The sequence below is a fragment of the Jaculus jaculus genome, chromosome 12 (assembly GCF_020740685.1).
Source record: "Jaculus jaculus isolate mJacJac1 chromosome 12, mJacJac1.mat.Y.cur, whole genome shotgun sequence".
Classification (NCBI taxonomy): Eukaryota; Metazoa; Chordata; class Mammalia; order Rodentia; family Dipodidae; genus Jaculus; species Jaculus jaculus.
Genome location: NC_059113.1, coordinates 98,220,900 through 98,464,692, shown reverse-complemented (window position 1 = coordinate 98,464,692; position 243,793 = coordinate 98,220,900). Strand labels below are relative to the sequence as shown.

The following is a 243,793-nucleotide window of genomic DNA, read 5'->3' as shown; positions in this document are numbered from 1 at the left end:
GCACTGGAGAAAAGCCTGTGATGGTATGTCAAACACTGGACCCTTAAAAGTACCTCTAAACACAGTCCCAGAGAAGAGAAAATCTTTATTTTCTTGGTAATGTTTTTGTGAGACACAAGTTTTAAATTTTTAGAGATCTACCTTGTGTTTTCCTCCATGATGACTTATGTTCTGGGGTGCTGCATGTAAGAATTCTTTTCTCCTATCCCAAGGTCACAGAGGTTTAATCATGTTTTCATTTCTTTTTAGTTTTTTGAGGCAAGCCCAACAGACTGGACTTTTTTTTTTTTTCTTTTTTCATGTGAGAGGGTAGGAGGGAGGGAGAGAGAGAGAGAGAGAGAGAGAGAGAGAGAGAGGGAGAGAGAACTGGTGCACCGCAGCCTCCAGCCACTGCAACGGAACTCCAGATGTGTGCACCCCCTTACGCACACATGTGAGCTTGTCCTCTTGCATCACTTTGTGCATGTGGCTTATGTGGGATCTGGATAGTCAAATGGGTATTTAGGCTTCCCAGGCAAGAGCTAAGCCATCTCTCTAGCCTTTGTTTTGGTTTACTTGAGGCAGGGTCTCACTCTAGCCCAGTATGACCTGGAATTCACTCTGTAATGTCAGGCTGGCCTCAAACTTACAACACTCTCCTCACCTCAACCTCCCAAGTGCTGGGATTAAAGACGTGTACCACCATGCTGGGCAATAATGTTTTCTTTTTCTTTTTCTTTTTTCTTGAGGCAAGCCCAACAGACTGGCTTTATGATGATGATGATGATGATGATGATGATGATGATAGCAAGAGAGAATTGACATGCCAGGGCCTCCAGCCACTGTAATCGAACTCCATACGTGTGTGCACCACCTTGTGTGCATGTGTGAACTGCGCTTGTGTCACCTTGTGCATCTGGCTTATGTGGGATCTGGGGAATTGAACATGGGTCCTTAGCCTTCTCAGACAAGCACCTAATCACTAAGCCATTCTCCAATCCAATAGTGTTTTCTTTAAAGAGTTTTACAGTTCTAGTTCTTACATACAGACCTATGGTCCATGTACGTATATTCCTATATATGGTAGAGGTTCAAGTTCATTCTTTTGCATATGGATATCCTGTTGTAAAGTCAAATCCTTCTTCACTGAAGTATCTCAGTACCCTTGTTAAGGCTAAGTCTTTATTATAAAACTCAACTTTGGCTTTGTTTTGTGACAAAGTGGTGTGCTAGTTTGAACGTATGTCCTCCAATAGACTCAGATGTTTTATTAAAACTTGGACTTTTGGGGGGATGGCTTAGCAGTTAAGCACTGTGAAACCTAAGGACCCCAGTTCGAGGCTCAATTCCCCAGGACCCACGTAAGCCAGATGCACAAGGGGGCGCACGCGTCTGGAGTTCCTTTGCAGTGGCTGGAGGCCCTGGCACACCCATTCTCTCTCTCTGCCTCTTTCTGTCACTCTCAAATAAATAAAAATAAACAATAAAAAATAAATTAAAAAATCACTTGGATTTCTAGCCACCTGGCTGGAGGAGGTGTTACTGGGCGCAATTGGGTTTCCAAGCCCAAGGTGTGTGGGGCATTCTGAGCCGTGCCTGGGTCCCTGCTGCTGGCTGCCAGTTCCCCACCATCTGCTGCTGGGTTTGTGTGTGCTTGCTTGTGGTGCCGGCTGTTTGGTTGTGTCTCTCTGCCTGGATCAGTGAAAGGGGACCGGCTTGTTCTGCCGTTGTGAAACTTCCCCCTGGATCCGTAAGCGTGAAATAAGCCCTTCCTCTGATAAACCATGTATGGGCTGGAAGTTCATTCCAGCAGCATGGAGCTGACTACAAGTGGATGGGTCTCTGATGTGTTAACTTCTCCTGAGGCACTTCGAACAAACATCTACTCACTCCAGATAGGGCACCAACCACAGACCACAGGAACAATTCTACTCAGTTCTAGTCGTTGGTGAAGCAATGAGTTTATCAGGCTTTACTTACAGGAGTGTGGATGAGCCCAAAGCAGCTATGACTGCCCCATAGCTGCATGAACGGAGTCCCCCCACCTCACCTTCAGTTCATTTGCCGCCTCTGTACATATCACAGCACCTCCAGAGGCCATGGCCTGCTGGGGCAGAATTAGATATACACGGGAGGACCGGTGGGAGGGAATGGTTCTAATGACCTGCCCCGCTCTCTCCTTTTATGAGGAACATCAACAGGTCCTATCCTAAGGGTCTTTGGGGGTAATCACAGCTGCTGTGATTAAGGTGTTAATAACTATTGTATTCCGGGAACAGCATTCCACAATTATTCTCTCTTTTTGGAGGAGAGAGGTATGTTTTGTTCTCTCTCTCATTTATTTATTTGAGAGAGGGAACGAGAATGGGTGCGCCAGGGCCTCTTGCCACTGCAAAGGAACTCCAGATGCATGTGCCACTTTGTACATCTGGCTTTACACAGGTACTGGGGAACTGAACCTGGGATGGCAGGCTTGAGAAGCAAGCCTCCTTAACCGCTGAGCCATCTCCATGGATGTCTTGTTTTCTTAAAATGACAAAAATAAGGGCCAGAGAGATGGCTCAGCGGTTAAGGCACTTGCCTGCAAAGCTTCATGACCTGGGTTCAATCCTCCAGCACCCACATAGCGCCAGGTGCACAAAGTGGTCCATGCATGTGGAGTTCCTTTGCAGTGTAAGGAGGCCTTGGTGCACCCATTCTCTCTCTCCTTGCAAATAAATAAATAAATGACCAAAATATAAGTGAAACACATGTACCGTAGAGTCTGCTAGAGAATTTTTTTTTTTTAACTTTTGCCTCCTTGTGGTTGCACAAGTATGGTACTTAAAACAGGGTAGTTACAATGAATGTTTGCTAACTGCAGAGTAGACTTGAGCCCGCCCTCCCTTAAAGGGCGTGGGCTTACAGAGCTCTGATTGGATGGAAGGTCCCATCAGGACTTTCCAGAGGAAGACTCTGTGTAGCAGAAGACGGACCCCAACAAACTGAGAGACGCTGTCAAGGCTGTGGCCTCCAAGTTCATCCTCATCCTTAAAGGCAAGTAAGCCTGAACACTTAACACAACCCCAAAGCGTCAGAATCCCGTTCCCCATTTTAACTTCCAGCTTTGCAGGTGCTGTAATTACCTTCTTGCTGCTGGGACAAAGCAGCCGACCAAAAGCAGCTGATGGGGGCAGAGTTGTTTATTTTGGCTTACAGTCTTGAGGGGCAGCTCCATGATGGCAGGGGAAAGATGGTGGCTGGATGTCACTTCCCTGCCACAGCAGATGGCAAACAGCAGCAGGAGAGCAAGTAGAACTCTAGCACAGAGAAGGCTGGTCTTAAGACCCAACAAAACACCTCTTCCAGCAAGGCTCCAAATTCCCAACACGCCACCAGCTGGGGATCTAGCATTCAGGACACACAAGTTTACAGGGGAAGCCTCATTCAAACCACCACACCAAGAGTCTGTCTACTTAACTGCTTACACAGTAATAATGTTTTGACTTGTGGATCTTACCTCGAATTTCTTCAAATTGATTTTGGTTCTTATCTGCTTTTAAAAAAACAGAAAGATTTAGGGCTGGAGAGATGGCTTAACGGTTAAGGCACTCACCTGCAAAGCCTAAGGACCCTGGTTCAATTCCTCAGTACCCACATGCACCAAATGCACAAGGTGGCACATGTGTCTGGAGTTCGTTTGCAGTGGCTACAGGCCCCGGGCGCGCCCATTCTCCCTCTCTCTCACTCTCTCTACCTGGCTCTTTCTCTCTCTCTCATAAGTAAATAAATAAGCAGAAAGATTTTTTTTTCCCTCAGACTGTAACAGTCAAAATTGAAACAAGCAAAGAAACAGCAATTCTGTATCCAGTAACCTTTTTCTCTCTAACATGCCGAACATTGGGAGCTCTCAGCCTCACAGAAGTAGAGCAGGAGACTGAAGATAAAAGCCATGCATCCCACACAGGAGTTTCCCGAGGTTTCGTGTCCATACCGTGTTCCTACCTGCTGCTCCTGTGTCATTCTTGGGGTCCCAGAATCTGCCCCTCTGTGTGAAAGTATGGATTTGCACGTAGGGCACCTCAGATGCGCATTATAGAACACACACAGTAACTTTTGTTACACGGCTTTGGAACAGCGTTCTAGGGGTTGGACCTACAGTTAAGTGCTTCAAATTACAGTTTCTGACTTTAGAGCCAGCTCTCCGACCTCTTGGCCAAATCACCTCTCCAAAATAATCGGGTGTGGAAGTCCTTAGACACATTCTCTTCTTGTCCTTCTAGGGTATGTGGCCTTTCTCTAACCCTAAATTAGCTGGAATACAGCGAGGCTTTATTCATTTATGAATTTGTTTTTTACACTGTCAGGAATAGAACCCAGGCCTTTAAGCATGCTGGGCAAGTGCACTACTACTGAGCCATCACCAACCCCTACTTTATATACATACATACATACATACATATATATATATATATATATATATATATATATATATATATATATATATTTAAATTAGGCTTTAGCTGGGCGTGGTGGCACACGCCTTTAATCCCAGCACTTGGGAGGCAGAGGTAGGAGGATGGCCGTGAATTTGAGGCCACCCTGAGAACGACATAGAGAATTCCAGGTCAGCCTGGCCTAGAGGGAAATCCTACCTCAAAAAAAGAAAAAAAAATAGACTTTAGGGTTGTGGAGATGGCTCAATAGTTAAAAGTTCTTGCTTGCAAGGCCTGTGTTCCCAGGTTCAATTCACCAGAAGAAAAGTTGGAAACAAAGTGGCATGTGCATCTGGAGTTCATGACCCTGGCATACTCATACACACACACACAGCGTATGCAAATAGTATTTTTTTTTTTTTTTTTTTGGTTTTTCGAGGTAGGGTCTCACTCTGGCTCAGGCTGACCTGGAATTCACTATATCGTCTCAGGGTGGCCTTGAACTCTCGGCGATCCTCCTACCTCTGCCTCCCGAGTGCTGGGATTAAAGGCGTGCACCACCACGCCCAGCTCAAATAGTATTCTTTTTAAATATTAGACTATTTTTTTTTTTTTAAAAATCAGTTTTAACTTTACAGGTACACAGATCTCCCCACTCCCACCTGCATAGCTCCCCTCATTATCTCTCCCTCCATACACTTGTTACAACTGAGGAATTTACACACTGACACGTCTTTGTCTCCCACGAAGTTCCTAGCTTACACTGAGTTCTACTCCTGCTGTTGCGGACTCTGTATTTGTACGTACTTAAAATGACACTGTGCCCCAGTGAGGTATATTGTAGGAAGTAAAAAGATAGGAATTAAACAAAAAAAAAAAGCCAGGTGTGGTGCTGCACGCCTTTAATCCCAGCACTTGGGAAGCAGAGGCAGGAGGATTGCTGTGAGTTCGAGTCCACCCCGAGACTACATAGTGAATTCCAGGTCAGCCTGGGCTAGATGGTGACACACACCTTTAATGCCAGATTTAGGAAGGAAAGGTAGGAGGAACAGGTGTTCAAGACCAGCCTCAGCTACAAGTGAGTTTAAGGTCAATGTGGGTTAGAGGAGATCCTGTCTTTAAAATGAGAAAGGGAGAAGGGAAGGAGAGGAGAGAAGAGAGGATATCCCGGAGTCTAGAGAGAAAAAGAGGAAAGGAAAGGGAGTGGAGGAGAAAAGGAGGAGGAAAAAAGAGAAATGAAAGAGAAGATAGGAGAGAGAAGAGGACACGGGGACACACACACACACACACACACACACACTCACTCAGTGTGTGAGCCCAGTCCACCCTCAACTCTGGGCCTTGTGCCCAAAGTGAAGTTCACCAGCTCCCAGCTGGCACATCTCTCTCTCTCTCCCGAGTCTCTCGCTGGTACAGGTTCCTCCTTCTTTTGTTCGAGTGTCAAGCAAATGGGTTTCCTGTTGACACCGGGATCTCTTGAAAAGGGCAGGAAGAGGCCAGGCCCGGTCCTCCTGGCCCCCGCGCCCTCCCCTGCGTCCCGCCGCGGTGCTTTATTTTGGGCACGCAGGGTTGGGTCCAGGGCGGGCGCCCCCGGCGCGCGTGGCACGAGAGGGCGGCCTTCCAGCCCGGCTGACCCCTCCCCGAGGAGGCGAGGCCCCGGGCTCGAGCCCGCCCGATCCCAGGCTGGACCTCCGCGGGGCGGGGAAGGGAAGGAAGGGAAGAGGAAGGGAGGCGGGTGGGTGGGATCGGGGCCGGGCCCGGGGGTGGGGAGGGGAAGGAGGAGGCCGCCGGTGCACGGACCGCAGGTGGAGTCCGCCGAGGCCGCCCGGTCCTCCCCCATCCCGGCTTTGGCCAAACCTCCTTCCCCGGGCCCCGAACTCGCGGCTTGGCGCAGGGGGCCCGCGGGCCGGGGTGCTGCTGCTGCTGCCGCCGCCGGTGGAGGAGGAGGCGGAGGAGCTCCGGGGCCGCCGGCGGACGCCTCGCCCATGGCTGAGGGCCGGCGGCGGGAGGACGAGGAGGAAGAGCTGCGCGATCGCCGGGAGCTCGGGGGCCCGCGCCGCGCTCGGAGCCGGGCGCTGCCGGGCCACTCGGCCGCAGGTGAGCCGGGCGGGCGGGCGACGCGGGCACCGGGGAGGCGGGGACCACCCACGCCCCGCTCCGCTCCGGGACCCGGGACCCGAGCTCGCCCCGCAGCCCCTGCCCGGGGGGAGCATCTCTGCAACTCTGGGGGACGGGAGGGACCGGGACGGTGGGGTGGCCTTTTGCTTTCTCCCATCCTCACCCTCGCTCGTGAGCTGAGCTCCAGCGACGAACATTGCAACCCTTTGGTTTCTCGTCTACCTGTGAGAGAGAAGTCTTGGAGCCAGAAACTCAAAAAAAAAAAAAAGAAAGAAATGTGTTTTTCCCCCCCTCCCAATAGAAATTGCAAAGCTGCTGGCTTGGAACTTGTGGCCCTGGAGGATGGTGGTGACATCTCTGGGGTGAGTCAGAGAGAGGCCAGTGGAGAGCTCCCTGGGGTCTGTCTGTCTGTCTGTCTCTCGCTGGACAGGGGCCCCTCCCGGTGGCTTGGCCTGCACCCCGGTAAGCCGGTCAGACCACGTGCCCAGAGTGAGTCAAGTCTCGTTTCGGCGTCCCCATGAACTTCGGACCTCCCAACCCCCCCCCCCACCCCACGCCAGTTTCCTATAGAACTTGCTTAAGAGTTGATTTGGTGCCAGTGTTCAAATAGTGGGGAAGAATGCAGAATATTGCTGGGGTAGCGGAGGGTAGAGACAGTTCATTTGGTCTGAGAACCCTTTCTGGGCCTTTTTGATCTTGTGTTTTTTTTGGGGGGGGGGGTGCAAGTCATTTGGCTCATAAAGTGAGAAAAGAGTGAATAAGTGTATATCCACACCCCTTCCCTCTTCCTGGGCGGCTTTTCAATCGAATGTAGCGGAGAGGAAATTCGTTGGCCTTTGGTTCCAGTTATCTGAAAACAAATCTGGGGGAAGGCTACCAAGGGAGGTGACTGAACCGTCAGGAAGGTGCCTCCAATGGCAGGAGGATAGTGAGGTGTCACTTCAAGCCCTGTGTGGCTTCCTTGACCACTAAGAGAAAGCTGGAAACTGGGAAAATGTAGGGCAGAAATGGGATGAAAAGATCAGAATGTAGAGTGACACCCTACCTCAAAATAATAACAACAATAATAATGATCAGAATGTAAAGAAACGGGCCATTTGATGCCCATGGTAAGATCCTAGAACCCTAAAAATAACTCCTTATGCCTGTTAGTGGAACTTTTTAATTCACTATGGACTCTCAGGGTGACCTCGAACTCTCGGTGATCCTCCTACCTCTGCCTCCCAAGTGCTGGGTTTATAGGCGTACGCCACCAAGCCCAGCACTGGAACTTTTTATCAAAATAAGTCACCAACAATCTCAATGGATAATAATTGATAGTTTTGTTCAGTGTAAACTCAGTCCTAAATGAAATAATGAGTAATTGTTAGATATGAGTAAATATGTTTACAGTAATATGATGAGAAAAGTTTACAAAGATGTAAACTATTACATTATGTTACAGGTTTAAACAGTGTAGGCTGTCTTGGGTTCTGGTACCTTCAGTAAAAAGCTTTATTCTTACAAGGGACTGTACCTTAGAGAGTTGTGCTGGAATTTAAACAAGATGTGACCAGGTATGTGTTCATCATATAGTGTATTTTTTCAAGGCTGGTGGAAATGGCATTTTTGTAACTTCTTACTGGTTCCATAATCTCACAAGGCTGCCCGAAGCTATTGTAGGTTGAGTAAGTTGTCCAAGTCATGATGTTGTGTACTTTTTTTCACTCAAATTCATGTTTGCAGTGTTCAAACCCCATACCTGACCTTCTTTCATGAAGGAGTCAGGGGGACAGCAATATTTTGGAGTGTGTAGAGGGTCAAGTTTGCAACTTTAGGTTTTGTTCCTGGGGTGATAAATTGTTTAATAGTTTACATGGCTTTTTCAAGTGGTGTTTCTCTTTCCTCTCCTCAGTTAATTTTTTTTTTTTTTTTTATGCCATTGCATGCCTTACCAAGCTTGGGCATTTGTTAGATGTTTGCTTCCAAGTGAAAGCATGAACTGACCCAGAGGCTTCAGGTCTCTGATGCTTCTTCCTTCTTTCTAATTTTGCACTTTTCCTGGTTAAAATGCTCCCTCATTCCCCTATTACATAATTTGATACCATGACCCTGGGGTTTGTGGACTTGAGAGAACCTATGAACTTTCTATCCCAGCTCAATTATGTGTGATTGTATACACGCATCAATTAATTTTTGCAGTATACATTCAATAAAAGCTTATAAAGTGAAAACTTTTGAAACCTATGCCTGAGTAAGAAATGGAGTATGAGCTGGGCATGGTGGTGCACGCCTTTACTCCCAGCACTCAGGAGGCAGAGGTAGGAGGATCGCTGTGAGTTCGAGGCCACCCTGAGACTACAGAGTGAATTCCAGGTCAGCCTGGGCCAGAGTGAGACCCTACCTTGAAAAAACAAAACAAAAAGAAAATAAAACAATGGAATATATCATTTTCTTAGGACCATGCTTCTATTTCTCTCAGACATAGATTCCTCCTGCTCTATAGTTAACTGTTTTGGTTTTCCCAGGTAGGGTCTCACTCCAGCTCAGGCTGACCTGGAATTCTCTATTAGTGTCAGGGTGTCCTCGAACTCTCTGCGATCCTCCTGCTTCTGCCTCCTGAGTGCTGGGATTAAAAACGCCCGGCCTAGTTATCTCTCTCTCCCTCCGTCCGTTCTTTCTTCCTTTCCTTTCTTTCCGTGAGGTGCTGGAGTGAAAAGCCCATGCCATTGTGCGTGTTCAGCAAGTGCTCTACCACTGAGCTACATCCCAGCCCTATTTTAAAAGAAACTGTGGTCCTTATTTTCTTTCTTTTCTGTATAGTTTGACTGTACGCATTACACCCCCTTGTGCAGTTTTGTTTCACAGATTGGCCCAGGTAGAATCATCCTGTGTGTATCCTGGTGGTCACACGAATGTGCGCATAATGGGACTCTGTCCATCTCTTTTTGAGATAGGGTCTCACATCGGCCTGGAGCTCATCAATTAGGCTACACAGCTAGCCAGTGAGCTCCAGGGATCCTCTTGTCTCTGCCTACCTGGGGCTGGGATTACAGGTGCATGCCACCACCCCCAGAGGTTTGTGTGTCCTCATGCTTGCAAAGCAAACACTTTATCCACACCAAGCCATCTCTCCGCCCAGGAGAGCAGTCTTACTGTGCTCTCCGGAGATACAGACTGTGCAGGTGCAGAAGGGTGACGCTCTTTGTAAGCTCATTACATTTTTATTAATTTCTTTCTTATTTTTTTTTATTTAGAGAGACAGTGGGAGAGAGAGAATTGGCATGCCAGGGCCTCAGGCACTGTAATTAAACTCCAGATGCTTGTGTTACCTAGTGGGCATGTGCGACCTTGTGCTTGCCTCACCTTTGTGCATCTGGCTTCTGTGGGATCTGGAGAGTTGAACATGGGTCCTTAGGCTTCACAGGCAAGTGCCTTAACTGCTAAGCCATCTCTCCAGCCCCTGTAAATTCATTATAATTAAGAGAGAACAGCCAGGTGTGCTGATGCACGCCTTTAATCCCAGCACTTGGGAGGCAGAGGCAGGAGGATCGCCACGAGTTTGAGGCCTCCCTGAGACTATATAGTGAATTGTGGTCGGCCTGGGCTAGAGTGAGCCCCTACACACTTCAACCCCTAGCCTTAAGAAAGTTCCTACAGCTAATTTGTCCTTTCGAACAGATGAAATGAAAAACAGTGTTATGAACATGGAAAGCCCCATAGACTTAACACAGAGGGCCTATTTTCCACTGTGGGTTTTCTCAATTTGAAGGATTTCATGGTTGAATTATGTGGACTGACTTCATTCTTTGTTCTTGATTTTCTCTTTTGCCATTGGTTGGCTGTTCTGCATGTCTGTCTGTCTGCGCAGTTGAGTTTGAGGTGTTAAGTCTGCGGGGTGACTACTGGTCAGTGTTAGTGAGGAGGGGCAAGTGGAGTGCAGGGGAGCTAGAGGTTGAGGTGACCAAACTGTTCGGTCTTCCGAACAGACAAGTCAAGATGTAGAGTCACCCTAGCCAAGGATAAAACTGTACAACTCAGGTGCTGGGGACATGGCTCAGTGGTTAAAGGCGCTTGCTTGCAAAGCCTGTCAGTCCAAGTTTGAGTCTCCAGGTAAAGCCAGATGCAGTGGGTGGCTGGCGTATGTGTCTGAAATTTGTTTGCGGTGGCAGGAGGCCCTGGCATGCCCATATTCACTCTGCCTCTTTCTGTCTCCCAAATAAATAATAAAAATATTTTTTCCAGGTCAGGTGTGGTGGTGTACGTCTTTGATCCCAGCCCTCAAGTAGGTAGAGGTAGGAGGACCGCTATGAGTTTGAGGCCACCCTGAGACTACATAGTGAATTCCAGGTCAGCCTGGGCCAGAGCGAGACAGCAGAACAAAACAAGAAAGCTATATAATTGCTTTTGACTTTGGGGAGGGGAAGACAGAGAAGTCTGCTGAAGTTGTTTATATATCAGACCAAGTATCCTGTTTTGTTTTGTTTTCTTATCAGACAGCACTGTAAGAGTTACATTGTCACATGTTACTAAGGGATTTTTTTTTCCCCCTTATGGTATAAAACTGGGTTTCTTAAATTTGTTCCACTTGTAACCCCTTTTTGCCCAGGAAATTTTTACACAACCTTAGGTATATAGGTCTACAAAATAGGTATGCAAATCAAACATTTGCTGACAAGTCATAAAGAAATTTCTTTTCTTCTTATTTATTTATTTTGTTTTTTTCAAGGTAGGTTCTTGCTGTAGCCCAGGCTGACCTGGAATTCACTATGTAGTCTCAGGGTGGCCTCGAACTCTCAGTGATACTCTACTCTACCTCTGCCTCCAGAGTGCTGGCTGGGATTAAAGGTGTGTGCTACCATGCCTGGCTTTTCTTATTTTTTATTTTTATATTTTACTTCTTTTCCAATAGCTACCTTGAATTAATTTTTATATATAGGAAGGAGAGAAGAGGAAGAGTCAAGACAGCTCTGTATTCATAACTTGAGCATTTGGGGTTTTGAGGTGGGATCTTGCTCTAGCCCAGGTGGACCTGGAATTTACAATGTAGTCTCAGGATGTCCTCAAACTCATGGCGATCTTCCTACGTCTGTCTTCCGGAGTGGTAGGATTGAAGGTTTATGCCACCACACCTGGCCTTTAATGTCCTTTGTTTGTACAACAACCTGTTGATGGGCCCAATATGATGCACGTCTTGTACAGGTCAGGACAGCTGCTGTGAGATCATGAGTGCACTGACCAGAGAAGTCTATTTTAAAGCAGTTGTTTGGATATGCATGCTATTTATTAAAGATGAAAGCGAATTTGCACACTAATGAGATGGATGATCTTATTTATTTTTACACAAATAGCCAACTCTTAGCTGAATATTTGCCGCTGCAGCACGTTGAGCATCCGCAATATGCTTCAGAGTTGATCAGTATTTTCGTTTATAATTTCAGTGCTGAGAATACTCTTTTCCATAAATATGTAGTAGAAAATGGCAAAAGTATGTTTACGGCCCTTTCAGAAATTGTTGGAAGTTCTCTCCTAATCCCAAGCCGAAATTCATTTCCTCTTCTTCTTCTTCTTCTTTTTTTTTTTTTTTTTTGGTTTGTCGAGTTAGGGTCTCACTGTAGCCCAGGCTGACCTGGAATTTACTATGTCATCTCAGGCTGGCCTCAAACTCACAGCGATTCTCCCACCTCTGCCTCCGAAGTGCTGGGATTAAAGGCGTGCGCCATCACACCCAGCTTCCCCCGGCCACATTATTTTTAAGGAAATTCATGTCAGCAACCCAAACAGAAGTTTTGGAAATCAAACATTCTGTCACGGTACAGTCCCAGGATCCACTGATTTCATTTACATGCTGAGGAATGACGGCAGGACTGGACTGGAGGTCCGGTTTCCATCATTCAGCTGTTGCGCTTCTCCATAAGGGCACAGTGCGCTCTGTGCGGTGCATGGCACGGACGAGTCTCCAGCCGGGCTCAAGGGGTTTCAGGCAGCCATTGCTGGCATGGGGTGGTTTGACGCATATACCGTACAGTGTGCCCACGTGTGTTCAGACCCAAGACTGGCGTTGTCACGTGACATAGCCCACACCTTCAGTTCATTATGCATTTTCTGTTAGCTTTTGGGCACTGCCCATTCAGAAATCTTTTACGGTTGCTAAGTTTTTCACAACTCACATTCAGTGATGAGGTTCCATAGATGGGGTTGTGATACACAATTTAAGAAGCTGTGGCTTAAAAAAATGCTTTTTTTTCTTGTTCTTTTTAAAATCTTTTCTTTTTCCTCCTTCTTCTTTGAGATAGAGTCTCACTTTTAGCTCAGGCTGACGTGAAATTCACTATGTAGTTTCAGGGTGGCCTCGAACTCATGGTGATCCTCCTACCTCTGCCTCCCGAGTGCTGGGATTAAAGGCCTGCGCCACCACACCCGGCTTTTTTTTTTTTTTTTTAATGAGAGCAAGAAAGAGAGATTGGTGCACCAAAGCCTCTAGCCACTGCAGTTGAACTCCAGATGCGTGCACCATCTTGTGCGCATGTGCGACTTTGCACGCTTGTGTCACCTTGTATGTATGGCTTACATGGGACCTGGAAAGTCAAACATGGGTCTTAAGGCTTCACAGGCAAGTGCCTTAACCACTAAGCCATCTCTCCAGCCCTTATCTATTCTTTTAAATTAATTCTTTTAGAATTTTTTTGCTGTTTTTTTTTTTTTTAGGTAGAGTTTCACTCTCCCAGGCTGACCTGGAATTCACTCTGTAGCCCAGGCTGGCCTGGAACTCAATTGTCCTGCTACCTCAGCCTCCCTGAGTGAGCACTGGGATATAGCAATGAGCGACTTCATCCACGTATTTTCTCATTTTCTTTGTGGTCCCTTTTTGTGGAATTCTTTGGTCCAGTGTGGGTTAATATGGGAATCTTTTCTTTTATAATTTGTGTCTACCTACCTTAATAAAGCTGTCCTTACTGTCAATAATGAAAATATTCTTGTGTGTATTGATTTAGTTTAAGTGATACCCGTAGGTCATAAGCCAAGGTTATATTGTTATTAGTGGTATTTTATGTCTATATTTATTATTTATTTATTTGGGAGAGATAGAGATAGAGAGAGAGAACTGGCACTCCAGGGCCTCTAGACACTGCAAACAAACTCCAGACACATGCTCCACCTTGTGCATCTGGCTTTATTTGGGTGCTGGGGAATTGAACCTGGGTCCTTTATCTCTCCAGCCCTGTGTCCACTCTGCTATTCTTGTTAAAATATCTGATAGTTAAGAGTACATTTTTCTCCACTTGAGAATTGTTACAAGTTTTGTGTTTGCAGAGGGAACAAAGGTCAACAGACATATCACTTTACAGGGCTGGAGAGATGGCTCAGTGGTTTAGGCGCTGGCGTGTAAAGCCTGAAGGGCTGTATTCAGTTCCCCGGGGAACCACCTAAAGCCACCTGCACTGAGTGGCAGATGTATCCAGAGTTTGTTTGCAGTGGCTAGAGGCCCTGGTGCTCCCCTTCTGTCTCTCTTTGTGTGTGTCTCTCTCTCTGCTTGCAAGTAAATAAACATTTTTTTAAGTCACTTAACAATAAAAATGTATTTACTTTTGAAGTTAATGCTTCTCTTGGAAATACCTGGTTTTTTGTTTTTTGTTTTTTGTTTTTGTTTTTCAAGGAAGGATCTCACTGTAGTCCAGGCTGACTGGAATTCACTCTGTAGTCTCAGGGTGGCCTTGAACTCACAGCGATCCTCCTACCTCTGCCTCCCAAATGCTGGGATTAAAGGCGTGCGCCACCATGCCCGGCTCTTGGAAATATTTTTAGTTTAAACTTTATCTTTAACTTTTTATGTGTGTGTGTGTGTGTGTGTGTGTGTATGTGTGTGTATTTGCTCGTGTGAGTGCACGGGTACACATGTTTGCATGTGGAGGTCACAGGACAACCTTAGATGTCTTTTCTCTCGGGTTCTGTCTTTTTATTGTTGTTTTAGGGTGTTTTTTTTTTTTGTTTTTTGTTTTTTTTGAGGTAGAGTCTCATTCTAGTCCAAGCTGATTTGGAATTAACTTTGTAGTCTCAGAGTGGCCTTGAACTCACAGGGCAATCCTCCTACCTCTGCCTCGCGAGTGCTGGCATTAAAGGTGTGTGCCACCACGCCCGGCTCTGTCTACCTTTTTTTTTTTTTTTTTTTCAGACAGGGCCTCTCATTGGCCTTGAACCCACCAACTATGCGAGAGTGGCTGCATACCTCTTCAGTTCTGGGATTACAGTCACACAACTCACACCTGGCTTTTGAACATGGATTCTGGGGATCAAATTCAGGATCTCATGCTTGCAAGGCAAGCATTTTACTTATTGGGAAATCATCTCTCCAGCCCCCTTCTCTTGGAAGTGTCTTAATCCTACCAGAGCTCCAAAGTCTGAGACTAGTTCTTCATTCTGGCATTCCTTAGGCCATAAGAATTACTTCAACATGGCCCAGTAGTAATATTTAGGTTTTGTTTATTGTCACAAAGGAAAAGCTCATTCCTTTGACATAGTAAAGTGATTTCAACAAATCAGATATAACTGTACAATAAACTCTCTTCTCCCCTCCCCCTCCTTCTCTCTTTACTTCCCTTAGAGATATTTATTTATTTATTTATTTTAGAGAGGGGAGAGAGGAAGAAGCAGGCAGATACATAGAGAAAATTATTTATTTATTTTCAAGCATATGTGTGTGTGTATATATATGTATATATATACATATATACATATATACATATATACATATACATATATATATATATATATAGAGAGAGAGAGAGAGAGAGAGAGAGTGTGAGAGGGAGGGAGGGAGAGAATGGGCACGCCAGAGCCTCTGGCTGCTGCAAATGGATTCTAGACACATGTACCACTTTGTACATCTGGCTTACGTGGGTCCTGGGGAATCAAACCTGGGTCCTTAGGATTCACAGGCAATTGCTTTATCCACTAAGCCATCTCTCCAGCCTGCTTTATTTATTTTTGAGATGGCCTATGTGTAACCCAGACTGGCCTGGATCTTACTATGTGTGGTTGAGGATGACTTTGAACTTCTGACACTCCTGTCTCCTCCTCCCCAGGGCTAGATGCTCAGTTTACATAATTCTGGGGGTAAAACACTCTACCTACCAACTGAGCTGCATCCCAATCCTAAGATAATTCCTTCTTATTCTCTTAGGGCCTTCAATCCCTCCATATATCTTCATTGGGATCCCAAAATGTCTAATGTCTGGCATACAGTTTCATTTCACAACTAAAGAGAGATGGGGAACACACACGTCTGACCGAGGTGATCTACAGCTGAGACTCACATCAGAGTGCTCCGTCACCCGAAGCAATGGCTGACATGCATTCCTCTGTGACGCGGGAAGTTAGAGGATTTGGAAAAATACTGGGCTCGGCTCATCAAATAATAAGTTACTATTTCCTGTCCATTCAGTGCCAGTAATTTCGTTGTTTAATGCATATTTTACTGTTTAGTTGTATGAAATGGGTGTGACCATTTCCTTTACTTCATAGCTGAGAAACCTGAGGTCTAGAAAGGGTAGATAATCCTCTGGAGGTCACAGAGCTGGCATGTGACAGAATGGGGCGCTGATGTTCCGACACTCGCTGCCTACCCTCTGTTCATTCCTTTCTTCCTCAGTAACCGGAGCACCCGTATTGCTGGATGTGCTGGAGCACTCACCCATAAAGTGCCTTCTTCCAGCCTGCTGAGGTGTTGAGTGGCATTTCTGTTGTTTTTTGGTTTTTCAGGGGTAGGGTCTCACTGTAGCCCAAGCTGACCTGAAACTCACTCTGTAGTTCCAGGCTGGTCTCGAACTCACAGCAGTCCTCCACCCTCTGCCTCCCAAGTGCTGGGATTAAAGGTGTGTGTCACCATGTCCCGCTGAGGGCAGTTTCTAAGAGTTTTTTTTTTTTAATTTTTTTAAATTTTTTTTATTTTTATTTTTATTTTTTTTAAAGGAAGTATTTATTTATTTATTTATTTGAGAGCAACAGACACACAGAGAAAGACAGATAGAGGGAGAGAGAGAGAATGGGCGCGCCAGGGCTTCCAGCCTCTGCAAACGAACTCCAGACGCGTTTTTTGTTTTGTTTTTTAAGAGGACGAACTGGCTGCCTTATTACCTTTCTTCCCCTTCCTACCATGTGTGCGTCAGCTCTGTATCCTCACAGTGACAAAAACCAACTTACAAGGAAGAAAGGTTTATTTTGACTCATGGGTTCAGAGGTTTATTTGGCTTCATTGCCTCAGGACTCGTGGTATGGTAATAACACCATTTTATCTTCTATCCCATGCTATTTCTGTTTCTATTTCTCCTTCAGAGAGAATTTGTACTTTATAACACAGTATGATGCTTTTAACTTTTCTTTTTTAAAAAGTATTTTATTTATTTATTTGAGAGAGGGAAAGAGAGAGAGAGGGCACTCCTAGCCACTGCAAACAAACTCCAGACACACACACCACTGTGTGTATACTGGGGAGTCGAACCTGGGTCCTTTGGCTTTGCTGACAAGTGCTTTAACTGCTAAGCCAACTCTCCAGCCCTGCTTCTCACATCATGTCCACAAGCCAGCTGGAGAGCTTGCTAGAATGTGGATTATGATTGAACAGGTTTTGTGATTCTGCATTCTCTCCCTTTCCCCCCTTCCCCTCCCCTCCCATCCCCATCAATTCCCCTCCCCTGTCTCCTCTTGTAATGGAGTTTCACCTCGTCCAGGCTGGTCTTGAACTCCTGAACTATAAAGAGAGCCTCTTGTCTTAGCCTCCTGAATAGCTTGGACTATAAGTTGCTTTCACTGGGGCCTACAGAGAGATCCTGCATTTCCAGCAAGCTTCATGTGATGCTTCTGCTGGTGGTCCCTGGAACATACTTTGACTTACAAGGCCTTCCCTGTCCATCCTGTGTGGTCATGGCTTTTAATGCTGGCAGGACACCAGACTCAACCAGAATGCTTTTAGAACATGGGCGTGATCATTTTAGGAGACCCTGTCACCCAAAGCTCAAGGCTAAACCAGGAAAGCCAGACCAGTCCCTTGTTGCCAGGGAAACCCAAGGCTGCCTGAGTTATGGCCTTGGGTCCTATCTAGTGCTTTCCTGTGCAGGGCAACAGAGCAGAACAGCCTCATCCCCTTAAAAGACATGGAAGGACCAGAGGCCTTTGTCTCCCACTCTGCCTCCGTTGGCTTATCCCATGTAGGCTGAATCACATGGCCTAGATCTTTGCCTCCCCAGCCCCCCACTCCCCCTTGGGTGACTCTGCCATGTTCCTTGTGGCATACTAACTCTCCTAATAAAGGCCCAATTCTAAAGGGTCTCGGAGTTTCTTTTTTTTTTTTTAATATTTTTTTGTTCATTTTTATTTATTTGAGAACAACAGACAGAGAGAGAATGAGGCAGGTAGAGAGAGAGAGAGAGAGAGAGAGAGAGAGAGAGAATGGGCACGCCAGGGCTTCCAGCCACTGCAAACGAATTCCAGATGTGTGCGCCCCCTTTTGCATCTGGCTAACATGGGTCCTGGGGAACCAAGCCTTGAACCAGGGTCCTTAGGCTTCACAGGCAAGCATTTAACCGCTAAGCCATCTCTCCAGCCCATCAGAGTCTCTTATCCAGCCAGTCTGCTCTCCCTCTTCTTTTATCGGAAGCAGCCACCCCTCCCCTCAAGCCTAGGCCTGGCACGTACTAGACAGGGCTGCATCCTGAGCCCCCGGTGCTTTGGAGACAGCGTCTTACTGTGTAGCCCAAGCTGGCTTTAACCTTGTAGTCCTCTTGCCTCCGCCTCCCTTCTGCTGGGATTACAGGTGTGTATAGATCATGCCCTGCTAGTCTTGATTCTTAAAATCCTTTATTTTTAGTTATTTATTTGAGAGAGAGAGAGGGAGAGAGACAGAGAGGGAGGGAGGGAGAGAATGGGCATGCCAAGACCTCCAGCTGCTGTAGATGAACTCCAGATACATGCACTACCTTGTGCATCTGGTTTATGTGTGGTTCCTGGGGAATCAAACCTGGGTCTTTGGCTTTGCAGGCAAGCACCCTAACTGCTAAGCCATTCCTCCAGCCCACTCTTGATTTTTATTTTTTAAAATATTTTATTTATTTAAGAGAGAGAGAGAAAAGAAGAGACAGAGAGAGAGAAAAATGCACCAGGGCCCCCAGCCACTGCAAATGAACTCCGGATGCATGAGCCACTTTGTGCATTTGGCTTATGTGGGTACTTGGTACTTGAACCTGGGTCCTTAGGCCTTGCAGGCAAGTGCCTTAATTGCTAAGCCATCTTTATAGCCCCAATCTTGATTTTTTAAACAGCAGTTTCATTTACAGCCTTTCTGTTTACTTTGGTTGTGTTTTATTATAACCTGGGCCGTCCTGTGCAAAGGTTGGAAAGCACATTCCCCCTCTGCCCATGGCACACCCTGAGTTGAGGGGAAACAGCTTACCAAATGAGCTGGAATGACATGCCTTCCTGTCTCGTGTGAGTCCAAAGGGTATTAAAGGTTTCTCAAGTGATCCCATCGGTACAGCCTGCGTTGGGTTTGGTGGCTCCCCGGCACTACGTGGATGTCAAGTCCTGCACTTAAGAGTCTTACCAACAGCTGTGCTTAGTGAGGGATGTTCTCAAAAGCGGCTCTGCAGGGCCTTGAACTTCTGGCACATAAATCCAGATACACAAAGTGGTGCATGTGTCTGGAGTTCGTTTGCAGGAGGCCCCTTTGCACTCACACTCATTCTCTTTCTGTCTACCTCTTTCTATCAAGTCAGTGAATAAAAATATTTTTTTAAAAGTGATTGTAAGCCAGGCGTGGTGGTGCATGCCTTTAATCCCAGCACTTGGGAGGCAGATAGGAGGATCAGCGTGAGTTCAAGGCCACCCTGAGATACATAGTGAATTCCAGGTCAGCCTGGGCTAGAGTGAGACCCTACCTCGAAAAATCCCCTCCCCCAAAAGTGATTGTAGCAGCTTTGGCATTTGAAGCAAGCACCTTTAACCACTGAGCCACCTCCACTGCTTTTTTTTAAAAAAATATTTTTATTTATTTATTTGACAAAGAAAGAGGGAGAAAGACAGAGAGAATGGGTGCGCGAGGGCCTCCAGCCACTAAAATGAAATCCATACACGTGCACCCCCTTGTGCATCTTGCTAATGTGGTTCCTGGGGAATGGAACCTGGGTCCTTTGGCTTTGTAGGCAAACATCTTAATTGCTAAATCAATCCTCCAGCCCACCACAACTGCTTTTTAAAAACCCCAGGATTGCCGGGCGTGGTGGCGCATACCTTTAATCCTAGCACTCGGGAGGCAGAGGTAGGAAGATCACCATGAGTTCAAGGCCACCCTGAGAAAAGAGTGAACTCCAGGCCAGCCTGGCCTAGAGTGAAACCCTACCTTGGAAAACCAAACAACAACAAAAAGCCTCAGGATCCCCTGGTAGGTGTAGGTGAGTGTTAGAGATGTTTCTGAGGAAGCCTTTGTGGTAGCCTGCAGCTGGATTCTCAGGAACTGGAGAGGCTGAAGCAGGAGGATGGCTGGAGCCCAGGAGTTTAAGACCAGCCTGGGCAACATAATGAGACAATTGGGATACATTAAAAAAAAAAAAAGAAGAAGAAGAAGAATGAAAAGGACCAGGTCTGCTGAGCACAGCAGGTCCCAGATGGTGGTGAATTCCAGGGAGACTCGGACTCATCAAGGTGAGAAGAGGAAGGTGGGCACTTAGCGCTGGACGAGCCATCTTCATCAGACTTGCCAGGGCCCAGGGAGTGTTGCAGAGGAAGTGGAGATGGCAGTAGACACTGAGGAAACTGGAAACTAGCCCGACACCAAAGGAGAGCTCGGTCCTGCCCTCCACAGCTCAGGGAACATTGCAGAAGACGGGCTGGAAAAAAAATGTGAGAGCCACAGGCTAGGAAGAAGTACTTTGGGGCATTGTCCTCAGATATGAACAACCTGGTGCATTCAGAGAACCCAAACCAACAGCCTCTCTCTTTGCTGTGTGTGGTGTCATTTAACTGGGCCATTTACAACTTTGATAAATCTCCTGCTTTTTAGAAATATATTATACTATATTAATTTATGAGAGAGGCGAAGGGAGGGAGGGAGAGGATGGGCACATCGGGGCCTCCAGCCGCTGCAAACAAACTCCAGTAGTATGCGCCTCTCTGCATCTGGCTTATGTGGGTCCTGGGGAATTGAACTTGGGTCCTTAGGCTTTGTGGGTGAGCGCCTTAACTGCTAAGCCATCTCTCCAGCCCATAGGTCCTGCTTTTGTATGGCCTGAAGGTCAGCAAGAGTTGAGAGCTGAGGATCTTCTTTTTTTGTTTTTTGTTTTTATGAGGCAGGGTCTCACCCTAGCCCAGTCTAACCTGGAATTCACTATGTAGTCTCAGGGTGGCCTTGAACTCATGGCGCTCCTCCTGCCTGTGCCATCCCAAGTGCTGGGATTAAAGACATGTGCCCCCCGCCCAAACCTGGCTTGAAGGCCTTCTGAGACAAGGAGGACTCTGTCCACCATGCTAATGCACTTGGCCTTCTAAGTATTCAAGCATGTAGGAGGAGATTTATAACGTTCCATTTCTCAAAGTGCTTCATTCTCCAGCCTTTTCTGCCAACCTTCCTGATCATTCTACTGTTTGCCCCAATCCTCATGCAGAAGCAAGTAATATATATGTTTGCCTATAAATATTTCAGCAAATGCTCTGCAGCTGACTACTTTAGCATTGAAAATGTTCCACGTTGGATGAGATAAAGGCAAGTCTTTTGTGCTGGATTTCTAAGGATCCCTACACAGGTCAAGGAAGTAATTATAATTCTTTGTGGATGAGGTTTGTTCTGCCCCCTGTGATACTTAATACCATTCACTACTGGGGGTCGTGATGGCTAACACCCCCTCATGCCTGCACGCGGTGTCTCACTAAGGTAGACGCCCAGCCCCAGGCTGGTATTTTTCAGACCTCTGCTGAACTGGGAAATGGGAGAAAGAACCACAGAAGGTAAAATGACACTAAATTTCATCATTTTAGGGCTAGAGAGATGGCTTAGTGGCTCAGGCGCTTGTCTGTGAAGCTTAAGTACCCACATATGACTCCCAAGACCCCACGTAAGCCAGATGCACAGATGACTCGTGCACAAGGTGGCACACGTGTCTGGACTTTGTTTGCAGTGGCTAAGGCCCTGGCGGGCCACTTCTCTCTCTCAGAACAACAAGAAAAAGAATTCATTGTTTTAACCAAAATCAGGTGGATTTTTCTTTTTCTTTGATTAGTCTACTGGTCATTGCAAGCCTCTGTGTGGTTTGCGGGCTTCCAGAAAAGGTGACTCTGTCAGTATTGTTCATTACTTTAAAAAAAAAATATATTTATTTATTTATTTATTTATTTATTTGAGAGCGACACAGAGAGAAAGACAGATAGAGGGAGAGAGAGGGAATGGGCATGCCTGGGCTTCCAGCCTCTGCAAACGAACTCCAGACACGTGCGCCCCCTTGTGCATCTGGCTAACGTGGGACCTGGGGAACCGAGCCTCGAACCAGGGTCCTTAGGCTTCACAGGCAAGTGCTTAACCACTAAACCATCTCTCCAGCCCTTGTTCATTACTTTTAAAAATTTTTTGAGGTCCGGAAGGATGGCTTAGCGGTTAAGGTGTTTGCCTACAAAGCCAAAGGACCCAGGTTCGATTCCCCAGGACCCATATTAGCCAGTTGCACAAGGGGACGCACGTGTCTAGAGTTTGTTTGCAGTGGCTGGAGGCCCTGGCGTGCCCATTCTCTCTCTCTCTCTCTTTCTCTGTCAAATAAGTAAATAAATAAAAATAAAAATTGAAAAATTGTTTTTTGAAGGGAAGGATGGATTTTGAAGTTCTTTACTGCCATTTTTACTGGTGTCATTCTGTCACATATGGCCGAAAAACAACAACAAACAAAACCCAAAGCACAAAACAGCCCAAATTCCCCCTCAAACAAAATATAAAGTACGGCTAGACTTGCCCATTTCTCAGGTTCTGTCACCTTTCACTGCTGTAGGCGCTTGGAGTGACAGAGGAGTGTGTCTTTGTGGCTTTTCATGGGTGCTAGGGATCCAAGTTCCAGCCATCAGGCTTGTACCGCAAGCACTTTGAACCACTGAGCATCTCCCCAGCACCCTCTCTGATGCAGTTTAAAGCAGGGCAAGTTCACTTTCTCTTTGTTGAGAGGCCCAGAGAAAGCAGCTCCTGTCCAGGTGAAAATGAGCAATGTCTAAATCATATATAGTTAACACTGGAGTGTGGAATAGAGGAGGTCTTGGAGTTTGTCACTATATACTCCTGTGCTGTGTGAGCTTATTTAATACATTCTCCTAATAAGTATTTATTATTTAAAAATGTTTTTTACTTATTGCAAATTGAAGACATATGTATGTGCATGTAACAGAGACGGGGGTGCAGAGGGGGAGAGAGAGGAGAATGAGAATAGGTGTGCCAGGGCCTCTTGCCACTGTAAACTCCAGATACGTGAGCCATTTCTTTGTCCGTGTGACTTTACGTGGGCACTGAGGAATTGAACGTGGGTAGGCAGGCTTTGCAAGCATGTGTCTTTAACTGCGGAGCTCCCTCCCCAGCCCCCGAGTATTTATTATTCTTGAGATATGGAGAAAGCAAAGTAAATTTACCATGCCTGGGTTGAGAATATTGCTCCGTGACAGAGCTCATACAAGAGGACTGTGGTTTGATCTCTCAGCACCAAAGCCAAAACCAAAGAAACAATAGGACCCTGTACAAAGCAATTGCTACAGTTCTCTGTACTTGTTGCTCATTTTATGGTATTTTTATAAACCTGTTTTCTCCTGAGAGGAATTACTATAGTGGTAAGCACAAATGTTGTCCTGTTGATAAAAGAAATGATGGATAAACTGTCGAGCAAATGATAGTAGGATGAGAGCATATAATTGTATTTCCTATGAAAACCAGTTTTCAAAATGCTGGCCTTATTCATCATTGGTTCATGAGTTTGGTTTTATGATATTTGTTTTCACGAAAGCGCTAATCATTTGAAAAACAAATTGTAACTTATAACCAAATTGTTGAAATCCTCTTTAACATAATAATAAGGAAAAAAACTATCCTCAATATTTTTTGCCTTATTTTTCCTGTGTGTTTTATCTTTGTCTGGTGACACAACAGAATCTATTCCAGAGAATTAGATTTGAAAGACAGTTACCCTCAATGCTCAGATCCAACTCACCAGCTATATGACCAGGACTTAATCTCTCAAAATCTTCATTGACATTGTGTATGAGTTTGACCTAGGGCTCAGGCTTACAAATAAAGTTTTCTTGAAATACAGCTATGGATGGGCAGGGTGGCGCACACCTTTAATCCCAACCCTAGGGAGGCAGAGGTAGGAGGATCGCCATGAGTTCGAGGCCACCCTGAGACTACATAGTGAATTCCAGGTCAGCCTGGGCTAGAGTGAAATCCTACCTCGAAAAACAAAACAAAAAAAGAAATAGAGCTATGTTCATTCATTTACATATAACTGTGGCTGATTTGTCCTACATCTGCTGAGTAGTTCCAATAGAATTCTTGTGCTATAATCCTAAAATAATTACTTAGCCTTTTATAGAAAAGAAAAAAAAAATCTAACTCCTGTTCTCTTTGGCTCAAAAGTCTTTGTTCTGGGTTTAGACATATGGTACAATGTTTTTATTTTCTAATTGGGTTAATTCTTGGTTAAATTGCCAGAAAAAAATCAAGTTAAGGAGGGGAAGCATTACTAAATTATGCAATATTGTTAGCCCCTATATCTGATATACACACACACACATATTGAGGCAAGCCCAACAGACAAGCCTTTTAAAAAAAATTTATTTATTTGAGAGCAACAGAGAGAAAGAGGCAGAGAGAGAAAATATGGGCGCACGAGGTCCTCCAGCCACTGCAAACGGACCCAAGACACATGCACCCCCTTGTGCATCTTACTTATGTGGGTCCTGGGGAATCGAGCCTTGAACCGGAGTCCTTAGGCTTCATAGGCAAACCCTTAGCCACTAAGCCATCTCTCCAGCCCAACAAACAGGGCTTTTTTTTTTTTTTTTTTTCTGGCTTTTCAAGGTAGAATCACACTCTAACCCAGGCTGACCTGGAATTCACTGTGTAGTCTCAGGGTGGCCTTGAACTCATGGTGATCCTCCTACCTCTGCCTCCCCAGTGCTGGGATTAAAGGCGTGCACCACCACGCCTGGCTCAGGACATTTTTGTTTGTTTGTTTGTTTGTTTGTTTGTTTTAAATGTATGAGAGTGAAAGAGAGGGAGAGAGTTGACGCACCAGGGCCTTCAGCCACTGTAATCGAATTCCAGACGCGTGTGACCCCTTGTGCACATGTGCGACCTTGCACTTGCGTCACTGTGTGTCTGGCTTACGTGAGACCTGGAGAGTAGAACATGAGGCCTTGGGCTTTGCAGACAAATATCTTAACTGCTAAGCCACTCTCCAGCCCTGTATCTGATATATATATTAAAATATGTATTTATTTGAGAGAGAGAGAGAGGCACACCAGGGCCTCTTGCCACTGCAAACTAACTTCAGACGCATGGACCACTTTGTGCATCTGGACTTCCATGGGTACTAGGGATGGAAGCTAGACTTTGCAAGCAAGTACCCTTAGCCACTGAACCATGTCCCTAGCCCCGTATCTGATATGTTTTGTCACTGAGGCTGTGTTTGCAGACCCGAGATCTTCTTTAGCTGGTGAGCTGTGTGCACAGCCTCACATGGTCCTCTGGCATCCTGGTTGACGGAGCAGTCATTTGAAAGCTCAGAAGTTGCACATTATCGCTTCTCCTATTTCTTCCACCCACCCGATGTTCGTGGGGCGAGGCAGGCAGGGATATTCTTCTGCAGGAGAACCTGCATGTTGCTCAGTAGGTGTGGTTTGGTAATCCTTATACACAGGGAACAGTGGATTGTGGAGAACGCCATCTTCCACAGCCTCCTTAAAGCTTTACTCATTTGAGAAGATTGAAATGTTTGGCAAAAGCTTGCATTTGGACTTCTTCGTGCATTATTTGTCATGAACTCCCTGCAACTAGTAAGTAGCTAGAAATGGGCCCATTGAGCTTTGCCCCCACCTTAACGTGCTTATTTCATGCTCAGTATAAGTATATAATGTATTTTGGTTTGTAGTAGGGTCTCATGTAATCCAAGCTGACCTTAAACTATTGAGGATGACCTTGAACTTTTGTTATTTTCTGCCTCTACTCTCAAGTGCCGGGGTTAGAAGTGTGTTCTACTCCATTTGATTTTGTTTTAAATTAGGGTGTTTTTTTTGTTTTTTTTTTTTCTTCTGGAACTAGAGATTGAATCCAGTGTTTCATACATGCTAGGAGAATGCTTTTCCACTGAACTATATTCACAGCCCTTACATGCACTTTTTGAAGTTTTAAATAATAATAGGAAGGATTTAGACCCAGACCCATTTTCAGAACTAATTTATTGGGCCAGGCCTGTTTAAATAGGCTTACATCATTTTCCTTGTATGATACTAACTCAGCAGTCTTTGATGGAAAAAAAAAAAAAGAAAAGTAAAACATTTTGTGTTCATTTGTTACCTCGTTTTGGGGGCTATGTCATTGAGAGCTTTCATGTTAACCCTGTGTTTCAGAATTATAAATAGTTTCATTGAACTCCTAGGGGGTTATAGAAAATTTCATCTATGATCCAACTATTTGCCTTTCAAGATATTCCATTGATTTTTAAAAAAATTATTAAATTATTATATTTATTGAGGGAAGAACAGAGCCAAGGAAAGGCACCCAACTGGCTAGCATTCCCATGTGGAGGGCCTGGAAAAGCCATGGAAAGAAAAGAGAATGTTCCAGGAGCTTCTGCCATGTGGGGAGCTGGAGGGGATAAAGAGCCCATGTGGAGAGTAAGGGCTAGGGGCCCTCCCGGCTGGGCCTGGGCAGGCTCTGAGGGAAAAACTCACCCACGGCTGGAAGTTCCCAAGTGGCCCAATATTCCACTGATTTTGTTTTCAATGCCAAAATGTTTCTTTGGTCAAACAACTATAATCATATCTTTTTAAACTTAGCCCAGTAATAGTGGAATCTTTAATAAATAAACTTATTTTTCAAATGTCATTTAGGATATATTTCTACAGAAAATCAGGCCTTTCCGCGAAGTCAAATCTGGATATGGGAATAATTACACAGAGTATTAAATCTAAGTGGTACTGAGATGGCTCAGCAATTAAAGGTGGTTACTTGCAAGGCCTGCAGACTTAAGTTCAACCCTCCCTAGTAACCACACAGATCCAGACACAAGGTGGTACGTGTGTCTGATCCCAACACACCAGGAGGCAGAGCCAGACAGCGGCCACTTAGACTGGCGTTGGTTTGCAGTGGCACGTGGCTCTGTCTCCAAGAAATGTCGGAGGAAAGTGAGTGCAGGCATTTGCAAGGTTGTCCTTTGACCTCTCTGAGCCATGTGTGCTGTGTTCCGGGCACACCCACCCACCCACACGCACGCACACACACAAAATTAAGTTGGAAGACAAATTTAAATTCATCTTTTATACTTTTTTAATGAATCCATGGCCATTTGCTCAAAGAAACTACTGCAAACAGTAACAGTGACTTAGTCTCAGCAGAAAGGAAAATGGCCTTGGGTGTATTTGCTGCTCATAAACCTGAGTCCTCCCGTTAACTCTCAGAAAGTGAAGTGATGGAAATAAAACCGCTAGTCTGTCATGTAGCATTCTTCTTTTTGCTGTGATTCTTTTCACTGTCAATTTATATCATCCTTGTAGAAATTTTTTTTTTTTTTTTTCGAAGGAGAGTCTCACTCTAGCCCAAGCTGACCTGGAATTCATTATGTAGTCTCAGGGTGAACTTGAACTCACAGCGATCCTCCTACCTCTGCCTCCCAAGTGCTGGGACTAAAGGCGTGTGCCACTACACCCAGATTTATCCTTGTACAAATACTTTTTATTTTATTTTTTTAAATTTATTTATTTACTAGAGACAGAGAGAGAGAAAGAGAGAGAATGAGAATGGGTGTGCCAGGGCCAGCCACTGCAAATGAACTCCAGACACATGTACTTTCTTGTGCATCTGGCTTACATGGGTCCTGGGGAGTCGAACCGAGGTCCTTTGGCTTTGCAGGCAAATGCCTTAACCACTGAGCCATCTCTCCAGCCCCATACTTTTTATTTTTATTTATTTATTTGAGAGAGGGAAAGAGAGAGAGAGAGAATGAGCCACTGCAAATGAACTCTAGAGGCATGCGCCACATTGTGCATCTGGCTTAGGTAGGTCCTGGGGAATTGAACCCAGGTCTTTTGGCTTTGCAGGCAAATGCCTTAACTGCTAAGCCATCTCTCCAGCCCGATCCTTGTAGAAATTCTAAGAATTCTGAGGGCATTGACAGCTGGAAGCAGCTGGTTCACAGCTTCGTGGCATTACCTTTTGTGTACTTGAAGGGGGTTACCAAATCATTCCTCACAGACTTTTAAATCAAATAATGGAAGTAATTTTACTACTTCCCTGAACTTATTTTGAAATGACCATTTAATCTTCTATCTCTTTATTTTTTTATCTTGTTATTTTGATTACAGACATACTTAGTATGGATACATCATGTGTTGGTACCATCTATTCCCTCCTCCCTGCCCACATTCCACAGGAACCCCTCCTCAGTGGGCTTGCTGGTATTCCCCATGGGGTTGTGGGTTGTGTGCGAGCAGCAGCCAGTTATTAGGAAGAGGCAATGCCTCTGGGCATGACATCCCAACCTGTGGCTCTTACAGTCTTTCGTCCCCTCTCCTGCAAAATTCCCTGAGCCTTGGTGGGTGAGTTTTAAGTGTACTTCAGTGATGGGCTCTTAGGAGCCTCTGGATCTCAGCTTTGGTAGGTGTTGAGTATCCTCAGGATCTGTCTCCTTCACCCTGGCACTGATTGTCAGGCTCACCGTGGAAGCAGCGCTCTTGCTCGTTCATCTCCCCAGTTCCTCTGTGGTTTCCACCTGGGCCTTGGCTGAGATGCGAGGGGTGGTTTATCTCCTGGGCTCTAGCTATCTTCCTGCGCGCACGCCCTCCAGAGCAGGGCCTCTTATTTTATTATTTTGAGGTAGAATCTCACTCTCGCTCAGGCTGACCTGGAACTCATTCTCAGCCCCAGGCTGGCCTCCAACTGACAGTGATCCTCCTGCCCCTGCCTCCTGAGTGCTGGGATTAAAGGCATGTGCCAGCACACCCAGCTTTCACGACTACTTTTAAAAAGCAAGGTTAGGGCTGGAGAGATGGCTTAGCGGTTAAGTGCTTGCCTGTGAAGCCTAAGGACCCCGGTTCGAGGCTCGGTTCCCCAGGTCCCACGTTAGCCAGATGCACAAGGGGGCGCACGCGTCTGGAGTTCGTTTGCAGAGGCTGGAAGGCCTGGCGTGCCCATTCTCTCTCTCTCCCTCTATCTGTCTTTCTCTCTGTGTCTATCGCTCTCAAATAAATAAATAATTTTTAAAAAAAGCAAGGTTAATTACAAAAATTAGCTACGTTTAACTTTTAACATTTAAAAAATTAGGGCTGGGAAAATGGCTTAGCGGTTAAGGCTCTTGCCTGCAAAGCCTGAGGACCTAGGTTCAATTCCCCAATACCCACTTTAGCTAGATGCACAAGGTGGCCCATACATCTGGAGTTTGTTTGCAGTGGCTGGAGGCCCTGGCGTGCCCATTCTCTCCCTGTCACTCTCTCAAATGTATATTTAAAAAAAATTAACAAGGAGTCCTGACATATTGACCAAATCATTAAAAGCATGAAAGGGAAGTTCAGAGGGTGACACAGAGGACATTGTAGTGTCGTGGAGAAGTTGAACTTGGTATTTCTGTGCTGCTTCGATTTTCTTTTAAGTTTTTGAGTTAAAAATTATTCAGCTTTCTCCTCCTTAAGAAGATGGTGATCCTAATATTGGAAGACGTGTTTGTGATTACTGGGGGCCGGTGGGGGGTGGGGATTCTGTGATTATAGGGATAAGAAAAAGTGGTGTGTCTGTGCTTGAGGGCTTTGTTTGAAGGGCGATGTTAGGGTGACGCGAAGACAGTCCACACTTCAAAAGATCTTTCTTGTTTTCCTATTCCTGTTCTGTCTTCCGAGCTCTGGACTGTTTGCCCAGCATGTCTACTTGAATAACTAATAGGTCTCTCAAAGCCAACATGTCTCTATTGGTTTCCTATTTATTTCCTTTCATAAAAATTTCTGAATTAAGTGGATCAAAAAAACACGAATTTATTTTCCTGTGGTTTTGGAGGTCAGCAGTCGGAGATCACCCTCTCACCAAGCTTAAATGAATGTGTGGGCAGGGTTGCATTTTGTCTGTATCAGAGGGGATAATCTATGATTTTTTTTTTAAAAAATTTTAGAAGCCAGGTACTTCCGTGGAGCATGGTCCCTTGTTTCACCGTCACAGCCAACCCTGTTGCGTCTCTTTCTTTCTTCCCACTCTTGCCTCTGCACATTCTCATAAGTGTCTCTCAGTCTGACTTTCCTGCTTCCATTTTGTCAGGAAGGCCAGTCATCGCATTGAGTGATGCAGATAATCCAGGAAAATTTCCTCATTTCATGATGCTTACATGCAAAACCTCATATGTACAGTGACGTTCACAAAGTCCTGGGGGTTGGGGGCACAGATGTCCTTTGGGGGTGAACATTATTCAGCCTGCGACCTGATTTGATCGCCAAGTACATCTGTTCCTTCTCTCTGTCCTCATTTCATTTATTGGCATAATCACCATCAATGTGGTGTAATTCTTAATTTCTCCGTTTTCTTTATTCTTTTTCCTAATCACTGTATCTCAGTCATTATGCCCACTCCTAACATTCCATATCATAGCCAAAGCTGATCAAAATGTTATCTTGGAGCTGGGGAGATGGTTTCTTTATTAGTAGTAGAGATGGCCAATTCCCTATCTGCATTTGTCTCTCTCTGCTTCTTTCTCTCTTCAATAAATAAATAAAAATACAAATACTTTTTTTTTAAAAAATGTCACCTTGCAGGCTGGAGGGATGGCTTAGCAGTTAAGGCGCTTGCCTGCAAAGCCAAAGGAACCAGGTTCAATTCCCAGGACCCACATAAGCCAGATGCACAAGGTGGGGCATGCATCTGGAGTTCGTTTGCAGTGGCTGGAGGCCCATTCTCTTTCTTTCGCTCCCTCTCTCTGTCTCCCTCAAATAAATAAATAAAAATAAAAGAAAATGTCACAGAGAGGGTGGGGAGGAGTGCGGTGGGCCTGACCTACCTGTTACATTCATGACCTCACAGCAACTGTTGTTACCTGCACAAGACCTTGCACAGTACTGGGCTTAGCAACAGTCTCTCCCGCATGGCAGAGGAGGGCATGAGGCCCCCGTCCCTTTCTGTTGCCAGTTCTTGGTTGCTGGGGGAGTGGGAGCTATTTCCAGCAGTGAGTTGCACATACTTTGGCAAATAATTGCCCATCCATGTTCATGCAGGAATTGTAGTTTAACTCTTTTTTTTGTTTGTTTGTTTTCGTTTTTCAGGGTGGGGTCCCACGCTAGCCCAAGCTGATCTAGAATTTACTATGTAGTTTTAGGGTGGCCTCGAACTTAGAGTGATCCACCTACCTCAGACTCTCCATGCATCTGGAGTTCATTTGCCGTGGCTAGATCCTTGGTGTGCCCATTCTCTCTCTGTCTGCCTCTTTCTCTTTCTCTTTCTCTCAAATAAAAAAAGCGAACAAAACAGGAATGAAATAATGCTTCTTTCAAAAATAAAACAAATAATTCAAGTATGTTTGCATAAATAATTTTTAAAAATGTTTTAAAATTTTATTTATGTATTTAAGACAGAAAGAGGCAGATAGAGAGAAAGTGGGCATGCCAGGGCCTCTATCCACTGCAAACGAACTCCAGACACATGCACCACCTTGTGCACCTGGCTTACGTCGGTCCTGGGGAATTGAACCTGGGTCCTTAGGTGTTGCAGTCCGGTTCGTATTGCTGGTAGAGCAGCTTCTGGGAAAAAGAGGTTTATTTTGGCTTGTAGGCTCAAGGGGAAGCTCCATGATGGCAAGGGAAAATGATGACATGAGCAGAGGGTGGACATCACCCCCTTGCCAACTTAAGGTGGACAATAGCAACAGGAGAGTGTGCCAAACACTGGCAAGGGGAAAGTGGCTATACCACCCATAAGCCCACCCCTAACAATACACTCCCTCCAAGAGGCGTTAATTCCCAAATCTTCATCAGCTGGGAATCTAGCATTCAGAACCTAAATTTATGGGGGACACCTGTATCAAACCACCACATTAGGCTTTGCAGGCAAGGGCCTTAACCGTTGAGCCATCTCTCCAGCCCAACAGTTATTTTTTTTTTCTTGCTGGGACAAACACCTGACCCGAAGCAGCTTATTATTAAGGGAGAAAAGGATTTACTTCAGGCTTCCAGTTTCCATGGGCTGCCTCATCATGGAGGAGGAAGCTGGCTCACTTCCTTCCCTCATCCATGGTTGAGTGAGGACAGCTCAATCAGGCTCAGCTGGGGACCACATAGGAAACTTCATCAAAAATACCTGAGGCAGGGCTGGAAAGATGGCTTAGCAGTTAAGCGCTTGCCTGTGAAGCCTAAGGATCCCGGTTCGAGGCTCGGTTCCCCAGGTCCCACGTTAGCCAGATGCACAAGGGGGCGCACGCGTCTGGAGTTCGTTTGCAGAGGCTGGAAGCTCTGCCACACCCATTCTCTCTCTCTCTCCCTTTATCTGTCTTTCTCTCTGTCTCTGTCACTCTCAAATAAATAAATTAAAAAAATAAAAAAAAGAGAAACAAACAAAAAAAATGCCTAAGGTTACTGGGGACATTGACATTCAAACCCCGTGGATCAATACCTTTATTTATGTTCATGAGTTATTTCTTTTTTAAAATCAATATACAGAGTACTATTGCTCCTGTTGCTACTCAAGTATTTTATAGTAACTTTCTTATAATTGATCACTTTAAAAACTTATGGACACTTTTTAGGTATTTATGTAGAAATTTTATTTCAATCACTATAAGAATCTCATCAGCATTGAATTACTGTTTCTATTAAGTGAAGTTATTGCCCTGCTTAATTAACTTTTTGTGCTTATTTATTTTAACATTATAGCTGTACAATTATTTTATTTATTTTTTTAAAGTCTGACTTTTGGTTGGGGATTAGAAAGGCTATTTTCAATATCATTTGTTTATTTACTTATTTATTTGAGAGAGATAAAGAGAGAGGTAAATAGATAGAGAGAGAAAGTGAGCACGCCAGGGCTTCCAGCCACTGCAAACAAACTACATGCATGTGTCACCTTGTGGCTCTGGCTTTACATGGGCACCAGGGAATCAAATCCAGGTGGTTAGGTTTTTCAGGCAGGTACCGTAACCGCTAAGCAATCTCTCCAGCCCTTATTTTATTTTATTATCTTATTATTTTTGGTTTTTTGAGGTAAGGTCTCAGTTTAGCTCAGTCTGACCTGGAATTCGCTCTGTAGTCTCAGGGTGGCCTGGAACCCCTACCTCTGCCTCCCCAGTGCTGGGATTAAAGGTGTGCGCCACCACCACCCCACTTAACCCTAACTTTATTTTAAATTTTTTACACTGTTCATTTAGAGACAGAGAGAGAGAATATGGGTGTGCTAGAGCCTCCTACTCACTGCAAGCAAACTGCAGACACATGTACCACTTTGTGCATCTAACTTGATATGAGTACTGGGGAATCAAACTCAGGCCGTCAGGCTTTGCAAGCAAGAGCCTTTGACTTCTGAGCCATCTGTTCAGTCCCATGTATTTAATCATTATTTTATGTATTTGCACATTGAATGCTGATTCTTTTCTGACCTCATCTATACTTCAAACTTGATTACATTAGTTGTTACGTACCAGTGTAGTCAGTAGTGTCTGTCCCAAACATAGATTTGAGCAGGCATACCAGTACCATGATTATTTACTGTAAGTAAATATTATGTAAGTCTACTAAATGTGGGTGTAGGAAGGAAGAAAATGTTGACTTTTTTTTTTTTTTTTTGAGGTAGGGTCTCACTCTAACTCAGGCTGACCTGAAACTCACTATGTAGTGTCTGGGTGGCCTCGCACTCATGGTGATCCTCCTATCTCTGCCTCCCGAGTGCTGTGATTAAAGGCGTGCGCCACCATACCTGGCTGAGAATGTTGACTTTTTAAAAAAATTATATTTGTAAGTGGAGATGTGGGGAGGGAGAAGGGGGGAAAATGGGCACGCCAGGGACTCTGGCCGCTGCAAACGAACTCCATCCAGACACATGTGCCACTTTGTGCCTATGGCTTTACATGCATACTGGTGAATTAAGGGCCTTTAACCACTGAGCATCGCCCCAGCCCCCAACGAGTTGATTTTATGTGAACTTAGTTGAATTCTAACAATGGGCTATACTGACCTATAGAGTGTGGACAAGAAAAGAGATGGGGCTGGAAATGCACAAGGTGGCGCATGCACATCAGCTGGAGGCCCTGCTGCGCCCATTCTCTCTCTCACTCTCACTCTCTTTTTCTCTGCCTCCCTCTCTCTCAAATAAGTAAATTTAAAAAAAAAAATAGACAAAAAAAAAAAAAAAAGAGCCTTGGGCAGGGCTTGGTGGTTCATGTTTTTAATCCCAGCACTGGGGAGGCAGAGGTAGGAGGATCAACATGAGTTCGAGGCCAGCCTAGGACTACAACGTGAGTTCCCGGTCAGCCTGGGATAGAGTGAGACTTTACCTTGAGGGGAAAGGAAAAAAAAAAGAGAGAGAGAGAAAGAAGAGCTTGAGAAAATAAATATTACAATTCAAATTTGTTACCTACTAAATTTCCTAACTTTCATGAACATCTGGTTTAATAAACTTGAAGTGCCAAAAATGTTACCTTGCTGCTACCACGCAGCTGTGCCGACATTTCTTCTCTTCTCGTAACTGCCGCTGATCACAGAATGAATGTCTTCCACATTCTGGAGCCCCAGGCTCCCCTCCTGCCCTCCTCCACTAAGGGGTGCTCAGAGTTAATCATAGTCCAAGGCTGTGCGGGTTGTGTCATGGACTGGCACACGGAGTTTCACCAGACCAGATCTCTACAACTCTCCTCCGACACGTGGAGATTGGAAGAGAAGGGTCGCATGATAGGAGATGCTGGAGAGAATCTGGGTTGGTTGAGGATAATTACCCTGAGAGGCAATTAGAATTTCCATTAAAGATTTCCATCTTCTTTTTATTCTCCTGATTGAATATTTTTCTTTCGATTCCTGGACACAGAGAGAATAAACTTAATGTGATCTCTGGCTATTTGAATGACTCCTTCCTCTCCTTCCCATCCTGAAGAATGTTTATAAATTAACAGACAACCGATTTCCAGTGTGTATATGAACATATTTTGTCATTTATTTGGGGAGAATGTGATAGCCTCGGAATTAAATGAGACATCTGAAAAGATGAGATGCCCACTGTTGAAATGGCATCAATGTACAGCCTTCTACAGCTTGTTAATGGCTTAATACAATAAGGGGGAAAATGGGCCATTATTGGAAATGGTCTATTTGTTGTAAAGAAAACAGCCTGGATATCAGAAAATATATAGCTTCTCCCCATTTTTTAGAAAAAAAATGTTCATTGGATTTTCAGCAGCTTTTGTATAAATCTTACCTTGAGGAAAATTTCCCAAGACCTCTGAAAATGAAAAATGGAGCATATGGAAATGAAATGTCCCAAGAAATAAAGAACCATAAATGATTTTTAAGTCAGAAATGCTGTGTTGATTTCCTCCCAAAGTAGAACGTTAAGCTGACCCTGTGTATTTGCTCTTCACTTGGTCAGCTGGGATGTCACTAACTAAATAAGTTGCCAGTAACTGTTTGACATATGTTGCAGTCAGGTTCGAGTTGCTGGCAGAAAACACCTAAGAGCAGCGTGTTGGATGGAGGAAAGGGTTTGTTTTGGCTTACAGACTCGAGGGGAAGCTCCATGATGGCAGGGGAAAATGATGGCACGAGCAGAGGGTGGACATCACCCCCTGGCCAACATCAGATGGGCATGAGCGACAGGACAGTGTGCCAAACACTGGCAAGAGGAAGCTGGCTACAACACTCATAAGCCTGCCCTCAACAACACACTGTCTCTGAGGGGATTCATTTCCTAAATTGCCACCAGCTGGGGACTTGGGCATTCAGAACACATCAGTTTGTGGGGGACGCCTGAATCAAACCACCACAACATATTAGTTTTGTGAATACAAATGTCTCGTGACATGTTTACCCTCCTGCGAATGTAGTAACAGGTACTCTATATAACTCACACTCTGTGTTTTAGCAATTGAAATGAAAAGTGTATATAATTTATGTTCAGTCTCTTTTGAAGTTCAACCACAAATATTGTTAAAAAGATCTTTAGGGGCCGTAAATATATCTCAGACAATTCAATATTCGTTTAAGTTAAGCAGGAGATAAACTTCCCTGCTCAATTTTAGAAAACAGGTTTAATGAGATAGAAATCACATGCCATGTAATTGACCTATTCCTGTTAATTTTTTTCCCTGTAGTGCTGGGGATGGGACTTGGGGATCTCCTAGTTCTAATTTTAAAACGTTTTTTTTTTTTGTGGTGATTTTTTTTTTGTTTGTTTGTTTTTTGAAGTAGGGTCTCATTCTAGCCAAGGCTGACCTGGAATTCACTATGTAGTCTCAGTGTGGCCTCGAACTCACAGTGCTCCTCCTACCTCTGCCTCCCAAGTACTAGGATTAAAGGCGTACACCACCACACCCAGCTTGTGGTGATTTAAAAAAAATGTTTAATTATTTGAAAGAGAAAGGCAGGCATAGAGAGAGAATGGATGTGCCAGGGCCTCTAGCCACTGAAATAAACTCCAGATGCATATGCTACCTTGTGCTTACATGGGTCCTAGGGAATCAAACTTCCGTCCTTAGGCTTTGCAGGCAAGCACCTTAATCGCTAAACCATCTCTCCAGCCCTATGGTCATTTTTTTTTTTTTAATTATTTGAGAGACAGAAAGAGGCGGAGGAGAAGGGGAGAGGGAAGCAGACAGAGAATGGGTATGCAAGGGCTTCCAGCCATTGCAAACAAATTCAAGTTGCATGCACCACCTTGTGTACCTGGTTTACATGAGAATCGAACCTGGGTCCTTTGGTTTTGCAGGCAAGTGCCTCAATTGCCAAGCTGTCTCTCCAGCCCTTTAGTGGTGATTTGAATGTATTTTATAGGTATTCCATGCTTCCTTCTCTAAACAGTGGGCAGAAATAAGTGCCTAGGGATATCCCAAAGAAACAGATCCAAGTGTGGAGAGGATCAGGCTCTGAGGTAGATAGGTGTTGAAGGAGGAAAACACAACTCTGGATTAGTAGGGGGAAAAAAGAAATCTGATGATCGGTGCTGACGTAGATGGCAAGAAACAGGCTTATGCCTTTCTCAGATCTGCTTTTTGAAGGAGGCCTCACCGTAGGGACAGAAGAACAGGGGAGGGTGGTGATAGCACTTGGCCTCATGGGATGCCTGTGACATTCAGAATGCTGCAGCTCCCTGGGTCGTGCTCAGGACAGACAGGACCTCAGGGTCGGCCTCTCTGTCTCTCTGCCAAATATTCTGACTCTGCTGCTGTCCACCCACCCTCCCGGCCACCATGGTCCCCTCGGGGGCTGTGTGCACATTCCAGTGGGCGTGGTGTGGGAGTGTCTGCTCCTCCCCTTCTCTCATCCCCCACAGACTTCTGTAGCCCAGAAGCCTTAGTGAGGCTCACTGGGCTCTGCGGGCCGTGGCCACTGCTCCGCTCTGCTCTCAGCTCCAAGCCCTCGCCACACTCAGTATTACAGCCACACTGGTCTCTTTTCACCTTACACACTCTCAGCGTTCTGCCGCCTCTGAAGCCTCATCCTTGTTTTCCTCCTGACCTGGAAGAGCATTTGCCCAGCTCTTGGTGTTAGTCTCCTTCTTCATTCAAGCCTCTGGTAGGTGTCACCTCCCCAGAGACGCTCAGGCCCAACCTAAGATGCAGCCCTCCATCCTGGTATTCTTGCCTCCTTCTTCGGTGTTATTTTTCCCTGTAAGACTTCCTTGTTCATAACATCGCTGTATGACTTGATTTGGCTTCAAGTGTTGTCTTCCTCCAGCGTCATTCACACTAGACTGTCCAAAGAAACAGGAAGCCAGGCGGTAACCCACACCTTTAATCCCAGCACTTGGGACGCAGAGGTAGGATGATCACTGTGAGTTCGAGGCCACCCTGAGACTGCAAATTGAATTCCAGGTCAGCCTGAGCTAGAGCGAGATCCCACTTTGGGGAAAAAAAACAAACAAACAAAACAGGAGATGCAAAAGTTTGATGTTCATATGGGGTATGGAGCATTTGAGGACATTTAAGCTTAGACTAGAGTGATACCAAATGAGGCTGAGGGCAAGATTTGCAGGGCTTTGTAGAACTGTGAAAGCCTTTGTTCCTCATTGTGTGAGCAACAGAAACCTTGAAGTGTTGTGAGCAGAAGAAAAAGGTATATAGGTGGGCTTGATTCCCTAGTACCCACATAAAGCCAGATGCACACAGTGGGTCATGTATCTGGAGTTTGTTTGCAGCAGCAAAAGGCCCTGACGTACTTATTCTCATATTCTACCTCTCTCTCTTAGTCTCTCAAATCAATAAATATTTTTTTAAAACCAACATATATATGCGTATATGTGTCTATGGAATAAGAAAGGATGTAGGACTATTAGTTAAGAGGCTATAGTGACAGACACAAGGTGAGGTTAAAGGTTAACAGAAATCTTAAGTTTCCAAGTCTCTGTCTCTGTCTGTCTGTCTGACAGAGTCTCACTATGTAGTTAAAGCTGGCCTCCAGCTCATGATCCTTCTGACTCAGCCTCCCAAGTCCTGGGACTACGGGTGTATGCTGCCATGCCCAGCTTCTATCCTCATGTGGTTTAAATGTAAAAATGTCCCCTGTAGACTCACGTGTTTGAATACTTCTCAGTTGGTGGCACTATTCAGAGCACATGTGGAACCTTCAGTAGATGGATCCTCACTGGAGAATGTGTGTCACTGGGGGTGGGCTTGAGGTGTCTGAGCCCTGCCTGGCTTGCAGTTCACTGGCTGGCTACTTCCTCCCTATGATGTGAACATGTGACACTGGCTTCCTGCTCTTCTTGAGTTGTTTTCCCTGTCACAGTGGACTCCACCTCTGGAACTATATGCTGAACAAATCCTTTCCTTTCTTTCTTCTTCTCCTTCTCCTTCTTTTTTTTTTTTTTTTTTTTTTTTTTTTTGAAGTAGGGTCTCACTTTAGCTCAGGCTGACCTGGAATTCTCTATGTAGTCTCAGGGTGGCCTCAAACTCACAGTGATCCTCCTACTTCTGCCTCCTCAGTGCTGGGATTAAAGGCATGCGCCTGGCTTCCTTTCTTCTTCTTTTAAAAAATGTTTTTATTTATGTACTTGCAAGTACTGATAGATGATAGATAGATAGATAGATAGATAGATAGATAGATAGATAGATAGATGATAGATAGAATTGGTGAGTGCCAGGGCTCCCAGCTGCTTGCAGGTGGGCTCCAGATGCATGTGCCACTAAGCATCTGGTTTTACATGGGTACTGGGGAATCGAACTCGGGTTGTTAGGGCTTGAAGGCAAACACCTTAGCCACTGAGCCATCTCTCTAGGCTGCTTCTTCTGATTGGATGTTTTGCCCTGGTGATGAAAAAGTAATTGATAAAAATCACTTCCTATTGAATGTATTTATTTGTCTAACAATTATTTTTGAAAGTTGATTTATCATAAAAGACATAGATGCAGTAAATGTCACATTAGCGGTAAAGGATGACGTAAAGGGGCATGAATGGAATTAAATCAGAAAATCACTAGTGACAGTAATGACTGTATTCAAGGACCAAATTCAGCTCTGAGTTCCTAGCAGCCCGGCAGAGGAGGAAAGAGAATAGCTCTTTCCTTCATTTTAAAAAATAATGTACTTTATTATAAGTGACATATAAAATAACCTAAAGATTTTTGACACTTAAGACCTCACTCAGTCAGCTCTTGAGATCATGGCATTGGCCTATTTTAGTATTACTATTATTATTTATTGTGTGTGTGAGCGTGTGTACCTCAGTGTACACATGGAGGTCAGAGGAGGTCAGGTCTGGGTGGTGGCCCTCCTCACCTTGTTTGAGTCCCCATGGGAAGGCCAGATCAGTAGGCCCTTGAGCATCAGGAGTCTCCTGACTTAGGTGCATTAGCATTGCAGATGCATGCACCACTTTGTGTCCTGCTGTACATGGGCACAGGGAATTTGAAATCCAGTCAACAGGCTTGGGGCAGGTTTGCAGAGAAAACGCTTTTAACCACTGTGCCGTCTCCCCAACAGTTTGTTTATTTATTTGTTTATTTTTACTATTTAGTTCCATGCTGGCTTCGAACTCATGGTTATTCTCCTACTTCTGCCTCCCAAGTGCTGGGATTAAAGGTGTACATCACTATGCCAGCCTTAAATACATATTATAAATACATATAGTTTATTTATAGGAGAGAGAGGGGCAGATAGAGAAAGAATGGGGATCGAGGGCCTCCCAGCCACTGCAAATGAACTCCAGATGCTTGCAACACCTTGTGCATCTGGCTTACATGGGTCCTGGGAAATTAAACCTGGGTCCTTAGGCTTCACAGGTAAGCACCTTAACTGCTAAGCTATCTCTCCAGCCCATAAATGCATTTCTTACCAGACCCCTTGTTGAGGTTAGAAGGAAACCATAAGCCCATAGAGGAGATGCAACCTCGGGCTACCAAGTCATTCAGTTCCTTGAGGACATTTCTGTCTGCCATCTTAAGATACTTTTAACCTGTCTGTCTCCTCTCTAGTTAACTTATATTCACAAATACTTATTCATAGAAAGAGAAACCCTTCCACCCTTATAATTAACATAATACAAACTCAGCAGAAGCTGGAGGTTCATGAGTGGTCAGGCAGCCCAGAGAGCTCCCCCACCCCATTCTGATGGCTGATTTTTGATTAAACAGTTGACCAGGAGACCGCAGAATGGCATTTTAAAAGTATATGATGTAATATTCTTAAGAAAATTAATAATAATAAAAAAAGAAAATTAAAACATTGTTAATTGTGTGTTAACTTCAAGATATTTATATAAGAAAAGAGGTTTTTAAAAGCCTAATAATCAGTGGCTATGTTGGCCTAGATCAGTAGCCCTCTACTTGAAGAGATTAGATTGGTAGAGGTTAAGGGATTTGTTCAGACAAGAATTGTTTTCAGAAACCTCCCCCCACCCCCATGTCTTGGCTTCCAATGTATTATTACTTCCAGATAGGAAAATCTAGATCCAAATTATATCTCTTAATGGAAAATCCCCAGGCACAAACACTGACTAAGCAGCTATCCCTTACATCTTGAATATCATTGGCACAACATGGGTCTTCCTTGATGATCCATCAGTTGTCTGAGGAAGATGTTAATTGACTTCTATAGTTGTTCAGATTCCTGCTGGGTTATGCTGAGGAGTTCAACTTCTTGGAGCTTAGACAAGTGCTCTGTAGAGAAAGGCAGGAACAAACATTAAACAGTCCGGAGAGCCACCAGACTGATCCACGTGTGTGGAATTCAACCCACAGTGGAATTCTGTCATTTTATTTTCATTTTATTTTTTATAATGTTTTTGTTTATTTATTTATTTGAGAAGGACAGACAGACAGAAAGAGGCAGATAGACAGAGAGAGAATGGGAGTACCAGGACCTCCAGCCACTGCAAAAGAACTCCAGATGTGTGCACCCTCTTGTGCATCTGGCTAACCTGGGACTTGGGAAATCAAGCCTCGAACCAGGGTCCTCAGGCTTCACAGTCAAACGCTTAACCACTAAGCCATCTCTCTAGCCCTGAATTCTGTCATTTTAAAATCCTATTTGCTAATGGAAGGACCTAAAGCAATTTAAAATTTTCCATTGTGCCAGCATCATAAATGAAAGAATGCCTGATAATTTCTGCTTGAATAAAGGTGTGGTATTCTAAATTATTCTAAAATCTCCTTTTCTCATGTTCCTTTTCCCATATCAGAACCCATCTGTAGTGTTTCTACTCCATTCTGAGAAAGTGTTGACACAATACTTTAAAAAACAGATTATGGGTTGGGAAGATGGCTCAACAGTTAGAGGTACTTGCTGCAAATCTGGATGGCCCAGGTTCTATTCCCACCAGCCAGGTACAGCCAAATGCACAATGTGGCACATGTGTCTGGAGTTCATTTGCAGTAACGAGAGGCCCTAGTGCATGCATGCATGTGTGTACACACACATACTTACCTGCCCCTAGAAAATACATAAATAAAAACATTAAAAAGCAACATAAAACTTAAAAAAAAAAAAACACTAGACTGTCACCAGACTTTAATAATCTATTTCAGGGAGACAGACATGGACACACATGGTCAATGCACACATTCCACATATGCAGAAAAGAAAAAAAAAGAGCAAGGAATGACAAGGAGGAAGTTAACACACTGTCTGGTTTGTTTCTCTTTTAAATCTTCTTATTTATTTGCAAGCACACAGAGAGAGAGAGGGAGAGAGAATGGGTGACAGGGTGTGTGGGCCACATTGTGCATCTGGCTTTACATGGGTTCTGGGGAATTGAACCAGTGTCTTTAACCTTTATACTGTCTCTTCAGTCCTCTTATTGATTCTTTTTTAAAATTTTTTCATTTATTTTTATTTATTTGAGAGTGACAGACAGAGAGAGAGAAAGAGAGAATGGGCGCGCCAGGGCCTCCAGCCACTGCAAACGAACTCCAGACACATGCGTCCCCTTGTGCGTCTGGCTAACATGGGTCCTGGGGAATCGAGCCTTGAACTGGGGTCCTTAGTCTTCACACAGGCAAGCGCTTAACCGCTGAGTTCTCTGAAGCCCTGATTGATTCTTTATATCCTCTAGTTTTACTTTTTTTTTTTTTTTTTTTGAGGTTTCCACATTGACTCTGGCTTTCTATCACCTGCTGTGATCTTATCATTTAGTGCTTTTCACCTTAATTTTTTTTTCTGAAATTATCATTCCTACCTGCAGTTTTTCCCTGATCATTTTCTTGAAGAAAGCAAGATTCTTATTTGCACCACAACGACCTTAGTAATAATCTAATAATATTGTAGCATATAGTAATTTATAGTCTTCACAGACAATTTTAACTGTTAATTCATTTAAATGTAGTGTTAAAAAACGCCAGGAGGCTGAGAGTAGAGCTTAGGGTAGACTGCTTGCCTGGCAAGCACAAAGCCCAGGACTCAATCAGTACTGGAGGGAGGGAAGGTGAGCGAGCAGGGGTGGGGGAGGGAAGGGGAAGACCTTCGTTTGAGATTTGCCTTCAAGTCATGTTTGGAGTCCAGGTCGCTTATTGTTTATTTAGCAGTGATTCCTGTGTGCTGCATGGGTCTTCTTTGGAATATAGACTTAAGAAAATATTTTTAGGGGCTGGAGAGATGGCTTAGCGGTTAAGACTTTTGCCTGCAAATCAAGGGACCTCGGTTCAATCCCCCAGTACCCACAAAAGCCAGATGCAAAGGTGGCGCATGCATCTGGAGTTTGTTTGCAGTGGCTGAAGGCCCTGGTGTACCCATTCTCACTCTCTCTCTCTCTGTCTCCCTCTGCCTCTTTCCCTCTCTCAAATAAATATAGAAAAAAGAAAATATTTTTGTGCATATACATGTGAGATCGAAATAGATTATATATAGGATGAGATTGGGTATGCTAGGACCTTTGCTGCTGCATACGAACTCCAAACACATGCATCAGGATTTATGTGGGATCTGGGGAATTGAACCCAGGCCTGCAGGCTTTGTAAGCAAGTGCTTTTAATTGATGAGCCATCTCCCAGCCCTGGAATATGGATTTGATCACACACTGTAGGATCTTCCAGTCCTATATAGATTTGGACACACACTGTAGGGTTTAATGGCCCTGTACAGATTTGGCTGCATACTGTAGGATCTTATGGTCACATAGATTTGACCACATACTGTACGGTATTATGGCTGACCCACTGTTGGACTGTTTTTGGTTGTTTGTTTTTGTTTTTCGAGGTAGGGTCTCACTCTGGTCCAGGCTGACCTGGAATTCACTATGTAGTCTCAGGGTGGCCTCGAACCCACGCGATCCTCCTACCTCTGCCTCCCGAGTGCTGGGATTAAAGGCATGAGCCACCACGCCCGGCTCATTGTTGGACTTTTATATTTGTCCATTGTTGGACTTTTGTATCGATGGGCAAATATGAAGACCTAACTTATATCCTTTATATTTTGTTTAATTTAAATGTTTTACAGAAATGTGTTTTGGGGTGCCGGCTGTAACTCAGTTTGTAGAATGCTTGCCTAGCCTGACCATAAACGGGACATGGTGGGACACACTTGTGATCCCAGCACTTGGAGGTGGAGGCATGGGCATCAGTAGATTAAGGTCATCCTGGGTTACATAGACAGTTGGAAGCCAACCTAGGCTATATTGAGTCTGCCTTTCTCTGTCTGTAATCAGTAGAGACAGACAGACAGATAGATAGATACTGGTTTTACTGGCTGGAAATTTTGTTGAAAGTAAACTCTATTGTCTGTCCCTCAGGTATCAGCTCTTTATTCTGAGAGTTGGAAGGTAAAAGAAAATAAAAATAGTCCTGCTTTTCCCATACAGACAAAATAGGCTTAGTTGGTGAGAATGCCTAATAAATGTTTCTGGACTCTCAGAATACTAGAAAACCACCGCCCATCGTGAAATGATTGATTGAGAAAGTGATTACCAGGGGCTGAAAGCATGGTGAAAGGTTGGTGGAGAGGCTGCTGAGGCTGTCAGCATTTGAGCCCTCTGACCGAGTGCACCGTCACTGGAAGAGGGACCGGGCAGACGTGGGCCTCTTGATATCACATAGCAGGAAGCACACAGTACCTTCTCTGTTGTACGCATGCTTGTCAGAAAAAGTGAGACCTGAATCTCTAAAGCTACTTTCCCTTGCCAAAAATAACGGGGATGAGAGAACCAGTTAGATCACAACACAAGGAAGTAAATAGGCAAATCCAGAATGTAGGACGTGTTATAAAGCAGCTGACCTAGTTTTTATAATAAGTCAACCCCGTGAAGGTAGAAAGGCTGCTCTAAGTTAGAAGAGACTTAGACAGAAGGGTGTGTTGCCCCTGCTTGGATCCTGACCTAACAGACTGACTCTAAAAGTTCTCCCCAATGCCCGCCAGTCTGGGTTCGATTCCCCAGTGCCTATGTAAAGCAAGTTGCACAAAGTGGTGCATACATTTGAAATTTGCAGTGATAAGAGGCCCTGGCACACACATACTTTGTCTTACCGTGTGTGTGTGTGTGTGTGTGTGTGTGTGTGTGTAAAATAAATGAAAAGATTTTTAAAGGAGCTCAGGAGAAGGTTCAGTGGTAAAGGTGTTTGCTTATAAAGCCTGGCAGCGGGCTGGAGAAGATGGCTTAGCAGTTAAGGCATTTGCCTGTGAAGCCAGAAGACCCAGGTTCAATTCCCCAGTATCCATGTAAGCCAGATGTATAAAGTGGCACATGCATCGGGAGTTCATTTACAGTAGCTGAAGGCCCTGGTACACCCATTTTCTCCCTCTCTCTCTCTCTCTCTCTCTCTCTCTCTCTCTCTCTCTCTCTCCACACACACACCTCTTTCTCAAATGAATAAAATGTCTCTCTCTCTCTTTCTCTCTCTCAAATGAATAAAATGAAAATAAATAAATAAAGCCTGACAGCCTGGGTTGCATTCTCCAATACCCATGTAAAGCCAGATGCACTCAGTGGTGCATGCATCTGGAGGTCGTTTGCAGTGACGAGAGGCCCTGGTGTGCCTATTTTCTCATTCTGTCTCCCTACTTGCAAATGTAAATAAATAAAAAAACTTAAAAAGAGAGGCTTGAGAGCCCACGAGTCCTTCGGAAAATCTAAAGTAATTCTTTTTGCCATTGTGTCAGTTCCTTTCTCATTGCTGGGGCAAAACACCTGACCAGAAGCAACTTATGGAAGGAAGAGGGTTGGATGCAGCTTGCAGCTCGAGACTGTAGTTTTGTCATGGTGAGGGAAGCATGGCAGGAGCAGGCAGCTAGCGTCACATCCTCGCATCAGTGGGCAGGAGGCCAACCACAGCAAGCGGGCTGGGCTGCCAAACCTCAAGGCTCACTACTCAGTGACATACTTCCTCCAGCAAAGGCTCCACCTCCTAAGGGTTCCAGAACAGAGCCACCAGTTGGGGATTAAGTGTTCAAACACGTGAGAGGATGGGGGACATTTTATATTCAGACCACCACCGTTATTTTGGAGAAAGCCCCCTGATGCCAGCCTGCAGTTCTACTCTGTTTGCATGGGTACAGCCTCTTGACTTTAAGTAAATCTTCTTTCTTTCAAAAAGTATTTTTACTTATTTATTTGAAAGCAGAGTGAGATAGAAGAGAGACAGAGAGAGAATGGGGTGTGCCAGGGCCTCCAGCCACTGCAAATGAACTCCAGAAGGCATGCACCACCTTGTGCATCTGGCTTTACGTGGGTCCTGGGGAATCGAACCTAAGTCCTTTGGCTTTGCAGGCAAGCGCCTTAACTACTAAGCCATCCTCCAGCCCTGCTCTTACTTCTTAAACTCAGATAAGAACTGTTTAGTTAGGCTTTAGTATTGCTACAGTAAATCGTAGAAGTTAATATAGGTAGCATCTACTTATTTATTTATTATTTTATTTATTTGCATGTGTGCATGTTAGAGTCTGTTTCTGCTGCAAATTAGCTCTGGCTACTTTGCATCTGGGTTTTCATGGGTGCTGGGAATCAGATCCTTGCTTGTAGACTTGGCTGGCAAGCACCTTTAACCACTGGGCTGTCTCCCCAGTTCCTGTAGCATTTCTCATGTCAGAGCCGAGCCCAGGATCACCTTCTGATCCCATGGCTCCTTTCCTTCCTAACCGGACTGCGGGTTGCTCTGGATTGGGCCTGAGCTGCACAGAGCTTCATGCCACTTCCCTGGGGCTCTCATTCCTCCTACACAGTCCCCCTGTGTAGGGATCAGCCTTGTTCTTTGGATGACTAAAGGAAAAAGGATTTCCCTATGCTTCCCCCCTCCCCCTTCTACTCATACCGAGGAATTCTTCTTCATGAATGTAAAGTAGTTGGATTTCCATAGTCCTTAGCTCTCATTGTATTTACTTACAAAGCAAGATTGAGGCCGGGCACTGTGGCATTCCACCATAATCCCAGCTGTGGGAGGTGGAATCAGGAGGGTCAGGAGTACAAGGTCTTCTTCAGCTCCATGGGGAGTTCAAGGTTAGCCTGGGCTGCATGAGACCCTGTGACCCTGCCTCAAACAAAACAAAGCAAAGCAAAGCAAAAAAATCAAGGCTGGATACTTCTTTATAACGTGCTATACTGGATGCTGTTAGAAGGTCAAGAAGACATAGGTTTCTTTTCTCAAGGTTGTTCTTGCCTATTGAAAAGGAGTGAAGTACACTCAAATAACTACACATGGAGCCTTGAATTCTACTAAGAGATACAAACAACCAAGGCCATAAGGCATGTATTATTTTGCACAAAAGTAAATTATTATGATGGCAAAAGCTGCATTTTATTTTATTTTATTTTTTTGCAGCTTGATGGTGTATACTTACCCCTCCTCAGACTCAGTTGTTTTGAGGTAGAGCTTTCATATGCAAATGTGGGATAAATAATAACAATTTGACTTAATACTACTTAAGGTAATACTGGAAGAGAGCAGTATGTTAGTCAATGCTGAGGAGCCACAAGGTGACTACAAATTCTTGCCACAGTTAGGGGATGAGATAAAGAGGTCATGCCATCCAGAGAACCCACTTCAGCGGGTTTCCTTGACCTCATGACTTGGCTCAATTCCTCCCTGTCTTGACTCTGGGCCCTCATCTTTTTAATTTCTGGAATTCAGAACTTGTCAAAGCACCTAGACTAGATCAAGCTCATTACATTTTAGAAGACTTCTAGAGAAACCAGATGTTTATTTGCAATAAGGGCTGCTCATTTCCATTATGTAAATATTTTATTTATTTATTTATTCATTTACTCAGAGAGAGAGAGAGAGAGAGAGAGAGAGAGAGGCAAATACAGAATGGGCACACCAGGGCCTGTAGCCACTGCAAACAATTCCAGATGCATGTGCATCTGGCTTTACATGGGTACTGGGGAATTGAACCCAGGTCCTTAGGCTTTGTAGGCAAGTGTCTTAACCACTGAGCAATCTCTCCAGCCTTTATTTATCTGGGGGGGGGATGGGCAAGCAAGGACCTCTAGCCACCACAAACGAACTTCAGACACATGTGCTGCCTTGTGCTTCTGGCTTTACATGGGTATTAGGGAATTGAACTTGGGTCCTTAGGCTTTGCAGGCAAGAGCCTTAAGTGCTGAGCCATCTCTCCGGCCCAATTTCCGTGATTTAGAATCTTTTCCAATAGAGCACCTCCTTCTTGATCACAAGTAGTAACATGGGTGGCCTCAAAGAATAAGTAGGGTGGCTTATCTTCACAAGCACCTCATGCACCAGGATGAAATGTTGTTAGCCATGACTTACTAAAACTGCCTAAAAAAAGCACTTCTCCAGAATGGAACACGCTTTTCTAAATAAATGCAAAGCTTAACTTCATCAGTTTTAGAATCTCAGTCCCTCAGAAGCCTAGGGTCTTAGGGACAATAGTTATCTTAGCTTTGCATCTCACATTCCATGCTGACCACCTGTTTCTTGATATTATTTTTTCAGTCAGTGTATAACACTGCAATAAAGAATGATGTTTAAGTTGTCCTAGCGATGATCTCATTCCGAGGATGCTGCCTTGGAAGGAACTGTTCTCGTTTTCAGGTGTCGTTCATCCCTATAATACACAAGGCATGCATTTGCAAAAATGTTTTGGATTCTTCTAGCGGTAGCGGCCTCACTCTATTGCATGCATTATGCGTGTGTGTTAAGATGCAGTTTTAGAAAACTCCAGGGCTGTAGGTATGGTTCATTGCCCTTGTCTAGCACTGTGAGGCGCTGAGTTTGCGTCCCAGCACCACACTCACACAGAGTGCGCTAGGATGGGATAAAAGAGAAGAGGACAGGAGAGGGGAAGAGAGGAGAGGAGAAGAGGGTAGAGTGTCGAGAAATCTAGCAGGCGGGGAGAGGAGCAGTGCTCGGTAGCGAACCCTGTTCTCGTTCTCCTGCTCCTGGCAATGGAATGGGCCTCCAGTGCTGCTGTGTTAAGAAGCATTCGTGTTACCTATCGGATCTACTAAAAAGCAAACTATAGAGCTGGGCGTGGTGGTGCATGCCTTTGATCCTAGCACTCAGGAGGCAGAGGTGGGAGGATTGCCATGAGTTCGAAGCCACCCTGAGACTCCGTAGTGAATTCCAGGTCAGCCTGAGCTAGAGTGAGACCCTACCTCAAAAAAACCAAACAACAACAACAAAAAAAGCAAATTATACCTTGAGCTGGGGATTGAATCAGATCATTTGTGCATTGCCTGCCAGTTGTTTGATGGTTCAGTAGGTGCAGTAACCTCCTCTATCTCTGCTCCTTATTTTCAGATAGGCTGTGGTGTCAGATCTGCAGGCTCCTTTCAGTCCTCTACCCTTTCTACTTATTTAGCTTCTTACATACATAATGAGTTCATCTTTTCTTATGCTGCAGCATTTCTAGTGTCAAGTGTGCCTTGCTTGCAGTTCTACAGTATAGTCATCTAAAAAACAAACAAAATTATGGGGACTGGAGAGATTCCTCGGCGGTTAAGGTGCTTGCCTACAAAGCCGTTAGGTTTCCCAGGACCCACGTAAAGCCAGATGCATAAAGTGGCGCATGCATCTGACATCCATTGGCAGTGGCTGGACACCCTAGTGCACCCATTCTCAATGTCTCTTCTCTCTCTCTCTCCTTGCAAATAAATAAACAAATATATATATTTTTAAATTCTGCTCAAATCTTACTGATATGAGCAATGTCCCATTGAGAATAGTTCTATGAATCTTGACTGTAATTTGGGTAATTTTCATATTTGAGAAAATTTTTCAAAATTTCTACCACTTTCTTCATATGTTTGGAAAACTTTCAAAAAATATTCTTTTTTTAAATTTATTTACATCAGGACCTCCAGCTGTCACAAACAAACCCCAGATTCATGCAGCACTATGAATCTGGCTTCACGTGGGTTCTGGGGAATCAAACCTGGGTTGTTATGCTTTGCAGACAAATGCCTTAACTGCTGAGCCCTGTTTGGAAAACTTTTTAATTTAAGTAGTTTTATTTATTTGAGAGTTAAAGAAAGAGAGAGACAGAGAGAGTATGAGTGCACCAGGGCCTCTTACTGCTGAAAAAGAACTCCAGACACATGAGCCACTTTGTGTGTCTGGCTTTATTTGAGTACTGGGATATCGAACCCAGGCCATTAGACTTTGCAAGCAAGAACCTTTAACCACTGAGCTGTCTCTCATGCCCCTGGAAAACTTTTTAATGATCCATACTTGATTTACTTATCATATAATAATTTTGTGGTTATTAGTGAAAGGTGTCATTTTGAAATAGCAATTTTGGGGGGCCCTTTTTTTGAGGTGAGGTCTCACTCTACACCAGGCTGACCCTGAACTCACTCTGTAGTCCCAGGCTAGCCTCAAACTCACAGCAATCCTCCTACCTCTGTCTCCCAAATGCTGAGATTAAAGACGTGTGCCACCATGCCTGGCTTGAAATAGCAATTGTGTTGTATTTAATGAAATGTGAGCAAGGAATAGTCACTTTTCTGGTGATCGTCCTGTCTTACCAGTACTCTTATCTGTCATGTGACGCAAAACATTCTGTTCTATTCATTTAGTTGCATTTTTTTGTGTACGTGTCTGTGTGTGCACATGTGTGCATGTGTACAAGTTGACGTCAGGTGTCTCCTTAATTACTCTCCACCTTATTCTGGGGGGGGGGGCGGGGGACAGAGTTTCTTGCACTGACCCTGGAGCTCACCAAGTCATCTGGTCCCTGAGGAACCCCTGACTCTGATCCCCCAGTGCCGGGAGTAAAGCACATGCCACTTTGCCTGGCATTTATGTGGGTACCGGGGTGTCCAGATTCAATTTTTCATGTTTGTGCTATGAACACTTTACCTCCCCCACATCCTATGAAGTAGTATTTTCTGAAAATCCATAAATGACTTCAGCCCTGGCCAGTGTCATGCGCGGTGATCTTAATCAGTCTTCTTTGTGTGCCAGAGGCTTAGGAAAAGAATAAGTTGGCCTTCTGTTTGTTATATGAAACATGCTTTTTGACTGTTCTCTGGACCCAAGATGTTGCAAATTGGATATATTAACAAAAACCTTCCCTAACTCCCACACACTTGTAAGTACATCTGTGAAATGTTTTTCAGTGGGAGAGGTTAATGGGAGACTCAAGGAATCCCACCTCCCCCATGCCTGTATTTAATCCTAACTACTAAGCAGTCAGTCATAGCTCCTGAGCCACTCACTCCAACCCTTCTTTGACTCTCCTCCTTTACTCTTAAAGGCTGCTGAGGAAAGCAGCCTTTGAGATAGTCCCCCCTGAGCTTTGCCTCCTGAGAGTCACAGCTTGTTGACTCACTACTGGAAGAAGACAGGAATTAATGAGATGTCTGATACAAAATTAGTTATAATGAGACTTGGGTAACTGCTCTCTTTCACCGTGTCTTGGATCACTCGCTGTTGGGAAACCAGTTGCCCCCAGGCAGCCCTGCAGAGAGGCCCCAGGGGTGTGTGAGTGAGAGAGTAGGTGGGTGAACAAGTGAGCTCGAGAGCGAGCTTCGAAGTGGGTCCTCTGAGTGAGCTCTGAGATGACTGTGGAGTGTGGCCGACGTAGCAGCAGTTGGCAAGAGACCCTGGGCCACAAGTACCCAGCTAAGCCCTCCCCATTTACTGACCCACAGGAAGCAACAGAGGCTCTATTTCAGCTTCAGAAGGTGAGGATAATTAGTTATCTAGAGGTTGATGACTAACACACCGCTCATTTCACCTGAAACCTTCTGATCCTCTGCAATTTTGCCAAAAGAATGAGTCTGAGGACAAATTGTTAGAATCAACCTTTCTGTGGTTTATTTTTTGAGATAGGGTCTCGCTCTAGCCCAGGCTGAGCTGTAGTTCACTATGTCATCTCAGGCTAGCCTGAAACTCAGCCATCCTTCTACCCCGGCTTCCAGAGTGCTGGGGCTAAAGGCATGTACCACCATGCCTGGTTTGGTTTATTTATTTATGTTTTTAAGTGGTAGATACTAATTGTACAACTTCCTGGGTTGTGGCATGTGTAATTATCAACTCAAGATTTGTGGGTGATCTATGATCCAAGGTATTGGCAATTTAACTTTCTAGGCCACTCTTGGGGGAAGAAAGGCACCAAGCACATTAGACTTTACTAACGGGGTAGCAGAATTACATCTTGCTAACTTCAGATTCTCAACTTCCAAAATTTCCCCTTTTCCGTTGATTCTCAACTGGTTCCTTCACCCTGACCACACTAACCTAAGCAGTTAAGGTGGCTCCAGGAAGATCAGGAGAGGAAGCGGGACACAGGAGACCAGAGGGACCGGTGGTTGTACACGGCTCAGTCAGCGAGGCAGCAGATGTCTCAGTCAAGCTTTATAGAAACTGATGTGTGTGTACACTCCTAGCTCACGGGTTCCAGTGCAGTTTGGTCCCCAGCTCCCCATTCCGGTCAGGACCAGAAACCTTTCACCTGACACATGAAGGAGTCACCTCTGCTGCCCTGGTGGGGGGTGTGTGTGGGGGGGGAAGAAAGTTAGCCAGGAAGGTGCATGGGGGAAGGGAAGGGAAGGAAGGGAGACTTTTCAGTGGGTTAGCCAAGAACCATGGAGGTACTCTATCCAGGCGCTCCTGGGTTCACCGGCGTGTCTGAAGATAGGGGACTGTGCAGAAGAAGTTTCTGGAGAAGGCCAGGCTTTGGCAGGGGTGGGGGCTTGGTTCTTAAAGTGCACTGAGCCTTCGGCCCCCTGGGGGAGCAGCTCACAGCCTCCTTGTGGATGGGCTCAACCCCATGCAGCATGCTTTGACTTTCATGGTTGTCCCCGCATGTGTGCTGAGCATGGCTAAAAGCAGTTGTTCCTGATCAGTGACACAAATTAAGAGAGAGAGCAAAACAAGTTGTAACTCAGGAGAATCCAAAACACTGAATGATGTAGAATTACATTGTCTTTGGAAAATGCTTTTAGCCTTAGACGGAAATAAAGGATAGACTTAGCATGTGAAGGAGAATCGGGACTGTTGACATGGAAATGGAGCTCTGCTCTCCTAGCTGGTCTGATTCAGGGACTTTTCCTGAACACATCTTACCAGCTTCTCTGGCTCTTGCACACCCCACTCAGGTACAGGTGGATGGGCTACTTGTCCCTCCTCAGACTAAACAGAACTGTTCTGTCTCTACTAACTGACTGTCATTGCTGTCTTGGGAGCTTTTTTGTTAGAGAATTGGTGCGCCAGGGCCTCAGCCACTGTAATCAAACACCAGACGCTTGCGCCACCTAGTGGTCATGTGTGACCTTGCGCTTGCCTCACCTTTGTGCATCTGGGTTAAGTGCAGTCGGGAGAGTTGAACATGGGTCCTTCAGCTTCGCAGGCAAGTGCCTTCACTGCTGGGCCATCTCTCCAGCCTTCTTGGGAGCTTTTAAGGCCGTGACTAAACAAAAACAAGAGCAAATATTAAAAAAAAAGTGAAAAGGTTATAACAGATGAGATATGAAGGAGGCAAAAGATCAAGGAGTATTTGAAGTTGGCCATCCCTCAGAATCATTAATTGCCCTGAGGCTGCAGTGTATCTGCTGGTAGCAGGGCTAGGATAGGGAGCAGGGAGGGACAGAGCACATCTTCTTACTTGCACATTGGTGTGTCTCAGTCCCATCCAGTCACCCAAAAGTGGGCTGTAGCCTGGTGTGATGGCTCATGCCTTTAATCCCAGCACTTGAGATGCAGAGCTAGGAGGATTTCCTACCACCAGTTCAAAGCTACCCTGAGATTACACAGTGAATTCCAGGTCAGCCTAGGCTAGAGCGAGATCGTACCTCGAAAAACAAAACAAAATGAACAAAAAGAAGTCGGTTGTGTTCTTCAGTGGAACTTCAGATGAGGGTATTTTAAAAAATAGTCATTTCTAGCAAAGACGACTGTCAACTGTGAAGATGTCTTACGTCGGAGGAAATAGTTGTATTTAACTGAGAGCTAGGGCCGGAAGTCTGTGGATCCGTTATAAACGTACTGCGGGCAGGGCAAGATAAAACCCGCCTCAACCTTGGCTCAGAGACCGTCATCCATGCTCGCTGATGGGCGTCCCTGTATCAAGGTCCACACTTACCCGAAGTAGTTGGGCACCCCTTCTGTGAGATGACGGTGGCCCAGCAGATATGAAGCATGCCATGGTAAATGCTGACCTGCCTGCCTGGGCCGCTGCACTACCGTGACCTCGTGACCTGAGGTGACACCCATCGCTGGAGCCCCTGTCCCTTTCTAGACCTCCCTGTACTTTGTCCACACTGGTGTTCCTTTTCCTCCAGGGCACAGCCTCCATTCTTGGTCCATCCAGCTCACCTTCCTTAACTCCACAAGATTTTCTGAGTGTTCCTCTGTACCTGCACGTGAGAGAAAAGGGGGGAGCACAGGAGGCACTCAGGATGGATTCTTGCTGCTGCGGAGGGCTCACCCCCCCATTCCTGTGAAGCCTTTCCTTAGGTGAATCCCCTGCCTTGGATTTATTCACCTCGGGGGCTCAACTGAGGTCCCCGGTGGGACCATGTAGCCAGCAGGTCCCACATCTCCATCCTCAGGACCTTTGTTACCGGCTCGAGGACCCAGGCTCCCGGGACGTCTGGCTCTGGGTTTTCTGCTCGCTCTGCGGTATGGGCCATGGGAGCTGCAGGTGGAGGGTGGGCACTGGAAAGATCCTCGTTTGCTTAGTGTATAGGGACCCAGTGTGGGACTAGTCTAGCCACACAGGCCTCCTTCTGTCGCCCTGCCACATCTCAGGGCCCTGTCCTAGCATTCCGTTTGATTCCTCCCCGACTGAATAAACTCGGCTGAGGCCAAACCTGGGGTTTGGATCACAGAAAAGCTCCGCAGACCGCCTGCCCCAGGGCCTGGGCTTCTAAAATGGTCACTGGACTGACCCAGGCCAACAGGGACTCAGCCAGGAACTAATGCTTTCTGTTTCTTCTCTTCCTCTTCTTTTTTGCCCTCATAGCTGCTTGTCATAATCTCTCCTTTGTCGTCCTCTGTTCATAGATTTTTATAATGTCTTTGTAGTGTGCAAGATGTTATCCTAAACAGGAGCGGGGCCTGTAGCCTAAAGTGGGGCTGCCTGCTTCTCAGCGTAATGAGAGTCTAGTGGGCGAGAAGAAATGATTATTGCATCGTGTTTAGGAAAAGAATGGGACAGGGGAGTGGGGCAGTTTGGTGACACCATCAGTATGCGTGGCCCATGGTGTTCAGCCCCATTCCTGGCTCTCCAAAAATTGGTCTGGAGAACTTTTGAACTTAGACAAGGTATAACCATAGTTCTAAGCGAATGCCAGCTGCTGTTTCTGTTAACAGGCTGCTAATGAAACCACTGAGTCTTTACTGCCTTAGGCCCACACGCAGCCCAGGAGAACTTCATGAGAATCATAAAAATGTATGGGGTTGGAAGGCCTTTAGGAAAAAAAAAAAAAGAAAAGTCATGTTTTCCAAAATCAGGGATAGGATTGTAATATTTAAGTGTTGGAATTGAGAAATAATTTGACTAAGGTCTCTAGAGGTCACTGTAGACAAAATGTGCTGGCATCTGATCTAATCTGATACTAACAGGCATGGGATTTAGTCAGGAGATATTTCAGTGAACTTGTCACAATATTATAAAAAGTACATCAGGCGCATTTTATTTTGTTTTATTTTATTTTGATTTTTCAAGGTGGGGTCTCATTCTAGCCTGGGCTGAGCTGGACTTCACCATGTCGTCTCAGGGTGGCCTTGAACTCCCAGCCTCCCAATTGAAAGCGTGTGCCACCACGCCCAGATCTTGGGTGCATTTTAAATGGGGTTTCTCAAAACATGCTGACACCATAATTTTGAATCATGATTGAGTTATTTCTGTGAGGAGATAAAGTAATTTAATTGAAGTGTCTGTATTTCTTGTTACATAACTTGAAACAAAGGTGGAGCGTAGCCAAGACGCCTTTTCCTTCTTCCAGATGCTGCTGCGTCCAGCTGCTCTTCTCTGAGGGCCGTGTCCCGTAGGTCCTCTTTAAACTGGGAATGTGGCTTCTGCATCTGTGCATGTGAGAGTCTGTCTTAGCTCTGCCTGGCTGTGGATTACAGGAAGACCCACACGGAAGATGGTTTGCAGGGTCAGAAAAAAGTATGAAAGATCTCGAGATAACAAGTCTCATCGAGGGACTGGATAAGGCCTCCCAGAAGTTAGAATTTGGAAGATCTGAATATGTACAATGTATATAGCGTTTCCAACCCCATAGCAGAGAAGGCACTTTATAATCTCATTATTGTAATCCAAGTTGTCATTTCTTTTCTTTTCTTTTTTTTTTCTTGAGGCAAGCCCAATAGACTGGCCTTTTTTTTTTTTTTTTTAATGTAAGAGAGCAAGAAAGAGAGAGAGAGAGAACTGTCATGCCAGGGCCTCCAGCCTATGTAGCTGAGCTCCAGATGCATGTGCCACCCTGTGCCCGTGTGCGCTTGTGTCACCTTGTGCATCTGGCTTACATGGAATCTGGAGAGTCAAACACGGGTCCTTAGGCTTGTGCGTCTGGCTTACATGGAATCTGGAGAGTCAAACACGGGTCCTTAGGCTTTGCAGGCAAGCACCTTAACTGCTGAGCCATCTCTCCAGCCAAGTTGTCACTTCTTATTTACATAGCATTTTTTTTAAATCACATAGTAGCTCTGTGAGAAAACCATGTTTTAGTTTTTATTGCATGGATAAGAAACTGAGGTCACCTCTAGCTCTTAGTCTTATAATCACATTCAAACCCAGACCTGTGGACTCATTTCCTAGTAGTATATGCCTCCATGTTGGAGTCTCCCAAGACGAGAATCTTGTGCATCCCACAGTCCTTTACTCTGTGCCCATCTATGCCAGGAACCGTTCTAGAATAGACGTGTGAGAGCAGAAAAAGTGTCTGTCTGAATTTTTCGGTCCTGCCTTCTTCTAGAGAGTTTACCACGCCTAGCATCTGTTCTAGTTCTCATTTGCTCAGATAACAGAAAGGAAAAAAGAAAGTGGGGTGGGGGAGCAAAGGCAGAAAACATCCCTATGGACAATAACTGCCTTTAAGATGCTTCTCTTGGGGCGTGTAAATATGAGCGGTTAAAATAGAATGGGGAGCTGGGTGTGGTGGCGCACACCTTTAATCCCAGCACTTGGGAGGTAGAGGTAGGAGGATCTCTGTGAGTTCAAGGCCACCCTGAGACTATATAGTGATTTCCAGGTCAGCCTGAGCTAGAGTGAGACCCTACCTTGGAAAAAAAAAGAAAGAAAAAAAATAGAATGAGGAGGGTCACGAGTTGGAAGCCATGGCGTGACAGTGTCTCCAGTGTAAATGGAGATGGCCTTAACTCATTTCTTAGTTAAAGAAGATGAGGCTGGAGAGATAGCTTAGCAGTTAAGGCACTTGCCTGCAATGCCAAAGACCCAGGTTCAATTCCCCAGGACCTACATAAGCCAGATGCACAACATGGTGCATACATCTGACATTCATTTGCAGTGGCTAGAGACCCTGGTGCACCCATTCTCTTTCTCCCTATCTTCTTATTCTTCTTCTTTTCTCTGTCTCAAATAAATAAATAAAATTTAAAGCCTGGCATGGTGGCACATGCCTTTAATCCTAGCACTTGGAAGGCAGAGGTAGGAGGATCACCACCAGTTCGAGGTCACCCTGAGAATACAGGTGAATTCCAGGTCAGCCTGGGCTAGAGTGAAACCCTACCTTGAAAAACCAGAAGTAAATAAATAAATTTTAAAAGAAGAATAAAATGATGGGCAGGGCATGACAGCCTCATGGCTGTAAACCCAGCATTCACAGTGCTGAGGCAAGAGGATTGCCACGAGTTCAAGGACAACCTGTGTTACATAATGAGATCATCTTCCAAAACAGAGAAGAACTAGGGATGAAGAGTAATTGAAGCCATGAAAGTAATAGAAAAGAGCAGATCTGTTCTCTTGTTCCTGACAAACGTGTTTGCAAGTCTGTTTTCTTTTGTGTGTGTGTGTGTGTGTGTTTGTGTGTGTCTGGGGCACGTGTGGGGAGGAGTGCATGTGAGGCCAGAGGTTGATGTGTGGTGTCTTTCTCCATCTCTGCCCTCTTTTATGTATTGAGGCAGGGTTTCTCACTTGATTCCAGATTCCTGATTCAGCTATTCTACCTGGTCGAGCTAGATCCCCTGTCTCAGCCTCCTGAGTGCTGGGATTACAAGCAGGCCAATATACCCAGCATTTACGTATGTAGGTGCTAGGGATCTGATCACTAGACCTCCGAACACTTGCACAAGAAGTGCTTTAACCACTGAGCCATCTCCCCAAACACAAATCTACTTTTCTTTTTTACATTAAATTTGCAAAGATTGCAAGTTGTGGAGCAAACCCTTATAAAGTATTTTCTATTTTTTCAGAATTTAATTATGAGTTTCTGAGAAATTTTAAGCTTTTTTTTTTTTTTTTTTTTTTCTAGGTAGGGTCTAATTCTTGCTTAGGCTGACCTGGAATTTACTCTGTAGTCCCAAGCTGGCCTCAAATTTACAGTGATCCTCTTACCTCTGCCTTCCAAGTGCTAGGATTAAAGGTGCGCAGCACCACACGTGGCTCTGAGAAATTTCTAAAATCATTACCAGGTTCTTAGATCTTTAAACTTTGATCTATTTTAAAAGGAGGGACTTGTAAGAGAACATGTAACCACAGTGTAGGTTTATATTTTGTAAGGACTTTTTTCATTTTCTCATTGAGTATTCTATGTAAAATCTTAAACTTATGATCTCTACCCAATTAAGTCGTACTTCTCATTGACGACTTGATAACTTTTTAATTCCTTTCCAGAAAAATCAAAACATTGCAAACAAGCGTTAAGTATGACATTAGAAGAGCAAAGTATAATTATTCTTCTTTCATTTAACAGAAAATATTTTAAAATATTGTGACCTGCATAGATAAAAATGAAAGTGTGTGTTTGAGGGTAAAGATAAGAACAGACTGAGTATCCAGGTGTGGTGGCGCACACCTTTAATCCCAGCGCTCAGAGGCAGAAGTAGGAGGATCACCATGAGTTGGAGACTACCCTGAGACTACATAGTAGATTCCAGGTCAGCCTGGGCTAGAGGGAGACCCTACCTGGAAAATCCAAAAACAAACAAACAAAAAAATCCCAAAGGAATAGGCTGAATATGTGTGGTTTTCTTTTGTGTGTGTTGGATAACTTTTTAATAATTTCTTTATTTGTGTGCGTGTGTGTGTATCACACATGTGCATGCCACAGTGTGTCAGAGGACAACTCTCAGGTCTCTCCTCATCTTCCACCTCACTTTGAAGGTCAGTCACTGGTTTGTTCATAAGCTTCTGGGTCACAAGGCACCTACCAACTACTGGTAGACCTGTGATTTGAACTCCTGTTTCAGCCTCCTTTCTACATTGGGATTATAGACTTCTTATATGGGGTCTGGGGATTCGAACTCCAGCTCTCAGAGTTGCATAGCAAGCGCTTTTATCCACCGAGCCCCTTCAACAACTCTGATACCTTTACTGTGACTTTGTACTTGACAGCACAGTAATTAATGCTCAAGTGCCTCACAGTCAAGCGTTCCTGGAAGTACACATCTGTTTAAATATCAAGACAATATACCCTTAAGTGTTTTTGCGGCTCACTTTATCTGTTTGAGTAGAAACATGATAGAAAAGTTAACAGATGGCCAACAAGGATATTGACTTGATAAGGGAAAAGCTTAGTTGCTTTATTCCTGAATAAATAAAAAAAAATATTCAAGTCAATATAAATTCACTGTAAGAAAATCTTGGGGTCTGCGGAGATGGCTCACTGGCTAAAGGCACATGTTTGCAAAGCCTGCTGGCCCAGGTTTGACTCCCTGGTAGCCATATAAAACTAGGTGCACAAAGTGACGTGCATATCTGCAGTTCGTTTGAAGTGGTAGGAGACTCTAGTGTGCCCATACTTGAACTCCTTTCTCTCTCTCTCTCTCTCCCCCTCCCTCCCCCCCACACAAATAAATAAATATTAAAAAAAAAAAAGAAAGAAAGAAAGGAAATCTTAGCGGGCATGTAACCACGAGTACTTGACTCCAGATCTCCTGACCCCATGTGAACGTTGTAGAAACCAGAAGCTGTGGCAGGCTGAGATGGAGACACTTTCTCCCTGAAGCTGGTGGACTGGTGAACACTGAGAAACCCCGCCTCGACTGAGGTGGAAGCCTATGACCTACAGAGAGCTGAGGTCCTCTGACTTCCCGCCCTCTGTACACACATCATGGTAGGCACACACATACAATCACACACACACACACACACACACACACACACACACACACACACACACGTACCCCAAAAGTAAACAAAATATTGGAACTTTTTTTCCCACCACTGAAGTGATTTATTTGCATTTTTGGGTGGAGACCGTTGCCAGGCAGGAAGAATGCACAAGAGAGAAAGGCAATAGGAAGAGGATAGGCAGTCGCCCACTGACTACTGGTAGACCTGCGGTTTGAACCTCTGTCTGCAAGCTTACACTGTATGCTCTTTCGACTTCTGCAAGAGTCTTATTTCCTGCTGACCTTTATGGTTGGAGGAATTTCTCAATGCTCAAAGCACTTTTCCCCAATAATCTTACTTCTAAAAATGCTCTACTTGATTATGCATGTTTGAACATGTAAAAATATTTTCCTGTTAAATTAAGTTTGATCTTCTAGTTGCTGCTCCCTGCTGTGTGGGGAGAACTTAAGCAAGGGTCAGAAGTCAGATGACACAAATGCTTCCTAATTAGAGAAATCTCTATTCAGTGCTAACCAAAAATATATTGACTGGTCTGTTAATCAGTTGTGTTTATTCCTAAGCACTAAACTTCTGAACATTTTGAGTAAAAACACTTTGTCCATTTCAGAAAGAGCTAGATTTTTTCCAGACTCTCATTAGACAGAATAAAAATTAATAAAACATTCAAAAATATATATCTACTTTTAAAATTTTATTTATTTGTGTGTGTGTGCACACGTGTGCATGTGTGTGTCTGCAGACCGGGCTCTCTCTCTTTTTATTTATTTGAGAGTGACAGACAGAGAGAGAAAGAAACAGAGAGAGAAAGAAGCAGATAGAGATAGATTGAGAAGGGCGTGCCAGGGCCTCCAGCCACTGCAAACAAACTCCAGAGGCGTGCGCCCCCTTGTGCATCTGGCTAAGGTGAGTCCTAGGGAGTCGAGCCTCGAACCGGGATTCTTAGGCTTCACAGGCAAGTGGTCAACTGCTAAGCCATCTCTCCAGCCCGACCAGGGTCTCTAGCGGCAGCAAATGAACTCCAGATGCATGTGCAACCTTGTATTTGGCTTTATGTGGTTGCTGGGCAATTGAACCTGGGCCAGCAGGCTTTGCAAGTAAGCGCTTTTCACCACTACAGTAATTCCCCAGACCCCTCAAAAATGCCTTATACTTAGAAATGGTTAACATGAAGTAAACTAGTAGCTTCTGCTATGCCTCGAAGATAGGGTGGTTACTGTGATCATGTATTAGTATTAACTTTCTTTGCTTGCTACTAGTAAGACTGTTAGGAATACGTATTCCCAGAAGTCTCAGTACTACCTTTTTGGTTTTTCCAGGTAGGGTCTCACTGTAGTCCAGACTGACCTGGAATTCACCATGTAGTCTCAGGGTGGCCTCGAACTCATGGCGATCCTCCTACTTCTGCCTCCCAAGTTCTGGGATTGAAGGTGAACACCACCATGCCTGGCATTCATACTCCCCCTCCCCATGAATACCAGGGATGCTTTTTAAAAGATTTATTCATTTATTTTTAAATTTTTTGTTTATTTTTATTTATTTATTTGAGAATGACAGGCACAGAGAGAAAGAGAGTGGGCGCACCAGGGCCTCCAGCCACTGCAAACGAACTCCAGATGCGTGCGCCCCCTTGTGCATCTGGCTAACGTGGGTCCTGGGGAATCGAGCCTCGAACCGGGGTCCTTAGGCTTCACAGGCAAGCGCTTAACTGCTAAGCCATCTCTCCAGCCCCAAATATTTATTTTTTTTATGAGAGAGAATGTGACAGTGCAAGACAGAGAGGAAGAGAATTGGCACTCCAGGGTCTCCAGCCACTGCAATCAAACTCTAGACATGTGTGCCACTTGTGTGCATGCACGACCATGCACATGTGTTACTTTGCACATCTGGGTTACGTGGGATCTGGGTAGTCAAACATGGGTCCTTAGGCTTCACAGGCAAGTGCCTTAACCGCAAAACCATCTCTCTATCCCCCCACCTTTTTTATGATACTAGAAATTGAACCTAGGGACTCACAAATGCTAAGCAAGAGTTCCATCACCTCTTTTAAAATTTTATTGAGACAGGACATCGCTACATCGGTCATCTTAGCCTCATGGGTTGAGGGGAGTGAGATCCCAGGAATGGGTTGGGATTGTCCCAGGATGAAGTTGTTGAAGAATCACCTTCTCCCCACCCCTTCAGGGTGAAGGTAACCCTGCCAAACTTTAAAGAAATAGACCACGTCAATGCTATTTTAAACTCACGTAGAATGTAAAAAATGAAGGAGGATTTTCCAAATTTTCTTAACTTGTTATTGACAACTCTCATAAATATTTTATTTGAAAAAAATTTTTATGGACAACTTCCATAATGACAGACAATTAACCATGGTAACCCCCCCTCCCACTTTCCCCTTTGCAACTCCAGTCTCCATCATACCTTTTCCCCCTCTCAATCAGTCTCTCTTCTATCTTGTGATCCTAATCCTCTTCCACACTCTCACTTTTCCCCCTCTTGAAGTCTCCCTCCACTGAACCCCATTTTCTTTCCAACTAGTCTCTTATTTTGATGTCATCATTTTTCCTCCTATTATGTCAAATTAATTTTGAAAAAATATTTTTATTTATTTGCAAGCAGAGAGAGAAGAGAGAGAATGGGCGAACCAGGGCCTCCAGCAGCCACAAAAGAACACCAGATACATGTGCCACTGTGCATCAGGCTTTACATGGCTACTGGGGAATTGAACCCTGGTCGTTAGGTTTTGCAGAGAAGTGCCTTAACCACTGTGCCATCTCTCCAGCCCCCAAATTACTTATAATTTTAATTTTTTTCTTTTGTCTTTTAGAGAGAGAGAAAGGGGCAGAGAGAGGAAATGGATGCACCAGGGCACTTTGCAGCAGCAAACCAACTCCAGACATGTGTACCCACTTGCGTGCGAGGCATGCACGTGCACAAGGTGGCACACACGTCTGGAGTTAAATTGCAGTGGCTGGAGGCCCTGGTGCACCAATTTTCTCTCTCTCTCTCATAAAAATATATTTTGTCATCACTCTTGTGCTGACTGTTAAGATTTGTTATTTGTAAGGACAGTGCAGTGAATATCTTCCTGGAAACTTCTATCACCCTTGTAATTCTGGAGATGGATTTTTAGAAGAAAAGTGCTGTAAACCATTTAAAAGGCCAATTTGCTGTGGCCCAGAAAGATCCATATCTGTTCTTATCATACTTAAGACTGTCCCCACCTGCATTGCTTGTACCAGCATTGAACATTATCATTGAGGACAAAATGTTAGGTAATTAGATAAGCCAAAAATAGAATTTAATCATCTTGTATTAATTTATTTAAATATGAAGATAGGTAGAGAACATAGGCAAGGTGTCGGGAATTTGGGGAGGAGGCAGAAATCTCAAGAGGAAGCTTAAAACTTTCATATGTTAACATTTCAGCAAACACGCTTCAAACTGCTGTCACAGCTGAGTCAAAAACGAACCAAAGGACCAGCTTGGGGCTCTAATGGCCAGTAAGCTAAAAAAGGCAACTAATGGCACTACATGCAATTAGCTGTGCCCTCCTGGCTCAAAGCTAACAAAAGTTAAATAAATTCAGGATAATAAATTTAGTCAACTGTCCCAAGTACCTATCCTGAGTTTTGGGCCACAGAGAATAGCCTTGTAACTTACTGTAAACTTTTAAACCAGCATTAATAACATTCAGTAATTATCCTTTAGTTGGCCCAAAGAGGTGGAACACAGTTTTTGCATCCAAGTTTTTTGGGAGTTGACGATGCCTCTCTGGACCCTGGGTGGGCTTAGAATTCCCCAAGTCAGTGGCTTTTGAGTTCTTGTCTATGATTCACAAAGAACTGAGAAATGTAAACTTGAAGAAGGGCAAATTATGAAAGATTTGTTTATTTTTTAAATATTTTATTTTTATTTATTTATTTGAGAAAGAGAGAGAGAATGGGCATGCCAGGGCCTCTAGCCATTGCAAACAAACTCCAGACACATATGCCACCATGTGCATCTGGCTTACATGGGTACTGGGGTATCGAACCTAGGTCTGTAGGCTTCACAGCCAAGTGCCTTAACCGCTATGCCATCTCTCCAGCCCAAAAGATTTATTTTAAGAGAGAAGAAAAGCAGAGAAGCTCCCAAGCTAAGGGGGTGGGGAGGCTCCCTGTCCTGGCTGGGAGGGAGCCCAAGAGGAAAATTCCAGTGAATTTAGGCAACAACCTGCATCAGGTGTTTTTATAAATCAGGCATTTAATTGAGTTGAGTCTTGTTGAAAAGTTCAAGTGTATGTGAAGGATCTCCAGTGGTTGATGGGCCTGGGAGGAGAGCTCAGACTCAGAAAGGGACTTCCAACAAGGGACCCAAACCTGGGAAACGTTGAGAAGGAAGAGTCATGAAGCTGCCTCTGGTCGCCATCCTGGATCAGACTACTGGGGTCTAGTCAAACATCAGGGTGGGATGGTTGGAGCCCAGGCTGGCCTAGAACTCACTATGTAGTCTCAGGCTCACCTTGAATTCACAGCATTCCTCCTCCCTCTGCCTCCCAAGTACTGGGATGAAAGGCGTGCGTCATCACGCCCAGCGGCATCCTTACTTTACATTCTGAGTCTGTGTGTGTAACTGACTGCAGAAGGTGTGATAGTTTGAATGTATGTCCCCCAGTAGACTCCAATGTGGTTTTTTAATCTGATTTTTTAAAAAATTATTTATTTAAGAGAAAAAGGGTGGGAGAAAGAAAGAGAATGGGCATGCCAGGACCTCTAGCCAATCCAAATGAACTCTAGAGGCATGTGCTACCTTGTGTATCTGGATTACATGGGTACTGGGGAATCGAACCTGCAGCCTTAGGCTTCACAGGCAAGTTCCTTAGCCACTCAGCCATCTCTCTAGCTCATCTGCCAAGATTTTTTAGATAAGAATAGTAAGCACATCCATCTCATTAGTTTGATTTGCTTTTTATCTTTAATAAAAGGTGAAGTTATCTGTATGACAAAGAATTATTTTAAAATAATTTTTTTATTATCACTAAATGTCTGACTTATATACTTTATATATATATCTTTATGCAACCTAGGGTTACATAGAAACTTTGAGGGGCTAGAGAAGTGCTCAGTGGTTAAAGGCACTTATTTGCAAAGCCTGGAGGCTCAGGCTTGATTCCCCAGCACATACATAAAGCCAGATGCACAAAGTGGTGCCAGCAAGGAGTACACTTGCAGGGGCAATAGGCCTTGGCATGCCCGTTCCCCCTCCCCCACTTGCAAATAAATAATTTTTAAAAATCTGTGCGAGGCGTGGTGGTGCACGCCTTTAATCCTAGCACTCAGAAGGCAGAGGTATGTGGACTGCCGTGAGTTCAAGGCCACCCTGAGACTACATAGTGAGTTCCAGGTCAGCCTGGGCTAGAGAGCAAGACCCTACTTCAAAATAGCAGCAACAACAGAAAATCAGGGGCGAGGGTGCAGAGTGGTCTGTGAGAAGTGGTGGACTGAACATGAGTGCTGCCCTCACTGCCTGTCTGAGAACATCCTCCAGGGAGATGGCCGCAGACACTGTGGACACTCAGAACTCATCACACCAAAAATCAGAAGATGTAGAGGGCTCAACATTAAAAGAGACTCACTTTGTAAATTTTTATTTATTTATTTGCAAGGGCGGAGGGGCAGATAGAAAGAGAATGGGCATGTCTGGACCTCTAGCCACTGCAATTCCAGACGCATGCGCCACCTTGTGCCTCTGGCTTTATGTGAGACCTGGTGAATCGAACCAGGGTCCTTTGGCTTTGCCAGCAAGTGCCTCAACCGCTAAGCCATCTCTCCAACTCCAAAGGGTAGTTATAACATGAGCCTCCAAGGGTCAGGGATCACTGTGGAAAGGGGGGGGGGCAGAAAGATTCCAAGGGCCATAGGGTGGGCAGAAGTATCCAGAGGCATTGTCCCCCCACACACACACACCAGAGACTGAGTGCATTTGTGACCCCCCCACAGAGAATACCTGTAACCCAATTTAGGAGGCCCCTCAGTGGAACGAGGGTGGAGGAGAGTGGATATTAGCATTACCCGAGATTATACTCAGAACATGGCCAATATGCAATATGCTCATACAGCAAAGTTCACGAGCACTTAAAACAGAAAGAAAGGGGCTGGAATGATGGCTTAGCAGTTATCTGCCTCCTTTTTCTCAAGTAAATAAATAGAAAGGTATTTTTAGAAAAATGAAGCAGGAGCTTGTGAATTGTGAAAGTAGAGCTTCTTAATTCCTAAATACAGGCCAACCTCCCCCAAGGACGGAGGCGCTTTTCCAGTTTTCCGCTCACACACACACATCCCTGTTATCCTGGAGTGCAGAGAAATATGAGAAATAAAATCGTCAGTATCCCTCTTGATGTGTCTCTGGAGTGAGGGTTTCCTTCTCATATTTAAATTTTATATGATGTTCAAGGACTTTCAACCTTTGGTAGCCAAAGTGCTTTACCTATTTTGATTTTGTAGAGAACTTTTCTGAAAATCATAACTTAAAAAAATAACTTACCCAAAACTGCCATCAGAAAAATAATCATATTTTCAGCTTTTATGGGCTGAGAGAAAATACTATCTCCAGTCATGTCTCTTTCCAATCCTTCTCTTTATTGTTCCTTCTGCAGTTTAAACTTGCCTCTCTTTAAATTCTTGGGGAAGTGGGTATGGCACCATCTTAGTGAGAGACGAATTGAGCTTGTACTGGATTAGTATAAATCCATCCAATTAAATTTGTTTCTATAGGGCTTCTTTTTTCAGCCAGAGCAAACCCAGAACTGTTTTACTCTTTCAAAGAGAACAGTGTGAGGAGTGAAACGTGCAGAAGCTCTGGGCCCAGTGGCTGTTAACAGTCAGGAAGGTAAGAAGAATCCAGTTCTGCCCTGGGGTTGTTCTCCAGCACACAGCTAGGATAAGATCCTTTTCCCATAGGAGAGTGTGTGTTTGTAAATTTGTCAAACATCTATGTCTCCTTACTTTGCCCCCTAAAATAAAACAACCAGAACCCAAGTCTTGTTGCACTGTTTAATCATGACATAAACACTAATGCTAATAATACTCGTGTTTTTTTAAAAAAGGCTTCAAGTCAGAAAGGTCAGCAGTGACCAGGCTTCTTATCAGTTTAATTATTGTGCTGTGGGTTTGGATTCTGTACAACAGAAATTACTGTTTGTCGGTCAGGTTTGCGTAGCCCTACCCAGTGACATTTGGTTAACATTTCTACTTAATTTTGGGAATGCATTTACTCTATGGGCTATTTAAAATTGATAGCTTGAGTAAGAGAGTACCACAGTTCTCATATACATTATTATCATTTTTGGCTCTTCCAAAATGCATCTTTTGACACATGTGCTTTATGATCTCTGACTATCATACCATACACAAGTCCTTTAAAAATAAACGGTGGATTTACATTCAAATCTCAGCTTTTAAAATGTTGTAAAAATGTTTTATTTTTTATTTTATTTATTTGAGAGAGAAAGATAGAAACAGGTAGATAGAAAAAGAGGGAATGGGCGTGCCGGGGCCTCTAGCCACTACAAATGCTCCAGACATATGCATCACCTTGTGTGTGTAGTTTATATGGGCACTGGGGAATCTAACCTGGGTCCTTAGGTTACTTAACCGCTAAGCCATTCCGCCAGCCCAGCTTTAAATTTTTTTTTAATTTTATTTATTTGTGTATGCATGGGTGTATTAGTCAGGGTTCTCTAGAGGAACAGAACTGCTAGAATGAATTATATTAAAAAGGTAATTTATTGGATTAGTTTACAGCAGTCCAGTAGCAGTTGCAGGCCCGAGAATCAAGAAACCTGGTATCTCCAGCAGCCAAGCGGGAGGAAGGAAGGGCTCTTTTCCCCCAGTGCTTCCTTATATAAAGCCCCCCTCTGAGAGGCCCCCCCCCCACTGTGGGGGAAGAGCTCACTCTGGGGGAAGGACTTCCTCCTTCAGGTCATCCTTCCTGGAAGCAACCTGGGAGACCCACCCAAAAGGAATTTCTGTGGATTACTAAACAGATAAAGTTGGCAACACCTAAACCATCATAATGGGTGTGTGTATACCATTTGGGCAGGTCAGAGGACAACCTCAAGTTGTCTGTGTTCTGCCTTCTTTGAGACAGGGTGACTTGCCATTGCCCATAAATGCCACCCGAGCTGGCCCAGGAGATTAGGATTCTCCTGGCTCCACCTGCCACTGAAGGAGAAACAGGAGTGTTAGCTTTTACAGGCAGTTAGTCAGAGACAGAAACCCAAAGAGGGAACAAGGAAACACCTTTGTGTCCACCCTGGCAAAACTGGACCTTGCATCTGATCCTGTCTCATCCAAAATGGCTCCCCAACAGGAGTTTCCTGCTGCTTCTTTGCTCAGCCTCTCTGTGAGTCAGTGCCCGGGTCCTTGAACTAACCAAGCAGGTCTTGGACCCGTCTGGGTTGACCCCTTGAGTCCACGAACCAACCGGGTCTCTCTTACACATCTGAGTCTGATAACAAGGCTCACCCTAATTGGATGTCTGAAACCTGTAACAGAGGTTAACCATGTGAGCTAGCTCCCTTTTGTTCATGTGGTCTCATCTGAGCACACTGTATGTCTGTCTCTCCCCAGTGACTGGGAAATGGGGAGCCCTTCTCTCAGCCGGGGTGACCTCCTGCTTGCCTTCAACATCTATCTTGCTTTGGGTGCTTTCTCACTTTGTTACATGTGTGAAATTTCTTTCTTTGATCTCCAAGTCCTTCACTATTTCTTGAACCCTCTCTGGTATTTAAAATATATATTTTTTATATATTTAAGGGGGAGGGAGAGAGAGAGAGAGTGGGTGAGCCAGGGCCTCCAGCCAGCAAAAGAATTCCAGACACGTGTATTATGTTGGGCATCTGGTTTATATGAGTACTGGGGAATTGAACCTGGGTCCTTAGGCTTCCCAGGCAAGTGCCTTAACCACGATGCCATCTCTACAGTCCCTTCACTGGTCTTTTACATGAAGGGGAATCTTTTGGTTCTTGTGCATTGCCCTCCATGTGTAGGTGTGTGTGCCTGCCCTTTTAACTCCAGAGATTCCTCTGTGATGGAAATTCTCTCTGTCTCCCCTCTCCCTTTCCAGTCAGGTAAGGAGGAGAATTCTCTAGCTTGAGTCTTTCAGCTAGCCTCCTCCCCAGATCTGAATTCTCTGTACAGTAAACTTCCATAACTCATGATTTCTCCTTCAATAAACTTAGTAATTCATAATTTACTCTTCAAGGAGTAGATTTTATCAATGCTTTGCTAAAATGGGATAAGGACCCAAAGTTGGACTTCATAGCCCCTCCCTGAACCCCAGCCCCCTGAATCTCAGTTTAAATCTTTATGACTTCTTTTATTTTCCCGAGGAAAAAGTTATTCTTGGAATCAGACATAGAAAAAAAAAAAAAAACAACCCAATTTAATCAAGAATTAAACTGCTGGTTAAATTCTTGATTTTTACCAGGTTCATAGTTTGCAATAGACAGCTTTATGGGTCCTATCTTTTTGTTTTATTTATTGCCAGGCAAGAAAATGGTTCAGACTGAGAGGGAAGGGGATCTGAACCACACAGTCAAGGAAGAGAGGTGACTACAAGCCTATTTTGGGGGAAGGGGGGGGCTCGTCCTGTTAGGGAAGTGGAGTTTAACATTTGTGACTCAAGGTGGCTAAAGCCTATGTAATTGGGTGGTATTCCTTTCCTGGGTTTGGATTTGATGACCATCTACTAAGGTTCTCTGCAGTGCCTGTAGAAAGCTCCCTGAGGGAAGTGAGGTTGGATTGCTGCTTTCCCACCCAGGGTCACAGGTACTGGCTAACAGGAGATCTTAGTCCTCTTTGAAACCCTGGGGCAGTGAGACGCAATCCATTTCCTTAGCAGTAGATAAGGAGTGCCTGCTTGTGAGTTGACCTGTTGGGAGAGGGGTGGTCAGGAGAGGCAGCTGTAGAGAAATGTAAAAGGAACAGAGGGACAGGCTTTATAGAAAAAGAAAATGGGGGCTGTGGGGTGAGAGGACGATGGGAATGTATCTGTAATTGCTTCCTGCTGGATGGGGGTACTGTGGTCTCAGGAGGTCTCCCTGTTTTGGGGTGTCTGATCCATGGGCTGGTATCTATAGTCCTTGCATCAGGAAGATGTGACCCTTCTCATCCACTTGAGCCTGAGTGACAGGCTGAATGGTGGTAAATAGATAAATCGGGTTAACAGCCAAATTAGAGCCTGTGAATTGGGTTTGGGGCCTGTGGGTACAAGAATCAAAACAGTCATTACAGGGGTGACAGTAGGTATGAACGGGAACCTCAGGAGGAGTTTTGAAACCACCTGTCCTATGACTGAAACCTGTCATCTAATTTTGGGACATGTTTGACTAGTTCATTGTTTGTTTGTTTTTCCTGCATCTTTGACCAGCCCAGAGTGATTCATGTAAAAACAGCATCCCTCTGCTACAAAGAGAAATTCTCTGTTTTTCTGTGGTCAGGAAATCTAGGCCTCTCCTGTTTTGGAGTGTGACTGCTACTAGGGAATCTACCCGGTCTTGGGTTTGCATTAGACTTGGGAAGTTTCCTGCAGGTTTTCTTGAGTATCTTGATAAAAGGAGAGGTAGGTAATAGGTTAGGAGGGAGTCAGCCTCTCGTGAGGCTCCTACTGCTAAGGTTAAAAGGAGCAGATTTAAAGTGGGAATTTTTGGGCTGGAGAGATGGCTTAACAGTTGAGCGCTTGCCTGTGAAACCTAAGGACCCCAGTTGAAGGCTCGGTTCCCCAGAACCCACATTAGCCAGATGTATAAGGGGGCACATGAGCCTGGAGTTTGTTTGCAGTGGCTGGAAGCCCTGGCATGCCCATTCTCTCTCTCTCTCTCTCTCTCTCTCTCTCTCTCTCTCTCTCTCCCTCTCTCTCTGTCACTCTCAAATAAATAAATAAGAATGAACAAAACAAAAAAAAAATTTAAAGGGCATTCTTTTGCTTCCGGAGTGTCCATTTACGGACACGGGATAACTTTGGGTATTTTTAGGATGCACGTCTGTGCACAGTTCCAGTCCAGTTGGTGAGGAGAGAGAGAGAGGCTAAGTACCACCGAAGATGCCTGAAGTGGGGGGGAGAAAAGACGGAGTGCATTTTCCCAGGGTTCAGAAGGGAATTCCGAAGTGTCAGGGTCTCAGAGCCCCCCGTACCTGGTGCTGTTCTACCTCCTGGCCATGCTAGGGTCTGGGACAGTCCCCTGGTGTGGAAACTGAGAATACCTCCGGGCCCAAGCCCACTCCCCACCCCCAAAAGCATTGACATAAAAGTCTCCAAATGCCATTTTCTCCCTATTTTTCTGGCCCTCTTTCCTGAAGTAAAGTGTGTTTTCTGTTATGTAGTCTCTCTGTATCTCTCCTTCCCCTCTTTTGCCTCTTTTCCCACACACACATCTTCTCTCACATCTCTCTTCCTCTCCCTCAGCTTCAGAGTCCCATCCTACCCATTGTCCCCCATGGAATTAGGTGTTGTATTAATAAAGCTTGTAACTTGGGTCTCCAGCAGGTGTCACTGGGGGCAGATCCTAGGATCCAGCCCAAAGGTGTGTTTGGGGGTGGATCTGAATTCCAGCTCAAAAGTGTGCAGAGAGGTCTGAGCTGCGGGGGTCCTGCTTGCTGCCAGATTTGGGGCTTGTTGCTTTTTGGTGTTTGCTGGCTGTTTAGTTTTTCTTTTTCTTTTTTTCTTTTTTCTGTCGGCTTGGATCTGTGAAAGGGAGCCAACTTCTTTCACCATTGATGGGACCTCCCTTGGAGCTAGAAGATGAAATAAATTCCTTCTCTCATAAACGGTGTCGTCCCAGTATTGCGCAGCTGTCTCTCATTCTCTTTTTCTCTTCCTCTCCCTCAGCTTCAGAGTCTCATCCTACCCATTCCTTCCGATCGCCCAGCCACGCCCTGGGCATATGACTCTCTGAGTTCCTTGCCCCTCCACTCTACTGACCCATCCTGCTATGAGACGCTAAGAATAAATATGGAATAATCTTGCATATGCCAACAAAGGCATGGTCCCGTAACTTCCATTCTGGACTTCTGATGTGAAGCAACTCCTTCACCTTGTGTAACAGAGACATTGGAGGCAGGGAAAGGGGGGAATGGTCTCGCCAGGTTGCCTTTTGAATAAGGAGAATGAGAGATCACAAGATTAGGCAGGGCTAGTCAAAGTGTGACCGTGAACGTTGTTCTTCTGGGATAGGATGAAGAGTTTTGCCAATATCAGAGTAGTGGTATGTATTATTCTTGTAGTTGATGGGCTGGTTTTAGCCCGTTTCAATCAATCCGAGAGCTGAAAGCAAATAGTTTAGCTGCTGTGACGGTGGTAAGGAGATCCAAGTGAGGTCCTGTCTATAGAGGCTGAGAGGATTTAGAAAGTTAGGTCGGTTTTGTTTGTGTTTTGGTTTTCCAAGGTAGGGTCTCACTCTAGCTCAGGCTGACCTGGAATTCACTATGTAGTCTCAGGGTGGCCTCAAACTCTCAATGATCCTCCTACCTCTGCCTACTGAGTGCTGGGATTAAAGGCATGCACCACCACGCCTGGCTAGGTTTTTTAAAATTAATATTTTGGGTGCTGGAGAGGTGGCTTAGCAGTTAAGGCATTTGCTGCAAAGTCAAAAGAACTTGGTTCGATTCCCCAGAACCCACATAAGCCAGATGCACAAGGTGGCGCATGTGTCTGGAGTTCATTTGCAGTGGCTGGAGGCCCTGGCACACCCATTCTTTTCCTCTCTCTCTCTCTCTCTCTCTCTCTCTCTCTCTCTGTGTCTCCCTCTCTGCCTCTTTCTCTCTCACTCTCAAATAAATAAATAAAATTTTTAAATTAATATTTTTATTTGTTTATTTGAGAGAGAGATGTGAGGGGTGGTGGAAAATGGGCACATCAAGGCCTTCAGCTGCTGCAGATGAACTTGAGACACATGAGCTACCTTGTGCAGCTGGTTTATGTGAGTCGTGGGGAATCGAACCTGGGTCCTTTGACTTTGCAGGCAAATACCTTAATCACTAGGCCATCCCTCCAGTCCAAAAGTTAGTTTTTTTTAAGTAGACTCAGACTCCTGTTTGGATTGGGTGACATGGTGGGTCCAGAGAGGGTTTAGGAAGAATCTTATTAGCACGTCTTATGAAATATTGGATATGAGAGAGGGCTGGGATATATCCTCACAGAGGTATGGGAGGCAGAAGAGGATTCCCCAAACAAAAGAACTCACACACATTTATTCAAAGGTAGTTGGGCTGTGTGGAGCTCTGGGTTCATGAGAACAGATTCTCATGAGAGCTACTGGGAGAAAGTTAATCCAATTACTTTGTCTTTATCATAATTTGTTAACATGATTTCTATAAGGCCATTCATCCTTTCTACTTTGCCTGAGGGTTGTGGACATCAGGGGATATGAAGATTCCAGACAACATGAAGAGTTTTACAGACCTCCTGTGTAATTTTAGATCTTAACATCAGGTGGGCCATTGTCAGACTTTGACTGGAATGTCTGTTACCATATCAGCCCCTTCCGATGCTCATGGAAATGCCTCCACTCATCCTGAGAGTGTCTGTCATAACCAGTAACAATTTGATCTTAGCTGGGCGTGGTGGTGCATGCCTTTAATCCCAGCACTTGGGAGGCAGAGGTAGGAAGATTGCCATGGGTTTTGAGGCCAGCCTGAGACTACAATTCCAGGTTTCCAGGTCAGCCTGGGCTAGAGTGAGACCCTCCCTTAAAAAGCCAAAAAAAGAAAGAAAAAGAAAAAAAATTATTGGTGAGGGAGGAGAGAGAGAGAGAGAATGCGAGCAAGTATGGGCCTGCCAGGGTCTCCAGCCACTGCGGGTGAACTCCACACACACGTGTTACTTCGTGCATCTGCCTTTATGTGGGTCACGGGGAATTGAACCTGGGTGACAGGCTTTGCACACGGTGCCTTTGACTGCTGAGATATCTCCCAAGACCCAGAAGCTGATCTTTTTAATGGATGGCGTACGAATAAACTCTGTCCTCTAGTCCTGTGCGTTGGGAAAGGCAGAGTCCCAGCGCATCCCTGGAGTGATGGCGTTCGGCAGTATTGAGTTAGTTCACAGAAACCTCTGGTAGGAGAGAGCTCCTTACTTGTCTGTGGAAGGAGATCAGCTCATGTGGAATTGATTATGGATGGCTCTTACGATGTTAAATTGTCCTGTTTTTGGTAAAATTATTCTCCCTCATGTAGGAAATCACTGTTGGTTTAAGGTGACACCTTCTTGGGATAACTTTCTTTTTTTTTTTTTTTTTTTTGGAAGAGTAGGGAAGAAGATTAAGTGGCAAGACAATTAGGACAGAAATGGGGACTTGGAATTTTGCTTCTTTATTGGCTTTATTATTCCCTATACTGATGAAAGAGTTCTATTTCTCGTGCCACGAACAATGGCTGCTTGTTGGGGTTGAGAAGTGGCCCTTAACAATAAAGGGTATTATTTATCCTAGGTGACTCCCTGGAAGTCAGGAAGCCTCTTTCCCTCCAAATGACATGACAGTGAACGATAGGAAAAGCATATTTTCAATCTATATAAATATTAATTGACAAACTTTATAATCCATAGAATATTACAATCTATACAAACATCAATCTAATCAAATCTAGGATTCATTGAATCTATATAAACTCTATCCGTATTGCGATCTGTATAAATATTAATAAGCCAGAAGTAACGCTTTGATAGTGCAGTAAGCTCTGCTTGCTGTGATGTGGTTCCTGGCGGGAGCGGCCCCAAGTCTAAGGTCAAATCTGTGTGACTGTAGCATAGCCTGCCTGAGTAGTCCCATGAATTTTGATTGAGCGCCCATGCATAAAGCGTGTGGGGGCTGGGGACAGTCGGAGAGAGTTGGAGATGTTAGAAAAAGGTTTCAGAAAATGATCTAACAGTCCAGAGCCATCATGAGGAGTGCTTGCTTGCCTTGGGGAGACAGGGAGAGAGGGAGTAGAGTGGTTGGATTTAGGAAATTACATCTGTCTGCAGTGAGTTAGGAGGGCAAGCATAGCTTGGAGACAGGAAGGGATAGTCCTAGAATCTGCCCGGTTAGAAAGGGTTCTAAAAAGGGAGGTGAGCCGGGCCTGGTGGTTCATGCCTTTAATCCCAGCACTCGAGAGGCAGAGGTAGGAGGACTGCTGTGAGTTCGAGGCCACTCTGAGACTACATAGTGAATTCCAGGTCAGCCTGGAATTCAGTGTGAAAAAAAAAAAAAAAAAAGTACGGGGGTGAGGAGATGAATAAATAAGGAGATGGAGGAGGTAAGGACCAGCTTGCAAGTCTCTTTGATCGGGTGGTCAGTGGCTGCTCGAGCCTGCAAGCAGGAAGACCACCCCAAATGAGGTCAGTTGGTTGGAAAGGTACAGAACTATGCATATGTCAGGTCCAAGACTACTACTGCCACCCACGTGGAAATGAGACGGTCCCCTCTATTGATCCTGCATGGAATTATCAACCAAATTCTCCCCAGTTAATAGCAGTGTCTCGTTTTCCAACCTGTCCAATTGAGCACATGAAGAGAGCCTCACTCAAGGCTGGAAACTGATTTAAAAAAAAAATGCAGGAAATTGCACAGAATGCTGAGGAAAACCCAGCAGCTTTCATGAGCCACCTTACACAGGCCCTCATTAGATACACAAATTTGTATCCCAGTATGGAAGCTGGAAGACCATTCCTACAGATATATTTCCTACCCCAGTCTTCCCCAGACATTAAGAAAAGCTCCTGAGGCTAAAGGATGATCTACAACCCCCTCAAAACCACTTCATTAAAGCAGCCTTCAAGGTCCTTAATAATAGAGAAAAAGAAAATAAAAACCCAAAATGGAAAAGAAATCAGGCCAAATACCAGCTAGGAGCAACTGATTTAAGGGACAAAGAAAATCTTTCCTTTCTAACAGATGACTGCCAAGGCTCTGCTACAAGTGTGGTCAAGAGGATCATTGGGCAAGAACCTGTCTGAACACACGAGCTCATCTGGAAATGTTTCCAGAGAACAAAGAAAATGAATATCAAAAATAAGGCTAGGGGTTAGAAATGGCTCAGTGGCTAAGGTGTTTGCATGCAAAGCCTAATGACCCAAGTTGGAGTCCCCCACACCCACATAAAGTCAGATACATAGTGGCACACGCATCTAGAGTTCGTTTGCAGCAGCTGAAGACCCTGGCACACCCATTCTCTCTGTCTCTTTTCTATCTTTCTGCTTGCAAATAAGTAAATAAAAATATATTTTTTTAATTTTTTATTTATTTATTTGAGAGAGACAGACACAGAGAGAAAGACAGGTAGAGGGAGAGATTGAGAATGGGCGCGCCAGGGCTTCCAGCCTCTGCAAACGAACTCCAGGCGCGTGCGCCCCCTTGTGCATCTGGCTGACGTGGGACCTGGGGAACTGAGCCTCGAACCGGGGTCCTTAGGCTTCACAGGCAAGCGCTTAACCGCTAAGCCATCTCTCCAGCCCAATAAAAATATTTTTTAAACAAATCAGTTAGGGGGAAAGCCAGGCATGGTGGCTCACGCCTTTAATCCCAGCAGAAGGTAGGAGGATTTCCATGAGTTCAAGGCCACCCTGAGACCACATAGTTAATATCACAGCAGCCTGCATCAGAGTGAGACCCTACCTCAAAAAACCAAAAAGAAAAATAATCAGTCTGGAGAGATGGGTTAGTGGTTAAGGGACCTGCCTGCAAAGCCCAACAACTGTAGTTTGATTCCCCAGTACCCATGTAAAGCCAGATGTACAAAATGGCATATGTATCTGGAATTCATTTGCAGTGGCTTGAGGCCTTGCCACACCCATTTTATCTCTGTCTGTCTTCTCTCTACCTCTCTCTGCTTAGAGAAAAGTAAATAAATGAACTAAAAAGAAACACTCTGGGACGGGGTGTGGGTGTGTACACTTTTAATCCCAGTACTTGGGAGGCAGATATGGCAACATTGTTGTGAGTTCAAGGCCACCTGGGACTCCAGAGTGAGTTCCAGGTCAGCCTGAACTAGAGTGAAACCCTGCCTTGAAAAAAACAAAATCAGTCTGGTGTTGGAGAGATGGCTGGGTGGTTAATGGTGCTTGCTTGCAAAGTCTGATGGTCCAGGTTTGATTCCCCAGTACCCACATAAAGCCTAATGCACAAAGTGGCACATGTGTCTGGAGTTCATTTGCAGTGGCTGGAGGCCCTGGTGCTCAGCCCCCCACCCCCCACCAAACACTCTGTTTATCAAATTCTCTCTCTCCCTCACAAATAAATACAAATATATATTTTAAAAAATCCACAGCTGAGGCCCATATACTCCCTTTTTGCCTTGGGTGTGATAGTGGATGTCATAATGACATAAATGTCCTGAAAATTCAAATCATACGAGTGTGTGATGTGTTTAAGTTCCTTTGTGTACTGGGTGGGATTAGCAGAGAAAGAATCCAGACATTTTCCACTCTGGAGAGTTCAGAAAGTGAGAATGGGACTGAACACTGAGAATGCCCTTGGCTGTAGTAACTTCTCTTTTATTATTTATTTATTTTGACAGAGAAAGAGACAGAGTGAGAAAGAAAGAATGGGCGTGCCAGGGCCTCCGGCTACTGCACATGAACTCCAGATGCATGCGTCCCCTTGTGCATCTGGTTTATATGAGTCCTGGAGAATCAAACCTGGGTCCTTTAGCTTTGCAGGCAAATGCCTTAACCACTAAGCTATCCCTCCAGCCTTGTAGCAACTCCTCTTACTTTTTTTTTTTTTTTTGAGGTAGGGTTTCACTCTAGCCCAGGCTGACCAGGAATTCACTATGTAGTCCCAGGGTGGCCTCGAACTCATGGCGATCCTCCTACCTCTGCCTCCTAAATGCTGGGATTAAAGGTGTGTGCCACCACGCCTGGTTAAAATTTATTATTTTAAAAAATCTTATTTTTGTATGTTAGAGAAAGCACGTGAGACAAAAGGGAGAGAGAGACTGAGAGAGAGAATTGGAACACCAGGGCCTCAGCCACTGCAATTGAACTCCAGATGCTTGCGTCACCTAGTGGGCATGTGCAACCTTGCGCTTGCCTCACCTTTGTGGGTCTGGCTTATGTGGGATCTGGAGAGTCAAACATGGCTCCTTGGGCTTTGCAGGCAAACACCTTAACCACTAAGCCATCTCTCCAGTCCTATTTTAATATTTATTTATTTATTTGAGAGAGAGAAAATGGGCACACCAGTGGCTCTAGCCAGTGCATACAAAGTATATGCTGCTACCTTATGTAGGTAGAAAAAGTCTCATATATGTGGGGTTTCTAGCCATTTGCCATAGTGTTGTATGAAACTGTCTAAATCTGTTAGACTTTTAAAATCAAAGATCTCATCTTTAGGCCAGCGGTTGCCATTATCTAATTTAGAATTAAGCCAAACTGTTAACAGTAAAAACAAAAACGGGTTTCTTTGGTTTGATCTCTCCCCTTGGATTAAGCATCTGGAGATTATGTGAAAGGCCTTTGAGAGAAGAATCTTTAGAGGGATGAGTTCGATTCATACCACGGGGTAGAGAAAGATAGATAATTATAAGTCTTCTTGCATAAAGGGAGGAGTGGATCTTGTACTGTGAGGGAAAGAGAGTTGAGCACCTGTGACTCAGGTGACTCAAGCCTATGTGATGGGGAACGTTTCTTTTCTAGGTCTGAATCGAATGTTCACTTGTTAAGGTTCTCTGCAGTGCCTCAGGGAAGTGAGGTTTGGATTATCACATCCCCACCCAGGGCCACAGGTAGTGGCTGGGAGGAGGTCACATTCCTCATTCGGGCTCCGGAACAAGAAGGTTTAGGCAGTTTCCTTAACAGCAGACAGGGATTATCTGGTCCTGAGTACACATGATGGTGGGTGATGGACAGGAGAGGCAGCTCCCTGGGAATCTAGCAATTTTGTTGTGAATTTTGTTTTCCCTTGGTTGATTCAAAAGTTGAGCTCTCCTACACTCTATCAAGGCTTTGAACAATTTTCCAAAAGTTTAAACAGCTCTTAAAACTCATGTATTATTTTAGTGTCTTTGAACAATTTTTTTTTTTTTTAAATCCTGGGCTGGAGAGGTGGCTCAGCAATTACAGCACTTGCCTGTGAAGCCTAGGGACCCATATTCTACTCTCCAGATCCCGCGTAAGCCAGATGCACAAAGGTGAGGCAAGCATAAGGTCACACATGCCCACTAGGTGATGAAAGCATCTGGAGTTCAATTGCAGCGGCGGAGGCCCTGGTGTGCCAATTCTCTCTCAATTAAAAAAATAATATTCCTCTATTATTGTGCTGTTTTGGGAGGTGTGAAGATTCTGCATTGTTACATTGAAATGTCCACGGTCCACGTCGTGTTTACATGGACACTTAAAGGACAGTTCAGCTTTTGCACCCTAATGATTAAATTCCAGAGCTAATGCCCATTTCACTGCACCACAAAACTCATCCGGCCACCCTGCCAGTCAACACCTGCTGGGTACCCGAACAAATGCACATGAAGGTTGGGAAATGAAATCCCACAGGGAGTCTGTAATGTTGCTCTTAGGAAGAGGATATGACATTTGGAGGGAGACTTCCTGTTGAGTTTTTGTTCCAGTGAAGCAGTGAAAATCTTTGTGTATGGGTTTGTCTCCATTTTAGCAGCAGATGTCAAACCATGCTACACAGTGTTTCTGAGTTGGGCCAGAGACTGGTAGTTTTTCCCCAGTGCTCAGGAATGATACATAATTGAGTTCTTTGGATGTCTAGCTTTTCTTCCGGTGATTGTGATACTTGGACATGGGACATGCCTTGCAGTCATACAGTGCAGACCCAGCAACGACATTAACGTTCAAAATTGCCATTTGTAGGCTGGAGAGATGGCTTAACGGTTAAGTGCTTGCCTGTGAAGCCTAAGGACCTTGGTTCTCGAGGTTCAATTCCCCAGGACCCATGTTAGCCAGATGCACCAGGGGGCACACGCATCTGGAGTTCGTTTGCAGTGGTTGGAGGCCCTAGCTTGCCCGTTCTCTGCCTCTTTCTCTCTCTCTTTCTCTTTGTCTGTCGCTCTCAAACAAATAAAAATCAACAACAAAATTTTTTTTTAAATGCCATTTGTGGGCTGGAGAGATGGCTTAGCGGTTAAATGCTTGCCTGTGAAGCCTAAGGACCCTGGTTCGAGGCTCGGTTCCCCAGGACCCACGTTAGCCAGATGCTCAAGGGGACGCATGTGTCTGGAGTTCATTTGCAGTGGCTAAAGGCCCTGGCACGCCCATTCTCTCTCTTGCTCTCTGCCTCTTTCTCTCTCTTTCTCTGTTGCTCTCAAATAAATAAAAATAAACAAAAATAAATGCCATTTGTGTTGTGAAGGATCTTCCTTCCCACTCGTTATCTCACTTTATCTCTTGGCCATTGAATGATTTCATTTCAGCCAGTAGGCAACAACATAACATGAACACTTACAATAACCAAGAGTTTTATCTTGAGAGCTGGGAGGCAGCTTAGTGCTGAGATGACTTAGCATGTATGAGGCCCTAACTTCAATTCCCACCAAAATAGAAAGGAAAGAAGGGAGGATGAAAAATGTACAGTATCGGTAACATCCTGTTGTAGACAGGACCTAAGTGTGGTGGCACACACTTTTAGTCGCAGGCTGAGGTAGGAGGATTATTGTGAGCTGGAGACCAGCTCGGAGCTACCGAGTGAGTCAAGAACAGCCTAGGCTAGAGTGAGACCCTACCTGGGATGGGGGTTGGGCGGAGTCATACACAGGAGCCACTTACATTTGTCTCCATGTTTGTTTTGAAGGTTCATGGCATCCGTGTGCACAACTCGACTCCCACATGCCAGTGATATTTACACAAGGAAATTGCAAGAAGACATTTCTTTTCCTATTTTATAGGACAAAGGTCTAAATGTTCATTTGCTATCTATTGTGCTTTTTATTTGATCATGGCAGAACACTCTCGGCTTAGACATTAATGATTGCTCTTGTAAATATTAGATTGATCAGGAAGTACACAGATTGTTGATTGAACTTTGCTTGCTCCAAGTTGATGAGCATCATGAGGGCTGATAGCAGATGACCAGGAGAATTCTTTTCTGTGTTGTTTCTGTGGAAATGAAAGAAAGTTGGTGATATTCTTTTCTCTTTAAATCTTTTTCTAACAGTTTGTTTGATAGTCAGAGTGACCTCATAGAAATCACTGGATGCCTGTCACCTGGGGTTATTATTAGGAGATTATTTTAGCCTATTCTTCTTTTCCTGTTGATTTATACAGTTTAGTTGCCCTGTCAATGTCAAATCTATGTCCAGGTTCTTATATATACCTGAGAGATTTTCTTACTGAATTTTCAATGAAAGATTTTTTAAAATTTCTGATGAATTATATTTATAATCTTATAGTTAAATATGTAGTTAAATGTGAATCGATATAACTAGGGATTTATTTTTACTATTGATGCTTCTATTAAATTTCCTATTAGCTGTCATTAGAGTATAAGAATGATATAAAAGTTTTCCTTCTAAAAACACCATCTCTTTTTCATTTCATTACATTTTTCATTTTCATAAATAAAAACTCCACTATCAACAGTCATAAGATGCTTCTACTTTCACAATCTATTTTTAGAGAAATATCAGGAATGTGGTGTTCTTGGAGCATGAGATTAGAATCAGGCTGAGCAGGGCTCCTAAATAACCTCAAATCTGTTCTTTGGTTTTATGACCCTGGACAAGTTACTCTCTTAGGATTACAATCACCACATTTTAAATGGGCATTGTTAAAGGGCTGTGAAAATTGGAGTTGATGCACATGGAACATTCAGCTGTAATTATTAGCACTTCAGTTTGTAGATCTGTTTAGATCTTTGTAGATCAGTGTATAATTGTATGGCCAGGTCAACAGATGAATGTATAGGACATTTTCCTAAATTACCAGAAATCTTATATGTTGTTAATTGGATATGAGCTACTAAACTATGAATATCAAAGCAAGTTGTATCAATTGAAAATACATTTCAGAGTTCTAATTTGATATAATCCTAACTTCTATAAATGCTTGAGCCACTCATTTAATCAGAGTTACTATTCTGACTTTTTGGTAATAACTTTAATTCACACATGATAGAACACACCCATTTTAACATGTCCAGCTGAATGGTTTTTAATGTATTCAGAGTTGTGAAATTATTGCCATACTCAGTTTTAGGATGTTTTCATCACCCTATAAAGGAAGTTTGACCTTGTCATCTCTTACCCTTTATGGCCCTTTTCTCTACACAGCCACTAATCTGCTTTCTACCTCTGTAGATTTTCATTTCTTCTGGACATTTCTTATAAATGGAACCATGCACCATGCCATCTCTTGTGATTGGCTTCTTTTACTTACCCTCGTGTTTTCATGGCTCATCCAGTGATTCATTCCTTTTATTATGGAATGATATTCCGTTGTGTGCCTGTAATGCGCTTCATCCTCCAGTAGCTGGTGAATTTTGGCTATCATGCATAATGCTGCTATGAACAGTTGTGCGTAGGATTTTGTGTGGACATACTTTCATTCTTCTTGGGCATGTACCTAGTAATAGTATTTTTGGATCATATGGTAATGCTCATGTTTAAGCTTTTGAACACTGCTAGCTGTTTTAAAGAGCAGCTGCAAGCCGGGTGTGGTGGCACACACCTTTAAGCCTAGCACTAGGGAGGCAAATGTAGGTGGATTTCTGTGAGTCCAAAGCCACCCTGAGGCTACATAGTGAATTTCAGGTCAGCCTGGAGTAAATAGTGAAACCCTACCTTGAAAAAACAAAAACAAACAAACAAAAAAAGCAGCTGCACTATTTTCTTCTACCAAGATCACATGAGAGTTCTACTTTCTCTACATCCTTGCCAACCCCAGTTATTAACCTGTTTGTCACCATTCTAGTGGGTGTAAAGTAGTACCTCATTGTGGATTCTTAGCAATGTCTTAGAATTAAATATATTAAATTATAGAAAAGGGACTTCTGGCATTTACCTGGGAGTGACCTATGAAAACGTGACCTCAGACAAAGTTTGTACTGAGTGACCTTACAGGGTAAATTCTGCCTGAAGAGGCACAAGGCTGACAGAGGAACTCATATTACATGGAAAAGCACAACTGTTTACTCTCCAGGTTATAGGTAAAAAGCTCAAGTATTAGGTAACTAATTAATTAAGGAACTTAAAAAGACATCTGGGATTTATAAAAGCTAATCATCAGGCTGGAGAGATGGGTTAGCAGTTAAGGCACTCATGGGCCAGATACATAAGACAGCACAGACATCTAGATTTTGTTTGCAGTGGCTGGAGGCTCTAACACACCCATTCTCTCTCTCTCTCCCTTTCAAATAATAAATAACATTTTTGCAAAGGTAATTGTCAAAGGAGTTTAAACATGAGAATATTGAACTTATCCTGCTTAGGGAAAGAGTAGAGAGGGGATAGAGTTGTCAATACTTTGTACAGGGTCGTCATAAGGAATGATGCCTATTGATAAAGTGACCAAACATGTCATCTGCAAAAGTAAAATAAGACAGCAGAGAATATATGAAGGCAGAATGTATAAGATCAATTAAATATATCTACTGCTGGAGATTACCACTGTGCCAGTAATGCAGGTGCAGAGTGGGTTAAAGGTTCAACTCTAAGTTGCTGGAGAGGTGGCTCAGCTGTTAAGGCACTTCGTGCAGAGCCTAAGGACCCAGGTTTTATTCCCCCGTACCTACATAAAGCCAAATGTACAAGGGGGCACATGGGTCTGGAGCTGGTTTACAGTGGCTAGAGGCCCTGATGTGCCCATTTTCAATCTCTCTTGTCTCTGCCTCTTTCTATGACTTGGGAGCCAGAGAAGGGGAATGTACCTGTCTGAGTGCCTTTGTGATAAATGCATTCCTCCTTGTGCCGTAAGCATGCTGTCTTTTCAAGTCACGGTGATTTGAAGCCTGTGTTAAGGTGCACTGTCTCTCCGTGAATTGGTAGTATCCACCCTCCCCCATGAAGGCAGAGACACAAACACAGAGCACCGAGGCCTTTTCTCTCATCCTCTTTCCACACTGGTGGAGAAGTGGAGAGCCCCAGTCCAGTGAATTCGACTGCACATACTCACATCGTACCTAAGCTGGGCGAGACGCCAGGCGTTATAGAGCTGGGGTTATGTTTTACTCACAGTTTATGTTAGTGAAGGCAGTAGGAAGTCACAATATGGTAAACGCTTTTCGTTTCCAAGCACTGGTTATAGAGGGAAAGGCAGACAGACATCTCTGCTCATGGTAGACAATCAAATAAGGCTGAGAGGTGCCGCTTAGACATCTGTTTACACCCAACAACGCTGTGCATCCCTAGCATTAGGCATTCCTCGCAGTCCAGAGAAACACACGAATCGGACATTCTGCTATTTTTGTGTTCTCTTGAAGGTGGCTACGTGGATAAAATTTAACTGAGGGGAAGTGTAAGCGGTCCGTGCCCTTGTCACAGAAGCAAAACCCAGGAATTAAATCTTTCAGCTGCTTTATTCAGAGAGCTGGAACTCTGAGAAGACAGTGAATTAACGTCCCAAAGATCCGTTTTGCCTCCCACCTTCTGTCAGCAGATTAGGAGGGAAACAAAAGTCTTGGCCCTCGGGTCAAGTCTTCAGAGATTTATGCTGTTGTCGCTTTTCTCCTTAGAGTCTCCTCTCTCTGGGGAACAGGGCAGGGTTTGCATGTTCCAAAGACACTGGGTCTTGCTTTCCCGTGGCCTCCAATCTGAATGATATCTAGATGGAGGGTTAGCTCAGGTAGAATGGGGCTTGAGTGTGCAAGAAGCAGTGCGTGGCACACAGAAAGTATTCCCTATCCCTACGTAAGATGGTTTAGCAAAGATCAGATGTGGCTTAGCTTTTCTTGATCAAAAGAAAAAAATTTTTTTTTTATCACTCTATATTAGAGATCAAGACTGCCCCACTGTGGATAAAATGCTCAGTTTAAGAATCCAGATCGGAATAACTCTTGTCCAAGTCAGAAAAGTTTACAGCCGTGTCTCTTCCTTCACCTGCTCGAGGTATTTGATCCTCTCTGGGTTTCTGGTTTCTCTGCAGGGGAAGGAGTCTCTGAGCTACAGTGGTTTCTCATATTCCTTCTCTTTGCAGCGTCACCTAGACGAAGGAAAAACTTACTGCTGCCAGATCTATGTTATATTCAGAGCTAAAGGAAATGGAGGTAGGAAAATTAGGTCTTTTTCCCTTTAAAGAAAAAAAAAAGAAAACCACACTCTGACAGCTGAAAGCGAACATGTGGTTAGAGACGTTATCCATCATTTTGCACCAAAAATAATAATTTTAATTTTTGTTTTCTGAATTCTTATGAAAGAAATCTATACAGTCCTGAAATATGATGGGAGGTTTTAGTATTTTGTAGATTAAATTTTATAATTCTTTCACTATTTCACTCATTCAGCCTACTCAGGAAATTGATTTCAGGGCTATTGATGCTTAAAAAGGACTTTGAGATGAAAGCACGCTATATGCATTTGTGAAAAATGTCACAATGAAGCCATCTTTTTGGTACAATTAAGATATGCTAATAAGGACCAGGTATGATGGTGCATACCTGTAATCCCAGCACTTGAAGGTCCTAAATTCCAAGCCAGTTTTAGATACGAAGCAAAAGCTTATCTCAAAATGAATGAATATATATGTAATCTTTAAACAATATAACTGTAAGTGTGGTGTCTCATACCTTTAATCTCAGCTCTTGAAAGGCTGAGGAAGGAGGATTGTCTTGAGTTTGAGGCCAGTCTGGGCTACAGAGTGAATTTTGGGCCAGCCTGGACTAGAGAGAGAGAGATGCTGCCTTAAAATTAAGGGAAAAAAAGCAAAAACCAGATTTGACTGTGAGGGGTTAAAGGCCTAATGCCTGCAGGCTGAACTAGGCATGAGGAAGATATTTAGGCTTCCGAGAACAGGAAGATGGTCATTCTTGGTTGGCATAGTTTTTCATCCTGTCTCTGCCAGCCTTTTATTTCTCATTTCTCCTTCTGCTCACTTGTGAAAACAGTCTTTGTTATTGGGTCAGGTTCTCAGACTGCCTTCCTTCCTTCCTTTCTCTCTCTCTCTTTCTTTCTTTCTTTCTTTTTTTTTTGGTTTTTCGAGGTAGGGTCTCACTCTAGCCCAGGCTGACTATGGAGTCTCAGGGTGGCCTCGAACTCATGGCAATCCTCCTACCTCTGCCTCCCGATCAGACTGCCTTTCTTACACAGCCAATCCTGGTAAAATTTATTATTGTTGATTCCTGGACAAATAAACCTGGAGCCAGGGGGATGGCGTAGTGGAAAGAGCACTTGCCTTGCAGGCAAGAGGACTTGAGCTTGGCCTCCAGCACCCAAAACAAGCTGGGTCTGGTGGCACATGGCGGTAACCCAGCACTGCTGTGAACTGACACAGGGAAACCACTGAGGTTCTGTGGTCAGCCTTCCTAACTGAAAAATATCACGAGCTCCAGGTTTAGTGTGGGACTCTGTCTCGAGGGATGGAGGCAGAAGAGCAGGAGAAGAGGATACCTGGTGTCCTCTGACCCTCACATGCATGCACATGGGGCACATGCATCTACATGAACATGTGTACTGCATGCACATACATACCACATGTATTACCCTCACACCAGAAAGAAGGAAAAAAATGAAGAAATAGGCCTTAGGAGTGACCTGATTTTTTTTTAAATATTTTTTGTTCATTTTTATTTATTTGAGAGTGACCGAGAGAGAGGGAGAGAGAGAGAGAGAGAGAGAGAGAGAACAGGCGCGCCAGGGCTTCCAGCCACTGCAAATGAACTCCAGACGCATGCGCCCCCTTGTGCATCTGGCTAACGTGGGTCCTGGGGAAGCGAGTCTTGAACCAGGGTCCTTAGGCTTCACAGGCAAGCGCTTAACCGCTAAGCCATCTCTCCAGCCCTGACCTGATATTTTTAAATTGGACTCAGTATTTTGAATTTGTCAGTAGTGTGAAAGGTGATTAGTAGTGTGAAAAATAAAGTAGCTTAAAGATAATTTTTTACACAGCCTTAAATCATAAGTGTCTTTTTTGGTGTGTGTGTAGTATGTGTTGTGTGTGTACATATGTGGTGTACACACGTGTATATATGTATAAGCCCCATGTGTACCTGTGTGTGTATAGATGGCCACATACCATGTGCACATGTGTGTTTGCAGATGGTCTCACCTCATGTTCATGTTTGTGTGTGTATGATGGTCTCACCTCATGTTCATGTGTGTGTATATAGATGGTCTCAATTCATGTTCACGTGTGTGTATGTAGATGATCATGCCCCATGTGCATGTGTGTGCATGTAGATTGTCTCGCTCCATGTGTGTGTGTAGATGGTTACGCCTCATGTGCACATGAGATGGTCATGCCCTGTGTGCACATGTATGTATATGTACATGGTCATGCCCCATGTGTGTGTGTAGATGATCACACTCCATGTACATGTGTGCAGAGGTCAGAGGAAGATATCAGAGATCTTTCTCTGTTGCTCTTCTGCCTCAGTGAATCTGAAGCTCCCCATTTCTTGGGTAGACTGGCTTACAGGGAGTCCCAGTAGTCCTCCTGTCTCTGTGCCCCTCATTGTTGGGGGTACAGGTATGGGCAATCATGCAATCCTCCTGTCTCTGCACCCCTCATTGTTGGGGTTACAGGTATGGGTGGTCATGCAATCCTCCTGTCTCTGTGCCCCTCATTATTGGGGTTACAGGTATGGGCAGTCATGCAATCCTCCTGTCTCTGCACCCCTCATTGTTGGGGGTATAGCAATCCTCCTGTCTCTGCACCCCTCATTGTTGGGGTTACAGGTATGGGTGGTCATGCAATCCTCCTGTCTCTGTGCCCCTCATTATTGGGTTTACAGGTATGGGCAGTCATGCATTCCTCCTGTCTCTGAGCCCCTCATTGTTGGGGTTACAGATATGGGCGGTCATGCTTGGCTTTTTATGTGGGTGCTTGGGGTTGAACTTGGGTCCACATGCTTAAGCAGCAAGAGCTCTTACCTGCTGAACTATCCCTCCATCCTGTTTTTTATTAATTTTTTGGACATAGGTGTGCATACAGGAACACATGCATGTGTGTATGTGGTAGGTGGGGCACACATGGAGACCAGAGGTCAGTGTCGGGTATCTTCCTCGGTGGCGTCTTCCACCTTATGTTTTGGAGACAAGCTCTATCTCTGAGCCTGAAGCTCACCAACTTGGCTAGTCAAGGTAACCAGCAAGCCGCAAGGATCCTTCTGTCTCTACCTCCCTGGCTCTGGGATTGAGGCATTTACTATTGCTTCTAGCTTTCACATGGGTGCTGGACATCCAAACTCACTCACAGGTCCTCACACCTGTGTGGTCAGCGGTTTACCCATCTCCCCAGCCCAAATCATAAGTTCTAATTGCTGGGTGTACTTGTGCATGAATCCAGCTGCTCAGGAGACTGAGGCAGGAAGCTCACTGGAGCCCAGGAGTTTGAGAGCATCCTGAGCAACATACAAAGACCCTGCCTCAAAAGAAAAGAAAGAGGGCTGGAGAGATTGCTTAGTGGTTAAGTACTTGCCTGTGAAGCCTAACGACCCTGGTTCAAGGCTCAATTCCCCAGGACCCACGTTAGTCAGATGCACAAGGGGGCACACGCGTCTGGAATTCGTCTGCAGTGGCTGAAGGCCCTGGCGCGCCCATTTTCTCTCTCTCTCTCTCTTTGCCTCTTTCTCTCTCTGTCTGTCTCTCTCAAATTAATAAATAAAAATAAACAAAAAATGATAGCAATAGCCTGGTGTGGTGGCTCACACCTGTAACACCAGCATTCAGAAGGGTGAGGCAGGAGGATTGCAGATTTGAGGACAGGATGGGCTGCTAGACCTAGTCTCAAAAACGCATAAAACAATGGCACATGCCCTCCCCAACATTTGGGAGGCTGAGGTAGGAGGGTGCTATGATTTTTTGAGGCCAGCCTATGGTGACAGAGTGAGTTTCAGGTTAGTCTGAGCTAGAGTGAGACTCGGCCTCGGAAAACACACACACGCGAAACAAAAACCAAGGGGCAAGAGCAGTGGTTCAGTGGTTCAGAATGCTTCCTACACAAGCGTGGGGGCTTAAGCTGGCAGGAGACTGCCTGAATTCAGTTCTCCAGAACCCACATAAACAGCTGGACGTGCCTGTAACCCCAGTCCTGTGGGAAACCGTGACTGGACAGTTGTTGGGGTTCAAGAAAAGAAGTTCTAGAATCAGTGAGAGGCTTTCTAGGAAATACACACATTGACATACACATAAGGGACATATAAATATACCCCCCCACACACACACACCACATAATACACCACACCACACCACACATACTGTACACACACACGCAATTGAGTAAACAACCAAAAAAGACATAATGAATGGTAGTAACAGAAGTACAACTTACTTTCTGGGTACTAAAACAAGCTTTTTTTTTTTTTTTAGACAAAGTGAGAGAGACAGAGAGAGAGAGAGAAAGGGAGAAAGGGAGAATTGGCACACCACGGCCTCAGCCACTGCCATCAAACTCCAGACGCTTGCACCACCTAGTGGGCATGTGAAACCTTGCACTTGCCGCACCTTTGTGCATCTGGCTAATGTGGGATCTGGAAAGTCGAGCAGGCAAGCGCCTCAACACCTAAGCCATCTTTCCAGCCATGAATTGATCCTTGCAAAAGCATTCTCCCATGTTTTGCAGATGAGAAAACTGAGGCTCAGGGTAAATAACCTGCGTGGTCTGTACAGTGCAGTTTCAACCAATACCAGTTACTAACTGGTCTTTTAACACAGAGACAACTAAGGATGTCACGGGCATTATCCCAGATAATCCTCTCGAGAGATTTATAGCACGTGGGGCTAGAGAGATGGCTCAGTGGTTAAAGGCTCTTGCTTGCAAAACCTGATGATCTGGCCTGGATTCCTTAGTACCCATGTAAAGCCAGGTGCACAAAGTGGCACATGCATCTGGTGTTTGTTTGAGGTGGCATTGGGCCCCTGGCACATCCATTCTCATCCCCACTGTCTTCTTGCAAATACATCATAATATTTTTTTTTTGAGGTCTAGGCCTAAATCTATCTGGCCAACAGTATGGCTGGACTAAGAGAAGAGACTGGAACCAGCACATCCAGTTAGGACGCAACAGCCCTGACGAGTGCTGATGAGAGCGGAAATGAGGGTAGAACAATGTGTCTGGTAGGAGGCAGTCGGCTACTTTGTTGAGCTGCCATGGCAAAGCCTTCCCCTCTAGCTCCAGTGTCCTCCCCGCCCCCCACCCGTGCTTGGGGTGCTGCACTTCAGTGAACGGAGGCACTTTCATGTTAGAGTAAACAAAGAGGTCAGCGTGTGCAGTTTGCAGTCCAACGAACAGTGTAACTTTCCCACTTAACCACAAAGGCGTGGGCCGCTGTCCTGGAAACCTCAGATGTGGCCTGCAGACCTTACTTAAAGATTCTTTGCTTGAGGCCACTGAGAAATCCTGCTGGAACTGAGCTGATAACCTCCTCCATGTAGACCAGCTGACAGAAAGCTGGAAGAGGCCATTCTACATGTAGTCCAATGGGAGAGAGAGAAATCACCAGTGAAGATACTCAACAGTGGACACTGCAAGTCTTAGATTTGGCCAGCCAGGCCAAATGAGCCAACGGGTGCAATAGTGGCACGTCTGTCATGGTGGAAACCAACTGCCCTCCAATTGGACTGGATGCCCACTCCATGGGAGGGAATTCATCCCTGATACTGAAAACCTACAACAGGGGTAGTCATGAGTCCTAGGGGTGTAACATCTGCTGCTCTCTGGCTAAATGTATATACTATGCTCACCAAACTGCCCAGTAAGCACTTCTCTTAATGTTCATACGCTTGTATTAATGCTACTCTCACTTTTGGTTGAGAACTTGCTCTTTTCAGATGGCAGTGACCTTGGGATGACTCAGAAGGCACTATGGTGCTGGGAGGAAGTGACAGGAGTGCTCAGCACTGCAGTATCTCCATCACACCTTCCAGGGCTCAGGGTCCATTGCAGAAGAGGTGGCAGAAAGAATGTAAGAGCCAAAGGAAGGGTAGGACTCCTTACAACGTGCTCCTCCAGACACAAAATGGCCTGGATATCCATGACCACACAGTGCCTGACACTATCTACACAAGACCGTCATAATAGGAGAAAAAGATCATGACATCAAAATAAAAGAGAGACGGGGGGGGGGGTGGAATATGATGGAGAGTGGCGTTTCTAAGGGGAAAGTTGGGGGAGGGAGGGCATTATCATGGGATATTGTTTATAATCATCGAAGTTGTTAATAAAAATAAAGAGATTCTTTGCTTGGCTTTTTCAACCAAGAGAGCAGACCTTTCTTATTCAGGTCCAGTAGAATATTAGGTCATCAAGAAATAGTTCTCAGCCGGGCGTGGTGGCCCACACCTTTAATCCCAGCACTCAGGAGGCGGAGATAGGAGGATCGCCATGAGTTCGAGGCCACCCTGAGACTCCATAGTGAATTCCAGGTCAGCCTGGACCAGAATGAGACCCTACCTCAAAAACCAAAAAGAAAAAGAAAGAAATAGTTCTTGAGCTGATATTTTGGTGGTGGAACACTTGCCTACCGTGTGCAAGGCCCGGGGTTCAAGCCCCAGCTCTAGAAGAAAAGAAACATAGTTATTAAAAAACATAGTTTTGTACAATGATTGAGATGGGGAGTCAATATGATGTAGAATGGAATTTCAAAGGGGAAAGTGTCAGGGGGGAAGGAGGGAATTACCATGGGATATTTTTTTATAATCATGGAAAATGTTAATAAAAATTTAAAAAAAAACATACTGTTTAAAAGAGCAATATCCAAGCCGGGCATGGTGGTGCACGCCTTTAAACCCAGCACTCGGGAGGCAGAGGTAGGAGGATCACTGTGAGTTCAAGGCCACCCTGAGACTCCATAGTGAGTTCCAGGTCAGCCAGGGCTAGAATGAGACCCTATCTCGAAAAACCAAAAAAAAAAAAAAAAAAAAAAGAGCAATATTCTAGTCTAGTCACAGCAGGGACTCCAAAAGTGAATACAACTCATTTTGAAGACACGTTTGAACCAGGGTGGTCAAGCAGAAATAGGAAGCAGAGGTGAGGCCGGGTGTGGTGACGCATGCCTTTAGCCCCCAGCACTTGGGAGGGAGAGGTGGGAGGATTTCTGTGAGTTCAAGGCCAGCCTGAGACTACAGAGTGAATTCCAGGTCAGCCTGGGCTAGAGCGAGACCTACCTTGAAAAGCAAACAAACACACACACATAGGAAAAGAAGAGAAAGAAAGTGGAGGTGATTAGTGTTAGTTTATATCAGGCACTTTATAGAATTATCACTGGTTTCTTTGGAAAGTGTGTGTGGATACATGTAGTTTTCCCCAAATAAAAGAACCATTTAAAGTTTGTAGGAAAGCCTTTGAAAGTAATATCCAACAAGTAAAATCCCACCCACACTCTTTTCTTTTGTTGTTTTAGTTTGTTTTTGAGGTAGGGGCTCACTCTAGGCCAAGCTGACCTGGAATTCACTCTGTCGTTCAGGCTGGCCTCAGACTCACTTGATCCTCCTACCTCTGCCTCCTGTGTGCTGAGATTGAAGACGGGCACCCCACGCCTGGCTATTGTTATATCTTTATAGAATCAGTTTTATTATCATTAAATACTTACCAAAGTAAGATGGATGAACCCTAAATTGTCTTATGTCATATAATGGATGGGTTCATTATTTAATTTAATCAGCTTATCATAAATAAAAAGTAATGACATTCTTGTGGTAAATATGAACATGGGTTGCTAATGGGATACACTGTGTATAAGAAACTGGCATTCAGTGGTTTCTTGGTCCTGAGTTGGTCAGAGTGATTTCCGTAGTCCTAGTGTATAGGTCACTTGGTGGGGCTTCTTTTTTAAAAAATTTTTTATTTCTTTTATTTATTTGAAAGACAAGAGGTAGGAAAGAGAGAATGGGTGCACCAGGGCCTCCAGCCACACTGCAAGTGAACTCCAGACACATGTGCCACTTTCTACATCTGGCTTATGTGAGAACTGGAGAATTGAACCTGGGTCCTTAAACTTCACAGGCAAGCACCTTAACCACTAAGCCATCTCTCCAGCCCTTGGTGAGGCTTCTTGATGCAGTCAAGAGATGCAGTGTCTAGGGCTGGAGAGATGGCTTAGCGGTTAAGCGCTTGCCTGTGAAGCCTAAGGACCCCGGTTCGAGGCTCAATTCCCCAGGACCCACGTTAGCCAGATGCACAAGGGGGCGCACGCGTCTGGAGTTCGTGTGCAGTGGCTGGAGGCCCTGGCGTGCCCATTCTCTCTCTTCTCTCCCTATCTGCCTCTTTCTCTCTCTGTCACTATCAAATAAATAAATTAAATTAAACAAAAAAAAAGAGAGATGCAGTGTCTAGCAATACCTTCACAAGACCCTTGTAATAGGATAAAAAGACGATGACATCAAAATAAAAGACTAATGGAGAGAGAGAGGGAGGGGATATGACGGAGAGCAGAGTTGTGAAGGGGAGAATGGGGGAGGGGAGGGAAATATCATGGTGTATTTTCTGTAAGTATGAGAGTTGTCAATAAGAAAAATTAAAAAGAAAAAAAGATGCAGCAAATGCAGGATGGATGGGGCACGACATTCTGTTTTACCCCCAAGTAGAAGGAACACACTCTAAAATGACAAAAATATAGGATAGTGAATACATATTATTGTTTTCTTTCTTTCTTATTACCCTCGACCTTGTGTATGCTGGGCACGTGCTCTGCCACTAAGCTGCATTCCCAGACCCAGTACAGTGAATATAACCACTTATTATCACCTTCAAGCATAATGTAGTACACATAATTTTATGTGCTGTTCTTTCACATGACTAGTGTTGCAGTAAGTTTATCATAGCACATGATAAACACATGAGTGTGACATTGCGGCAGGCGTGATGTCACTAAGCAGTAGGAAGGTTCCAGTTCCACTGTAATCATATGGGACCACCATTGTTTAGGGTGACCATGGCCTGCCAAAATGTACTTCATGGCTCATGACTCACTCTTAACTTTATTCATTTTAATATTTTCATTTATTTGCAGAGAGAGTGTATGGGTGCATCAGGGCCTCTTGCTGCTGCAGACAAACTCCAGTCACATGGGTCACTTTGTGCATCTGGCTTTACCTGGGGACTGGAGAATGGAACCCAGGCGACCAGGCTTTTCAAGAGAGTGCCTTTAACAGATGAGCCATCTCCCCAGCCCATGACGAATTCTTTTCTCAGATTATATGGGGCCCCCTAGTTAATAGTAAATATTAAATGGCACAAAGGGTTTATATAAGATTGGCCCATGTTTATAAAATGACATGTAAAAACTTAGGTCCCATCTACTTGAGATGCTGAGACAGGATCATTTGAGACCAGCCTAGGCAACATTGTAGGACTATTTTTTTTTTAAATTTTTTTGGCTTAATTTTATTTATTTATTTGAGAACAACAGACAGAGAGAGAAAGAGGCAGAGAGAGAGAGAGAGAATGGGCACGCCAGGGCTTCCAGCCACTGCAAACAAACTCCAGAGGCGTGCACCCCCTTGTGCATCTGGCTAACGTGGGTCCTGGGGAATCGAGCCTCAAACCGGGGTCCTTAGGCTTCACAGGGAAGTGCTGAACTGCTAAGCCATCTCTCCAGCCCGACCTATTTTTTTTTAAACCTAAACATATCCATACCTTCAACCTGAAACTTGATGGTAATGCTTGGGCATATGTTACATAATCCCTTTAAAGATTTTTTTTCCCCCATCCTAGGACAGAGGGGGAGGGAGCAAGGGAGGGACAGTAAGAGAGAGAGAGAGAAGGTTGTGAGTGGGTAAACCTGTGTGGGAGATTGCATGTGCACACGTGTGTGCGTCCGTGTGAAAGCGAGAAGGCTACATCATCTCCCTCCCTCACTTTCCACTTTGTTCTTTAAGATAGAGCCTCACGTTTGAACCTAGACCTCATCTAGTCATGTGGACTAGCTAGCAAATCCTTGGGCTTCTCCTGCCCCCACCTTCCCAGAGTTGGGATTTCAGGTGCACGTCTCCACATGCTGCTATGGATCCAGACTTATGTGGCAAGCACTTTACCCACTGAGCCATCTCGCCAGCCCCTACCAAGAGACTCTGGCATTTCAGTATGAGACAGTTTCCTCTACTGCACTTTTTTTTTTAATACTGTTTTTTTGTTTGTTTGTTTATTTTTTTGAGGTTGGGTTTCACTCTAGTCCAGGCTGACCTGGAATTCACTATGTAGTCTCAGGGGAGCCTCGAACTCATGGCGATCCTCCAACCTCTGCGTCCCTAGTGCTAGGATTAAAGGCGTGTGCCACCACGCCCGGCTACACTTCTTTTAAAAAAAAATCTTATTTTTCTTTATTTATTTGAGAGACAGAGAGAGAAATAGGCAGATACAGAAAGAGAAAGAGAGAGAATGGGCAACGCCAGGGGATCCAGCCATTGCAAATGAACTCCAGATCTGGCTTACGTGGGTGCTGGGGAATCGAACCTGGGTCCTTCAGTTTTGCAGGCAGATACCTTAACCACTAAGCCATCCCTCCAGCCCTCTACTCACTTCTATTGCGAGGTTATCTGTATGTGTTCACTTAATGGAGGTGGAGCGTCCCCCTAATTTCAAAGAACAATGTAAGGCCTTTTACTTCTGACTTCAGTTACTCAGAACTTAGTCTGTACCCAGTGAGCTTTGATTTTTTTATTTTCCTCTTTAGTTAAAGTGATCAAAATGAAATCATCAAAGCATGAATGTATTACAACATGTTCTTGTAAGTTCTGAGCTGGCCATTCTTAAGTAAGTTTTATCCAAAGCAAAGGATGACATTTGCATTTTTGTCATCTTCATTTCAAAGTGTTTGTCATAGTGTTAGATTCAGTCGCAGTGAATGATTCCACGCTAGCAGGATCTCTGGAGCCATTCCTGAGAAACTACTCTTACTAGATCAGGGGATAAGTGATACAACACCCAAATACATAATCTAGATAGATATACATATATTTATGTAGGAATCGGGAAATTGAACCTGGACCAGCAGGCTTTGCAAGCAGATGCCTGTAACCACTGAACCATCTCTCTCCTACATCTTCATTTCTTAGAACCAGAAATTGACATGAGAGGAAACTGGGGGTAACCTGGGGTTCTCCTACAGAGGCTCTCACCTAAGGCTGTTTCCTACCACTCTCCTAACTGTCCTCCAGCCCCTGTGGTGCATCGTGGCTTCTCCCACAGCAGCCCTCCATCTTCCTACAGCATTACAGACGCACAGACACTTCAAAAGACTTTGTTTGATTTTCTTTGCTTTCTTGTGGAATATTCTTCCAGCTCTTCAATTACCCTCATTTATTAAGAGGTTATTAAATAGATGAGTAGGGCAGGGAATGCTAGGGGTGTGCGTGCATGCATAGCATAGACTGTTGAGAGACAAGGGCAGCAGTCTTCATGCGGTTATCCAGGCACGCCGCTCTTGCATTCAGAACGCACAGCCGGCTTGGAGTTCCCCAAACCACCACACTGTGCCTGGTGGATCGGTCTCTGGGATTAACGCATGATGCAGATACATTTCAGAGTTAGTGCACTCTAATTTTAATAACTTCACATAAATGATAAGACTTTGAGCTAATAAGTTACTCATTTCATTTCTAAATGTGCAAGAGCTCAGTGTTATTTTCTCCTAACTATTTAAAAATTAGAAAGTGAAAGCAGGGACATGCTAGAGAGTATTTGATTTGAAATAAATGAAATTCATACTCTTCAAGCACTGTGTAGAGCCAAGATGAAATGTCTATGCTTGCTATTGGGCTGCTCTCTCTCTCTCTTTTTTTTTTTTTTTTTTTTAGAGAGAATTTTATCCAAACGTTTTGTTGTTGTTGGCAAGAACACAGCCTGAATCTGCCTTCAGTAATGTGTTTTGCTCAGTCTTGGCTTTTGGATGAAAATCACTTATTATTTGCCAAAATTTCTGCACTTCTAATAATGTAGATCTTGAAAAATGTACATTATTCTTGACTGGTGTGAGAATTGCTTTGCTTAAAATGCAAGCATATAAAAGCTTATCTTAAACATAGATAGAAAACACAGACGCCTCACATAATGGCCTCCATATTTATGTGCATTTAAACTAAAAGACAAAATATGATGTCCACTGATCTCTGTACTCCGAGGAAAATAAAAAGATCAAGTTTGGAACAAAGAGCTGGGGAGTGGGATGATGTTGTAAGCAGTGAACAAATCCTCAACTATGTGGGTTCCTAGGAGGAGCATAAACAATACAAAGCATCTAATACATAGCAATAAGTGGAGTGGGGGGCGGCATATTTAACTGTCTTCCAGCAGTTAATCAGTTCGTTTTCTTGGGTTTTATTTACTATAGTATTGTGGGACGGTATCGATATTTTCTTAGAGCAGAAAGTGTAAAAATGCCTGGAGAATTTCCTGTTTAGACAAAAATGAAGAGGAGCCGCGAGCGCTCGCTTCCTGAGTGGCCACATTCCAGCTGTGCGCACTGGTCATAGCACATCTGCCAATCAGAAGGGGCCCTGGAGGGAAGCCCTGGGATGCTCAGGCTTGTTTACATGCGTCGTGACTCAGTTTCTCCCCTCCTCCTGGGTGCTGTACCACTAGGAAGATTAGTAAGGGAACTTGCTAGTGCGTGCCTACTAGACAAACTGGACAGAGTCAGGGTGAGAGCTGCGTAAGGACAGACTGCGGGCAGCCTGGACAGTTGTAGCTCGTTGTTAGTCACAGGTAAGAATGGTTGCTTTGTTACACAAGGATAGCTGGCTTTTTGGTCCAATTTCTGGCTTTCCATTTGTCAGCAAAACAAGCTGACATAAAGTTAGAGAGGAATGATTTTGTTGTTGTTGTTTTTGTTTTGTTCTTTAATGTTTAAAATGTACCCAGTATTGCTATGACTTTAATACCCAACAAATGAAAACCATGCTATTTTTACTTAAGGGAGGAGTCTAACTAAGTAAATCAGGACAAAAGTTTTAAAAGAGGCACAGTAACACTAACAATGTGTGGAAATTAGAACCAGAAACACTAACATTTTTTACTTGGAAAGCATTTTATCTAAACAAACATGTTTTATTGCAAATCTGTCTAGTTGTTACTCTTTCAGAAAATAATGCCTTAGTGTATCCTAGCCCTTTGGCTTAAAGTTTTTAAAATAATTTTATTCTGCACTCATTCAAAAAGAATTGATATATACACTTCAGTGTGAAAATCTGATGCCTTTTCCCCATGTTTCCCTCCAGAAGTTTTGGAATATGGCTTCATTATCCTCTCTAGATTGACCCACCAGCAATAAAGCTAAAAGGAAAAAAAAAAAAAGAATTCCTATCTAGTGTTTGCTTTGCCTTTAAATTCTGCCTTGCTGGCATTAATTCATAAGATACCATAGAAAATTGTATTTTGATAATATCCCATGGGATTTTTTTAAGTAGTCACATAGGACTGTTTTGTGGTTCAGATATATTCCTTTGTATTGTTAATTTTTTCAATAACACTGCAGCTTTCTTCGATTTTTTTTTTTTTAACTTTTAAGCTTATCCTAGGGAAAAAGTGTTTGTCATATTCAAAAGGACAGCTTGGGGTTTTGTAGTTCTCTTGCGTGCGTTAGTTTTTCAGGCTGATTAATGGCATTTTATAGCAGCTTTGAGAAGCACTTTTGAAAAATTTAGGCAGCTGTATTCTTATATACATATTTTCTCCATAGCAGGATTTTAGCACTGGGAACATTTTGGGGTGTTGCCCTATGCATTTCAGGACACTTAATAGCATCTCAGGTCTCTACCCAGGAGAGCGCCTTCCTCCCCACTTGTGAAAAGTGAAAAGTTTAAGTGTGCCTTGTCACATCTAATTATTGGAAGACCCTTCTGAACTGTTCTGGGTGAGAGAGAGTTAAGGATGGGGCCATACTTCTCCCAGTGTGTTTGCAGATGTTGTAGCCATTTGCTCATTTTCTCCCTCCCATTCTGCTAGAAGCTTCTGCCAGCCATGACTCACGGAATGATTTTTCTGAGCTGAGTAATCTGAGGCTTTTCATTTTCCTTCCTTTCTTTCTTTGGCTAAATCTGTTTTGGTTTTAGCAAAGTGTTTGACACAGCAAAGGTCTTTAAGAGGAAATAATACACAGATTGATCTGTTTTCTAAGTAGATCATTTTTAACAAACCATCAAAAGTTTCTATGCCTGGCCTACGTTGCGTGCTCTTTGACTCCCTGTGAAGCACATCTTCTCAACACCAATGAGAAGTGGTGCACAGAGGCCTCAGCTCCCCCAAACAGCCCTTTGTGGGAACAAATGGTACAGCAGCTGGAATGGGGAGCTTCTTTTCCATGCCTTTTAAAGAGCGTTCTGACCTGTGACCGTCATCTCTCTCTACAGATCGCAACGAACGAAACAAGCCAGAGCATCGTTCTTCAAGGTATGAATTTATGGTACTTAATATTTCTCTGTAAAGTCCCTCAATTGAAAAGCCATTTGGAGGCAGTGAAAGTGTCCCTTTCGGGGCTGCTGTTATATTGGCATTTGGGGAAGTGCCACAGAAACATATTGTCCATTCTCTGAATAAAACCTCTCTATGAATTTACTGACTACTTGCAAGATGGGTTTTACTTTGAGGGTTCCTTGTAGTGACCGGCACTGTTCTCATCCCATTCTTTTTGGTTGTTGTTAGCCTGAACCTGTTCAAGGTAGGATCTTGCTCTATTCCAGGCTGACCTGGAATTCATTATGTAGTCTCAGGGTGGCTTGAACTCAAGGTGATCCTCCTACCTCTGCCACCTGAGTGCTGGGATTAAAGGTGTGTGCAACCACACCTGGCTCCTTTTAATATTTTTTAACAGAAAATTTAAAAAGAAGGGATGGAGAGCAGTTAAGATGCTCGTCTGTGAAGCCTAAGGACCCAGGTTCAACTCCCCAGAACCCACATAATCTAGATGCACAAAGTGGCACATGCATCTGGCATTGGATTGCTGTGGCTAGGGGCCCTGGCATGCCATTGCGCTCTATCTCTCTGTCTCATAAAAAAAGAAAAGTTAAGGGCTGGAGAGCTGGCTTAGCAGTTAAGGCACTTGCCTGTAAAGTGAAAGGACCCAGGTTCAATTCCCCAGTACCCATGTAAAGCCAGATGCACAAGGTGGCACATGTGTCTAGAGGTTCTTGCTATGACTGGAGGCCCTGGCGTGTCCATTCTCATTCTCTCCCCCCCTTCTCTCAAAAGAAGAAAGAAAAAATAAATAATAAAAATTAAAAAATGAAAAATTTAAAACAGAAAATTAACCTGAGGAGATTGAGACTGAGCCTTTAACTATGGGTGACAGAAAGTTGGAAGTATAAAATACTTAGAATGATAAAATCTAATTCATTAAGGCCCCTGACGCAGTGACAGTTGGAATGAATTGAGCAGTGTAAATTTTAATGTTAATTTAAATCCCTACACCGAAACACCAGTGGAACATAAAAAACCCTAAGAGATATGTAGCTTAAGTAACATGTGAAAAAAAATACTTGAAGATTTAGCTCTTCAGAAATTTACTGTGGGTGAAAAATTTTGTGATTGCTTTCACCTTTCTCCACAAAGATTTGCATTGATTTGATTACATTAGAAAAGAAATATAATACCCAGTATAGTAAAAGTATCACTTCTACAGCACTTTTGATATTTTGTCCAATTCTGGGTCCATAAGGCTTTAAAAAGTCATGGTTTGGGCTGGAGAGAGGGCTTAGAGGTTAAGGCACTTGCCTATGAAGCCTAAGGACCCATGTTCAACTCTCCAGATCCCACGTAAGCTATACACACAAAGGTGAAGCAAACACAAGGTCGCACATGCTCACAAGGTGGCACATGTATCTGGAGTTCAATTGTAGTGGCTGAGGCCCTGGCATGCCAATTCTCTCTATCTCTCTCTAAAAAAAAAAAATTAGGGTTGGAGGGATGGCTTAGAGGTTAAGATGCTTACCTGCAAAGCCAAAGGACCTGGGTTCAATTCCCCAGGACCCATGTTAGCCAGATGCACAAGGGGGCGCATGCGTCTGGAGTTCATTTACAGTGGCTGGTGGCCCTGGCGTGCCCATTCTCTCTCTCCCCCTCCTTCTCTGTCAAATAAATAAATGAAAATAAAATATTTTTTAAAAATTTAAAGTCATGATATGCAGTGAAATGGCTGTACTGATACCATGTGAGGAGCTTAAATAAAAAAACAGAACCTAATTCTCCTCTCCAGAGAGTTTATTCAGTAAGTCTTAAGTGAATCCTCGAAGTCCACATTAATTAAGTCCCCTGGCGATTCTGATGTATAACCTGGCTGTGGGCCTCTGGTCTAGGGAACTATGAGTTGGGACCAGTAAGATGCTAGAGAAGAGTAGGGGCAAAATCATAGGAAGACTAGCTTGAGGAACTGGGCGTCATCAGAAAAGTTGTGGAGGTGTTTAGGACAGAAATGATAGCAGTTCCAAGAAGAATTGTTCTCATAATTTCTGTTCCCTACTTAAGAGGAGCTCTGGCAGATAGAGCCTTTGATTCCAGAGCTAGCTAGGATGGCAAAAGTACAAAATGTGTCTGGAATTATACTTGATTGAGCTAGAAAACTAGAAAGTGCTCAACTAATGGAGTCATGTCAAAAATGCATAGGTGGGGATGGCTTAGTGGTTAAAGCCAGGTTTCGTTCCCCAGAATCCAAATAAGCCAGATGTACATGGTGACACCTTTGTCTGGAGTTCATTTGCAGTGGCTAAAGGCCTGGGCACACCCATTCTTTTTCGTTTTCTCTCTCTCTCTCTCTCTTTGTCATAAATAAAATAAGCCAGGTGTGGTGGTGCACGCCTTTAAATTTTTTGTTGTTGTTGTTTTTATTTATTTATTTGAGAGCGACAGAGAGAGAAAGAGGCAGATAGAGATAGCGAGAGAGAATGGGCGCGCCAGGGCCTCCAGCCACTGCAAACGAACTCCAGACGCGTGCGCCCCCTTGTGCATCTGGCTAACATGGGTCCTGGGGAATTCAGCCTTGAACCAGGGTCCTTAGGCTTCACAGGCAAGCGCTTAACCACTAAGCCATCTCTCCAGCCCTGGTGCACGCCTTTAATCCCAGCACTTGGGAGGCAGAGGTAGGAGGATTGCTGTGAGTTCAAGGCCACCCTGTGACTACATAGTGAATTCAAGGTCAGCTTGGGCTAGACTGGAAACCTACCTCAAAAAACAAAAAGAAATAAAATAAAATACACAGGTGGTACTTTTGGGAGGCCAAGCTTTGGAACATTTTTTTTTTTTAATTTATTTGAGAGCGACAGACACAGAGAGAAAGACAGATAGAGGGAGAGAGAGAATGGACACGCCAGGGCATCCAGCCTCTGCAAACGAACTCCAGACGCGTGCGCCCCCTTGTGCATCTGGCTAACGTGGGACCTGGGGAACCGAGCCTCGAACCGGGGTCCTTAGGTTTCACAGGCAAGCGCTTAACCGCTAAGCCATCTCTCCACCCCAAGCTTTGGAAAAATTTGAGTAGTAAAAAAGATGATAATAAACTGGAATATATTAGATTTTTTTTAAAATCCATGTAGAAGGAATGATAGAACTTAGGAAACCATCTGTTTACAATTCTCAATGTAATGGTTGATTCGGGCAGGATGATCAGCAATGGATAACACCTGTAGAGTCACTGGGGAGTTGATATTCTTATGGACTTAACATCACCCATAGGGCCTGAGTTTGGATCCTTAGCATCCACGTAAACGCTGGCTATGACAAAACATGCCTGTAAGCGCAGTGCTGGTATAGGGGAGACAGGAGGGTCCCTATGGCTCATTGCTAGCTAGTCTAACCAAATTGGTGAGTTCTAGGTTCAGCAAGAGACTCTGTATCCAAAAAGTAAGATGGTGAGCTATTAAAAGAGATAATGCACATTATTTCTGGTCCCCACCACTTACATACATATACAGGTACACATGCACAAAAATGAGAGTTTTGTTTGTTTGTTTGTTTGTTTGTTTTTTTGAGACAAGCCCAACAGGCTGCCTTTTTAAAAAAATATTAATTTATTTATTTGAGAGAAAGAGGCGGGCGGGGGGGTGGGGAGAGGAGAACAGGTGAACCAGGGCCTCCAGCCACCGCAAATGAACTCCAGATGCATGTGCCCCCTTGTGCATTTGGCTTACGAGGATCCTGGGGAGTTGAACCGGGATCCTCTGGCTTTGCAGGCAAACGCCTTAACTGCTAAGCCATCCTTCCAGCCCCAGACTGCCTTTTTTTATGAGAGGGAGGGAGGGAGAGAGAGAGGGGGAAAATTGGTGCACTAGTGCCTCCGGCCACTGCAGTCGGACTCCGGATGCATGCGCCCCCATGTGCACATGTGTGACTTGTGCGTTTGCGTCACTGTGTGTCTGGCTTATGTGAGACCTGGAGAGAGAGAGAAAGAACTAGCATGCCAGGGTCTCCAGCCACTGTAACCAAACTCCAGACACATGCACTGCTTTGTGCATACGTGACGTGCAACCTTGCACATGCATCACCCTGTGCGTCTGGCTTACGTGAGTTCTGGCAAATCAAACATGGCTCCTTATGCTTCACAGGCAAATGTCTTAACTGCTAAACCATTTCTCCACAGTTTTGTTGTTGTTGTTGTTTTTGTTGTTGTTGTTTTTGTGGTAGGGTCTCACTCTAACCCAGGCTGACCTGGAGTTCATTGTGTAGTCTCAGGGTGGCCTTGAACTCACAGCGATCCTCCTACCTCTGCCTCTCGAGTGCTGGGGTTAAAGGTGCATGCCACCACATCCGGCTTCATTTTAGTTCTTTTAAAAAATACTTTTATTTATTATTTATGAGACAGAGAGTATGGGTGCATGAGGTTCTCCTGCCACTGCAAACAAACTGGATGCATACACTCTGCTGTGCATTTAGCTTTTACATGGGTATTGGAGAATTGAACATGGGCCTCAGGCTTTGCAAGCAAGCACTTTTAACTGCCAGCCATCTCTCTACATCTACCCCCCAAAAGAGGGTTTTAGTGGCAAAGGGGTGTAGTTACACCAGTCTACCTATATATGGTTACCAGTGAGACAGCTTGGTAGTGTGCACTTCCAGATGATGTGGTCCACAGTGCCTTTAGTGCTTAGATGGTAGTCTCAGCACAGGGAAGTTTAAAAAGATAGTGTGGTGGGCTGGAGAGATGGCTCAGCAGTTAAGGCTCTTGGCCTGCAAAGCCAAAGGACCCAGGTTCAATTCTCCAGGACCCATGTAAGCAAGATGCACAAGGTGGCACATGCATCTGGAATTCATTTGCAGCAGCTGAGGAAGCCCTGGCATGCCTATTTTCTCTATCTGCCTCTCTCTCTCTCAAGTAAGTAAATAAAAATAAAATACTGGTTTTGAAAAACGATAGTGTCTTGAGAATCATGAAAAGACAGAAGAATATTTTAGGTTTAAAAAAAGATCAAAAAAAACAGACATGGCAGTGATCCTAACTTAGAAAGTGGAGGCTGGGCGGGGAGGAGGGGTGTGCTGGAAAAATGGCTTCACCGTTAAAGCGCTTACCTGCGAAGCCTAAGAGAGCTTGTTCTAATCTCCAGGTCCCATGTTTAGCCAGACGCAAACATGCAATGTTGCACGTGAGCACAAGGGGTCGCATGTGTCTGGAGTTCCTTCACAGCGGCTGAAAGGCCCTGGCGTGTCTATTTTCTCTCTGTGTCTCTCTCTCTCTTGAAAAGGGCTGGAGAGATGGCTTAGCGGTTAAGCACTTGCCTATGAAGCCTAAGAACTCCAGTTCAAGGCTTGATTCCCCAGGACCCACATTAGCCAGATGCACAAGAGGACCCACATGTCTGGCGTTCATTTGCAGTGGCTGGAGGCCCTGGCACACCCATTCTCAATCTCTCCCTCTGCCTCTTTCTCTGTCTGTCACTCTCAAATAAATAAAAATAAACAAAAAATATTAAAAAAGGAAAGAAAGAAAAAGCAGAGGCTAGGGATGCAGAGTTCCAGGCCATTCTGGGATACATGGTAAGACCTTGTCTCAAAAAAAAATTAAAAAGGGGGAGAGATGGCTTAGCGGTTAAGCGCTTGCCTGTGAAGCCTAAGGACCCCGGTTGGAGGCTCGATTCCCCAGGTCCCACGTTAGCCAGATGTACAAGGGGGCGCATGCATCTGGAGTTCGTTTGCAGTGGCTGGAAGTCCTGGCGCGCCCATTCTCTCTATCTGCATCTTTCTCTCTCTGTCACTCTCAATTAAATAAATAAAAATGAACAAAAAAAATTTTTTTTAACACGAGATAAAAAAAAAAAACAAGGGTTGGGGATATAGGTTAGTAATAGAGTACTTACCTACCAGTTGCAAAGTCCTCTAGTTAATCTCGTAACAGAAGAATGAAATAAATAAAAGAGGAAAACAAGAAGAGCAAGAGACATTGACAACCATATGTGTGGTACGTGTGTATGTTTAAAATTTTCTGATCCTAAGAATAAGCTTAAATTAAAAAAAAGAAAAGAAATTGGAGAGGTGGCAACTAGAAAAGCTTAAAGGTAGATTTTAGTTTATACTTTATTTATGAACACGACTTGTTTAGGTCAAGGATAAAGGTCATTCTCAGGAGAAAGATGCTATGATACCAGGGGCAATGGGTCTTGTGTTGGCAGGCTAATCTCACGGGAGATGGCCCAGTGGATGAAAGCACTTGCCATGCCAACCCTGAGAACTTGGGTCCAGCTCCACATAGCCCATGTAGCAAACCTTTGCAATCCCAGTGTGCCTCCAGAGAGAAAAGAGGCAAAAAACGGGATTCCTGGGTGAACAGCAGTAAGACGCCTATGCAAGGGGGCAGGGTGGAGACAGGGAGAGATGAAGAGGTAAATGCACGAAAACAGTATTAATTGGTGAATGGAAGAAAGATAGACAGATAGGAGTTTTATTGCTTCTAGTCACTGCAAAACCAACTGCAGCTGCATGCATCACCATTTGCAGCTGGCTTTCTTGGGTCCTGGAGAATCGAGCCTGGGTCCTCAGGTTTCGCAGGCGAGCACCTTAACCACTAAGCCATCTCTCCAGGCCTTCTCTAGCTTTTCTTCAGAGTTGAACATTTCAGAGTAGAAAGTATCATTGGAGAGAGCCATCTCGTATGCCTGTAAGTCAGAAGGCAGCAAGTGCTTCTGTGGGCAAAACCTTAAGGGGGATGGATTTCACACACTATGACAAAGAGTCTCCTGTCAGTGGTGATCTGAGCAAATGCTGTGAGGAAAAGCTAAACAGGCTAGCCCTGGGAATAAAAATAGAAAATGTTCCTGGCTGTGTCATTATTCTAGATGCTCCAGCCTCTCCTTGCTTAATAGCCCATAAATATTTGCTGGGAGTCCCCATGCTGGCTTAGAATGGACTAGACAAACAGAAAAAAAAAAAAAAAAACAGGAAAGGAAAAAAAAGGCCTCCAGCTTCCTGGAGAATCCCTTGCAGTTTTGCTCCTAATCTCTGAGCATTTATGTACCCTCAAGTCAAGACTATACGTTCAGGAATCATTTCTGTAGTTCCTCAGATACCCTCAAGTCAAGATGCAGGCTTTGCAGTTCTATTTCAAGCCAGGATGTGGTCCTTCTGAGGGTGTTTGGGAACTATTATGGTTGTTCTTGAATTTACACTGTCAGGTTTTCTTGGACTGTGCTAATCAATCTCTATAACCCCAGTACTTACGAGAACACCTGACCCACATAAACCCCTTGACAAGTCACTATTGAGCAGGTGAATGCCAACTTCTTTTGAGGAAAAGGAAGGGAAGCGCCAATATTTTCTCCCCTTATAAATCGGGAAGGACCAGACACTCTGTAGCTTGCCCATTTCTTATTTATTTGTTTGTTTAACAGAGAAAAAGGGAGGCAGAGAGAAAGACAATGGGCGCGCCACAACCTCCAGCCACTGCAAACGAACCCCAGACACGTGCACCCCCTTGTGTATCTGACTAGTGTGGGTCCTGGGGAATTGAACCTGAGTCCTTTCGCATTGCAGGCAAACGCCTTAGCCACTAAGCTATCCCTTCAGCCCATTGCCCACTTCTTTTATTGAATGTTTATTACAACAGCAAGAAATAATACCCTATAATAAAGGAGCAATTCCCCACCCCACGCACACACAGACCTTTGTTTTCTCTCCAGGGTATCTGCTCAGGTCGGCAGTGCCTGGGTCTTCTGACATTCTCAGGTGGGCACACCTGTCCCCAGGCAGGCCAGTGATGCATCAAGTAGGTTAGTACCTGCTGCCTTAACAGAGCAGAGAGAAGAAAATATAAACAGTAAGTCACATCCTTCTGGTATGTGTTGGGGTTCTCCTCAGGCAGGAATAATGGGCTCAAACTCAGCAAGGATAGGAGCAAAGCATTTCTCCTGTTTGTGTTTTTACAAGGCCAGACACTTCCACTGAGAGGAGGATAAATCTGGCTTGTCGTCCCCTTTCTTCATTTCAGTGCTGAAATAAAGAGAGATATCTCTTGTCAGGTTAAAGGAGAGCCTCTGTCATGTGTAGACCAACAGTAACCACAAGGACAAACTATTGTGCACTCTCGTGTTTTAGGGTGTGTGTGTGTGTTGCGTGCATGTTTGTGTATGTGTGGATGCACACGGGGATGAAGACCAGAGGTTAAGGCCGGGTGTCTTGCTCAGTCATTTGCCACGTTATTTTTTTTTTTTTTTAGTTTATTTATTTGAGAGCGACAGACACAGAGAGAAAGACAGACAGAGGGAGAGAGAGAGAATGGGCGCGCCAGGGCTTCCAGCCTCTGCAAACGAACTCCAGACGCGTGCGCCCCCTTGTGCATCTGGCTAACGTGGGACCTGGGGAACCGAGCCTTGAACCGGGGTCCTTAGGCTTCACAGGCAAGTGCTTAACTGCTCAGTCATCTCTCCAGCCCTGCCACGTTATTTTTGAGACAGGCTCTCTCACCAGTTCTGCGAGCTTAACTGTCCAGCAAGCCTTCGAGGTCCTCTGGCTTCACTTCCCCAGCGTTGGGATTACATGCACACGGCACCATGTGCGCTTTACATGGGTTCTGGCATCTGAACTCAGGTCCTCAGGCTTGTGTGGCCAGCAGTTCACCCACTGAGCCTTCTCCTCAGCCCTTGTGTACATGACCTTTAAAAGGTGTGATAGGGGCTGGAGAGATGGCTTAGTGATTAAATGCTTGCCTGTGAAGCCTAAGGACCCTGGTTCGAGGCTCGATTCCCCAGGACCCATGTTAGCCACATGCACAAGGGGGTGCACGCGTCTGGAGTTTGTTCGCAGTGGCTGGAAGCCCTGGCGTGCCCATTCTCTCTCTCTCTCTCTCTATCTGCCTCTTTCTCTCTCTGTCTGTTGCTCTCAAGTAAATAAATGAATAATAAAAATTTTTAAAAGGTGTGATAGGTGGCTTTTGATTTCTTAATTTTAATGTAAATTTTTTTCTTTTGTTCTGGTGACTGATCAGTATGGAAGTCATGAATATCTGAGTTTTTCTTGTCTCAGCTTTAATCATTAGTTTGAACACATCATTGCCCAAATGGACATTCCATAGACGGCTCTCTATTAGGATCACCATTATGTCAAGAAATAAGTGTTTGGGCCAGGCGTGGTAGCACATACAAGACTTTAATTCCAGCACTTGGGAGGCAGAGGTAGAAGGATTGCCATGAGTTCGAGGCCAGCCTGAGACTACATAGTGAATTTCAGGTTAGCCTGGACTAGAGTGACACCCTGCCTTGAAAAACCAAAAAAAAAAAAAGAATTAGATGTTTGGGCTGAATGTCTGGTAGAAGGTATTCAGTCAAATGAAAGGAGGAAAGGAGGTTTAAAAAAAAAGGGAGAGAGGGCTGGAGAGATGGCTTAGCGGTTAAGCACTTGCCTGTGAAGCCTAAGGACCCCGGTTCGAGGCTCGGTTCCCCAGGTCCCACGTTAGCCAGATGCACAAGGGGGCGCACGCGTCTGGAGTTCTTTTGCAGAGGCTGGAAGCCCTGGCGCGCCCATTCTCTCTCCCTCTATCTGTCTTTCTCTCTGTGTCTGTCGCTCTCAAATAAATAAATAAATAAATAATTTTTTAAAAAAAGGGAGAGAAAGAAAAGGAAAGGAGAGGAAGGAAGGGAGTGAGGGCTCGTGTGCAGTCATGAACTGACGCCTGTATTTCTCTACTGGGCTGTGACGTAGACTCTGCCACTCTGATCTGCATTATAGGCCCCTCTGTAGCTCTGGATTCAGCTGTGAGCTGCAGGCTCTTTCATGGGAGAGCGTCATCCGTCAGCTTGATAGGTTCCGCGGGATCCCTGTGCACCGGGGTTAAAACCAGGAGGTCAGCTCTGACTGGTACAGTCGGAGCCTCAAGGTTCTGCCACGCCACTGTTTCTGGAGGGGTGGGGAGACTGGGAGAGCAACATGGCTAGAGGAGACAGATTTATCCAAGTCCCTGGCCTAGGAAAATAGAGTCGATTCTAGTCTCAAAACCTCCATTTTCCAGGGAGGAAGATTCTCGGGGTGGCTTTCTTTGTTCTCTTTTTTATACCCCCTTTTTTTTTTTTTTTTTTTTGACAGTTTGCTGAGTGGGCCCTTGATCTTTTTCTTTGAAGGTCAGGTTCAGGGTTAAAACACACTGGCCTTACAAGTGAATGGGCCCTAGGTGACAGGATGTCACAGATGCCTCTCCTTGCAACTTAGCGTGCCTTATGGAAAGGGTGGGCTGTTAGGGAGGGAGGAGGGTGGAGGTGTGGGGTCCTTGCTCTCTTGATTGTTTACATTGCCTGTCAAAGCCCGAGCAAGGGAAAGCCACTTTCCTTCTGGGCAGGCTGGTTTAGGTGGCTTTCTTACTTCCTGTGCAGCCCCTAAGCGCTGGGTGAATATCATAGCTCCTACCCTCATCTGTTCTGGTGTAATTCCCACTGTCAGTTTTCCAGTCTGTATCTATGAGGAAAGGACAGTCATTCTTCTCGGCTGTGTGTGTGTGTGTGTGTGTGTGTGTGTGTGTGTGTGTGTGTGTGTGTTTAGGGTGGGGTGGGGTTGATGCTGGAAATCTTTGGAATGAAGGAAGGGTAGTTACCTACTTAGGCTTGGCTGCCAATTTTGAGGCCCATTCGTATGATTTCTGCTCACATGCTATACAATGCCTGTAATCCCCAGAGGTGAAAGACAGCAAACTGAGGGAATAAAGCAGGAGAGAAAGAAGGAAGCTAGGGAAAGGCATTTGGAGATGTGCCGAGATGAGGGCTGGTGTTTGGGGAAAGGAGCTAGGCGGGCTAGACTCCCTGTTGAGCCCTTTTGAAGAAGTGAAACCTCTGAAGCTTCAGTTATGGCCCACTGGGAAAGGGAAGAGGGGAAGGGATACAGGGCTCTGAGACGCTAGCAGTGGTATAAGAATTTGGGGGTCCTCGCCAATACACTAATATATGCCAATGCACCAATAGTTTGGGGTGTTTCCAGATTCTTGTCTTATGAATTACACCAGAGGATAAGGTTCAGAAGTATTTTGTTATAGTCTAGCGTTTTAGGAGGCAGAGGTTTTAAGAGGAGGGAGCTTAAGCCTAGAACATAAGAAAGCGAGGGAGAGCTCTTGTCTAGGGAGGCAGGAGGGGGTTTGAGGAGCCCACCTTGAGACTCAGGTTGGGGATTTTCCTGAGCCCCATGGATGGATGGCTGGTTTAGCCAGTCTAGTCCTGATGTCAGGTGTGTGGATTTCTAGATTTCTAGAAAGGGGCAATCTTCCCAGGAATCATAGTTCTGTAGGAATGGCCTTCTCAGAAGGGAGTAGAAGGACTCCCCAAGGGGGCAGAGATAAGGAAAGGCCAGACCCTTCTGCCGCTCTTAACCTGTAGTAAAGGGAAATGACCTAGATTTGCCTGTACAGGCCCAAGTGAAATTCCCAAGTTTAGCCAAGAGAAACCTATCCGCTTTGAGGTCCTGTCACCCCAGATACCCTAGCCAGTTTCTACCTCTTACAACAGAAGCGTAATAAGCCTCAATCATTACTTTGGTTACTTTCTCCTCCCTCCATTTCTTCCTTTTTCTCTGTCTATCTGTCCTTTCTTTCTCTCTCCTTCCTTCCTTCCACCCTCCCTCTTTTCTTTCTTCCTTTCTTTCGCTCCCTTTTTCCTTCTTTCCCTTCTCCTTCCTTCCCTCTTTCTGACAGGGTTTCACTCTAGCCTAGACTGATCTGGAACTCGCTCTGTAGCCCAGGCTGGTCTCGAACTCTGCAGTCTTTCTTCTTCAGCCCCTCAGTCTCCTGAGGACTGGTATTATGGATGTCAGCCACGACGCCTGACTTACTTTTGTTGTTGTTTTTTTAATGGAACAATTTACACATGTGCGTGTCATCCTTGCACAGAGGCCATGCTAGTCTTCTCTGTATCGTTCCACTTTTAGTAGACATGCTGCCACAGTGAGCGCACGTCTGTTGTTTTCCAGTGTCTTCCTCGGGCAGGACTCACCTTATTCTGGAGTGCTGGATCCGGTTTTCTTCCTGTGCCCTTCAACGAAGCGGAGGCCCTTAATAGCACATCACAGAGGCTCTTCCACTTTTCAGCCAGCTGAGAAGGCCCTTGGCTTTCCAGGTTCTCGGGAGCTCCTTGTCTGTGGCATGAAAGGGGTGTAGTGGGTGGTCTGTAGGATGTGCAAACGTCGAGCTAACTGGAGGCTGCTGTCCAACTCAAGTGCTGAACATATTGCTAAACCCCAGCTTTATTTTCCAATCTCAAGGGTAGAATACCTATCTTCAGGGGTTAGAGTCTCCCTTACCCAGTTTCAAAAGGTCTTAACTTCTCAAACCTAGAAGCAACAGATAAATGCTCAACATTAGATGAGACATTTCTGTCACACCCGCCAAGGTTCAAGAACCATTGTGGAGCAGAAAAAGTACTCGAGCCAGAGGAGGGAGAGGAACGCAGTGTTCTGTGGTAGCTGGTGCATCCGTGGCCTCACAATGGCTGTTGTTACCTGCCCAAGCAACATGTCACCATGGATGATAAAGGAAGGCAAAAATAAAAGAAAGAAAAATATCAAGGGCTAGAGAGAAGGCTTAGTGGTTAAGGTGCTTGCCTGTGACGTCCAAGGACCCGTGTTCGACTCTCCAGGTCTCACGTAAGCCAGGTACAAGCACGCAAGGTCTCACATGCACACAAGGTGGCACGTGTGTCTGGAGTTTGATTGCAGCAGCTGGAGGCCCTGGGGTGCCAGTTTTCTCCCCCCACCTCTCTTTCTCACTGTGTCATTAAAAAAAAAAAAAATTTAAGCGAGTCTTTGGGGCTTGTCTCAAAAAAAAAAAAAAGAGAAAGTAAAGAAAAGAAAAGAGAAATCAAAATAGTAGAAAGACTGACTGGAGGAAGGAAGGCCATCCACAAAGCGGTTTCTGGCAGTAGAGGCAAGAGAAAGTGATGGGAGGAGATTATGATCAAAATACATTTTGTACATATAGAAATTGTCAGTTTAAAAAAAAAAGAGTCCTACATGGGGCTGCACGCCTTTAATCCCAGCACTTGGGAGGCAGGGGTAGGAAGATCACAGTGAGTTCAAGGCTAGCCTGAGACTACATAGAGAATCCTGGGTCAGTGTGGGCCAGAGTGAGACCCTACCTCGAAAAACCAAAAAAAAAGGAGTTAGGAGCTAGAGAGATGGCTTGGAGGTTAAACGCTTGCCTGTGAAGCATAAGGACCTAGGTTTGATTCTCCCGGTTCCACATAAGCCAGATGCACACGGTGGTGCATGTGTCTGGAGTTCCTTTGCAGTGGCTGGAGGCCCTGGCACATCCATTCTCTGTTTATCTATCTGCTTCTTTCTCTGTCTGTCTGGCGCTCTCAGATAAATAAATAAAAAATAAACAATGAAAAATTTATTTAAAAAAAAAAAAGCATTTGACTTGAGTCTACTCCAAAGGGTCATCCTAATTCAGAACAAGACAGTAGATTAGAATTTATCCCATTGTAGATGGGTCTCCTCGCAAAGTTAGCCTGGTCTTTCTAATGTTATGGTTAAGCTTGTGTTTTTCCCATGGATTGGGGTCTGCACAACAAATGTGACCTTCAAAGTATCTACAAGCTTTGGGCACCTTTTAGATGGGACTACCGTCCATCATCACGTTGACTAGAGCACAGTAGTTGGAACCTAGGAATAATTCCTTTGAGCAAAAATTTATTCAAATTTGTTATTCCCTTAGTTTTAGTAGGGTATGCCTCTACCCAGCCGAAAAATGTATCCATAAATACTAGTTAAAATGCATAAAAAATAAAGTTATTGGCCTGGAGAGATAGCTTAGTGGTTAAGGCACTTGCCTGCGAAGCCTAAGGACCCAGGTGTGATTCTTCAGTACCCTCGTAAGCCAGATGCACTAGGCAGCACATGTGTCTGGAGTTCATTTGCAGTTGCTATAGGCCCTAGCATGCCCATTCTCTTACTCTCTCTCTGCCAGTTTCTATCTCTCAAATAAATAAAAATAAAATATTTTTTTTAAAAAATAAAGTACTTTACAGAAGTCCAAGAGAGGGGCTAGAGAGATGGTTCAGCAGGTAAAGGTGCTTGCTTGTAAAGCCTGCTGGTCTGGGTTCAATTCCCCAAACATGGAAAGTGGCATGCATTTCTGGCATTTGGCTGCAGCAACAAGAGACCCTAGTATACCCATACTCACACACATATAAATAAATAAATAATTTCAAAAGCCTCCAAGTGAGAGCTCTACTGATGATTTGAGGGCTGGAGAGAAGACTTAGCAGTTAAGGCACTTGCCTGTGAAGTCTAAGGACCCACGCTTGATCTCTCTCCAGATCCCAGGTAAGCCACACACACAAAGGTGAGGCAAGTGCAAGGTTGCACACGTGCTCTAGGTGGCACAAGCATTTGGAGTTTGATTTCAGTGGCTGAGGCCCAGACACGCCAATGCTCTCTCTCTCTAAAAAAAAATATAAGTAAATAAATAAAAGTGATTTGAGTTTGTAACTTCCATTCCCAAATATGGCTATGGATAGCAATTCGAAAAAAGTACTATGAAATCAGGTTTGGGAAACTAATTAGAGGAAGTAGAAACTAAAGATAATAATAAATGTTAAGTCCTTTGGCAATCATTGCCCTGAGTAGAAAATTAGAAACTCTTGCTGGGTGTGGTGGCACACACCTTTAATCCCAGTATTCAGGAGGCAGAGGTAGGAGGATCACCGTGATTTCGAGGCCACCCTGAGGCTCCATAGTGAATTCCAGGTCAGCCTGGGCTAGAGTGAGACCCTACCTCAAAAACCCTCCCCCCCCAAAAGAAACTCTGTTTACTACCTCACAAGCTTTAAATAATAGACCTCAATGACTTATGGAGTCTGAATAACTAAATAACTAAATACTTCATCTCACATGTTTTATCTACTACAAGATAATCATTTACAGCCACATACAAAGAAGGCAGTGAAACAAAAAGTAGCCTATTTCTCAAAAATTATCACTTGAGGGCTGGAGAGATGGCTTAACGGTTGAGCGCTTGCCCATGAAACCTAAGGACCCCGGTTTGAGGCTCGGTTCCCCAGGACCCACTTAAGCCAGATGAACAAGGGGGTGCACGCATCTGGAGTTTGTTTGCGGTGGCTGGAGGCCCTGGTGCACCCATTCTCTTTCTCTCTATCTGCTTCTTCCTGTCTCTGTCTCTCTCAAATAAAGAAAAAGAAATACATTTTTTAAATTATCACTTGAATATTAGTCTTCCTAAAGCCTATTTAAAAATCACCTGTCATAATCCCCTTTGATGCCCATTCATGAAGTTCAGTGGAATTTCATTTTTAAAAAGTCACAAAAATGAAACTGAAAGCGAATCTAAAGTGTATAAGGAAGAGTAAAAATAGGCAACATGATTTTGAAGCACACTGGGGAGGGAGGTGGATTTCTGTAACTAAGAGAGGCCATTGGAGCAGAGTGGAGAGTGCTCACCTCCAGGCCCATAGGTAAGGTCCTGTATCTTGGGATCTGATAGAGGGAAATGACTGTGTTAACTAATGGAGCAAAGCAGTGATTATCCAGGTTCTTAAAAATCCTGTGGAAGGATTGCAGAGATGGCTGAGCAGTTAAGCACTTGCCTGTGAAGCCTAAGGACCCTGGTTTGAAGCGCTTGCCTGTGAAGCCCAGGACCCACGTAAGCTAGATGCGCAAGGTGGGGCATGCATCTGGAGTTTGTTTGCAGTGGCTGGAGGCCCTGTTGTGCCCATTCTCTCTCTCTCTCTCTCTCTCTGCCTCTTTCTCTGTCTGTCGCTCTCAAGTAAATAAATGAAATAAAATAAAAAGAATAAATCTTTTTTTTAAAAAAAAACCCTGTGGAATGCTAGATGTGGTGCCTTACACCTTTAATTCCAGCACGTTGGAAGCTGAGGTATGAGTATTGCTCTGTGTTCAAGGCTAGCCTGAGCAGTGTGTTTCAGGTCAGCCTGAGCCTGTGCCAGAGTGATAACCTGCCATTGGAAAAAAAAAAAAAAAAGAAAGAAAGAAAGAAAGAAAGAAAGAAAGAAAGAAAGAAAGAAAGAAAGAAAGAAAGAAAAGAAAGGAATGCAGGCTGGAGAGATGGCTGAGCAGTTAAGGCACTTGCCTATAAAGCCTAAACTACCCTGGTTGGATTCCCCAGTACCCACATCAAGCCAGATACACAAAGTGGCACATGTGTCTGGAGTTCAAGCACCATGATTCCATTTTTTTTAATACTTTATTTTTTATTTGAGAGAGATAGAAATAGGCAGGGAGAGAGAGAAATAGAGAGAGAGAGAATGGGCATGGCAGGGCCTGTTGCCACTGCAAACAAACTCTAAATACATGAGCCCCCTTGTGCATCAGGCATACATGGGTCCTGGGGAATCGAACCTGGGTCCTTTGGCTTTACAGGCCAGTGTCTTAACCACTAAGCCATCTCTCCAGCCCAATGACTCCATTTTTAATGTACAAAAATCTGTGACATCTGCCTTTACCCTTAGGTAACTATCACTAGAGAGAGTGGCAATTCAGTGTTTATCCTAGCCTTCTCTCTCTCTGTCTCTGTCTGTCTCTCTCTCGGTCCACACACAAACACACAAAATTTGCTAAGCATGATGATTTATACTTATAATCCCAGCTCTGAGGAGGCAGAGACTGGCACATCCCCAGGGCTCGCTGGTTGGCCAGTCTAACCTATTTGGTGAACTCCAAGCCACCGTCTCAAAAGGTGATGACATTCCTGAATAATGACACCCAAGATTGGCCTCTGCACACATGTGTAGCCATCTGCACACATGCAAATATGCACACACATTTAAAAAATGTTTTTGTATTCATATCTTTGTGTATAGATGTACATGAAATCCTTTATAGCCTCTTCCAAGATAGATTTTTTTTTCTTAAGCTTCTATTCTCATTTATAATCATTGTGGATATTAAAATGTGACATGACTTTCCTGTCACTTGCTTTATAGGCAAGTAACTTTCTTCTCAAATCTCAGGTAGCTCCGCGGTGGGATGGTTCTGCTCCAGGCTCAGTAGGGTCCATTACAAGCCCCCTCTCCCAATGTGTCCTGAAATGTCCCCTTACTTATGGAGGGATTTCGACTTGACTTGCAGCGTAGCACAGTTTTCAGTACACTCAGTTAGGAGCTGGTGATATTATAGTCACAGCAGTCGTTTTATCTTTGAGAATTTAAAAGGAACTTGGTTCTCCATATCGTTACCTTGTTGGTCTTAGAGATGGCGAAGACTTTGTTTTGGTATCTCACCATTCTCATGTTATGGATTTAAACAGAATAGCTAAGAGCAAAAGATTTAACTTGGGTTCCTCCCCCCCCCCCCGACTTTGTAAACATGTCGATTAAAACACCGTGCTCTGCTGGGCTTAGCTTAACTGCTATAATTCTGTAGGATCTCCCTGCCCATATGTTTTGATTCCTGTGCCTCTCTCAGCCATAGCTTGTGTGTAATTACTTCCTGGCATTATGTTTTGTGAGCTAGAACAGAAACCTCCCTTTGGCTTCAGCATCTATAATGATATAAACAGTGTGAAAAATTAAAGTGTGTACACGTCTGGTAAAGGAAAGAATCCTTTTGCAATGGGCGATGTGACATTTCCTGTCACCCTACAGAGAAGAGAATTGGATGTGTCGTGCTGTTTTATTTTAGTGTTAGGAAATGCAACTTTAGCATCTCCCCTGTGTGATGGGAATGAAATGGAAACGTTCATATCAGGTATCAGAGGGGTAACGGAGAGCCTTTACCAGATGACCTACCACAGCAGTCCGCGTCATTGAGGGCTTTTCTGAAGTCTCCAGTTAAACACCAGGCGACTCTGGAATGTCAGCTGCTCTACGTATGCACTTTCTCACGATGGTCCTGTGTGGCCACTCGTTTTTTATGTGTAGAGAACACATGAAACTTCTGACCCTTAAATTCAACCCCCCCCCCATTCGTTCCTCTGTTTCCCTTGGGGTGTGTTTCATATTTGTTCTTTACCTTTCTGCAGTATAATTTAGAAGCACTTATTTACAGCTCTCCAAAATCAATAGTGCAGAGCCTTCATTGAACTTCATACATACCTTCGTGCCTCTCAATCTGCCCTTAGGTTATGATTTTTTTCCAACTCCTAAATATCCTTGTGAAATTGAACCTTAAATTTTATTTAAATATTGCCCTTATTGGCATGGCATACATCACCTTTTCTTTTTTTTGGTTAAGACTATAAACTACTAAAGCATCGTAGATTCTGGATGGAGCTTAGTCTGCACTGAACTGGTAAGAATTCATTCAGTAGCCCACATTAACAATAAGCAGCTGTTGGTCAGAAACCAGCCCTTGTCCTTGTAAAACACAGCTCAGAACCAGAAATGAAGTCTGAGCCTGGCAGTACTCTCTCAGGAGTGAGCAGGGGATTCTCTCCACGTCACAACTGTGGCCTTTCCTGTTGACAGGCACTCTCATGTTTGAGCTATTTCTCTTGGTAGATAGAGAAGAGAGAAAAAGAGAAATCAGGAAATCGCCAGGAATTGTGTATGAATTCTGTTGTTTATTATGGGGGGCTGACTAGGCAAATTGAGCTCTGCAGGGCACAGCGGGCTGCTAGGAAGGGCAAGCTGGCACTCTCCCACCGCACACCGTGGGTAGAATTCCCTTCATCAGGGCAGCCTCAGTGTTGGCTTTTCAACTGATTGAATCAGGCCCACCCTGATTTTCTAGGTTAACCTTCCATAATTAAAGTAATTTTTTAAACTTTTTATTTATTTATTTGAGAGCGACAGACACAGAGAGAAAGACAGATAGAGGGAGAGAGAAAGAGAATGGGCACTCCAGGGCTTCCAGCCACTGCAAATGAACTCCAGACGCGTGTGCCCCCTTGTGCACCTGGCTAACGTGGGACCTGGGGAACCGAGCCTCGAACCGGGGTCCTTAGGCTTCACAGGCAAGCACTTAACTGCTAAGCCATCTCTCCAGCCCTAAAGTAATTTTTTAAAATGTTATTTACTTGCTGGGAGAGAGAGTGAGTCTGGGTGAAGCAGGGCCTCTTGCGGGTGCACACACAAACTCCAGATGCATGCACCACTTTGTGCATCTGGCTTTACATGGGTACCGGGGAATCATTCTCAGGCCAGCAGGGTTTGTAAGTAAGTGCTTTTAACTGCTGAGCCATCTCCTCAGCCCTGATTGGTTGTAGGCTCTTAACCGTGTTGATGTAATACCTTCGAAAGCACACACAATGAACTAGTGTTTGAATAGCTGGGAACAATGACAGATAAAATTGACCATCACCGATTTTTTTTGCGCCTCTGGTAGCAGACTGAACCCACCTGTGGATGAGTTTCAGAGTCATTTCGGCTTATCAAGGTCAGGGCTTTTTTTATCCCTGAAACCCAGAAGTTCTTTCTGATGGATCTGTTTAATATTCCTTATAAGTAACTGCCCAGTTACATCGGTTGGCATCCTAAAGAGCTCGCTGTGCTTGGGCCAGGGTGCCCGGTCATGATGTGATTCTACATAAGAGCATGAGCCGGCGTCTGCGTGCACAACTTGTTCCTGCTACCCTGTGCCCTTGCGTAGTACATGGCTGCTTGTGTTTGCTTTGTCTGGAAAATTCTGAGCAATGTTGAGTAGCGTCACAGATTTCTGACATACTAATAGGATATTAGCTTTGGCTACTTAAAGTGTACATGTGTGTGTGTATATATATATATATATATATATATATTTTCTTATTATTAGTACTGATTTTTCACATAGCAGGCTAACTTCATTTTAGGAAACCAGTTGCTTTCCTTTGAGGATAAACCCTAACCTCCCCTCAGTCTGCATATAGGATGTCTTCTTTGTACTCTCACTCAAAGCAGAAAAAGACAAGACACTCAGAAATAAGATAGCTAGTGGGAAAAGACTGATAGACATTGGTAGGATCCTTCCTGCTGGGCGAGGATTTGAGGCTCAGGAAGCCACCTTGGAGCCGAGCCCCTCGTACATTCTGCAGGCCTGCGTTTTGGCGTATGGTTTATTCCCGAGGCTTTGAGCAATGGGGTGATCATTCAGTGCCATGAAATCATACCCCATGCACAGGTGGCGGTTGTGGTGTAATTGATGCCTTCCTGCCTCTGAGGACTGTCTCCCAAGTTCCCACCATCCAGCTGGAAGACAAGAACCCGTGGGCCAGGTTGCCAGATGGACCAACCCCATCTGACCATAGCTGATGGACCCCTGACCTAGGTGTGCCAACCAAGTTCTGTCTTGTGAGCGCTGAAACTGGAAAAAGGCTTCCGGGACTTGACAATTATTTAGGTTTGGCCTGATGGGACATGTATGCGGAAGAGCAGGGAAAGTCCAGGTGTGCTGTGCAGATAAGAATGGGAGCAGAGGTGAAGTGCTCTCGGAGGTGGGGGACAAGGGGTGAGGCCCGAGTTCGGAGATGCCTGTCCCCCCCCAGAGCCACGCTACGTTCAGCTGTATTTCCTGTTGATGCAAAGGCCCGAGACATCCCCTGTATCTCACAATAAAACTCTTCTCGTTTCTTAAGGATATAGCCATTCTTTTTGGCCTCACGAGATAGCATGGCTCCAATACAAGAAGTAATGGTAACAGTATTGTGACTGAGAACTGAAAGTTGCATCCCCAACATGCTTAGGTTGGCTTTAGACCTATCCCAGATTAAAGCTTTGACCCTAAAATTTATTTCCACATGGATTAGGATGCTATGAATGCATTGAGAAAACAGAGTGGTTGGTACATAAAAATATTTACTGACTAACAAATTCCTTGTCATCTAATGTGTTGTATAAATAGGGCAATGTATTTTCTGTCTTATGAACCCTGACACCAGATCTGTGCCTTAGTGAGTAATAGAAGTCTTTATTGTTCTTTTACCAACAGAAGGTACCAAAAAGAAAAAAAGAAAAGAAAAGAACTTTTCATGTAGGATTTCCTGAAGCAACACAAAATACAGCTAGGTCCATGGATTTCCAAATATTTATTTGCATATGCTCTTTAGCATGTTAAAAAAAAAGTCTCGGGCTGGAGAGATGGCTTAGCAGTTAAGCGCTTGCCTGTGAAGCCTAAGGACCCCGGTTCGAGGCTTGGTTCCCCAGGTCCCACGTTAGCCAGATGCACAAGTGGGCGCACGCGTCTGGAGTTCGTTTGCAGAGGCTGGAAGCCCTGGCGCACCCATTCTCTCTCTCTCCCTCTATTTGTCTTTCTCTCTGTGTCTGTCACTCTCAAATAAATAAATAAATAATTAAAAAAATTAAAAAATATATTAAAAAAAAGTCTCAGGCGTCATGAAAGTCTTAAATCATTTTCTAATATCCTTCCAGACACGTTCCGCCTCTTCCACCACTGCCTGTAATTTCAGTCTTCCAAGCATAGGATGGTTACTGAAAGAAGACAAATTCTCGAGGTTTCTTGGAAATTAATTCCTCCTTATGTAATGGCGTGTGCATTTGTGTTTTCTCCTCTCGACATTCAGCTGTGGACATACTGAGGGGCAGTGAAACACAGTAGTGAAAATTTGGGAGGCTGGAGATACGGTTCAGCAATTAAAAAAGCCCTTATTTGCAAATCCTGATGTCCTGGGTTCGATTCTCCAGTACCCACATAAAACCAGATGCACAATGTGGCACATGTCCCTGGAGTTCCTTTACAGTAGCTAGAGGTCCTGGCCTGCCTATTCTCTCCCCCCCCTCTCTCTCCTCTTGAAAATAAATAAATATATATTAAAAATACTTTTACTTATTTGAGTGGGGAGGAGACACAGAAAGAGAATGGTGTGTCAGGGCCTCCTGCCGCTGCAAATGAACTCCAGACGCAAGCTTCACTTTGTGCATCTGGCTTTATGTGGGTCCTGGGAAATCGAGTCTGGGCTGCCAGGCTTTGCAAGCCAATACCTTTAACCACTGAGTCATATCCCCAGCCCCTATTTCATTATTCTTTAAATATATTTTATGTATGTATGTATTTATTTATTTGAGAGAGAAAGAGGGAGAGAATGGACATGCCAGAGCATTCAGCCACTGCCAATGAACTCCAGGTGCATGTTCTCTTTGTGCATCTGGCTCTATGTGGGTCCTGGAGAATTGAACCGGGATCCTTTGGCTTTTCAGGCGAATGCCTTAACTACTAAGCCATCTCTCCATCCCCTATTTCATTATTTTTTTTAATGTCTGATGTTACTTTACCTTCTCCTTTAGTGGTATTTCATCTGCACTGGCATGCATGACTGCATCTATATTTATATTATTTTGAAAAAGTTCCAGATATTGTTCCATACCTCCTAATCTGTTAAAGTGCCCCAGGGTGAGGTATTGTTGGTTCACTTTAAAAAAATATATTTTATTTTTATTTCTATATTAGAGAAGGGGAGAGAGAGAAAGAATGGACAGACCAGGGACTTTAGCCACTGCAAACAAACTCCAGACGCAAGTGCCACCATGGTCATCTATCTGGCTTACATGGGTTCTGGGGAATCAAACCTGGGTCCATAGGCTTCACAGGCAAGTGTCTTAACTGCTAAGCCATCTCTCCAGCACCACTTTTTGTTCTTTTGACTATTCATTTCTCTCTCTTCTCCACTTAACTCTAAGCTCTTTGAAGGCAAAGGTTTATTTTTATTTTTGTTCATTTGACAATAGCATGAGTAACTTTGCTGGCTCAGATGAATAGTTTACAAATGTAGGGAGAATGTTTCGTTGGATGTGCTTTATGTAATGCATAGTTTTCATTGCTGAGACCAAGCCCAGACCGTGTACACACCAGGCATGTGCTATACCACTGAGCTACATCCTTACTCTTTAATAAAAAAATATGGGGCTGGAGAGATGGCTTAGCGGTTAAGTGCTGCCTGTGAAGCCTAAGGACCCTGGTTCGAGGCTCGGTTCCCCAGGTCCCACGTTAGCCAGATGCACAAGGGGGCGCAGGCGTCTGGAGTTCGTTTGCAGAGGCTGGAAAGCCCTGGCGCGCCCATTCTCTCTCTCTCCCTCTATCTGTCTTTCTCTCTGTGTCTGTCACTCTCAAATAAATACATAAAAAATGAACAAAAAAAATATGAATTTGTATTATACATTTTTTGGATCACTTTAAGTCTAGACAGACAATTAAAGAATAAATTAAGCCCTGATTGGTGATATAAATCGCTCCACCATGTTGTCGATGTGCTATCACTGATACTGACTAGGAGAGAGGCACACACAGAGCATCTAGCAATAAAGAAATTCAAATAGTTCGGAAATGATATATTTTTTTAATTATTTATTTATTTATTTATTTGAGAGCAACAGACACAGAGAGAAAGACAGATAGAGGGAGAGAGAGAGAATGGGCGTGCCAGGGCCCCCAGCCTCTGCAAACAAACTCCAGACGCGTGCGCCCCCTTGTGCATCTGGCTAACGTGGGACCTGGGGAACCGAGCCTTGAACAGGGGTCCTTAGGCTTCACAGGCAAGCGCTTAACCGCTAAGCCATCTCTCCAGCCCTAAAAAAATTTTTTGTTTATTTTTATTTATTAATTTGAAAGCGACAGACACACACACAGAGAGAGAAAGAGGCAGATAGAGACAGAGAGAATGGGCGCGCCAGGGCCTCTGGCCACTGCAAACGAACTCCAGATGCATGTGCCCCCTTGTGTATCTGGCTAACGTGGGTCCTGGAGAACCAAGCCTCGAACCGGGGTCCTTAGGCTTCACAGGCAAGCACTTAACCGTTAAGCCATCTCTCCAGCCCGGAAATGATATTTTGACATTAACTACATTTGTGGTTTAATAATTGTAAGTTACAGCCGGGCGTGATGGCGCATGCCTTTAATCCCAGCACTCGGGAGGCAGAGGTAGGAGGATTGGCGTGAGTTTGAGGCCACCCTGAGACTCCATAGTGAATTCCAGGTTAGCCTGGGCTACAGTGAGACCCTACCTCAAAAAAACAAATAATAATAATAATAATAATTGTAAGTTAAAGCCAGGTGTGGTAGGTCACACCTATAATCCCAACACTTGGGAGGCCTGAGCTCAAAACCAATCTCAGTGACACAGTAAGTTCCAGACCAGCCTGGCTGCAGAGTGACACCCTGTTTCAACAAAAAAGCAAATAAAAAAAGGAAATATATATTTAAATATAATTTAGATTTTACTATGGGTAATGTTTAAGAATTGCCTTACAAAGTTTCTGAGTATTGTCATGAGCCATTTGTGTACGTGTGTACACACCTTAGTTCATTCACAAGTATGACAGACTAGCTGGCTAGGTGGAGTTCTTTTTTTTTCTTTTCTCTCTCTCTCTCTCTCCCCTCCCCCCCCCCTCTCTCTCTCTCTCTCTCTCTCAGCTCTGAAGGCTGGAAAGTGAATGATAAAGCTGCCCGTGGGTACCGTGTCTGGTGAGAGCCTGCTTCCTGGTTCATAGAGGGCACCTTTTTACTTATCCGTACATCACCAAGCAGTAAGGACTCTCTAGGGACTCTTGTGTGAGTGTCTTGGTTTTCCGGTGGCTTTGCAGGACATGGAAATGGGCTGATGGGAGGGCCTGCTAATACTACTCAGGTAATGGAGAAATTTCTAAATACTTGCAGGAAAAGCTTGTGCCCACACGCTGTTAAAGTTCCTGTTACAACTCCCAGAGGAGAACAAACCCTCGTGCTGTTAGAATGAACTTGCTGTTTCCATGTTTCGTTTACATTCTTGGTCAAAGGCCAACTTTGTGACAGAGACGCTTTAAGAACTGCCTATTTTTCAAGCACTTAATTCAGTGCTTTTTTTTTTTTTTTTTTTTAGGTAGGGTCTCACTCTGGCTCAGGTTGACCTGGAATTCACTATGTAGTCTCAGGGTGGCCTCGAACTCATAGCAATCCTCCTACCTCTGCCTCCCAAATGCTGGGATTAAAGGCGTGTGCCACCATGCCCGGCTGGTTCAGTGCATTTGTATGAATGCATTTGTTTTTGATAATACAGGCCTTTACTATCTGAAATGACATAGTTTCTTTCTGCTTTACATGGATTTATTGCTCCATTGTTATTTTATCAACCTTTGATTGAGCCATTTATTTATTTATGAGAGAGAGAGAGAATATGGGCATGCCGGAACCTCTAGCCACTGCAAATGAGCTTTAGACACATGTGCCACCAGGAGACAGAGGTAGGAAGATTGTTGTGAGTTCAAGGCCAGCCTGAGACTACCTACTGAATTCCAGGTCAGCCTGGGCTAGAGTGAGACTATCTCAAAAAGAGAGAGAGAGAAGAGAGAGAGAAACAGGGCTGAAAAGATGGCTACGTAGTTGAGGCACTTGCCTGCAAGCCAAACAGAGTTTGATTCCCCAGTACCCACCTAAAGCCAGAAGCACACAGTGCCTAGAGTCTCTGAAGGGCCCAGTCTCTCTTCTCTCACTCTCTCTGTCGGGCGTGGTGGCTCACACCTTTAATCCCAGCACTTTGGAGGCAGAGGTAGGAGGATCGCCATGAGTTTGAGGCCACCCTGAGACTACAGGTCAGCCTGGGCCAAAGCGAGACCCTACCTCGAAAAACAAAAATGTAAGGAGAAAAAAAAAACAACAACCAAGAATGGAGAAACATAAAGTTGTCAGGTTTTGGTTGTGGAGAGACGGTTATGTCAGTGGTTAATTGCGAAGGTGCTGATGATCTCTTTTGCACAATGTCACAGGATGAGCTGAGGCCTCTTACCACAGGTGCACATGCAGGCACGTGCAGCTTGATTATACTTTCTCCTAGCTCAGTTCCTACTGTCAGCTGTGTTGCGGTCATGTCTGCATTGCTGGTAGAAATCACCCAACCCAGAGCAGCTTGTAGGAAAAAAAAGAGGTTTATTTTGGCTTACAGGCTCGAGTGGGAAGCTCCAGGATGGCAGGGAAAACGACGACATGAGCAGAGGGTGGACATCACCCCCTGGCCAACATAAGATGAACAACAGCAATAGGAGAGTGTGCCCAACACTGGCAAGGGGACTGTGGTGGTTTGATTCAGGTGTCCCCCATAAACTTAGGCATTCTGAATGCTAGGTTCCCAGCTGATGGAGATTTGGGAATTAACACCTCCTGGAGGGAGTGTGTTGTTGGGGGCAGGCTTATGGGTGTTATAGCCAGTTCCCTCAAGCCAGTGTTTGCCACACTCTCCTATTGCTATTGTCCACCTGATGTTGGCCAGTGGGTGTTGTCCACCCTCTGCTCATGCCATCATTTTCCCCTGCCATCGTGGAGCTTCCCCCTTGAGCCTATAAGCCAAAATAAACCTCTTTTCCCCACAAGCTGCTCTTTTCTGGGTGATTTATACCATCAATACGAACCTGACTGCAACAGTAAAGTGGTACTGAGGAGTGGGATTGCTGCTAGACACCTGACTGTGTGGCTTTAACCTTTTGGTGTTGATTTTCAAGAGTAATGTGGAAGAATTTGAAACCATGGCCTAAGAGATGCCTTGCAGTGCTGTAAGTACAGCTTGATGGACTATTCTGGTCAAAGTTGAAAGACCTGATCACAGTAAGAACTATGGACTGTGAGGTTTGGTTTATGAGGGTGAGAAATAGCTTTGCTTGGACTGGCCTAGCAGTTTGTGAGGCTTGCTGTTATGCCCAGGTCCCGAGAAGTTGTGCATGGTTGCTTTGCGTAGAAATGAACTGGTGTGAGCAGAGGGATGTGGCACAGAAAAAAAATGAAATTTTGGGGCCAAAATGGCTGCCCATCCACCTCCAAGTTGTTTGAGATATTACAACCTTTCAGATTGGGCCAGCTGACCTGCACTGGGGCAACAGGAAGAGTGTAGACTCTTTTGAAGGAGCCTGAGTGCTCAAGGAGTGTCCTATTCTTTAAAGTCTGCTTTATTCCCCCTGGATTAACAAATGGGCACCCTACCTGGTATCGTGGAGTATAAGAAATGCTGGAAAGAGGGTCATTGAGTTTGCAACACGGTCTTGTGTTTTGGAAATGGCCATGGGCAGTGTGAAGCAGGTTTGCTCGTTGCCTGCATGGAGACCCCATGGGGCCATGAGGATGAACCGTGGCTTGCAGTGGAGACCAGTGGAGATGCCGGGACCATGAGATGGCTGCCAAGGAGAGCTGCCGGCCCCGATGAAGTTTTCCAGGACTATGAGTAGCCTAGCTGGAGTGGTGAAATTGGAATGCCAGAGAGTTGTTGCTGGTTAGAATTATCAGACTTGGAGATTTGTCATTGACTAGAGTTGTTGGACTTCCCAGTTTGATGTTTGCCCCAGCTGTTTTAAATCTTGTATTGGCTGAATGTTTCTTTGCTAAGCCCAGTGCCATCTTCTGCAGTGTGAATGTTTATCCAGTGCCATTATGGTGTTTTTTGAGGTTATTTTTTGGTGTTATAGCTCAGTTAAAAGATCTTGGACTATGGGGATGTATGAACATCATTGGATTTGATAAAAAACTATGAGGACTTTTAAAGTTAGATGAATGCATTGCATTTTACATCATGTATGGTTGTCAGTTTATGGATGTCAGGGGCAGAATGTGGTGGTTTGATTCAGGTGTCCCCCATAAACTCAGGTGTTCTGAATGCTAGGTTCCCAGCTGATGTAAATTTTGGAATTAATGCCTCCTAGAGGGAGTGTATTGTTGGGGGTGGGCTTTTGGGTGTTATAGCCAGTTTCCCCATGCCAGTGTTTGGCACACTCTCCTGTGGCTATTGTCCACCTGTGTTGGCCAGGGGGTGATGTCTACCCTCTGCTCATGCCATTGTTTTCCCTGCCATCATGGAGCTTCCCTCTCGAGCTTGTAAGCCAAAATAAGCCTCTTTTCCCCACAAGCTGCTCTTGGCTAGGTAATTTCTACCAGCAATAGGAACCTGACTGCAACAGGGACACTGGCTGTGACACCCATAAGCCGCCCCCCCATGCTCTGACTCCAGGAGGCTTTAATTCCCAAATCTCCATCAGCTGGGAAACTAGCGTTCAGAACACCTAATTTTATGGGAGACACCTGAATCAAACCACACACGCTGCTTGTGGAATTTTGAGATTTTTACTGATTTTTTCTTTTCTTTTGCCACGTCACAAGTAGATACCAGAGACCAATGTTATACAGCTCTCTCGTCAAGATTTCCATAAGTAATTCTTCTATTTTTATACTGATAAACTCACCAGATTATACACGAAGCCCGTTTCTCTTTTCCTGCTCTCGTCCTTTTTACTTTCTTTCCTGTGGCATTTATATGCTTTTAAAATTAAAATGACCTATATAATAAGATAAATACTACATGTGTTCCTTTGACTTTTCCGTTATCTCCAAAGGAATAGGATTCACCTTGCTCAGGTTTTTTCAAAACTGTTCGGTTTGTTCACGAACCCTAAAAATAAGAAGATAATTCAGAGGCTGGGGCGGAGGCTTGGTGGTAAAAGGTGTGGGTTTGTAAGCTTTCCTGACAGCGTTCAGTTCTTCATCCTCCACAAAAGCCAGATGGGAAGTGGCGAATGCCCCTGATCCCATCATGCCCACAGCGGGGGGAATTGGAGTGGGAAGAATCTCGACGTCCCAGGCCAGCTAACCAGGCACACATGCAACAGAAAGAGAGAGACTGTGTCTCAAATAGAGTGGAAGAGAGGACAAGCGCCCCAAGAGACCTCAGGTGCACAGTGGCACATGCACGCACACACACCATATGCATTTTAAAAAGATAGATCACCGGGCATGGTGGCGCACGCCTTTAATCCCAGCACTTGGGAGGCAGAGGTAGGTGGATCGCTGTGAGTTCCAGGCCACTTTGAGACTACATAGTGAGTTCCAGGTCAGCGTGGGCTAGAGTGAGACCCTACCTCAGAAAAAAAAAAAGATAGAGCGAGGTGTGGTGGCACACGCTTTTAATCCCAGCACTTGGGAGGCAGAGGTAGGAGGATTGCCATGAGTTCGAGGCCACCCTGAGAATATATAGTGACTTCCAGGTTAGCCTGAACTAGAGTGAGCCCCTGCCTCAAAAAACCAAAAAAATAATAATAATAATTAAAAGCTATAACTAGAGGGCTGGAAAGATCACTCAGTGGTTAAGGCACTTGTCTGCAAAGCCTAACAACCTGTGTTTGATTCCCAAGTACCCTGTAGAACCAGATGCACAAAGTGGCCCATGCATTTGGTTTGCAGTGGCTAGAGGCGCCCTGGCACACCCACGGGCTGATTCTGTCTCTCTTCTCTTTACCTCTGTACATACAATAAAAAACAAAAACAAAAACAAAACTCCTGGTTAAGATGGTGGCATAGGAAACCACTCTAAAGCAGCCTCGGGGAGAAAAAGCCAAAAAAACCCAGCAAAATGCACTCTTCTACTGAAAAGTGAGGAGTATAAGAAATTATCAACGGAGCAGAGAAGGAGGAGAGATCCAGAGCGTCCAGAGCCCACGCAGGCAGGCAGAAGCGGCTCCAGCAACGCCGCCAGGTCCGCAGGGCCACAGCGGCCAGGCTCGGCTTGAGCTGCAGGAAGAGGCAGGTGCGGGGACTCTCCACTCGCCCCGGCCTTTGTGCAAACTCAAGAAGGGAGGACAGCGGGAAGAACGGAGGAGCGGCTCCTGAGGAAGAGGATCTCGCGGACCGGCGGGAGAACGTTAGCCACCATCCACAGCCTCCCCTCCCCCACCGCCAGTGCAAGCATCAGCAAGCGCAGAGGCCTGGGGAAGGGGGATGACCTACACAGCACCGGGCACAGGCGATCAGAGCAGCCAGCCAGCCAGCCTAGCTGAGCCCACGGCGCAGCAAAGAGGGACACAAGCGGAAGTGCAGCATAGCCGAGACCAAAGCCGTCCCCAAAGAGAAGCTTCTCTTTTCAGATGGCAGTGGCCTTGGGATGACTCAGAAGGCACCATGGTGCTGAGAAGAAGTGACAGGAGTGCTCAGCACTGAAATATCTCTGTCACACCTTCCAAGGCTCAGGGTCCATTGAGGAAGAGGTGGCAGAAAGAATGTAAGAGCCAAAGGAAGGGTAGGACTCCTTACAACGTGCTCCTCCAGACACAAAACGGCCTGGATATCCATGACCTCACAGTGCCTGACACTACCTACACAAGACCATCATAATAGGAGGAAAAGATCATGACATCAAAATGAAAGAGAGGGGCTGGAGAGATGGCTTAGCCGTTAAGTGCTTGCCTGTGAAGCCTAAGGACCCCGGTTCAAGGCTCGATTCCGCAGGACCCACCTTAGCCAGATGCACAAGAGGGCGCACACGTCTAGAGTTTGTTTGCAGTGGCTACAGGCCCTGGCGCTCGCTCTCTCTCTCTCTCTCCCTCCCTGCCTCTTTCTCTGTCACTTTCAAATAAATAAATAAAAATTAAAAAATTAATAAAAGAGAGACTGAGAGGGGAAGGGGATATGATGGAGAGTGTAGTTTCAAAGGGGAAAATGGGGGAGGGAGGGAATTGCCATGGGCTCTTGTTTACAATCATGGAAGTTGTTAATAAAAAATTAAAAATGTGGGAGCTAGAGTGATGGCTTAGTGGTTAAGCACTTGCCTGTGAAGCCTAAGGACCCCTGTTCGAGGCTCAATTTCCCAGGACCCATGTTCGTCAGATGCACAAGAGGGCACATGCATCTGGAATTTGTTTGCAGTGGCTGGAAGCCCTGGCACACCCATTCTCTCTCTGTCTGTCTCTGTCTCTGTCTCTCTCTCTCTCTCTCTCTCTGTGTGTGTGTGTGTGTGTGTGTGTGTGTGTGTGTGTGTGTGTCTCTGTCTGTCACTCCCAAATAAATAAATAAAAATAAAATTAAAATTAAAAAAATTTAAAGCTATGGCCTTAATATGATATGTTTAGGGATCATCCAGTTTTCCAAGACCCCTCTCTGTCAAGGACAGCTTTAATTTCGATTTCAATAAAACTTTGCTTCCCTTTCAAAAAAAGAAAAACGTAGAGTGAGAAACATTAGAAATAAGTGCTATTCTCCTCATGTCTGACATCAAAAAGCATTACTAGGTATGCCTCTGGGTTGCATAGCAAGTCAGGAGGTAGTTTATTACCACTTTCTCTGCTCCATCTTTTTTTTTTAATTATTTGCAGAAAGAGAAGAAAATGAATGGATATGCCAGTGTTTCTTGCCACTGTAAATGATCTCCAGGGGCATGCACCACTTTGTGGGTACGGGGGAAATCAAACCTGAGCCATCAGGTTTTATACGTAAGCACCTTTAACTGCTGAGCCCTCTCTCCAGCCCTCCATCTTCTGTTCTATGTAATAGGACCAAGAGAAAACTAGATTTTATGTTCTGAGAATAAACAACACATTAAAGTATCCAGTTTATGTTTAATAATTTTTTTAAAAAAGCCCCGTAAAGCAGTTCTCTCTCAGTAGATGTGAAGCCATATGTTATAACAAGGTTTCTCCTTTCCTTGCGTCACGAGTAGTTTTCATCCACGAACAGAGTGTTCAGACTTGATCTTTGTTTCTTGTTGTGTAGGTGTTAGGGCTCCAAAACTGGACTGTAACGTAGGAAGCATCTGTCTTTAATTTTTTTTTTGTTCTTTAGTCTGACCATGTGACTTCTGAATTTTCACCAAGCTTCCTGTGCCCTAATTTCTCTTCCCAGGCACTGTCTCCTGTCAGTCTTATATCTGCCACAGGAGTTGCTACAAGGACCTCACTGAAGACCTTAAGAAAGGGCCCAAAGAGATGTATGTCTTCCTGTTGCATATGGCTTCTGAAACCAGGATGCCAGGACTGACGGAACAGAGTGTGTCTTCAGTTTTTTTTTTAATTTTTTTGTTTATTTTTATTTGAGAACAACAGACAGAGAAAGAGAGAGAGGGAGAGAAGGGGAGAGAGAATCGGCACGGCAGGGCCTCCAGCCACTGCAAACGAATTCCAAATGTGTGCACCCCCTTGTGCATCTGGCTAACGTGGGTCCTGGGGAATTGAGCCTTGAACCAGGGTCCTTAGGCTTCACAGGCAAGTACTTAACCACTAAGCCATCTCTCCAGCCCAGTTTTTTTTTTTTTTTAATTTTAAGAACGCATCTTCACATCCTCACAAGCTGTTGTTAAATAGAGTTTAAGAGGACAAGTGCATTTTTATGAGGTTTGCTTACATATGGTGTAAAATATGTTTGGCATGTGTGGCAGTCAGGTTCGCATTGCTGGCAGAAATCACCTGACGAAGAGCAGCTTGTGGGAAAGAAAAGGGTTTATATTGGCTTATGGAATTGAGGGGAAGCTCCATGATGGCAGAGGAAAATGACAACTTGAACAGAGGGTGGACATCACCTCCTCACCAACATCAGGTGGACAACAGCAACAGGAGAGTGTGCCAGACACTGGCAAGGGGCCATTGGCTATACTCTTAAGCCTGCCCCCAACAATACACTGCCTCCAGGAAGCATTAATTCTCAGTCTCCATCAGCTGGGAACCTGGCATTCAGAACACTTTTATGGTGTCAAACCACCACACCAGGGAATGCAAACTTGTCAAGAACACTTTTATGAACTGCTTTAATTTTTTAAAGCTGGCTGTAATTTTTTAATTAATGATTTATGTGCAGCTCCATCCCTACATGTGTATGACTTGAGAAGGGATTTATAATTCAGCAAAGAAAATACCATGCAGAAATACTTCTTTTTTTATTTTATTTTTGGCTTTTTGAGATAGAGTCTCACTCTAGCTCAGGCTGACCTGGAATTCACTATGTAGTCTCAGGGTGGCCTTGAACTCTTGGCAATCCTCCTACCTCTGCTTCCCAAGTGCTGGGATTAAAGGCATGTGCCACCACACCCAGCAATAAAAATAAAATTTTTTAAAAATTTTTTTTGTCCATTTTTTATTTATTTATTTGAGAGCAACAGACATAGAGAGAAAGATAAGAGGGAGAGAGAGAGAGAATGGGCGTGCCAGGGTTTCCAGCCACTGCAAACAAACTCCAGATACATGCGCCCCCTTGTGCATCTGGCTAACATGGGACCTGGGGAACCGAGCCTCGAACTGGGGTCCTTAGGCTTCACAGGCAAGCGCTTAACCACTAAGCCATCTCTCCAGCCCAAAAATAAAATATTTTTTAAGAAGAATGTTTATATAAGATGGGCATGGTGGAGCACACCTTTAATCCCAGCACTCGGGAGGCAGAGGTAGGAGGATCACTGTGAGTTTGAGACCACCCTGAGACTACATAGTGAATTCCAGGTCAGCCTGAGCTAGAGCGAGACCCTACCTTGAAACTCCCCCCCAAAAAAATATTTTTTTATTTTAGAGGGAAAAAGAGAATGAGAATGGGCATGCCAGGGCCTCCAATCTCAACAAATGAGCTCTAGACACATGCGCCACCTTGTGCATCTAGCTTATGTGGGTTCTGGGGAATTGAACCTGGGTCCTTTGGCTTTGCAGGCAAGCGCCTTAACCGCTAAGCCATCTCTCCAGCCCCCCATCTTATGAACATTCTTTATATCACTTTAGGTTGACTGTGGAGGAAAGCTATCAACCCAGAAAAGATTTATTCTGGTGACTTAACTCCTTGGTTCATTCAATAATCCTTTATTGAACATAATTCTACGTCAGCCCTTTAGCTCTTGGCTTTTTTGTGTTCGCCACTAGAGGTTAATTAGACATTACATCGCACGTGTTACAATAGCGCTCTGTTTTCAGATGCTAACTTAACAATGTTCCCAATTTCTTTGCAAACCAAGTGGTACCTGTGCACCATTCATACAGCAAGCCCTTTTGGGTGAAGTTTCTTCTGAATTCCATTACTACACTTGAATTACACATGGTTCGAAATCAGCAGCATGTCAGTGAACAGTTTGTGCCCTGTTGATTAGCAGCCACCAGAGTGTTAACTTTTGAAGAGACAGGCTTGGAAGGTAGTGTATAGTGAGAAAAAAGGAAAGGGCAGAAGTACCCCTGAAATTCTGTGAATGTACATTTCAGGTACTGAATCTGTTGCAAACTATTGAAATCTAAAACATCGTCTCGTAATCAGACCAGCATTCACCGTTGCAGAGGGAATGTTCAAGAATAAGCACCAGGTGCTTGTCAAGGTCATGTTTTGTATTTTATATGATTTCTTTTTTAAAGTTCTGACAGTGGAACCCAGGACATGGTCCCTTGCTCTCAGTCTGCCACTGAGCTCTATCCCCAGGCTGACCTTGAACTCACAATCCTCCTACCTTCACTTTCCTATGGCTGGGATCACAGGCAGGTGTCAGCCATGCTCAGGGAAAAAGTGTCTATTTTTAAGCATTAGACCCAGCCGCTCTGGGCAAGCATGATGTGCATACGATGGGATGAAGCTGGTAATTGAGCCCAGCCGGACAGAACCAGCAGCGAAATGATTCCTGAAGATCTGCTTCTTAACGCGGATCGGGTGTGGGTGGACTCAGCGGGGCAGTTTCACTTAACATTTCCTTCTGTCTGAGTAGGATTGAGTTCACATTAGTTCAGTAAGCACATGGTACACTTATACTGAATTGTGCTGTAAAACTGAGTGAAAGCCATTATTTCTACTTGAGAAACTAGCAGGCTAATTAGGGAATCAAGTCATGTATATGTAATGAAGAAAAAGGGGACTGGAGAGATTGCTCAGCAGTGAAGAGCCCTTCCTGGGCTGGCCTGAGGGCCAGAGGGAGCCTGAGTTTGCTGAATTCCCTAGAAGCCACGTGAAGAGCTGTGTCCACACACCTCTGTCCTGCAGGGAGCAGAGACTGGAGAATCACTGGGGCTGGCCAACCCACCAAAGCTCTGGAGTCAGTAAAGAGACTCCATTACAAGGCAAGTAGCGGATGAGGGGGCTTGATGGCGCACGCCTTTAATCCCTGGGGGATTAAAGTCTGGGGGCAGAGGTAGGAGGATGGCCATGAGTTCAAGGCCACCCATAGACTGTAGATTTCATTCTAAGTCAGCCTGGGCTAGAGTGAGACCTTACCTTAATAAAGAAAGAGGGCTTGAGACATGGCTTAGTGGTTAAGGCCCTTGCCTACAAAGCCAAAGGACCCAGGTTCAATTTTCCCAGGCCCACGTAAGTCACGCACAAGGTGGCACATGTGTCTGGAGTGTGTTTCCAGTGGCTGGAGGTTCTGGTGTGCCCGTCTCTATTTGCCTCTCTCTTTCACACACTCTTAAAATACATAAATAAAAAAATATATATATTTCTCAAAAAAAGGAAGGAAGGAAGAAAAAAGACATGCATGTGTGAGGAAAAATTTAAAATTCAGGACAGGGTAACATATTCCAATTTACAGTGTGCCCTAGTTATAAATAACAATTGAAAGCCTCTTCCACAATATTTGAACATTTTTTATTTTTTTTTGTTTATTTTTATTTACTTCTTTGAAAGCAACAGAGAGAAGGAGGGAGAGAGAGAGAATGGGCACACCAGGGCTTCCAGCCACTGCAAACGCACTCCAGATGCATGCGACCCCTTGTGCATCTGGCTAACGTGGATCCTGGGGAATCGAGCCTTGAACCGGGGTCCTTAGGCTTCATGGGCAAGTGCTTAACTGCTAAGCCATCTCCCCACCCCTGTTTGAACATTTTATAGGATTTTCTTTTCACAGACTTCAAGAAATAGGAAACTAAATCTGTAGAGCCACTGATCACCATGGCCATGTTGTGAACAGCATCTTAGAAGGATGACCCAAAAGAGCAGAGATCTGTGTTTCCACTGGGGATAAAAACACATCACAGAAGCCTATATGTGTTCTGTCCTGTGGGCTTTGTTTTGCCTCCACTCTACAAAACGTTAGGTATGTGACAGCATACATTGTGACATTCATAAAGGTTATAAGCAGGAACAGTCATTCTAACCGGAATGTAAAATATTTTTTTGACAGTAGGCTTATGATAACTGTAGGGCAGCCCAATTGGTGTTCTCATAGTAGCTCTCAGATGTTCAGCCTTGGGTAAAGTGCTTGTCCAGCACACGCTAAACCCTGGGTTCACTCTCCAGCACCCCTGTCAAAGTTGGTGCAATTAGACATCAATAATTTTTTCTGAGACGGGGTCATATATATCCCAAGCTAGTTTCAAATTCACTGTGTTGCTGAGGGTGACCTTAAACTTCTGATCTTTCTGCCTGCACCTCCTGAGTGCTGCTGTGAGACGCATGCATCACTACTTCAGTTTGTGCCATTGGAGATTGAACCCAGGCAGGCCCCAAGCTCTCAGTCCTCTTGCCTCAACCTCCCGAGTGTTGGGATTATAGGCATGTGCCAGCACACCCAGTCAAAGCACATCATGTGAGCCAGGCATGGGGTCGCACGCCTTTAATCCCAGCACACGGGAGGCAGAGGTGGGAAAATGGCTGTGAGTTCGAGGCCAGCCTGAGGCTACATAGTGAATTCCAGGTCAGCCTGGGCTAGAACAGTGTCCTACCACAAAAACAAAACTGTAGATAATTAAATAAAAATAAAATAAAATAAAAACAGTTTTAGGCCAGCCTCCAACATAGTGAGTTCAAGCCTGAGCTACACATAGATCCTGTCTCAAAAAAAAAAAAATCTTTTGTTATAAGGAAGACATAATCCAAATAGAAATTGGATTAACTTTGCTGTTGCTTTTAACACCAGAATATTATATGTAGCAACTTTTGTTTTGTTTTCTTCTGCATCTGCCAAGTGTGGTATGAGATTTCAGTGAGAATATTTGTTTTGGTTAGCTTCATGATTGAGAGAGTCGCCTATATATTGAACCTCATGGAACACCCCAAAACTTTAACACATCCACCTGAGCCTGAGTTCCCAGAGTTCCAGAGTGGCATCAACTTCAATGAATTCATGTCAGCCAGGTGTGATGCCAGGCACGATGACTAACCTCTAAGCCTCAGTTTCCTCATTTATAAAAAAAAAAAAATCATGTAATTTGTACATACAGTAAGCTATTACCATCATTTCTACCACAGGAATCTCATCATTAGGAATTTTAAGAAACTTCTAAAATGTAATTTTCTTTCTTAAGAACACATTAGCAGCCACAGCTGTGTAAGTACAAAATGGTAGGAAGTGACATACTAATACCTGAGAGGAAGCTGGGCGTGGTGGCGCACACCTTTAATCCCAGCACTCAGGGAGGCAGAGTGTAGGAGGATCACTGAGAGTTCAAGGCCACCCTGAGACTACATAGTGAATTCCAGGTCAGCCTGAGCTAGCATGAGACCCGACCTCAGAAAAACAAACAAAATAAAAATTAAACAACAACAACAAAAAAAAAATCTTGAGAGGAGCTCACTGAGCAGGAGTGGGAATAAAGGATAGCAGAGGACTTTCAAAGAAATTTTTTTAGCAGAGGACTTTTAACAACTAGGGAGCTTCCAGTGTCCTCAGGGAAGGTATTTCAGCAGACAGTGAGACAGACCTGAGACAGTTCTACCCTGACCTTAACTTTTGGTTCTCCCCATTGGGATCTGAAAGTCATTTCCCCTAGCTCTTCATTTCCCTCTTGGGAAGGCTCTAACTGCCACATTTCAGGAGTAATTTTATTGTCACCCTGAGCACTGGCAGCTGACAAGGGCTAGCCATTCTTTAAAAAGCGGAAGGCAAAAGGCCTGGAATAATTCTACAAGGGCCAGGACATTGTAAGCTCAGAGTAGAATTTCCCTGCTAGAATCAAGGTGTTGCCTGCCTGTGTTCCTTCTGAAATCCACGGGCAGTTTGAATCCTTCCTTGCCTCTTCCTACCTTATGCGGCTCACCATCTGTCTTTGACGCTTCTTGGCTTAAAACAGCATCCCTTTATGCCTGCCTTCATTGCCACATCAAACTTTGCCTTTCTGCTTCGAAGACAGAGCTACACAGATCCGTTCATACTAGACTATAGACATGCTGTCCTAGTGTGCTTTTTTAAAATATATTTTATTTACTTATTTGAGAGATGAAAGAGGCAGAGAGAGGAAGAGAATGGGCACGCCAGGACCTCCACCCACTGCAAACAAACTCCAGACGCGTGCGCCCCCTTGTGCATCTGGCTCACGTGGGTCCTGGGGAATCGAACCGGGATCCTTTGGCTTTGACAGGCAAACGTCTTAGCCGCTGAGTCATCTCTCCAGCCCCTAGTGTGCTTTTTATCTTGACTCATTATATGTGTAATGGCTCTATGTCCAAACAAACATGCTGCGGTACTGGGGCAATGCCTCCAACATGCATCTTTGCAGAGAAAGACGCAGCTCAACCTACAACATCTGCCGAGTTCTACCCCAGCCAACATACCTTCCTCTGCCGCAGGGCTAACAAAGGGTAATAGTGTCACTCCCAGTTAGTGAGCTGGGAGACAAGCGTGTTCTCAAACAGCCCTTCTCCTTGGCATGACACACAGGGCCCAAACATGACAAGGCTTTCTCAGCCCGGCCCCTGAGCACAGATGTTGACTTTTGCATGCCTGGATCTGAGTCCGTGGGCATGAGGTCAGCTACACAGATGGTCTTCACTGTCTCACCAACAAGTTTCCTCCTGCAAACTTCTAGGGTACCTATTTCTTCTACATTACCTCATGCTAATTCTACTTTCAAGTATATGTTACATAGAAAGCCTTTCTCTTTCTAAAAGCAGTGTTATGAAACAACTCTATCTTCTTGTGGCAATCCTTGCTTCATGGAGTCAGAGAGCTCCCACGGCTTAACTTTCCTTCTAGCCTGACACAACAGTGTAGTTTTAGTTCATTCTGCTGCTGTAACAGAATGCCACAGACGTAGGAACCTGCAAGGAACAGAACTTTTCTGGCTCATGTTCTGGAGACCAGAATGGCCAGCATTGAGAGACTGGAGCCTGGAAAGGGTTTCCTTGTTGGCAGAAGGCAAGAGAGCAAGAGATGGCTAGAGAGATGCCTTAGTGATTAAGACGCTTGCCTGCGAAGCCCGGGGTGCAGGTTCGATTCCCCAGGACCCACGTAAGCCAGATGCACAAGGTGGCACATGCATCTGGAGTCTTATTGCAGTGGCTGGAGGCCCTGGTGTGCCCATTCTCTCTATCTGGCCTCTTTCTTTCTCACTTTCTCTCAAATAAACAAATAAATAAAATATTTTAAAAAGAAGGCAAGAGGCAACATGTGTCAGCTGGGGCTGAGTATCTCTGTTATAATGAATCCTTTCTTGTTCTGAGGATAGAGCCCTTATGGCCTAATCACCTCTTACACTGATTAATTGGGGATTACATTTATAACACATGGGTTGGAGATATTACTCAGTGGTTAAAGGTTTGCTTATAAAGCCTGATGGCCCGTTTGATTCCTAGTACCCACATAAAGCCTGACACAAAGTGGCATGTGCATCTAGAGTTTGTTTGCAGTGGCAAGAGGCCATGTGTACTCTCCCTCTCTCTTTCTCTCTCCCTCTCCCTCTCCCCCCCCCCCCTCAAATAAATAAATATTCGAGAGAGAATGAGAATGGGAGCATAGGGACTCTTGCCTTTGCAAATGAACTTCAGGTGCATGGGTGCTGGGGAATTGAACCCAGCCAGCAGGCTTTGCAAACAAATACCTTTAATGGCTGAGCCATCTCTCCAGTCCCAATAATTTTTTTTAAAGTTTCTAACACATGTTTTGGGGGGTACATTTAAACCATAGTAGTTTCTTAAAGAACACTCCATTTAAATGAATTGATATGCTATTGTGTATTCTTGAAGTTTTAACCTATGTAAAAAAAAAAACAGGTTATATTTTTAAAAAACATAAATTTAAAAATATAAAAGGGGGCTGGAGAGATTGCTCTGTGGTTAAGATGCTTGCCTGCAAAACCTAATGACTCGGGATGGATTCTTTTTTTTTTTTTTTTTTTTTTAATTTTATTTATTTATTTGAGAGCGACAGACACAGAGAGAAAGACAGATAGAGGGAGAGAGAGAGAATGGGCGCGCCAGGGCCTCCAGCCTCTGCAAACGAACTCCAGACGCGTGCGCCCCCTTGTGCATCTGGCTAACGTGAGACCTGGGGAACCGAGCCTCGAACCGGGGTCCTTAGGCTTCACAGGCAAGCGCTTAACCGCTAAGCCATCTCTCCAGCCCAAGGGATGGATTCTTCAGTACCCACATAAAGTCAGATGCAGAAAGTGGCACATGCATCTGGAGTTCATTTGCAGTGGCTAGAGGCCCTGGCATACCCATTCTCTACCCCTCCTTTTCTCTCTCTCTCTCTCTCTCTCTCTCTCTATCAAATAATAAATAAATTTAAAAAAAAAGAAAAGAAAACATCTGAAAAGAGCATGTTATCAACAAGAAGTTCTCTCATTTCTCCAGATCCTTAAACTTCCATAGTTTCACATTTTTTCTAGTTAGTTCCAAAAGCAATTTGTGCAGCCAATTTGAATAAAAACAAAGCAAAAATCAATCTCACATATTTTGTACGTAGTGAGTCTTGACCAGTGAGTACACAGGCTCAGAAGGGCTTGTGACTTCTCCAGACAGAGCCAGAATCAATCAGCTTTTGAACAGCAAGTAGATTGTTTTGTTAGGTTGGGATGTTTCCAAGTCTGAAGAAGAAATGCTGGGCCGGCAGATAGCTCATTTGGTAAAGTGCTTGTCTCACAAACATGAGGGCACGAGTTAAGACCTGGACCCACATAAAAACATCGAGCGCAATGGTGCCTACTGGGAATCCCAGTCCTGGGGAAGCAGAATAGGTGGTCCCCTGGGGCTCACTTGGCCAGCCAGCCTACACTAATTGGCAAGCTCCGGGCTAATGAGAGACTCTGTCTTTAAAAAAATGTCTTGCCCCCTCCCCGAAGGACCAGTGCTGCTTGTGGCCATGGTTTAAATAGAGGTGCAGACAGTAAATGGACCACATTGTCTTCAGGGGGCTGTGTTGTGCCCCAAAAAGTGAACCAGTGGGTCCCACGGCTCTTGGAAAAATAAAAAAATAAGCTGGGCGTGGTGGCGCACGCCTTTAATCCCAGCCCTCGGGAGGAGGCAGAGGTAGGAGGATCGCCATGAGTTCAAGGCCACCCTGAGACTACATAGTGAATTCCAGGTTATCCTGAGCTACAGTGAGACCCTACCTTGAAAACCCAAAAAAGAAAAAAATTAATCATTTAATTTAATTCAATAAAAATGGTGAGTGGCATTACTGAGGAACTACACCTGAAGTTGTCCTCTGACCCCCCCCCACATGAACATGCATACACACATACATATTAAAAAATAAGATAAACTAGGCGTGGTGGCGCACACCTTTAATCCCAGCACTCGGGAGGTAGAGGTAGGAGGATCTCTGTGAGTTCGAGGCCATCCTGAGACCACATAGTGAATTCCAGGTCAGCCTGGACCAGAGTGAGACCCTACCTCAAAAAAACAAAGCAAAACAAAAGATAAAATAAAAAAGAGCCAGGTGTGTTGGCACACGCCTTTAACCCCAGCACTCGGGAGGTAGAGGTAAGAGGATCGCTGTGAGTTCAAGGCCACATTGAGACTACATAGTGAATTCCAGGTCATCCTGGGCTAGAGCAAGACCCTACCTCAACAGACCAAAAAAGAGAGAAGTAATGCTATTGTGTCTTAAATCAAATTGATTATGATTATGCAAATAATGTAATTGCATTTGCTATAAGGACATACAAGATATATGAGAGAGCTATGTGCAGATCTTTTAAACACAATATAATACTATCTAATTATAAGAAGTGTCTAGGGCTGGAGAGATGGTTTAGTGGTTAAGCCCTTGCCTGTGAAGTCCAAGGACTCTGGTTCAAGGCTCAATTCCCCAGGACCCACGTTAGCCAGATGCACAAGGGGGCGCACGCGTCTGGAGTTCATTTGCAGTGGTTGGAGGCCCACCCATTCTCTCTCTCTGCCTCTTTCTCTCTCTGTTGCTCTCAAGTAAATAAATAAAAGTAACAAAAAAAAATTTAAAAAAAGAAGTGTCTATATTCTCCATGGGAGATGCAGTTTATAGGTTTTTATGAAAGCATTTTCAATGCAAAATCTTATTCACGTTATAGATATATCACCCTTCTTATGTCTTATAAGCATTTTAATATAAAAAGCAATTTGAATTTTTTCTTTTAATTTTTAGTAACTATTGTATGCCTAACCTGCTGCCTGGTACCACAATGACTCCCAGAAATGACCCAACACTATAACAAGTTCTTCAAAAGGATTGATTGAATATGTAATACATTTTCTTTCTTTCTTTTCCTAGCCAAGGACCCTTGTCATCCATTAAAGCAGTAATCAAGAGATGTAAGTTTGTTTTTTCATGCTTTGTGTTTTCCTCTGCAATAATTTTAAATGATAGTTTAGATTTCCAGCAAGTGACTAAACGTGATGAATTTCCAAAGAACCCAGCAAATATAGCTTCTTCTAAGAAGTAATCAAGCATTCTAGACACACAGTGAGATTTTTCACCTTTCTTTATTTGATAAGAGAGTTGTTCGGAGTTAACCTTCTAGAATCAAGCCATTTAAAAACAAGATCTGTCGTCCTAGCACTTGAGAGATAGAAGCAGAAGAATCAGGAGTTCAAGGTCATCCTTAGCTACACAGCAAGTTCAAGGCCAGCCTAGACTTCTTGAGACCCTGTCTCAAAACAAACACCCAAACCTGGCAGTGTACTTGGTATCTGGGATCTGATGGAAGGTTTTGTAACCATTTTCTACAGTTGAAGACATCTGCTGGTTTTGCAAAATACTAAACCAAGTGCCTTTTTGTTCATTTGCTTTCATGAGCTCTCTTCAAAATATCTTTAAAGCTATACAAGTGCCCTATGAGGCTTATAGTTCAGCACATAAAAATTGGAGTGCTCTGAGTGGAATTCCCTTCAAAATGACTCATTTATATTTTGTGTCTTTACCTTTTGGTTATAGCTTTAAATTTTTCTCTTGGTATGGGATTTTAACACTTTAAATGAAAAGCTCTGGAATGGGCCCTTTTTCAAAGAGAACATGGACTAACTGTTACAGAAAAAAAAAATGAAGTTGGAATTTTTGATGTTTCTCATTATTTGAGCTGAGATCAGCACTCTAAAAAATATAACCTATTTTTAGAAACCTAATTTGTAACAATTTGCTATGAATTTAGCCTACCCACAGGTCATGAAGAGCATACATTTAAACCATTCCAGTGAAAATTTATAAAGTGGCAATACATAAAAATATGCTATGTTAGGCCACGCATGGTGGCACACACTTTTAATCCCAGCATTTGGGAGGTGGAGGTAGGAGGATTGCCATGAGTTCGAGCTGTCCTGAGAACCTGAGAATTCCAGGTCAGCCTGGGATAAAGTGAGATCCTACCTCTAAAAACTAAAAAAAAAAAAAAAAAAAAAAAAAAAAAGGGCATGTTTCTTTACTCTTGTTGTTGTTTGTGAATTGGAAAAATATAAAAATGAGGCTGGAGAGATGGCTTAGCGGTTAAGCTCTTGCCTGTGAAGCCTAAGGGCTCCGGCTCAAGGCTCGATTTCCCAGGACCCACGTTAGCCAGATGTACAAGGGGGCGCACACGTCTGGAGTTCTTTGCAGTGGCTAGAGACCCTGGCGTGCCCATTCTCTCTCTCTCTGCCTTTCTCTCTGTGTCTCTCGCTCTCAGATAAATAAAATTTTTAAAATGAACAAAAAAAATTAAAAATATAAAAATGTTACGTTGTATAATGAAGGGAATTTTGGTATTAAAATGAAAAATTTATGATATATTAACATGTCTTAGAGCTTGGGAATGGTGTTGAAAAGTAAGAAGCAGGAATGGAATTAAATAGGAAATTAGGGTTTAAATTTTAGGTAAGAATTTCATGGCAGGAGATGAAATTTGGGGTAGTCAGAGTTCTTGTAGCTATAAATATTTAGGGTGACTGTGTACAAGCAGAGAGGGTGGTAGGGGACAGTTTTTTGTCATCTGAGGTCCGGCTGTGACCTTTAATGGACAGTAGAGCAAAATATGTGTGGTCATCCTCACAAACCCTGTCTGGGTGAGGGGGAGAGGAGCTGTCAGGACATGCATGGCCTCTTCCCTTCCCTTCCCTTCCCTTCCCTCCCCTCCCCTCCCCTCCCTTCCCTTCCCCTCCCTTCCCCTCCCCTCCCTTCCCCTCCCCTCCCTTCCCCTCCCCTCCCCTCCCCTCCTCTCCCCTCCCCTCCCCTCCCCTCCCCTTCCCTTCCCTTCCCTTCCCTTTCCTCCCCTTCCCTCCCCCTCCCTCCCTCCCCTCCCCTCCACCTTGTGCATCTGGCTTGCTGGCTTATGTGGGTTCTAGGAAATTGAATCTTGGTCTTAGGCTTTGCAGGTAAGTGCCTTAACCACTGAGTCATCTCTCCAGTCCGGATCTTACTTTTTTCAATGCTATATTTTTTTAACAAGATGATTTTCAGATTCTTTTGTATTATTATAATTCCAGGCAGTTATGGGGGTGTTTCTTTGAGCATTCATTCTCATGGGCTAGTTTTCTTAGATTCCTAATTGTTATGTGGATTTAACATTAAGTTCTTTCTTGCTGCTTTTTTTTTTTTTTTTCCCTCCTGTGACGGGGTTTTGTTATGCAGTACACACTGACTTGGAACTCACTAAGTAGACTAGACTGACTTGACCTTGAACTTGTGTCAATTCTCCTACCTCTGCTATACCAGTGCTGGGATTTCAGGTGTGTGTCACCACTCCTGGGTCTTTCACTATTATTATTATTTTTTTAAACAGTACTGGAGATTGAACTCAGAGACTTGGGCACACTCTACCACTAAGCCACATCCTTTCATTAACTTGTTTTGTCTTTGTTGTTGTTTTTTTTTTTTTTTTTCAGGGTAGACTCTCTGTGTAGTCTAAGGCTGACCTTGAGCTCACAGCCAGCCTCCCAAGTGTTGGGATTTAAGGTGTGCACCACCATGCCTGGCCTTTAACTTTTCTCTCTCGCTCGCTTGCTTTTCTTTCTTTTTTTTAAATTTATTTCCCTCATAAACTTTTTTTTTTAATGAGAGAGAGAATATTGGTGCGCCAGGGCCTCCAGCCACTGCATTCAAAGTCCCGATGCATGTGCCTCCTTGCATGCTTGCATCGCCTTGTGTGTCTGGCTTACATGGGACCTGGAGAGTCAAACATAGGTCCTTAGGCTTCAAAGCCAAGTGCCTTGACTGCTAAACCATCTCTCCAGCCCACCCTCAAAAACTTTTTAAAAAATATTTTATTTTTATTTATTTGAGAGGGGGAAAAGGCAGAGTGAGAGAGAGAGAGAATGGGCGCGCCAGGGCTTCCAGCCACTACAAATGAACTCCAGATGTATGCACCACCTGTGCATCTGGCTTACATGGGTCCCAGGGAATGCAACCGGGATACTTAGTCTTCGCAGGCAAACGCCTTAACTGCTAAGCCATCTCTCCAGCCCTCCCTCATAAACTTTTTAAGAGAAACATATTTCCGGGAGTTAAGATGTAGCTAATATTCTTTCCCTGCCATAAGTCAGGAATTGTCTCATACGTTATACGGTAACACTGCTGGCATCATTTTAGTTAACCCCATTTTACAGCTGTTGGGACACTGAGTCCAGGATGATCAAGTGGCTTTACAGGGGAGAGCTGGGAATGAGCCTAGGCTTCCAGACTTTTAGGCACTGAATTGTCCACTCCACAGATGGTTTTGTTTTCATGTGAAATGCATTTGCTTATATACCGTCCAAACAAATATAGTCATTGAGTTTTTTATTATTGTGATTTTCACTGATAAAGTGGTTCTCTCTATAGCAAGGATGTTTACAATAATCTAATCCTTTTACGCGTTTGTTTCTTTTGACTGTCTAATCTATAACACTGAATTAATACCCAACTAATAGTATTGATTTAGACCAACTAATTAATTATATTAGTATAATTAATCATAATCGACTAATGAATTGAACTAATAGCCAACTTATCCTGCCCCACTGAGAGTTAAATCATTCAGAGAAATGAACTGCTCTGAGCCTTGCCCTCCCTGGCCAAGGGTTCTTTTTCTGTGGTTTGAGGAGGAGGATCTCCAAGGGTCTGTCCAAGCTTATAATCCTGCCACAAAGAAGGATTCTTTCTTTTTAAAAAAAAAAAATTTTTTTTTTGGTTTTATTTATTTATTTATTTATTTTTCATTTATTTATTTATTTGAGAGCGACAGACACAGAGAGAAAGACAGATAGAGGGAGAGATAGAGATTGGGCGCGCCAGGGCTTCCAGCCTCTGCAAACGAACTCCAGATGTGTGCGCCCCCTTGTGCATCTGGCTAACGTGGGACCTGGGGAAGCGAGCCTCGAACCGGGGTCCTTAGGCTTCACAGGCAAGCGCTTAACTACTAAGCCATCTCTCCAGCCCGGTTTATTTTTATTTATTTATTTGAAAGTGACAGAGAGAGAGAATGGGTGCGCCAGGGCCTCCAGCCACTACAAACGAAGTCCAGTTGCATGCGCCCCCTTGTGCATCTGGCTAACGTGGGTCCTGGGGAATCGAGCCTCAAACCGGGGTCCTTAGGCTTCACAGGCAAGTGCTTAACTGCTAGGCCATCTCTCCAGCCCGGAAGGATTCTTTCTTGATGGCAACATTACAAATCTACACCTCAGCTGTTTATAAACTGACAGTTTTGTATTTAGAATTGAACCATTTGAACTAGAAAAGTTTAAAAATAGCCAGGCATGGTGGCGCATGCCTTTAATCCCAGCACTCGGGAGGCAGAAATAGGAGGATCACCATGAGTTCAAGACCAGCCTGAGACTACATAGTAAATTTCAGGTTAGCCTGAGCTAGAGTGAAAGCCTACCTCGAAAAACCAAAATAAAGAAATAAATTCTGTATAAACATGGATACATGAAACTGAGAATATTCACTTTATTTTGTGGCACTGACCCAGAATGCACAAGAGACTAGCCTCTTAGGACAGAGAAGCTCTGCAGGGCATATTGGTCTGTGTGGGCATTGGTGACAAATTCTATTCTCCTGGCAACAGCCACATAAAACCTGTCTAGTCTTTGAAAATTAAGGTGACAGCTATCAGCAGATGAGAAATTATCAGGAAGAATGTCAGACACTACTTGGAAATGTAGGATTTTTAATTTGTTTATCTGTGGCAAAAAGTGACCATTGTTTTGTAAGCAAGAAAGAAACAGTGAAGATGAGTGAATATGGAGAAAATCAGCAAGAAGAGAACAGCAAGCATTGAGGACCATGGAGAAGGGGCCAAGCCACGGCCGGGAGGTCACCCTGGACTCCCTCTGTGACACTCTGCTGTCAGAGCTAGGAGAACTGGTCACTCACAACCCCTCCTGGGAAGGGAGAATCAAGTCAAAAGCCACCGATTTAAAAGAATGAAAATTGATATTAAATTACCTTTATAAGGACCAAATGTACTTCAAAAGCAATCCCTACTGAAGTAACTAATTTTACCCAATGGTCTTTAGAATTTTTTTTTTAACCATAGTTAAAACTACAGCTGGTTCTTTCTTTCTTTCTTTCTTTCTCTCTCTCTCTCTCTCTCTCTCTCTCTCTCTCTCTGTCTCTCAAATAAATAAATTTTTTAAAAGGGCTGGAGAGGCTTAGCAGCTAAGGCATTTGCCTGCAAAGCCAATGGACCCAGGTTCAATTCCCTAGGACCCATGAAAGCCAGATGCACAAGGTGGCATATGCATCTGGACTTTATTTGCAGTGGCTAGAGACCCTTGAGCACCCATTCTCTCTGTCTTTCTCTCTCTCTCTTTTGAATAAATAAATATGAAATATTAAAAAAAAAAACCTACAGCTGAGCATGATGGGGCCCTTTAATCCCAGCACTTGAGAGGCAGAGGTAGGAGGACTGCTGTGAGTTTGAGGCCACCCTGAGACTACATGAATTCCAGGTCAGCCTGAGCTAGAGCAAGACCCTACCTCAAAAACAAGCAAACAAAAACAAAAAGACAGGCAAATTTTTGGACTGTGGATATATGTGTGAATAAGCTGGTCTGTACATAGAATTTGTTGCAGAACATATTTCCTTGCCCTCTAAAACTACAGTCCATCTTTTTTCCCCAAAAGTGATCTTTAGAATATTCTCCTTGAGATAATATTCTCTATTTCATAAATGTTCACATAGCAAGCCAGTCTTGCTCCAGAATTCCTTATAGACCATAGGCAGCTGGTTCACTCTTTTTTTTTTTTCATCTTTTCCTTTTCTATAACCCCTTCTTTTTCTTCCTTAGCACTCATGAATAGTGCACAGCAAAATGCCCCGTGGAAGAGGTATGTTTGGACAGTAAGACAAAGTCTTTTCAAGATGCCATCTTTGCTGATTTCAGCTTCAATGGTGATGTGATTTGAGGCACACAGGGGATACTCTCCTGATTCAATGAGACCTCCTCACCAATCGGACGCATCCTGCAGAGCTCTTGCCTCTCTGGCCCTTTGTAGGCAGATGTGCCTCAGTGTAGTTTACCTCTGATGCGACTCAACAGTCAGTGAAGCCAATTGATGCTATGGGCAGCTTCCTAGTTAAGGTCTGGGTTTGGGTTGCCAACCCAACATAGGTTCAGCTGCCCCAGCCTACTTTCCGTTCTTGCCCCTGCCTCTACCCCACTCAGCTCTGGCAGCCTTACTCAGAGAAAAACAGAGAATAAAAGGCAAACGTGATAAGAGATGCATGCTTCCAACCTTCTCAAATAAGTAGCATTGAAAAGAGAGAGGAGACAGGCGTGGTAGTGATGCATGTCTTCAATCCCAGTACTCGGGAGGCAGAGGTAGGAGGATCACTGTGAGTTCGAGGCCACCCTGAGACTACATAGTGAATTCCAGGTCAGCCTGGGCTAGAGTGAGACCCTACCTTGAAAAAGAAAAGCAGAGGAATCGAGAGGTGATGAAAGCAACTGATTGAAATAGTTTCTATCTCAGCTGGGTGTGATGGCGCACACCTTTACCCCAGTACTCAGGAGACACAGGTAGGAGGATCACCATGAGTTCAAGGCCACCCTGAGACTACATAATGAATTCCAGGTCAGCCTGAGCTAGAGTGAGAGCCTACTTTAAAAAAAAAAAAAAAAAAAAAAAAAAAAAACAAGTTTATATCTCAAATTCCCCTGCTGCATAAATCGCTGCACTGGAGTACCTGAAGGGCCCCAAAGGATGTTTAGAATGTGCTCTGTGAACATAGACAATATTCTCTCTGATATAATTGACCCTCATTTGTGACATCGTTTCCATATTAGATTAGATTGATTTGCTTTATAAAGTAAAATTTAGGACAAACATGAACCGTAGAATCTTTTGACTTGAGGCAAAAGTCACTGCTCCATATGTGGTAATCTATGTGTTGCAGTCAGGTTCACAGTGCTGGTAGAAATCACCCAACCAAGAGCAGCTTGTGGGAAAAAGAGGTTTCTTTTGGCTTACAGGCTCAGGGGGAAGCTCCACAACGGCAGGGGGAAACGATGGCATGAGCAGAGGGTGGACATCACCCCCTGGCCAACATAAGGTAGACAATAGCAACAGGAGAGTGTGCCGAACATTGGCTTGGGGAAACTGGCTATAAAACTCATAAGCCCTCCCCCAACAATACACTGCCTCCAGGAGGCGTTAATTCCCAAATCTCCATCAGCTGGGAATTTAACATTCAGAACAACTAAGTTTATGGGGGACACCTGAATCAGACCACCACACTGTGTTAGGAAAAGGTTCGCACCTTTGGCATTTCTACATAAGGGTTGTAAACATCCAGAAAAGATCGAAAGGTTACCACTTCTACACTCCTTACCATACACTTATAAAGTCTATCATCATGCAATCATGCAGATTAGATACTTAAAATTTTTCTTCCCGTCGTTTTTCATGTCATAATCTTAATGCTTCTGCTGTGCAATTTATATCTAATTATCTTTCCTTTCTTCATTCTTCAAGTTATTTTCAGATCCACAGAATGTGTTTGGGGCAATATATTTGAAATCTGTATGTTCTGTGATTCAAATCTGTAATTATAATTAACCTTTTTCTATATATAAAAAATCATTTTGAATGACTTTTCTGATTAGAGATATTAAAATTTATACATCCTATATGTGTCCAGTGTAAGTTAATCTTTTCTATTGTTGTAATCTGTGAATTTTAAAGTTAAATTGAATGTATTAATTTTTTACTATATTGATTATTTTTTCTTCTATAGCTTCTCGGACCTCTATTCAAAGTGAACTGCATCGGGATAGGAGGTATGGTTATATTTATAATAGAGGGCATATATTCTGGTAATTTAAATAAAAAAGTCATCAACTGGAAAGTTAAATATTTAGCCTTCATAAGCAATATTTTACTGAGTTCTGTCTTATTACTACACATCCTGAATTTAATCTTCAAGTATGAAAGTTGAAGATTTTGCTGAAGAAAAGTGGCACAGGCCTTAAAAGATTCCTTTGTCTGCTGGGCGTGATGTCGCACGCCTTTAGTCCCAGCACTCAGGAGGCAGAGGCAGGAGGATCACCTAGAATCCAAAGCCACCCTGAGACTACATAGTGAATTCCAGGTCAGCCTGGACTAGAGTGAGAAACACCTTGAAAAACCAAATAATAATGATAATGATAATAATAATAATAAATAATTGCTGTAAAACATTGTTCTAACTGCTTCAGAGAAATGCTTTGTACCTCACAGATGTGTAGTAAATGTTGCCTAGCTGGATGGAAGACAAGAGAGAAAACTGATTAGAAGGATTTTTTTAAAATCCAGATAAGCAGGCAGGCTAGATAAATCTGGATGGATGGATGGTGGAGGGTTGGTTTGAAAGAGGGAAGAAGTATAGGAGTGAGGAAAGAGCAGATGGATAGAAGAAAGGATTAATAGAAGTCTGGTAGAATGGATGGACAAATGGATGGAAGGGTGGACAGATAAATTGATGGATAGAGCTTTTGAGTCATGATCTCTGCTTTCAAGTTTCTTATAGTTCAGTGTACAATAATAAAGAATAAGGGCATAATAGATGGCTTAGCAGTTAAGTGCTTGACTGTGAAGCCTAAGGACCCCGGTTCAAGGCTCAATTCCCCAGGACCCTCATTAGCCAGATGCACAAGGGGGTGCCACGTGTCTGGAGTTCGTTTGCAGTGGCTGGAGGTCCTGGTGTACCCATTCTGTCTCTCTCTCTCTCTTTCTGCCTCTTTCTCTCTCTGTTGCTCTCAAATAAATAAATAAAAATAAAGAATAAGAACTTTGGGGCTGGAGAGATGGCTTAGTGGTTAAGTCGCTTGCCTGCAACGCTAAAGGACCCCAGTTCTATTTCCCAGGACCCAAGTAAGCCAAATGCACAAGGGGACACATGCATCTGGAGCTCATTTGCAATGGCTGGGGGCCCTAGCATGCCCATTCTCTCTCTCCTTCTCTCTGCCTCTCTCTCTCTCTCTCTCTCTCAAATAAATAAATAAAAATAAAAATAAACTAAAAGTAGGGCTGGAGAGATGGCTTAGTCATTAAGGTGTTTACCTGCAAAGCCAAAGAACCCAGGTTCAACTCCCCAGGACCCACATAAGCCAGATACACAAGGGGCACATGCATCTGGAGTTTATTTGCAGAGGCTGGAGGCCCTGAGTGCCATTCTATATCTGCCTCTCTCTTTCCTCCTCTCTCTTAAATAAATTAATTAATTAATTTTTAAAAACTAAAAATAAAAAATAAAAAGAGGAAGAACTTTGGAGTGTGAAGGGAAATCATCTTACTCCATAGTTCAGACTAGTCTGGAACTCACTATTGCAGGCCAGGCTGGCCTGAAACTTATGGTGATCCTCCTGCTTCAATGCTTGGATTACATGTGTGAGGCTGTAATTAATTATAGGCAGAACAAGGGCTTTAGAGACTGACAGATCCAAGTTCAAACCTTGACTCTCCCCCCGCCCCCGACCATGTGACCTTGAACAAGCTGCTTGCTTACCGTCCATAGCTTCTATATCCCTGTCTTTACATTGGTGCTGGTCACACCTACGTCACAAGGTAGTCCCAAGGATATGTATGTGTTATAATGATTAACATTTATTAATGGGTGGCTTTAGGAAAAAAAAGCTGTCCACAAAAGGTTCTAGGGAATGCTGCTCAAACTTAACCAGGCTCTTTCCTTCACAAGCTAGCATGAAAATGTGGCTCTGGGCACAATTTTGATAATGACAGTGCTTTTTTATATTTTCCATAGGGTGCTAGAGCAAGGTAGAATGGGCTTCATCCCTGCTTGTTTGATAAGAAACTGAAGCTCAGAGTTAATTGATTTTTCCCTCCCAAGGTCACACAGTTGGTGTTGCTTAGGAAATCAAGTTGAAAATAAAAGTTAAACATAAAAGTATAGAATCAGCACTGGGAAAATGGCTTAGCGGTTAAGGCATTTCCCGGCAGAGCCTAAGGACCCCGATTCAGTTCCCCAGGACCCACGTAAGCCAGATGCACAAGGGGAGTTCATTTGCAGTGACTGGAGGCCCTGGCACACCCATTCATTCTCTCTCTGTCTCAAATAAATAAAAGTAAAATACTTTTTAAAAAAGATCTCAAAGTAAATATGTAAGCTCATAGCATCTTCAGATAACTTTGAATTGGAACAGAGATAGAGTCAAGACAAGGGTATTCTTTGTACATAGTAATTTTGCCCCAGTTATAATAATGGAAAGCCAAACAATTCCACTAACTAGTGTGTCTTTGAACCTTATACCATGCACTTGTGCTCTAGGCTAGACAGCAGCAGTGCTGTGGAATCATGATTTTATGGGCCTTAATTGGCGTTTGTCCCATCAAACAAGACAGAGCCAAGTGTATTTACCCTACTTCTTTTCTTTTTCTTTCTTTCTTTTTTTTTTTTTTTTTTTTTTTTGTTGTTGTTGTTGTTGTTGGTTTTTGAGGTAGGGTCTCACTCTAGCCCAGGTTGACCTGGAATTCACTATGTCATCTCAGGGTGACCTCAAACTTGTGGCGATCCTCCTACCTCTGCCTCCCTAGTGCTGAGATTAAAGGCATGTGCCACCACGCCCAGCTCACCCTACTTCTTTATTTTAATTTTTTTTTTTTTTTACTTTAGAGAGAGAGAGAATAGGTGTGCTAGGGCCTCAGCCACTGAAATCAAACTCCAGATGCTTGCACCACCTAGCGGGCATGTGCAAACTTGCACTTGCCTCACCTTTGCGCATCTGGCTTATGTGGGTTTCTGGACAGTCAAACATGGGTCCTTAGGCTTCGCAGACAAGTGTCTTAACCGCTAAGCCATCTCCTCAGCCCTTCATTTTTATTTATTTATTAGAGACAGAGAGAAGAACAGAGTGAGAGAGAAAATGGGTGCTCCAGGGCCTTTGGCCACTGCAAATGAAATCCAGATGCATGCGCCACCTTGTGCATCTGGCTTACATGGGACCTGGCGAATCAAACCTGGGGTACTTAGGCTTTGCAGGCAAGAGCCTCAATGGCTAAGCCATCTGTCCAGGCCAACAGCCCTTCTTTAACTTCTTGAGATTGGCGGAGAATGATGATGGTCCTTGGCTCCCTTGAAGGCTGCCTGGGTGCGCTAGGAGAGCACCCCTGCTAGGAAGGCCATTTCTGACAGGATGGAAGATCTTACCACTCTGAGGAGCCAGGAGCGTGCTCTCATAGGCAATGACAGCTTGCTGCCCACCTGTGAAACCTCACTGGGGTTTCCTCTTCCAGGCGCCCAGAGATCACCATTGTGGCGGCGGAGCCCCTTAGGCCAGCCTCGTGGTTTCCAGGAGCCCCTCCACCGGGACTAGGATTCCCCCCGACTCCTGCAGCAGGCCCTTGGAGGCCCAATGACCTGGTTCCCGCTGAGGTGAATAAATGCCATGTTACCCTCTTTGCACTCTCTTTGTAAAGCTACATTGAAAAATTAAGACAATGAGCTGGTCAACGTCTGAAGCAATCGATTGTCTTTTGCAGCTCCCGCCTTCCTACGAACAGGTCATAAAAGAAATCAACCAAGTTCAGGTTAATACTACAAATAACAACAATGCTGCTGCCACCGCAAGAAACACGATTACTTCCGCAACTCAGACCGACTTTCCAGAAGAAATAGACAGCGATCTGCCTCAAAGTAATGCGAGTCATGTGTCCTTTCTTGTTTCTGACCTAGTTCTAGGGGTCGTCAGTAGACTGCCGGCCTCTAAGATAATTTGCAGTTCGTGCATAATTTATTGAGCTCTGCTTCCTAGACATTGTGATCACTGTGTGCTTTCTTAATTTGGGTATGTAGTGATTATTATAATATATCATTGTCAGGAGCTGCAGCCCAATCTCTCGTTAGTATCACAGAAATATCATCTGTTAACTCCTGGTTTGCATGGCTGGGGCTCCCCCGTAGATTCCCACAGAGAAAAATTTTATATTTAGCAACTTGAACTCAGTAGGATGCTAAGAGTGATGGTTCTGTTAGTTGTTTCCCCACAAAGTATTTTTTTGGGGGGAGGGGGTTTCGAGGTAGGGTCTCACTCTGGCCCAGGCTGGCCTGGAATTCACTATGTAGGCTCAGGGTGGCCTCAAACTCATGGCGATTCTCCTACCTCTGCCTCCCGAGTGCTGGGATTAAAGGCGTGCGCCACCACACTCGGCTCCAAAGTATTTTATTATGGTGATTATTGCGTGAACTTCTTTCTGAGGAGATGTGAACAAACATCTACTCACCTCAGGGCACCAACCACAGAAACAGTTGCACCCAAATGTGGCTTGTTGAACCTCCCGGTTTAACTGGGGGTTACCTACAGGAGCATGGACGACTTAATGTGAGGCAGGGGAGGGGCTGGAACTCTCTCAGTAGTGGTTAACCAAGGCCTCAGGAAAGGTCTGGGCTTTATGAGCCCCACACCGTACATTCCCCTACAGTCATAAACTGCCTGTGAATCATGGGGGAAGGGAGTGGCCCCAAGAGCCCCTCCTCATCATTGCAGAAAGTTAATGGACCCAAACCTGTGTGGATCTCCTTTGTTAATCACAGCTGCCGACAGTTCAAGGGGCCAATGGCCATGTCGTCCCTGGAAGTGTCAGACCTGGAGGACAGCAGTCCACAGAAGTAATAGAGAGGAGAGTCACAACTTTGGGAAAGAAAAGCATTAAAGTTGTTGGGATTTTGACAGCCATGTGATGTCTGATGACAATCAGCAATATGTATATATTATTACATATTACCTATTAAATATACATTTATATATAAATTTATTTGTCTGTCTGAAAGAGAGAGAGACAGAGAGAGTATGGGTATGCCAAGACCTGTTGTTGTTCAAATGAACTCCAAATGCACATAACACTTTGTGCATTTGGCTTTTAAGGGTCCTGGGGAATAGAAACTGAAGAGCACTTCTCCTGTATTCTATAAATACCTGAGTACAGGGCTGGAGGAATAGCTTAGCGGTGAAGGCATTTGCCTGCAAAGCCACAGACCCCAGGTTGGATTCCCCAGGACCCACGTTAGCCAGATGCACGAGGGTACACGCATCTGGAGTTCCTTTGCAGTGGCTGGAAGCCCTGGCATGCCCATTCTGTCTCTTTCTCTCTCTTTCTTTCAAAGAATAACACAGCAACCTCTTTCTGTCCCTTTGGTTTTATAGCACTACAGGTGCCCCTCAAACCTCTTCAGCCTTCCCCAGAAGCCTCACCTGGTGCTCTCCCAGCAAATGCGGCACCCTTAATCGTCTTTGATGTTTCTGAGGAACAGAACGGTCCAGAAAACCTCAGTGCTGCAAGATGTCCAGTGCCAAAACCGAGATCAAAAGGCAACCTCAGGCCAGTAGCCAGGGATACTGACATCAAAGAGAAAACTCACCAGAAAACCAGCCCCGTGGTCCCCGAAGAGCGGCCATCCCCAGGCCCGCCACCCCCGGCTCTGTTGGACGGTACCTGCGACCTAGATAGTCAGGCAGTGATGGACACTATGAACACGGAACAAAGCCAAAATAGTATTGTTTCAAGGATCAAAGCATTTGAGGGCCAGACTAGCCTAGAAGCCTCGGAACTGGCCAAGAAGCCAGAGATCATTCCCCGTACGCTGCCCCCGAAGCCCGCAGCTCCCTCGGGGAAACCCTTGGTGGCTCCCAAACCAGCAGCAGCTCACCGCGTTTCTGGAGACTGGGAAGCCTGGGCTGAGAACAGACTCAGGGGGTCCCCCAGAGAAGGGCTCACCCCATACTCCTCCCCGCAGGAAGCCGCAAGCATCCCAGGAACCAAACCTGAATTGCCAAAGAAACCAACTCCTGGCCTTACACGAAGTGTTAATCATGAGATTTCTGATGGAGGAGGAGGAGGGCCTGTGACCCACAGCCCTGATGGGACCAGGAAGGTCCCGACTCCTGCCCCGAGGCCCTTGCTACCCAAGAAATCGGCCTCCTCTGAAAACTCCACCTACCCATCAGTTCCACCCAAACTGGTCCCCGTGCCTCCCCGTCTCTCGGTGGCATCCCAAGCCAAAGCCTTCAGGTCACTGGGAGAAGGGCCTCCTGCCAACCCCCCAGCGGCAGCCCTGCAAAGCCCGGCCCTGGAGGACGTGGACCTCATCAGCTTTGACGATGACATCTTGCCCAGCTCCTCCGGGAACCTAGCTGAGAACCCTGTGGGTTCTGACATGGTTCTAGGTGAGTAGAACTCTCAAGTGGAGGGGAGCCCTCACCAGAGGTGCCTTAGATGGCATCTGCTGTTTCCAGAACATGAGTTATGGAGGGGTAAGCAGAGAAATTAAGAGACAGGGGCACAGATGGACACAGAGGAAGGGGAACACATGGGGTGGAAGGAGGGGAGAGACCCTAGAACACACTCATTACAGTGGAAGCTTCAGGTATCTGAGAAGTCACACAGTGACCTCAGAGGGGCCCCAGCTGAGGTTACCAGGACAGAGGCCAGCCCTGGGGGAGGGCTTCTGCAAGAGAGCCATGCAGGAAGCCAGGGCCCCCACCACATGCTGCAGGACGCCCCCATAATCTCCACGGAACATCCTCCCTTGGCAAGGCAAATTTTCCTAAATAAAATTCAATGGCTCTAAGTTCGCTGCCAAGATCAGGACAATTAAATTTCCCAAGAGACATAGAGTATGTTTTCTTTCCTTACAGTGTCCAGATGGTGGGCGTGACGAGAAAGCTGAGCTATTTGTTATTGATAACATGCCTTGTACGTCTGTTTACTTACTTGGGTGGAATTCATGAGCATATTATAAGCAAGAATATTTCCCAAAGCTTAATTGTTGTCTTATAAATAATTTAGAATGCCTCAAAGAGTATATGATTTCAAAGCCACATTCTGATAGGCATGATGGTGATTAGGTGTAATCACAGCACTTGGAAGGCTGAGGCAGGAGAATCACAAGTTCACTGACAGCTTAACTACATAGTGAAACTCAGTCTCAACGAACACAAAATTCTGAACATGACAGCAGACATCTTCATTAAATATGTATCATGCATGCAACATTGTAACTGGCTACAAACTAAAAAGACATCCCTTCTGTTTACAAAGGGCGGAAGGAAAACCATATAGGAGTGTTGAACCTTTGGAAATTGCAACCTGACATTGTCATCTACAAGGTTCACACTCAAGAAACATACAGTTGGGCCACAGAGATGGCTCAGTGGCGACAGGTGCCTTCTTGCAAAGCCTGTGACCTGGGTTTGATTCCTCAGCACTCACATAAAGTCAGACACAATGTGGTGCATGCATCTGGAGTTTGTAGTGGCAAGGGACCCTAGTGTGCTCATACATACATCCAAATAAGCTAAAAAAAAAAAATTTTTTTTTTTTGAGCCAGGTGGGGTGGCGCATGCCTTTAATCCCAGCTCCCAGCACTTGAGAGGTAGAGGTAGGAGGGTCACTGTGAGTTCAAGGCCACCCTGAGAATACAGAGTGAATCCCAGGTCAGCCTGGGCTAGAGTGAGACCCTACCTGAAAAAAAAAAAAAATTAAAAAGGCAAAAAATCCAGATGGGTTGGCACATGTATTTAATCCCCACACTTGGGAGGCAGAGGTAGGTGGATCACCGTGAGTTCGAAGCCACCCTGAGACTACATAGACAATTCCAGATCAGCCTGAGTAGAGCCAGACCCTACCCAGGAATTTATCCATCTCCTCCACATTATCCAGTTTTGTGGAGTAGAGGTTTTTGAAATAAGTCCTGATGATTCTCCCAATTTCACTTACGTCTGTTGTGATCTCTCCTTTTTCATTTTGAATTTTGTTAATTTGAAGCTTCTCTTTTATTTTGCTTGACCAAATTGGCCAGGGGCTTGTCAATCTTGTTTATTTTTTCAAAGAACCAGTTCTTTGTTTTGTCAGTTGTCTTAATTGTTTCCTTGGTTTCCAATTCATGAATTTCTGCTCTGATTTTAATTATTTCTTTCCTTCTGGAGCTCTTTGGGTTGAATATTTCTTGCTTTTCCAGTGCCTTTAGGTGGATGGTTAGGTTATTGATTTGGGATCTCTCTGTCTTTTTTATGAAGGCATTGAGTGCTATGAATTTTCCCCTGAGGACCGCCTTCATTGTGTTCCATAAGTTTTGGTACGATGTGTTCTCGTCATCATTCAATTCTAGAAATTTTGCAATTTTATTTTTTATTTCATCCACTATCCATTTATTGTTTAAAAATGTGCTGTTCAGTTTCCAGGTGCCGTTGGGATTCTTGGTGGGTCTTTTGTTGTTGATTTCTAGCAATCTGATATCATGCAGGGAATTATGTCAAGCTTCCTAAATATGTGGAGGCAGTCTTTGTGACCCAGTATATGGTCTATTTTAGAGAATGTTCCATGGGCTACTGCGAAGAATGTGTAGTCTGTGGATTTGGGATGGAAAGTTCTGTAGTGTCCATTAGGTCAAGGTGATCTATGGTTTTGCCAAAAACAAAACAAAACAAAATCTCATAATGTTTCAAGTTTATGATTTTGTGTTGGACTGCATTCATAGCCATGTTTTGCTGCCTGGGACCTACCAGCCATAGGCTGGACATGCCTGTGAGCTTCTGCCAATGTTCCTAATACTCTGCTAAATAACCAGACATGTTTTTATTTTGTTCGTGCAACTCAGATATTATCTGGTTTATTGCCAAAAAAAAACCTCTGAGAGAGAGATTGGCCTCGGGTTGTGAAATTGTTTTCCAAACTAAGAATCAAATTTAGTCGCGCTGTGTGGGCTTGCTCGCCCCCAACCATTGTCATGACTTCTTAAACGGGACGACACTTGAGTAACTTAACTTGTTGCCCAATATAATTTTCTTATCCAAAATGTTTTTTGGTATTACAAACTTCACAGAAGGGCAGGGGTAGATAAATCTTAATAGCAGCATTCTGGTAAAGGGGACCATTGCAGTCAGGTTTGCATTGCTGGCAGAAATCATCCAACCAAAAGCAGCTTGTGGGAAAAGGGGTTTATTTTGGCTTACAGACTTGAAGGGAAGATCCATGATGGCAGGGGGAAATGATGACATGAGCAGAGGGTGGACATCACCCCCTGGCCAACATAAGATGGACAACAGCAACAGGAGAGTGTGCCCAACACTGGCAAGGGGAAACTGGCTGTAACACCCATAAGCCCGCCCCCAACAATACACCGCCATCAGGAGGCTTTAATTTCCAATTGCCATCAGCTGGGGAGACTAGCATTCAGAATATTTAAGTTTATGGGGGACACCTGAATCAAACCACCACAGGTAGAAATAGTAAGAAACAAAAAGGAAATACTACCGTTTAGAACCAGGTAGTCTGTGGGCGTGGCAGCATGGTTCAGAAGTGCTGAGACTTACTGCGCGTTGTGTCGAAGGTGATTACAGACAACTTCAGGAAGAAAGACAGCAGTGTCCTCTCAGCCTGAACACAGGCCCATTTCCACCACCTCATCACACAACATGTCATTATTAGGATGGAGTTTCAGCAAAATGTGTAATTTCCGTGCCCCGCCTGACTTTAACCATTGGTCTTGACCGTGAAGTCATACTGAACTAAATATTTTACCTTTTTTGTAAACCTTCTCCTCCTATATTTTCCACCTCACCTACGTAGCCTCCCCCAGTGAGACCTAGAAACCACCCTGGGTTGCCTGGCCCTTTTTCTCTTTTCTGAGGTCTCACTATGCAATACAGGCTCGTCTTGAGCTATCTTCCTCTTGCATCAGCATCTGGAAATGCAGGAATTGCAGGCATACGCCACTACATCTTTTGAACTAAAAAATAATATTATCAGAAAGTCTTACTTACTCTAGGGGGTTATTTGTAAGCCCTAGCAATTCTCTGGTCTCTCTTCCCCCATGGGACTGGGGTTTATGGGTGTGAGTGCTGGGGGAAATCAAAGTCACACGGTCTCAGACTCCCTCAGGCCCGCAACTTATACAGAAAGTGCACTTAACGCCATCTCCCAGCCCTGATTTCTTCCTTCTGCCTCTACCTGCCAAATGCTGGGATTGTAGGCTTGGGTCACCACAAATCATAATTTGATCAGATTTGTATTTCAAGTTTGATGCTCTTCTGATAATCTTAAATTGGCCTTCTTTTTAAATTTTTTTCCCCCCGCCGGCCATGGTGGCGCACGCCTTTAATCCCAGCACTCGGGAAGCAGAGGTAGGAGGATCGCCGTGAGTTCAAAGCCACCCTGAGACTACATAGTTAATTCCAGGTCAGCCTTAGCTAGAGTGAGATCCTACCTTGAAAAAAAAAAAAAAATTAGTTTTCAAGACAGGCGTGGTGGCGCAAGCTTTTAATCCCAGCACTCGGGAGGCAGAGGTAGGTGGATCACCGTGAGTTCAAAGCCACCCTGAGACTACATAGTTAATTCCAGGTCAGCCTTAGCTAGAGTGAAACCCTACCTCAAAAAAACAAAAGACAAAGTGAAAGAAGCCAGACGTCAAAGGCCCCATATGGTGCAATTCCATTGACACAAGATGCTCAGGAAGAGCAGAAGTCTGTTGATTGACAGAAAGCTCACTAGTGGTTGCCCAGGGTCAGGGGAAATGTGGAGGGACTGCAGTGCCTCCAGGATGTTTGTAGAGATGATGAAAATGTTTGACGGGCTGGAGAGATGGCTTAGCGGTTAAGCGCTTGCCTGTGAAGCCTAAGGACCCCGGTTCGAGGCTCGGTTCCCCAGGTCCCACGTTAGCCAGATGCACAAGGGGGCGCACGCATCTGGAGTTCGTTTGCAGTGGCTGGAAGCCCTGGCGCGCCCATTCTCTCTCTCCCTCTATCTGTCTTTCTCTCTGTGTCTGTCGCTCTCAAATAAGTAAATAAAAAAAAAAATTAAAAAAAAAAGAAAATGTTTGAAAACTGCTGTAATAATGATTGTGTAACTTTTCCAATATATAAGAGCCCTGAATTATAATGTAAGCTGGTCAACTGCATGCTGTTTGAATTGTATCTCAGCAAACCTATTAAAAATCAAACAAGCCTAAGAGAAGTAGACTCTAACACAGAGATATTGTCAGGTAATAGAGGACAACCTTGAAATTAAACCTACTCATAATCCAAAAAAAAAAAAAAGACAAATTTTATTTTATTTTTATTTATTTCTTTGAGAGCAACAGACAGAGAGAGAAAGAGGCAGATAGAGAGGGAGAGAATGGGTGCGCCAGGGCCTCCAGCCACTGCAGTCGAACTCCAGATGCATGTGCCACCTTGTGCATCTGGCTTACGTGGGCCCTGAGGAATCGAGCCTCGAACCGGGGTCCCAAGGCTTCACAGGCAAGTGCTTAACCGCTAAGCCATCTCTCCAGCCCTTAAATTGGTTTTCTAAACTTAGGACTTGCCTCATTTGTGATCTAATATGTTTTCATAGAGGGAGTTGTCTAATTTTTTCCCCTTAGTAGCCTAACAATTACGATGTTAACTGGCGTACTATGTGGAGAATTAAGAGACATAACATAGAGTGTATCTTGCCACCACCTACCCACCCGGAGCTGGTACTGACATGAGCTAACATGAGCGATGCCTTTGGCAGGAATGGTGTGGTGACCTGAGAGGTGGATGCAAGGAAGGGTGTCAAGTTGGTGAAGGGCTGCTTATTTGTAGTTCAGCTTATTTGTTTTGTTTTTTGAGGTAGTGTCTCACTCTAGCCCAGGCTGACCTGGAATTCACTATGGAGCCTCAGGGTGGCCTCGAACTCATGGTGCTCCTCCTACCTCTGCCTCCCGAATGCTGGGCTTAAAGGTGTGCACCACCATGCCCAGCTTTGTAGTTCAGCCTTTTGTGTGTCCTGCAAGGAGCTGGTTGGCAAACTGTGCATACGGAACAGCAGCTCCTAACAGGCTGAGCATGAATTGTGCTCATGAACAGAGCTGCGCGGAGATCTGGTTTATAGCAGGACCTCTTTCTTTCCTACCTTCTTTCTTTCTCTCTCACTTACCTTCTTTCTTGCCGTTCTTTCCCCTCCTTTCCTGCTTTTTTCCCCAGTGTACAGTATGTATTAATTTGAGCAATGGGAGTGAACACAAAAAACAACAGTCACAAATGTTACTTCCTTTCTTTAAAAAAAATTTTATTTATTTGAGAGAGAGAGAAAAAAAAAAATCAGATAGAGAGACAATGGGTGCACCAGGGCCTCTAGCCACTGCAAATGAACTCCACAGAACATAGAGCATCTTCAACATTTTAGAGCTGATTGATATTTTTATTTTGTAATTATCAATGCTGAGAATTCCACTTCATAAATACATGGTACAGAATGGCCAAAGTATGTTTAGAGTCATTTCAGATACTGTTTGAAAGTCTGTCCTAATCCCAAACCAAAATTGATCGAAAGATTTTTTTTTTAATGAAATTCAAATCAGGAACTCAAAACAACAGTTTTTTAATAAAAAAAAATCACACTACAACCCAAAGATATCTTAATTTGATACATATTGAAGAGTGATGGTAGAAAATATTAAGTCTATTTAAACCATTATGATTTCATTATCAAACCATAATAAATCAATTGTTTCTATGAGTAGAAAATTTCACATGCACAGGAAAAAAAAAAAAGACCACTGTACTTCATAACATGCAATGGCTTTGAACCTGATCTGAGACAGTTCAGGCAGTGTTGGTTAGCATGGTGTTGTGCGGCAGGGTGACATGTGCCATGCAACATGTACACGTATGTTCAGAATCAAGGCTGTAGTGAAGTCATACAATGAGGCATGGACTAGAACTACCAGAAAAACTTTAGATTCATTGCGTATTTGATTTTAAATGGAATTTTGATCATTATGGGTTCAGATACATATTGTTAAATTTTTATGACTGAAGCATTTAGTCACATGACTTCCTATGGAGCCGCACCGCAGGGTTGAACACCCTGGGGCGGGCTGGGCATGCCCTAGAGCGTTTGCCTCGCGCGCAAGAAGCTGGGTTTGATCCTCAGCACCCCATAGAACCAGGTGTGGCAGCACACACCTGTAATCTCAATGCCTGGGAGGAGGAAGCAGTAGGATCAGAAGTTTAAGGCCATCCTCAGCTACACAGTGAGTTTGAGGCCAGCCTGAGCTACATGATACCCTGTATCTAAGCAATTTAGGGAGGGGAAAAGAGGGAAGGAAGCCCGTGTTTCTGGGAGTATTTCCCTACAAGTAAGAAGTAAAGAATAGGTACAGAGTTACAGCATATACAACTCACTGTATCTCTTATAGAATGAAGGCAGAGACAGCCTCATTAGATCCTGTTTACTGTATAGACTATTAGTTACTGAACAGTTTTTTTTTTTTTTAATTTATTTATTTGAGAGCGACAGACACAGAGAGAAAGACAGATAGAGGGAGAGAGAGAATGGGCGCGCCAGAGCTTCCAGCCACTGCAAACGAACTCCAGACGTGTGCGCCCCCTTGTGCATCTGGCTAACGTGGGACCTGGGGAACCGAGCCTCGAACCGGGGTCCTTAGGCTTCACAGGCAAGCGCTTAACCGCTAAACCATCTCTCCAGCCCACTGAACAGTTTTTAAATATCTTTATTTTTACTTACATGTTGAGAGAGAGAGAGAGAGAATAGGTGTGCCAGGGCCTGTAGCCACTGCAAATGAACTCCAGACACATGTGCCACCTTATGCATCTGGTGTACGTGGGTTCTGGAGAATTGAACCTGGATCCTTAGGCTTTGCAGGCAAGCACTTTAACTGCTAAGCCATTTCAAGCACTTTAACTGTTAAGCCATTTCTCCAGCCCCTGAACATTTTATTTTATTTTCACTTATCTATTTGTTTTCATGTTTCCCATCTTTTAAAAGTATTTTATAGTCATTTTCCAAACCACTGTGAAAAGAATATTCACATTAAAGACTGTTTTAGTTAAAAAGAGAGAGAGAGAGAGAGAGAATGAGTTACAGTTATACTTTTGTTTTTGTTTAAAATGCTTTCCTTAGGCATGTACTATCCATTTAAAATACATTGGTGAAGATGGAGAGATGCTGAGTCATGTATCCTTGCACCCAAATTAAATAGTTGAAGGGAGATATCATTTCTGGAATAAAACTTCCTTCCCTTCTGTGTTCTTGAAGTGTAGCTCACTAAACTAAATCCAGACTGATGGGCCCCTTCGAGGTAACAGGCAGGTGGGGTATGGGGGAGGACAAGGCCCCTGGTGAGCTCTGTGGGTAGACAGATACTCCAGTCATCCGCAGGAAGAAGAAAAGAGTCTTTTTAGGGGGATCTGGGAGGGTTTACAATTTCTCAATTGCCCTTCATTTTCAGGCAGACACTTAGGAAATGGTTACCCTCCCCAGAAAGCCAGCTTGTACATAATTCAGGACGGTCCTGGATCGCCCCTGTCACAAAGGAAGAAAGAGACATATGAATTATTTACAGAGTACTCCATTATTTCCTTTTATGAGCTCCAACTTTGTTTTTGTCTCTGCAAACTGAGATTTTGTTTATCCATGAATCGTTCTCCCTGAGGCATGAAAAATATGACTCTTACATTATGAATGAAGGGTATTTTGTTTGAATTCGTGTTAACTAAAACATGCACAATAAACCATGTCTTTCATCAGATCCCTTTCAGCTCCCCACAAAAACAGAACCAGCAAAGGAAAGAGCCGTTCAACCAGCAACCACCAGGAAGCCCACTGTAATTCGAATTCCAGCTAAACCAGGAAAACGTAAGCACTTGGCTGTCTCCTTTACTTGCGTCTCCAAGAGCCTACGAGAGATCTAAATTAATTTGCCAACGTCTGCTTTTGAAATTATGTATAACCTGCCATTTATTATTCACAGTCATGGACACTCGAAAGCAAGCTGTCTTCTCACAGTTCTTTGGAGAATTACCACCATAGGTTTGAATTTCATTTTTCCTGCAGGTAGATTTTAGGCAGAGGGAATAGAAAGAGTCTGAATCTCAGGACAGTCGACAGCATCTCAGATTTGCACCTCTGGTAAAGTTTGGTGGGAAAGTAATGGATTCCAACAGCGATAAAGCTGTATATGTTTAGCAGGAGTAAATTTACTCTAGTCAGCATAATCTAAATGTGGCTATATGTGCATTGTGCAAAGAACTATATCCCAAGGCATTAAAAACATACAATACGGGCTGGAGAGATGGCTTAGCGGTTAAGCGCTTGCCTGTGAAGCCTAAGGACCCGGTTCAAGGCTCGGTTCCCCAGGTCCCACGTTAGCCAGATGCACAAGGGGGCGCACGCGTCTGGAGTTCGTTTGCAGTGGCTGGAAGCCCTGGCGCGCCCATTCTCTCTCTCCCTCTATCTGTCTTTCTCTCTGTGTCTGTCGCTCTCAAATAAATAAATAAAAAATTTAAAAAAAAAAACATACAATACTTCTTACAGTGGCTCAGCTGCTAAATAACAATACTTTTTTAAACTAGCCTAACACTATAATTTGATGTATTACTTGACTTTTTTTTTTTTTTTTTTTTTTGAGGTAGGGTCTCACTCTAGTTCAGGCTGACCTGGAATTCATTATATAGTCTCAGGGTAGCCTCGAACTCACAGTGATCCTCCTACGAAGTGCTGGGATTAAAGGTGTGTGGCTTTAATCACTGCACCCAGCTTTACTGGACTTTTCAATGGCTCAGCCAGTGAACTTCTGTATATTTATTGTAAGGGAGAAGCCAGAAGTGCCAGAGCTATTTAGTTGAGGCCCCAGAAATATTTTTTTAAAGTCTGGGTAAAAGCATGCCTGGGTATGCACACATGGTGGCTTCTAGAGTCCTTCCTGGCTTTGCTGGACATCATCACGCAGCTTTCTCCATGGGCCTCTGGTTTCATTTTTACCTGCAGTGCTTGTGTGTGAATCTAACAAAAGGTGCTGCCAACTCCACTCCTGACAGCAGAGGGGTGTCCGAGGGTCTCACCTGTAGCAGCCCACACTTGCGCTGTGAGGTCATACACTTAAAGAGACTGGCTTTCTTATGAAACACTACCAGGAAGGATCGTATGGATTTTACTGCCTTGAGGGTTTGATAATGACTGATGGCTCGCAGCCAAGTAGCGAGGAGATTGAACTGAGTTGCTGTGAGGAATGAGGAGAGGAAAGACAGGTATCAAATTCTAGCAGGGTCCTGCTTCTTAGGTTATATTGAAGTGTTAGATTAAGGAACAGGTGGCATAATCTCCCTTGACAGGGTGATATGACCCCGAAATGGGTAAAATGATAGCTCATTGGGTTCTTTGCCTGTGTATTGTTACCTTTTCTAGGCGTGTTCTGCATTTTAACAGGCATAGTGAAATGTAATGATGACAAATTCCCACAGAAGCTCACGTAGTAGTAAGAAGCTTAGCCTGTTTTGTTTTTATTTGATTTCATTTTTTATTTATTTCAAATACCCACAGAAGCTCACGTGGTAATAAGAAGCATAATCTGGTTTGTTTTTATTTTATTTTATTGTTTTTATTTATTTATTTATTTATTTTTGGCTTTTCGAGGTAGGGTCTCACTGTATCCCAGGCTGACCTGGAATTCACTATGTAGTCTCAGGGTGGCCTCGAACTCACAGTGATCCTCCTACCTCTGCCTCCCGAGTGCTGGGATTAAAGGCGTGCACCACCACGCCCGGCTTTTTTTTTTTTTTTTTTGAGGTTCTAGGAACTCAACCCAGTGCCTCCCCATGCTATACCACTGAGCTACACCACCCCCAGCCCATAATACAACTTTGATGATTGAAGTTATTCTGTTGTATCGGTGTCCCCAAAACTACTCCCAAGTGTGATAACTCATTGGAAGGACTCCACATACAGCTATGGGTTTACGTGAGTGCGCACACACATAAATGAGACAGAATCAGCCGGGCATGGTGGCGCACGCCTTTAATCCCAGCATTCGGGAGGCAGAGGTAGGAGGATCGCTGTGAGTTCAAGGCCACCCTGAGACTACATAGTATAGTCAATTCCAGGTCAGCCTTGGCTAAAGTGAGGCCCTACCTTAAATAAAAACCAAACAAAAAGACAGACTTAACAAAGGGAAGAGGCGAATGGGGTTCAGTGTGAAGGAAACCACGTTTAAGCTTCCAAGAATCTCCTGGTACAGTCGCATGGGGTACTTTAATCTGCCTGCACTGACTTAGAACAACATGTATGAATGTTGCCAAGCAAGAAAGCTGATTAGAGACTCATGTCCCAGTGTTGTTTCTGGGGCTTGGTTACCATAGCTACCTCTAGAAATTTGTTTTAAGGTTTGTAATTTTTATTTATTTAGTTATTTATTTAAGAGAGAGAAAGAGGCAGAGAGAGAGGGAGAGAATGGGCATGCCAGGGCATCCAGCCACTGCAAACGAACTCCAGATGCATGCGCCCCTTTGTGCATCTGGCCTACATGGGTCCTGGAGAATCGAAGCAGAATCCTTTAGCTTTGCAGGCAAATGCCTTAACCGCTAGGCCATCTCTCCAGCCCTAGAAAATTTGTAATATTTTTTAATTATTTATTTGAGAGAATGGAAGTAACAAAGCTTCTAGCCACTGCAAACAAACTCCAAATGCATGTGCCGCCTTGTGCATCTGACTTACATGGGTTCTGGGGTCCTTAGGCTTCACAGCAAGTGTCTTAACCTCTAAGGCATCTCTCCAGCCCAGAATTTTTGACATCTGTGAAAATTCCAAATTTCCAAAAGGAAAGCGGATTTCACCATACTCTTCTATGTGTTCTGGAAACGGTGTATATTGTCCTACAGACCAAGTTCCTAGATACCATCTACTGGCACACCTTCAAAGTAGGCCTCTCTAAGGATAAGCTGCTCCAGGCCTACTTTGTCTCCTTTTTCTGCACACCTGTAAATGGGCTAATAGTGCTAAAATCCTGACAGAATCAGCTGAGGAAACACCTTGACCTGTTTTCTAGACAGAGCTCTAGGAACTGTTAGAAAGCTGAAGGTCTAGGGAGGTGGCTAAGTGGTTAAAGGTGTTGGTTCGCAAAGCTTACCAGCGTGGGTTCAATGCCCCAGCATCCACATAAATGTGTGCAAGGTGGTGGATGCCACTGTGATGCCAATGTACCTCAACAGTGGGAGGCAGAGCCAGGAGAACCCGAAGCCTGCAGACCAGCTAATCTGATGTTCAATGCAGTGTGCAAGTTCGTTTGCAGCAGCAAGAGACCCTGTCTCAAAGGAAGTGGAACACAGACATCCTGAAGTTGTCCACTAACCTACACACACACACACGCACACACGCACACACACGCACCATGACAGGCCCTATCCATAGACACCCAAAAGTAAATTTAAAAGTTGAATATACGCTGCTAGGTTTGAGAGAATTCCCACGCCAAAATGATTTCGGAAGAGTTGATTCAAAAGCCAGTTCCTCAGAATTCTGTTAGCATACCGAATAAACATCACTGTATGCAGCTGGTGTCTGAAGGGAAGAAAGAAACAGCTTTGTGCTACAGAAGTCCTTGATAGTCTTTGAACCTGTCAGCTCCTTTCCCTCGTGAAACCTGTTTCTTCCAAGTGGGAGATCGTTTCTCAGATACAAGCAATGGGTGCCAATGCTCAGGCACTGCTTTTTCTCAGATGGCCTCACTGACTATTAAAATTGGAAGCCTCCGGGCTGGAGAGATGGCTTAGTGGTTAAGCACTTGCCTGTGAAGCCTAAGGACCCTTGTTCGAGGCTTGATTCACCAGGACCGACGTTAGCCAGATGCTCAAGGGGCCGCCCGCATCTGGAGTTTGTTTGCAGTGGCTGGACGCCCTGGCGTGCCCATTCTCTCTCTCTCTCTCTCTCAATCTCTCTCTCTCTCTCTCTCTCTATCTATCTATCTGCCTCTTTCTCTCTCTGTCTGTCGCTCTCAACTAAATAAATAAAAATTAATTTTTTAAAAAAAAATTGGAAACCTCCTATCTCAGTAGCCCATCACACCCAGACCAAATATTCCCTATGTCCCTCCCTGCCAGGAGGCCCCTCCTCTCTGCAGTGTGCTCCTAACTAATTCTCCCAGCAGAGTTGAGTGGGTTCCCTTCTTTCCTTGAGTCTGAGGAATCTACAGCCAGGGGAAAGCCTACAAGATGGTGACTGAGTCCGATGATCCCATGCAGCCCTGTGCCTCCCTTAACAACACTTGCCAGTTTCTAAATCAATGTTTGGCAAGCCTGGGTTTTCTCACTCCTTTGAGAATGTTTTCCTGTCTGTGTGAAAAACAGGTTACCTGTCAGGTTGTTTGTGAGAAAATGGAAGTAGAAGATGATCATTTGAACAAATGAGCGTTCTCATTTTTTTTTCAGTGCCCAAACCAGACAGTTTTAGAAATAGCTTTAGCACCATGGTGCTGAGAAGAAGTGACAGAGGAGCGCTCAGCACTGAAACGTCTCTATCACACCTTCCCAGGCTCAGGGTCCATTGCAGAAGAAGTGGCGGAAAGAAATGTAGGCGTCAAAGGAAGGGCGGGAATTCCTTACAATGCACTCTTTCAGGCACAAAATGGACTGGGTATCCGTGACCTCACAGTGCCTGGCACTACTTACATAATAGGAAAGATAATGACATCAAAATAAAAGAGAGACTAATTGAGAGGGGGAAAGGAGAGTTGCAAAGGGAAAAGTGAGTAGGGAGGGAATTATCATGGTTTATTGGATATAATTATGGAAGTTACCAATAAAAATAAAAACTAGCTTTCAGGGCTAGAGAGAGAGCTCAGCTGATAGAGTGCTTGCTTTGCAAGCATGAGGACCTGAGTTCAGTCCCCAGTACCTACATAAAAATACAAATAAACAGGGCTGGAGGAGTGGCCTAGTGGTTAAGGCACTTGCCTGCGAAGCCCAAGGATACTGGTTTGATTCTCCAGGACCCATGTAAGCTTAATTTTTAAAATTTATTTATATGAGAAGGAGAATGGGTGTGCCAGGACCTCTAGCTGCTGCAAAAGGTCCTGGGGAATCAAATCTGAGACCTTAGACTTTGCAGGCAAACACCTTAACCACAAAGCCATCTCTCCAGCTCATCTCTAGGCATTCTTATACATAGACTTTAATTAGCTGGCACTAATTAAATCTAACCATTTTGGTTTTCTCTCATTAAAATAAGTAAGGAATTCACTATTACTGAGATAGGATGTAGTTTAGATGTACACGTATTGTTTCTTTAATATAGGTTAATTATGCTCCTTAATCATAACTAATGAATTAGAAAACATTTAATTATTTTGCAATGGGGAGGGTTGAGTACTCCACCTATTAAGTTCAAAACAACTGAAAAAAAAATTGATAATTGCTAACATTAAGTTACTAACTTTAAGAACTTAAGTAGGGCTGGAGAGATAGCTTAGCAGTTAAGGTGCTTGTCTGTGAAGCCTAAGGACCTAGGTTCAATTCCCCAGTACCTACATAAATCTGGATGCACAAGGTGGTACATGAGTCTGGAGTTCGTTTGGAGTGGCTGGAGGCCCTGGTGCACCCATTCTGTCTGACTCATAATAAATTTTTTAAAAAATTTTGTTTGTTTCATTTTTATTTATTTGAGAGTGACAGAGAGAGAGAGAGAATGGGCACGTCAGGGCTTCCAGCCACTGCATACGAACTCCAGACGCGTGCGCCCCCTTGTGCATCTGGCTAAGGTGGGTCCTGGGAAATCGAGCCTCGAACCAGGGTCCTTAGGCTTCACAGGCAAGCGCTTAACCACTAAGCCATCTCTCCAGCCCTAAATTTTTAAAAATAACTTTTTTTTTAAAGTTCAGTTTCTTCGTCTGTACAATATTACCTGGTGTTGCAGTCAGGTTCGCATTGCTGGTAGAAATCACCCAATCAAGAGCAGCTTATGGGGAAAAGAGGTTTATTTTGGCTTATAGACTCGAGGGGGAAGCTCCACGATGGCATGGGAAAACGATTACATGAGCAGAGAGTGGACATCACCCCCTGGCCAACTTAAGGTGGACAATAGCAACAGGAGAGTGTGCCAAACACTGGCAAGGGGACACTGGCTATAACACCCATAAGCCCGCCTCCAACAACACACTGCCTCCAGGAGGCGTTAATTCCCAAATCTCCATCAGCTGGGAACGTGGCATTCAGAATACCTGAGTTTATGGGGACACCTGAATCCAACCACCACACCTAGTATGGCTTTCTCTGGGAAAACATTCTGTGGAGATGGAAATCCTCCCTTGTATGTGCTGGCTTCTATAATAGCCCCAAGTGGCAGCTGCGTGCTGGACATATCAGTGCCGCTGAGGAACTGGAATTTTTATTTCATTGTAACGTATGAAGTGACACATAGAAGGTTCTCAGCAAATGCTAGCTACTGTGTAAATATTGGACTGATGCTGGTTAATGCATCCGTTTTCTGAGGTCTGCTGACAGCTCTTTCTCATTTCATTAACAGCCCATTACTCTCTGTGGCTCTGTCATGGTAGCTGTTTTCCTGAGGAATCACTACAGTTGTTGCGTTCTTTGGGATCCTAGACTAGATGCTAGTAATGAATTGTTGCTGGGTTTGTTTGTTTTGTTTTGTTTTCCCTAGGTTTACATGAGGATTCACAAAGTCCACCTCCTCTTCCTGCTGAAAAACCTATTGGCAATACTTACAGTATACTATCCGGAAAACTCAGCAATGCTGACAAAACTAGAAACTTGGTAAGTGACCATCGTAGGTTGCGTTTGGTTGAAAATGGAGCTATAAGCTGCTTTTAAATACTCAGTTGCTATATTATTGTACTATTGGCCAGATAAAAAATACTTGTAGAGGGCTGGAGAGATGGCTTAGCAGTTAAGCGCTTGCCTGTGAAGCCTAAAGGACCCTGGTTTGAGGCTTGGTTCCCCAGGACCCATGTTAGCCAGATGCACAAGGGGGTGCACGCGTCTGGAGTTCGATTGCAGTGGCTGGAGGCCCTGGCACACCCATTCTTTGTCTCTATCTGCCTCTTTCTCTCCTCTCTTTCTCTCAAATAAATAAGAAAATAAAATGGATTTTTTTTGTTGTTGTTTTTTTAATATTTTTTATTTATTTATTTGAGAGCGACAGACACAGAGAGAAAGACAGATAGAGGGAGAGAGAGAGAATGGGTGCGCCAGGGCTTCCAGCCTCTGCAAACAAACTCCAGATGTGTGCGCCCCCTTGTGCATCTGGCTAACGTGGGACCTGGGGAACCGAGCCTCGAACCGGGGTCCTTAGGCTTCACAGGCAAGCGCTTAACCGCTAAGCCATCTCTCCAGCCCTAAAATGTTTTTTTAAATGAAAAAACTTTTTATTAGACTCTAATCACTAAGCTTCAAGTGCTTCATGTTATGTTCAATATTTTAAAAGTTCGTGTAGAAGGATTAGGTTCATTTGTGGCACTTTCTTATAAAGTAATCTTGTCCTATACCAATATAATGACATTGTCTTTAAATGATCCTAATACTAAAGTTATTAAACTTTCTCTTTTTTCGTTTTTTTTTCAAGGGAGGGTGTCACTTTAATCCAGGCTAACCTGGATTTTACTATGTAGCCTCAGGGATTTTTCAAATTCACAATCTTACCTCTGCCTCCTGAGTGCTGAGATTAAAGGTGTGTGCCACCATGCCTGGCAAAACTTTCAAAAATATTTGGGAGTAGATTTAGTCAAATTGTCAATTTTATTTAATGTTCTCAAGTAATAACTTTGAGACAATTACTCTAAGAATTTTTAAATCTGAAATTTAAGGAAAAAGTTTTAATTAAAGGGCTGGAGAGATGACTTAGTGGTTAAGGTGCTTGCTTATAAAGCCAAAGGACCGAGGTTTGATTCCCCAGGACCCATGTAATCCAGATGTACAAGGTGGTACATGCGTCTGGAGTTCATTTGCAGTAGCTGGAGGCTATGATGCAGCCATATTATCTCCCCTCCCCCATTTCTCTCTGCTTAAAAATAAATTAATTAATTTTAAAAAATAAAGAGGCCAGGTGTGATGGTGCACACCTTTAATCCTAGCAATTGCAGGCTGAGGTCAGAAGGTTGGTATGAGTTCAAGGCCAGCCTGAGACTGCCTACTGAATTCCAGGTCATTCTGGGCTGAATGAGACCCTACCTTGCAAAACCAAAAAAAAAAAAAAAAAAAAAAAAAAAAAAAAAAAAAAAAACAAGGTGGGGACTGGAAATATGGCTTAGTGCTTAAGGTGCTTTCCTACAAAGCCTAATGATCCAGGTTCCAGTACCCAATACCCACGTAAGCCACATGCACAAGGTGGCCCATGTACCTGGAGTTCATTTGCAGTGGCTGGAGGCCCTGGTGCGCTCATACTTGCCCTCTGCCTCTCTGTGTGTCTATATCCTTCTGCTTGCAAATAAATAAAATATTTTAAAAAATTAAAGACAAATGAATCAATTAAAAAGTAATGCTTTATTATACATTTGTTAAGATGAAATTCAAGGAATGTATTTATTTAATTTCAATCTCAATATTATTTCATCATGAGATTTTAGAATGTTCTAAATACTAAATGATTTTCATGGCTTGTATCAAGAGAAATCAATTTTTAAAGTCTTTAAACCAAATTGTCAGTTCCATTTTTCTAATAGTTTTCAACTGGGCATTAACTGTGCTGATCATACAGGCAAACCCATCTAATCATCTAGTGAAGAGAGATTTCTTTGAAAGAGACATTAAGTTAAATTAGCCAATACCAAGTTAATGAGATTTTTCTGTAGGATGAATTAAAATTTAGTGATCGTTTGTATTTTCAAAGTACTAGGTAATAAATTTCTATTAAAACTGGGCCAAGAGAACCCAAAAGGACATAGTTGTGGTCCTATCCTACTGTATCCCAAGCTTCTGTGTGGGAAAGTTGCTTGAGAAGATTACAGGCTTCTGCTGTTGAGAGGGTGATAAAAGGGAGGGATATGGTGATGAGTTAGTACCCAGTACTTGGAGTGCAATGTAATGGGCTTTACGGATAGCAAAAGTGCAACCAAGAAGTGGATGTGATTACACGCGCTGTTTAGTCGTCCACATTACTTCTGTATTCTAGACAAAAGAAGAAAGGAAGTTAGGGTGAAACATCTGCAAAGCTAATATATCCATTATTGTGTGGCAGTTACCTTCTTGTTGCTGGGACAAAACACCCTACCAGAAGCAGTTTGTGGAAGGAAAGGGTTTCAAAGGGAAGTCTCATCAGGGTGGGGAGGGGGAAGCATGGCATGGTCAGGAAGCTGGTTGACTTCTTCAGATACCAGCTGGGCGGAAGCAGCAAGAGTGAGCTAGCCATAATGGCAAGGGGGCACTGGAGTATACAGCCCCCAGGTCTGACCCAACCCCCTGACACACCTACTCTAGCAAGGCTCCGCCAACCTGGGAACCAAGTAAGAGGCTTCGTCACAAACACAGGAGACTGTGGGGACATTTTACATTCTAACTACCACAGTGCTTCACATGAACATGATGTACACAAGTGCCTGTAGCCACTGAGCCATCTCTCCCACCCAGTGACCATGATGTCAGCTCTATCCTGCACCGTCTACAGAAGTCAGAGCATACAGGGCTTGCTTTCTTTTTCAAAAATTATTATCATTATTATTATTACTGATTTAAAGAGAGAGAGAGAGAGAATGGGTACGCCAGGGCCTCCAGCCACTGCAAACAGACTCCAGATGCATGCAGCACCATGTGCATCTGGCTTATGTGGGCTCCGGGGAGTTGAACCTGGGTCCTTAGGCTTCACAGGTGAGTGCCTTAACTACTAAGCTGTCTTTCCAGCCCTCTTTTTTTCACTACTTTATTGTTTGTTTGTTTTTTTTTACTTTTTATTTATTTATTTGAAAGCGACAGACAAGACAGAGAGAGAAAGAGGCAAATAGAGAGAGAATGGGCACGCCAGGGCCTCCAGCCACTGCAAACGAACTCCAGATGCATGCGCCACTTTGTACACATCTGGCTAATGTGGGTCCTGGGGAATTGAGCCTTGAACTGGGATCCTTAGGCTTCACAGGCAAGCGCTTAACCGCTAAGCCATTTCTTCAGCCGTTCACTACTTAATTTTTATTTATTTATGTGTGTGTGAGAGAGAGAATGGGCACTCCAGCTGCTGCAAATGAACACATGTACCACCTTGTGCATCTGGCTTACGTGGGTCCTGAGAAATTGAACAGGGGTCCTTTGACTTTGCAGGCAAGCAGATTAACCGCTAAGCCATCTCTCCAGCCCCCGTGCTTTCTTAGATGCATATTGTAATACACATGCTGAGTCTGAAGGAAAAGGGAATAAGGAAACAGACCACAGGTTAAGTACTGTGCCTGAAGTCATTACTATGGATATCTGAAATCAAATGTGTACCTGAGAACATTCGTGTTTGAGAATTGTAAGTACTGACTGAATGTCAGAACAGAGGACAGGAGGTGTGGTTGAGTGTTTCTAGAGAGGATCTTGCAGAACAATAAGACATTGTCTCTCCTGTCCAAAAAAGAAGAAAAAGCGCTGTCACAGAGGCTGGGGAGGTGGCTCAACCATTGAAGATGTTTGCATATAAAGGCTGCCAACCTGGGTTCAATTCTCCAGTACCCACATAAAGCCAGAGGCACATCGTGATGCATGTGTCTGGAGTTTGCTTGCAGTGGCAGGAGGCCCTGGAGTGCCCATTCTCCTTCTATGTGTGTCTGTCTTTCTTTCTCATATTTATTTATTTACTTAAAAAATAAGTTGGCCAAATACCATGTTTGCTAGGAAACTTTTCATAAAATGTCATAGGGTCAGGTGACTACATTTGCCAAACTTCGCTGTTTTCACTTAATGATGGGCTGCAGGGTCCCATGAGGAGAAACTGGAGTCATTGTGTCAGAGGAGGCATTTCAGTGTGACCTGTTGCCCATCATGGGAACACAAGACTCTCAGAGCAGCTTCTGAAGAATCTTCTGGACCTGTGGGAGCACCAGGCAATGCCACAGAGCCCATGCCGGAGACCAGAGACATGGCACAGTGTCTGTGGATGGAGAAGGACAAGCTGAGTTTGAACTTCGGTCCTAAGATGCTGGACCAGCTCTTGGGAGAACATCTGTAGAGGCTGCTCAGCAGTTCTAGCCATTCTGACACACGGAAGTGTGGACTTGGGAGAAGCAGCTGTCCTTTGAAAATGCTCCAGATAGCTGGGAGAGTGGGGCGTGATGGTGCATACTTGTAATCTCAGCACTTGGAGAGTCTGAGTCAGGAGGATTGTGAGTTCCAGGCTAGTTCAGACTATATAGCAAGGCCTTACGTGTCTCCAAAAGAAAGAGGAGGTGGAAAGATGGCTCGGCAGTTAAAGGCCCTTGCTGGCAGACTGGATTTGATTTCCTAGTACCTATGTAAAGCCAGATGCACAAAGTGGCACATGCATCTGGAGTTTGTGGTGGCAGGGCACCCATTTTTTTTTTCTCTCTCTCTCAAGTAAATATATATTTTTAAAAAGGGAGGAAGAGGGCTGGAGAGATGGCTTAGTGGTTAAGCACTTGCCTGTGGAGCCCAAGGACCCCAGTTCAATATTCAATTCTCAAGTGTCGGGTGGGGAGGGAGGGAATTACCATGGGATATTTTTTTATAATCATGGAAAATGTTAATAAAAATTAAAAATTTTAAAAAAAATTCAATTCTCCAGGACCCACGTAAGCCAGATGCACAAGGTGGCACATGCATCTGGAGTTCCTTTGCAGTGGCTGGTAGCCCTGTCGTGCCCATTCTCTCTCTCTCCATGCCTATTTCTCCATCTATTACCCTCAAATAAATAAAGAAAGAATAAAAGAAGAAAGAAAGGAAGGAAGGAAGAAAGTCCTGAAGAACTATTCTGAAATTAAAGTACAATTTCAATGTAGGTGATCAAAACAATAGCATTTGTGAGGACAACAGAAGCAGGAAGACCAAGTTTGCCAGAGACTGGAATGCTTAGCCAAGCCTATCAAATGCCAGGTTCATGGATGTCAAAACTAGGAAAACAAACTACAAAAGAGCAAATGAAATTCAGAAAGACTTCAAAGTATGTGTGTAAAATTGAAGAGGAGGAAATCCTTAATGAGTAATCTTCATTACTATTCAGAGATTGCCAACAGAACCTGGGCACAAGCCCAGACCTGAGTAAACACTTAGGCAGTGGCTGTGCAAGGACTCCTCCTCTGTGTCTGGAGTATGTCACCTATCACAGTGCCTTATGGCATGTGCCTCACATCCCTGATGAACTGGCATATACTGCCTTTTTTATTCTGGCTTCAAGTTTGCTCACTGTGGAAAACTGGGAAATTATACTTAAAAGTCAGTCAGGAACGCGCCTGAATTTGGTTGTCAGAAGCTACGTGAGAAGTCCAGGCAGGATGGACGGCCCCCGTAATCAGGCACGGGGGAAACGGACAGGTGGATCCCTGGAGCTCACTGGCTAGCTAGCTTGGCTGACTTCTTGGCGAGCTCCAAGCCACTGAGACCCTAACTCATAAAGAGATAGATGGAAAGCTGGTGCGGTTTTGCACTCTTTTGATGCGAGCACTCGGGAGGCAGAGGCAGGAGGATCGCTGTGAGTTCAAGGCCAGCCTGGACTACAGTGAGACCCTACCTTGCCAACACCAAAAAAAAAAAAAAAAAAAGAAAAAAAGGTAGATGAAATACCTGAAACCCGAGGTGGTCCTCAGGCCTCCACACACATGTCCCCGTACATATATAAATACAAGTCAAATAAATAAAGTTTTCCACAAAAAAAAAAAACAAAAATACCACTGCTAGGTTGGAGGTATAACTGCATGCAAATAAATAAAACAAGACAAAACCTTCATCCAGGAAAACTACAGTTAATATTTAGTCCAAAATTACCACTATATGTTACATATTTATTCTGGTACATCATTTATGCCGTTCCATGTCAAAGCTGTACTAGTTGTTAAGGCATTTGGTAACTAACTACTTTTGAAAAGATAAATAAAATAAAAAATTTTCTCCCTTCCTGCTTGCTTCAATTTTAAAGATGACAAAAAAAGAGAAATATATTTTATCATAGCAATATTGTCAAAAAGAATTACAGGCAGCAGCATATTTATAAGGCATGGATTATATTCTAGAATACTGCAGGGTTTATGAGCTGGTGGCTTGCTTCACTACATTAACTGATCTCATTAGTGAAACCAAGTTTTAAGGGCAAGCTTAATTTGTTTTTAAAAATGAGGTTTTTAAAACATTGAAACATGTTTAAATTATCATAGTTATTGGCAATTAATCACTTGGTATTTAAGGGAAAGTTATAAGTAGGATGAATTTTAAATCAGGAAACTAAGTTTTAACTCATTTATAAGAAGGATGGAAACAGTTGGAATTTGCCCCCAAATTCCCAACCTATAATTAAAATCCCTTCATAAGATAAATACTTTTAATTGTAAAAGGCTAGCAATTTTTCCTCTCGAGGTATTGAGAAAATATTATTTCTTGGGTGTCATGTTGGGGTCTTTAAAAGTAGAAAAGAGAGGCTGGAAAGATGGATCAGCAATTAAGGCACTTGCCTGTAAAGCCTAACAACCAGAGTTTGATTCCCCAGGACCCACACAAAGGCAGATGCACAAAGTGGTGGATGCATCTTAAGTTTGCAGGGCTAAAGACTCTGGCACACCCATTCTGTCTGTAGCTGGCCATGGTTGCACACATCTTTAATCCCAGCGCTCAGGAGGCACAATTAGGAGGATCACTGTGAGTTCAAGTCCACCCACAGACTACATAGTGAATTCCAGGTCAGCCTGGGCTAGAATGAGACCCTATCTTGGAAAACCAAATTTAAAAAAAAAAAAGCAGAAAAGAAAAAGTATGCCTTGGTAGGAAAAATCTCAATTCTGATTTTAAAAAAGGAATTAAAGAGTACACTCCCCTCACCTTCTCCCTCCTCCCACCTCCCTCCCCTGCAAAAAAAAAAAAAAAAAAAAAAAAAAGGAAAAAAAAAAAGAAAAGAAACAGACATTTTGGACTTGAGATCATTTAGTGTCCCACCCAAAAGGAGATCTGAAAATATTTCCCATGTGCTATATTGATTTCCCAATCCTTGACCTGTAACATTTCTGGAAAACCTACTTAAATGGGACAGCCTGAGTCCCTGCCCTTGTGGAAGTCTCCCTATTAATGTCACTCTTCATGTTCTCTTACCAACTAAGATAGAACAATTCGGCTATACCTGTCTTTCATCTTTCAAATTATTGCCCCATGCTCTTCCCTACAAAATTCCTCTCAGGGATGGGGAGACAGTTCAGCAGTTAAAGGCACTTGCTTGCAAAGCTTGCTGGCCTAGATTCAATTCCCCAGGGCCCATGTAAATCCAGATGCAAAGTAGTGCACTCATCTGTGATCCCAATGCGCTAATGACAATGGGAGGCAGCGCCAGCAGAATCTGAAGTTCCTTTGCAATAGCAAGAGACCCTGTTTCTTTAAAAAAAAAAAAAAAGAGTGGGCCATTGAAGTTGTCCTCTGATCTTCACATGCATGATCATAGACAGAATAGATATAGACAGACAGACAGATACATGATAAATAATTCTCGGTGATTCTACCTGTTGGCTGTAGTAGCATAAGTGCTCATCTTTCCTAGAATTTTTTTCTCTTACATAACTTTCTTTCAGGCCACCACTTGAGCCTTTTTTTTTTTTTTAATTTAATTTATTTATTTGAGAGAGAATGGACACACCAGGGCCTCTAGCCACTACAAATGAACTCCAAACATAGACGCCACTTTGTGCATCTGGCTTATGTGGGCACTAGGGAATCAAACCTGGGTTCTTAGGCTTCATAGGCAAGTGCCTTAACCGCTAAGCCATCGTTGCAGCACCCCCCTTTTTATATATATATTTTTTAAATATTTTTTGTTCATATTTTATTTATTTATTTGAGAGCGACAGACACAGGGAGAAAGACAGATAGAGGGGGAGAGAGAGAATGGGCGCGCCAGGGCTTCCAGCCTCTGCAAACGAACTCCAGACGCGTGCGCCCCCTTGTGCATCTGACTAACGTGGGACCTGGGGAACCGAGCCTCGAACCGGGGTCCTTAGGCTTCACAGGCAAGCGCTTAACCGCTAAGCCATCTCTCCAGACCGCTTTTTTTATTTTTTAAACCATTTTTATTTATTTATTTTCAAGCAGAGAGAAAGAAAGGAGACAGAGAGAATGGGCACACCAGGACCTCCAGCCACTATGAACACCAGATACATGCACCACTATGTACATCTGGCTTTACATGGGTGCTGGGGTATCAGACTTGGACCATTAGCCTTTGCAGGCAAGCACCTTAACCATTAAGCCATTCCCAGCCTTTTTTTTATTAGGTAGGGTCTCACTCTAGCCCAGGCTGACCTGGGATTCACCATGTAATCTCAGGCCGGTCTTGAACTCACAGCATTCCTCCTACCTCTGCCTCCTGAGTGCTGGGCTTAAAGGTGTGTACCACCATGCCCGGCTACCCTTGAACTCTTTTATTTTTTGTTTTAATGTTCCTAATCCTTTTAATTCACAGCTCACTACTTAGTATGGAAATTATCCAGGGAGGAGATCTGTTTGTTCAAAGCCGAACAAACGACACTTCTCTCCCTATGTGTGTTTAAACCCAGGAACAGTTTGCTTTCTACGTGTAATTGGAATGAAGAAACACATACCTCTGTTAATTCCCTGCAGGGCAGGCTGATTGTCACCATGTGATTGCCATGGTGTACACATGATCCCATAATGGCACTGGGAGCCTCGCCTTGCCTTGCAGGACCGTCGTCAGGCTCTGGGCCTCTTCAGGGACATCATGTTTCCCCCCCCCCCTCCACATTTTTGCCTGGACTGTCTTTGTTGTTGTTGATTTTTATGGTGCTGGGGTCTGAAACTCAAGTCTTGTGTATGTTAGGCAAGTGCCCTGTTACTATTTGAAGCACATCCCCACCTTCACCAGGATTGGATATGGCCAATTTGGGCAGGACTGAGTCATTAATTAATAATTGTTTAACACAGCGAGCTCTCTTCAGCTATTTTCTACAACCCAGTAACATTCCCACTTACAGACCCAGCCAAAAATAAACGTGGTGGCGCACGCCTTTAATCCCAGCCCTCGGGAGGCAGAGGTAGGAGGATTGCTGTGAGTTCGAGGCCACCCGGAGACTACATAGTGAATTCCAGGTCATCCTGGGCTAGAGTGAGACCCTACCTCGGGGGGGGGGGGGTTGAAGTTCCTCTTGAGAAGCTCTTGTTTTCATTAGTCTTGACTAAAAATCCCCCTGTGATGCTTACAGGAGCCGGAGCTCGCTGGTGAATCAGGAGGCTTTGTGAGAGGACCTCCCAGGTTGCCACCGAGGTAGGTAAAGTGTGGGAAAAGCTAAAGAAAAAGTAATGGCTTGCAGGCCTACTTCTTGTTCTGTCATCCCCACAGAGATGGCTGTGAGCCACAGATACTCTTTTAGAGAGAAATTCACAAATTTGCCAGGGCCAATTAGTCTGCTTATGACAGCAGGTTACGGGAATCTCTGACCCTTTTTCCTTTTAACACAGTCCAAAACCTTACAGAGTGCACACATGGGTCTCTTACTTTTCCTCAAGTAAATAAACAGGACAACTTTGCAAACCTAAAGTAACCCCATACCTAAAGTAATCCCATTTCTGGAATATACACACACCAACATCCTCCCGGTTGGCCAGGGTAGGCCTGGCTTTCAGCTTTCCTAAAGAGAGACAGGCTTTGTGAACTCAGAGGTGACCTGCCTCTCAACTCCAGAGCTGCACGAACACAAGGCTGTAATGCTTTCAGAAGGCATCGTTATGTTGAAATTTGTATCTATTTAGGGATTTAGGGAAGGCTTTCAAAGTGAGTTTTCCCATCCCATTTTCAGAACTGACTTCCTCTTTGTTAATCTAAGAGTTTTAATGGTAACTTTGATGTCATGAGCATTAGGGGACTTGGATGTTCTTTTTCTAATCACATGAAAGACTCCAGCACACATGCTTGTGCGCACACACACACACACACACACACACGCACACGCCTGATCTCCTCTTACAAGCTTTGCATCTCAGACTGTGGTGGAAAGTACTTAGTTTCTTGAAATAAGTCATAGTGTGTTTTAAGAGCAGTTCGGGCCTTCAAGAGCTTATGACATTAAATTCTTGTTTATCTTGAACTAATGAATGCTTAGTGCAAGATAAGTGGGAGCTGGAACATCATGGCATCTTCTCTGGTAATTTAATGTCTAATGCTACAGTCATTTGCTCAGAAGCAGCACAGTCTGCAGGCTTCAGTAAATTGTATTCCACTAATGGAAAATCTGTGTGTGTGTGTGTGTGTGTGTCTGTGTGTGTGTGTGTGTGTGTCTGTGTGTGAAGGTGTAAGAAAAGTGATAACCAGGCTGGGGATATGGCTCCCCAACAGGTAAAGGTACTGGCATGGCAAGCATGCCAGCCCAGGTTCGATTCCTCAGTACCCACATAACGATAGCTGCACAAAGTGGCCCATGTGTTGAGTTCGTTTGCAGTGGCAAGAAACCCTGGCATGCCCATTCTTATTCTCTCTCTGTCTCTTCCTCTGTCAAGTAAATAAATAATCAAGCAGGAAAAGAGAGACCAGAACCCATTCTTTTTGTTTGTTTGTTTGTTTTTATTAATTAATTTGAGAGAGACAGAGAGAGAAAGAGGCAGAGAGAGAGCAAGAATGGGTGCACCAGGGCTTCCACTGCAAACAAACTCCAGACATAAGCGCCCCCTTGTGCATCTGGCTAACGTGGGTCCTGGGGAATCAAGCCTCGAACCGGGGTCTTTAGGCTTCACAGGCAAGTGCTTAACCGCTAAGCCATCTCTCCAGCCCAGAACTCATTCTTATTCTTATTCTTTCTCTCTTTCTCTCTGTCAAATAAATAGTGGAGCTGGAGAATTGGCTTAGCGGTTAAGGCACTTGCCTGCAAGGCCAAAGGGCCCAGATTCAATTCCCCAGGACACACATAAAGCCAGATGCACAAGGTGGCGCATGGGTCTGGAGTTTGTTTACAGTGGCTAAATGCTCTGGTTTGCCCATTCTCTCTTTCTCTCTCTTTAATAAATGAAATAAAATAAATTATTTAAATAAATAAATAAGAGAGACCACAGCCCAGCCGTGATCACGACACTGACTCATGGTTCCACATTCCCATTCAGGCCTGTCCATGGAAAAGTCACCCCAACTCCAAGACCTCCTCCCAAAGGAGCCCCTGAGAGACCACCTCCCCCCAGACTTTCCACGACCAAAACGTCAAGTAAAAAACTGCTTTTTAATCGATCATCTTCAGACATGGACCTTCAGAAAAAGCAAAGTCACATGGTGTCAGGACTGTCCAAAGCCAAGAGTCAAGTGTTTAAAACTCAAGATCCGGTGCTGCCCCCTCGCCCTCAACCTGGACACCCTCTCTACAGGAAATACATGGTAAATTTGGCTTAGAAAAAAAAAAAAATGTTTGTGGTTGGCCGGGCATGGTGGTGCATAGCTTTTAATCCTAGCACTTGGAAAGGAGAGGTTGGAAATGAGTTCAAAGCCGGGCTGGGACTGCAACTTGCGTTTACCCTGCAGGGGGCGGGGCAGGGTACCAATAAATATGTTGGTGGTTAAGAAATTTGTCCTAAGGTAAGACCCATGATCCTTAGGAAAAGGTGATAAAACTGCCTGTGGGATTATTCCTTGACTCAGGGGCTTTAGATACGCAGGTCACAACACAACCTATAGGTCTTCAAAACAGGGTGTCATTATTAGAATTTCAGGGAAAGAGAGTGCAGGCAGTTGGGGATTGTAACTCGCTGTCCATTTGACCAGACAGCTCTGGAAAAACCTGAGATACCAGGAGACTAGCTGACAGATACTATAGTTTATCTCTTGATATAGTTTGTATCCTGCAGCTGCCTGGTCTACCCAGTAACATTTAAAATGTAGTCAAAATTACATTTTTATTAAGATGGATGGGTTTTCTTACATTTTTCTTATTTGTAAACTTGATTATTATGGTCCATTTAATGGCTGCTAGTTAAAAAAATATATCAATAATTGAGATAGTTAAGATATTAATTTTGTTCTTTTGGATGTTTTTCAAATTACTTTTGCCTGCATTTCCCACAGATGAAAAACAGCTAATGTGCTCTCTGGTCATGTTAACCTGGGAAAAAAAAAAAAAGTAAAAGAATTAGAATAAAAAGGGAACAGGGGCTGGAGAGATGGCTTAGCAGTTAAGGCACTTGCCTGAGAAGCCTAAGGACCTAGATTCGATTCTCCAGGTCCCACATTAACCAGATGCACAAAGTGGCACATGCATCTGGAGTTTGCTTCCTCTAGAGGCCCTGGCTTACTCAATCATTCTCCTTCTCCCTCTCTCCTTACAAATAAATAAAATATTTTATTATTTTTTTTAAATTTTTTATTTATTTATTTGAGAGTGACAGACACAGAGAGAAAGACAGATAGAGGGAGAGAGAGAGAATGGGCGCGCCAGGGCTTCCAGCCTCTGCAAACGAACTCCAGACACGTGCGCCCCCTTGTGTATCTGGCTAACGTGGGACCTGGGGAACCGAGCCTCGAACCGGGGTCCTTAGGCTTCACAGGCAAGCGCTTAACCGCTACGCCACCTCTCCAGCCCAAATATTTTATTTTTTAAACATTTTTAAGTGTTTTATTTTGAGAGGGAGAAAGAGGCAGAAAGAGAGAGAAAAAGAGAGAATGCACGCACCAGGACCTTCAACCTACTGTAAACAAATTCCCTTGTGTGCATGTGTGCCATTGTGTGTGCTTGCATCAGTACGTCTGGCTACATGGGACCTGGATTGAACATAAGTTTTAGGTAAGCAAGTGCCTTAACTGCTAAGCCATCTCTCCAGCCCTAAATAAAATATTTTTAAAAAAATAAAAGGCGGGCTGGAGAGATGGCTTAGCAGTTAAGTGCTTGCCTGTGAAGCCTAAGGACCCCGGTTCGAGGCTCGGTTCCCCAGGTCCCACGTTAGCCAGATGCACAAGGGGGCGCACGCGTCTGGAGTTCGTTTGCAGTGGCTGGAGGCCCTGGCGTGCCCATTCTCTCTCCTTCTATCTGTCTTTCTCTCTATGTCTGTCGCCCTCAAATAAACAAATAAAAAATGAACAAAAAAGTTAAAAAAAATGTCTTAAAAAAAATAAAAAAATAAAATAAAAGGCAAAAATTAATTTAAAAAGTGATTTTTACTTTAGACCATTCAGGTGACTTTAAGATTTTTATATTAGTACATATGAATTATATGTAATAATGGGGTTCCCTATGACATTTTCATATGTATGTTTATGTGCTTTGATCATATTAACTCTCCATTATGTGTTTTGTTTTGTTTTGCTTTTGGAGGCAGGGTCTTACTCTGGCCCAGGCTGACCTGGAATTCACTATGTAGTCTCAGGGTGGCCTCGAACTCACAGTGACCCTGTGGTGGTTTGATTCAGGTGTCCCCCATAAACTTAAGTGTTCTGAATGCTAGGTTCCCAGCTGATGGAGATTTGGAAATTAACACCTCCTGGAAGCAGTGTATTGTTGGGGGCAGGCTTATGGATATTGTAGCCAGTGTCCCCTTGCCAGTGTTTGGCACACTCTCCTGTTTGCTACTGTCCACCTTGTGTGGGCCAGGGATGATGTCCACCCTGCCATCGTTTCCCCTACCATCGTGGAGCTTCCCCTTGAGCCTATAAGCCAAAATAAATCCTTTTTTCCCACAAGCTGCTCTTAGTTGGGTGATTTCTACCTTCAATGCCAACCTGACTGAAACAGACCCTCCTACCTCTACCTCCCAAGTGCTGGGATTAAAGACATGTGCCACCACACCCGCTATCCATTAAACTTTTGTTAGCTCTCTTTTGAGAAGGGGAAGGATAAGAAGGAAATAAAATAGTCATAACCATTGAAATGGATAAAGGTTATTTTACAGCCTTCTGACTAAGATCAAGTGTCACTGATGAAACTTTAATTGCCAAAACCCAAGGGATAATAGATTCTCTGGGGTGGATACCTTGCAGTAGTTTGTATGTATGGAGTAGTAATTCTTAGCCAGGCGGTTCAGAACACTACACACACACAAAGAGAGAGAGAGGGAGAGAGATAGAGAGAGAGAGAGATAAAGAGAGAGAGAATATAAAACATTTAAGGAACTCAAAGAAAGTAAGTAATACATTCAAAACAATTTTGCATTTAGGGCCCTGGGGCTTATCTTAGTGGTAGAATGATTGCTTAGTATGTGCAAGGCCCTGGGCTTGTTCCCCAGCACTGGAGAAGTCAATAAATAAAATAAACACAATAGGCTGGGCATGGTGATGGTGCGGCTCATGCACGCCTTTAATCCCAGCACTAGGGAAACAGAGGTAGGAGGATCGCTGTGAGTTCAAGGGCAGCCTAAGACTACATAGTGAATTCCAGGTCAGCCTGGGCTAGTGAGACCCTACCTTAAACAGCAAAGCAAAGCAAAACAAAACAAAACAAAAACAAACCAACCACAGAGTATTTAGGTATGTCTCTGTAAGGGTTATAGGTTTGACTTCTGGCCAAGCATAAACGGTCACAGCTTTTTCTCTGTAATGATTCAGCACTCCTGATAAAGTGGCCTGTGTGCACCTGCGTTGATGATGGATCGCGCCTGTGTGGGCACGCATGGATGAGATTGCTGTCTGGAGTGCGCATGCGCCATCCTCCCTATATAGCCTAGTGAACCTGGACTAAACACTGCGCTGCTCTGGCCTTGCACCCTGGTGTCTGCCAATGGCTGCTCCCCAGGCCTTCTCTAGCTGAGCCCACCTCCTCAACAACCTCCCCACACACACACCTCCTCCCCCCCCCCCCCCCGCCGAGCTACCGGCACCTGACAGTCTCAGTATGAAATAAACCCTTAAAACTATCGTTTTTCCATGGCTACCCCACTATTAAATTCCCACCAGTAGGGTAGGCGAGATGGCTCAGCAGCTAAACTTGCTCACTGGCAAAGCCTGATGGCCCAGGTTCACTTCTCCAGTAGCCCCATAAAGCCAGATGCACAAAGCGGCTCATGTGTCTGGAGGCCCTGGCACACCCATGCTCGTTCATTTTCATGCTTTCCCTCTCCCTGCCTGCAAACATAGGAATCAGAATCTTTTCAAATTTTCCGCCAGTGATCTGTTTAAGTCAGAAACTCTGGGACTATGTGAAAATGTAGAAAAGAGATGACTCAGCCCAGGCTGCCAAGGCCACGCACCCCATGTCTCTCCTCCTGGGTGATCCTTTCCCGTGTTCTAAGTGACTTTGTGTCACTCATTTCCCCAGTGTTCCTTCTATATTTCATATAGAATATATACATACATTATATAAAATCTTTTTCTCAAATAAAATTTTAATAAATAAATTAACTAAAAGCTCCAATAGCCTATCAGGTTTTAGGGGGCAACCTTTTTGAGAACCCAGAATAGAAGAGGGGCCTTGGTAGGCTCTGAGGTCAGGTGCTGAGCATGTATGACTGCCAGTGGACTTGGCAGATCTTCCCTATGGAACCAAACTTCCTGGGTTGCGATTGCGAAAGGGAACTTTAGGCCCCATTCACCCTTTATTATCCTGGGGGCTCAGCCCCACCGCCTGTGAACCTGAATGGCCTTGGACATAGCTGGCCTGCTCAAGAGCCTGGGTGCTGGAGGGGTTGCACTCATCCCTGACTGATCAGCACTGTGTGAGGTTATTTGACTGTGAACAATTCTTTTATTGGTTTATCTTTAAGCTGTCGGTGCCTCATGGAATTGCCAATGAAGACATTGTCTCACAGAACCCGGGAGAACTCTCTTGTAAGGTAAAGCAGAACTCCTTCTTGACTGACCCCTGTTTGAAACTAACTAACTAAATAAATAATAAATAAATAAACATGCCGGGTGTGGTGGCGCACACCTTTAATCCCAGCACTCAGGAGGCAGAGGGAGGAGGATCGCCGTGAGTTCGAGGCCACCCTGAGACTACATAGTGAATTCCAGGTCAGCCTGGGCTAGAGTGAGACCCTACCTCGAAAAACAAAACAAAACAAAACAAAAAAACTCACTGGCCTCTGTTCCTCCTGTTACACATTATTAAATGCTTTAGGCTCCAAAGATTAACACATGGAAAAGCAATAATGTTTTATTAAACAATAAGTGCTTCAGAGAGAGAGGGGTGTTGTACCTTACAGCGTGGGGACGTACTTGTGATCCTGAAGCAGACTGAGGATAACTACTTGGAATGCCAGAAGGGAGAGGACACAGGCAGAGTTCACCCGTCCCAGGTGAAGGTCGTCACTCCGCCGGAGCAGCCGCTCAGAAGCCGACCCGACGTAAGGAATTAACATTAACGGCGTCCGGCCCCGATCCCTCAAGGCAGCACAGTTCACAGGACCACTCACTGTATCTCGTACTTGGGCTTCTTTCTTTGTTCTCATTAGCACAGTCACTCTAACCAGAACAGAAATAACAGCAGCATTTTACTCCATTTTCTTTTTAGAATAAATTACTTCTAGGAGACTCGACACTGCTGCCTAACCCTTTGATACACTGCGTATAGCATGTTTTTTTGACCTCTTCACATCATGCTAGCTGCTAGGAACCAGAACACTTGTTCATAGATTTTATTTATTTAGTTATTTATTGTTTTTAAAAATACTTTTCATTTGTATTTACTTATTTGAGATAAACAGAGAGAGAGAGAGAATGGAGTGACCAGGGCTTCCAGCCACTGCAATGAACTCCAGATGCATGCGCCACCTTGTGCCTCTGGTTTACATGGGACCTGGAGAATCAAACCTGGGTCCTTTAGCTTTGTAGGCAAGTGCCTTAACCACTAAGCCATCTCTCCAGCTCCCCTACCCTTTTTGAAACAAGGTCTTACACTAGCCCAGGCTAACCTGGAACTCACTCTGTAGTCCCACATTGGCCTTGAACTCACTCAGCTCACACCAGTCCTGTTATCCCCTGCCTCCCAAGTTCTGGGATTCAAGACATGCACCACCACACCTGGCATGAATTTTCTTTCTTAATTATTTATTTATTTATTTGCAAGGGGGGGGGGTGTATGGCCATGCCAGGGCCTCTTGCCATTCACTGCACAGGAACTCCAGATACATGTGCCCCTTTATGCATCTGGTTTTATGTGAGTACTGGGGGATTGAACTTGGGCCAGCAGACTTTGCAAGCAAGTGCCCTTTAACTGCTGAACCATATTCCCAGCCCTTACTCATGAATTTTCAACTGGGAAAGCTGTTTAGTATCTAAATGCAACCTATTTACCAAAGCACCGGAGGTTAGTTTTCAAGCAGAATGAATAATTACTTTAAAAATTATTTTATCTTAAAAGGAGACCTACAAAAGCTGATATAAAAGGACACTTCCCTTTAAGATATAAGCATAAGAAGCAAGAGAGATGGCCCAGACATTAAAGGCACTTGTTCACAAAGCCTGTTGCCTGAATTTGATACCCCAGTACCTATGTAAACCCAGATGCACAAAGTGCTCTGTGCAGCTGGAGTTTGTTTGCAGTGGAAAGTGGCCCTGGTGCACCCATTTTCTCTCTCTCACATAAGTAAAATACATTTTAAAAGATGTAAGCATAATATAGCCAGGTGTGATGGTGCACACCTATTATCCAAGCACTCAGAAAGTAGAGGCAGGAGTTCAAGGTCATTCTAAGCCAAGTGGTAAGTTTGAGGTCAGCCTGTATCAAAAAAAAAAAAAAAATTAAGTAAGTTTAATATAAACCTTATTCCTGTGGTTTCAGCTTATTAAAGAATGAAATGCAGCCAGGCATGGTGGCGCATTCCTTTAATCCCAGCACTTGGGAGGCAGAGATAGGAGGATCACCATGAGTTCGAGGCCACCCTGAGACCACATAGTGAATTCCAGGTTAGCTTGAGATAGAGTGAGAACCTACCTCGAAAAAATAAATAAATAAATAAATAAATAAATAAATAAATAAATAAATAAATAAATAAAAGAGTGAAATGCAATCCAAAATCTCAAGTCACATTTTAGGCCTGACAAATGTGTGGATCCTCACTGCAAAGGGCTGAACCCAGACCTCACTGATGCTGGACTGGAGCTCTGCACTGAGCTGTACCCCAAGCCCTTGTCCTATTTCTAGAAGAGTTTCTTAAGTTATTCAGTAAAGCGTTCACTATCTGTTAGTTCATATAATATAAATGAAAAATAATAGCCACCAATCATTCAACCCAAGTAAAGAATTTGGTTGGCCATTCCTCCTACTTGTCGTGATCTCATCTAATCCTTTCTTGTTAGAAGTCAATGTATGGGCTGGGAAGATGGCTTAGACCTTAAAGTCTACCAGCCTGGGTTTGATTCCCCAGTACCCACATAAAGCCAGATGCACAGTGGCACATGTCTCTCGAGTGTACTTGTGGTATTGTGGTATGGTGTTTTCTCTCTCTCTCTCTCTCTCTCTCTCTCTCTCTCTATATATATATATATATATATATATATGTGCTTACAAATAAATAATTTTTTTAAAGAAGTCAATTTATCTTCTGGAGTTTGCGAAAAAAAAACTAAAAGGACAAAGCCAGGCATGGTGGCACATGCCTTTAATTCCAGCACTAGCAAGGCAGAGGTAGGAGGATCCCTGAGAGTTCGAAGCCACCCTGAGACTCCATAGTGAATTCCAGGTCAGCCTGGGGTAGAGTGAGACCCTGCCTCGCAAAACAAACAAAAACAAACAAAAAAAAGGGGGGGAGGGAGGGAAGAAAGAAAGAAGAATGGGCACACCAGAGCCTCTAGCCACTACAAACAAACTCCAGATCTGGCTTATGTGGGTACTGGGAAATTGAACCTGGGTACTTATGCATCACAGGCAAGCGCCTTAACTGCTAAACCATCTCTCCAGCCCTTCTTTCCTTTATATATATATATATATATATATTTTTTTTTTTTTAAGTTATCTTTTGAGAGAGAGAAAGAAGCAGAGACAGACAGACAGAGACAGATACAGAATGGGCATGCCAGGCCTCCAGCCACTGCAAACGAACTCTAGACACATGCGCCATCCTGTGCATATGGCTTACATGGGCCCTGGGGAATCAAACCTAGGTCTTTTGGCTTTGCAAGCAAGCACCTTAACCGCTAAACCAGCTCTCCAGCCCCTTTATTTCCTTTTCAAAGCTAACTGGTTTCATTTTGTTTTACTTGCTCACTTTAAAGACAAAATACTGGGCTGGAGAGCTGGCTTAGCAGTTAAGGCATTTGCCTGCAAAGCCTAATGACCTAGGTTCAATTCCCCAGGACCCACATAAGCCAGATGTACAAGGAGGCGCACATGAAAGGAGTTAATTTGCAGTGTCTAGAAGCTCTTGTGTACCCATTCTCTTTATTTGCCTTTCTCTCTCAAAATAAATAAAAATTTTAGTCAGTCATGGTGGCACACACCTTTAATCCCAGAACTTGAGAGGTAGAGGTAAGTGGATCGCTTTGAGTTCAAGGCCACCCTGAGACTACATAGTGAATTCCAGGTCAGCCAGAGCTAGAGTGAGACCCTACCTTGAAAAAGAAATAATAAAAAAGCCAAAACACTGAGGAATGTCACAGTTGAGCGTTCTTTCTGTGCTACCTTGGCAAGGAAACGTTCTTCTTCGTAACGGACCCCTTGCTTAGCCCACCTGTGTGTTGTCCATCGAGTATTCAGTGGCATTGTATCCAGGGAAATCTAATGAGAAAAAAGAAAACAGCTGGTCTCAGAGTGAACCTGAATCCAGCACCTCTCCTGCATCCTTCTTCCATAGCCCTGTTTCCCCGCCAAGGAGCCCGGCCACACCCAGAAGCCCGTGGACGGGGGCTTTCCTCACGCCGTGGTTCTCCATGATTTCCCAGCAGGTAAGGACGTGATTAGCACATTGATCGAGCCCTAGGATCCCCCTTCTTCATTTCCTGTGCCTGTGGAATCCTAGATTGGACATGTCCTCCTGTCCATCACTCTGCTTTCAGGAAGGGTCACCTGCCCCCTGACCATTCCAGAAAAGCTTAGCCATCAACCCTGGCCTTGAAACTCCAGAGAGAGAGAGAAGCAGACTATGTCCTGTACAAATGAAAAATGGCCAACTGCTTATTACCAGATGTGTCCTCGTTAACTCAAAATAATGGGTACTAGTTAGTAATTGTGATGAAGTGAATTTCATAAGTGAAGTTCATTTCTCCTAAGAATTGGCTTAGCCACTACCTACCTGTGATATTAAAATATTAAATCTTGGGATAGAGAGATGGCTTAACAGTTAAGCACTCTCCTGTGAAGCCTAAGGACCCCAGTTCGAGGCTGGATTCCCCAGAGCCCATGTTAGCCAGATGCACAAGGGGACGCACGTGTCTGGAGTTCATTTGCAGTGGCTGGAGGCCCTGGTGTGCCCATTCTCTCTCTTTCTCTCTGACTCTTTCTCTTTGTTGCTCTCAAATAAATAAAAATAAACAAAAAAATTAAAATATATGTATATATTAAATCTTGAGCCGGGCGTGGTGGCACACGCCTTTTAATCCCAGCACTCGGGAGGTGTAGGGTAAGCGGATCGCTATGAGTTCAAGGCCACCCTGAGACCACATAGTGAATTCCAGGTCAGCCTGAGCTAGAGCGAGACCCTACCTCAAAAACAAACAACATGAAATCTTAAAAGACTGGAGACATGGCTCAGTGGATAAAGTGTTTATAGCACAAGCATGGGTACCTGAGTTCAGATCCCTAGACCTCCACAAAGCCAGATGCTGTAATAGGCACTTGTAGCCCCACAACGAAATGGGGGACAGGAAAGCTGCCAAGAAAGTTGCAGAGCAGCTATCTTATCAGACGCAGAGATGAACAAGAGACCCTGCCTTAAGTAAGGTGGAAGACAAAGATACCTGAGGTGGTTCACTGACCACACACACACACACAAACATGCATACAAATACACCAATTTTTTAAAAATTTTGTTACCATTTTTTTTAGTTAGAGTGAGCAAGAATTGGCATGCCAGGGCCTCCAGCCACTGCAATTGAACTCCAGATGTGTGCACCGTCTTGTGCACATGTGCAACTTGGCACGCTTGCCTCACTTTATGCATCTGGCTTACATGGGATCTGGAGAGTTGAACATGGATCCTTAGGCTTCACCGGCAAGTGCCTTAACTGCTAAGCCATCTCTCCAGCCCTAATTTTGTAATCATTTTTAAATACATTTTATATCTAAGGAAATAAGTAAAATTTTACAAAACCTTTGTTTACAACCTCTTTTTGGCCCCTGCAAATTTTTGTTGCCTGCAAATTCACCTGCTGGACTGGAGAAATGGTTTAGTGGTTAAGGCATTTGCCTGCAAAGCCAAAGGACCCACGTCAACCAGATGCCCAAGGTGGTGCATGCATCTGGAGTTAATTTAGTGGATGAAGATCCTGTGCACCCATTCTCGCCCTCTTTATCTGCTTCTTTCTGTCTTTAAAATAAGTAAGATACAATAAAAATTTAAAAAATTAGTTGCTAAAGAGTTATTGTACTGCCTTAGTTAATATTTGAGGTTGAAATAATTTTTAAGCATGTCCAAGAATGATGATAACAATATCATACCATGTCTACAGAACCCTTTCATTATTCAGTGTGTTTGGGGCAAGAGATTTGTACTGGCACAGTAGAAATCCTTAAATGCCATGGTACTTTAAAAAAAACTGTTTCCCATCAATATATTCATAGATAATTTGTTACTAAAGGGGGCAAACTCATAATATCAATTTATTTTTAAATTATAAAAAGTAAATTTGATTAGTATAATCCATCCTCAGAACCAGCAGGCTGCACTGATCAGTAGACAGAACTGAGTGCTCCTTTTTCTCTAATCAAATCTACAACCAGGGTCATTTATCAGAGGTAACTAATTTTATATTATAGAGGAAGCCGACGATTTGAATCTTACATGTGGAGAAACTGTTTATCTTCTCGAAAAAATAGATGCAGAATGGTACAGAGGGAAATGTAGAAACCAGACCGGATTGTTTCCTGCCAACTACGTCAAAGTCATTGTAAGTGGGTCATGCTTATTATAGTCGGTCATTCACCCTGGGGTTCAATGAGACTTGCAGGTAGGAAAATCTAACCCGGTCCTATATTCTCTGTCTTCCGTCAATTCATTCGGCACTTGGAAAATCCAAAAAAATAAGTACTTGCTTAACTAAGTTATGACTAATAATTATTATATTATGAGACCTTGAAACATAGTGCTTAAATGCTGTCTAAATTCTAGAGTGCAAGACCACCACAGGAAAGTTGGTAAAACAGTTAACCTTGGGGGGTTAAGTACTTTAGGATATATATTCACTCTTTTTTTTTGTTGTTGTTTGGTTTTGGTTTGGTTTTAAATATTTTATTTTAATTTATTTATTAGAGAGGGAGGAAGAGAGAGAACGGGCCAAGGCCTTCTAGCCACTGCAAACGAACTCCAGATGCATGTGCCACCATGTGCTTTAGGCTTACGTGGGATCTGGAGAATCAAATCTGGGTCCTTAGGCTTTGCTGGCAAGTGCCTTAACCACTAAGCCAGCTCTCCAGCCCTTTTGTTGTTGTTTTTTGAGATAGAGTCTCACTGTAGCCCTGGCTGACTGGGAATTCACTATGTACTCTCAAAGCAGCCTTGAACTCATGGTGATCCTCAGCCTCCCAAGTGCTGGGATTAAAGGCGTGTGCCACCATGCCCACCTTATATGTTCATTCTTTGAGGTATTTAGTGGACATGAGTTAAATGGTACCATATTCCTGAAGAGTTGGTTTTGGAGCCTATGGTCCCAAATCAAATTGTGAATACTAAAATACTTGCATTGGAGGTAGTGGTCCATTCATGGTCTTTCACAAAATAGTTTCAGATCAAATTGGGGGAAAAGCCATGTTGAATTATCAGAATTTTATAGCGTCTCACCACCTAGCCTTGGAACACATGCTAGTATGTTACAGCTTTTAGTGCTAAGCCTGAATGGTTATGAAACATGGGGCTCAAACAAGGCTGTCCCTCCAGCACATGTGCCAGTAGGGAAAGTATGACTTAGCCCCAAACATAAAAATATTAATGCAGCTAGACCTATAAGTTAACAGCTTATTTGGGAGGGGAAAAGAAAAACCAATAATTTGCCTTTACATCAGAAACTTAGAAAACCAGTATGACATCAGATCTGTATTTTTCAAATAGAAATGAGTCTGAGTCTCTTAGATTACAAATGTAGGCCTTAAAAATTGCCCTGTGTATATGTGGCCTGATTCTGTGGAGAAGTCCGGCCACATTCCCTAGATTAATATTAGGAGTGATGTTCATTTTAACACTCTTCCTCATTTTTCTCCTGCCCAATGGAGCAGTGCTTTCAACAGTACAATTACCACACTGAAATCAATCACACCGAATCTGCCCCGTTATTAGTACAAATGTTATTTCTAAGCCCACAAGTTTAAAAAATTGTTTTAAAACTTCAAACTTATAAGATTCATCAAGATGGGCACTGACCTAATGAATACAGACCTTATAGCCTTAAGCAATTTCAGACTAAATGCACATGGCCAAAGGTCTGATTACAGCCCTGCTCAATGAGCCTATAAATGATGCCTATCCACTAGCTGCTTGTTTCCTACAAGTTCCTTTTTTTTTTTTTCCCTGCCCTATCTATATTGAAGGGAAGAAAAATATTCCAAAGTTACGAATGTGGAGAGAATCCTCAAGTTTGATCAGATGAACGCATTGCTGGCAGAATGATGTCAATGTGCTATGGAAGCAAGTAAAAGATAAAGGAGGGTTATACCACAGGCTCTTCTCCCCCACATTACCCTGTAGGCAAGCTCTCACTGGTGGAGCTTCGGCTGGTCTCTGCCTTGCTACTGCCTCATCCTTCTAAGTGCTGGTATTACAGGAGTAAACCACCATGCCCACCTGAAGCTCTTTATTTCTAAAACCCAATTCAGGATTCTTCTGTTTAGTGCCTATGCTAACAGGTTCAACGCTGTTTGCTTTCAATTGTGCATTTTGTAAATGCATGGCCTTGAATTCATCTTACTAAATTATGAAAACAAAATACAAGTGTTACCCATGGTTTTGTCTTTACTAGGTTGACATTCCAGAAGGAGGAAATGGGAAAAGAGAATCAGTTTCATCTCATGGAGTTAAGTAAGTTTCCTTTGTGTTCCTAGACACACGACAGAAGGAGGAAGCATTTCAAACATGAAGAATTACCTCGCTTAAACCTTACCACCGTGCTGTAATTCTGAGAAAAACTTTGCTGTTTAAAAATGATAGTGGGAGCCAGGCTTAGTGTCACATGCCTTTAATCCCAGCACTTCGGGAGGCAGAGGTAGGAGGGTTACCATGAGTTCAAGGCCACCCTGAGACTACATAGTGAATTCCAGGTCAGGCTGGGCTAGAGTGAGACCCTACCTCAGAAAACCAAAAAAAAAAAAAAAAAGTGGGGACTGGAGAGATGGCTTAGTGGGTAAGGCACTTGCCTGCAAAGCCAAAGGACCCAGGTTCAATTCCCCAGGACCCACATAAGCCAGATGCACAAGGTGGTGCATGCATCTGGAGTTCATTCGCAGTAGCTGGATGCCCTGGCACACCCATTCTCTCTCTCTCTCTTCTTCTCTCTGCCTCTTTCTCTCAAATAACTAAATAAATTTTAAAATAATGATAGTGGGTTAAAATTATAATGAGCAGTCACAGAGTGGCTGAGTAGTAGAGTACTTACCTAGCAAATGTATGAGGCCCTGGGTTCAAGTACCAGCAGTTAAGAAGACTAAGAGACGAAAGAGTTAAGCTGAAGGGATCTTCCTATATGTGTAAAGACCTTTCCATGAGTTTATATACCCTTTTATGCATTGTTGTAACTCTTCTGTGATTTAAAACCCTGCCACAGTGCAGCTTTATATTCTAGTTAAATGAGCAAATTAATAGAATTCACTACCTGGTGAAGACTGTAAACCTGTCTATGAATAGGTCAGGAGACGTACGGAGATGTTCCCCGGGGACCTGAGAAACGAAATGCAAAGGTTATCACAAACAAGAACACTTGGGATGCCGCGGCAGCCCAAGCCTGCTTCAGGATCAGGTTTCTGCTCTGAGCAGCAGGCACCCCTGCGAGCAGGTTGAACTTAAAGTGGCCTTGAATCACCATTGATCCATTGATCCCAGTACACTGGAATTTGATTCCAGCAAGGGCCAGCTTCTCCCTTCTGGCAATTGTTTCTCCTTTTTGTGATGGAAACTTCCTTCCTGTGGTCTCCAATCAAAGGTTTGGTCTCAACCCACACCAAACTGGGTGAGGGACCCCTTTTATCTCTGCTTGTCTTTTATTTTCAGTCACAATTGCAGATCAATTAAGGGTTGTTCCAAGTCTCAGAAATGAAAGCTTTTGGAAGGAGAGATTATGTGTTTTCTTTTTTTAAATTTTTTATTTATTTATTTGAGAGCGACAGACACAGAGAGAAAGACAGATAGAGGGAGAGAGAGAATGGGCGCGCCAGGGCTTCCAGCCTCTGCAAACGAGCTCCAGACGCGTGCGCCCCCTTGTGCATCTGGCTAACGTGGGACCTGGGGAACCGAGCCTCGAACCGGGGTCCTTAGGCTTCACAGGCAAGCGCTTAACCGCTAAGCCATCTCTCCAGCCCAGATTATGTGTTTTCAAATGCCAAGTTTCTGTTTTCTTTAAACCATCTCCTAACTTGAAGGCTGTGTATCTCCAGGCTTGGCTCACTGATGGCTTCAGCCCGTCTTGAATAGCTCTTCTGCTCAGCTGAGGCCTATTGCTGTCTGATGCTTGAGAAGTTTGATGTCTTGCCCTGAGGATCTCAGGGGGTGTACTCCTAAACCCAGTATATTTGCGATTGAAAGGGTTCAGGCTGGGCCGGCGCTTGCGTGGGTCCAGGGAAGCAAGCATGAGGAGTCTAGAGAGATTCTGTCATGAAGGAAAAACAACCCAAAGATAGTTGTGCAGTGTAAACTAACCACTGAGCTGCTTCTCTAGAACTCTCACCTTGAACTTTAGCCTTTCTGAGTGACTACATTCACCATCTGAAAATTAACACCAGCATTTAGACCTGGAACTTAATTTTCATGGAACAAGTATGCCTGGTTCCCTATTAGAAACAGGACAAACATTGAAAGACTGAGGGCTGGAGAGATGGCTCAGTGGTTAAAGGCACTTCTTTGCAAAGCTTAACAGCCTGGGTTTGATTCCCAAGTACCCACGTAAAGTCAGAGGCACAGGGTACCCAGTGGAAGAATGCTCTGGCAATGCCCATTCTCCCATTCGCTCTCTCCTTGCAAATAATCAATTTATTGAAAGATTTATGGAAGTTCAGAGTATTTTAAAAGTTGATTCAGGGCTGGAGAGATGGCTTAGAAGTTAGTTAAGCACTTGCCTGTGAAGCCTAAGGACCCCAGTTCAAGGCTCAATTCCCCAGGACCCACGTTAGCCAGATGCGCAAGGAGGTGCATGCTTCTGGAGTTCATTTGCAGTGGCTGGAGGCCCTGGCGTGCCCATTCTCTCTCTCTCCCTCTCTCTATCTGCCTCTTTCTCTCTCTGCCTATCATTCTCAAATAAATAAATAAATATAAACAAATATTTTTTTAGAAAAAGTTGATACTGTGTGGAGGAAAGGCTGGGCAAGTAGCTTAGTTGGTAGAGTGTTTGCCTTACATGTATGAGAGCCTAGGTTTGATCCTGGCACCAGAAGAAAATAAAAGTAACATAAGAAACCCTTACTGTGTTTTGTAAAGCAAGATGTTGCCCAATTCTAGAATTGAAAGTAAAGTCAATTAAGGTCTAAGAAAGGAAGTGGGAGGGAGGGAGAAAGAGAAGGAGGGAAGGGAAGGGAAGGGAAGGGAAGGGAAGGGAAGGGAAGGGAAGGGAAGGGAAGGGAAGGGAAGGGAAAGGAGGGGAAGAAGAAGGGGCAGGGAGGGGATGGGAAGAGGAGGGGAAAGGAAGGAAAAGGGACCTCCAGTTTAACCCATCAATGTATTTCTCTTTGTTCAGAGGCCTAAGATGTGTTGCTCGGTTTGAATACATTGGAGACCAGAAAGATGAGTTAAGTTTCTCAGAGGGAGAAGTAATTCTTCTTAAAGAGTATGTGAATGAGGAATGGGCTAGAGGAGAGCTTCAAGACAGAACGGGGATCTTCCCACTGAACTTTGTGGAGCTTCTGGACGATGGTCCAATCCCTGGTGCAAACACTTCAAGTGAGTAGAGGGGGCGTTTGTTATGTCACATCCTAGTGCAAGTAACTGATGATATGATAGCATGTAAGTGCCAAAGAACCCATTTGCCTTGTTTGTTTGGTTTTGGTTTTTCTGAGGTAGGGTCTCACTCTAGCCCAGTCTGTCTGGGATTCACTATGTAGTCTCAGGGTGGCCTCGAACTCACAGTGATCCTCCTACTTCTGCCTCCCGAGTGCTGGGATTAAAGGCGTGTGCCACCAGGCCCGGCTCAGACGTCTTGTTTTTAACATAGAAGAAAAAAATTATTTCAAATGCTGTGGGAGAGTCAGTATTATAGTCATCTCTCAAAACGCTACTTTTGGGGCTTAGTAGCTAAGGCATTTGCCTGCAAAGCCAAAGGACCCAGGTTTGATTCCTCAGGACCCACGTTAGCCAGATGCACAAGGGGGCGCACATGTCGAGTTCATTTGCAGTGGCTGGAGGCCCTGGCGTGCCCATTCTCTCTCTCCCTCGCTCTTTCTCTGTTAAATAAACAAAATTTAAAAAAAAAAAAAAAAAGCTACTTTTGGGCTGTGTAAACACGAGAGCCTGACTGTCCTGAGTTCAGTTTCCCAGCACCCACCTAAAACACCTGAGTCCCAGTCATGTGATGAGTGGACACTGGAGAATCGCTGGGGCTCACTGGTCAGTCAGTCTGCAGTTCTGTGTTCAGTGAGAGGCTCAATGTCAAGGAAGCGCATGGATAAGCAAAACAGAAGGACAGCCAGTGTTCTGTGGCCTCCACACACACACAGCCACACACATATGCCCAAAAGAGGCCACTCTGTGGTTTTAAATAATTAGCACTAGCCCCATGTGAGAATGGCAAAGACTTTTAACACAAATCAACCATATAGCTTAATGAATGTATGTCCTTCAGTTTCCAGTGAAGTAAACAGTCCCAAAGGGGAACTTAAAGTCAAGGAAATGTGGCTGACACGAAAAGACTCTGGGTCTAGACTCCCAGACTGTTCATCTCACTCCAACCTAACAGTTTTCCTCCAGTAAGATCTGGTCGGGCCTTTCGTTGACATTCTGATGTTTCTTACTTTCTTTTATGTAGGCACAAAGATACCACCAAAGACCAAAAATGAAGATTCTGCCTCAAATTCTCAGGTAGGCTGCTTGAATAAATAACTATAAGATAGCCAGATATAACACCTTGGAGAGATACTGAAATTAAACTTATGAAGAGAAAATAATATAAAAGCAACATTTTTCATGTCATATAGCAAGTGTTTACAATAAAGTAGGTTGGTATAATATTCTACATAGAACTCATACAAAGACGTGCAGACCCTAATAGAAAACGGAGAAAAATAAGGTACAGTGGGGTACACTGAAGACCCAGATACGCAAGAGGCTGAGGCAGGAAGTTCACTTATGCAAGGCTATAGTTCACTGTGCCTACCAGGTGTCCACAGCAAGTTGGACATCACCATGGTGACCTCCTAAGAGAAGAACACCACCAGGTTGCTTATGCTGGTCAGCAGCACCTATGAAGGAGGTACATTCCAGTCTGAGAAACAGTGAGACCTCCTGCTTAATAGGACATAAAGAGAAGAAAACAAGGGAGGAGCCCAGTTTGTTGATTCTGAAGCAAGATGATCAGGAATTCAAGGACAAACTGGGCTACATCGTGAGTTCAAGGCCAGCCAGGGCAGCAGAGCTATTTGGAAAACATACTAGGCTTCATAACAAGACTGTGTCTTAAAGAAAGGAAGGAAGGAAGGAAGGGAGGGAGGGAGGAAAAGAAAAGAAAAGAAAAGAAAAGAAAAGAAAAGAAAAGAAAAGAAAAGAAAAGAAAAAGAGAGGAGGAGAGGGGAGGGAAGGGAAGGGAAGGGAAGGGAAGGGAAGGGAAGGGAAGGGAAGGGAAGGGAAGGGAAGGGAAGGGAAGGGAAGGGAAGGGAAGGGAAGGGAAGCAAGAGAAGAGGGGACTGGAGAGATGGCTTAGCGATTAAGCGCTTTGTCTGTGAAGCCTAAGGACCCCAGTTCCAGGCTCAATTCCCCAGGACCCACGTAAGCCAGATGCACAAAGTAGCACATGCATTTGGAGTTCGTTTGCAGTGTTCGGAGGCCCTGGCGTGCCCATTCTCTCTCTCTCTCTCTCTCTTTCTCTCTCTCTCTCTCTCTGCCTCTTTCTCTCTCTGTCTGTCACTTGCAAATAAATAAATAAAAATAAACAACAAAAATTTGAAGAAAAAAAAGGAGGAGGAGGAGAGGAAGAAGACAGAGAGATGGAGAAAAAGTTAAAGGAGAAAAGAAAGAAACTGGATGCGGTGGTTCACATCTATAATCCTAACAATGAAGAGGCTAAAACAGGAAAATCACCATGGGTTCAAAACCAGCCTGGGTTGCAGAGGGAGACATTATGAAGGAAAGAGAAGAGTTAAAGAGAAGGAAGGAAAAAGAAAGAGAAATGAAGAAAAAAAAGAGGAATGAAAAAAGAAAAAAGGAAAAGAAGAGATGAGACACAACTGGAAAATGCAATTTTAAGAGGATACAATAAACAGATAATACAGAAAAATACTTAACCTTACAAGTAATCAAGGAAACATATAGTAGCAATAAAATACCATTTAACCTTACAAGTAACAAAGATTTAGTGCAAGTAACAAATGTGTGTGAAAATGAGACTATTTTATATAGATTTTATGCGATTATTATGACTTAGCACACTAACAAATGACAAAACATCAGATAAAATTTTAGTCACAAATCTGTCGTAGTGGCACACACCATTAATCCCAGCACTCTGGAGGTTAAGGTATAAGAATTGCTGTTAGTAAACTGGGCGTGGTGGTGCCTGCCTTTAATCATAGCATTTGGGAGGCAGAGATAGGAGGATTACCCCATTCTAGGCCAGCCTGAGACTACATAGTGAATTCCCGGTCAGCTTGAACTAGAGTGAGACCCTCCCTTGAAAAAACAAACAAACAAAAACAAAAGGAATGAAAGAAAAAGAATTGCTGTGTGTTCAAGGCCAGCCTGTGACTACACTGTGAATTCTAAGTCAGCCGGCAAGACCCTACCTCAAAAAAACAAAGCAAAAAATTTAGTCACAAAGATGTTCATAATGGTGTTAGTGTGATAGGAAAAGGTTGGAAACAACCTAAATGTGACCATTATTGGGAGAATATTCTGAAGCTATGAAAAACTAGATTTATAAGATAAATGCCATGGGAAGACAACATATTAAAGAGAAGGGGGATATAAAATTGAACATACAGCATTAAAAACTGAAAGAAGGGCGGGCGGGCTGGAGAGATGGCACAGTCGCTATGGTGCTTGCCTGTGAAGCCTACGGACTCAGGTTTGATGCTCCAATACCCATGTAAGTCAGATGCACAAGGTGGCGCATGCACCTGGAGTTCATTTGCAGTGGTTAGAGGCCTCGATGCGCCCATTCTCTCTGTCTGCCTCTTCTAGAATAAATAAGTAAAATATTAAAAAACAAAGAAAATAAGCTGTAAGGAATTGTGCTTAAATTGTTAACCTCAAATCGCTTCTAGGCATAAGATGTTATATGTGGGCAGGCTTTCCCCTGATTATTTATACATTTCTGAACTTTCCAAATGTTTGGAAAGATGGCTCAATGGTTAAAGGCACCTGCTTGCTAAACCTGACAACCTGGGTTCGGTTCCCAAGCCGCTTATATAAGTTGGTTGCAACAAGCAGCTCAAGCATCTGGCATTTGTTTGCAGTAGCAGGAGACCCTGGTGTGCCTCTCCCCTGCACGCACGCGCACACACACACACACACACACACACACACACACACACACGTATGCGAATAAATAAAATTTTTAATTTAGGGCTGAAAAGATGGCTCAACAGTGAAAAGCGCTTGTTTGCAAAGCCTTCCCACCTGGGTTCAGTTCTCCAGTACCCAGGTAAAGCCAGATACCCAAAGTGGAACATGCATCTGGAGTTCGTTTGCAACAGCAAGAGGCCCTGATGTGCCCAACACACATTCTGTCGCTTGCTCGCTCTCCTTGCAAATAAATAAGGATGCAAATTAAAATTTTCAAACAGTAAAAAGCTAGTGTAAACTTTTGTTTCTGACACTTAATAGCAACAGAGTAATTTAAAGAAGTCTTCAGGCTTTGAGCTTTTGTGACCCCTGAGCTTTTGTTTTTTTAGGCACGGAAGAACTCAAATTTGAAAGGAAACCTCCCATTTTCAGCACTCTTGCTTTGTTACAGGATCTCAGTCTTTCTGGAGAATGGTGCAAGGCCCTTCACAGTTTCACCGCCGAGACCAGCGATGACTTATCCTTCAAAAGGGGAGACCGGATCCTGGTCCTCGAGCGCCTGGACTCTGACTGGTACCGCGGCCGACTGCATGACCGAGAGGGGACCTTCCCAGCAGTGTTTGTACAGCCCTGCCCAGGTACCACGGCTTACCCGTCAAGGGGAGCCCCAGGCCTTTCACACAGCATCTCCTCCTGTTCTCTCTGGCCATGCTCAGTCTGAGTTACTTGTCTGCATCTAGAAGACTGGATTCTTAAAGTCTTCAAGGACAAGTGTGTCAGAGTAATAGAGAAAAAAAAGATTTTAAAAAGTCTTCACCAAGTCATGGCAAGTTTTGTCTATTTAATATACTTTGTACAAAGCAAACAACTAAATATGTCTTTTTTGCGAGTTAAATTAAGTTCAAAATTAATTGATAATATTCTGTTCTGCAAGTAATAAGGAGAGCCAGGTGTGGTGGCATACACCTTTAATTCCAGCACTTGGGGGGGGGGTAAGGAAGGGGGGTCACTGTGAATTTGAGACTAGCCTGGATTAGAGTAAATTCCAGTTAGCCTGGACTAAAGGGAGACCCTGCTTCAGAAATAGAAAAGGAAGGAAGGAAGGAAGGAAGGAAGGAAGGAAGGAAGGAAGGAAGGAAGGAAGGAAGGAAGGAAGGAAGGAAGGAAGGAAGGAAGGAAGGGAAGGAAGGAAGGAAGGAAGGAAGAAAGAAAGAAAGAAAGAAAGAAAGAAAGGAAGGAAGGAAGGAAGGAAGAAAGAAAGAAAGAAAGAAAGAAAGAAAGAAAGAAAGAAAGAAAGAAAGAAAGAAAGAGGGGCTGCAGAAATGGTTCAGCGGTTAAGGTGCTTGTCTGTAAAGCCTAATGACCCAAGTTCAATTTCCCAGTACCCATATAAATAGGCCAGATGCACAAAGTGGCACATGCATCTGGAGTGCATTTGCAGTGGCTGGAGGCCCTGGTGTGCTTATTCCCCCCCCCCCCCGCCCCACACACACCCCCTCTCTGCTGGGTATGGTGGCACACGCCTTTAATCCTAGCACTTGGGAAGCTGAGGTAGAGGATCACTGAGTTCAAAGCCAGCTTGAGACTATACGGTGAATTCTAGGTCAGCCTGGGCTAGAGCAAGACTCTACCTACAAAAGCCAAAAAGAAAGAATGAGAGAAAAATGAAAGTCACAGGAAAGTTCTCAAAAGGTTTAATTTTTGTTTTGCTTCATTGTTTTTCTGTACATTTGAGGGTGTTGTCTTTACAGCTGAAGCAAAAAGTACGTCTGCCACAGCTCTGAAGGGGAGGAAGGCAAAAGCCTTGTATGATTTCCACGGGGAGAATGATGATGAGTTGTCTTTCAAGGTCAGAATATGTGTCTTCATTTTGTGTAGTGAGTTGGTGAGGGAGGGGCTATGCTTGTTTCTGTGTGTGTGTGTGTGTGTGTGTGTGTGTGTGTGTGTGTGTGTGCACGTGCGCGCATGCATATGTGTGTGAGTGCCCATGCCAAGTCATGCTCATGCATGTGGGGGCCAGAGGTCAACATCAGGCATCCTCCCCCCTACTTTCCAGCATATTTCTTTTTTTTTAAGATTTATTTTATTTATTTGAGAGCGACAGAGAAACAGGCAGAGAGAGAGAGAGAGAGAGGGAGAATAGGCGCACCAGGGCCTCCAGCCTCCACACATGAACTCCAGATGCCTGCGCCACCTTGTGCATCTGGCTAACGTGGGTCCTGGGGAATCGAGCCTTGAACTAGGGTTCTTATGCTTCATAGGCAAGCGCTTAACCACTAAGCCATTCCTCCAGCCCTCCAGCATATTTCTTTAGGCAGGGTCGCTCACTGATTCCACTAGACTAGCTAGCCAGCAAGTCCTAGAGATCCTTTCTTTACCTTCCCAGCGCTGAGATTGTACGCACGCATCCGGCTTGTAAAAGGTTTCCTAGGATCCGAAGTCAGGTCCTTGTGCTTCCCCACTGAGCCACCTCACCAGCCCCAGAGTGCATATCTTATACCTGCATTGAGCCCTGCAAACTCTTTTTCTTGATATTTTATCTATTCATTTGCAAGGAGAAGGAGGGAGGAAGGGAGACGGACAGACACCAGGGCAAACTAACTCCAGATGCATGTACTACTTTGTGCATCTGGCTCTACGTGGGTACTTGGGAGTCAAACCCAGGTCACTAGGAATTGCAGGTAAGTGCCTTAACCACTGAGTCATCTCCCCAGTCCCATACAAATTCTTCAGTGTAGAACATCTTGATGGAATATTGATCATTACTTAAGAAAGAAGCAACATCAGACCCTGATTCTAAGGGTGGAGAGAGAGCTGGGCATGTTGTCACAGGCCTGTATCTCAGCACTCAGGAGGCAGAAGGTTCAAGTATTCACGACCAACCGGAACTTGAACTCACCAGCCCCAGATTACATAGTCAAGTATTCAAGACCTCGTCTCAAAAAAAAAAAAAGAAAGAAAAAGTTAAAAAATAGGGCTGATGCCAGGAGTGGTGGCTCATGCCTTGAATCCCAGCACTTGGGAAGCTGAGGTAGGAGGATCACTATGACTTCGAGGCCACCCTGAGACTACATAGTTAATTCCAGGTAAGCCTGGGCTAAAGTGAGACCCTACCTCAAACCCCCCCCCAAAAAAATAGGGCTCATAATTTATATTGTCAATTAGTATTTAGGGACCAAGAGGAAACCTTAGCTTAATAACCCTACAGTCCTCAGTTCCTTATGTCTTCACCTTATGCCATCAGTTCTCAGTAATATGGGAGTTGTCATTCGTAGCCTGTGTGAAGGGTGAGTCCCCATCATGGCTCTCACCATCTGCTGCTAATATGGCTGAAATTAATGGAGAAAGCACATGGCCCTGGTTACACTTTGCCATTGTAACCTCCTAAGTCACTGTACTCTTGTCCATGAAAAGGATTGACCTAAGCCGGGCATGATGGCGCACACCTTTAATCCCAGCACTCTGGAGGCAGGGGTAGGAGGAATTGCTGTGAGTTCCAGGCCACCCTGAGACTACATAGTGAATTCCAGGTCAGCCTGGGTTAGAGTGAAACCCTACCTCGAAATACTAAAAACAAAAGCCTTGACCTGGGCTTTGGGGAAATAATAGCCCCCCCAAAGGGATATAACCCTAATCCTCCTTCACAAAGAAACACCTTGTGTTTTCAATGTGGAATTAGTGTGTGACCCTGTTTCTGCTTCCTAGTCTATCCATGGTCAAAGGACAACACCCAGAGCAGTGTTCGGGGACTGTGCTGTGGGAAGGGGGGTCGTATTGTGTTGTAGTCACTGCTGTGTCAACAGCCTGTGTGTGGCCTGAGGGGTGAAATCTCCACCCTTTAATGTGTTTGGTCACAGGAGAAAATTGAGAGCCTCCAGGAGTAACTGGACAAGATGAGACTCAGACAAGGTCTGCAGTGTGAGCAAAAAGGGCATCCTCGGGCTGGAGAGATGGCTTAGTACTTAAGGCACTTGCCTTCAAAGCCAAAGGACCCAGGTTCGACTCCCCAGGACCCACATTAGCCAGATGCACAAGGGGCCGCACACATCTGGAGTTCTTTTGCAGTGGCTGGAGTCCCTGGTGTGCTCATTCATTCTCTCTCTGTCTCTCTCTCTGCCTATTTCTGTATCTTTCAAATAAATAAATAAAAATAAAATATTTTTTAAAAAGGTCATCCTTAGTTGTACGCACACACTGGGAGTAATTGCTGAGTGTCGGTGAAAGGTTGCACTCTTTTCTATTCTGTGGTAGTTTTCCTGCATTCTGAGAATGTTCTGGCTTTTACATTAAAATGTCATTTCTATATAAATTGGTATTTCTTCCGAACTCTATGGAAACTATGTAAAATCCAGTGGGTAACCTTGAATGAGTTCCTGTGTTCTTTCCCATTGCAAACTCTAGGGTCCCCATAGCTTGTGGTTGGGTATATGAGCCTTATTACCACACAGGATTTGAATCCTTCTCCTGTACTAGTTATGCATGCAATGCTGGCAAGTTACCTGCTCTGAACTTCAGTTTCCAGGCTGGAAAGATGGCTTAGTGGTTAAGGTGCTTGCTAACAAAGCCAAAGGGCCCTGCTTTGATTTTCCAGATTCCATATAAAGGTAGATGCACAAGGTGGCACATGCATCATTAGTTGGTTTGCAGTGGCTGGAGGCCCTGGTATGCCCATATGCATATTCTGGCCCCTGCAAATAAATAACAGTGGCTGGAGGCCCTGACCCATATTCATTCATTCTTTCTCTCCCTCTCTCTTTCTCTCTCTTCTTGCAAATAAATAAATAACAAAGATAGAGCTTCCTTTTATCTAAAATGAAGAAATTTATAGTCCATGCCTTTAATCCCAGCTAATGTAGGAGGATCATCAGAAGTTCAAGGCCAGCTTAGGGCTAAAGAGTGAGTTCCAGGTCAGCCTGGGCTAGTGTGAGATCCTCCCTGGAAAACCCTCTCCCTCCCCCGCAAAAAAAGGAAAAAGTATCTCTGAGCTGAGCATGGTGGCACACCCCTTTAATCCCAGCACTTGGGAGGCAGAAGTAAGAGGATCATCATGAGTTCAAAGCCACCCTGAGACTGCATAGTGAATTCCAGGTCAGCATGGGCTACAGAGAGACCCTGCCTTGAAAAACCAAACCAACCAAACAAAAAAGTATCTCTGTAAAATGAGAATAATGGTGCCCATCCCTAACTGTATTTGTTTAAATTAATTAGTTTTCTCTAAAGACCATGGGATAGGGCACAGCACACAGGAAGCCCACACCTCACTCTTGCCAAGTCCTCACATAAATGTCGCCACCCGTGTACCCTCTTAGATTGCCCTCATGAGTTAGCAACTCCACAATTTCTGCCCCCCTTCTTTGAGCTTCTTGATTGGTCTTCTCTCTCTGCAATGGGGCCTTTATTATTATAATATATAGTGGACATGACGTAATGCAATATATAATGTTCAGAACCCCATCTGACATGCGCTCCACAAATACTTGTTAGATGGAAATATATGCATGTATATATGAATGATTTTTTTTTTTTAATTAAAGAGGGACTATTTCAGTAGGAGTGCGTAAGATATAAGGGGCAGGGGGTTTGAGGAAAAGAGACCTGCAGGTAGATGGTGTCATACCTCACCCTTAAGGTTTATCATTTAATCCTCTCTGCAAATCGAGAGTTGTATAAAGATAAGTTTATCCCGCTGCTCCAGGTGGGCATGCTTAGCCTCAGCAGAAACCAACAATTATTCCCAACTCCTGTCTTCTTACAGGCTGGAGCTGTAATAACAGAGCTGGAGCTCGTAGATGATGACTGGATGAGCGGAGAGCTATTGGGGAAATCTGGAATATTTCCCAAAAACTACGTTCAGTTTCTACACGTCAGCTGAAGGTGAAGGCTGAGTCTTCCTGGGCACGAGAACTCACTTGACTCTCACTTTGACTATCAGATGTTTTGCACTATTTTTTTTTTTTTTTTTTACCAGAAAGAAATATCTAAGATGTACATGGTACACTACAATTTTCTGAAGGCAGTAAACTTCTGGAGTGTGTAGCTAGCTAGCTTTTGTCCACGGTAGAAAGATGCACATGGAAAGCTGTGAGGACCCTTGTAGCAGGCTGCACAAAGCAGACCATCTCCCCCAGAGGAAAGGAGAAGGCGGGTGGTATCCTGGCCACGTGGGGAGGCTGGCACTCAGACGCCTGCTTGAATCAGTGCACATGAATTAACCCTACTTCTTCATTTTTTTACTTTAGTCCAAAAATAGGACATTTGACATTCTACATGCTGTAACTATCGGGACATGAATGGTAATCAGAATTTCATTTTTGATATTCAGATTAATTCTAACAGCTTGAGTGCACTAAGCCTTGGTTCCCAGGGCAAGTGCTTTGCTTCCAAATGGATGGTTCGGTAACCAGTGGAGCACTGGTCAGCATGTGGGGGAGTCAGCTCATGCTCCCTGTGTTTCCTTCCCGTCTGTCCAGGCAGGGACCTCAAGAGGATGTGTCTTACTTAGTCACGAGAACCAAAACCATCCTTAAAATGCCTTGTTAATACAACTAATCTATCCACATATGTGCCATACTTAGTTCATTCCTTGGTAGATACTTTATGTTAACAGGGTTATTATAAAACACATTTTCTGAATCTACAATCATTCCTTTGACAATTACTGGTACCCAAAGGAAAATTCATTTTCCTTGCATTACCCCAGTAATCTATAAAAGCTGTGTCTCGTTATGCTACTGCACTATGAATCACATATAGTATCTTAGAACACAGGGCAACTGTTAGGATGAAAAACAGTGCCAGCCCACGTAGCTCATTTCCTGTCCATATAATCAGAAGGAAAAATAATCTAAGAGGACTGAAGGCTGGTACCGTTTTTTCCTCCAGCTCATCTCTGCACAATTATTAGAGTAAATAAAAGACCACTTTCCTGCCGTCCATTGTCATACATTCTAAGGTCAAGATAAAAGTGGCTGTTGCATGACTGAATCAATTACAGTTTATGAGCTTAAGCCAAATAGGTTGAAGACAATCTTCCTGACAGATCAGTGGACTAACATTTCACTGGAAATATAGAGCACTTTCCCAACGATGTCCATGACTTTCTTCGATCTTGAAGAAGAGTTTGATATGCTGGACCACTACTTAGTTTTTGTTTGCTCAATTATCCGAAAAGCTACACAGCCAGTGGTGGCGCCATTACCTAAATGTGGGATTCTGTGAGGAAGCCCTACTTACTTTGTCTTTGCCTAAAGTTCATCTCCCTAGTATGTGGCTGCATTTTGGTTTTGGAGTTTAGAAGCTGGTGAATAAGAGAGTATGCACAAAATGCCTGTAAGTTTTCACTCAAAAGTAATTCCACGAGACTGCCATGACAAAGCATTATCCAAACTAAATTCCCCCTTGCAGCAAGCTGTGCCCAGCAGGCAAGAGCCAAGGGAATGGAGTGAGACATGAGGTATGCCTTTGCCTATGTAGTTCTAACACCTTATATTGAAGATTCTGAAAACCTATCTGTATTGGGAAAAAAATACCCTCTTAGATGTTGGCCTTCAGTGCACTAGCTGTGTATCTCTTGACAGTATAATAAACTGAATGGAACTCTGAAAGCCCCTTTCTCAGACCAGGCTTATCCTTAAAACACCAATCCTTTGCACCATACAAGTTAGGTGGATTCCTTGGTTGACTGGCTGGCTTGTTAAAGAGACAGGCAGATGAATGAAGTTCACAGCATTAATACTATCTTGTTGAAAAAAAAAAATCCATATTGAAACAAGATTCAGTTTTATGGCATCACACCCTATCATGCTTTTTTTTGTTTTGTTTTGTCTTGCCACTTAATTTCTCTGTCAACCAATACAAATAAAAAAATGTAGCCAGTATGTTCCCATACGTACTTTCTTCTGTATACTGACTGAATTCAGGGTAAAATTTAACCATGTTAAAGAGAACCACAATTCTATGCCCAGTGAATTTCATCAGAGAAATGAAAATGTGTTATTTTGTTTCCAAAATTTTTAGGTGAAAACTTGGTATTGGTCGCCTGTCAGCAGCTTTTCATCTCTGTGACACAATAGCTGGCTAGGACCGGAGACGTGCCTCAGTGGGTAAAGTGCCATGCAAGCATGAAGAGTGAGTTCTAGCCCTCAGCACTATGTAGAAGCCAGGCATAGTGGCAAGTGCCTACAATCCCAGTGCAGGGACATAGGCAGGCAGGTATGGGGACTTGCTGGTGAGCTAGCCTGTGAATTCTTGGTTCTATGAAAGACCCTGTTTTAAAAAAATTAAGAGGGGGAGCAATTGAGAAAGACACCTGACATTAACCTCTGGAACTCCACACACACGTGTCCATGTACATACATGTGCCCACATGCATACAAACATCCACATACCACACACACACACTTTACAACTTAAAGACGTAAAGATTTTGGCACATGGCTTTAAGAGTTTTCAGTCCAAAGTCAGCTGACTCCATTGCTCTGGACCTGAGGCATCAAGGCAGACAGGGTGTGATGGGAGAAGAGCTTTTCACTTTATGGCAGCTGGGAAGCAGAGAGAGAGAGAGAGAGAGAGAGAGGGAGGGGAGAGGAGACAGGGAAGGCAGGAAGGAGGAAGGGAGGGAGGGAATAAGGTTCTGCTAGAGAGATAGCTTAGCAGTTAAGATGCTTGCCTGCAAAGCCAAAGGATCCAGGTTCAATTCCCTAGTACCCACGTAAGCCAGACGCACAAAGTAGTACATGCATCTGGAGTTTATGTGCAGTGGCTAGAGGCCCTGGTGTGCCCATTGTCTCTCCCTCCCTCTTTCTCAAGTAAGCAAAGAAAAGGGACAAGGCACATGGTATTATCCATCAAAGACATGCTACAGTGAGTGACCTTCCTGCACTAACATAATAGCCTGCTCATCTGTGAATTATCAGCACCTTCGTTTGCTGAAGTTAGTGCCCTCATGACCTGGTCACCTCCCAGCAACGCCATTAGCTAGCTGGGGGACCACAGCTTTTAACGCATGAGCCTTCTGGAGAGCTCTTATATCCAAACCAAATCATATAAACCTTCAAATCCTGAATCCTGGAATTCTTATTTTTAGGTCAAAACTGGAGAAACCATTTAATATATATTACCCATAGAACACTAAATTGCAGTGTAAATTTCCTTAAAAGATGCCCTTTGGTACGTGGCTGAAGGGTAACATAATACATCTTTCATTGTGCTCATGAAAATCACAGGTCTGAAGACCATCTGTAACATCCAAAGGAAAAATATCAGCGTACTTATCAAAACTTGTTATGAGAACTGGCATTTGACCCTTAACAATCACTGTTTCATTTCTTCAGTTTCTTGAATTTAGATAAATAACACCTGAGGAAATAGTAATGGATATATGGGCCAATTGTGCAGGGATATGTTCATTTTGGTATCTTCATTAATGGTTTATATCTATTAATGTCAAATGCACATAGGCCATAAGACCCATGATTTATTGCCATTTTGAATGCCATTGAATGAATTCCTAACAGTAAGTTTTTTCAGGACGAATAGGAAGTCGTTTTCTAACTCTAAGCCTTCACTGTAATTATGGAAGGAAAAAAGAGCCTTGCTTAGAACTCCGCCGCCATCTAGTGGCGACTCCTTTAACCGCACGCTCTTCGTATTCCACCGCAGACCAGTGGGGACCAGAGCTCAGCACACACAGGTTCAGTGACTGGCCTGACGTACATCATAGTGCTTTTGATGTCCAACCCAGTGCTTTTTCATTAGTTACTCTGAAACAACGCGTTTATCTTTAGCAGTTGTGCAAGTAGAATTGATCTGTCTCATTGGCATTTAAAAATTGCAACCTCCCATACAGTTTTCATTATTAGAGTTACAAAGACCTGTCTGTAATCCTACGCTGGGGAACTTGAGGCCAAGAGGACCTTGTGAGTTTAAAGATGGCCAAGGCTACATAGTGAAACTTTTCTCCAAACAACAAGTTGGAGGGAGAGAAGGGAAGGATTGATTGCATGAAATAAACTAAAACCCTGAATTTTTCTCTTTTAAGAAAAGAAATCCACCAGGTTTGGTGGCGCACACCTTTAAACACAGCACCAGGGAGGCAGAGGTAGAAGGATCAACATGAGTTCGAGGCCACCCTGAGACTAGAGTGAATTCCAGGTCAACCTGGAAGAGAGCGAGACCCGACCTTGGGGAAAGAAAGGAATGGGAAGGGAAGGAGGGAGGGCAAAGCTGAGCATGATGGTATTTACATGGTATCCCAAGATTTGGGAGGTGGAGGCAGGGCGATTAGCAATTCAGGCCATTCTGGCTACTTATCAAATGCAAGGTCAGCCTGGGCCACCTTCAGTTGATACTGATAGAAATGTGAGCCCGTCCATCAGTGGAGATTTCCTTTTCTGTTCAATAGCGGGTGTCTGGATGCTTAGAGCCCCTGCCAAGCGCGTCAGTGAGGCTGTGTGGTAGCCAGACACCTGAAGCCTGGAGGGCAGATGAGTACAAACTGAGTCTGGAACACACTGCATGTTTTTCAGGGATCCTAAGTTCACATATGCCACAGCTTGTTTAGTTATAAACCAGGTGAAATATGGTGATATACTCAAATTAGGCAATAACTCAGTGGCATATCATTTAGAAGTAATGACCCAAGTTCACAATTTAGAAATAATACCTACTGGGTTATCCACTATATATATGTGTGTGTGTATATATATATATATATATGTGTGTGTATATATATATATATATATACATATATATATGTGTGTGTGTGTATATATATATATATATATTTTTTTTTTTTTTTTTTTTTTGAGGCAAGTCCAACAAACTAGCCCTTTTGTTTTTTTTGAGGTAGGGTTTCACTCTATCCCAGGCTGACCTGGAATTCACTATGTCAGGGTGGCCTCGAACTCACGGCGATCCTCCTGCTTCTGCCTCCCAAGTGCTGGTATTAAAGGCACACACGCCACCACGTTTGGCTAGATTGGCCTTTTTTTGAGAGTGAGAGTGAGTGAGAGAAAGAGAATTGGCATACCAAAGCCTCTAGCCTCTGCAATCAAACTACCTCACAAGTGCTGGGATTAAAGGCGTGCACCACCGCACCTGGCCCAATGCTCAAGAGCCAGGTGCGGTGGTGCACGCTCCCAGCAGAGAGGGGTCAGGGGTAGGAGGATCACTTTGAGTTCGAGGACAGCCTGAGACTAGTGAGTTCCAGATGGCCTGGACTAGAGCAAAACCTTATATCAAACAAACAAACAAACAAAAAAAAAAAGCCAGGTGAAAGATAGTGAGACACACCTGTACTGCCAGCTATTTAGGAGGCTGAGGGAGGGTCGCTTAGCCCAGAAGCTTCAACTCAAACCTGACCAGTCTGTGAGGCCCCTTATGAGAGACAGATAGACACATCCTTCATGGCCATATACCTTATTTGGAAGATGACGGGCAGTTTAGAACTTCAAGGCAAACATCCGTGGTTACATGGATTTTTGAGGCCAACCTGGACTACATAGCACTATCTCATTATATAAACAAATCAGCATTTTATTTCTCCCATCATGTGGGAGTACTTTATTGATACAGCACCCCAATCCAAAGCCTATTGTGACCCACCACACTGCTCTGCTTGCCCCCACAGTGACCCACAGCTGAAAGACTAAGGCACTACTTCCCACTTACTTTTGGCTCATGGTTTCTTGTCCATGATGAGGCAGGACCACATGGCAGGGGAAACTTTTCTTGGTGGCCTTTGGGAGACAAAAAGAAAGGGGAAAGGCCAAGATCCCAATATCCGCCCCCCCCCCCCAACTAGGTACTACCTGGTAAAGAGTATTCCCTCCCAGTAGCACCAGTCTGGGGACACCCAAGCCTTTAAGACATATGCCTTTGGAAGATATTGCAGATTTAAGAGAATCACGCATTAAATTGTTGGGATCGACATTTATGTGATACTAAGGGATTGCTAAAATGAGGCGGGGGAGGGTTAAGAGTCATTTTATATTAAAATTTTATATGCAAGGAGAAACTATGGGCACACCAGGGGCTCTTGCCACTGTAAACAAACTCCAGATCCATGTACCACTTTGTGCATCTGGCTTTAGGTAGGTACTGGGGAATCAAGCCCAGGCCTTCAAGTAAGCGCCTTAACCACAGAGCCTTCTCTCCAGTACAGAATCATTTGAGACGGCTGTAGTCCCCAGCCTGCAATGCTACTGGGAGGCGGTGGAACCTCAAAGATGTGGGTCCAAGTGGCAGTTAAGTCAGGTCAAAGAAGGCAAACCCTGCCTCCCCTTGGAAAGGGACATGGGGCACCTGGCCCCTTCCCACCTTCTGCTCCTGGCTGCCATGAGGTTAAGTGTCCTCTGCCCTAGGTCCCTCCAGCGCGCCAAGGTTTGCTGTGTCACTGCCAGCACCAAGGCAGCTGAGCCAAGTGACCACCTTGAAACTGAGTGGCACTAAGCCTGCCCTCCGTTGCAAGCTGACCATCCCACATGTTGCCAGAGAAAGCTGACCCAAGGTGCCTGCTGGAATGTGTGTGTCAAGTTTCCAAATAACCGGGTAAGAAAAAATGTCAGGCCGGGCGTGGTGGCGCACACCTTTATTTATTTATTTTTTTAAATTTTTATTTATTTGACAGCGACAGACACAGACAGAAAGACAGATAGAGGGAGAGAAAGAGAATGGGCGCGCCAGGGCTTCCAGCCTCTGCAAACGAACTCCAGACGCGTGCGCCCTCTTGTGCATCTGGCTAACGTGGGACCTGGGGAACCGAGCCTCGAACTGGGGTCCTTAGGCTTCACAGGCAAGCGCTTAACCGCTAAGCCATCTCTCCAGCCCTTTTTTTTTTTTTTTTTTAATTTTTATTTAGGCGCACACCTTTAATCCCAGCACTCGGGAGGCAGGGGTAGGAGGATCACCGTGAGTTCGAGGCTACCCTGAGTTCGAGGCTACCCTGAGACTCCATAGTGAATTCCAGGTCAGTCTGGGCCAGAGTGAGACCCTACCTGGAAAAAAAAAAACCTGGAAGTTAGTTTCTTAAATGCTGGGAGAAATCACCAGGCCCCTGAGTCAGAAACAAGAAACCTGACCACTCAGCAGAACCATTGACTGCCAAGTCCATGTATTTCCCAGGCCCCACGACCCAAAAAGAACACTTCCACTTGGGTAACCAGTATAAGCCGCCCCCCCCCCCCCGCCCAGCGGGGAGTTTACCTCATCCCACAGGGCGGGGCATAGGATACAAATGTAACCCAAAGACCTACCTGACCCCAGTGAAAAGCAGGACCATGCAGGGGCGCCTGCGCTCAGTGGCAGATGGCCACATTACAAGTCACTCACTCCTCAGCCTGATGCACTGGTTGGGCAAACTTAAGTCTTACCTGAGCATGCTTCTCTGAAGGCTCAGACATGTCATGGCTGAAGGCACAGTACTCTCCCAGGGTCCCAGACCTACTGAGAATAAATAGCTGGGGGACTTGCCTCAGATCATCAGGCTTTTTCCCAGGCCTTATCTCAACCCTTTCTGGAATTGTCATATGCTGTGACTCAGCCATTCATGTGGGACAGGAAAGGGTGGTCCAGTTGCAATGTTTAGCATAGTCAGAAAGCGAGGGACAGTGGCACACCCCTATAACCCCAGCACTTGGGAGGCTGAGGCCGGATTGCTGTAAATTCAAGCATTATCAGACCAGCCTGGGGCTAGGCTATAAACAAGCCATCTAAAAAGGGGGGTGTCAGGTACCTATGGATGGTCAGGGGTATATTCACCAAATGTGACTCTGTCCTCATGGGTGTCTTTATGAGAAAAAGCACCAACCTCATGGTCAGATGGAAGTTGTCCACAGGGCACATTAGTCTCAAGAGCCAAGTTGTACGGCCAGCACGTTATCTGACTGCAACAGCAACATCGTTACCTAAAAACTTGTCACAGTGGCAAGGCTCCATTTGTCACCCTACGAGCCTGAAGGCCCAATCTGTCTGGGACAAGCAAGGCCAGAGTCCTTATTCGGCTTGTTTACTTCAAGATAAATGTTCCTTTGGGCAGGCATCACAAGGCAGTGCATGACAGTTCTTTCCCCTGGAAGATGGGGGTGCCAGGGGACTGCTGACTTAACCAGCCATTTGAATTCAGTCCAAGACCAGTCACCTGTTGTGGTTATTTACATGAGTGCAATGACCCCACAGCCACAACTTACAGCCCTGAGAAAGGAAGCCCCTCTTGGGCTGGAGAGATGGCTTAGCGGTTAAGGCGTTGGCCTGCCAAGCCAAAGGATCCCAGTTCCATTCCCCAGGACCCACATAAGCCAGATGCAGAAGGCATTTTTTTTGGATTGTTTGCAGTTGCTGGAAGCCCTGACGTGCCCATTCTCTCCCTCTCTCAAAATATATATATATATATATTAAAAGGAAAGCCTTTCACCTGCCAGTCTGTAATCTAGAAGTGGCAGCTCAGATGGCTGCTGACAGCAAGGTTCATCAAAAGGAGCACTTAGAGCCGGGCATGGTGGTGCAGGACTATAATCCCAGCACTCAGGAGGCTGTTAGGAGGATCGCCACGAGTTCAAGGCCACCCTGAGACTCCATAGTGAATTCCAGGTCAGCCTGGGCCAGAGTGAGACCCTACCTCAGGAAAAAAAAGCACTTGATGATGCTGGTGTGGCACAATGATGCCATCCTCTCCAAATGGAGACCCCTGACCCACTCAGGGGACCTCAATCTAGAGAGCCCTCAAGAGCCAACAGGTGCCAAGTATGCTGCTGGCAGTGGATTGTCAATTTCCTAAGACTTCCATTTTTCCCTTGTTCTAGTTTTGATCTGTACTCAAGGAGGAAGCCATTGAGAGAGGAGGTCCTAGTGGCAGGTTTCAGGACACTGGGTAAAAAGATTATGGGTCCTGGTCTATTGAACAGCCATGAAGTGACTGGTGAATGAGCCATCTCTTCTGCCATGCTCTTACTATGCCACAACACACCTGGTCAGACTGAAACAGAGCCAAAGTGTGCCACCCTTACTTGACTGACACACCCAATATTACAGTAAGAAAGCGAACAGTTTCATACAAAACCAAGAGGAATGAGACCAAGGGGGCTATATCCCTAAATGCATACACATTTCCATTATCTAGGGTTTCCAAGTGTTGGGCTTCCTTCTAGGTGGCTGTCTTTGGAATGCCACAGGGATTTAAGCAGAGTCCACTCGAAGTCCTAACAAATATGGTGCTGAACAGGTCCCCGCAGTTTATGTTGGACTTGTCAAATGGACTTGTGTGAAGACTTTGGACAGAGCCTCTACCCATTCTAGAAGCAAATGGTACCACATTCTTCTAATAACACCATTCACAGAACCCAAAGGAACCCAAGGCAAAGTAATTGCTCTTAAAACCTTTTCCAAAAATGAACCCTCCTAACATGCCCATCCAGACTTCTACCTTCCTAATATCCTGCTCTCAAGGAACTAAGAGGAAATCCAATTTCTGGACCCCAATGCCAGAGTGCTCTTTGGACAAAATGTGTTTAGCCTAGAAAGAAGAGTCTACGTACTTTACCTGTGAGTAGAAATAGTAGGACAGCCTGGGTGACACAAGACACCTCAAAATGTGAACATTTTTAAGGATGGAGATGTCAATTCAGTGGCACGGTGCTTGTAACTGGTACTACAAATGCCAATCTAGAAGCTGGCACACATCTTTAATCCCCAACACTTGGGAGGCTAAAATAGGATTAGTGGTGAATTCAAAGCCTGTCTGGCTGGGTAAAAGTGAGTTGAAGTCACCTGAGCTAGGGCGAGATCCTGTCTAAAAGGGGGGGGGGGGGGCTAAAGAGATTGCTTAGTGGTTCAGGCGCTTGCCTGCAAAGCCTAAGGACTTGGGTTCAATTCCCCAGTACTCACGTAAGCCAGATGCACAAGGTGGGACAAGCGTCTAGTTAGTTTACAGTGGCTACAGGCCTTCACATGCCTATTCTCTCTCCCCCTCCCACATAAATATTTGAAAGAAAAAAGAGAACCCCACTCACTGTATCAGGATGTCAATGTAAAATGCCTATTTGAGGGCTGGAGATGGCTCAGCAGTTAAGGCACTTGCCTGCAAAGCCTAAGGACCCATGTTCAATCTCCCTCCAGATCTCATTAGCCAGATGCACAAGGTCACACGTGAAGTAGCACAATCATGTGGCATTCAATTGCATTGGCTGAGGCCCTGGAGTGCCAGGTCTCTAAATGCTTATTTGACATATAAGGAGACACAGAATAGACAGCTAAAAAAGAAAAGCCTACGTATTTGTAACTAGGAAACCAATTTACCTACAGAAAATCTACATCCCTCAAAACGGAATGGGGGAACCCTAACTGCACAGATGCAGAGGTAAACACTGGGGGACTGGGACAATGGCAGAGCACTTGCCTAGGTCTCCACTGTGCTGCCCAGTACAGCACAACTGCCTCTGGGCCATCAACATCACCTGAGAACACAGAAATACCAACTCTCAGGCCTCACCCTAGAACTCAGGAGCCTGAGGACAGAACTGCCAGTCTGAATGGTCTAAGTACAAGGGCTCATGCTAAGGGATGTCAGTGCCATGCTCCAGAAGCATAGCTAAGCAAGCATTTCCTTAAAAACAAAGCCGGGCGTGGACGTGCTTTTAATCCCAGCACTGGGGAGGCAGAAGCAGGAGAGCAGTTTGAGGCCACCCTGAGTGAGACCCTACCTTGGGGGGGGGGGAGGCCCAGCCAAGCCCCAAGGGGCAAGTTAATGTTTCCTTCATTTCCCATGCATTTACAGATCATCACAAAATCTTTTAACTATAGAATGGATAAAATCCACTTTTTTCAGAAACTCACCAGATCATATTAAATCTGATTCACCAAGCTATCAGGTTTTAAAAGAATGCCCAGAACCAAACCATCACAAATAGGACCTTTTATTTGTCACTATTAAAACCAGAATTTTAAACAGACTCTTGCACCGGCGGCTCGTATCCATCAGCTCGCTCAGCCTTAGTGCCTGTCTCGTCACCGGTGGCCTTTCCAGAACTACTGCCTTCGCCATGAAGCTCCATGAGTTTTCCCACTGAAAGGAGAAAGCACACAAAAAACAAACCATTGTTACAAATACGTAACTTTAAGCAATGAATCTTCAGTACTACATAGATATGGCATCATGTCATTGTTTTGCCTATAGGAAAGGTCACATATTTGGCCCCACAATTTTTCCTCCCATGAATGTTGATTTCTAACTTACATTCAAATTTGGGCTTCTTCAGCATTTTTACTTTTCTAACGAAGACATCGTGAAGAGGGTAAATAGACTGGCAAGCCTTTTCTATGTCTTTCCCAATGCTGTCTGGAATCCTGCAAACCACCAACAATGTAGGTTAAAAAACAAAGATCACTAGAATGAAATCTTGGAGTTAATTTACACATAGAACCCAAGGGAGAGATTATCTGAATAGTACCTAAGCCTTCTGAGTCTGAACCTTACGTTTCTCTAACAACAGCCTTTTAGCATCTAAGTGTCCGCATGGGAACATCAGAAAAATGTATGTTATCAGTGGACATCAATTGGGACCGAAACATTTTTTCATCACATATTCCCATTCGTCACTGTGCAGTTTTATCCATGTATCTAAGTCACCACAACATCTAAGTTTCACTATCTGCTATGGGATAGTATGAGCCAAAGAGAGGGGAAAGAAGGATACTCTAGAGATTTCAATAAAGGTCTGACTATTCCTTACTCATGCGTTCCTTCACTCGAGGGATGATTCAATAGGCATGCAGGGCTTTCATGAAAACGAAAATAAACTCACAATTTATTAACCACTTCTTTCAAGTCATTTGTTTGCACCTCTCGGGTCATGATTTCCATCATCTTCTTCCGGATCTGGCGGACCTGTTGGTGCTGCGCATAGGATGTCTTGCGGATCTGGTTGTTGCGTTTTTTAGTAAAACCAACACAGAACAGACGAAGCAAATAGCCGTCGGTTGTCTTGACATCAACATGAGCTTCAATCATGGTCTAGAGAGAAAAGGATACTGTCAGACATAATAGGTTTTAGTGCTGTGTTATCTCAAGTTGCAATATAAAAAGCTTGAGCCAGGCACAGGGGAGCAAGCACTGGGGAGTCTGAGGCAGGAGGATTGCTGTGAGTTTGAAGGGCCAAAGAGACCCTTGAAGGGCAGCTTAAATGTCAAACCCATTATGTAACACAGCAGTATCTAATTATGCAATTAACCTCCACAGAGTGAATTCAAGTAAGATAGCCCCAAATCTTTCATATCCACTCCAAATCCTCAAACCATCTTCCTGAAAACTGCACCCAAATCTTTGGCATTTACATTTTCATTAGCCACCCTTCCCTCAACAGCAGAGCTACTAAAGTTAAGAGGACGCTAAGTACAAAGGGGATTTCTAAGACTGCACCATAAGGATGGGCATCTACACTTGACCAGCCTGGTCTAGACAGCAGCACAAGCCGCACAGTATTCTCAGCAGGTAAAGTATTGCTGTACAACTGCACATTGTTAAGCATCCTTTACAATACAAGCTTAAGTCATACTAAGAATTAAAACACGTAAGTTCACAGCTAACCATAATACCCACATTAGGTCCTATTGTGTAAGTTTAAAGAGGTCATCTTCCATAGCAGCTTGACTTTTGTGCATTTTGCAAAGTAGGTACCTTAGTTTTAAAACATACTCTAACTCCCCACCCAGTATGTCCAGAAATGCAACCACAAATCCTTAAGGGAATGTCAGAAGTAAATGTTAACGGTATAATCAGCACATGTCATTTGGGACCGAAACATTTGGTCATCATTCATTCCCATATAAAAATTATCCCAAAGTCATATTAGCAGGATACATTTGATCATTAATTCCAGAAACTATGTTTACTGAGTGCTTTATGTATCCAGCACTGTTTGGCATCTACTTCTTCTGTTTCATCTTCAAAATTCAGTGGGCTAGTAACTTTCCTCCACTGTTTTAAATTTTTAAAAAGTCCAAGCAAGTTTAAGTTACTTTCCAAGGAGAACACAATTGGGAAACAGAGCCATGATTTCAAACCCACACCAAAGCATCTGTCACTATTAACCAGAGGTAATCAAAAGACCACTAAGAACCACTGTCACTCTGAACTCACTAGATTGAGGCCCCAAGATATTCTGTAGACAGTTATAACTTCCCATGTCACCTAGCTGCTCCTTAACAAACACTTTGTGACTGAGTGACATAGCTCAGTGACAGGAGAATTTGCCTACCATGTGCAAAGCCCTGGATCCCATGTCCAGCACCAAAAATTAATTCTGGAATTATTTCGAACACTCACGCCTGGTCATGGCTTATGCACTGATGCACAAAACCTCAGGGTTAGCAGTTAATACCAAGAAAACCACCAAGGACTCCTTTCTGCTATCACATCTCGACATCCTTGGCCCACACCCCACGGCACCAGATGCTGTCTGCTCTCACCTGCCACTTTTTGACCATGGAACACATTTTGTCCCGGGTGAGATCCATGCCATGGAAGTTAGTCAGACAGTTTTTGCCCTGAACATCTTCAGTGATGAGCTTGAACTTCCTGAAGGCAACTTCATCATTCTGCAGGTCAGCAAGGCTCACTTCAAAGACTCGCCCCTTGAGGCCATCAGAGGCAATTTCTGCAAACACCAAATGTCTTATTAGCCTTTGTTACCAAGTCCACCTGGACACCTGTAACTTACAGGCAGTACCCACCTACACATGTTTTGGTCTCCTTGCTTACAAAAGTAGCATGCTAAAAAAAAAGATTGAAAGGTAGATGCCATACCTGCAACCAATAAGCTTCCCCCGCCCCATTTTTTTCTAATGTGCAACCCACTTCAGTGCCAGCAGCCTACAGGGAGAGGCCAGGCAATGGTTCGGGGCCAGTTTGCTCTGGCATGGGACACTGTGACAGGACCAGGGGAACGGGCCTGCCATAAATCCAAATCCATGCCCAAGTTGCCTACAACATACATGGCCCAATTTGAGGAAAATGTAAAAACAAGTGTACTCACTGGTTCCTTGAGTCCTGGTGACTAGCGTCTTTCCAATGTTTCGAATATTAAACATAGCCGGTGCCTTCACATCATACCAATCTTTCTTAGAAAATGGATCAACCCTGGGTTAAATAAACAAACAAAAAAAACTTAAGTCTCACTGCAAACCACAAAATCACCGAGACTTTCAGAACTTACTGAGACTTCTAAAGCTGTATTCGCCATTCTGCTGTGAACATCACTTCCCAACCAAGATTTTAATAAGTTAATCTGCACTTACTACTAAATGAAGTGAAGTGAGGTGAGGTTACCTATAGCTGGCTCTACCGTGGCTGTCACTGTACAGAGAGCTGCATTTTCAACATGCACATCTCAAGACTATCAGTTCGAAAAGAAAAACCTTCCCTGGCAACCGAGACCCTCCCGGGTAGCACAGGGCCCACGAGCAACCGAGGCGTGGGGTCCCAGACGTGACTTCCCGGACTCCGAGAACAGAGAAGACCACAACTCGGAACACACCATGCCCTGGTCGAGGCAGCCACCCGGCTCACCCTGGGCGCGCACCCAGTAAACCCGAGACAAGCCGGCCGGCCAGTCGCGTGACACAACACCAGAGCGGCCAGGCCGCGGTCTCCGGGAGGCACCGACCAGCGCGGTGCAATCCGACCGGTATCAGTGCCATCCGACCGACATCGGTGCCATCCGATCCACACCGTGGCCCACAACCCATCCGGCGATCTCAGCAGGACCCTAAAAAGCCCATGCCCCCGAAAGCCGCCACTTACACTTTCTTCTTGGCTCCCTTCTTGCCGCCTTTCGTAAGGCGCTTGTTCTTGCCAACCGCCATGGTGCTGCTCAGGGAGCCAAAAGGGCGGAAGTGCAACTCGCGCGAGATCTTACGCGTCCTGGGCGGGGAGCGCCGTCAGCGTGACCCTTGCTCCTTTGCCCTTCCGGCCGTCAGAATCTCGCGACACGAGACAGCGACTCGCTGCGCCCGGAGCTGGGACAGCGCCCTCGTGTGTGGGGAGGCCGCGCAGCACGCCGGCCGCCCGAGGTGCGCTCCCCGGCTTTCCTGTGGCTTCTGTCGCTCTGAGGTTGGGAAAGTTTCTTGCTCTGACATCATGTTTCTTCCCGAGACAGTGAGCTCTGAATCAGATAGCAAATCCAGCCGGGCGCACGCCTTTAATCCCAGCACTCGGGAGGCAGAGGTAGGAGGATCGCCGTGAGTTCGAGGCCACCCTGAGACTACATAGTGAATTCCAGGTCAGCCTCTGACCTACCTCAAAAACCTAACAGAAAAACAAAACAAAAAGAGACAGCAAATCCGAGTTAGGATGTTATCTTCAGCAGTATTTACTAGCTTCCCGTTCTCTCTCTATTTATTTTTACTTATTTATTTATTTTGGTTTTTATGGTAGGGTCTTACTCTAGCCCAGGCTGACCTGGAAGTCACTCCGTAGTCTAGAGTGGCCTCAAACTCACCATGATTCTCCTACCTCTGCTTCCCAAAGGCTGTGATTAAAGGTGTGTGCTACCGCACCTGGCTTTTTTTTTTATTTTTATTTTCGTATTTATTTATTTATTTTTGGGTTTTTGAGGTAGAGTCTCACTCTAGCTCAGGCTGACCTGGAATTCACTATGTAGTCTCAGGGTGACTTCAAACTCACAGCGATCTTCCTACATCTGCCTCCCAAGTGCTGGACTTAAAGGCATGTGCCACGTCACCCAACTATATCCCTTTTTTTAATTAAAAAAAAAAAAATACAGTGGAAAGTGGTGTAGCTAAGTGGTAGGGCTTAGCTTACTTGAAGCCCTGGATTTCATCCATAGCACCATAAAATGGGGAAGGTAAGATTTTTAATAGATTTTTATGTATTTATTTGCAAGTAGAGAAAGACAGAAGAGAGACAGATAAAATGGTCATGCCAGGGCCTCCAGCTGCCACAAACAAATCTAGGCACATGCACCCCTTTGTGCATCTGGCTTTACTTAGGTACTGAGGAATCAAACCTGCCTTGCCCTAGCTTGCAGTCAAGTACCATGACCACTGAGCCATCTCTCCAGCCCAGGAGGTCAATTTTTTTTTTTCCAGGTAGGGTCTTACTCTAGCTCAGGATGACCTGAAATTCACTATGTAGTCTCAGGGTGGCTTCGGACTCAGTGATCCTTCTACCTCTGCCCCCCAAGGGCTGGGATTAAAGGCACGGGCCACCATGTCCAGCAGGAGGTCAATTTTGGTAACTAATCCCCTCTCAAAGTTTTACAACTACACCCTCCCATTCTTGCTTGTTCATTTTTGTTTGTTTGTTGATTTTTTTTTTGAGACAGAATCTCCCCACGTAATGCAGGATGGCTTCAAACTTGTGACTCTTGTGCCTCCTGAGTACCCCAGATAGTCACTACCACATCAAGATGAACTACAGAGCTGAGTGTGGTGGCACACGCCTTTGATCCCAACACTCTAGAGACAGAGGTAGGAGGGTCGCCGTGAGTTTGAGGCCAGCCTTGTACAGAGTGAATTACAGATAAGCCTGGGCTAAAGTGAGATCCTACCTCAAGAAAAACAAAAGGATTAATAGAAGCTCCAAGGTGATGGTTACAGACACAGTGATCAATCAAAACAGATCAAAGCAGATATCCAGAGGCTACAAAGAACTCGACACTAAATCAGACCTGCCGTGGCTCAGAGAACATTGCAGAAGGGATGGAAAGATTGCAAAAGCCACAGAGTGAGTAAGAGTGCCCTGAGGTATGGTCTCCCCACTATCCCGCAGGAACTGAATGAGGCCTTCCTCACTCCACAATGAATACCTACAGAGGAGTCTTCGGGGTAATGGGAGCTGGGGCATTTATGTTATATATAAAATAAAATTTAAGAAAAAGATTAACGATAAAGATTTAACAAAGTGAGATGGCTGGCTGGCTACCTCGAGAAACAAGCTCTGGAAAATTTCTGGCCTACAAAGTTTTGATACTTGGCCAGTGGTATTGAATTCCCTTCTCTCACTTACCCTGTGACAGAAAAAAAAACTGTGGCCAAGCCAGAAACTAAGTCCCTATAGCCAGGCTCCAAGCTTCAATCTATTTACTTACTCATTTATTTATTGCAGTGTGTGCAGTGTGCTTGTGTGTGTATGAGCATATTAGATGTGTGTTTGTGTGCATGTGTGTGCCTGTTTGGATGTGTGGGGCACATGTTTGTGTGGTGCACCTGCGTGTGGAGATCAGAGGTCAAGTCAGGCATATTCCTCAATCACACTCTACCTTATTCTTCAAAGAATCATCAGCACAGGGTCTCTCTCTGAACCAAGAACTCACAATACAGCTAGACTGGCTAGCCAGCAAGCCCTTGTCTGTGCCTTCCCAGCACCACCATGCCCAGCTTTTACATGAGCACAGTGAATCTAAACTCAGGTCCTCATGCTTGCCTAATAACACTTTACTAAGGAAGCCATATCCCTGCCCCTTAAATTTTTTTTTAATATCATAAAGTTTAATTATGGTTCAGGAAAAGAGATGGAATTTTTAAAAATACACATATTGACTAATTTGAGAGCAGAGCTACTGGTAAATTACCCTATTTTCTATTGGGAAAATGACAAAATGTCCCATTTATGGTCTGATTATAAAGATAACATATACCCAAGTGTCAAAGAATAAATACAAGAAAGGCAAAAACTCAATACTAAGGGGGCCATAGGGTTTAAAAGAAATCACAGGGCTGGAGCAGTTAAGATGCTTGCCTGCAAAGCCAAAAGACTCAGGTTTAGTTCTCCAGGACCCACATGAGCCAGATGCACAAGGTGGTGCATGCATATGGAGTTGGTTTGAAGTAGCTGGAGGCCCTGGTGTGCCCATTTTCTATCTCTCTTTGCCTCTCTCTCTGTGCCTCAAGTAAATAAATAAATAACATTTTTTAAAAATAAATCACAGAGCCAAGTGTGGTGGTGCACGCCTTTAATCCCAGCACTCGGGAGGCAGAGGTAGGAGGACTGCTGTGAGTTCAAGGCCACTCTGAGACTACAATAGTGAATTCAAGGTCAGCCTGGGCTACTTCGAAAAACCAAAATAAATAAATAAAACACAGAGAGATCTGGAGAGATGTTTCAGCAGTTAAGAACACTTGGTAAACAAGCACGAGATCTTGAGAGGGCCTGAGGCATAGCACCCTTGTAAATGGCTGGGCGTGGCTGCATACATCTGTAACCCCAATCTTGTGGGAGGAGTGGGGAGTGGCAACTGAAAAACCTGTAATCCCAGCATTCAGAAGGCCAATGCAGGGGCTGGAGAGATGGCTCGGCAGTTAAGGCTCTTACCTGCAAAGCCTCAGACCACGGTGCAATTCCCCAGTAAAGGCCAAGTGCACAAAGTGGTGCATGTCCAAAAAAAAAAAAAAAAAAAAAAGTTAATCCTACCTTTTATCTGCCGGGCGTGGTGGCGCACGCCTTTAATCCCAGCACTCGGGAGGCAGAGGTAGGAGGATCGCCGTGAGTTCGAGGCCACCCTGAGACTACATAGTGAATTCCAGGTCAGCCTGAGCCAGAGTGAGACCCTGCCTCGAAAAACCAAAAAAAAAAAAAAAAAAAAAAAAAAAAGTTAATCCTACAAAGTGGTGCATGCATTTGGAGTGGCTAGTGACCCTGGAGTGCACACTCCCCACCTCTGTCCCCGCTCTCTCAATCGCACGCTCTCTCAATCGCACGCTCTCTCTCTCTCTCTCTCTCTCTCTCTCTCTCTTTTTCTCTCTGCTTGTGATAAGAAATACAGAAGACCCCAGGCAGGAGGATCAAGGTCAGCCCAGGCTACCTAACGGGACTCTAATTCAGAAAAGCAAGGCTGAAGAGGTCAGTAGCAGTGTATAGGGCTCACTTCCAGCACCACAAAAATAAAACACATACACACATCAAGTGTGGTGTCAAAAATAAATTCTTGGGGACTGGAGAGATGGCTTAGCAGTTAAGGTGCTTGCCTGTAAAGCCAAAGGACCCAAGTTCAACTCCCCAGGACCCACGTAAGCCAGATGCACAAGGTGGCACACGTGTCTGGAGTTTGTTTACAGTGGCTGGAGGCCCTTGCGTGAATTCTTGGTTAGAATTATTCTTTTTTTTTCTTTTCAAAATTTTTTTTATTAACAACTTCCATGATTATAAAAAAGATCCCATGGTAATAGCCTTTTTCCCCCAACTTTCACCTTTGAAACTCCACTCTCCATCATATCCACTCCCCATCTCAGTCTTTTATTTTGATGTCATCATCTTTTCCTCCTCTTATGATGGTCTTGTGTAGGTAGTGTCAGGCACTGTGAGGTCATGGATATCCAGGCCATTTTGTGTCTGGGGGGAGCATGTTGTAAGGAGCCCTGCCCTTCCTTTGGCTCTTACATTGTTTCCGCCACCTCTTCTACAATGGACCCTGAGCCTTGGAAGGTGTGATAGAGATATTGCAGTACTGAGCACTCTGGTCCAGTACCATGATGCCTTCTGAGTCATACCAAGGTTACTTCCATCTGAAAAGAGAAGGTTCTGTGTCCAAAAGTGAGAGTGTCATTAATATATGTGTATGAACATTAAGAGAAGTGCTTACTGGGCAGTTTGATGAGCATAGTATATACATTTAGCCAGACAGCAGCAGATGTTACACCCCCTAGGGCTCATGACTACCCCTGTTGTAGGTTTTCAATATCAGGGATGTATTCCCTCCCATGAAGCAGGCCTCCAGTTCAAGTATCTTTTTACAGATGATGGTATCTGACATATTTAAGTGACTATACAGATTGAACACCCTAAATCTGAAAGAAGCATAGAGAGAGAGAGAGAGAATGGGCACTCCAGGGCTTCCAGCCACACATGCACCCCCTTGTGCATCTGGCTAACGTGGGACCTGGGGAATCAAACCAGGGTACTTAGGCTTCACAGACAAGTGCTTAACCACTAAGCCATCTCTCCAGCCCTTTTCCTGTTTTATTGAGGTAGGGTCTCGCTGTAGCCCAGGCTGACTTGGAATTCATTATGTAGTTTCAGGGTGGCCTTGAACTCATGGCGATCATCCTACCTGTCTCCAAAAAAAGCGTGTGCCAACACACCAGGCACATTTCTACATTGTAGGAATTTTTATTTTTTAATTTATTTTTATTTTTATTTATTTATTTAAGAGCGACGGGGGGGGGGGGAATGGGTGTGCCAGGGCCTCCAGCCACTACAAACAAACTCCAGATGCATGGGCCCATTGTGCATCTGGCTAACGTGGGTCCTGGGGAATCGAGCCTTGAACTGGGGTTCTTAGGCTTCATAGGCAAGTGCTTAACTGCTAAGCCATCTCTCCAGCCCCAGAATTTTTTAAAATTTTTTTGTTTTTTATTTATTTGAGATCAACAGACAGAGAGAGAAAGAGGCAGATAGATAGATAGAGAATGGGCATGCCAGGGCTTCTAGCCGCTGCAAAGGAACTCCAGATGCGTGTGCCCCTTGTACATCTGGCTAACGTGAGTCCTGGGGACTCAAGCCTCAAACCGGAGTCCGTAGGCCTGACAGGCAAGCGCTTAACCGCTAAGCCATCTCTCGAGCCCAGCCGCGGAATTTTTATTTTTTGAAGCAGGGTCTCATTCTAGCTCAGGCTGGCCTGGAACTCACTCTACTCTTGGCTGGCTTTGAGCCCATGGTGATCCTCTACCTTAGCTTCCCACATGCTAGGATTAAATATGTGACCCACCACACCTCTCTGTAATACCCCTAGGTCCGCCATGAACAACACACCTCCTTCAGCAAGGCTCCGCCTCCCAAATTGCCACCAGCTGGGAACCAAGCATTCAGAACACATGAGTTTACGGGGGACATCTGATTTAAACCACCGCAGTGATGAAACTGGTAGGTTTTGTTAGAATTTGGGATTGACAAGAGCAACATAAGAAACAAGAGGGAAAGAAAGCCAGCATGGACTGTTCTTTATTGGAGGGCAGCTTTCCTGTGTAAAATGGCCTCTGCTGCGTCTGCATGTGGAGAACAGAGATAGCTAGGGTGAGGGACGGGGTGGGGGTCTTTGGGAGAGAAGAATGGGGGGAAGGTAAGGCCTTTTCATTTGTTTGCTAATCGCCTGTCTGGGTGGCCTGATTAGCTCTTTGAGGTTGCTTTGTAACAGAAGTCCCTAATCATGCTACCGTCCAGGAAAACTTTATGGTCCACAGAAGTCTGTGGTCTGAGGCCAGTGGCTTATTAACCCTTTAGGTATAGTGTACAGAACTGAGTTCTATAGGAAATGATGTGGAAAATGAAGCTGTTATTTGCCAGTTATTGCTTCATGCTGGATCACCAGTGTATCTGAAAATTTGGTCTCTGATGATGAAGGAAGCTACCTGACACACATAACTGTCATAAACAGTCAGGGTTGTAGAGATAGTTTGGTGATAAAAGGCACTTGCTTGCAAAGGCTGACAACCTGAATTTGATTCCTCGTACCCGCATAAAGCCAGACGCACAAAGTGGTGCATGCTTCTGGGGTTCATTACAGAAGCAAGAGGCCTGAGTGTGCTCATTCTCTCTCTCTCTCTCTCTCTCTCTCTCTCTCTTTCTCCTTCCCTTCCTCCCTTCCCAGTCTGTACTTACAAATAAATAAATAATTTTTTTTTAATTTTGATTTTTGGTTTTTCGAGGTAGGGTCTCACCATATTCCTGGCTGACCTGGAATTCACTATGGAGTCTCAGGGTGGCCTCGAACTCATGGTGATCCTCCTACCTCTGACTCCCCAGTGCTGGGATTAAAAGCATGCGCCACTACACCTGGCTTGTTTACTTATTGCCATGAGTTTGAGGCCACCCTGAAACCACATAGTGAATTCCAGGTCAGCCTGGGCTAGGGTGAAACTCTACCTTGAAAAACCAAACAAAAAAAAAAAAAGTAAGTAAACAGGAAAATCAGTACTTATGGTACATTAGTCAGTAGCAGCTGGATGCCCCAAGCCATTAGGTCTGGACCTTGATAGAGAACTTCAGTTTGGTTTAGTCCTCTGCAGTTATGTATGGACTCATGCCAATGTGGATACCACTAAGCCAACTCTTCAGCCCTACATTGTAAGTTAAAAAATATATTTTATTTTATTTATTTGAGAGAGAGAGAAAGGTAGATAGAGAGAGAATGGGCACTCCAGGGCCTATAGGCACTGCAAATGAACTCCAGACACATGCACCACCTTGTCCATCAGACTTCTAATCTGGGCAACTTTCCCTCAGTTGCCCACTCACACCTATGTCAGCACCCTTCTGCCGCTGACCTTGTGAAATGTCAGCTGCCATTTTGATAGGAATCATTCTGCCCACCTCAGCCTGCAGGGTTGTTATGATTGGCAGACAAGATGAAAGAACTTGTTCTAGGAAATGAAGCGAGAGAACTGAGAAGGAGAACGGAGATGAAATCTGGACACGGTGACACTGGTATCATAACATAGTTTCCACCAAACTGGGTTCCCCGTTCCAGTTGCCATCACTGAGAACACCCTTGTGCAAGGCACGACACTCGCTTTTCTTCACAGCCCTCACAGACATGGCTGCTGTCTTGACATGGGGAAGGAAATGATTGCTTGCAGTCTCAAAACACAAGTCCCGGAACTTTCTTCTGGCCAGCGACATTTCACAAAGTCAAAATGTAGAGATCCGCTACCGTCACTGCGGGTACAGAGCCTGCCTGGATCCAGGCCCGCCTTACAGTAGTTTGCCACAGAAGAACTTCTCGTCTTTCTGAACTTGTTTCCTCCTTGCTGTGTTAATTAGAAGCTGGTTCAAAGCGACCGTCTCACACAACTCAAGGAAGCAGCATTCACACAGCTGCCGCTGGAGTTTCGCAACTTGGTAAAGAAGCGGCAATGCACATGTAAATAACAATGGCATAAACAAGGTGAGGCTGTGCCTCACTTAAGTGACAATCCAAATGTGGGTAGATCAGAGCTGATGTAGGCTCCACAGTGTTGGGTAAACCTAAGTTGCATTGTCAGGCCCATCCTACTGTGTTGCTCTGATCCATGTGGTTCAAGGTGAAAACAAATCCACATTCAATCCATCAAGAAAAGAAGAAGCAAATAGGGGCTGAAGAGATGGCTCAGCAGTTAAGGCACTTGCCAGCAAAGCCAAAGGACCTAGGTTCAATTCCCAGTACCCACATAAAGCCAGGTGCATGCATTTGGAGTTCATTTGTAGTAGATGGAGGTCCTGGTGCACCCATTCTCTTTCTCTCTCTTTCTGCCGCTCTCTGTCTTAAATAACAAATAAAATATATAGAAAAGAAAAATGTATTTATTTTCTCACTCTTATATTTACTCCTAAATAAATCAGGAGGGAAAAACCCAACCTCTCCCTCAGGGATTTTAGAATCTGGTGTGCTGAGGAGATGGTGTAGTGGGGCTGGAGAGATGGCTTAGTGGTTAAGGCGCTTGCCTGCAAAGCCTAAGGACCTAGGTTCAATTCTCCAGGTCCCACGTAAGCCAGATGCTCATGGTGGTACATGGTCTGGAGTTCATTTGCAGTGGCTGAGGCCCTGGCATGCCCACTCTCTCTCTCTCAAACTCTCTTTGTCTCTAATAAATAAATAAAAATAATTTTTGGAAATTTTAAAAAAGAGATGGTGTAGTGTATATTATTATTATCTACTTCATGGATTTTTGTTTGAGATAAAGTCTTATGTAGCCTAGGCTGGCCTCTAATGCACTGTGACCTCCAATTCCTGATCCTCTTGCCTCTGCCTCCCAAGTGCTGGGATTACACGCAGTGTGCCACCATGCTTGGTTTAGATTTCTTTTCAATGCATGGTGACTCTCTTTGTTTGCTTTCCTGTTTAAATGGAATCCATTGCATCTTAGAATTTGTAGTCATTGTAATAAGATTTTCACTGTAAAGTACACATTTATTTATTCAGTAGTATTAACTAGGTTATAGTGACCTTTCTCCTCTCACAGGGTCCTTTATTTTAAGGTCTTCTTAGCAGCTCTGAGACTGTAATTTGCAGTTAATTGACCTGACCAGTTCCAGCTTCCTTCAAGCTAGTTTCATAATCATAGGCAAGTCACTTGATCCCTGACATTGAGGTTCCTGTAAAACGGAGATAGTAACGCTTGTGCTGGCCACCTCAGAGGATTATTGGCATACTGTCAGTAAAACTGGAAAATACATAGGACAGTGATTTATTTTTTAATTGCTGTCATTTCAAGCTTCAAGCATACTCCCGTATCTAGGGTGGCTTATTTTATTTTCAGAAACTGGTATTTATTATCAAAGTCATTCAATGTCAGCAAGATGTAGGGTGGTGTTTAAATTGCGAACTAAGTTTTCTGAGTACTTAGAAAGATGAGTGCAGATTGAATTTCTCTTTCCTGAAATACCACAAAACCTCATTTTTTCTATTCCTAATCCTGTTCCTGCATTTGTCCTTTTCAGTAATTGCTAAAATGAGAAGCAGTTTGAATAATTTAGGTGGCTAGTAGTTACACTAAAAACACAGCACCAAAACCAGGTAGACATTTTTATTATATTTTGCCAATACAAAAGAAAATTAACACTGAGGCAGCTCTGCCGTAGCAGCAGAACCATTTTCATTAACTCACGTAATCTCTTCTAGTCCTCCAGGGTAAAAGGGGGAAACAAGACCCAGTGGTTAGTGACTTGTCCCAAATCCACAGCTGAGGACACGGAGCTGAGGTCCAAACCCAAGTTCATACACAATGATTACATTTTCCCTCCAACAGATTTTCAGATGATTCTGGTGTTGCTGGTCTTGTGGTGCCTGTTTTTAAAACTACTGGGGAAACTTGGCTGTACTGGCCACTCAGGAGCTGCACTGTGCATTCTTTAATCTATGTGTTTTTTTATTTAGCAGAGTACAAAATCACACCCAGGGCCCGTGCATCCTAGGTAAATATCCATGGAGCTTCACTCCCAGTCCTGTGTTCTCTTATGCGCTGGTCAGTTAGGGGTGGTCATAGGAAGGAGGAGACACAAGGGAAGCACAAGAAAGCTCATTTATTTTTGTATTTATTTATTTATTTTGAGAGAGAAAAAGAGGAAGATAGACAAAAACAACACACCAGAGTCTCTAGCCACTGCACAAGAACTCCAGGCACATGTGCCACCTGTGCATCTGGCTTACGTGGGTTCTACGGGATCAAACCTGGGTCCTTAGGCTTCATAGGCAAGTACCTTAACTGCTCATCTATCTCTCCAGCCTAAGAAGGCACATTTATTTTCCTCAGAGATTCTAAGAGGATGTCACTGCCACCCAATGATCAGTGTCTGGTTTGGGTCAGGGGAAAGAAGGTGGAGAAAAGCCAGTGGTAGAAATTGAGGAGATTTCTGTAGGAAAAGCAACACAGGGCCCAATAAACAGCTTAGACGGGCCGTTGTATTTTCAGGGTGCCCTGAGCTTTCAGGGTGGTCTTGCCTCCAGCCACTGCAAATGAACTCTAGATCATGTGCCAATCTGTGCATGTAGCAGGAGGATCCCTGGGCCTCGTTGGCTAGATAATCTAGCCAAAATGGTGACCCTGACCCTGTCTCAAAAAAAATAAGGTAGAGGGCATAATGTGGAACGATACTGAGCAAGACACCCAATGTTGGCCTTTGGCCTCCACATACATGTGCACCTCCCCTCCCCTACCAAAAAATGCCTAGAGGGGCTGAAGAGATGGCTAAATGGTTAAGGCACATGCCTGTGATCCCAGTTCGATTTTCCAGGTCCCACATTAGCCAGATGCGCAAGGGGACCAACGTAATTTTATTCACTTTCTGGAAGTTTGAACATAATTTTTTTTTTTTTTTCGAGGTAGGGTCTCACTCTAGCCCAGGCTGACCTGGAATTCACAGTGTAGTCTCAGGGTGGCCTCAAACTCATGGCGATCCTCCTACCTCTGCCTCCTGAGTGCTGGGATTAAAGGCGTGCGCCACCATGCCCGGCTGAACATAATTTTTTAAATCAGTCCTTTGGAGAGTCACAAAGGACTTTGCCATCCATGATGGTCCAGCCTTGTGCAGGAAACAACAGCTGCTGTGATTCATGAGCACAAGAGCCATGTCATGTTCAGAAGACAGCGTTCATTGGCACTCCTCCCATGTTCTGCCCCTACCAGTCTCTTTGCCCCATTCCTTATTGTTTCCTTAGCCTTGGAGGGGGTGATGTAGATGTCCCATTTAGGACTGAGCACTCAGTAGTCACTCACTCTCAGCACTGTGGCCAGTTATGAGTCTCTTCTAACTGCTACCTGCTGCAAAAAGAAGGTTCTCTGACCAAAGCTGAGAGCAGTACAAATCTCTGGGTATTAGCACTTTTTTTTTTCTTTTTTAGTGTGCATGTGTATGCTGCATATCTGTGTGTACGTGCATACAAGTCACAATGCACATGCAACAGCCAGAAGGGCTGGGGACCAAATTAATGAATTAATTTATTTATTGCAAAGCTGGGACATGAACCCCAGGCCTTGTGTATATTAAGCAAACTTTACCACTGAGCTACACCTTCAGCCTGACGGTCTTTGCACAATATTGTGAATGTGCTAAATGTCACTAGTGACATTTTTTGATTTTGTTTTAGTTTGGTTTGGTTTGGTTTTTTGAAGTAGGGTCCTGTTCTAGCCCAGGCTGACCTGGAATTCACTCTGAAGTCTCAGAGTGGCCTCGAACTCACAGCGATCCTCCTACCTCTGCCTCCCAAGTGCTGGGATTAAAAGTGTGCACCACCACTCCTGCTTGTTTTTTTTTTTTTTTTTTTTTTTTTGGTTTTGCGAGGTAGGGTCTCACTCTGGTCCAGGCTGACCTGGAATTAACTCTGTCATCTCAGGGTGGCCTTGAACTCATGGCAATCCTCCTACCTCTGCCTCCCGAGTGCTGGGATTAAAGGCATGTGCCACCACAAAACGCCTGGCTGCTTTTTTTTTTTTTTGTTTGTTTGTTTTGTTTTTAAGGTAGGGTTTCTTCTAGCTCAGGATGACCTGGAGCTCACTTTGTAATCCCAGGCTGTCCTCGAACTCACAGCAATACTCCTACCTCTGCCTTCCAAATGCTTGGACTAAAGGCTTGCATCACTATGCCAGGCACTAATGATAATTTTTATGTTATGTTATATATATATATAGTTTTTTAAGGTAGTGTCTCACTCCAGGTCAGGCTGACCTGGAACTCACTATGTAGTTTCAGGGTGGCCTCAAACTCTTGGTGATCCTCCTATCTCAGCCTCCTAAGTGCTGGGATTAAAGGCGTGTACCACCATGTCCGCCTTTATGTTATGTATATTTTACCAAAGTTAAACAATCAAACTGAACATGTGTCTACCATTCAGTTTAAGAAACACAAAGAACTGACAATAAACATATATTTGTGTCTCTCACTCTCTCTCTCCTGTCTCTCTGTGTATGTGTGTGTGTTGCTAAGAATGAACCTATGGCCTTGTCCCTACTTTTGCAAGAGTTTTACCATTGAGCTACATACAGCCCAAGCCCAGCTTCAACTTCATGATGCACCACATGCCAAAATATACAGTCGGGCCAGGCGTGGTGGCACACGCCTTTAATCCCAGCACTCAGGAGGCAGAGGTAGGAGGATCACCATGAGTTCGAGGCCATCTTGAGAATACATAGTGAGTTCCAGGTCAGCCTGAGCTAGAGTGAAACCCTACCTAAAAAACAAACAAACAAACAAAAAAAAAACAGTTGGGAACGTCTTTGGTGGGCTGTGAGGAGCCAAGGTGGTTTGGTGAGTACTGAGGTTACACACTTAAAACTCTGTTTTAGGAAAACTGTCTGGCTTTGTTTAGATGTTTGGAGGCACAGTCTACCTGTGTTGTCAGGTTACTGTCTCATGCCTCCCTAGGAGCTGGTTTGCAGAGTTTGGGATTAACCTCGGGGCCTCGTCCCTTGATGGCCTCCATTAACATGGACGAGGGGGAAGTGAAGAGAGACCCTGATTGGCCTTCGGTTTCCATTTATGCCCACTGCCCTTCAGTCCTATTTCTGTCACAGCTGAAGTTAGTGCGCCAGAAGATGGATGGTTAGAGCCACCCAAGAAAGACCAGAGCAGGAGACGTCAGCCAGTGTTCTTTATGGGTGGATTAACAGGCCTATGCGACATAAGCACCAGCTGCCCTTCACTGATCATTTGCTAAGGGAAGAAGCACACAGCTTTTTCTGGTTAGCTCACGGTCATTTTCACAGCACAACGAGGTGTCACTCCTGTCCTTCGGACCACTGAGCAAACTGGGTGCTCTTAAGGGTAAAGGCACCTGATTTCATAGTGCATGTGTGCTGAAAGAAAGAACGAGGAAGGAAGGAAGGAAGGAAGAAAAGGTCACAGTACTTGCCTGCAAAGCCTAATTACCCGGGTTCAATTCTCCAGTACCCACATAAAGCCTGATGCACAAAGTGGCGCGTGAACCTGGAGTTTGTCTGCAGTGGCTGGAGGCCCTGGCATATCCATTCTCTCTCTCTCTTTCTCTCTCTCTCCTTGCAAATAAAGAAAAATAAAAAGGAAAACAAAGTTAAAATTAAGAAACATGGTGTTTTGCTTCCCTCAGCATGTCTCTGCTGCATTTAAGCATATGTTCTCACTTTAATTGCCAATGTAATTTTATTCACTTTCTGGAAGTTTGAACATAATTTTTTAAATCAGTCCTTTGGAGAGTCGCAAAGGACTTCTTTTTGTTTATCTCCAAGAACATTAAATTGATGGTGTCATAGTCTGAGAAGCATAAAACCACAGGGCAGGGTCCTGCTTCTGGGGCCTCAGAGAAGAGATGGGAGCTTGAGCAGGAAATCGGAGCCTGGAGGGTGGGGGATGGGAACAGGCGTTTGCCTGGGAGTCACTGTGCTGTCCTCTGAGAGCTCATTTCACCCTGGAAGGAAAAGAAAAGGTGGCCTCTGAATGAGCCTTTTCTTAACGTAAGATCGTCAAGGTTCATGTTTCCCCTTCTGTTCAGTTCCCTCTGGCTACTCTGAGCTTTTGTCCAGAGCTTATTTAAATGTTTCAGCCTGGCCTGACTGTGCCACAGGGAATGAAGGTAGGAGATCCCTCCACCTTGGACCCAAGACTAGGAGGCGGTAGGTCCCCTTGAGGCCACTTGCTGGTGACAGCGTTGACTGTGAACAAGTCCCACAGGGAAGGTAAAATCCAGGACACGAAAGGAGGTTAGACAGCCGGGCACTTCTCCTTGCCGCCAGTGACGTAGCTTTCCCACTAGGTCCTTCTGTGCATTTGCGTGAAGGGAGATAGGCATCCGTTATCCTGGTGCCTCAGATCAGCGTCTAAGTGACCTGCAAGTCAGACCCATTAGTGAGACACGAAAGCAATTTCAGGAGGCAAGAAAGAAAGACAGGAAAAAATTGGGAACATGGGAAGGAAATGGAGCCTCAGCCCCCAGAGTCTGGTTGACGTCCAACTGCTGAGTGTCAAGAATTCCAGCACAGTTAACATTTTCCTGTGAAGGATGCCACCTTAGAGATATTTCTCTTCAAATAAGGATGTCGGGGCTGGACAGATGGCACAGTGGTTAAGGTGCTTGCCTGCAAAGCTTAAGGACCAGGGTTCGATTCCCCAGTACCCACATAAAGCCAGATGTACAAGGTGACACATGTGTCTGGAGTTCATTTGCAGTGGCTAGAGGCCCTGAAGCACACACTTTCTCTCTCTCAGTTCTTTCTCTCTCAAATAAATAAGTAAATAAATATTTACAAAAAGAATGTCACATTAGCCATAGATCATGCTGAAGGCCTCAACAGTTTTGCTCTCCATCTGGATATTTTCTGGAAATCTCACAGATAAGACTATTAATTCATTTTATTTACAATGAAGATACCCTAACAGCTCCAATCCCTCATCAGTTGTAATCCTTGTACCTCAGGAATCACCACCCTATGGTTACATTTAAAGTCCTCAGCAACCCTTTAAAGATAATTGCTTCGGAACACGTCCAAATCGATTATCTGCCTGTTGTAAAGACAATGAATTGCCCCTGTCCTCAGAGAAGCTCACTCCCATGCTCTTGTTCCCTGACCACCTCTTTCTAGAAATGCTTAAATCTATGCCAAAAGTCCCTCTCAGTAAACCCCAGCGCGGCTTCCCTCGGACTTCCTGAAGTTCCTGTCTGCAGTACCGTCGAGGATCCAGCCTTACCTGAGTGGAGATCCCCACAGGACAAGTGAGAGAAGGGTGCTTCTCAGCTGCTGAGGTGGCAGGAGTGACGGGGTCCCCACTGCACTGCCACTGACATAGTGACACTTAAAAAAGAGAGAGAGAGAATGGGCGTGCCAAGGCCTCCAGCCACTGCAAACGAACTCAGGACACATGCATCCCCTTGTGCATCTGGCTGACGTGGAGAGTCAAACCAGGATCCTTTGGCTTTGCAAGCAGATGCCTTAACCACTAAGCCATCCCTCCAGCCCCACTGCCCACTTTTTCTTCTTCTTCTTCTTCTTCTTTTTATGAGACAGAGAGAAGTGAGAGAGAGAGAGAATTGGTGAGCTAGGGCCTCCAGCCACTTCAGTCGAACTCCAGACATGTGCGTCATCTTGTGCTCTTGGATCACCTTGTGTGTCTGACTTATGTGGGACCTGGAGAGTCAAACATAGGTCCTTAGGCTTTGCAGGCAAGCATCTTAACCACTAAGCCATCTCTCAAGCCCCACTTTTTTTTTTTTTTTTTTTTTTCTGAATCAGGACCATGCTTTGTAGCTCAGGCTGGCGAAACTCATGGTCCCTCTTGTCTCAGTCTCCTGAGAGCATGGATTACACACAAAACACCATACCTAGCAGCAGTTGTTTATAAATGAAGGGAAATAACATAGAATCAGATGGATTGTGTACTTGGAGAACTTATGGCTTTGTGTGTGTGTTTGTGTGTGTGTACCTGGGCACGTGTATGTGTGTTACATTGCTGTGCAACATGTATTTCTTACTATGTATTATGAGCAGAAAAGTTAGAAAACCCACTGCTACAGAAGGGGGGGAGAGGGAGGGAGAGAAAGAAGCAGAGAGAGAGAATGGGTGCGCCAGGGCCTCTAGCCACCACAAACAAACTCCAGATGCATGCACCATTTTGTGCATCTGGCTTATGTGGGTACGGGGGAATTGAACCTGAGTCCTTAGGCTTTGCAGGCAAGCCCCTTAATTACTTAACCATCTCTCCAGCCCCTAAAACTACATCTTTAGCTCTGATTTTACACAATTTTGTCAATTTATCAGACGACCTTGTAGGACAAACTGGTGTCCAGAAAATGATGCGTCCATGATGGGCAGGACCACACCTTGATGAGGACCGCTTAGTTGTGCAAACCCATAACTCTCTCTCTCTCTCTCTCTCTCTCTCTCTCTCTTTGGAGGTACGGTCTGGCTTTAGCCCAGGCTGACCTGGAATTTACTCTGTAGTCTCAGGGTGGCCTCTAACTTACAGCGCTCTTCCTACCTTTGCCTTCTGAGTGCTGGGATTAAAGTTGTGTGCCGCCACAGCGGGCAGACCTGTGGCCCTCTATTTAAGCTCAAATCTCATGTCAGCCCTGAAGAGGGACTTGGATATGGGGAACACTGGGGTGTGGGAGCACTGAACCTCTTTATTCTTCTTCCTAGTGTCGCCACATTGACTAACTGTCCTTCCTCTGCTTTTCACTATTGCTTCTCTCTAAGTAGCATATTGAGGATGGGTGACTGAACCCGGTTTAAGAGGGCTGCCGGAGGCAGGCTCCGACCCTAACAAATCTGGTACCTCTGCTACAAATACACATCGACTAAAATCTAAAGCTGAAAACCTGGAACCTACATCTTATTGTATTCCTTTCACTTTATAACTTGTACACTCAGAGAGTTGGCCATTTAAGCACATGCAAAACATCTTTAAAAGTTGTTGGGTATGAGCTGGGTGTGAGGGCGCACGCCTTTAATCCCAGCAGCACTCGGGAGGCAGAGGTAGGAGGATCACCGTGAGTTCGAGGCTACCCTGAGAATACAGAGTGAATTCCAGGTCAGCCTGGGCTAGAGTGAGACCCTACCTTGAAAAAAAAAAAAAAAAAAAGTTGTTGGGTATGGGGCTGGAGAGATGTCTTAGCAGTTCTTTATGCAGTGGCTAGAGGTCCTGGCGTGTCCATTCTCTTTCTCATCTCTCTCTTCCCCTCTCTTTCAAATAAGTAAAGAAATATTTAAAAAGTTGCTGGGGGGCTGGAGAGATGGCTCAGTGGTTAAGGCACTGCAAAGCCTAATGACCTGGGTTTGGTTCCCCAGTACCTTTGTAAAGCCAGATGCACAAAGTGGTGCATGTGTTTGGAGTTCATTTGTAATGACTATGGGCTCTGGTGTGTCCATTCTCTCTCTCCCTCTGCCCCTCCCACAGCTTGCAAATAAATAAATAAAAAGTTGCTGGTGTGGTGGCACATGCCTAGAATTCCAGCATTCAGGAAGTGGAGACAGAGGATTAGGAGTTCAAAGGCAGCTTCAGCTACATAGTAAGCTTGAGGCCAGCCTCAGTTACATGAGACAAACAAACAAAAATGTTGTTTTGTACCTCAATCTGGTGGTACAGGTCTATAATTCCAGCTACTTGGCAGGCTGAAGTTGGCGTATGCAAGTTCAAACCCAGTCTAAGCAATTTAGGGAGACATTGTCTCAAATTACAAAGCAAAAAAGGGCTGAGGCTGTAGCTCATCAGTAGAATGTGTGGCTAACGCTCATGAGGCCCTAAATTTAATCCCTACTCTCTCTCTCTCTCATATACACATACAACATATGTGCATGTGTGCACGCCCATGTTATTCTAGATGGCTTTACTTAGAAATTTTGCACTATTTCATGGTTAATTGGGGCTGGAGAGATGGCTTAGTGGTTAGGGTGCTTGCCTGTGGAGCCTAAGGACCCAGGTTCAATTCCCCAGTACCCACATAAGCCAGTTGCACATAGCACGTGTCTGGAGTTCATTTGCAGTGGTTAGTCCCTGGCATGCCCATTCTCTATCTGCCCCCTCTTTCTCTGTTTTATGGGAGAGAGAATGAGAATTGGCACAACAGAGCCTCTAGCCACTACAGTCAAACTCCAGATGCATGCATCACCTTGTGGGCATGTGCCACCTTGTGCTTGTACCACCTTGTTGTCTGGCTTACATGGCATCTGTAGAGTTGAACATGGGTCCTTAGGTTTTGCAGACAAGTTCCTTAACCACTAAGCCATCTCTCCAGCCCTCTTTCTCTCTCTTTTAAATAAATAAATTAATTAAATTTAAAAAAGTTAATGACTCTGTTAAAGTCTTTCATTTGGTTTTCTAGAAATGAAACTACTCATCTGTTGACAAAGTTAGATGCTTATAGTGCTCTTTGGGCTACAGAGATGGTTTAGTGGTTAAGGCGCTTGCCTATGAAGCCTAAGTACCCAGGTCGATTCCCCAGGACCCACATAAGCCAGATGCATAAAGTGGTGCATGCATCTGGAGTTCCTTTGCAGTGGCTTGAGGTCCTGGCATGCCCATTCTCTCTCTCACTAATAAATAAATTTTTCAAAAAATTTTTAAAAGAGTGATCTTTGTGAGGATTCAACCTCTTTACTTCATTATTATTATTATTATTATTATTATTATTATTATTATTATTATTTTGGTTTTTTTCAAGGTAGGATCACATTTTAGCTCAGACTGACCTATAACTCACTCTGTAGCCCTAGGCTGGCCTCAAATGCATGAACTCATGACAATCCTCCTACTTCTGCCTTCAGAGTGCTGGATTAAAGGTATGTTCCACCATACCTGGCCTCTTAAAAGGGCTTAGGTGATTTTTCTGTCACCTGTCCATCTGAGATTCACAGCTTAGGTCTGGCCCATTGCCCCTCTCATCTATAATACTCTGTTGACTTCAAATAGCAATAAGTAATTATAACATTAGCTTTGAGTCTGAATTACCTGTGACTAAACTATTTCCTGTGTATGTCACAGTTCATGTGAATTCACTTATATCACAGACATTTCTCATCAGTTTATAAGTTTTGTTCAAAGCCAAGTACTCAGTCATTTTCTTCTAGGCTTTTACACATAAACAGTAGTTCCTCATACTGGCATCTCTTAAGTGATATTCATCAATACGTTCTATTAACTTTAGAGAAAACTAAGATCCTAACAAAAGTGACAGATGATCTTACCAAATACAGTTGACTCCCTGACGTTTATCCCACCCAGATGACTAGGAGAAACCAATCAAGGGCATTCCATCCCGGGACCGGCAGTTGGTTCTAGAATAAGCATGTGACCAATTATGTCAGGTTCTTAACAATACTTTCTTGCTCCTGAGACGTCTTCTTTCCCTGAATGTTGGCATGTCTGGGTTGTGATGTAAAGACTTCCCAGTTATAATGCCTCTGGGATGACAGAGTAAAGGGGAGGGAGAATCCTGGAGCATTTGTAATATTGCTAAGCAAGTACATCAATCACCCCTGCCCTGCCCCTGAACTTCCTCGTTCTGTGACACAATAAATGTCCTTATTGTTTGTGGGTATGATTCATAGTACAGATGGGGTTTTATTAATTATTTACAGCCAAAGCATTCGAACTGATCTATTTATTGTATGTCCAGCTTGACTGTGACATGGCCTCTACCCAGGGCTGTCGTGTTGGAGCCTTGGTTCCGCGCTGAGCTACTATTGAGAGGTATTGGATGTGAGGATACTAATGGGGTAGAAAGTAGGAGGTGGGTCCCACTTGGAGGAAGTGGTGGTGGGCAGTGGGGATTATGCCCTGGAAGGCTGTGCCTTCGAGTGTCTTCTGTGCTTCCCGGCTGCCACGTGATCAACTTCCTCCCACTTTGATCTGCCGTGATGTGTGATGTGTCAGCCTTGCTTCAGGCCTACAAGCATGGAGTCAGCTGATTGTGAACTGAGAAACTATAACCCAAAGTAAACACTTCCTCCTTTTAAGTTGATTCTCAGGAATTTTGTCACAGAGATGAAAAAGTGTCTAACACATTGACTACCCTCCCCTGCCCCAGAGACTGCTAAAATGTTTTATTCAACCCACCTGGTATAGTTAGAAGACTTTGAAGAATGAATAAACATGGCTCCAAATTTATAAAAACTCTGCCAAGTGCCCAGTGCTGAACATCTTTCAGGATTAGTTTATGTTAGAAGCTGCTCTTCATCAAGCTCCATTGCATACCCAGGCCAGGTTTGAGAATTTAATTCTTTCCTCGTCATACAAAAATTCTCAGCCAGGTGTGGTAATGCACACCTTTAATCCTGTCTTCCAAAAGGCAGAGGTAGGAGGATCACTATGAGTTCCAAGACAGCCTGGTCTAGAGTGAGCCCCTACCACCAAAAGACTAAAAAGAACAACAACAACAAAAAAAAAAGGGTAAGGTGTGGT

At 44.3% G+C, this 243,793-nt stretch overlaps 2 protein-coding genes and 5 non-coding genes across 9 annotated transcripts; 2 read left to right on the top strand and 5 right to left on the bottom strand.

Annotated features, from left to right (window-relative positions):
- Positions 1-6,374: 6,374 nt before the first annotated feature.
- Positions 6,375-210,053, top strand: Sh3d19 (SH3 domain containing 19). 3 transcript variants are annotated; one of them, XM_045130989.1, is made up of 22 exons: positions 97,773-97,788; positions 99,432-99,471; positions 141,497-141,537; positions 147,460-147,499; positions 149,409-149,451; positions 152,903-153,041; positions 153,149-153,302; positions 154,810-155,829; positions 164,177-164,284; positions 171,077-171,189; positions 180,759-180,820; positions 182,647-182,911; positions 187,219-187,287; positions 187,657-187,797; positions 191,245-191,335; positions 193,365-193,495; positions 195,557-195,615; positions 198,476-198,678; positions 199,760-199,812; positions 202,901-203,087; positions 204,201-204,298; positions 208,205-210,053. In XM_045130989.1, exons 4-22 carry the CDS (start codon positions 147,484-147,486, stop codon positions 208,319-208,321), a joined length of 3,069 nt encoding a protein of 1,022 aa, XP_044986924.1. In that variant the 5' UTR covers positions 97,773-97,788; positions 99,432-99,471; positions 141,497-141,537; positions 147,460-147,483; the 3' UTR covers positions 208,322-210,053. The 3 variants fall into 3 exon arrangements, with proteins under 3 accessions (XP_044986925.1, XP_044986923.1, XP_044986924.1); XM_045130988.1 differs by lacking the exons at positions 97,773-97,788; positions 147,460-147,499 and adding an exon at positions 6,445-6,491; XM_045130990.1 differs by lacking the exons at positions 97,773-97,788; positions 147,460-147,499; positions 204,201-204,298 and adding an exon at positions 6,375-6,491.
- On the bottom strand, positions 111,311-111,417 carry LOC123453872. The gene has a single exon (XR_006633048.1). It is a non-coding gene; the product is annotated as a U6 spliceosomal RNA (small nuclear RNA).
- Positions 140,070-140,201, top strand: LOC123453904. Its single transcript, XR_006633075.1, has one exon. It is a non-coding gene; the product is annotated as a small nucleolar RNA SNORA68 (small nucleolar RNA).
- Positions 210,054-219,340: 9,287 nt separating the features above from the next.
- Positions 219,341-223,370, bottom strand: Rps3a (ribosomal protein S3A). The gene is made up of 6 exons (XM_004655862.2): positions 223,241-223,370; positions 222,474-222,577; positions 221,908-222,095; positions 220,245-220,453; positions 219,677-219,786; positions 219,341-219,505 (listed from the first exon to the last, which is right to left on the bottom strand). The coding sequence occupies exons 1-6, from the start codon at positions 223,300-223,302 to the stop codon at positions 219,384-219,386; spliced, it is 795 nt and encodes a 264-aa protein (XP_004655919.1). The 5' UTR covers positions 223,303-223,370; the 3' UTR covers positions 219,341-219,383.
- Positions 219,961-220,027, bottom strand: LOC123453894. The gene has a single exon (XR_006633066.1). It is a non-coding gene; the product is annotated as a small nucleolar RNA SNORD73 (small nucleolar RNA).
- LOC123453893 lies at positions 221,186-221,259 on the bottom strand. Its single transcript, XR_006633065.1, has one exon. It is a non-coding gene; the product is annotated as a small nucleolar RNA SNORD73 (small nucleolar RNA).
- Positions 222,281-222,412, bottom strand: LOC123453918. The gene has a single exon (XR_006633088.1). It is a non-coding gene; the product is annotated as a small nucleolar RNA SNORA42/SNORA80 family (small nucleolar RNA).
- Positions 223,371-243,793: the final 20,423 nt, after the last annotated feature.

Excerpts from the sequence above, each read along its gene's own strand:
- Sh3d19 (XM_045130990.1), top strand. The coding sequence starts at position 6,380 with ATGGCTGAGGGCCGGCGGCGGGAGGACGAGGAGGAAGAGCTGCGCGAT. Across the intron at positions 180,821-182,646 it reads CCTCCCAGGTTGCCACCGAG|GCCTGTCCATGGAAAAGTCA; the intron begins GTAGGTAAAGTG and ends ATTCCCATTCAG. Across the intron at positions 195,616-198,475 it reads GTTTCATCTCATGGAGTTAA|AGGCCTAAGATGTGTTGCTC; the intron begins GTAAGTTTCCTT and ends CTCTTTGTTCAG.
- Rps3a (XM_004655862.2), bottom strand. The coding sequence starts at position 223,302 with ATGGCGGTTGGCAAGAACAAGCGCCTTACGAAAGGCGGCAAGAAGGGA. Across the intron at positions 219,787-220,244 it reads AAAGAAGTGGTTAATAAATT|GATTCCAGACAGCATTGGGA; the intron begins GTGAGTTTATTT and ends GGTGGTTTGCAG. Across the intron at positions 219,506-219,676 it reads GAAGAAGCCCAAATTTGAAT|TGGGAAAACTCATGGAGCTT; the intron begins GTAAGTTAGAAA and ends TTCTCCTTTCAG.